The sequence below is a fragment of the Hippopotamus amphibius genome, chromosome 8 (assembly GCF_030028045.1).
Source record: "Hippopotamus amphibius kiboko isolate mHipAmp2 chromosome 8, mHipAmp2.hap2, whole genome shotgun sequence".
NCBI classification, from domain to species: Eukaryota; Metazoa; Chordata; class Mammalia; order Artiodactyla; family Hippopotamidae; genus Hippopotamus; species Hippopotamus amphibius.
This window is the reverse complement of record NC_080193.1, coordinates 16,728,170-17,016,527: the sequence shown is the minus strand read 5'-3', so window position 1 is coordinate 17,016,527 and position 288,358 is coordinate 16,728,170. Positions and strand designations below refer to the sequence as shown.

General features: G+C 46.3%; 2 protein-coding genes across 2 annotated transcripts; both read right to left on the bottom strand.

Moving 5' to 3' along the window:
* Positions 1-40,539: 40,539 nt before the first annotated feature.
* HSPB8 (heat shock protein family B (small) member 8) lies at positions 40,540-52,600 on the bottom strand. Its single transcript, XM_057747210.1, has 3 exons — positions 51,752-52,600; positions 45,866-45,929; positions 40,540-41,549 (listed from the first exon to the last, which is right to left on the bottom strand). The coding sequence occupies exons 1-3, from the start codon at positions 52,116-52,118 to the stop codon at positions 41,390-41,392; spliced, it is 591 nt and encodes a 196-aa protein (XP_057603193.1). The 5' UTR covers positions 52,119-52,600; the 3' UTR covers positions 40,540-41,389.
* An 18,248-nt stretch (positions 52,601-70,848) lies between these two features.
* On the bottom strand, positions 70,849-216,226 carry SRRM4 (serine/arginine repetitive matrix 4). The gene is made up of 13 exons (XM_057746815.1): positions 216,096-216,226; positions 111,002-111,148; positions 107,394-107,480; positions 104,868-104,939; positions 101,978-102,004; positions 100,126-100,176; positions 96,912-97,010; positions 93,443-93,599; positions 80,325-80,629; positions 77,111-77,314; positions 73,726-73,836; positions 72,900-73,037; positions 70,849-71,134 (listed from the first exon to the last, which is right to left on the bottom strand). Exons 1-13 carry the CDS (start codon positions 216,224-216,226, stop codon positions 70,849-70,851), a joined length of 1,815 nt encoding a protein of 604 aa, XP_057602798.1.
* Between the last annotated feature and the right edge of the window lie 72,132 nt (positions 216,227-288,358).

Below are 288,358 nucleotides of genomic sequence, written 5' to 3'. Positions count from 1 at the left end.
GGACCAGCCCAGGTCACATGTCTATGAATGCACCAATCACTGCAGCCAGTGAACTATGATGCTCTGATTGCCTCAGGCCCAAGTCATGTACAGTGAGAGGAAGAAAGGAACAGATTTCTTAAAATAACTCAGGGTCATAGTCACAAGAAGGGTAGTGGATATTGTGGTGGCCACAAGAATGCCCCTCTCAGACCTCTGGGTGCAGGGAGCATGGTGGGTGGAGAGCCTCAGCTGCTATGCTCTGAAATCCATCACTGTGTTTGTGCAGAGGCCACACTTCCCTCGGGCTGCTCCCAGGCAGCGGGTGAGTGCAGAAGGAATACCAAGACAGACCCTTTCCTGGGAGACAAGGTTCTCCTGACAAGTCACATTGGCTCAAGGACTCCCTAGTGGTCTTGAAAATAGCTTAGGCATTGTGTCTAACATGCTTTCACCCACCCTTCTTTCCTCCTCTTTACCCTTCACCTGCGTCAAGGTGCCAGCTCTTGCTCTATTTTCCTCTCACAGGCATTTCCCTAATAAATCTCTTGCACGCTTAACCCCATTTTAGCATCTGCTTCTTGGAAGACCCAAATGAACAGATACCAGGGAGACACCTAACAAGTCTCCACCTTTAGAGACAAGTGCCAGGGTTTGTCAAGTCAGTTCTTATCCTGTATCTTAATTGACTTGTAGCTTTGGTTGAAGAAACCGCTAGGAACACAAAAGCCTTGAAGTGGACATAATAGGGCCGACTTATGGGTGGTGACCCATTGCCAAGCACTCAGTGATTCACAAAGCACTTTAAGATACAAAACTTGATCTGATCTTTACACAAAAGCAGTGAGGTGGGTGGAGCTATTTGGTATTAGTCGTAAGGAGATTGATAGATTAAAGTGAGTTATTAAAAATCCCATAGATCCATGTCACTGCTGTTCTGAAGAATCTTCAGTGGCTCCTCACTGCCTTCAAGATAAAGACCAAGCTATTCATGTGATGCAGAAGGGCCCTGTGATCCGGCATTAGAGCCACGTTCAGTGCTCCAGGAAAGCCGTAGACTATTTGGTCTCTTGGCCTCTGCATATTCTGTTCCTTCTTCTTCAAACACCTTTCCCTACCCTCTTCTAGTATCAACTACTCATCCATCCACTCTCTGCCCATTAAAAAGCTACTCTTTAAGACTGGGTCACGTGTTCCTTTGGGGCCCCAGCTCCCTGTTCTTACCCATTTCGTAGCATAATAGGTAAGAATCTTTGTGTTCTTCTTACAAAAAAAAAAGTTATTGAAGTATAGTTGATTTACAATGTTGTGTTAATTTCGACTGCACAGCAAAGTGATTCAGTTGCACACATACATTCTTTCCCATTATGGTTTATCATGGGATATTGCATTATAGTTTCCTGCGCTATACAGTAGGACCTTGTTGTTTATCCATCCTATATATAATAGTTTGCATCTGCTAACCCCAAACTCCCCATTCATCCCTCCCCCACCAATAGGAGATACAGATATCATATGGAATTGACTTACATGATTACAGAGGCTGGAAAGTCAAGATTTGCCGCTGGCAAGCTGAAACCTCAGGAGAACCAACATACAGTCCCCATCTGAGTCCGAGAGTCTGAGAACTGGGATTAGCCAATGACACAAAACTAGCCCCCAAACTGTTGACATTTGAGACCCAAGAGCCACTATTTCAATCCAAGTTTGAAGGCTGGAAAAGACCAATATCTCACCTCTAACAGTTCAGCAGGAGAAGTCCCCTCTTACTCAGCCTTTTATTCTATCCAGGTGCTCAGTGGATTGAAGGAGGCTGCTGGGCTGCACCCCGCAGGCCTGCAAGCTTTGTAGCTGCCCAGCCTCAAGACCAAAGCAAGAGCCCAGAGACACCAACAGATACTGGATAGGGAATCTTACACGTCTGAAGCACAAGGTCCTGGACCAACACCCCACTGTGCATGGCAGACAAGACATGGCAGCCATCCTCACTACACAGGGTACCATCTATAGGGGGAATTGATGTCAGCTTGGCTCATCAGTTACCAGGGAAACCAGCGGCTGGGGCAGGGGGCAAGCACGTAGGCAGTTACTAATTAAGCATCCTGTGAGTGGCGCAGGGGCTGGTCGAGCAGGGAATGCACAGAGAGCAGCAGAACGGCCATCCTGAGTGTCCTGACCACACACTGCACCCATACATCCCTGGCATGATGCTTACACTCTCGGTCCACTCGTCTTCCATGACAGCCCTGAGGTCAGGTACATAGACGTGCACTGCAGCCAAATATCACAAATGCAATACAAGTAAAGCAGCTAAGGAGCATGGAGAGTAACATACCTAGTATACCAGAGAGCAATTCCGCTAGAGATGGGTAAACTTTGGAGCCAGGTGCCTATCGGGTCAATTCTTTACAAAAATCCAGAGGCGGACAACAACAGCATCTCGCTGGAGACCCAGCAATCAGACTCATTTCGTAGTCAGGCCACCACTGTTGCCCTGTCTGCAGGCAGACTCCCTCCACTCAGACTCGGGAGGAAATACAAGATGTTTAACAGGCACAATGCAGGGAAGGCCATGCCTGTAGAAGAGAATACAGCAAGAACAGCACTCGGAGATAACACCACCGCTGCCTGTGGTGTTTGTCCTGGGCTGCAGTATCGTGTCACCTGTCCACCACAGTCCCCACAGCCAGAGCCGAATACTGGAGGGCAGGTATAATATTGATATCACACTGATTTAATGGTGCCTTTCTCCATTAGGGGCCCGGATTAATTACCCAAGTAGTCTTAGGTGGGGCTGGGTGGACAACAGGTGAGATCTGTTGAGTCCCTTTCTAATCTTATTCCCCATGAGGCCGCAAACCCAAACCACCAGGGACTCAGCTGCCAGTCCCAGGCCATTTATAATGTGTCCCTCTAGGGGCAGGCCTTGTAGGCAAAGGTGAGTTATTGTCCTGACTGGTAGTTGGCAACCTTCGGGTCCTTTGGTGGTCACGAGTTGAACTCGGATGGTGTTGAGTCGTTGCCTCGGGGTGAACGCGGCTTAGACACTGGGACGATGGTCCTGAGATGCTCGGTCACAGCTCACAGGGCTTGAGTCAGCCTCCCGGCCCACACGTTGAGAACGTGGGTTTCCTGCCTCGATTGTTAAGTACTCTGCTTATCTTTGCCATTAGCCTGGCAGTGGTGGGGTTGTAAGGCTGGTGGAAATGCCGGTGGATGTCATTTTTATCGGCCCAGTCCTGGATGTCATGGTCCTTGGTCGCTGTTGATGTCCATGGGTGTCCTGATTTTGTGCACAGCTGTTCTAGATGCCCCAATAGTGGTTTCTCGATGGTGCTTGACGACTCGGGTTGGCCTTTTGTAACATCTCCCCCCTGTTGTAATGCGTTGTAGATGCACGTAGCTGTGGTCCCGTCCCACTACATCGTGGCTCTGCCCCCTCCCGTAGCCGGGACCAGAAGCCCAAGGGTTCTCTTGTTATTTTGCCGTTGCCACATTTTGGGTAACTGGCCAAGTCCAATTCACAAGGCTTCCCTTGAGTTACTATCACTAAAGCCTGTGTCTCTCGTTGCGTAGCGGTGGTGGATCAGGGGTAGGCTTGTCTTCCAGGAGTATGTACTAGGTGATCCAGGTCCTTGCGTTTTGTGTGCAGCAGCCATCCTCAGGCAGCCAGATGAGCCACGAGCAAGGGGCTGTTCCTTTTAAACTAGAAACAGACTCCGAGGGAAACAGGATACCCTCAATATAATGGAAGAGAAAGACACCTCCCATGGTGGCCAGCTGCCCCAGGCCCCACGTGCTAGTGGACGGCCACCTTGGGGCCACCTGCAACGTTCCACTCCCCGCCCCTGTATCCCAACATCTCGGTGCTCACGGGAGTTTTCTCAGCCTCTTAGCTGGCCTGTTGTTGGGCTGCACCCCACAGGCCTGCAAGCCTTGTAGTTGCCCAGCTTCGAGACGGAAGAAAGAGCCTGAAGACAGCGATGGAGACAGCAATACTTCTTGGACAGGGGATCTTACACACCCGGAATGAAGGGCCCTGGAACGACAGCCCTCCGTGGACAGTAGACAGCAGGCAGGATGTGGGAGCCACATTTGCTATGTTGCGGGGAGGAGGCTACCACTTATACAGGGAATTGGCGTCAGGTTGGCGCATCAGTTACCAGGGAAACCAGCGGCTGGGGCAGGGAGCAAGCAGGTAGGCAATTACTGACCGAGCCCTATAACGAAGAGGATGGGATAGTCGTGTGTGTGAAGCAAGGGCTGGTCAAGCAGGGGATGCACAGGGAGCAAGGGGACAGCCATCTTGAACCTGACCACCCAGAGGCCCACCCACGTCAGGGAGGTCAATGCCCTGCAACGGAGTCTGCGGAGTCAAAGGTGAATCTCATCCAGAAATACCCTCACAGACACACCTGGAATAACGTTTGGTGAAATGTCTGGCCCAGTTATAAAAATAACCATCACACGCAATAATTGTCCAAGGTCATGTGACAGGGTCGGTGGGAGGGCTGGAGTACAAGCTGTCTCCAAAGCTCTTCTTTTTTTGTTTTTTTTTGGGGGGGCATGCAGTGCAGCATGAGGGATCTTAGTTCCCCAACCAGGGATTGAACCCATGCCCCCTGCACTGGGAGCACGGAGTCTTAACCACTGGACCACCAGGGAAGTTGCTCTGAAGCTCTTCTTACACAGCCATGTCACTGTCCCCGTAGATAAGGCAATCACGGGGTGGTGACCGCTGCCTGACCTGTCTGGAGTTTCTGCATTTCTTGAGGACACACTACGTGTGCTGGGCTCTGTGCTTGGCATTTTACTTACATCCCATGGCCTTGGACTGTCCTGGGCTTCAGATGCATGGATATTTGTTGAGTGAATAAATCCCATTTGCCAGAGAGGATAACTCGCTTATTATGGGATTCAAACCTAAGACTGACTCCACAGCACACCATCCTTCTTGAAAAGGCCTGTTCCAAAACCCCGATTTCTCACCACCCCTCCCCCACCAAAACATGATTTTGCCCCTGCAGGTGTTGCAGGATGGGCAGAGCCTAAACTCTCAGCCCCCCCGTGGAGCACCATCCCTTCGACAGACAGATTTCCCCAGCCCTTCTGCGGTGCTGGTGAACGGGCAGGGGAACAGACTCTGGTGCAGGAGCCCAGCCACACACCTCGTAGAACAGCTGGCATCTGGTCTAGAATTTTCTTCCCCAGGCTCTCCGGTTGCACAGGGGTTTGCTGGGTCTGCAATGCCACGTGGTGGAGTTGTTAAGGGGATTTGTGTTTTTTTCTTTTTTTTCTTTTCCTTTCTTTAAATCTCAGCAGCAGCGGCTCCTCCGTTCATGACAGGTTCTGAGTGTCTCAGACAGGCATCAATATTGACAGAAGAGACCCCACAGCCCAGCAGGGGATGCGGTTTCAGAAGAGGAGCTGAGGGAGCTCATTAGGACGGCTTCTAGGCACCCTTCAGCAGCCCCAGTTACTTGGTTCTGAGCAGGATGAATGTGGATCAGTGAGAGGAAGGGGCTCATGAGGATTAGGTTTTTTGCTTTTGCTTGTTTGCTTAACACAGAGACAGTATAGAGGAGGACTTTAAGGTCACTAGTTTTGCAGTCATTGAGACCTGGCTTCCAAACTCATCTCTGCCCTTTGCTACCCACGTGACCTTGGGAAAGGGCATTCACCGCTCCGAACGTCAGTTTCCTTATCTGTAAAATGGGTGTCACCATAATCAATACTTCAAAAGTGTGCTGTTAGGATCACCATGACTTAATGCATTTAGCGCAGGGCCTGGCCGCCCAAAAGTGTCCCACAAATGCAGCAGTTCCCAGTGTTCTGTTTAGAAACAGTCACATCCAGAGGAACTGGCCTTTATCCTGAGTGGGGAAACTTTTCCCAAAGTCTCCTGTAGATTTCCCCTCACAGCTCATTGGCCAGTGCTGAACTCCACTAACTCCTGAGAGGCTCTGATGACATCTCTCCCAGCCTCCTAGTTTTACAGTTCATGAAACCGAAGCCCAGAGAGGCTGAGGGTCTTGCCAGAGGTTGCACAGCAAGTCAGTGGCAGAGTCAGGGCTAGAGACTTATGCCTAACCCAGAGCGGTTTTCATCCCCCTACGACCCTTCTCTATCAGGGCTAAGATTTCCAAGGTTTTTTACTCAATGTATTTGTCAACATCTGCAACCAATTTCCTGAGCACAGGCAGACAGGAGCCCAGGGCAAAACCTCTTTCTTTTTCTCCTCTCTTTATCTCCTAGTCCAGGTGAGCAGCTCACTTAAGTCTTGTAGTCTCCAGCCAGCTCCCAAGAGCTCTATGGAATAATTTATGCAAACTTCTCACTCTCAGGGCCATTTGCATTCAAGAGAGCTTCTGGGAGAGGGCAATGCTTAACGCAAAGTGATGAATTCCTGGTGACAGGATTTAAGGCAACCGTGTTGGAGATGTTTTAGGGTGGGGGTTGAATCTCACCGGCACCCCTAATTCACACGAATCGTTTATTCTCTCTTGCTTTATTCATTCACTTATTTGGTCAACTTGCTGGGCACTTCCAAGGACTAGGGACTTTGCTTAGTGATGGCAACAGAAAAGTGAAGGCAGGGAAGGCAGCGAAGGGAAGAGATGACTACACTTGTGAAGATGAGCGTTATGACATGACCACGGAATGCGTACCTCGATACCTGGGACCATCAGGGTGGGCTTCCTGGAGGAGGGGACATGAATCAAGTTTTGAAGGACGGATGCAGTGTCATTTCTTCCACTAGAAAGTGAGATCTGTGAAAGAAGAGACTCTGAGTGTTTCTTTCATGGCTGCAACCCCAGCAGTCAGAACAATGCCCAGCATTGCAGGTGCTCAGTAAATATTGGTTGGATGCAGGCATAGAACAATAAAGATCCGGGAAAGGAATCCAGGCAGAGAGAACAGCATGTGCAAAGGTGTGGGGTGCAAAAGGGCCCAGCACATTTGGGGATGGCAGGAAGCTCACTATGGCTTTAGCATAGGGTGCTTTGGCGGGGGTGGATGAGCCAAGGCTGAGGATCAGAACATGAAAGACCTTGAACCATAGGCTGAGTTGGGACCTGAGTGTGGACTTGGCCTGGAAGGCAATGGGAGTTTAGGCATGGGTTTTAAGTAGGGAGGTGGCAGGATCATCTCTGTGCTTTAGAAAGATCATCCTGTCTCTCGTGCGGAGAAGAAAATGGAGATGAAAGAGAGAAGCCCAGAGTGGCATCTATTCAACTTGTCTGCATGAGGACCCCTAGCAAGAAGCCAGGCTTGACCGAGGGAGCACACGAGGGTGTGGCTATGGAGGCTGGAGGGAAATCTGGTCTCGGCTTCACCTTCCCCGGCCTCCTGCTGGAAGGCAGGTGGTCATGCGGAAAGCCCATATTACCATCCCACCAGAAGAAGCCTCCCCTTGTTAAAATTCTGGGCCATGGTGTCTTGTATTAAAGCTGATATTAAGCCATAAAATGTAATATGTTATGACACCATAAAATGCAGTGTAATTGCTATAGAACCATAAAATGTAATGTAACAGTCGCAGTGTCCATTACGCTGCTTCAGAGTCTAAAACAGTTAGCTTCCACTCTGCTTTTAGACAAACAGACAATTCCTATTCATTGCTAACTCTGGAGGAAGGTACAGGAAAATCAACCCAGATGAGCGTGAATTGTAAGGCAGACGCCAAGGGAGGACGCGGTGGGGTGTGGAGGCAGCCCCAGCCTTCGTAGTAAGACAGAACCGAGGTTCCAGTTTTGTTCGGTAACGTCTGGATCGGGATCCTGAAAGGCAGAGCCAAAGATGGGGATTCTGACCAGATGCCTCCTGCAATCACACTGGCCTAGCTCCTGCAGGAGGACCACAAAGCCGCGCCCAAATGGGGCCTGGGAGCTGGAGGAGGAGAGAGAGGAGGTCCGGCCTGTCAGCTGCCCACAAGCCCCCAGCGAGGGAGCCACCAGATCTGTGACAGCCTGTGTGAGTTGCAGCCAGGCCTAAAGTGACGTGGACCCTCTGAGCATAAACATGCCTGGTTGCTGCTTCACGCCCACCTTCCAAAGCTCACCCCAATCCCCCTCATGGCCCATTCGAACACAGAACCCTACAGGGAAGGGAATTTGGGGCAAATGTTTCCATTTAACTAAGATGGCATGATGTGAAGTGATCATGGGGAAAGGAAGGCAGAAGGAAAGAGGGAGTGGCATCACAGTCAGTGAGTGTTACGGAAGGGGAAGAGGGGAGGTCTGTGGGTGCTCCCCCAACAGGCGCCGGGGTTGTCTAGGGGCTCAGGCACAGAGAAGTGATGGACAAGCTGAGCAGCAAAGAAGGAGGAGTTATCCAGATGAGAGGGGTATGATGGAAGAAGAAGAAGAGGAGAAGCAGAAGCAGAAGGAGAAGGGGGATGAAGAGGAGGGGGAGGGGGAGGAGGAGAAGAAAAAGAGGAAGAAGAGAAAGGGGGAGGGGAGAGGGAAGGGAAGAAGCAAGGGGGAGAGAGGGAGGAAGGAAGGAAAGAGAAGCAGGTTAAGAGAGAAAGGGACAAACAGTAAGAGACAAGGAAAGAAAGGTACCAAGAGTATATCGGAGAGGGAGAGAGATTGGAGAGAATGAGGAACATAAGAAGAGCGTGGGGGTTTCCCTGGTGGCGCAGTGGTTAAGAATCCCCCTGCCAATGCAGGGGACACGGGTTTGAGCCCTGGTCCGGGAAGATCCCACATGCCGTGGAGCAACTAAGCCCACGTGCCACAACTACTGAGCCTACGCTCTAGAGTCCGCGAGCCACAACTACTGAGCCCATGTGCCTCAGCTACCGAAGCTCACGCACCTAGAGCCCGTGCTCCGCAATGAGAAGCCACCACATTGAGCAGCTTGTGCACTGCAATGAAGAGTAGCCCCCGCTTTCCGCAACTACAGAAAGCCTGCACACAGCAATTAAGATCCAAAGCAGCCAAATAAATAAATAAATTAATTAATTAATTAATTAAAAAAAAAAAGAAGAGCATGTGTTTAGAACATGGAATGGAAGAAAAATGCTGTGAGGTGGGCTGGAGAAATAAGCAGGCACCAATAACATATAAATATGTATAAACAGAGGGAGAGAGGCGGACACACATATGTATATATGTCCTATACGGCAAGCACACAACAACTCACCCAGTGAACACACGCGAGGCATCCACACCTGTTCATACAGACACTTGCGCACAAACACATAAAATTCCCCAACTAACTCCTGTCCATTCCCTCACACCCCAGGAGGCCCAGGGGTTAATCTGGTCAGATCCTGGGCAGGGTCTTGGAGGACGTTCTCCAGGATCCCGAGTCTGGTGCTTCTCCCGCTGGCTGAGCTGCTGCTGGGTGGTGTGGACGCTCAGCAGACCACAGCCGTCCTGCAGTCGGAAGTCCTAGTCAGGGGAAAGATGGTCCTTTCTGATAGGACAGCAAAGCCTGACTGTGCCAAGTGTGGGCTTTTCTTGGCTTCTGGGGGCTTTAAGAGGAGGCCTTGCTTCTGATGCATTTTACAACTCGCTTCACAGTGTTATTAATGACTATAACAGACCAGAAAAGTGGGGAGGACATGAGACAGGATTATGTCCCCACTGTGAATTCTGATGAGGCCCCCAAAGAATCAGGGAGCGGGAAGCACGCAGAGCCGGGGCCAGGGAAGTGTGGTTGGGAGCTGGCGTTGGAAAATCCGACAGAACAGAATGGACACCCGGGGACCACCCTGCCTGCCTCAGCTGTCTGCGTGTCTGTGTGTGCCTGAGTGTCTGCCTGCGAGAAACAGACACGTGGATGCAGACCTAGGGGTGCCTGTTGTGTAAATATTTGTGTCCAAGTAAACGGGAGAGGGAATCTAAAACCCCCGGGGCAAATGTGAAGGTTTTCTCAGGCTGGAGGGAGATGAATTTTCTCCTGCACCACTGTGCCTCCTGCTCTCTGCTTACTGAGGGTACTTTTTAGGGAAGGGAGAACCACCAAAGGAATTACTATGAGACAAGTGAAAGGAAAACCATGATTTCTACATTTCTGCTAATTCTTAGTATTAAGATGGAGAGCTGGGCTAGATGCACCTTTCTTTTGTGAGGATGCACCCCCAAGAATTTTGAATAATGCCGAGGAGGGTCCAGGAGCTGGTCTGTGTTAAAGACTGAGAAAATACTCATTTGCTTAAGAAAATAAAATCAAAGTGTGCAGATATGCTCTGGCATTGGGGAAGCTAGCAAAGTATGTAGATCAGGGGAAGTGAGAATACATAAACAGCAAAGGTACCAGGCAAGGCACCTAAGGCGAAAGCCAGTCTGTGAGAAGTTCCCTGCAGGGTCTTAGTTTAAGGAGCTTTAAGGATGAAGATGGTGAGTATTATATTTTGTTTCCTGTTCCACACTGCACTGATAATTCACTCCTGATATCCCTAAATCTTCCACAAAGTCTGTGTATTAGTTGAGGTAAATGTTAAGCTGCTGTAACAAAGAACCCCAAAATGCAGTGGATTAAACAAGACAGAAGTTTTTCTCTTACTTGTGAAGGCGTCCTGAAGTGAGTGGTCTGGAATACGTCAGACTTTGCTCCACGTCCTCTACTGGGGACCCAGTTTCTTTCCCCAGCTTTGTCCTCGTCTGCATGTTTAGGCTGCATCCAAGCACATCTCTATGCTTCTGTATAAAGGAGAAGGGAGAAAAAGAACACCATGCACAATTTTCTTTTAAGCAAATGTGGCACTAGTAAACACGTTGTTTTTGCTCACATTCCACTGGTTAATTCCATCTTGCCCCAGGGGAGGCTGGGAAATGTAGTTCCCAGCTAAGCAGCCCTTGGCTCATCTGTGACTATGGAAGAAAGGGACGATGGAGATTGTTAGAAAACTGGCTGTATCAACTGCACCCTTGATCCCTTCATTGTATTCTTTTTTTTTTCCCTCCATAGATTTCTTAATCTATTAAACACATTTTTTTGTATTATCATAAAACTTACATCTCAGTTGTTGACTTTCAGTCTGTTCTGGAAGCAACATCCGGAAGTGCTGCAAAAACGTGATTCTCTGCTCAGAATGCTCCAGGGGCCTCCCATATGCTCTGAGTAAAAGCCAAAGTCTTTGGAACTGTTTACCAAACCCTGTATGATTTCTAACTCCTACTTACTTCCGACCTTATCTCCTCTCTCAGCCCCTCCTTGATCACTCCCTCCAGCCACACTAGCCTCTGTCGTCCTCAAACATGTCAGGCACACTCCCACCTCAGGGCCTTTGCACTTGCTGAACCCTCTGCCTGAAACACTCTTTCAAAAGACATACATGTAGCTCATCCTGCTACTTTCTCATCCAGGCCTTCCCTGACACGCCACCCCATTTAAAACAGCAATTCCACCCCCTAATATACATGAATGATGTGTGTGTGTGTGTGTACATGTGTAAGTGTGCAGTTTATTTCATTGTCCTTTTCACCCATTGGAATGTAAGCTCCGGGGATGGGGATTTCATATGTGTAGGTGTTCATATGTGTGTGACACACATGCGTACCTGCAAAAACTGTTAACCTCCTTCCTACCAATGACAGACTGTCCTGGGCCCAGGCAGGGAGGCAACAATGAAAAAAACAGCCCCAAATCTCTGGCCTTCTGGAGCTTATCTGTTGAAGGAGGAAGACAGACAACAAATGGCATGAGCAAATATTAAATGTGATCACTGTAGAAGGTGATAAGTGTTATGGAAAGTAGCCAGGGATGAGTTGCTGATGAGTGAAGGTGGAGGAGGGAAGCTTCTCTAGATAAAATCATCAGGACAGGTCTTTCCGAGGAGGTGACCTTTGGGTTGAGACCTGAGTGATAAGAAGGAGCCAGCAGTGCAAAGTGCTGCAAACAGTATTTCAGGCAAAGGAAACAGCAGGTGCAAAGTCCTTGAGGGCATGAATGGGATCTGTGTATTCAAAGAATGGAAAAAAAAGCAGGGAGATTTGAGCACAGGCAGCATCAGGGATCATAGTAGAGATGAGGATGGGAGGGAGGCAGGGAGGGACCAGATCATTCAGAGCTTCCCCGTCCACTAACCACGAGTCGGCTACTGAGCGCTTGAAACGTGGCAAGTCCTGACTGAGATGTGTCATAGTGGCAAAATATACACCGGGTTTCAGAGACCTAGTATTCAAAAAAGGGTGTATTCATTTTTATATTAATTGTATGCTGAAATGATAATCTCTTTGGTATTAGGTCAAATAAAACATATTATTGAAGCTAAGAACACTTGATTTAAAAAGTTTTTCTAGGGACTTCCCTGGTGGCACAGTGGTTAAGAATCTGCCTGCCAATGCAGGGGATATGGGTCTGATCCCTGGTCTGGGAAGATTCCACATGCCGTGGAGCAACAAAGCCCATGTGCCACAACTCCTGAGCCTGTGCCCTGGAACCCTCAAGCCACAATGATAGAGCCTGTGTGCCACAACTACTGAAGCCCGCACGCCTAGAGTCTGTGCTCTGCAACAAGAGAAACCACCACGATAAGAAGACCATGCACTGCAGCCAAGAGTAGCCCCTGCTCTCAGCAACTAGAGAAAGCCCATGTGCAGCAATGAAGACCCAACACAGCCAATAAATAAATACATTTATATTAAAAAAAAGTTTTTTCTAAAAATAGAACTACCATATGACCCAGCAATCCCACTACTGGACATATACCCTGAGAAAACCATAATTCAAAAAGATACATGTACCACAATGTTCATCAAAGCACTATTTACAACAGCCAGGGCATGGAAGAAACCTAAATGTCCATCGACAGATGAATGGATAAAGAAGATGTGGCATGTATATACAATGGAATATTAGCCAAAAAAAAGGAACGAAATTGAGTTATTTGCAGTGAGGTGGATGGACCTAGAGTCTGTCATACAGAATGAAGTAAGCCAGAAAGAGAAAAACAAATACCGTATGCTAACGCACATATGTGGAGTCTAGAAAAATGGTACTGGGGCAGGAATAAAGAAGCAGATGTAGAGAATGCACTTGAGGACACAGGGTGGGGGAGGCTGGGATGTAGTGAGAGAGTAGCAATGACATATATATTCTACCAAATATAAAATAGATGGCTAGTGGGAAGCTCCTGCATAACACAGGGAGATCAACTCGATGCTTTGTGACAACCTAGAGGGGTGGCCTAGGGAGGCGGGGAGGGAGGCTCACGAGGATATGGGGATATATGTATACATATAGCTGATTCACTTTGTTGTGCAGCAGAAACTAACACAACATTGTAAAGCAGTTATACTCCAATAAACGTGTATAAAAAATAAAACATGAAAAAAGTTTTTAATGCACCATATACACACACAGCTTCCATTATAGCTCTATCAGACAGCAATGGAGTCTTACAGGCCTTGTGAGAAGTTTGAATGGTATTCTAAGTGCAGCGGGAAGCCATGGGGCACTTTAAATAGAGAAAGCAACACAATTGGATCTGTGTAAAAGGGTCACTTTGGCCATCAGGTTCCTGAAGAGCAGACTCTGAGACAGCAATGTGTAGGAAATTGGTTAGGGAGTGTTCTTGGGATCCACACTCGGGGAAGGGAAGTGAAGGAAGCAGGATGGGTCGAGGGAGAGGATGGGCTGGTTTGCACCACAACAAAAGGCTCAGCTGACCCCCATGGGGAGCTCTGAACCAGGGACAGGACTTCAGAGTTGTTCCAGATTGGGCCAGGAGGCTGGGTCTTCACCCCCTTGTAATGCCCGGTCTCTATACCAGCTCCCACTGAAGCTCAGCCCTCCATGCTCCAAAGGGGCCTCTGGTCAGTGTCGCACAGCACCCACCGCTGGGGTCATTCTATGGATCAGGGGAGGAGGGAGTTGGAGTGGAAGCAGAGAGACAAGCTGGAAAGATCTGGCAGGGGATAACGCTCCAGGTTGTGGGGGTGGTCGTCAGAGACTGTGAAGAGCTAGCCTTCCTTTCAGGGAGTGATGAGAGAGGAATGAAGGTTTGGGGAAGTTTTCCTGTGTGTTGGAGACCACATGCCTCATGGGGGGAATGGAAACTTCCCTGGTCCCTCCAGCCCCCTACTTCAGGATTGGCTTTTTAAGATCCAAAGGAGAAACCAAACAAACAAAAGCATCCTTGGCAACCAGGTGCCTCCCAGCCAGTCCCCAGCTTTCTGAAACGCTTGTCACGATATTGATGGAGTGATTAAATTTCGCGCTGAGCAGACTCGAGTTCCTAAATGTTGTTCCGAATAGAGAGCTACTATCTGAGATGCTGCCGGCACCTGCCCCGTATTTCATTAGGGCCCCCAGAGGTGAAACAGAGCCAAGGAAGTGGGACAAGGTCAGAATCTGGCCACTTTGCCTCCTGCAAGAGGGGCCATTGGGGTCCAGCAAAAAGGGCATTGGACTGGAGCTTCAAAAGCCAAACTTCTGGCCAGGATCAGCAACTCACTGTGTGACTTTGGGCAAGACATTTCCTTCTCCGAGCCTCACTCATCTAATCTGCAAACCAGTAGGGAAGGGGAAACATTCACTGGTCCCTAATGGCTCTTGAATATTCACAACAGCTTTTTTAATGGAGGGCTAATGAGGAGCTAAGCATTTTACAGATTATCTCATTTACTCCCCACAAGAATCCTATGAGGTGAGCACTATTATGATATTTTACAGATGAGGAAACAGGCTCAGAGAGGTTAAGTAACTTGTTGCAGGTAACACAGCAAAGTGTTGGATCGGGATTTGAAGGTCAGCCATGGAGCTTACCATCTCAATCACTATGGTTTAGGTTTCTTACCAATGCCCTTAAGGGTTTGGACCATTTTTCACTTTACAGTTTGGGGGAAGATTATTTACCCAGGGTCACTTACCATTAGCTCTGCACTTTGAAATGTCAGTCTGTTGGCCTGCTTGCTCTCCCCACTTTCGGGCTGTCTTGCCCTTGGGCTGGAATCATGTGTGGGACTCTGTTGAGTTGACTTTGATTGGTATAGTCTCAAGAGGGTCAGGGTTTGGGGCAGACGTGGAGGGACTTTACAGGTGCTTTATTGACAAATGTTATCCTGGTGAAAAGCCAGAACTCACCCTGCCTCCAGCTCCTCCCGGCCTCCACTCCGATTCTCTGCAGCTGAAGTCCATGGAGACAGCCAGGCCTGGGGCTCAGAGACTGCAGCCAAGGTGAACTTCATCTCCTGCTCCCCTCCCAGCACAGCCAGGTACAGCGGGCAGGCATCCCTCAGCACCTGCCACTTGCTTCTGGAATAAAACAAACACAAGAAGCCACGTGGTTCCCTGTGATCCTAGGGGGAGTTTCAGTGTTGGTCAGGGTGCAGGGAAAAGGGCACTCGTGCTTTCTGGGCTTTGGCCATTTGTATTGAAACTCTTAGAAATGTGCATGCCCTTGTGGAGGAAGGGCTCACTGAATACATGAATATATTTGCATGGGAACGAGGCTGAAAGTTTAACCGCGGAACTGAGGTTGTTTTTGCATGGTAGGGTTTCAAGGATATATGTTTTAAAATTAATACACAATTTTGGAGCAGTTTTAGATTTCCTGAGAAACTGAGTGGAACGTACAGAGTTCCCATAAGCCTGTAAGAGTGGGGAAATTTGTGATGCATCAATAATAACTGACATGATTAAAACAGGCATCCTGCTCCACATCCCAGTCACATCTCCTCCTCACCTGCCTGCCTCTCTGTTTCCCAGCTGTGGGCTCTTGGGCTTGTTCCTTGGTCTCCCACAGTCTCAGTTTCTTCATCTATACACATGGACATCACGATAATTCCTAATTCATAAGGTCACTATGGGGAATGAGTGAGGAAGTCAGAGGAAGCTCTTAGCAGAGTGCCTGCATCTTGGTAAGGTCTGATGGCCATTCAAGAAAAGTTATCTTGCTATTGAATGTCAGAGCGTCTGGAAGGGCACATAGGTGTCCAAAAAATAAAAAAAATAATAAAAAATAAAAAAATAAAAGAAGCGATCGTACACGTGGCTGGTCTCAAACAAATGGTGGGTCGGAAGATGGAGGCGAAGATGACTTTTCCCAGGGCATTCCTTTCAGTCCCTCTAGAATTCCACTCAGATGTGGTCCCATGGGATGTGGTCTTTTCTCTCCAGTTTTTCTCCGTCTCCTCTCCCCATGTTCACGTTCCCTTGCCTCTTTTTTTCTCCTTTCCTCCCGTGTCCCAGCTCTATCCTGGATCGGCACAAAAAGCGACAATCTCAAAACTCAAATTTGCCCTTGAAAAATCCCTTCAGAGGCATCATATTGGAGAATTACACATTGTCTCTCCCTAAGTCTCCCTCCAAAATCGGAGTAGAAGGCTGTTTCTTGGGTTTCTGTTTAGGAATCATGTTGATCCCTGACTATCTATCTATCAAAATAGATATATGCATCTGTGTATCTTTAAACTCTGGAACCACCCTCAGTGTGGCAAAGCCATCCTCACCCTAAGACAAGTGGGAAATGACACCCTCAGGGAATTCATTAGGTCCCATCTCATGCCTCTTTTGGGGCACACATTCACTGAGAGGAATCAGGGAGCGTAATTACCAGCACACTTGTGTTAATGCTTCTCTTTTTTTAAATCTGAACTTTTTGAGGCCCCCTCTAATCCTGTTGTATCCCTTCTAAGATGTACACTTTTTCTGATTTTAACATCCCTGAGATTGAGATGCATGTTACAGCGTGCTGTCAGCCAGCCAGCAGGCGTGATGTAGTTTCACTCCCTGTGCCCAAGCAAACTTGGTTGTAGCTGTTCAGACTGTCGTTACCTTACTTCAGCTGAGTTATGTACACAGCTGAGCCCCCACGCGTTGATTTCAATCGCCGCTTAACAGCTCTTCAGGAAGAGGATGCCATGATATGAGTTGGCGTGCAATGCAAAGTTTCTGTGTGCACAGAAAGACCCCCAAGCAGAGTGATGGCGTGGAGCCTTGGTAATCTTGAAGGAAATTCTTGTCTTGAGGGGAATGACTCTACTGTCATATTTTCTTGCAAAGTAGCAACCAAATCTTGATGCAACCCCTAAGAAGGAAGAAACCACGGTAGATGACGCTATCTTGCATTTTGTCACTGAGATCTGTGCAAAAGGATTCCTTGCTGTATACCAAGCCAAGCAACAGAGGTAAGAGAAATTGCCAAATCCCTTGAAACAGATGAATTTGAAGGGAATTTCAAACAAAGGATGGTGTGACCAGTTAAGGTGTTTAAAAGGACTATGAAGGCGTTGGATAGTAACTTAATTGGAAGAGCTTTTTAAAATTTATTTCTTAATTTTACATAGAATAATGATGTATCAAACTCAATAATGTTTTACATTTAATGAAAGACAGCTGAATTCAAGCTAGTTAAATATATAGGACGGGATGCCAGTTTAACAGTCAATGAACTCTCCTAGTATGACACAGATGCGTTATTATATTTTAAAAAACTCTGACTACTCCCTTTGTCTTTAAAGATCCCTCCAAACAAGAGGTTAGGAAAGGGAGAAAAGAAACCCCTTCATTTTGACAATGAAATATATAGGCATGTACTTTATGAACACATAATGATACCAGCAAAACAAAGTCCTATCCATTAATTCAGAAATAACTGGTTCTAGGAATTTACCCTCAGAACCAAAGAGTGACTGAGTGCAAGTACTTAGTTACCAGGATGCTTATCTCAGCTTTACTTACAAGAATGAAAGATTAGAAACAATTTAGATGAGCATCAATAGGACTATGCTTCAATAAATGACACATCCATATAATGGAATAGCAGAGTAGGCGGACTTCAAAAATGGAGTCGACGTTTATCAGCACGGAAGGGTACTCACACGATGACACAAAGCAGGACACAAGCCAAGCCTGAGAGCCTTTTCGTATAATAATAATAATAATAATAATAATAATAATATAATAAATGTCTATATATTTAACATATGAATGTTGAAGGGAAACAAATGAAATGTATAATAATAGCAGTTACCTCCTTTTCTGAAGAGAAAATGTGGGTGACTTATTTTCTTCTGAGTTTTCTTATTCTCTTTTCATAAAATATTTTTATGCAGTTAAAAAATAATAAGGGGGGGGGAAGGAATTGATGTAGCTGCTGTGATGAGGAAAGGCTGCCCACTTAGGCTTCCTCTGTGGCGTTTCTTTAGATGTCCACAGGCTTCTGCTCTAGGCATGAGTTTGCTGGGAAAAAAAATCCTAATCACACTGCTAATAAAAGCATTTCGGTGGCAAATATTTTTCGTTCAATAAACGACAGAAGTGGAAGCCTCCAGTGTCTGTCTGCATTCATGTGGGGAGTCAGGGAGGCTCAGCCAAGTTTATAAATATTTGCTGCTGGGCTGAATACTTCTTTTTTTCTTCTTTTTCCTCTGCTCCCTCTTGGAGTGAGGAAGCTTTTGTTTGCACTACCAGCAGTTTCTTTCTCAGTGGGGGTATGGATCGTAGAATTCAGAGCAGGGATGTGGTGACAACTGGAAATGTCTCTGTTATGGGTTGAAGGTTTGGGTCCCTCAAAATTCATATGTTGGGGACTTCCCTGATGGCGCAGTGGTTAAGAATCCGCTTGCCGATGCAGGGGACACGGGTTTGAGCCCTGGGCTGGGAATATCCCACATGCCACCGAGCAACTAAGCCCATTACTGCTGAAGTCCACATGCCTAGATCCTGTGCTCCAAAACAAGAGAAGCCACTGCAATGAGAAGCCCGCACACCACTGAAGAGTAGCCCCTGCTTGCTGCAACTAGAGAAAGCCTGTGCTCAGCCATGAAGACCCAATTCAGCCAATAAATAAATAAATAAATACCCACTTAACAACAACAACAACAACAAAATTCATATGTTGAAGCAGCACTACCCGCTGGCTGCATTTGAAGATGGGGCTTCAAAGGAAGTAGTGAAGGTTAAATGAGGTCATAAGGGTAGGGCCCTAATCTGATAGAATTAGTGTCCTTACAAGCTCCTTCCTTGACCACCCCCAGTGCCTGCACCAAGGAAAGGCAGGTGAGGATGCAGCCAGAAGGCAGCCCTCCGCAGGCCAGGAAGAGTTACACCAGAAACCAAATCTGGGGCACCTTGATCTTGGATTTCCAGCCTCCAGAATGTTGAGGAATAAATGTTTACTGTTTAAACCATCCAGCCTGCACTGTTTTGTTACGGCAGCATGAGCCTACCAACACAGCCTTCCTCCATGGTGAGGGGCTCCAAGTTTTCCACCCGCTATGCAAACAATAAGAGGCCACCTGTATACATTATCAGACTGAGGGAAGGGAGTCAAATGGACCTGGGTTCAAATTCTCATGCCACTGCCTGGCTGTGTGACCTTGGGCAAGTCCCTTCACATCTCTAAACCTCAATTTTCTCATTTGTTCAACAGAGGTGATGGCTACCTATTTGCCTCGTTGGGATGCTGTGAGAATTCAGTCGGGGAATGCAACTGCACCCAACTTGACCAAATCATTCTCCTGGTTAAGAATCTCTTTGGGTGAGGCCACACAACATAGACGAGATAGCGCCTGCAAAATGTCTGGCACACAGTAGGGGCTCACCGTATATCTGCTCCCTCATTTCTAAGGATTGTTCATGAATTCAATTATTTATGACAATAATTTTTTGGTGCCTCCGTTTTCTCATCTGTCAAAGGAGGATACTGAAAATAACTATTTGGTTGAACCACATGAAATTGATAATATTTGATTGTTTTGGACCTAGGAAAAATGGCAATTTCATAGAGTGCCACCCAATACCTCCTGGGTCTGTGCTAAAGATTAAAAAAAGAGTTAAAACCTGTAAAATGATCATGAAAAAAATATGAGCCCAAATCATGGTTATGATGACAGTTGTAAAGATGATGGTGATGCTTATGGTACCAGGGGCTCTGCGCTATGCCCTGGAGATATTAAGGGAGATAAAACACCATTCTAATCCTTAACGAGTTCACCGTCTAGTTGGGGAGAAAAACAGTCCTGGATGATCCAGGGTGCTTTCATGTATATCACCTCTTCCTTGGGGACCACAGGTGCTTTGATGTTTATCACCTCTTCCTTGGGGACCACGGGCACTAGAGGAGATGCTAGGAGGGAGCAGAGTGCTGGTGGGTGAGGAGAATCAGGCAGATGAAGAGAAAGTGAGGGCTGGTCCGTGTGTTTCAGCTGGAAGGAAGAGCATGTTTGAAGATCTGGAGAGAGAGCCTGAGATATCTTCTAGGTAACCCACGTCCGTTCTGGCTGCCTCTCTCTGAGGCACTGATCCAGGCAGAGGTCCTCATTCTTGAATATCCACCTGACATGCTCAGCGCTTCATCCCCGGTGCACCCCCAGCACCCTCACCCGAATTCTTTGCTTGAGTCTCCCTCTTAGTATGCAGCGTGCGCTGGCAAACCAAACTGAGCATGCTCACTGCCTTGCTTTGCTGACACTGGCTTCCTCACCTGCGGTGGGGGGGTCTTCCTCTTCCTGATCCCCTGTCCCCGACCCACACGAGTCCCCCTCCTTTTGTCTCATAAGGACCATTCTAAGATGTGTCTTGTCTGTTTCACCCAAAGAACACTCCCATCAGTCTCTCCCCTACCAGGAACTGTCTCATTCCTCATTCTAGCCCCAGCGTCTAGCAAAGTGCTTGGCACACAGGGAGCACTCATTAAACATGTGCTGTAGAATGAATGAATGAAGATGAATGGGCAACATATATTAAGTGACAATATATGTTAAGGGCACTTATATTAAGGGCACATGACACCCCTGCATTCTTGGGCCTTCTGAAACAATCAAATCCAGCAGTTCTCAAACTTACTGGTCTCAGGACCTCTTTACACTCTTACACGAGGCCCCTCAGAGAGTGGTTTGCATAGTTATATCTATCAGTATTTACCGTATTAGAAATTAAAACTGATGATTTAAAAAGCATATATTTATAAGTTCATTCGAAACAATATTAGGCCTATGAAATATTAACAACATATTTTTACAATGTGTTAATAACTATGATAATAACTGTGCTATCCCCCAGCCCCCCCAAAGTGAGAAGAGGGGCAGTCTTACATTTTTGCAAAACTCTTTAACAGCTGACAATTGAAGATGACCGGACTCTCATGGCTGCTTCTGAGTTTATTGTGATGTCACAGGTCATATAGATGCTGGAAAATTCCTCTTTACACTCATGAGAGCGTGAAAGTAGAAAAAAGCAAATAACATCCTAGTATTATTATAAAAAAAAAATAGTTTTGATCTTATGGACCCCTGGAAAGTATGGTGGGGGCTTCCTGACATCCATTGACTTTACTTAGAGAACCTTGGATCTAATCCACCTCTATCATTTTATATTTTTACAGATGAGGAAAGTGAGAGCTGGAAACACGAAGAGACTCGTCCAAAACTAGCAGTGAATTTTTCAGAGAAACAATAACGATCATGAAAGCTGTCACGTATTAAGCTCTTACCACGTGCCAGGCACTAAGCTCCACACTTCATGGAATTCTCTCATGGAACCCTCCATGTGACTCTCTAGAGCTGGACCGAGTTTGACCCTTGTTTACACAAGAGGAAACTAAAGCTCAGAGAGGTTGTCAGTTGCTCGAGGCCACACAGCTAGCCAGGGGCAGAACTGGGATTCAAAGCTAGAATTATGTGTTTGAGTTTTGGCTTTCAGCCCCTTATCCACATTCCTGGAGCATAAATCAATGCTTCTGGGTTTAAAAAAATGAAGTGGACAGGCTCCTCTCAAAATGTGGGGGCTGCCCTCAGATCCCTGAGGATGGGGGCACCCCAGAGGGTCAAGGGCAGAGCAGGAAGATCAGGGCTCCAGCCAAGGCTGGAGGCAAATCTTGGTGGACTTCCCTCCGACCTCCAGAAGGCGTTCTGGACTTCTTCCCCAGTGGTCTTTGAGGGACTTTGGCCAATCCACCAAAAGTCAGTCCTATGATATGAAGATCTCTGAAAGATCAAGTTGCTGATGACCAATTGCTCAAATTAGCCAACGCTGCCAATTTTCCAAAACCTTATTTAAGGAAAATTCTCATCAAATATAGTTAATGAATATGAATACATTCCTCTTGGAGACAGTCAATGACTTACACTCTCACACATGAGCTAGGTTAATATGCTCAATGATGATATTCATTGAATTTACACTTCTTGAATACTCTTATCCCCCAAATTTATTCAGGATGTTTTAATTATATTCAAGACTCTGTTTAAGATATTCAAGGATATAGTCTTCATTAGAAGACCATCACAAGGAAGCTAAACAGCCCCCATGATATTTAGTTGCAGACAAATTGAGCTTAAAACGCTGCCGAGAAGAAGATATTCACCGAAAACGTTCAAGATTAATTTATTAGGAAGAAGACCGTATTCATATTCATTGAAAATACTCAGGAAAGCTAGTAGTCTTCAAGACATTTTTGGCAAATTTAGAAAATTGGTGAGTTGGTGGCCTGGTTGTCAAGCCAGGTATTGGTCTGGGGCCTCTTGTGCCAACGTGGGGCCATGTTCCTCTCAGTTCTGTGGGGGACACGGGACAGTCTAGTCCTACTAGAAAGCTGTGAGTTGTATCTGGACCCTCAGAGAAGAAGAAAACATTGTACTAAACTTATGGTTACCAGGGGGTGAAGGGCAGAGGGATAAATTGGGAGATTGGGATTGACATATACACACCACTATATATAAAGTAGATAACTAGTAAGGACCTACTGTATAGCACAAGGAACTCTATTCAGTACTCCATAATGATCTATATGGGGAAAGACTCTAAAACGGAATGGATATATGTGTAACTGAATCACTTTGCTGTACACCTGAAAGTAATACAACATTATAAATCAACTATTCCCTAATAAAAAGTTAAAAAAAAAATGAAGCATTGTTGTGTCCCCAAGCACCACCTTGACCCTTGGTCACCTTCATGAGAGGGAAACACAGAAGACACGTTTCCAAGGGTTCTGTAAGCGTGGTTTCCCTAGTTATCCCTTTTTCCTGATGAAGACGCTGAGGCTTGGACAGGTGAAGTGACTCACCCAAGATCATCCAGTTAGTCAAGGGTGGAGTGGGGATCTGAACTCAGGCGGAGTGGGATTTGAACGCAAGTGGCTGAATTTCAGAGCCCAGTGTCCTGGCTGTTGGACTGTGCATTGTCCCACAAAGACGACCTATGAGCTCCATTGAATCAATGAACAAAGAAACTATCGTCACGGTGGGGACGGGCTAGTGGGGACTGAGTAGATGGGGCTTTGAAGGAAGGAAGGAAGGAATCCAGGAGCGGTTAGGGACTTTGCGGGCACATCCCTTTGGAGTTTAGAGGCTGCAGGAAAAGCCAGAGAGGGAAGTAGTGAGTCACAAGGACAGGCCCCTTTTCCTTTCTCTGTGCCGTGTAGAAACGAAAACAACGGACGTTCTGAAGACCTGCCTCTCTGTGGATTTGTTCCACAGCCACGTGATTGCTTAGAGCCCAGATCTGGCTATATTATGTTCCCTGAGATATTAAAAAAAAAAATTCTAAGCACAAAGCACTGTGGGAGAACCACGCTAGCCATTTATGTAGACGCTTGCACAGTTCTGCAGCAGCAAGTTTATAGACGTTTTCCAAAGTATTTGCTTCATTCTTTCTTTCGAAGATACTGTTTTTATTTTGGTCTTTATTTTCCAAGTGAGATGCACACATGTACCTTGTCGATAAATCAGAAAGTATGTATAAGCTAAAATAAGATAAAAATCACCCATAAATCTTCCTTCCCCTACTTCAAAAAGTCATTGTTAACAGCGTGTGTATATTTTCCCCCAGGGCTTTTGTTTTTATGCAATTTTTAAATGGGATCATGTTGCACGTGCTATTTTATAACCGAACTCCTTTAATTGATTATGATCTTATTAATAAACATCACATCGTTTTTATTATTGCAGATTTCTGATTGTTGATGATTTTTTTTCCCCAAACCCAAAGATGTGAGAGATGGAGAAGGCTTTGGGGGCTACTCCAGGTGTCGGCTACAGGACAAGGGGTCCCTCTGATAGGACTTGGGGGGTTCTGGTGGGCGGGTCCCTGAGGAGGGGCCACCAGTCAGGGCTCAGGAACTTCCGGTGGCAAACATCTGGGCATCTGGGGAGACCCTACAATAATATTCCACCAGTGGAGGAACCCTACCTCTGTCAAGTGGGGTTGTTCTGAGAACTGTGTGACATCAGCCTGCTAAATACCCCTCAGCACCTTCTCCTTGACTCTCTCTGCTCCATTGATCTAACACAGACACCTCCACAGACACAGCAGGGTTCTGGAAATCCCTCCCAAGGACAATAACGTTTTGGCAGGGCACAGCAGAACTTGGCAGGACAGTATGACCGGGCTCCTCTGAATGGCAGGAACTTAACTCTGAGGTTCCGGTGCCCCAGACTTCAGCATCCTTCCCCTCCCCGCAGGCTGGCTTTTTCACATCCTCCTCTTCTGCTTCCTGCTTGGTCTCCCTTCCTTACCCCAGTTGTCTCTCTCTCTTTTTTTTTTTTCCAGAGTCCAACCACAGAAAGGAGAAGCTTGATGTGGTGGAAGTTAATGCCAGAGATGGTGGGAAGTTAGTGAAACCCTTGGTTGGTGACCTGGGGCTAGACCACCTTATAGAAGTTATTTGCTGCTTGAGAATATTTAGAAAGAATAGACACCCTCGGAGAGAAGGGAAGCCTCCTACACTGTTGGTGGGAATGTAAGTTGGTGCAGCCACTATGGAAAACAGTGTGGCTGTTCCTCAGAAAACTTAAAATAGAATTATCATATGATCCAGCAACCCCACTCCTGGTCATATACCTGGACAAAACTATAATTCAAACAGATATATGTACCCCTATGTTCACAGAAGCACTATTCACAACAGCCAAGATGTGGAAACAACCTAAATGTCCATCAACAGATGAATGGATAAAGATGTGGTACATATATACAATGGAATACTACTCAGCCATAAAAAAGAATAATGCCATTTGCAGCAACATGGATGCAACTAGAGATTATCATACTAAGTGAAGTAAGTCAGAAAGAGAAAGACAGATACCATATCACTCATATGTGGAATCTAAAATATGGCACAAATGAACCTATCTACAAAATAGAAACAGACTCACAGACATAGGGAACAGACTTGTGGTTGCCGGTGGCGGGGCGTGGGGTGGGGGGAGGGAGGGGTGGATGGGGAGTTTGGGACTAGCAGATCCAAACTAGTATGTATAGGATGGATAAACAATAAGTTCCGACTGCACAGCACAGGGAATTATATTCAATATCCTGTGATAAAACATAATGGAAAAGAATATTAAAAAAGTGTCTATATGTGTATAATTGAGTCACTTTGCTGTACAGCAGAGATTGGCACAACATTGTAAATCGACTACACTTCAAAAAAAAATAGACACCCTTAAAGGAGTCATTCCCCTATGCAACAGAGACTCCTCAACAATATTTTATTTTTAGCTAGTTAGTGAGATAATGTATATTTAAAAAACCATGGTGCCTGGCACATAGTAAGCTCTCAGTAGATGCTAACTATTACTATGATTTCGAGCACTTAAAAACACATAAAGCATTCGGACTTCGCATCTGGGCAACCATGGGAAGTCTGAGACAGACACCATTCCTGCAATAAGACCCTCTCCCTCCCCTCCCGCTACCCCTCCCCACCCCGCCCTGGAAATAGTCCCAGGCAGAGTGCACGCTGGGAATATTTTCATACCCCACCACCACCGGAAGACAGCCAGGGTGTCCCGGGCAGATAAATGCGCTCATCTTTTCCTGCTGAAATTGGCACGTCGACGTGGAGCTTAGATGATTTATTTATCAGTGACAGCTCTGCTCTGGGCTGGAAGTGCCCTGGTTTGCTGAGTGGTCCCTTCATTTGTCTTTGTTGGCAATGCAGGCTTGTGGGATCCCCATCCCGTCCCCACGGATGCCTTATTCCTTCCGTATCCCGCTGCTCACACCGAAGGGCAGGTGTTGGGGGGTGGGGTGGGAGGGGGGCATTGGTGGTGTGCTTGCCTTTCTGCCTGCAAAAGCACCCTCTTTGGTTGGCTTAAGGTGGGGAGGTCCCTGGGAATGGTTATGGGGATGGGAGGGGGCAGCTTATGTGGCATTAAAGAAACCACAACTCCAAGATCAAGGTCTTTTTCAGGATGCCATGGGAGTCGGATTGCTCCAGGCTCAAATGCTGTCTCTGCTGTGTCTTAGTTGTGTGGCCCCAAGCAAATGGTCTGACCTCTTGGATTCCTCAGATTCCTCCTCTGCTTTGAGGGAATAATGACACCGATTTCCTGCTCTCTTGTGAGGACAGCATATGTAAAGCACCTGGACATAGTAAAGAGAGCCTGACACATGTGGGAAGCTCTTAATAAAAGGCAGCTATTATTCACATCTTTATCCTCATTTCCATTCCCCTGGGCTTAGAGCTGGTCCCTGGAAAACGTGGGGTCTTCTCTTCGGCTTATGAGATACCAGAGGTGGAAGCAACTTACAGAAAAAGCCAGACGGCTGGCTTGAAGTTCTGACAGTTTCACACTGTGTGATCGAGAGGCAAGTTATTTCACCTCCCTGAACCTTGGTTTCCTCATCTGTAAAATGGAGATAATAACATGAGATACATCATTGGAAGCATCAGGCCTTAAGGGTACTCAGTGAAGATCAGTTTTTTCCACTCCTTTTTAATTGCACGATGATTTATAATTTGCAAAGGGAGGTGACAGTCATTATCTGATATGATTCCCACTGGGACACCCCCAAGCCAGGGACAGATCATAATCCTAGATCATGGGGAAACAGGGGCTCAGAGAAGTGTAGCAACTTGTTCCAACTCGTATGCATTCATGAAGCAAGTAGTTACTGAGTGCCTACTGCACGCCAGCCACTGTTTTAGGTGCTTCAGATATAGTGGTGGACACAACAAGCAAAAATGAAAAAAAAAATCCCCATCCTCATAGAGCATAGATTCTAGAGATGGGGTGTAGATAGTAAACAATGGGAATAACAAACAGACAAATTATATAATATGTTAGAAACTGACAAGTGCTATGGAACCAGTAGGTCGTGACGAGGGGGATCAGGAATGATGGATGGAGGAGAGGCAGGTTGCAGTTTTAAAGAGGGTGCTCAGGATGAGTCTTATTGAGAAGGTGACAGCTGAGCAAAAACTTGAGGGAGACCAGGGTGTTAGCCATGCAGACATCTCGTGGGAAAAGCATTCCAGGCAGGAGGAACAGCACATGCAAAGGCCCTGAGGTGAGAGTGAGCCTGAGGTGTTCACAGAACAGCAAGGAGTGGAGTGGAGAGTGGGAAGGGATGAGGTTGGGGGGGCACAGAGGTAAAGGGTGTGTGTGTATGTGTGTGTGTGTGTGTGTGTGTGTGTATTCGAAGAGAGAATCCTTTAGGGCTTCACCACAGCTCTGGGTGAACTAAGGGGTCATAGGAGGGTTTAAGTAAAGTCGTGCCATAGTCTGAGTAGTATTTTCCCAGGACCGCTCTAGCTGTTGCAGGCAAATTGACTGCAGGGTATTCATCAGCAGATGAATGTGTAAACAAAATGTGATCTATCCATACAATGGATATTATTCAGCCATAAATAGGAATGGAGTTCTGACACAGGCTACAGCGTGGATAAACCTTGAAAATATTATGCTAAGTGAAAGAAGCCAGACACAAAGGGACAAATCCTGTATGATTCCACTTCTATGAAATATCTAGAGCAGGTAAATTCATAGAGATGGAAAATAGATTAGCGATCACCAGGGACGGGGGAGAGAAAGGAACAGGGAGGGAAGTTATTTCTTCGTGCCTACAGAGTTCTATTTGAAATGATGCAAGTTTTGGAAACAGCGGTGATGGTTATACAAACGGTAACTGTAATTAATGCAGTTGAACTGTGCTCTTGTCAAAATGGTTAAAATGGCAAATGGCAAATTTTGTTATGTATTTTATCAAAAAAACAAAACAAAACAAAACAAATTGACTGCAGGGACAAGGATGGAAATAGCCCACGCTGTAACAGAGGCTCAGACCAAGGTGGAGGCAGAGGAGGAGGTGCGAGGGGTTCAGACGCTAGATGCACATGGGAATTAAGACCTGGGTCTCCCAAACCTTCCCTGGGACCCTGGGACCACACAGCAAATGTTTTATGCTCCCTGCAGGTCCCCACCCTCCCAGTCTCCCGATGCTTCTAGATCCTGGTTGCCAAGCCAGGAAGGGTGTTGGATTCCTCTAGCTCATCGTGGGGAGGATGTGGTGTAACTATGCAGAGGGGAGGTTCTGGGCTGAGGCTTTTGTGGATATCAGCATCTTCCCCCCACCGGCCTCCCCAACACACATGCAGACACATCCTGGGTTTGCACCGTCAACCCTGCCCAGGCAGCTCAGCTCCGAGTTGGCAACTACAGCTGTTTGCTGCATTGCTCTGGTTGTCTGGGAGATGACTTCCAAGGTCATGAGCCCAGATTAGGAACTGGGTGGAGTCCATGAGCTCACGAACAACACTGCTGCTGTTTGCACCCCATGGACCTTAGTAACCGGCCAGAGAGACACTGACCCAAATCTTGCTCCTCCTGAATTCGGGCACCACGGACACAGGGAATGCTGGCCCCCCGCCTGGGCTACGGCCTCACACAGTCCTGAGTTCAAATCCCAGCTCTGCCTTCTACTTTCTACGTGACCTCGGGCAGGTTGGTTCTCTTCGCTGACTCCTGGTTTCCTCTGGTGGGGATGATACCACCCACCTCCTAGGCTTGTTGTGAGGGTTAAGTGACTAATAGGCGAATGGATGACGTAAAGTGACAATTGCTAGACAAACAGGAAGATTCATGTGACATATGGACAATGCCTGGTGACAGGCTGACAAGGAGAGAGAGCAGTCTAGGAGAGTTCTGGGTTTTCTGGGGGAGGGGCGTGTGCTGATGCTGGGTACTAAAGTGGGGGAAGGGAGGGAGGGGAGCAGCCTGCAGGAAGAGATACTGAACACTGTTCTGCACATGGGGAGTTTGAGAAGGCATCGGGTGGAAGTGTCTGGGAGGTATTTGGAGCTCTGGAGAGCTGATCTGGACGAGGTGGAGAAACTGGGCTTGTTAGCTTAGAGGTGGCCACTGGAGCTACGGAACGTGTGTGACGATCCCGGGGAGAAGCAGAAGGGGCTTCAGACAGGATCTCGAGTACAACTGCATTGATGGGGTGTTTCTGGGAGATGGAGGGGCAAAGGCAGAGCGGGGAGGGCTTGCCCAGGGCCACAGGAGTTAGCTGCTGAGCCGGATCTGAACTCAGGTGTCCCTTTGTAGGTGGCGTGGAGATGCCACTCAGCCCAGCATCTCCCCATTTCTCTCTCTTCCTCTCTCACTATAGCAGCTGGTGTTCACTGTTTTCAAGGGAAAGAAATGGACTCTGTCTAGTGTAGGGAGAAGAGGATTTGGTAGAGCACATATGACTGAAAGGAAAGCTCAGCACTGGACCCCAGGAAGTGTTAGGGAACTGCTGACTGAAACTGCCCTCCTGGGCCAGGCACAATGGCAACCACTTGCATGAGTTGTCTCCCAACATGGTGAAAAGGAACACGGTGCTACTGCCAGGAGAACTCGGGAAGGGCCAAACGGAGGGAAGAGACACCAGCCCATAATATTGTCCTACCAACCTCCCAGACTCCTTCACACTGGAGTCTGAGAGATGCATGCACCACCAGGAAGGACACTGACTCAGGCCAAATAGGGGCCAAGCAAGATAAATGGCCAGAGACGACCCGGAAACTAACCCAATTCCCATAAAACCTGAGACTGCCAGCAGAGCAGTTCTCCTGGGCTCCCTTACCCTGCTGCTCTCCACTCGGGTGCCCCTTCCCAGTAAAGTCTTTTTCTTTGTCACTACATGTGTCTCCTGGGACAATTGATTTCCGAGTGTTAGTCAAGAGCCCATTCTTGGACCCTGGAAAGGGTCCCCTTTCCTGCAACAGAAGGACAGGAACAGGGCCGCTCTGAGGACGTAGGGAGTAAGAAAAAATGGGCAACTCTTCAGGGCATTGTTGCTGGGATGAATCAGCTCCAGCTCTTTCCCATCCTCCTGTCTCTCTGCTAAAGGTTCACATTCCCATGAGAGACCCTGATAGGCTTAGTGTGGGCCATGTACCCAGCCTTGGCAAAGGAAGGACAGAGCCCTGTGAGGGCAATTCCCGATGGAACCACGCACAAGGGTGAGAACACCCTGGAGAGATATTAAGGGGCCGGGACCAGAGGAAAGGGACATGGAAGCTGCCAGGCAGAAGCCACAGTTGTGCCTCCCCTGAGCCCAGGGCTCTCTGGAGCTTCTGAAACTGGGTTAAAAGGTATTCCCTGGAGGAGGTGAGACTTGAGCATGGGTGCCTGTGTTTGGGCAACCTGATTAATTCGTCAGTACCCACTTACACTTGGCAGGATCCCAAAGGGATGCAACTGAAGGCAGAACAGGATAGCCTTAATGAGAAGAGGAAAAGCAAAACAAGACCTTAGCCACTCAGACTCATTAGGGATGAGGGCGGGGCAGGGAAAGGTAGGTCTACACTGCCAAAGTGCTCTCTATACGCCAGGAATTGCTCTAAGCGTTTTATATATCTTGACTCATTGGTTCCTCAGCACAGCTCTACGAACCACTCTGTCATCACCTCTGCGTCATTGCCAAGGAGCCTGAGGTGCAAAGAAGTTAAGAAATGTGCTCAGGGACACCCAGCTAATAAATGATGGAGCAGAATTCCAATCAGGGTGGTCGTGCCCTGGAGTGTGTGTGTGTATAACAGTTACGTAGCAATTACGTGGCACATGCTGCCACGTTGTCGGAGGGAAAGTAAATTGTGCATCAGGTAATATGTTGCCTGAAAGGTTCTCTTATGAGAATCTTTTTTTTTCTCTTTCTTTTTTTGGCTGTGCCATGTGGCATGTGGGATCTTAGTTCCCCCACCAGGGATCGAACCTATGCTTCCTGCAGTAGAAGCACGGAGTCTTAACTATTGGACCGCCAGGGAAGTCCTGAGAATCAGTTCTTAAATGTAGCACCTAGGTTGACTTTTCTTGTCTTAAAGGCAAGACATTTTCTAGGCAGAATATTCGAACAACCCAGAAATGCACAAAGGAAAATAAAAAAAAACTTGAATATCTACCTTCTTTTAAAATATAGTGTCACTTTAAAACAACTAAAATATAAATGCAAATTTGTATTTCTTTTAAATGGAGTGTTATACAGGCTGATTGTTTGAGGCCGGCTTTCCCCATGTACTGTGGCAGTAAATCATCTTCAGGAGCGTGGTAGTTAATGGCTGCAGACTTTCTCCCATTGTACGGAAGTGCCATCATTTGTCCAACTAATCCCCTCTAGTTGAGCCATTTTGTCATTTCCAATTATCCCTGAGTATAAATGCAGCAGACACTGACGGTGATCAGCTCAGATCTCCTCACGTGCTTTTTACTGTTTCTGAGCACACCTCCCCCAGCTGCTGGGTACCCTTGTTTACATGGGTCTGCATCTGTGACTTTTCTTTGCAGAACCACCTTGGGGCTGCTGAAGCCACAGGGTCTAAAAGCATGATGTTTGCTTCCTTGTGGGGGAGTATGCCTCCCCCACTTCCGTCCCTAAGGCAGATCTTCGCCTATGAGGGTGTTGGTATCAGAGTATTAAAGCCCAGATGTCTTGCCTCAGGTCAGAACAAATTCTGACCCACTTGGTTCCTCTCTGACGGCACTGTCCAACAGCACAGAGCAGAAGTGATGTCATGCCATTTTCATGGAGAGATCACAAAAGACCTATTGGGCTTCTGTCTTATGCTCTCTTTTGGATCCCTTGTTCTCAGGGAAGCCAGTTGCCGTGTCATGAGGCCATCAAGCAGCCCTATGCAGAGGCCCACATGGTGAGGGGCCGAGGCCTCCAGCAACAGCCACAAGAGTGAGCTTAGAAGTAGACCTTCCAAGGACCTACTGCACAGCACAGGGAGCTATACTCAACATTTTGTAATAAGCTATAAGGGAAAAGAATCTGAAAAAGAATATACATGTACAGTATATACACTACATATATATATACATATAAATATATACCGTATCTATATATACTGTGTGTGTGTGTGTGTGTGTGTGTGTGTATACACAGTAAGTCCCTTACATACGAATGAGTTCTGCTCCAAGAGCACGAGTCCAATTTGTTTGTAAGTCCAACAAAGTTAGCCTAGGTACCCAACTAACACAATCAGCTACATAGTACTGTACAGTTATAGGTTTATAATACTTTTCACACAAATAATACATAAAAACCAAACACACAAAAAAGAAATTCTTTTTAATCTTACCGTACAGTACCTTGAAATGTACAGCAGTACCAGCTACCCCACTGCTGTTTTTATGCTTGCTTCTGGACATCTTGGGCTTGAAATAAAGACTGTACTACTGTACTCTTACAGTACTGTACAGTAAAGTACACAAAAGCACAACCACTTGTAGAGGATGCACGCATGTGACAACGTATGCCAGACATGTGAACTAACGTATGTGATTGGACATGTGAACGCACGTGCACATCTTTGAAAGTTCACAACTGGAAAGTTTGTATGTAGGGGGCTTACTGTATATAAAACCGAATCACTTTGATGAAACTAATACAATATTCTAAACAACTACACTCTAATATGAAAAAAAAGTAGACCCTCCACCTCAATCAAAGCTTCAGATGACTGCAGACCTGGCTACCATCTCGATTCAACCTCACGAGAGACCCCCAAATAAGAACCACTAGCTCAGCCTTAGCTGAATTCCTGAATCCTAGAAACAGTGCAATATTAAATGTCGATTGTTTCAGGCCACTCATTTTAGGCTCATCTGTGATGCGACGAGAGCTACCAGCTGAACCTTTTTAGAGGTGCACAACGCACATTGCCAGACTGAAGAAGAATGTTTGAGTTTTGCTTAACCTAGGACTTCCCAAAATTATTTGACTGCAGAACCCAATCTGTTCCCTTTTCTTTTGATGGAGCTCACTTTGGGAACTGCTGATCTGGTGTGAAATCTTGGACACACCCAGAGATGCTCAATTTATGGCACTTCTGCAAGACCTTCTTTGTCCTCCGACAACTGTGTGCATGCTTAGATCTGAGGTTTGTGTGGCTGTGTGTGTGTGTGTGTGTGTGTGTGCACGCACACGCGCAGCCATTGGCAATCAGCTCTGTCATCCTGTCTGCTGTGGATTTTGTAAGCTGCCACTGTCAGAATCAGAACAAGCCAGTCTGTCACGCAGTTCTAATGGAGCACAAACAGGCAGAGGAAAAAGGAAGTCGTCCCATGATATCAGGTCACTAGGCAACGTGTCCAAGACAGCTGCTCCATGACTTTCTGCTGCCCTCCCTGCTTTACTGGGCTGCTGGGATGCTGATAATAACTAAGCAATGGTCCTGTTTGATTTACAAACGCTCACTCATCTTCCCAGCCACCCTCTGGGGGATATTCAGGGCGCCAACGAATGAGCCCCATTTTATAGGTGAAGGGACTGAGGCTCTGAGTAAAAATTAGGAGCTTTGTTTTTTCTGGTATGATTCCCTCTGCCAGAAACCCTTAATCCTTCTTCCCACCCCGCCTGCTCCCCCAGCCTAGCAACACTGGTCTGGAACTGGTGTGCCTGAGTTTAAAACTGGCTCAGCCACTCTGCCACTTTCCAACTGTGGGAACCTGGGCACATTTCTGCATTACTGTAGTTTGGCTGCAGAATACATGGGAAAATGGATGTGCAGAGCATGGACCGTGCCTTGCAGAGAATAAACATTTAATAATGTTATTAACTCTCATTCTTTCAACTTTGACAACCTTTCTTCCTAGAAGCCCCCAGGAACTAGTCTCACCTCACCCAGGCTGGGTCCAAGCCTTCCCTGGGCTCCTTCTGTACAGCCCCCACCCCAATTCTCCAGTGGTTCCTAACCTTGGCTGCAAATTGAAACCCTTGGGGATTTTTTAAAAACTAGCCATGCCCAGGCCCCACGTGAGACCAATAACATCAGAATCCCTCGAAGGATTTCTAGAGCGTGAGCTAAGTATTTCCCCATCCGGACCCTTGCCTCAGCCACTGAGGGATGCTGGAGGCTGCGTGCCTGGGCTCCAGCCTGGGAGAACATCCTGTCACCTGCATTTGGGACCTGATGGAGGGGGTGTGAGCCTAGCCAAGCAGCAGCACCTACCTGCATCTCTCGTCAATTTCCAAGTCTTCCAGGGAGGAGAATGCTGCAGTCCACTGCCTGCCTGTTGTCTGGCCCTCTCTGCTCCCCCCGTGTTCTCTATTAAAATGAACCCTCTCCACCACGGTGATTTTGCAGGATAACCAACAATAACAGCAGTGATGGTAACAGCTGATATTCTGAACCCTTCCTGTGTTCTAGGGACTGTGAGGAAGGCTAAGGGGCTAAAGTCATCCTCCTCTTCCATAAAAAAAAAAATATATATCATTCAGATTCCAAAGTCATATTAGCAAGTTTCTCCTGATTTAAAATAATAAGTTCATAGTAGAGCCACTATGGAGAACAGCATGTAGATTCCTTAAAAAGCTAAAAGTAGAACTACCATATGATCCAGCAATCCCACTCCTGGGCCTATATCTGGAGAAAACCATAATTCAAAAAGATACATGCACCCCAACGTTCACTGCAGCACTATTTACAATAGCCAGGACACGAAAACAACTTAAATGTCCATCAACAGAGGAATGGATAAAGAAGATGTAGTACATATATACAATGGAATACTACTCAGTCATAAAAAAGGAATGAAATGATGCCATTTGTGGCAACACAAATGGACCTAGAGATTATCATACTGAGTGAAGTAAGTCAGTGGTAACATATGATACCACTTACATATATGTAGAATCTAAAAAATGATACAAATGAACTTATTTACAAAACAGAAACATACTCACAGACTTTGAAAACAAACTTATGGTTACCAAAGCGGAAGGGTGATGGGGTTGGGGGGAATAAATTAGGAGTTTGGTATTACCCATATACAAACTCCTATATATAAAACAGATAATCAGCAAGGACCTACTAGATAGCAAAGGGAACTCTACTCAATATTCTGTAATAACCTATATGGGAAAACAAGCTGAAAAAGAATGGAGACGTAGATATATATATATCCCCGAATCACTTTGCTGTACACCTGAAACTAACACAACATTGTAAATCAACTGTATTCTAATATAAAATTAAATTCAATTAAAAATTAAAAAAATAATAGATTCATTCTTGGGCAGTGGGTGGGGATTGGCAACTAAGATGATAGTGGTATCTGGGTTACCTCTAGACCTCTGACAGTGGAGACTGAAATCCCCTCAATGCCCCTAATTCCCACTCTTCTTCTCCCTTGGAGACACTGAGAATTAGGAGGCAGGTGCTGGGAGAGTGTCAGCTCCAGGTACAGACTAGGGGCCACTGGTTAAGTAACCTGCCGTGCGTCCCTGCAGACCCTCAGTTCCGTCTTCCAGGCTGGGCTCGGTCTGAGACCACCCACTGCTCCTCAGTCACTGTGGACTTACTCTGCATCAGCACCTGTGGGCTGAGCACCTTGCACACACTCGTGTAATCCTCACACCAGCCCTGCATTGCCATCACCCACTTTTGTGGATAAGAAAAGAAACGCCTGCCTGTAGAGGTCAAGTGACAAGGTCACACACAGAGTGAGCAGCAGAGCTGGAATCAGAACTCAGATTCTTAGCTAACAGCCTTGCTGCTTCCTGATCTCAGGGCTCACACTTGGTTCTGCCCTGGACCTTGCTATTCTCTTTGCTTATTTGCGTATGGCCTGAGACCCCCATCATACGCTCAAGAGCAGAGACTCACGTCTGTCTTGTTCTCCAGGGCCCAGCGTGGAACCTGATACATAGCGGGCCTGGGGAAAGGGGGTGATATCCAAAACGTTTAACAACTTGTAGGACCAGGGCACTGGCTATTCAAAGTGACCACTGGCCCAAAGGCAGCTGCTGGTTCCTAGAAAAGCTGGGAGAAGGTAGAGGGAAGAAGGCGTTTAGATTTTAAAATGTAGATTTTATCATTATTCAGGTATGGCATGGCTAAAAGATCGGGAGATGATTTCCATCGGAAAAATAGCTCATTATATTCACAGATCCCAAGAGGAGGGGGCTCACCACACCATGGGGGCCACACGGGGAAGTACCAGGGTCGGTCAAGAGGCAGAGGGAGTGTGGACAAGAGCCTTTATTGTGGTTTCTGCGGGAAGGAACAGGTAAGGTGGGGGAATCAGGCTTAGAATGGGCTACTTTGAATAATTTCAGTGGGCTCTGGGGCCCAGGGGCTGGCCCTAGTTGTTTTGTACCTGACCTTGAATAAGCAGGGCAGGTGGGTAGTGGCTCAGAGTGTAAAAGTGTGATTAAGGTTGGGGTGGGGGCTCTGGATTGGTTTTCATAACAAAGGTGTCCTTGCAGACTATCTCTGGGAGGACAGTCCCTCCAGGGGTCAGCAAAGTGCCCAGTGGCCAAAGCATCAGAATAAAAAGACATGCTTAATAAAGGCTAGGCCACCGGGGGCAGCTTAGAGGCCGTGCTATTTGTCAAGCGGTACTGAAGGGTTTCAATATTTGGACACCTGGCTCCATTGTACCTGGGCATACAGTCGACTTGGTGCCGAGCCTGAAGAAAGGTACTCAGTAAATATACACTGAATGGCTGAATTGTGGGGGCTGGGCCTGGAGTCTCCTCCCCTGCCCACATCTCAGTTCTCCTTGGAGGATGACCGTGGCCATGCCATTCCACACAGCTGCCCTTCCCTTTGCCTCAGGAGCCACCAGGGAGTCGGCATCTGCTCGCACCAGGAGGACTTGGAGCTGGTGGTCGAGTGGGCTGCTCTCGCTGCAGACAGGGTGATTCAGCCAGCCCTCAGCAACCGGAAAGCAGTGCCCACAATAAGCCTTGAGCCTCCCACCCCTTCTGGCAACTTCTGGGCCCAGGGCGTTGGGTGGGAGCCCTGCACCCCGCCAGCTCCAGGTGTTCCCTCGTGGATGAGACAGTATTGATTTTCACATTATGACGCACGACTTGTAAGGCGCTAGGAGGAGGGGGTGGAGGAGAAGCCAGCCACTGATTCCCGGAATTTATTTCGAGACACATTAATTTGTTTCTTCCCTTCAAGGTCACATAAAGTCATCTCCATATATCACCACTGGCAGCGGCTGGCTGACAGGCAGTTGGGAGGGGGTGGGGATGGGCTGAGGATACAACTTTCCAGGGAGCTGGGTCAAGGGAGCAGAGCATGGAAACAGGTTCTGGGCAGCCCCTGTCCCAGCTTCATCATTGAAGTGAGGGATCCGGAACAATGTTCCTCTGTCATTTCCTTGGAAATCTCTGGGTAGGGGCCGAGTCATCTGTTTTGATGATAAGGCTTGTGTCTTTAAGCTGGAAGCTCTCAACTGAAGTGAGCTGGGCTTCCGGGGCCTGCGATCAAGCTCGTGGCCTAATTTCCCAGGGAGACCCACCACACTCACCATTCAAGCATTCAATACATGCTTATTTCCGGTGGGTGGGCTCTCAGTTCTGCCTGCTCAGGGTCTCACCATTCAGCCACCCAGGACTGACAAAAACGTGGAAGTGAAAGCTTTGCTTTCCTCTTTATGTCACCAAGCTCTCAAAGTGGAAAGAAAGCGTAGCCTGACAACCCAGCACAGTGCCTTGCACTGGATCTGGGCCCAGCAAATATTTGTTGAACAACTATCAAATGAGTAGGGATTTTCCCCTTTACCTGAATGATTTCTCCCCTCATCCTTGCAAGCAGAGCGGTTAGGATCAGTCTTGGGTTTTGTGATTGTTATTATTTACTCTGCGACACAAATGCCCAAGCTGTTACAGGATGTGCTGGGTTGGGACGGGGGCTCTGGCCAGCCTGGCGGGAGCCTGAGCTGAGATCCCAAAGAATTAGCCAAAGCAGAGGCTGGAGGAGTGAGCACTGGAGAGAGAGACAGCACTGTATTCAAAGTTCTGCGAGCAAGAGAGGGCCCGTCTGGTTAGAGGAACATCGGGAAGTTAGGGGGAGCTGCAGCGGGAGGGGAGGGGGTGGGGGCAGGGTGGAGAGAGGTGACCCGGGGAAACATCCGGTAATGCCTTGCCCGTCTTGCACAAAAGCTTGGACTCAATCCTTTGAACAATGGGGAACCACCAAAGGACTTTAAAAGGGCCATGCCTTGGGCTTTGGCTCTGCCTGTGAAGCACCTTCCCACCCCAACCGTGCTTGCTCAAGCCTGACGACCACGGCGTGGCCCCTCGTCTGATAAGCCACCCCTCCCTCCACGCCCCTGCCAAGCCCCCGGTTTGAAATGTCACTTCTCCTCCCGCAAGTCGGATGGACCCACGTAAGACGCACACTTTGCTTTGCCGAGAGCAAGGCAGAATAGGGTTACAGTTAATAATGGAGTCAGACTCCCTAAGCCTGTTGCTTTCCAGCTGTGTGATTTGGGGCCATGCACTTGATCCTTCCATGCGTAGGTTTCCTTATCTGTAAAATGGAGATAAGAGTTGAACCTACCCCATGTAGGCAGGTAGGGAGCTGAACCTACCCCACCCCCACCCCCGGCCACCTGCGCCTTGTTTGTAGTAAAACCTTAGCCTCCCAGGCCTTCCCCAAGTTCCAAAGGATAGATTTCATCAGAGAAGTGAGAAAAGGCAGAAACAAAGGAAAACAGACAAGCAAGACAAAACAATAGTTTAGCCTTTAAACAAAGCCAAGGACCTTTAGCTCCTTCTCAAAGCCTACAGGTACTATTCTGAAGCAAATCCTGTGAGCTGTTTTGCCCATACTGAAACCCCCACCAGGTGGAAGACGTTAACTACATACTGACAACAGGCACAATTAACTCCCCACCAACCAATCAGCTGATCACACACCCTGTCTTCAAAAACCCTTCCTTGAAAAACTATCTAGGAGTTTGGGCTTTCTGAACACTCATTGCCTGGATTCCGTGCCGGCTGTCCTGCAGTAAATGCTGCACTTTCCTCTACCACACCTGGTGTCAGTAGGTTGGCTTTACGCCCCGTGGGCCAGCGGACCCAAGTTTGGTTTGGTAAGATGCGTAGGATTGTAGAGTGATTAAATCCATTAACACACATAAAGCGCTTAGCACGGGCCCTGGCACACAGTGAGGATTCAGCGAGGGCCAGGCTTTCTGTTACCTGCCTGCCCGTGTTGCTGCTCTGTGAGCTCCTTGTGGGCAGGAATCACGGCTCCCTGTTTGCTATATGCTTGGCTCCCAGCACAGGACCAAGATAAGTAGGTGCTCAGGAAATAGCCACTGACTCCGGCTGTCACTTGGGGGTTTGGAGGTGCTCTTAAAAAGCAGCGCAGCAGCTCCTCATTAACTCTTCCAAAAGCAAACGTCTAGGTTCAAGTGCTACCGTCATCATGGGACTTACCCAAGCTACTTCTCTTAGATGCAGCTTCTTCATCGTAAAATTAACGTCTGCTTTCTGGGGTAACGTGAGGCTTAAATGAGACTGGCTCCCGGGATGGAGCATGCGACCCAGGCCTTACCAATCAAAGCACTGATTTCATGGGCTGGGCTTAGCACAGAGATAGGCATGTGGCCAAAGCTGGTCCAATAAGAATGACCCCTGGCAGAAGTGGTGAGAAAAAGACTGGCTTTTATTGCTGGGGACTGGAGGGGGGGCAGGGGGGCGCATAGTGATTGCTGCTGTTTTGTGACCATATGAGAGGACACGGTGACATGGAGGGCTAGGAGGAGGGGAGGCGGGGGCAACAGGGAGACTGGGAGTGGCGCCAGCACCGCAGGACCAAGAGGCAGAAACGGAGTTCTGTTAACATCATTACAGACAAGAAAGCAGCTCGTATCTTGGAATACTCAGCTGTGCCCGGTAAATACCCCTGTTGGCTTAAATCAGTTTGAATGGGGTTTCCTAGCACTTAGCCCAGAAACAGTTCTAACGGACGCACTGTGGCAGCAGCCCTGCTCCCTACCACCCTACTTGCAGGGTTCTGGGCTCCCGGCAGCGTCGGTGTGTGGCAGCCATGCATCGTTGATTGCCCCTTTCCTCCTTCCTAACGGAACGTTGTTTTTTCAGGCACCAATGTTCCTGGCCTCAACGGACAAATCAGTATTGATGTAAGCCCATCACGGCTATCCCTTTCCCTTTGCCAGGGATTGGCTTCAGCATGCACATGTGACCCAGTTTTGGTCAATGAAATAAAAGAAAGAAATCAGAGAGAGAGAGAGATTCTGGAAAAGATCTTACTGATAAAAGAGAAATCTAGACAAAAAGACGTTTTTAGCCTTGCCTTCTCTTCCTGTGTATTGTCATATGAGGTTGAGATGCTTGGAGCTGCTGCAGCCATCTTGCAGACATGAGGATAGTACGTGTAGTCTTGTCAGAGATGGCAGAGGAAAATCATAGAAAGACTCCAGGTTCTTGCTGGCATAACAGCTGAAAAAGTAACTCTGAAATCACTCACATCTAAACTTCTGGTAAAGTTAGATATTTATGTCATTTAAACCACTATGCATTGGGCATTATTATTTGCAGCCACAAGATCCCTACTGATGTTGCATATCTAAGTGGTACAGCATTTAGTTCCCATCAAAACAACACACAAGGCTAAGAACATCAGCTCCTTTATTATTATTATTATTTACTGTTATTTCCCCCTAAACAACAGCACAATTCAAATAACAATGACACACATGTCCCACCCATATACGCAACACCACTAGTCTGCCTGCCAGGCAGTCTGGCCTTCGCTTGGTTCCTGGTAGAGCTGTCTGGAGACAGCCCCCTCTGTAAAAATCCCGACTTGGACATAGGAGACACAAGAAAGGGGGGACTTTAGCCAGAGAATAAACTAAGGGGCTTCCAGAGTCCTCAGGGAGTGTCAGCTTGGGAACATGCTATAAATGCCTGGGCGAAGGGCAGAAGGCACTGTCTGTTTTCATGTGGCTGTTGGATAAATCCCACGTGGGGATGTAAGACCTGTCTATAACCCTTTGTAAACCAGGGCTGCAGAAACACAGTGGGATGAGCTATTGGGCTCTGTCCACCAAACCATGGGGCAGGCATGGACATTGGGAGCCCAGAATGGGAATCTGGGTGATTGGGAGGTCCCCAGAGAAAAGCATCTCTTGCATTAGCTGCAAGGTAAGATACAATGTGAAATGTTATGTCCCCTTTTCTTTGTTTAGCAACTGTAGAATGTGCAACATTTCCATCACAATAGAAAAGGTAAAGAAAGAAAAACTCCCAGCATCTTGGCCTAATGCAACAGAGCACCACCTGCCAACTGTGCGGTCTTGCAGAAAAAACCTACTACTACACTATCCAGGGAATCTGGTCAATCCACCCCGACCCCCAACATTTCAGTCGCACTAAATCTATGAGTTCAGCTAAAGCAATGCATCCTGGAATCAGAGAAGCCCAGGGGTTGGGGAGGAAACAAGGAAGGGCCAAGATTGGGGGCTCAGGTACAAGTGACTTCCTGGCTGTCTTGGGGAAGCTCGTTGTTGAAACTGCTCTCTCCAAATGGTGAGTAAGGGGGAACCTGAGGGGCTTCGATGATCAGCAGGCCTTCTGGGGAAAGCGAGGCAAATACTGTCGCAGGGTCCACCTCTGCAGGAAGCCTAGGAGAAACACATGATTCATGTAATATTTTTAATACACCCAAACATTCTTTTATTCATTTGAAGGAAAATATTTTTGATATATCCTAGGGGGGTTATTATTTTGATGATAATGCCACCAGGCAAGTTCCATGACTATCCCCAATTTACAGAGGAGACAATCGAGGTCAGAGAGGTGAACTGATTTGCCCAAGGTCACACAGCTGGCAAGCGGCAGATGGGAATAGAATTGGAATCCTGGTCTCCAAACTCAGAGTAGCTGATTATGATACTCCTTTGTCTCTCCAGGCACCAGACTTTTGAAAAAAGGTCCATGGTGGGGAAAGCCAGAAGGTTCAGTCACCATAGATCACGGGTCCAGGCTAGCTCTGCCTATTGTAAATGCAGGGGTCTTGATGAAAGACCCAGGAAGTAAGGTGAGCCCATTCTGATCACGGGCCGGACCCTTCCTGGAGGGGTTGGGGAGCTTTTTTGCTGTGAACAGCCACCTGTAGCCACATGAACTGCCTCTACCAAGAAGACTCCTGCCAAACTGGAGCCACGGAGATTACCAAAGGGCCTGCAGGGAAGGATGGAAGAGAAAGGGAACCGGGGCAGTTTGCCAAGACAAACTTCTGAAGCAGAGACAAGGCCAAGAGTCTGAACGTCCCTCTCTGCGCTGCTGGGAATGGGTGGACTCCGTTTAACCCTTTGCACACCAATCCGTAGGGCACCTGGGACTATATGAGGGCAGCCATGGTCCACAAGCATGGCGTTTGCAGGCAGGCAGGCCTGAATTCAGATTCGGCCTCCTCCTGACTGTGGGACCTTGGGCTCGTGACCACGCCGCTCTGAACTTATTTCCTTATAGGAAGAGGGGGTTATGAATAGCATCTGTCTCAGGGTGGTGTGAGAATTATGTGGGATGATGAAAGCAAGGGGCTTAGCACAGGGCCTGGCATACAGGAAGTGCTCAGTCAGCCTCGGCTCCCACGTTGCTACTGAAGGCATCTGCCGTACAAGTGGGCACCGTCACAGCTGTGACTATTTTAGCACAATCATTGACTCGTGAAACGTCAGAGCCCAGAAGGATCTCGACTGTTCAGGACAATGCTCTCATATTACACACAGGGAAACTGAGGCACTGAGATGGGAAGAGACTTGTTCAAGGGTCCTCACCAGGTGACCTCTGTGTTGAACCCACTTGGTGGGAGAACTATTCCTCCTCAATCCTCTTACAGTCCTTTTGTTTACATCTAAGTGAAGGTCTCAGCTCCGTGTTAACATGCCTTTAATACCTTAGGCTCTATCTCTTGCTATTTTCTCTCTTTTAACAAAGAAAGAGCTAATCTATGACTTAGGCCCTCAGGCAGGCAACACTATCGAGTTAGAATTTAACCACATTTTGCTTTCGTTTCATTTATTTTACAGTTGCCTTCTTTGGTGAATGTTTGCCTGATGAGAACTCAACCTCACCAAAAGCAAGTTGATTGAAAGGGAAAAAAAAAGTCATGAGCAAATAATAGTATGGGAATGTAAACATAGAAAGCAAAAAATAGTTAAAGATGATTTGTGAACGACTCATTTGGTCTCCCCTAACCAAGTAGGAAGGTCATGGGCTTTGAGAGTGGAGAGACCTGTGTTCAAGTCCCAGACCTGCTCGTTATGGCTGTGTGACCTTAGCTGAGTTCCATCATCCTCTAAGCCTCGGTTTTCTCATCCACAAGATGCACTTAATACCTACTCTATAGGATCCTTTTAAAGATGAAATAAAATCAAACCTTTTAATATGGCTTTTGATACAGCACAGGGGTCAGTAAGTGGCAGATGAGATACCCGGGAAGATACGGAGCAAAGACACTAAGTCTGCTTTTGTTCTGGGCATCCTCCCTTGATGACTTCCTGTGTCCCCTGGCCTCTCACTCCAGTTGGGTGTGGAAAAGATCCCATCTCCAGGCTTTGCCCTGCACCCAACCTGATTGGCAGATTCCAAGACCTCTCCCTCTCTCCCTCATCCAGTCAAAACGGGGTCTTTCACATGGGGATGGGTGTGTTGGGAAGGAGTCCTAGTTGTGGGGCAAGGCAAACTGCTGGAGCATCCTGTCTGGGAGGAAATCTCCGAGGATCTCAGCCTGGCTGAAGGAGCTTCCCTGTCCTCTATTGACCGGAGCTTTTCCTGGGAGAGGCAACGAGACCTCTGAGATGGGACCAGGGCCGTCCCACTAATTGGTGTCTGAAGTCTGGGCAGAGCCAGGAGGTCCCAGGAGTCCCAGCTGCTCTTGTGTGATTCCAGCCTTGTGGAGTCTTTAGTAAGATTAGTTCCCATGGGCTGGGCACTGAGTCCGTACACATCCTCTCATTCCCTATCCTGAGGGAAGGAGGGATACGGGACGGAAGCTCAGGGCAGTTCAGCACGTCACTCCAAGTCATCCACTCAATCATAAAGCCAGACTCCCTACACCCAGAGGCGAGATTCAAAATATTTAATGATTGGCACAACTGGACATCGACCAACCAGAATGGATGGATCTGTGCCGTAGTGATGGAGGAGGGTCCTGGGGTTCCTTTAGTTGCTGGAATGCAGGGAGGTTTGGAGGGTCCAGGGACAGGGTCAGGATGGCTGGTTGACTAAGGAGAGCTTCTGGGGGGCTCCTGGCCATGGTTAGTCCAACGTTGTAACAACCAGCCCAGCTCCGCTGCCGAGCCCCAGCTGAATAGCAGCCCTGCCTCCAGCAGCTTTAGGCATTTCTATCTGGTCAAGTAACTCCCAGCAAGCTGTTTTTCCAGGGGCCTCAGAGACGGCGAGATCCACAAAAACGGCTATCTTTTAGAGATGACTTCTTTCTGGCTCAGTCCCTTTCACAGCTTTGCTCTGCCTGTGACTCCATCCTGAGACCTTATTTCAGCCTCTTAAAAGAAACATCGGCCCCCTCCCTCCCTCCCCCTCTTCCCCATCTCTCCTCTCTCAGCAACGTTTGATCTGGCTGCAGTACTAGGGAAAGGTGTGGGTCTTGGGGATGGCAGGAGAGCCAGGGAACGCAGAGAAAAACAGTTTGGTGTTTGCCTTATCAGGGAGTGTCTGCAGGCTTTCAAGTACTCCAGAGGCGCCGGGTGGGTTAGGAACGGGCATGTGGTGGGAGAGACAGGACTGCAGGATCCTAAAGCTGAAAGCAGCCTCAGAATTTGGCTTGTGCAAACTCTCCAGACACAGGACATCTTTGCCAGGGCGAGGGGAGGAGTTAAGATTCAATAATAACAATAATAGTAATAACAAATCGCTATTTATGGGGACCTGCTGTGCGCCCATCACAGTGTGTGAGCTCCTTTCTTTTTCAGCTGGTAACTCAGCAAGGCTGGGATCCGCATCCATCCCTTTTGCTGGTAAGGAAAGGGCATTCCTCGCTCAAGGAATGAACACTAGGAACTCAGAATTCCGGGGTCTGTTTGAGGGTGTTCTAAATGCTAATTTTAAGGACCTTGCATATGTCCTTTTACCCCTGGGAGATTTCGTTTCCCTATAACACAAGGAGGGTAATGTCTCTTTTCCCCACTGCATACTTTTGCTGCAAAAGTGAAATGGGACTGGGAACAGACTTTGGAGCCAGAAGTGCACATAGTAGAAGGATGCTGATTGGGGGGAGACGTGTCTGTGAAGCACCCGGCCATCAGCGCCTCACTGTGAGTCTCTTCTCCCTGCAAGTGTTGCCATCAGGGCCTCAGTGTGGCTTTGACTCATTGGCTCAGCCTGGTTGTCTTCCTGCTGCTCGCATAATGCCCCAGCCTCAGCCCTTCTCACTCCCCTCGGCAAAACTTTGTCCCAATCTCTCAGCCTGAAAACCCCTCTGGGTAGTGAGCAGTGATGACAGCAGGACACCTTCCAGCCTAATTCTTATAGATGCTCTAGGGAAGGCACACGTTCTGCTGGCCACGGGAGACTTAGAGCAAGCAGCCTTCCAAAGATTCTATTGGGGAATTTGGGGCATCATATCGCATGGGTGGGTGCGTGCCCCAATTTTCGTGGAATTGTGGACAAGTCATTTTTCCTCTCCTATTCTCGGATTCTTCATCTACAAAATGGGATTGTTAATCCCATCTCACAGGGCACTGAGCAGATGAGATGGGACAACATGTGCCCCCCTTTCTGGGAACTTATTGCAGGTTTGCTATGATACCTTCTCCCCTTCAGGTGTGAGGGTTCAAGTCCCTGCCTCGGGGGGGGGGGGGGGGAGAGTATCTTGAGGGAGAGATACCCAAGAGGGAGAGACCCCAGATCTGAGGTCCCAGGCACCCCCACCCGACTCCAATCCTACCCTGAAGTACAGCTGCAGGTTACTTACTGGATTTTCTTTGTGAAGTTCTTGGAAACGATGCCACCTTCTTGCTGCTTCTCTTCGTGGTTACCTGGAAAGGAAAGGAAGCCATGTGTGAGCAGCTATGTCCCTTGGGCATCATCCAGGACTCAGGCTTGGATGCAAAACCTGCCCTGGGGTCGCTGTGTGGCTCTGGGCTTGGTCTAGAGGCTCCAGTTGTCTGAGCCTCTGGTCCCTTATCTGCTAAGTGGACCCACTTGATACCACCTCCCAGGCTGTTGTGAAGATTCAGGGAGACAGTGGGCAGGCCAGGAGGCCTTGACCGTGATTTGTAGACGATTATTCGTTAGGCTTGGGAAATCACGGAGGCTACCTCCTGTCTTCCAAGATGTTGCACAGCAACTTCTGAGCCTCGCGTCTCCCCCTCTCTCCTAACCAGCCAGGAGACCCCTGAGGCCAACCTCGCATAAGGGGTGAGTGGAAAAAAGTGGAGCTAGTTTGCCCCCCAGCTGGCTTTATAACACACAGAGCCCTTTCCCAGATCTGAGGACGGGCTTCTTTTTCCCTCAGTTACCAGTGTGAAAACTGAGGCCCAGGGATGGGTCCAAGGTCACCCAGCAAGTGCGTGGCAGCCCCAGCCTCAGAACCAACTCTCGGAATCAAAGCCAAGGGCTGGGGTCCGATGCCCCTCTGCCTGTTCCAGCTTCCAGTTAGTTCTTTGAGCCCCATTACCTGCACTGAGTCCTGAAAGAACTGCCTGGAAATCATGCTTCAACCTGCTTAAAAAAACACCCAAAGGGGGCTTTCCCTAAGAAATGACACATTAGTCACCATGGCTGTGAAATCCCACCTGCCGCTCCTCCTCCAGGCTGGCAGGCGAGGACTCTTTTTTTTTTATTTCCTTAGAATGGAAAAATATGAAATGACAAGAAGGCTTAGGCGCAAACTGGTTATCATCTGCAATTTATGTGACAAATCCTGAGCCCATGGGCCCCTCCCCACTCTTTTTTTTCTTTTTTTTTAAATGGAGAGAGTGTCTCTAATTTCTCTTTAAACAAATCAGATCAGTGCCGGGCAGAGCCATCAGGCTCCTATTATCACTCACTCCTCATTTGTGGGGCCACATTCCGGGGCCAAGAACCCCCATTTACCCAGGTACACCCTTCTCAGGGGATTTGGAATCTAGAGTGTAAACAACCTGGTGTAAGATAGTGTCTTACTGCAGTCTAGATGTTAAGCTGATAATTTATGTGATTACATTATTCATTACTTTTTACCTGTATTATTCACTATTCCTTTATTAATAACTTTTTCTGATTACAAGATAACACATGTATATGTTTGAAAATGTAGAAAGGAAAAAAAAAATCAAAACCCTCCATAATTCCATCACCCCAAGAAACCATGTTTTTGTGTATGTTCCAGACTTTTCTATGTTACTTAGAAATGCATAATTATATAGTATAGATGTATATCACCTGTTTTATCAAATGAGATCATATTGTATGTTATACCCGAAACTTGTTTTTCTCTCTTGCTGACCGTTATAATTATTTTTCCATATTACGGCAAATAGTCACCGACAGTATGACTTTTAGTGGCTGCAGGGAGATACAGGTTCATTTAGCCAATCTCTGGCTTTGGGGGGCCAAGAGCATTTCTGACATTGGAAAGAACCTCTTTGCACTGAACACTGTGGTAGCTAGATGTTCACACCTGGCCTGATGGCTTTCTAGATAAATTCCAAGTTCTAGAATTTCGAAGCCTTGCTCTATACGTTGCTAAATTTCCCTTAGGAAAGGCTGCATCAGTATAAATATACCCCTTCTGCCTCCGCTGCGCAGGAGGGGTACATTTATAGGAACTCGTTTTTCAACAGGAGTGTCTGGCTAACCAGAACATACTCTTCTGCCAACGTGTTGCCACTTGGAGTTCGGAGAGTTTATGCTGAACTGCCAAGTCCATGACCATCAGCTGCCCAGCTCTGATACACGCCCATGGCCAAAGGAACACTGTCTGTTGCCTGGTCCCCTCCCCAAAGCCTGGGCCCCTGGAGACCTGCTTTCCCTGGGGACAGGCCAGTGCCTCTGACTCAGCGCTTTTGCACACTTGGTGTCCTGGCAACAATAAACGATGGCAATGATGGTAAGAATAATAATAGCAGACTCTTACATTGCACTTCCTTGGTGTCCGCCACTCTTTTAAGCACCTTACCGATAGCAAGTCTAATTTTTCACAAAAACCTTAGAAAGCAGGTACTTTTATTGTTACCATTTTGTGGATGGGGAAATGGAAGTTCAGAGAGGTTAAGTGATGTGCCCAAGGTCACACAGCTTGGAAGTGCCGGGGCAAAGACTCAAAGGCAGGGATGTGAGTTGGGGGTTGGAGTCCCTGCTCTGACATTTCCTAGCACACCTCTCCTCTTCTCTTAATGGTGGTGACAACTTCCTAATTGCTTGGTTACTGAGAGGAGCCAAAGAGAATGAGTCATAGAACTGCTTTGAAAATTGTAAACGTACCATGTGGAGGTGAATGCTTGTGGCTTATTCTGACATTTGGGGAAAGAACTGATGCTCAGAAGTGAAACCTCCTTGTCCATGCTCTGAAAACAGGATGCTGGGGTTGCTGGGGAGGATCTCTAAGCAAAGGCATCTCCGTAAAGGGGGGTTTGGGGGAAGGGGTTAAGCTGGGTGAAAGAGGGTGTTGCTAGGAGGCCACTATTTGCATGTTATTTGAATATCTATTTAATGGGGGCAGCTTGAGGATTACGGCTGATTTTTTCCATTTCTTTTTTTGCTTTCCTAGCTACATTTGTTAACAAAGAAAGTAATTATTACGAAAAAACTAACTAAATAAATAAGAGCTCATCTGGAGAGCAGGGGAAGCCAGAGGCCCCTCACAGCCACCAAGAGATGTGGGTGCCAAGAAGCGGCGTCAGCACTTTGGGGAAAGCCATTGGCCCAGCTGAAGAAAGAAGGTGCTGTTTCCAGGGGAGGCAGAGGCCCTGGGATTAAGGAGTGGGGGTGGAATACAGCCTTGGGGCTTTCCAGTCCCTCCCTCCGCCAGGGCCTGGCCCAGTGGCCCCTGAAGGGAACGTTTCTTTGCTGGTGGCCCCGGGGTGGGGGAGGGGTGTGTGTGAGGGATGCTGGAAATCATCTAGTGTAGCATTTTCCAAACACTTCCCTGGACCTAGACATGCATATGTGGTCACATAAGACAGGACCACCTCTCAGAGATTCATAAACTACATTAGCAAATTCAAGGCTCTGATAAGTCCTGTAGTGAGGAGACCTGTTTGTAATTTTGTTTCATCTGGTACCTTCTGAAATCCTGGACCCCACCGCCCTCCATTTATCAGATGCCTAGTGATCTCTTAAAATACACCATTTGGCAAATACTGATCTAGTCCAACTCCTCATAAGATCAGGGTAAAGCTGAGGCCCAAGAGGTGGTAGGATTTGCCTCAGGGCACTCAATTAGAAGCAGATTTAGCCATCTTGGCTAGGAACTGTCTAAGCAGGGGTGGCTTTGAATTTCAGACCCTTCCTTGGAGAAGGAGGTGATCTCAGGTGACTTACCCTCTCTGGGCCTCAGTTTCCTCATCTGTAAACTGGGTGTAATAAATCTACACAAATTTCCTTGAAAGTCCACATGAGGAACCAGTGAGCCAACATATGTCTACATTTAGCACAGCGCCCTGCAGGAAGAGCTTGAGGAAGAATGGTTGTGTCACTAAGTAACGTAGAATGGGAGACTGATCTGAATTCCCACATCCCTTGAAAGTTGCTTTTTAAATGGAGCCCCTGATATTGATTTGATTTTTAAAATCTGTTATGTGAGTCTCTGTATTCTTGGGGGATTTGGATTCTATCAAGCCGAGGTTGCTAAGTGCACAGCTGTAAGGCATTTTCAGCCTAAAAAGGCCTTGTCTGTTTTTGTCTTATTTAAGCCCCTAATGACCCCATTTTACAGATGAGGACATTGAGGCTCTATGACTCCCTCGAAGCCTCTGCATTAGTAAGGTACTTAGCTGGGACCTCAGCCTGGAGGTGCCAGACCCCACCTAGAAAGGAGGATGGAGGAAAAAGCCCCCCAGGCTGGACAGAAGTCTCCTGGAGAGGCCACAGGGCATGGGAGACCCTCCACCCTGGGGTGGAAGCCTCTGGAACTCTAATTAAAACAAGGACAGGAGGAGCGGTAATAATAATCACCTTGTTTGCAGAGTGCCAGGCAGACACTATTATTAGCTCCATTTTACAGACACCCTGCATTTATTATCAGAGATCGTCTGTGCATATTTAATCTCCCCTACAGCCTTACAGGATTGATCCCCATTCTACAGATGGGAAAACCAAGGCTCAGAGCAATAAAAAGACTTTCTTGGCCATATCCATCCAGAGGGTGAAGAGCGGGGGTGGGATTTGAACCCAGGTCTCAAAGAAGATCTAGCATGTACGTAGGTATGTATTGTGGCCTTACCATGTGCCCAGCATTTTAATAACATCAATACCAATACCAATACCAATACCGATCCCTTGTGTGCTAGGCACTATGTACACACTTTACATGCGTCATCTCGTTTAAGGCAACAATCCTTAGACCGTGTAGCAATTTGAACCCCAACCTCCAGATAAGGAAACAAAGCACAGAGAAGTGGTTTCAGATGTCTGGCTCTGCAGCCAACTTGGAAAGCCCTGGCCGCCCCCCTCCGCCCGCACAAGGCCCCGGCCTGCCTCCTGGCCTACCACACCCTCCGCAGCCTCTGATGTTTATAATTCTGCCCTGGGGAGCCTTTGAAACTCCCCCTGAAGGCTGCTCTGCTGGGGCTAGTCCCTACCCAGCCTGTTCGCAACGGCTTTTATGGATCTTCGGGCTGGTAGAGCCTGCCAGGGACATGCTCTTTAATGGAGCATTAATTGGGAGGGAAGGGACGGAACGCTTTTCCCCTGCTGCCCTGCTTTGCAGGGACTGAGTGTCCGTCTCCTCTATCCTTTTCCCCAAACATGCCCTCTCCCAGGCTGGGATGTGGGCAGGCCCAGACACTGCCTGCTGCTGACTCACGGCACGACCTTGGACGAGGGCCCGCCTGGGCCTCAGCCTCCTCAGCTGCAAAATGGGACTAGCCACCTCCGCTTCTTGGGGCTGCAGTGAGGGTTATCAGAGAACAGGAATATAAAAGCTGTAGCCCTTGGCACCTGGTAGGTGCTGAGCCAATTGTCAATTCGCTTCTGGCCTCCCAATTCCCAGACAGCCGGGTTTTGAATCCTTGGTGGCCTTGGGTGGGTTACTTTAACCTCTCTGTGCCTCAGTTTCCTCACCTGTAAAAAGAGGAGACAGACAGGCCCCGCGCCTCCTGCTTCTGTTCACTGAGATGCTACAGGTAAAGTGCTGAGCTCAGTGCCTGGGAGACCATAAGTGCTCAGCCGAGGTTACCATGTCATATCACGATGCTTATGCCTCTGTTTCCTCATCCAGGACAAGGGGAGACATTTCTCTTCGGACCTGAACTAGTTGCTGACACTGTCATTACACAGCATCAAGCACCCCCATCTGGACTGTGTCCTGATGCCTGGGTGCACCCCACTTCTTTGGCTTTTTACTCCTATATCTGTTAAACGTAGTCTTTATACTAAATTCTCTCTGTTGAAACATGCAACGTGGTTTCTGTCTCCCTGTTGGCTGGCTGATGCTGCACCCAAAGGCCCCAAGAGCTCTCAGGTTAACATTTCTCCTGGGAGCCAGAAGAGGAGAGCTTTTCTGTAAAGAGAACTTCTATGGGCTGCATTCCTGAGCCCTGAAGTCACCTGTGTCATGCTGCCACAGCGTCCCCTCTAAGGGAGCTGTTCTCTTGGCTCTCCCGGGCTGAGGCCTACACCCCCTCCCCGGGTTCTCTCCTTCCTGCCCTCCACTCACCAGACACCTCCACGTATCCGTCCTTGGTCTTTACCATCAGCTCCTCCGGCTTAAAGCTGTGCACGTTGACACACACTTTCCAGGGCTCCCCGGGGAAGGGTGGGGGGCTCCTGCCCTCGGCGGGCACCCCAAATCTGGCCACGGAGGAGGGCCCCCGGGGCACCATGCCCGACCTCAGGGTCCCCGGCCAGGCGGAGGAGAGTCGAGGCAGGGCCCAATCGGGCCAAGAGGCAGTCAAGTCGTCGGGGAAGGGGTCCATGCCAAAGCCATCATCCAGCAGACGGGAGGACAGGGACGAGTCCCGAAAGGGGTCCCGGCGCCGGCGGCTCGTGTAATGGCAGGGGAAGGGCATCTGACCATCAGCCATGGCGGCTGCTGAGCTGGAGGGGAAACAGAGGCTCAGAGAGAGGGAGCCACCTGCCCAAGGTCACACAGCAAGCTGATGTGCGTGCACTGGCCTTCCAAGCTTATTCTTCAGCTTCAGAAAATGCCGAACTATCCACTGCCAAGGATGGAGGCACACAGCAGGCTGGGGTCCCAGCCCCCAGAGACACTCCAGCCACCAAAGGCGACCCCTGGCTCGTCCAGCAGAATTCTCAAGGACCCCTCTCCACACAGCCTCACCGGAGATCAGCCAGCCACTGTCCGCCCAGGCCGTCCAGGCTCTCAGCCAGAGCCTCTAAGGAGAGCCGGGAGCTTAATAAACCCGGGACGCAGGCCCAGAAACTTCTCCTTGCTTCTCCTGGGCTGGGTGCCTTCTATTTATTGCTGCTGGGGGCGGGAGGCGGGTTCTGCGAGCGCCTCCTGTCACGGGAGTATTCGGAGGTGATGAACCAGCCCCAGAGAATCCGCTGAGGGGACAGCTGGGCTCCCAGGGGTCTGGGCGGGGCCTTTGCGGCCAAGTTCTGCCAGCCTCTCTGGACTCTCCTCCCCCAGCTCGGCTCAGCTCCGCCCTCCCTCCCGCTCCCGCCCCCGGAGCCCGCCCGCCACTAGCAGGGCACTGAGGCCTGGCTATTAATAACCCTAGCCTGGCTGAGGGCTCAGGTCACCCTCTGGAAATACCTTCCCCCAAGCCTGCGGCATCCTGCCTCTCTCGTGGGGACCCGCAGAAGGGAAGGAGAGAGACGGGAGCCTAGTGGATTTGCAGCCAGGTGGCCCTGGGTTGCAATCACCCCTTCCAAGCCTCCAGCATCCTCAAGCTCTCAGAGCTTGCCTTCTGTGCCCTCTGAGGGGAGTAACATTCTTCCCCAAGTGGCTCCAAGCTGTCAGCTTTCCCACCTGTAAAATGGATATAATAGCAGCTTCCTCACAATGTGTCATGGGGTCATCCTCCTTAAGCCTCTAGCAAACCATCACTTTTATATTTTCAGTGTTCATTCTTAATTACATAACACTTGCTACATGCCAGGCCCTCTTCTAAATGCTTCACAAACAGTAACTCCTCCATCCTCTCCAACAATCCCATGAGGTAAGGGTACCACGATGATCCCCATTTTACAGATGAGGAAACTGCCATAGGGAGTATTATCCAATGGTAGCTGCTATTATGATGATAACAGTTAATAATAAGAATTATCCAAAGGTGCTGTGTTCAGGCAGAGTGTCCGGTCTGGAATTCTAACCCCAGAGAGGACCTGTTTTCTCGAATTCCCTGCCCCTCCCATGTAGCTCAGAGAATGAATTTGTCAATTGTCTTTTGACCTCCAGTCCCCTGGGGCTTGGATTTGTCTTTGATCTGTCCCCAGCAGGTGTGCAGTTCGGGGCGTGCCGTGCTCCTGCTCTGGGCTTAGGGTCTGGGCCCTGCCTTCCTCGTGGGGTGGGGTGGGGGTATTAAGGAATTCAGTGAGTCATCAGTTGAGACATCGGTTTGGTTATTAAGTAGGGCGCACATGAGACAGTTTGCTAAAAATAATAGTATAGAGGATGACAACATCCCCAGCGTTTACTGTCCCCTGCGTACCTGCCACGGCGGTGAGCACTTGCAGACGTCATGGCCCTAAACCCTCACAACGCTGTCACCAGGCCCCTTCTGCAGCTGAGGAGACGGAGGTGCAGAGCATGGCCTGTGCCCACTGCTGGGGGGCAGCCGGCCTGGGTGGGACCCTTCAGGTCTGTGCTGACCTGACCAGCACAGACACCGCTGCCTTCCTCCCGGGGCTGAGAGGGAGAGGCAGACGCGCTCCCACCCCGAGCGACTGGGGTGAGGTCATCATACTGGAAGCTTCGGGCTGACATCACGCTGGGCACGGAGGCCTCAGCTCTCTCCGTAATTACAGCGGGCGCGGCTGGCTGGGTGTGGCGCCAGGATGCAGAGAATCGCTGCTGCCCGACACAGAAGAACGCGGGCCCTGCCCACCCCCTGGGCGGGGGCTGGGGGAGCTTTCCGAGCAGGGGTGGGGATGGGGGTGGCTTGGTCCTAAGAGAGTGAGTCTGTGTGTGGATTGGAGGGGGTGGAGGGGTGCGTGTGTGCTTCTGTGCAGATGGGTCTGTGTTTACGCTTTACTTGCGGGCGAGTCTGCTGGTGGGTGTGTTCTAGAAGACGCTGCTTCTCCTTCCTCCCAGTCCTCCCTTCTGCCAAGCCTGGGGATGGGGGTGGGAACACATGCTCGGTGACCTCACTTACCTTCTCATTTCAAGGGTGATTGCAGCATCCAGGCCCGCAGGAGGGAAGGGACGCTGTGCAGCTAGAAAATAGCAACGGCAGTCATTAGCATTTCTCTGGCACTGTCCATGTGCCGGGTTCCGTTCTAAGCGCTTTACATGTATGCGTATTAACTCAGCTAATCCTCCCTACAACCCCATGAGGAAGGGACCTTTATTATCCCCATGGAACAGATGGGGAAACTGAGGCACAGCGAGAGGATGTATCTTCCTCGTGTCCACACACCCAGCGAAGTGACAGAGTGGGATTTGAACCTCAGAAGTCTGGCTCCTGACCCCTGTGCTGTACTGCCTCTTGTAATCGTGGTCACTGCTCACATTTATTGAGCGCTGACTGTGTACCAGGCCCTGTGCCCAGCACTTTCATTCATCATCTCATTGAATCCCCATGGTTCAGAGAGGTGAAGCCACCTGCCCTAGGCCACACAGATGGCTGAGGATTGGAACTCGAGCCAGTGGGATGTGGGAGCACACGGTAACCACAAGAGTGGGACAACATTGCCCAGGCCTTATCTGGCAATCCTCCTACATGCCTGCCATCCTGTTCCTCCTTGGACGCGTGCTGTGTTTCTGGGTCAGGCGAGCTTTCTGTTTTGGGAAGCTGAGCAGGCAGGCAGCTGCTGGTCCTGCTGACGGGCCACCTGAAGAGGAGTCAGCGAACACATGTGGAAAGTGGTCAGTAGGCCCCTGCGGGCTGTCAGCAGGCAGGTGACAATAGGGGGTCAGCTTCGGGAGAGGCTAGGGAGGAGAAGGGGTTTCCAGGCTGGCTTTTAGGGAAGGAAAGACCCTGGTGGGGCTGGGGAGGGGCAATGTTAGACACCAGGTCCCGGAACAAGGGTTCTCTTGCTGGCCGTCCTCTTGGAGCTTTCACACGGGAAGGGCCACAATTAATCCTCAAACAGACAGCCTGGGAGGAGAGTGACATCACCCTGCATTCTGGAAACTGGGGCCCTGGGACCAGAAACAGCAGCCTGAAGTCACACAGGTAGCACCAGGACGAAGACCCAGGCTTGTCAGCTGCCTGATTCTGTGCTTCTTCTTTCGACTGCCGTAAGAAGCCCAGGTTCTCTCCCTCCCTAGCCTTCACCCCTCCACCTGCAGGTCCAGCCACAATGGGGGTGGGGTCTACGGGAGCTGAAGGGAGGGGCTCTGGGAACCCTTCCAAGGAGTGGCTTTCTGGATGTCATTTTTGCCTAAAGTTTTATCTACAGCTCCAGGGTTTGGGCTCTTGTTCTGGGTCTGCAGGCAGATCCTGGCAGCCTCCCACATTCACTCAGGCTCCAGGCGCAAAGACCCGGCGTGGAGTTCCCTCCCCTGGTCACCCCAGAGCCAGCTCATCCCCCAGCAGATGAGGGGCGATTATGATCATGTCATTTTTCCTTCCTTTTCTCAGCTCCTCTGTGGATGGCAGTCATGGAATTTCCAGAATCTTCGGCTCCATGAGGGCAGGACCCTTGGCTATCTTTTTCACAGCAGCATCTGCTGTGCCTAAAAGGGCACCTGGTGCATTACAGGAGCTCAGGAGATCTTGGCTGAGTAGATAATGTCTTATTATTGCTGTGTCTGAACGGCCTTGCTCACACGTGACAGACTCTACACACAGTGACAGCATTGGTATATTAATTAAAATTTCCGGAGTACCTAGATGATGCAAGGCACTAAGCTGAATGCCTTCCAAGCATGTTTTTATTTAATCTTCACAACAGCCCCCCACCCATAGGTTTGTGCTATCATCACCCTCATTTTACAGATGAGGAAACTGAAGCTTAAGACATGATGTAACTTGCCCAAGGCCACCAGCTTGTGATTCTGAACCCAGATGTGTCTGAACTTCAAGCCCAGTGCTCTTCTGCCACACACCCATACAAACACATATTGACAAAAAATAAATAAAAAACAACCCACATGGTCCCTCCCTAACCAAGTCTATGCCCCCCAATCCCATGCAGGTGGTGCTTATTTATTAAGCTCTAGCTTCCTCCTACTATTGTCTCCAAACTTCTCTCCAGACTGCTTCCTCTAACCACCTCTAAAAGTAATTAGAATAATCCTAATAACAATAAAAATAGCAACCATGTAACATCGTGTACCAGTTGTGCTTTGTGTATCAACTTATTTAATCTTCAGCCAAACTGCTCTAAAATCGGTATCATTATCTCCATTCACAGATGATGATATTGAGGCACAGAGAGGTTAAGTAACACTTTCAAGGTCACACAGCCACTAAATGGCAGAGCTGATATTCAAATCCAGGCAAGCTGGCTCCAGAGCCTGTGCACCTCACCACTCCCTGACTCTGTGAATAACAACAGTCAGAACTACGAAACAGTAATGATCCCACTGTTATTCAAGACCCGTTATGTGCCAAGCTCTGCCCAATGCCCTGTCTTTTCTCCTTTCGGCCTCATAACTACCCTATGAGGCAGTAGGACATCGCTAACCCTGTTCTATGTGGAAACGTCTACGGCACAGAGTCAGATCTGTGTTGACTGGTTCCTAAGCCTGTACTTTCAGCTGCCCAGTAAGTGGGGCCACCTGACCCCCACTGTACGCCTGGCCAGAGCACCAGCTCTCCAAACCCAGCCGGACCCAACAGACCTGCAGGTCACAGTCCACCTCTCTCTCCACCTTCTCATTGGGCCTACCTCTCTAGAACTTTCTACCAGTCCTTCCAGACCTTCTCAGTAGAACAAATGACACCAGGACACACTGACATTTGGGAGCCTGGAGGCTGCCTGGGATGCACCATCATGGTGTCAACCAGAGGGTCCTTACATGTTACTGATGTGAAAGCTGCTCAGGGCTGGAGCGGGGGTGGGGGCTCGGTGGACTCGGTGGAGGAGGTTGGATCTTGGCTGCATGTGGCTCCAGGAGAAGGGAGTCAGGGGTCAGCTCTCTCCACCCATCTGCAAAGATGGACAGCCCCAGCGAACGGCTCTCAGGGGCCCCTTTACTTATTCCTCATTCCTTATTCCTTTATCAGGACTTCTGAGACCCCCTTCCATGACTCAAATAGTTATTCTGAGCCAGGGAACTAGTATCTCAACTAACCAGATTTTTTAAGAAGTGAGAGTGCCAGCATTGACTACTTGTAAAAGACAGTAACACATGGTGGGTGAGAATGTGAACACACTCTGATTGAATCCCGTTAGCTGTGCTGCCCTGGGCAAGTGTCTTAGCCTCTCTGAACCTCTGTCTTGCTAGCTGTAAAATGGGGGTGATAACAGTATGTATCTCACAGGGTAATTGTTGGCACAGATTGTGAGGGGGACATGGGCTAGGTGACGTAGGGCTTTGTAGACCCCACTAAGGAGTTAGACTTTGTCCTGAGCACTTTGAAGATCTACTGAGCTCTATGGACAGGGAGGGGGTTGTAACGAGATGTGAGATTCTAGAAAAATCACTGGCTGCTTATGGAGAGTGTATTATGGGGCAAGACTCCAGGGAGACCTGCAAAGAAGATTGTTTTAGGATCTGGGGAAGATGGTAGCCTGGGCTAGGTTGTTGCCCGAGGAGAGGCAAAGGGTGGATATTATCCTTGATACAGTGAACGAACGAGCAGAAGCATTTTGACCACGTGACTGGATGGGAGAGGGGACAGGGTTGCACCTACCGCATTGCCCAGTTTTTAGACCTGGGCAGCCAGGTGGATGGTGGTGCCACCCAATGAACACGTGAGGATGAGCAGATGCGGGTGATGAAGGGACTCACTCGTTCATTTGCTCACTTATTCATTCACTGTGTATTTATTAAGTGCTTATGTGCCGAGTGCTAGCCTAGAGGCTAGAGGAAGCAGTGAATGAGGCGAAAGTCTCTGCTCTCACATCCATCAGTAAACAAATAATCAAATCAGCAATTTAAATAATTTTAGATGCTGAAAAGTTTTATGAAACACGTAAAGGCTCTTGGCTACATTTCTGACCCGATTTCCTGCTGCCATCCACCCCTCGCTCCCCGAGCTGAAGCCCCAGTGGCTTTCTTCCTGCCCTTGGGACAGAAGAGCCACACCTATTCCAGTCCGAGGACCTTCCCGCCACCTGTGACACTAACCTCCCCAGGTCTCCATACCTCTGGTTTCTCACTTCATTTGTGTCTCTACTTAAATGTCACTCACTTGGACAGACCGTCTCCTATCGTGTTCTCTCACATCAGCTGGTTTCGTCTTCTAAACCTGGCCACTAACCGACAGTTACATTTCACAACTCTGTTTTTTATTTTTTTTTAATCTGCCTCTTCCGTTAGGATGAAAGCTTCACGAGGGCTGAGAGTGGGACTTTTGTCATTTAGGGCTCTGTCCTTGGCATCTAAAACAGTACTTGGCACATTTCTGGGATTCAGTAAAACTCTGTGCACTTGGTAGGTAGCAATGCACTTGCTGATGCCATTGTGGTTGAGAAAAGCCATGTAACTAGTTGTGGCCAATGAGTTGTGAGCAGAGGTGATGTCTGTCAATTCCAGTCCAAAGCATTTAATGTAACAGCCCCGGGGAGACCGCGGCTCCATGAGGGCAGGACCCTAGGGTGATTTCCCTGGTGTCACCAACACCACCGGTGAGGGCCGTCCCCCTGCTGGATGGGTAATAAAGCCCTGTTCTTGTAAGACTCTGAAATTTGGGGTTCATTAGTGCAGCAGAACCTAGGCTATTCTGACGAACAGTCATCCAAATTCTGTCCTTTTGCGGTTGTTGGTATTGCTTCAAAAGAACTTCCTTGGTCCTAGTATCATTCTGAGAGGTAAGTCATTCCATCTCCTTCTCTATGGAGAAATCTGGCTGGCAAAGAGGTATCTTTTCCTCCCAGTTTGGGACATTTATGCAGTGTCATTATGAAGCACTTAGTAGAGGCCTGCTCTGAGATCTTTGGGGAGAGCTGGAAAGTCTCTAATCTTGAGGGCCCCTTTCCCAGATATCTCTGAGGTCAGAGCAGGAGCTTGTTTGACTAGTTGGTGACCATGACACCAGGCAACTGCTTTGGAAACTGTTTTTTTTTTTTAGGTCTGAGAATGACAGCTCTTAGGAGGGTTCAGCCCAAGAGGGTTCTCACGGTTTGTGCCGGGAGGGGGAGGAAGGTTGGAGTGGCTGGGAGGATGTACAGAGACAGACAGGGAGAGATATAAATAAGCTATCTCCTTCTCAGGACTGGCTTAGTTTCACCCTGAATACAAGTTAGGATTAGCTTAAGCTGAGAACAACAGAGTCAAAACCACCGTGGCTGAAAGAACAGGGAGGCTTAGTTCTTCCTAGTATTAAAGTCCAGAGACATTCTGTCTGAGCTAGCCTTATGCTGTGCTCCACACAGTTCTTGGAGACTGACACCCTTCCATCTTACTGTCCCCTCTGTATGGCCTGCATTCCCAAAGCCACCTCATGGACCAGGGAGCCACTGGAGTTCCAGCCATCATGTCCACATTCCAGCCAGCAAGAAGAAGGAAGGGATAAGGAAGAAGGAAGGGATGAGGAAGAAGCAAAAAGCACACAACAAATCCCTTTTATAGAGATTTCTGGACGCTACCATGCAAAAATTCTGCCTTTTCTCATTGGTCAAAATTAGCCACACGGCCCCCTTAGCTGCAAGGGGGGATGGGAAATGCAGTCTTTATTGTGGGTGGCCATGAACCCAGTGAAAAATTGGCATGGGGGGTTATCACTGTGGATGAAAGGGCAATGGCTATAGGGGCAACTAGAAACTCTGCCACACCTTGAGAGAATAAAGACAGGTGTTTCAGAAGATTCCTGAAGGCTTCAAGCTGGATTCCTTTAGAAAGCTGCTGGAAAATATGTACCTCTCGCCACTAAAATGCTGATACTTTCACTCATAAAAGCTTTGCGTGGGATGTCAAGTGATTCACAGACTCTCTGAAGCCCAAGCCCAGGAGGTCATGGATTCCCTTAAGTTAAGATGACTTAATCTAGAGATAGGTAAGTTTGAGGTGAGAGAGACTTCAGGGAGAAAACAAACTCTGCGTGTGTGCATGTGTGTGTTTACACTAGTTCCAAACCCATTTCATTTGGCAATGTGAGTATATGGGATGTGGTTGCTGTTGTTTATTTTGGTTTTAGATTTCAGAGTAGATTGTCAAAGGGACCCAGTGTTCCACCTCGAGAAAGCGTTGGACAAGTTTCATTGACAACAGGAAAAAAAAAAGATGAAAAGAGAAACTGCCACGACTCACCTGGTCACAGGTTGGCCAAAGTTATAGAAGGTTTAGAGCCAAGATCCAGAGGGAGTGGAAACCTCTGTTGCTCTGGGTACAAATGTCTGAGTGATGCCCCGTATCTTTCCAATAGTGGATGGAAGTGAGAACTGCTCTGGTAGAAAATGTTGAAATATCAGGGTGGGGATACGTGTGGGGAGATCGCCAAGTTCTTAGGAGACTCTAGATTCTTCTAAGTGGAGGAGATACTTATGGAGGGTGGCAGCTGGGAGCGCCTCTCGAGAATTTGGTGTTTGAGGTGATGAAAGGTGAGAAGAAAGGCTGTTTGAGCTTTTGCCAAGGTGACCCGGAACCCTCCCAGAAACTTAGCATGAGGGTATCTAGGCAACTCAGCCAGCCTACCTTCAACCCCCAACATTTTTAGGATCAGTAACAATGACACTAACTCAGTCAGGCCCTGGCTAAGTGCTTACACACATCCCCTCTATCCATCTCCATGGCACCCTGATGAGACTGATACTTTCCTTGTCCCCATAGGAAACATGAGGAACCTGAGGCTCAGAGAGGTTAAGCCACTTATACAGAGACACACAGCTAGGAAGTAGCAGAACTCAGGTCTTTGTGACTCCCAAGCCCTCACTCCCAACCACTGCCTCTAAAAAAATCATGCCATTTTTTCCATCTCAGGACATTTCCATCCCAGAGGCTCATACAGTACTGGGTGAATAATAGGTGCCCACATCTGTCTGCCTCACACCCCATGCTGCCTCCTCTTACTCCCGGGGAGGGACACAGCCCCTAGTGGGGACAGTGTGTGCACAAGAGATCCTGTGTGGGACATGTCACTGCTTTGTCATGGTCCTCCTAGCCACACGCCCCATCTCCCTGCCCCCACATAAAGTAAAAATTAACCAGCTTAAAAATTGCATGGGAATTGGAAGGGCAGGGCGCAGAGCTGGCAACCCGAACAGATTCAACTATTTGGCAGGCGGCCAGGGCCAGGCCTGGCACTTCCTGCTGGGCATACGGGAGGGGGATGAATGAGGCAGATGAGGCTTCTGTCCTCTTGGAGATGGGCAGCGAACACATAAACAAGTAAACACACTAATTGCAGGTAGTAATAAGTGCCATGGAAGGAATGCACGGGGACGGAGCTGGACTTCAGGCAGGTGGAATCATTCCTCTGGTCCCCCGCACATGTACTCACTCACCCCTGCCTGTGATCCCCACCCCTCCTTCCCCTTTCTTAGGCCCCCTTTTCTGGCCTGGCCAGCTCCACTCACCTGCCAGGCATTAGCCTAGATGTCAGTTTCTCTGTGATGCCTTCCTTGAATCTCCAAGGCTGTTTTAGGTGTCCCTGTGGTCTCACCCTCATTCTAGCATCCAGCTGTGCTGCCTACTAGCTGTGTGACCCGAGACCACCCGTCTGTGCCTTAGTTTCTGCATCTATAAAATTGGCATGAAATAATACCTACCTTATCAGGACGCGAGGACAATAAAATCACGTAGTTTTTGTCAATATTTGTGAAGTGCTTGGAATCGTGCCTGGCACAGAGTAGGTCCTCTCTAAGCGTGGGTGTTGTTACTTGTGTTCTCAGTACCATAATTGCAGCTTGTTTCACACCGCAGGTTATCAGATCTGGACGGCAGATGACATTTTAAGCACTTAACTCAGTGGGTCTCAATCCTGGCTTCATATTAGAATGACCTAGGCAGACTTTGAAAAGCCTGCTCACCAGCAACCACTCTTGGTGATTCTTTGGGGTGGGGGTGGGCCTTGAGCCTGTGTGGGTTTGTAAAGGTCACCGGTGTTTCTAATGTAGAGCCAGGGTCGAGAACCACGGACCTAAGCCAACCTGTTATGAGGTGGAGGAACTAGGGCCCAGAGAGGGCTTGATTTGCTGAGCTCATGAAGCCAGCTGGGAAAGTTTTATTTTCTGATGCTGCCCCCACGCCCTGCGTGTCTGATTGCCTTGGCCCAGTGGAAGGGCTGTGTGTGCCCCTGGGGTTGCAGAAGGTGAGGATGTTGGCTGTATGCTGCCTCTGCTCTATCCCTGGGCAGCGGCCAACCTGGGCAGAAGGAGAAGCGCTTCTGGAAGCAGGGCTATCTCCCCTGGAGACTGGCAGGGTTGGGGCCACACGCAGGAAGAACAAACACAAGGATTCCCGTAAACCACAATCGGGAGCCAGAACACAGAGAGAAGGGAAAAGACCTCCTCCCTGAGTCACTAGGAGGCGGTTGGCATCACAGGGACCATGTCCTGGCTGACACGTTTTCCGGAAAAAGTTATCAGGGGCCCTCAGGGAGGGCTGGCCCTGAGTAGATGGGACTCGCACCTTCAGAAGTAGAGAGGTACAGCAGAAACGGCCCTGGAGCCCACAGGCCTTGGTTCAAATACCCACTAGCTACATGGACTTCTCTCTCTGAGCCTCAGTGTTCTTCTCTGTCAAATGGGGCTAAATGGGGTTGTTAGGAAAATGAAATAAATTAATGTAGACAAAGGGCCTGGCACATACTTGACCCATAAAAGGTAATTGTTACTATTATATTATTATTTAGGGATGACGTCTCAAAGGAGGACACTGGTGGTTGCCTTAACCAAGCCAATTTGCAAAGAAAGGAGTCAGTGTGGTGGGGGCAGCGGGCAGGAGGCGGGGAAGGCGTGGCGGTAGATGGCTTTGGATCTACCCCAGGGAGGTGATCCCATCCAAATGGCTCTGGGAGATTTCTGAAGGGATGCTGGGAAACTATGTTGTTCCATCTTTCTCCCCTAGCTAATGAATAACCCACTTGCGCGTAAACAAGGGGCTGAAACAACCTAGTAGCCCTGAGAGGGGCGGGGGGTGGGGCGGGGCGGTGGGCTGAGGCTCGTCCTCTTGTCTGGCCCCTGGGATGATATATATATATATGTAGCGTATGTGTGTGTGTACAGTTTTTTGACCCACATAGTGTTTGAAAAAAGAATGCGTTATGAACATTTTAAAAATCAGGAAAGTCTACCTAAAACTTCAGGTTCTCTTGAGAAGTTGGGAGACGTGGCAACACTGAGTGAGAGCTCCTCCTGGTCATGGTATACTGGGCTCCCGGTTCCCAGAGCCCCAGCCCTGTCCACTTCCTCCCCTGACTGCCCCCCTGGGTGTTTTCAACCCCTGTTCCCTAGGCAAGAAACTTTCACCCCTGACACTGAGAATATTTCAGGAGGCCTCCACAGGGTCTTGGAGGAGGGCCCCCACTGTTCCAAGCTGGCTACTTTAGGCTGTCTTTCTGAGAACCCCTCCCATCACTCAGTTTAGGAAACAGTCACCACCCTCACTAGCATTCACTGAGTGCTTTCCATGCACTCAATTTGTTGTTTCACTTTTTTCGAGCCACCATTTAGTTCCCAGGGCAGCCCAGGGAGGTCGCCGTTGCTGTCCCCGCTTTACCGCTGAACAAACCAAGCCCCAGTGGGGTGTGGGCCTTGGTCCGTGGCAATGGCAGGGTCCAGACTAGAATCCAGGTCTTTGGATTCCCAACTCTGTGCCCTGCACTGCACTTCCTCCTGACCATGAAGGCCTCGGAGAACAACAATTTTACCAAAGAAAACGGGTCACTTACTGCATGAGCAGATGTGCTGCGGGGCAGAGCAGTGAACAGCCTGGGGTCTGGAGTCAGCCAGCCTGGATCCTGTCATTGATTCCGTGGCCTTGGGCTGCTGGCTTTGCTTTTCTGGGCCTCAGTTTCCTTCTTGGTAGAAAAGAGATCTTAATACCTATACCTAATATAGGTTGTGCTGAAGACCAAGATAAAAAGGCGTAGGGAAAGGTGGCGGCTATGAATGTATATATGAACCCCCGGATACTTACAGGCTTGTTTTGAAGAGGAGAGGAGCGAGATGAGCATTGTGCCAACGTGCAGCCCGTGTCCCCGCCACCCTCCCTCTGCTTCTGGGCACCCAATGTGGACAGAGGACGCTGGGCCGCGGATGAGAACACCATACCATGGAACCTTTTATTAGAACAGAGACGTTTCGTACAGGCTGAAAAAAGTCGAAAACCCCGGGAAGATTATGCTTAGCTGTGGACACCAGATATCAAACAAGCCATGACCGCTGTGTCACTGGGTAGAGGACAGGGTCCCAGGATGCTGGAGGACACAGGAGCTTCTCCCCCTCTGTTGTGGGCGTGCGGGCAGAGACCGGCTGCTCAGGCTGAGCTGGGCTGGTGGTGGGTCCCCCAGGTTGGGGTGTTCCGGATGGGAGTTCCAGCCTCCGATGTGGAGAAGTGGCCCTGGGGTGGACCAAGCCCCCAGGGCTGATGTGGTAGATTGTACTAGGTCCTTGGCCAATGCCTGCTAGAGGAAACAGCTGGGCATTGGGAGGGAAAAGATACGGCACAAAGAGAAGTCCTCACAGCCTAGGCCTGGCAAGAAACAGCTACTGAGAAGAGTGGCAGTGGGGCATGGGGTCGGGCAGATTGGAGCTCAAGGGAGCCTGGGCATGTCAGTTCCCCCTCACGGGACTCAGTTTCTTCATCTGAAAAATGGCCTGTGTCACTGGCTTGTTTGCACAATTGTACAAAATGTGGCCTGACACGCTCCATGGTGGTGAAATCCAGAGCACAGCAAAGCCACTCTGGTCTCTCCCTTGATGACGCTGGATGGCTAGGCTTGGAGAGAAGTTCGAGCTCATACAGAGGCCTTTAACCCAGGCCACAAGAGTTCCCAGGTGGCAGCACCTGGAGGTCTCCTGTGACTACCTGCAGGACTCAGCTCCTCCCACTTCACCCTGCAAATGAAGTCCATGCCCTGCTTCTTTATTTTCTCCTGACCCTTCAACCTACAGTCAGCAGAAACACACGAGGGATCCTGTATCTGACAGTTTGGAACTCACAGCATCAGAGTTAGAACTCCCTCCCCTCCACCCTGCCAAGAACACTTAGGCCAAGTCCCATTTTACAGATGATAAGACTGAGGCCCGAGAACCACTCCATTTCCCCCAGACAGACACATACAGGCAAGAAAACTACAAAAGAATGCTGTTCAGTCTCTTTGGCTCAGTTCATTAGAAGATGAGGCATAGCTTTTCTTGGCCAGAGAAAAGGAATTACAATTTTCATTCTGTCTTTTTCTTGCTCTCTCTCTTTTTCAAGGAGTTGTGACTTTTTGATAGAAGTTAGTTTGTGTGCAGGCGTTTCATTCCTCAATTAATTTCCACCTAAATGAGGTTTTCCCGGAGATAACCAGTGTTTTAGTTCCATTTGAGCTTAATTTGTATGACCGAAGCCTCTGTTTCTGCCAATTCCAATTTGCTGGGTGATTCTAGCACTCATTACCTGGGCGATAACGCCCCCACTGCAGACAGCTGCACCCGGAGCTGAGAGACAGACCGATTTCCAACAACAATTCAGGAGAAGAGGCGGTCCCTCACCTCTCCCAATAACACTCAATAAATAGGAAATAAATTATTCCATAAGCCACGTTCTGATGAGGGGCCCCCATCATGGTATTTACAATGCAAAACAACTACCACCAAGAAACAAAACAAAAAACCCTCAAAGAAACAAGAATAACCCCAAACAACAACCACAGACAGAGGGGAGACGACACCTCCATCGGTATCATTGGCGCATGGGTGCAGGAGCGATGAGGAAGAGGTTGCAAGAGAGCATTGCTTGATGACACTGTATCTACCCCAAGTTCCCCAGCTGCACGCTGCTGGCCAGTGGAGGAGGGGGCGTGGTTTGAGGATCCTGTTTTTTGTTTTAGTTTTTTCTTGTTTTGGGGGGGTTGTTTGTTTTTTTAACCAGACAAAATTTTCTATTCAGCTGGAAAAGAAAGCAAAGAAAGATACATGCACATGAGACTATCTTGACTATTCATGGAAAGGAATACAGCAGAAGAAAAGATGGAAGTGGGACTTGAGAAGAAAAAAATGTACTTTCAAACCTTTGGGAGCACCCCAAATATAGGCCTTTTCAAGCAAAGCCTTTTGGTAAGGAAGACAGGTCTAAGGAAATGAAGTGATGGGGCTCTCTGAGACTGAGAACCACGTGTCTTTCAAACATCACGATTTGGGTGTTTTGCTTCCGAAAGATTGACTTTCCTTCAAAGAAGGGAAGATGTGGAGATAGGAATGGGTGGGGATTTGATTTAGCTTTTCTGAATCAATTGAAAGGAGTTCACATATTGCTTTTAGGTTTTATCCTCATGATTGAGAACCTCCTAAAAAGGTTTGAGCACTTCCCTGGTGGCGCGGTGGTTAAGACTCCACCTGTCAATGCAGGGGACATGGGTTCGAGCCCCGGTCTGGGAATATCTCACATGCCATGGAGAAACTAAGCCCGTGCACCACAACTACTGAGCCCACGTGCTGCAACTACTGAAGCCCGCACACCTAGAGCCTGTGCGCCACAAGAGAAACCTCCACATTGAGAAGCCCACACACCACAGCAAAGAGTAGCCCCCACTTGCTGCAACTAGAGGAAGCCCACGCAGCAACGAAGACCCAACACAGCCAGAAATTAACTAATATGTATTAAAAAATGTTTGAGGATGTTTTCCTTTTTCCTCTAAGTCTCAGTGAACTCATTCTGTCTTTGAAGAATTGTCCAGGCCTCAGGTCAACGTTTTGGGTTGTATCTCAAAAACTCCTCCAGTTTTCAAAGGTGAAAACTTTGGCCCAGAGGAAGGAAGCAACTTGCCGAGCTCCACTCACCCAGGGAATATCCACAGCGGGAAAGTCGAAGGGCTGCATGATTCTTGCCCTCAAGCTACATCTCCCTCCCACTTTCCATATTGCTTTTTAAAACAAGTCCTCACCATGAGCAGGTTTCAGGCGATCTGTCTCATTCCCTGGAAGCAGGAGTGTAATGAGGGAGAAGTAGACAGAGGAACAGCAATGCCAGGGATTGGAGATTCTGGTTAAACAAGGCTTACCTGTGCCCCTCAAAAGAGTTTTATTTTTGGATGGAAAAAAGGAAATGTAAAGAAAATTCGAGAAACACACCAAATGACAGTAAGGGTAAGATTTTCTCCCAGGAGGCATTTAAACTCTTGCAAACTTTCCCAGGCTAGGCTTACTCCCTTGCTTGGGTTAGGGCAGAGTAAAGTCACATTGCCAGGGAAACAGGGATGTTGATGTTGCAAGTCTCACCAAACCCAAAGCTGAACCAGGCAAGCTGGCCGTGTCAAGGGAGTGAAGAGTGACTTTGGAGAGGGCGGGAGCCCTCTCCAGCCAGCAGCCAGAAGATACTGCTAATTGGTCAGAGAGGCAGGGCTGGTCAAGACCTCTGGATCCTGGTTCCCAAGACAGGTTCTGAAATGACCTTCTTGGGGGGAAACTCTGGCTGCTCTTCTCATTTTGTTTGTTTTGTTTGCTAATTTCAGAAATAATTGTGTGCTCTCTCCTGAGATCACAGGAAAAAGCCTTTTGCTCTGGGTTTGTGTGTCTCTCCAGGATGGCTGATACCTCACCGCAAGGCAGGTATGTTTAAGGAGCAGACTTGAGCTCTCAGGGGATGGGAAGAAATTAGCTAAGGGGGAGTCAGAAGCATGTGTAACTTACATGAAACCAACTAGGTATGCTCAGAAGAGCAAATGATCTCACCCACTAATATATGCCCTGGAATAAGGGTGAGATTAAGCTGTGCACAGCTGTCTCACATCAGATGCCTCCCTACAGGACTCTCACAGGTGATTCAGGCTCTGTAACTTTTGCCTTACATGCTAACTTTAGACTCTAACCCCCACATCAGCTGTGACTCTCCCGTGTCAGGTCAGCACCTTAGCTCATAAGCCTCTTGACTGTTTTCACTTTTCTGGTACCTCCGTTAGGTAGCTGGTGGGCAGGGGGCTGGGGTGCAGGCCTGAACTTCACCGGACGTGGACCTAGTCATGAACCTTTGGCCAGAAGTGCTTCTGGGCCACCTCTAGTGTGTTCCAAGATTAGAGCTCTGTGAGTCCCCCCTTCAGGGAAATGGCCAACATCCCCATCCACATCTGGCTTCTCAAATCCCATCCATAGAGACAGGAGGGAAAAAAAAGAGCAAAGCACAAAAATACTTTAGAAGCTCCCCCCTCCCCCACAACACACACACACACACACACACACACACACACCCTCTCCATATAAATAAATAAATACTTGAATACTGCTAATGGCAACGGAAAGAGAGAGAATCCCATAAATAAATAAATAAATAAATAAATAAACAAACAAACAAACATAAATAAATAAAATGAATAAGAGGTTTGCTAGGAGCCCCTGGCAAAATGATCCCCTAGAGTTGCTTGAATGAAGGCAGTCTGGAAGGGAGGGTTCTTGGGTCTCTCACTGCTGTCCTGCTAAGGAGGTTCCGTGGCTCTGGAAAGCCATTGTCTCCATGAAGGGAGACTGGAGTCCAGTCTGGGCTCCTGGACGGGGAAGAGGGTTATTTACAGTTGCTGTACATGTCCTCCCAGGGCACCTGCCCCTGTCCCGGGCACCTGCCATCAGGCCTTCTGTGGAGACGGCGCTGGCATCCATTAGTCTTGGTGGGCGGGGCCCAGGTCTGGGCCAGAGGGCGTCATGGAAAGGCCAGGTCCTCCACTGCTGCCCTGACGCCTGGCTCCGCTCTCCTGGTGGAGGAAGGACATTCCGGGTGGTTGCAGGACAGTTCCTAGCCCCACGGGCTGATGTGATGGGAAAGACTGGGGAGGGAGGATATCACTGCTTCCAAGAAAAAGGATTTTTTTTTTTCAAATGTTTCCCCCTCCCTGGGTGAAAGGGAAAAGAATGTTTGGTTCTCTGCCTCCCAAAGCCCCAGTATCCAAAACTGGGACGTGTGCCTCTCACCCTCTCCCTCCATGCCCTGTCCTGCTGTTGTTGCCACCACAAACTGGAAACTCACCCGCAAGGCTCCGGAAAGCCAGTCAGCTGGTGAGGGGGATGCCCAAGAGTTTATTTTTAGGATCTTCTCCCTCATGCCCCTGCTCTCAGTGCCTTCCGTGGGTGAAGCAGCTGGTGGTATTTGTGTGTTGCAGATCAACTTACCCTTGCTGCCCAGCTCTGGGCCGGGGAAAGTGGGGCAAGAGCAGAAATGAAGGTGGGGCTTTCCTAAGCTGAGAAGAAAATCTGGAAACCAGTGGGCGCTACAGAGCATCCAAGCCCCTCTCCCCCAGACTCTCTGGATTTGGACCTTTCCCCCAAACCTGAGCTGCCGTGCCCGTCCTGGCAAAATTCCTGAGAGGCAGAAGAGATGACTTAGGCTGAGGGTGGGTGGGTGGCTGGGGGCTCAGCTGCACTGGGTAGGATCCAGGGTGTGGCAGTCGGGGCAGTGGGGAGGGGGCAGGCAGGCGCCAACCGGAGGGTAAGGCCAGACTGGCTGGCGCTGGGGACTGGCAGCTGGCCACGGCACTGGGTCCCGTGGAATTAAGTTGTTGCCAGCTCATGGGGGTGAGGCAAATTTGGGAAGCGGGGCTGCAGACCAAGCTGTTCTGACTGTCCACTGTGTCCTTTCTCAGAGGTCTCAGGGTCCCTGTGAACCGCCAAGAGGCATTTTGTGTGAATGGTGTGGTGGCCTCTCCATGGCTGGAAATTACTGGGCTCCTCTTCCTGATCACGCAGAGATACTGGGAGCAGTAGACTGACACCCCCCTTCCCCTTTTTGCTTCTATACTCATGACCAGAGAGCCCACCTCCTACCTCCCGACACCTACTACCAAGTGAAATGTCCATGTCCCCCACTCACGTGTCCCCCTTTCTAGGACCCAGTAGCCTTCTAGCTTCTGCTCTGGCCTATGTGGAGAGCTGAAAGGCCTGACCCCATCTCCTGGGCCTGAACTGCCCTTGGCCTCTTCTGATATCCACCCCCACAGGGGCCCATATACATGCAGCCACGAGACTGAATGAGAGGAGAATGAGGGCAGGTGTGATGAATTACCACTGGCCTTCGGTATGCAGCCTGTGAGCCGTGGCTTAGCAGAACTCTCTCTACATTTTCCTGGCCAGACCCAAACTTTTGAGTCACGGACCCATCGCTTCTTACAAATCTTTGAGGTTTTTCTGTGCCAACTGAAGGTGGTTCTCTCCACATGCTCAGGCCTGAGTTGAGCCCCAGGGTGGTGTGGTGGAGGCTCCTACCAGCTCGACATAGAGGCTGAAGCCCCTGTACCTTCTTTTCCTCCTCCCCAGGAGAGCGGGAAGGACAGGGCCCAGGAGCCCTTAAGGTCTGTACCAAGGAGAAGGCAGGGTGGGCAGGGAGTGAGGGAGGCTGGCAGAGTGAAAGGGGCCCCACAGGCAGCTGGCTCAAGGGAGGGCCCTGGCTTAGCGCCTGGTGCTGGAGTAGCTGTCTGCTGAGCTGTAGCTCCTGCTGGGACTCCGGCTCCGGCTCCGGGAGCCCAGGCTGGGGCTGCGGGAGCTGCAGCTGCTGCTGGTGCGGGTCCTGCTTCGGCTGCGGGTCCTGCTTCGGCTGCGGCTGCGACTCCGGCTCCGGGAGTAGCTTCGGCTGGCTGAGCGGCTGCTGCTGCTGCTGTACCAGGAGGAGGTGCTGCTGAGGCCGCTGGACGAAGAGGGGCTGGGCCGGTAGTAGGGGATGGGGCGTTTCCGGGCACTGCGGAGACCAGAGGGAGAATGCCTCAACCCAGGGAGCACATGTCCCAGGAGACATGTCCCAGCTCCTAAGGGGAAAAAATTTCCCATACTCTTCCCTTGCAGTCCTGAGAACATCAAGGAGGTGGTCTCAGTCTAGTGATGATACGTTCTGAAAACTGATAATCTCACTTTTTTTTAAACACAGCAAGGCTGGGCTCAGAGAGGACCTCCAGCTAGCAACAGAATCGACATCTAAACTTTAATCATAGCTTTGTTTTGTTATTTTTATTTTTACTAGAACCTTCTATTTACGGTGAAGGAGGTTGATTTTTCCACTTACTGTAGTGTGTCAAGTTTCTTTTTGAAATAAATGTATGGAAGGACATATCTAGTGAAAGAAAATTAAGTAGTACACAATAATCAGACAAGGCAAAAGTGGATGATGGAAGTTTGGGAAACAGTGAATGGGTTCATCAAGATGGACTATTTGGGGCTGAGTATGGAAACCACAGAGTCTTTTGGAAATGCCACTCTCTTTATCTTAGCCTTCCTCCAAGTCCACCCCAAGGATACCTTCGAAAGTCAAGGCAGTGGTTGTAGGACTCCCTTCCTGTGTACCAGGCCCAGGCAGGGTGTTCTGTGAGACATTTGAGAAGACAACGCCATTACCCTTCCTTACTGTCTGGGGCACAAGTTCTTTTTCCTCCTTCAGGTCATTTCCAGGGAGGAGGCATGGGCAGCTGGGATCCCCCTTTCCATGTGGGTCTCTGGACTGAGTAGCTGACCCTTGGAGGACCAGGAGGAAGAACAACTGATTGTCAAGAGCCATTTTTAGGGCAGCATTCAGCCATTCTCTCCATTTCAAGGCCTGAGAAATTTGTGTCCACTCAGATCTCAGGCTTCTCTTCTAAGGCTTTTCTCATCTAAAACCGTATCTGTTACAGGAATCTTTATCCACCTAGTCTGACCATTCAGTTCATCACAGTGGCACACAGTGGTCTAGTGTTCTGCATTTAAGTTTATAAACTGCATTCGCATCTCTTTGCCCCTTTTTATTTCATCCTTATGGTACTTCTGGGCGTTATTTCCTCCAATAGTTCATGGGTGAAAAAACTTAGATTCTGGGAAGTGAAAAGACTTTCCCAGCTCACCTGGAAAGTGGCACAGCCAAGATTCTTCTCCAAAACAGTGCTCTTCCCCTTAACCACTAGGGCTCCCTTCCAGTCCTTTTGTCACCTAAGCAATCCTCTTTACCCTCTCTACACTAAGTTCAGGGTATAATTACCTATGGGTCTATTCAAGCCTTGCATCTGGGCGTGTGGGTCCAAGGGTGGAGGTCTGTTGCCATCGTCTGGCTCCACCCCCACGCAAAGTCCCGGTTCTGTTCCGTGCTAGGGTCCCCATTCCAAACCCCAAACTCATTCTACGGCCCAGTCCTGCAACCCTCGGCCCGGCCGCACCCTCAGATTCCGGCCACACCCAGTTCCTCGGGCTGGCCCCACCCCTTTGCCAGCCACTCCATTCTAGCCCCGCCCACCCCCTAGGCCCCGCCTCCACGACCACGCCCTCTTCCCGCCAGCCCGCATTGTGGATGCGGTGTGCTGACCCCCCCGAAGCTTTTAACAGAAACCTCACTTCAGTGGCTGGGGAGGTCCCTGAGCTCCCACAATCCTGAAGTCCAGTCCCAAGGAGGCCTGGGGAGAGCCTGAGGCCCCAGCGGGTGGGCGGGTAGGAAGGGAGTGGAAGTGAGGGGGAAGGTGGGTACCCCGGCCTCCGGGCCTCACCTCGTTATCCTCCGCGCCTCCAGGTGGCTCGGGGAGTCTCTCCGGCGCTTCCGCATGGGCGAGTAGGACCGACGTCTCCGCCGCGCTCGCTCGCGCTCCCGCTGCTGCGAATCCTCGCTGTACTTGGGGTCCCGCTCCCTGCCGGGGTGCGGTGCGGGGTGGTTACTGGGGAGCTGGGGCTGGCCTGGCGGTTCGGTGTGAGCGTGTGGGAGAGGAGCACTCCCTTCCTCCTTACCTTTGCTCTCCACCCCGATGGGGCAGGGGATGGGGTCTGCACGGGGACCCCAGGGAGTTGGGAGGGAAGATGACAGGTCCGTGGGGAGAGTCTGCGTGGATGGGTGCGTGCCGAGAGGGGAATTGCAGCTGGGCGTGTGTAGGGGCGTCAGCCTTTGAAGGTGGGCATTGCAGGGGTGAGGATACGGATGTTAGGTGGGCCCAGGTGCCGAGTAAGAATCAGCATTGGGGGCTCTGGATACAGGGATGAGGGCTGGGATTAAGTGTGTGAAGAGGCTGAGGGCTGGGGATGTGAGTTCTGGGGTGTGGCTGTTGGAGTGTTTGGGGCGAGTACACGAGGACGCAGGGATGTACTGGGGGCCTCACTGCCACTCCAGATACGACAAAGGGAGCCCCTAGGATGCTGAGTCATCTCCCCGGGCATAACCGGGCAGGGCTTGACCTGAGAGCAACTACCGGCTCTCGGGAGACGCTCGGGGGAGCTGAGTAGGGGAGGCGGTGGGGCAGAGGCGGACGGGAGCGAAGGAGTGGGGCCTGGGAGGCGGGGCCTAGCCTGAGGGGCGGGGTCAGTGCCTGGGGGCGGGGCCGGTACCTGCTGGGACTGTAGCGGGAGTAACTGGGGCTGCGGCGGGACCTAGAGCTTCTGCTAGGCGGGCTCCGCTTGCCAGACTTGGAGGAATAGCTGGGAGAGCGCGAGGAGGACCTGGAGGAGGGGAGACAGCCTCTGAGGGGCCTGCCGAGCTCCGCCGGGCTTGCCCCGTCTGTCTAGCGTTTTATTCAGCTGGTCCTCAGGCCTTTTACTTTTTTTTCTTTTTTGGTCCTCAGGCCTTTTTATTTCTGGAGGCTAGGCAGGGGAACCAAGCCCTTACCTGAGGATGAAATCCCCTCCCTTTTGGATGGTTAATAATAATACCAACAACTTCCTCTTATTGAATTCTTCCTATCCTCGCCACTTGTTAGCTGTGTGACCTTGGGCAGGTGATTGCACTTCTCTGGGCCACTGTTTTCTGATGTGTAAACTGGGGGTAATAGTACTTACCCTATAGGATTGTAAATTAAATGAGTAAATTAGGGTAAATTACTTAGCATCTTGGCATATAGCCAGCACACAGGAAACGTTAGCTATGATTATTATGCATTTTTCTACGTGCCAGACTTTGAACTAATGTTTTGTGTAGATTACTTCATCTAATCATCAGCACATCCTTGGGTTAGATACAACTATCAATCCCTTTCTATAGATGCGGACTCAGAGGCAGAGAGAGATGATGTAATTTGTTCAAGGTCACTCAGCTGGTAAGGGGTGTGAACTCAGGTCTGTCTGGCTACAAAGTGTTCCTGACTCCTGCTAGACCACATTGTCATGTACCTGAATTACGCACCATTTCGTCATTACGTAATTACGATGCCATTTCCTGTCTTCTTCCCTCTTGCTTATGCCTCCCACTTTTAGAGAATGACTGCCTTGGTTTCTCCACCAGTTTCCCAGGAATATCTACCCTTCTTTCTCAGTTAGTCTTTCAAAGAATTTCCGTCTCATAATTGCAGATTTGATCTGCAAGTAGTTCCTTCCAGGGCAGAGAGGGATTATGTGGCCACATCTGTGTTCAGTGGGAAAGAGGGCTGTGATGGAGTCGCAATGTCTGCTACAGGCACAGGGATGCATGGGGGGGGGACATGCTCTCATGCTCTGTTTTTGTCAGCGTTCCCTCACAGGAATGCTGGCAAAGTTTTCTAATCTATTCTTTTCCATTTGAAAAGAAGTCTTGCTCAGACCTGCCCTCACCTAGCTGTTCCTTAGTCCCTTCCTGCTTTCTTTGGTGATCATGGCGATCACCCTGGGACTCTAAGCTTACCTGCTGCCCAGGGTGATGGAAGGAGTCTGGATGAGGAATAGCTCCTCCAGTCTCAGTGCCCTGGGACAGTGTCCAGCTACGGCCCCTGAAAAAGTTGCTTTTGCCAACTTGCTCTTTGGCTATATATTGAAAGACATTATTAGAAAAAGTTAAGGTGAAACATGCTTTTGGACACTTTGAAAGGATGTCAGGCATTTCTATCCATGGTACCATGTAGTGTCGCTTTTCTGTGGAGCCATATGAGTGATTTTTCATACTTAAAAATAAAAAATAACTGCTCTTGGGCTTCCTAGGTGGCGCAGTGGTTAAGAATCCGCCTGCCAATGCAGGGGACACAGGTTTGATCCCTGCTCCAGGAAGATCCCACATGCCGTGGAACAACTAAGCCCATGTGCCACAACTATTGAGCTTGCACTTTAGAGCCCGTGAGTGCCACAACTATTGAGCCCATGTGCTGCAACTACTGAAGCCCACTCACCTAGAGCCTGTGCTCCGCAACAAGAGAAGCCACGGCAATGAGGAGCCTGTGCACCACAATGAAGAGTAGCCCCCACTCACCACAACTAAAAGAAAACCCGCGCACAGCAAAACAAGACCCAACACAGCCAATAAAATAAATAAATAAATAAATAAATAAATAATAACTGCTCTTCGAAGCAACTGGTTCAATTTTTATTTTTTTTTGTTCATAATGTAAAGGGACAATTTCCCTTTTTGCTTTGCCTGCCAGGGAGCTCAGTCACATTTGCTGTGCACCTCCATAGCAACAACAGTCATCCCCTGGTATCTGTGGAGGATTGATTCCAGGAGCTCCTGAGGATACCAAAACCTGCAGATGCTCAAGTACCTTATATAAAATTGCATATTACATTGAATACACTGGGCTTTCATAACCGGGGATGTGAAACTCCCAGATACAGAGAGCCAACTATACAGAATGGTAGGACGTGCCATTGGGACTTAACTTTCCTCCTGATTTAATTTCATTTCTCTCCTTAATATTCTTTTTGGCCTGATTTGCTTTTCTATTTCTGTTACTCTATCATGTTGAATATTTCTTTCAGCTTCCTTGCCTCCTTATTTTGAATGAACTGGTCTTGAGATAACCACCTACGTGAGCAACTGTTTTATAATTATATGGTTGCAAAAGAGGAATAGTTGGGTTGCTGTTGGAAGTTCTTGTTTGTAGAGGAAAGCTGGACTCCATGAAGCCGTGGGTTGGCTAAACTGGATGGAATCTTCCAGTTCCTGACATCTCATGTTTCTGCATTCTGCTATATCATTATTCCACATGAGAAAATCAAGCAATAACCAATGGTTATTGGAATTGTGTGATAAAATGCAAAAATGGACACAATTCTTCTCCTTGAATCCATGCCATGTGTAATGTGACTGCAGTTCCTCCCATTAAGAGGAGCATCCCTTGCATCTATCTGGATTGCTGTTGTGACTTGCAATGGCTAGGAAAACGGCCAAAGAGGTCATGTCTATTCCAAGTGGAGGCCCTGCATGCTACTGCTCCCTCTTGGAACCCTGCCATCCCCATGTGAACAAGCCCAGACAGGCCTGCTGGAAGATGTGAGGCCACATGGAGCAGAGATGAATCAGCCGGGGTCATCCAAACCAGCACCCCGAGCCAACCCACCAGCTGAAGGAAGACACGTGCATGAACCCAAGAGAAAACAGAAGAACCACTCAGCCTCAGCCCAGCCCAAACTGCTGATCCACAGAATCAGGAACTAAGGAAAGACTTATTGATAAGGATGCTACATTGGGGGGCAATTTGTATGCAGCAGAAGATAACTGATACACATGAGCTCCTCCTCTTGCCGATAACAGCAATCAAGACTGCTGTTAGGTTCTAAGTACTAAGTGTTTTGTAGTCCTCAGAACAAGCCTTCAGGGTAAGGTATGTTACAGTTTTCATTTTGCAGGGGAGGAAACGAAGGCTCAGAGAGGTTAACTGACATCCAAGGCCATCAGCAAGTGATAGACAGAATGACATTCAAACTCAAATCTGTTCCACTCCTGTCCCTCGGGGGTCAAAGGACATCCCCAGTTATCTTAACTAGCTCTCTTAGGCAGAAAGTGCTGCAGAACCAAGGTCAAAACTTCACTCACCTTTTCCCAGAGGAGGTGGATCGGCTCCTGGTGTACCTGGGGGAGGCCCTGGGGTTTGGCGATCGGGAGGAGTGGCTGGAGGAGTGGGTGCTGGCATAGGAGGAGCTGCGGGAGCACCCCCTCATGGGGGAGCTCCGGGCTGTGGATGGGACCAAACTGGACTTCTTCACCTCCGTGCATTCTGGGCATGGCGACTGAAATCCTCTGCAGAGGGGAGAACGACTGTTAGCACTGGCCTGCCTGCTGGTCTAGGGCATCTTGAGCTGATACTCACCTCCCTACCTTTGTCTCAGCTGGGGTGCTCTCAGAACCACCCCCCCGCCCCCGCATCATACTACCTCTGGGAGGACCTCCCGGACCATAGATGTTAGAGGAGCAGAGGGAGAGTGGGACACATCCCACAGGGTGCATGACTGTCATGAGCAGATCTCATGCTGGAGGATTTCGTCCCTCTCCAGTCTTTCGCAGTCCTTCTGATTATATTAATGAGAAAGCCCAGGCTGGGTACTAGTGGGTTTTTACTGTCTCTTTAACACTTGCAATCTCCCAAAGAGAGAGAGAGAGAGCAGACCTGAGACTTAGAGCCCTGGGTATGCAACTGTAACTGACCAGAATTAAATACATTGTTTGAATCATATATATTTTCACAGGTGTCTTCTATTTAGGACAAGTGATACAAACTTTCTATTTAAGATAGTACTGTAAGTTTCCTTATATTAAAAAGTGAGTTTATTACAGTAAATAAGAGTAACAGTAGTACTTGGATATGGAACGACTCAAGAATGCAATTGGTTTAAGTTTGGAAAACTGGCATATCCCATTTTGCAGATGGGGGAAATGGAGACCCAAAGAAGGGTGGAGGCTTGTTCAAACTCACCCAAAGGACAGGGTCCTGTCATAGTCTCACCTTGCCTAGAGCCATGCTGGGTTCCTGTTGGTTCTCAGTAAGGACATGTTCATTGGGATTGGGCCAAGGGTCAAGTTCAAATCACATTTATATGGTTTCATCATGACCCAGCCCCGCTCACCCTCCAGTCTCAGCTCTGGCACTTTCCTCTTGACTCCAGCCAGAATGGACTACTTGTTCCTCCTGGAATATTCCTGCTCCCTTCCTTGTCTACAGGCCTTCGAACATGCCCACTGCCTGGAACCCTGTTCCCTCCCCTCTTCACTTGACAACTCCTACTCATGGTTCAGGCTTTCAACCCCCTTAAGTCTGGGTGTGTGACCTCCAGGGTGTTATCACAGCCCCCAGCCCCAATGCCTCCCACACCCCCAGATGGCTCACTTGGTCTTATAATTGTTGTCTCCCTCCCCCACACTCGGAGCTCCCTTGGGGACAGGACTCATGTATCTTCGGACACTGTATCCCAGTACCTAGGACAGAGCCTGAGACATGACCTAGGTCATTGATAAACAGCTGTGAAACAACTAGGCTGAGCCTCTTAGCATCCTGGGCGCTTCACCCAGGATGCTGCTTTAGCATCATCTCATTTAGTCCCCCAACAACCTTAGGAAGTTGGCACTATTATTACCCCTAATTTAGAGAGAAGACTCAGAAGGGTCAGTTGCTAGCTCAAGGCAACGCGGAGTCTCAGACCCTGATCTGTCCAGCCCCGAAGCCCATATCCCTGCTACCTAGCCAGCCCCTGGCTTTACTGTCTGTGGTTCCCCTCATTTAGAGCTGATGTCTCTTCTACTCCACCCTCTGCTCATAGCTGACGTGACATAAATAGCCATGGATTTAAAGATCATTTATATCTCACAGTGAAAGGCTGTGTCTAAATTATTTAATTCGGCTGTCCATGTAGCTCAGATTAATCAGGTAGCTGCTAAATGCCGTTCAGGCTTAACTCCAGTTCTGGGGACAGATCTGTGTTTCAGTCCTGGTGCCGGCCCTTATTAACTGAGTTTCTTAGCTACTCTGAGCTTCAGTTTCCCCATCAGCTAAAAAAGAATTATAACAGTAGCTATCCCTTTAGGAAGATATGGAAAGCACCTGGCATGGTAGCTAGCATTTAGTCAGGGCTCCATAAATAATAGGTGCTATGATTATTACTGCTGTTATTTTTGTTATTGCTATTCTCAGCGTTTCCTGCATAATGACGCTGAAGTAAGCTTGGGTGTGAACTGAGGCCAGGGATGTCCTGCGGCAGGCAAACGCATCCCTCTCTACCCTCTAACCCCTAGTTACTACCAATCTTTACTGTCTCCATAGCTTTGCCTTTTCCAGAATGTCATGGAGTTGGAATTGAAGGGTATGCAGGCTTTTCAGATTGGCTTCTTTCAAATAGGAACATGCATTTAAGTTTCCTCCATATCTTTTCATGGCTTGATAGCTTGTTTCTTTTTAGTGCTGAGTAATATTCCATTGTGTGTTATGTCCCACAGTTTATTTATCCATTCACCTGCTGAAGGATATCTTGATTGCTTCCAAATTTGGGCATGAATAAAGCTGCTATAAGAACACCCACGTGGGAGTTTTTGCATGGACATAAATCTTCAATGCATTTGGGAAAATACTGTGGTATATTTTTAAACGACAGTGACTTTAAACGTTAGACTTTCTCCTGTGATTACTGGTAAAACTGACATCTGTTTTTTTCCTGCCCAGCCTCCATCCCTCCTCCTGATAACAGTACCCTGCTTTTGCTTCAGAGAACCAGACCTATCCCAATTTTAGTGTACATGGGAAGACTCATTAGCCCTGATGGTAGCATGTGACAGATTCTAGCCAAGAACACAGCATCTTCTGGGCAGTGTGATTGGTCTAGGGTGGGCAGATGACCCAAGCTGGGCCAAGCAGAGTCAATAAGGACTTGCCCTGATATTTTGCTAAAATTTTGGGGAAAGAGGCATTTTCCTTCCATTGGCTGGCTAGACCAATAGAATGTTAACCACGTGGCATATTTACCAGTGCTTTGGGAGGATCTGCTTGAGAATAAAGCCAAGAGAGAGGGAAGCAGAGCTGAGAGATGTAATAGGAAAGACAGATTCCTGATGACTATTTTTGAGATCCTGGATCCAGCTATACCTGAAGCGGATATCCTTGGATTCTTTTTTCAAAAATTATGCTGATTTCTCTCTCTCTCCCTCCCTCTCTCTCTCTAATAAAAGACTCCTGGGTTGCAGTGTGTGTGTGGTATAGTGCTAGAGTGAGAGACAGATGGTGGAGCTCAGGCAGGACCCCCTCCTCCCATCCAGGTGCACTGACCTTGACTCTCTGCCCCTGCTGGTGGGGGAGAGATTCTCCAAAGTGGCTCCCTTGTTCTGGGGTGAGGAGGTGGTGAAGGAGTTCCCTGAATCAGAGGTGTTGCCGCTGTTGGGGTCCCGGCTCTTGCTTAGGCCCACAGTGGGGCTCCCCTTCTCCTGACCCCGAGACCTGGCTGAGCTGATCTGCATGGAGGGTGGCGAGGAGGTGTCATTGCCTGAGTCATACTCCTGGGAGCGTCCTCGGGAGGTGGTGAGCGGGCTGGCTGTTTTGGTAAAGAGGTCAGCAGCAGACCCCGACCCAGTGATCTGAAAGCAAAAACACCCGTTGGACACTGCTGAGCGCTGGGCCTGTGGGCTGTGTCTAAATAACCAAGAAATGTTTACCATCATGATGCACTGTAACGAAAGGAAAGAGAGAGAGGAGAGGAAAGAAGAGACGCCAAAAAACAAAAGCACAAATTCCTGAAAGAATACCACAGAAAGGAGATCTTTTTTTTACCCCCTGCTAGGATAACTGGAAGATTTAGGTATCATGCAGAGAAAAAGCATGCGATCCAGATGAAACAAAAGAAAAAGAAAATTATACAAAATTTAATTTCTAATGAATTAACTCAAACAAAAGAGACAACTTAAGAGAAGGGGGCGGGGTGTAAACACCCTTAACCTAAAACAACAATAAAAATAAAGAAAAGTCGGGGGAAAGAAAGGAGGCTATGGGCCTGAAAAAATATATCTTGAAACTTAAAAAACAAAAAAAGGAGATAAAGCCGAAATTTAAAACATCAACCAAATCCTCAACGAATTTGACTTTTTTTTTTTTAAAGAAAAAGTTGCCTGAATAGAACCCTAAACAAATATCACATGGGGAAAAGAAATGAAATAAAGATGAGAGTTTTTTCTTAATATAAAGTCAAGGCCACAAAATGATATTTTAGTAGTTTTCAACTAAAGGGGAAAAGAAAGGGTGGGGGGACAAAAAAAATGGAAGTCAAATCGTCTGACTGAAAACAAATGAAAAAAAAGTTCTCTACGGATATTTGCGTGTGTCCTTTTCCCCCTGGAGAAGGTAGCTAAGGCTCTCGAGTGGCTTCTAATAAATTCTCTCATGTCTTTGCGGATTATATCCACTTACCAAGCAAGAACTCCTCCTTTAGTAGGTAGGTAAGGTGTAAGAGAAAGGGAAGAGCGGGCAAGGTGAGTCCATCGTTAGAGTCGCAAATGACAAGAAAAAACACACACCTTTCTGTACATCCTTACACTTGGCCCTGAACTTTGGGTTTGGGGTTTTCAGTGTTCTTGACAGGAGAAGCATCACTTCTGCTTGGCTTTCTCAGTAGGGGGACCTCAAGCCATTAACGCTAACCTTGTCAGTCCCTTAATGCCCAAGTTGGATCAAGAAACCCTTGCTGACAATGCAGATGGCGGCTAGAGTTCTCATCAGTCTAAGGTGTCAAGATGGGGGTGTGGCGCACAGGGAGGGTGTGCTTACAACAAATGGTTTTGGGAGGGGCTTGGAGATTTGGTGTGGGGGTGACTGGGAAAGAGGAGGGGTCCCCAGGATCCTGGGTGGGGCCGATCTAGGATGGATGAAGGAGTGGAGGAGGACATGGAGCGCCGGCCCTCGGGAAGGTGATGGTGTGTTTAGAAGCACAATGGATGGTTTTCTTTATACGTTCAGACCAGTCTTATGGGATGACATAGTGGGTTCGGTTCTGGTCCCCATCATGCTTAGCTGTCGGCAAGATGGACCTCTGCCCCGGGTCTACTCCAGCGATAACCATCCCCATGCAGTGAGAAATCTGTGGGGCTGAGAAGGCACCACCTGGAAACCACACCCCCTGAAATGACTCTCTGGGGACCTGAAATCCCAGAATTTCAGGTGTGCTTCAAGTGTGCTTCAAACTGTGCTTCAAGTGTGCACATTACTAGGTCCAAGTGTAGCTATCTGAACAGAAGTTGAATGTTCAGGCTTAGGTGTTCGTGTGCTTATTAGGTGGGAGGTCCATCATGGTGTTGGACGGTGCACGGACTAGCGGGGGGGAGGGAATGGGAGGGGCCAGGGCCTCAGGGTAGATTCTCCCTAAACTGTCAGGTCCTGGTCTGGCATTCTGAGGGGTCCAAGATTCTAAATCCAAATCTGACTTTCCAGATCATTTCAAAGGTGCCAAGATAGGAGAGCATATTTCACCTAAGTGTGCTGGCTTGATTTATAAATATTCACATATATAGTGTGTGGCTCTCCATCTATACTCTTGTCCCAGGCCCTGTAAATACTAGTGTAGGCCTTAGCGTCAAAAGCCTGCTTCCCCCGCCCAGTTTCTCCCACGCACCTTGGGTCTAAAGAAGGGGGACTTCAGGGCTTTCTTAAAGGAACCATTTCTGCCTTCTCAGCAATTGGTCATGAGGGTGAGATACAGAGACACCAAAACTGTGAGAATAACTGTGATGACTCCACACGCTCAGGATGTCAGCGCCTGGAGCTGGGGAGGCAGGACTTCCTTTGTGGAATCTCACAGGAGGCTTTGCACACAGACAAGGTGATGGTCCAGCTTTGCCAAGTTCCACCCAGTGCGGCTGCCACTGTACCCACTTGACAATCTGGGTAGCTCTGCTCTGGGACAAGGGACCTCAAAATAAGGTTGCTCAAGTGGGGTTTTCTAGTGTGAGACTTCTTTAAAAGTTAAAGAACTTTTTCCATTCAGCTCCTTTTTGTCTTCTGGTTTGCAGGTTAGATGCCGTATTTTTCCCACTTCTGGGAGCTCAGTGGCTACATGTGTATTGCCACCACCTCTGTCAGGAATGACAAAGAATCATGCCAGGCAATTGGACCCTGGGACCTGGGCTCTCAGCTGGGGCTTGGTCTGGGGATGGGCTCATGGAACCTTTGCCTCAGAGATGGTAAGTGTTTGGTAGTCAGTGTCTCAGTGTCTCACAAGTGACTCAGGTAAGCCCTGCCGGGAGGGAACCAGGCTGGACTATGAACATAATGGTTTCCATTATCTTGTGGCTTGCTACCTGGAGGCATCCAATCTGGGCCTTTCTCTGCCCAGGTACTTGTTTCCACCTTGATTACTAATTTCAAAACATATGTCCTGGTGCATCAAGAGTCCCCAGGGGAAGGATTTCCTGAATGTAAGGCCCCTGGGGGCTAGTGGATATAGAAGGGGACTTTGCCTTTTTCACATGCTCAACCCCACACACTGAGCTCAGAGGGACACTTTCACAGTGTCTCTACCAGACCATGACCAATATCCACGTGTAACTTGTGTGATCAGAACTGAGAACTCTATAAGGCATCATGCTTTTCCAATATCACTAGAAAACAGAGATAAACATACTACTGAAATATCCTCATTGGGTTGACCCTGGTGCCTGCAAATACCAACCTCTGCTGCTTGTTCAAAAGTCCCATTTCTTTGGATGAATCTAATTTCTTTGACATGCATGGCAATATGCTTTACAACCCAGCCCTGTGTCCTTCACAAACCTCATCTCTTCCAAACACCTCCCTTCCCCACTCTGGCCCCCACAACCTTAAGCCAATCTATTAGAAAGTTTTCTTGGTTCTGCCACCACATCTTGCTCTCCCAACCCCAGGCCATTTGCATATGCCATTTCCTCTGCCTAGAATGTTTTCCCCCTCTTCCTCACCTCACATAGCTAAGTTTATTTATCCTCTAGTTTACAGATCACCTCCTCTTGAAAGCCTTCTCTGAGCCCCAGGCCTGGATAGCACAAAACTCTCTATTTCATTCATTTTTTCATTCACCCTTTCATTCATTCACTCATTCAAAAATGAGCGGCTTCTGCCTGAGACAGCATTTTTACTGCAGGTTGGGGGTAATTGCTTGATTTACTGCCTGTCTCCATCTGGGCTGAAAGTTGGGGTCTTGAGGCCAGCTCAGGGCTGGGAGTGTGAGCCAGAGAGAACCTCTAGAATCAAGTTTTAGGTCCAGACCAGTGGCAGAGAGAAGGAATGCCCTCTGCTTTTCCTCCTGGCCCTCCTCAGGCCTAGGACCCTCAGAGAAAGCACACGGGCTCAAACTACAGGTGCTCAGCAGCATGAGTTCCAGGCTAAGGTGAGAATTTCCCGACCTGAGGAGCCTTCCAGATGAGACAAGAGGTGCTGGGTCTCCTTCCTTCCTTTTTCACCTTCTGCTATTCTGGAAGCTCAGGTTATAAGGTGAACTGGGTCTGTCCTCTTGCACACAACAGGGCTGCTGGCCCATGCAGTGACTTTGTCCGGGTGCTAGAACGGTGGTCCTCCTGGGTCAGGAACTTGAAAACGGCACCCCCCTCTGGCCACACAAATTGGAAAAAAGATACATCTTTCTTGGGGCCGAAGCAGCCCCATGTCGGTTTTCACAGCTGGCTGGACAAATGGAGGGTCGGTGGGGTTTAACTCCAAGGCCAGTCACCCTTGGACAGGGCACAACTAGCATAGCATGACATGCCTAGCAGGTCCTAAAGACACAAATCTTCTTGCCCCGTGTGACCTGCTTTAAGGATTGTTTCCTTCTGCTGATCTCTACTTGGTTTCATCTTTACCAGTCTTGATGGCCTCTGTCTGTTTTCAGGAGATAGAAACATTTTCATAAACTCCTTAGGGATGTCTGGTTTGTTTAATGGCCTCTAGCCTCAGATTCCTCCTTTTCCAGAGCTCTTCATTCACCCCACACCAGAGGAGGAAAGGGGGCCAAAGGCAGACTGGGGTGTGTGTGTGTGTGTGTGTGCAAGAGTGCATGTGTGAGTGGGAACCTGCATGAATGTGTGTGCACGTGTCAGTGCGCATGTGTGCATGCATGCACGTGTGAGTGTAAGCATGCATGCCTGTGTGTGTGTGCACATGTGAGTGCGTGCGTGCATGTGTGAGTGTGTGCATGTAAGAGTGATGCCATGATAATGAAGAGGAGACCTTCCAGTCAAGGACATTATGACCGGCAGACAACAGAGGCCTCTGTGCTCTCGCCTCCCACTTCTAAGTGTCTCCTTGCTCGTCAGATGCTCACTCCCACTCTGCCAAGGAGGATGCAAACTGTTGCCCACTGGACGCTGACATGACAGGATGGTTCCCCCACGCTCCTCCCTGTCTCCTCATTTTGATAACAGGGCTCTCACAATTCATCTTCTTCATCCGTTGGGAATTTCTCTTCTATGCACGTAAACGCTCTCTGCCCCCGTATCCTCAGCTTAGCTGTGAGACGGTCCTTAAGAGGCCCGCAGGGAGGAGTCATCCTAGACCCACTTTTGTCCAGGAACAATGCCCTCATAGTCCCCGGGACCCCTGCCTAAGACCTGGGACCCTCATACCGGGCCTCTCTTCTTTGGTCCACTCTGACCCCTTCCTCCATCTCAGCCTTGCCCTTCCTTTCACGTCTTCACAAAGGCTTAATTTTGGGACTTGGCACAAACATTCAACCCCTGTAAGATTTGCTTAATCACCAAGGGAAATAACACCTGTCTTCATATGGTTCTCCTAGAAATTGAGACAGGAATTTGAGTGCTGGCAGTTTATTTGAGGGCAAGGAACCTCTGTAGGGAAGTGGGGCAATGAGCAGGGGTGAGGAGGAGCTGGGGGAAGATCTGTTATCAAGCCAGCTGCCACAGTGGGTGTCTGGAGGACACTCAGAGCCAGGGCAGAGCTGGCTCCAGAGTTAATTCCAACCAAGGAAGGAGCTGGGATATTTATACACCAATGGGTTAAAGGCTGCACCTAAGGGGTATCAATTCTCTAGTAGCTCCAAACTGCCACCCAGCCAAGCAAAGCGGTCTTTGGTAGCCAGAGAACATTACCTGGAAGCTGGAGGCTAGCCGTGTGTGAAGTGGGGAGGGGGAGGGGATATAAAAGGACAATGTCTGTCTCAACAGCCCAAATCACCGCTGGAAAACTGACAGGCCAAGCTATGCTTTGTTTCAGATATGCTTTCTTTAGCCCACTTACCAGCTAAACACATTTATGCTGGACAATAAATTTGAATGAATTGTCAACATTGTAAAGTGGGGCAGATTCACATAACAACCCGTTTCTAGTTCATGCTGAAAAATAAGAGGATCTGGTGAGATTGAGTCAATGTTCCTGCCTGGTAATAACTGCTTGTGAGTAATTGCAACTGCGCCTTTTAGATGAGGCACGAGCTCTCCTGGCCCCAGGCCTTATGGGGTCCCTGTTACTTATATCTATTAGCTGCCTGGCCCCTGAGACATCTAAGCTTGTGACTCTCCAGTCTAAGTGTTTACGGCTACCCGGATCTATCTGAAAGCAGCACAAACACAGCGCATCCTGTATGTTCCATCTCTCCTTTCCATCTTCCCCATCTCTGCCTTTTCAAACCTTCTTGGACTTTGTTAATGAAAGGAACCAGGAGACCAGAGCCGTGAAGCCACAGCCATACCCCAGAGCTATGATAAGCTCTTCCTTCTGGGTCAGGATTGCCAATCTCAGATTTTTTTAAGGACAAACTGCTTTTCACAAACTCATGGCCATTGGGAGAAAACAAATGAATTCCCTTTATTCTTTTAGCCCCCGCCAATGTGAAGCTCCAGTTTTTGTTTTTTGTTTTCTTTTGAACTCATAAACTTGCCTCTTCTCCTTTTTCCTTAATATACTTAGCGTCAACACTTGGGTTTTTCTAATAAGTAATTAAATCCCCCCACCACGAACTCCAGCTCCTGGTGTTTCACTGGGAGTCTCTCTCAGCCCTCCAGGGAAGCCGGCACTGTTATTTATTGTTTTTGTTTCAAATCATTATTTAATCAAGAACCGGGAAAAAAGGCAACCTCTCACTTACACTTCAAAATTTAATTTCAGCTGAATTCCGAGATCAAGAGGCAGCACGGCCTAATAGGTTACAAAAATACAATCAAGAAGAGAATTCCAATTAAACTGAACAAGTGCATTTACTGAGCTTCAAATGGCCCCGTGGAGAGAGATGGCTATAAATTTGTTTTCCCTCCCTGCCATATGGGGGACTGGAAATTCTCATGTGAATGTAGAGCTGCATGGCAGAGCTTTTAGCTAGAGGGTTCTGGTTATTCCCTTTTTTTTTACACCCCTTTGTTTCACAAAGACATTAAGTTTATTTTCCTGGCTATTGTTCATCTTCCCTGCACACTAATTAGGAAGACAGCAACATAATGGACTCATTGACCTGTTAGGAGTTCATCTGAGAGGGGGAGGGATAGAGAAAGATAGGGATCTGCTGAGGACGGTGGGAAGATGACAAAGTCCTTTAGGGCTGGGGTGGTCCCACAGGGCTGTGCACTGAAGTTGACCTTGGGCCCAGGGACGTGGTCTGGCCTCCTCTCTCCTTTCCTCCATCAGGAAGCTGGAGGGGACCAGCAGTTTCAACCTCATCATTTCTCGGAAGCCCCTTTTGATGGCCCTTAGCCCACCTGTTCTCAAAAATTTCTACATGGATCCAGTTAGGCAAAATTTTCACCAGTCCAAATTGAAATGAGGAAAAAAAAAAGATTCAATGGAATGAGTTTTTCATCCAACTAAATGCATTTGATTTAACGACTCATCCTTTCTTCTGAGGCTATGTCTATTCTTCCTCTTTAGATGGTAAATGTCCCTTTCATTATAGAAAATGGTGGTTTTCTTCTTCCTGTCCTTGTTTGGCAAAAGTAAAAGTTGACAATGCTATTCCATTTTCCATTTAAAAAGAATAACTGGTCCCACAAATGCCTGAGTCTCACGGCCCCCTTCTTCTGCATTTTAGTCCTCTCTTCTCTAAACTACGATGAACGGCATTGGATAGTGAGTCTCCTGGTTTGATCAAGAGCTCAAAGGCTTTTGCAGAGTAGACAAGAACCTGGGTCAGAAGTGGGAAGACTAGACCCTCCATATATGCATATATGTTCCCTCACTGTCTGCAAAATAGGAGGCATATCCTGCCATTCTCTGTTCTGAAGTTCACCTTAGATGTTGGATATGATTAAGCTTTTTTGAGGCCAGAGATACTTCAAAAACATCATGTCTGGGTTTACCGGGAGCAAGTTTAATTAAGCCATTATGATGACAAATCATGACACTGCAACTATCATATATTGAGCATTATGTCCCAAGCATCAGGCTAAGTTTTGCTCACAGAATAGATGGTGCATGAGGGCAGAAACCTTGTCTGTCTTGTTCACTGCTATTTACCCAGTGTTTGGCACATAGTAGGTGCTTAATGCATATCTCAAAAAATGAATGGATACCTTGTCTCACTCCACCTTCACAACTACTCTATGAAGTAGGTGTGCTTATTAGTTAAAGGTACAGATGAGGACAGAGAGGCCCAGCAAAGTGAAATGACACAAGGGAAGTCAAGTAATTAAGCACCTGGACTCTGAGGGTAGACTTCTGGGTTGGAATCCTAACTTCTCCATTTAATAGCTGCTGTCGTTTTTTCTTTGTAAAATGAGGATGCTAGTGGAAGCTCCCTTGAAAGGCTATTATAAGAAACACGAGATGACACATGTAAAGAATTCGGCCTAACACCTGGCACATAGTAGGTGCTCAGGAAGCATGAGTTATGGTTGTTACCCAGTCTCACAGGGAGATGTGATCAAGAACTCTAGAGTATCTGAATCTGCTCCAAAGCTCTTGTCTTCATCACCATCCTCTCCTGCTTCCTCCTGTTCACAAATTTCATGAGGTCCTCTTTTATGGAGCCCAAGTTCTGCATTTTCTTTTTTTTTTTTTTTCCGTATCTGTGCAGGTTTTTGTTGGCAAAGGTTATGCAGCAATTGTTGGCTCGCTGGAGACAGAAGGAGGAGAAAAGGAGCCTGCCCTCTCCTGGGTCTAATTTCAGTCTTGATCGGTCTCCTTTAGAGTTCCCCTCCAGTTAGGGCAGACTTAACAGAGGACCCCCTGCAAGAGGGATAGGGCTTGGCCAAAGCCTGGGGCCACGAACCTCTTTATCATCTAGTTGGCCCTCTGGCTATCCGAGTAAGCTTCTGAGATACAAGCCATGACTTATACCAGCTCCCTTTCCTCCTAATTAGGCTACCTACCTAAGTCACTTGACCTCTCTGAGCCTCAGTGTTCCCATCTAAAAAGTGGTGATAATGATGGCACCTAACTCAAAGAACTGTTTTGTGTATCAAATGAGAAAAAAAAAAAAAACAACCTGTATAAAGTATGTGTCAGTGTCTGGTGCATAGTGGCATTTACCCTTCCCTTTATTCATCAGCTACCTCAATTGTGTGAACTCCTACTCATTCTTCAAAGCCCAGCTCACATGCTCCTTTATTTGTAAAGTCCTCTCAGACACCAAGATCTCTTAGACGTTGTCTGGTCCTTCCTCTGTGGTCCTACTACATAGGGTGACATTCAAAATATTCAGCAGTTGGTTGAGTGTGGGTACTGCCCCATCTGAAGGTAACTGGCCTTGGCACTGAAGGGCTACCAGGTATCACTGTTTAGCTGCTGGACTGTGAGGTCCAGAGGTACCAGAGGAGGGAAGGGATGGCTTTGTTGACTGGGGGGTAGGTGGTGATGGAGTCTTTTTATCAACTGGTGTGCCTGTATTGAATATTTGAACAACAGAGGAGGTACTAGTGCTCATGGACTCAGTCTCAGGCCTAATGATCATGCTTATCCTACTGTATTGCAGCCTTCTGTTGACAACTAGATGGTGAGCTCTGGGATTCAGGAAGCCTGTTTATTCATCTCTCTGTCTCCCTAATACCTTGAACAGAGATGACTGAGTGTAGATAGGGAACGAATGAGGCCATGAAGGATTCACTCCTTGGGACCCTCCATTTGGATTTGGGCTCTGACCAAGCAAGAGGGCTTCAGGTTATCTTTAGCTCACCAACTAGGAGTTTAATAAGATGCAATTTGCATATTCATATATGTAAATAATCCCTCTTGATATAATGTGCCCATGCTTGATTTTTAAGCAGCTGTGCATATGGGATGCCAACCATGGAGTGTGGCAGGAACCATGGCACAGGAGACCCCTCACGCTAGGGCGCCTGTTCACCTCCAGCACCTCATCTCCCGTGCTGAAATTCTGTCTCCATCCTGACTCCAGCCTTCATTTCCTGCTTCCATTGGCTAGTTTCTCAGTTGTCACCTCCTCCGCCCTAACCTAACCCTAACCCCAGTTCCCTTCCCTGCCTGCCTACCTCCGGCCCCATCTCAGCATTCACTGTTGAGCATTGTCTATTACAGTTTTCACCTTGTCTGTCTTATAAGAAGACTCAGGCTGTTTCTTATTCACTTGATCCTGAGAGCCAAGTCAGCGCTGACCCTTTATAGATGCTTAGTAGATAATTGGTAGATTTGAACAAGTGATGGAATGGGTGACTCAATGACAATGACTCTGCTGTTCTCTTTAGCAGAGAGCTTGGAAAAATCTTGGAGCCAGGACTCTTGGAAAACCTTTGGTCCAACCTGGTATCCTCTTCCATCCCTACCTGTGCAGGAGAGGGGATGAGAAAGAGCCCAGCGTGGAGAGCGCTGGGAGGACCAGACTTGGGGGGCATCTGATGCCCCCAGGAGTCAGGCAGCCACGAGCAAGGTGGGGCTAGGCATTTGGGCTGCAGCTGCCATCACGGATGGAAGGAAATTGAAAGCAGGGGAAGCAGGGTTTCTAGCTGTGGTCTCAACTCATCCACAGACTAAGCTGAGCCTGGAACCATTCTACTACTACTACTACTATTGTTGCTACAACTATTACTATTCCCATTGTTAATACTGCTGCTTCTTCTATCCACCGCCAGCGACCTAGCACCTACCACTCCCCTGTTAGAGTCTGAAAGTCTTACATACATTGAGTCATTGCATCCTCTTATGAGGTAGGTCTTATTATTATCCTCATTTTGCAGACCTGGAGAAAACTGAGGCATGGAGAGTTTATGTAACTTGCTCAGGGTTCCACAGTTGGAAAATACAGAGCCAGCATCTGGAATGTTGTCCTCATAACACCTGCTACTATTTGCTGATTTTTGCCCCGTGCCAAGCATGTCGGGCTCAACTATTAGCAAAATTACTCTGCTTTTGTCCCCCAAACAAGGCTTTTGAAGAAGAGGTTTATTATTTGCTTTTTTTTTTTTTTTTTTTAACAGATGAGGAAACTGCAGCTGAAAAAGGTTTAAGTAACTATCCCTAGCTCGGAGCCAGGATTTGACCACATAATCATAATCCCTTGTTTTTAACAACTCTTGACTTGCCATAGCCTATGGAAGTCACTTCTCTCCTGTGAGTCCGAGTTCTCTTTTTGGAATCAGGGCCTTGAGTTAGGTGAGCTCTTAAGGCCTCTGCCTTCTAGGTATGGGTGAGCTTTCTGTTCTTCTAATAGGGTTGGAGCAGAACCAATAGCTGATCCAGTACCTCACTCACTGGTGTCGGAGGACCACAATTTTTGTGTGTTGGGGGGTGGTCCACATTCAGCTTTTTGCAATATCTTGGACCTGACCAGTTAGGAAACCATTCCAGGTGAGAAAACATAAGGCAGTTGCTCCCAATGGCACGTTTTAATGAGGGTCAGTTAGCCACTGAATGGGCTTCAACAAATACCATGACCAGGGAGATTGAGGGGCTTTTACTAATTTAAAACCATGTTTTTCACCTCTCATTGCTTGTATTTTAAATTTATTTCTACCTTTGAAACAATTCCTTTGGGACACAAGTGTGTTAATCATGCTCATTTGCTGTTTGAAGAAGCTGAGGCTGGGAGGGGCAAAAGGATCTGTCCAGCCAAGCCAAGAACTGGCCCCCAGGCCTCCGGACTCTCTGCCTCCCTGGGAAGAACTTCCATAGGACATTCAGGGAGGAGAGAATGCAGGTGAGCATTTTCCATCTGCAAATATCCAGCAGCTACAGGTATCTCTACAGAAAAAAGGCCTGGGGTGAGCTGTGGATGGTTCTGGGTAGGCAGAGGATTTGGGCAAAATTAGACTTTGGTGATACAGGGTGCCTTGACTGGTAAAGAAGAATTTCTCAGAATGCACTGCAGATACAACTATTGTGTCAAACAGACCCAACCAGTGTTTACCATCATCTTCTCTTCCCTGACCTCCCAGCAAGAACCCCTGAGCTTTTCCTTACTTCCACCTCATCCTTTCTAAGGGAACAGCTCTCTGAAATCTTCAGATCCATGCCCAGCTAGAGGAGACAGGTCCCATCCCAGCTGTCAACTGCAAGCATAGGCTATACCAGTGTTGAATCTCCTTCTGTTTGCGTGTCTGTCCCTTTAGATTCTACAAAAGGCTTTCACATTCTTTCTTTTATTGGATATCCCACACAATCCCACATGGAAGTGGTATTATTTCAAATTTACCAATAAGAAAACAGAGTTTCAAAGAGGTTAAGTGACTTTCTCAAAGCTGCACAACTAGAAAGTTGAGTTCAGACCCAACTCCAAATCCCTCGCTCAGGAAACCTCCTGGCATCAAACTGTCTCAGGTCGCATAGCAGCCCCTCCTTGCTGACCCGAGGGACTGCTGCATGATCCCACTCAAGGCCAGTTTCTCAACTGGATTCGCTCTTGCTTTGCTCTGTGGCTCCACTCCAGACCTTAGCCTCTCTGAGCACTGGCTTTTCTGTCCCACCTGTGGAAGGGACTAGTGAGGGCAGCTGTGTCCTCAACTCCCTGAGACCTCGTGTGGACACAAGAGGTCAAGTGCTATCAGCTCCTCGGAGGGAAAGTCTCGTATACATTCAAGGCCGAGTTTACACAGGTGAAATCAAACCCCAGCTGCTCATCCGCGCTGCAGCCTAGCTGTCAAAGATGCAGACTTCATCACAAAGCTGCAGTACCTCTGTTACATCAAAGATCCCCTCTTTTCCTTCTTTCCCAAAGAAACCTCCTACAGTGTCTCACACATGCCTTCCTGCAGCTATCACCCTGGAGGCCAATATGTATTTTCAAAATCCCCTTGATAAACAGCCTGGGTGTTTCAGGTTTTTCCTGTCCCCCCACACCCCCACTTCGCAAGTCCCCAAGCCGAGTGCTGCCAAAGGCTGGCGAGTGACCATTTGGTTAATCAATAAGGAGGTCTGAAACCATTGGGATATGTGCCCGAAACTGAATTAACGTGTCATACACTGCCCTGAACTTGTGCCTCCACCTCCCCCAAGTGTCATGGCCAAGAATGGCAGAGGAGGCTGTGCAGAATACTTACTACACCCCTGGCTGCCAGGAAGCTGAGCATCTGGAGGGGCTGGCTGGGCGGGGGGCTGGTCCGGGCCTCGGGGCTGGCCTTGCCGTGGGTCTTGGAGCAGCGGCGAGAGTGCCTTCGGCGGGACTTCCGTCCTTCCTCAGGGGACCGGCCGCGGTGCCTGGGTGCAGGGGAGAGAGACCTGAGGGTCTTTTGATGGGGAGCATGGCAGAGAGGTGATGGAAGGACCAACAGGCTTGAGGACAACAGAGTGTGTTTGGGTGTGTCTGTATGAAGCACGTGTGTATCCAGCCACCCAGCCACCCATACATTCACTCACTCTCTCATTTGTTCATTTGATAAATGTTTATTCATGTACCTGGCACTGCTTTGGGGGCTGGGCATGCCGCTGTGAAGACAGAAAGGGTCCCTATCCTGATTCAGTTTCCTGTCCTTTGTGAGCCTGGGTGATTGTCTGTCTGCTTGCCTGTCTGTGTCTGTGACTGTGCGTATGTCTGGGTGTGTCCATCTGTGTTTTCATGTGTTTGTCTATAAATGTAACTGCTTATATCTGTGCGTCTTTGTGTATATGACTTTACCATCTGTGAAACAGAGGCATCTTATTGACTGTCACCCAAAACTTTTGAAAAAAAAAATCTGACAAAAATGACAAAGATGCCTTCTGCAAGCTTGTCATATCTAGAGCTGTCTGCATGTCTGCAGCGGAAACCAAAGGAATCTCTGACTCCTTAGAAAGGGCGTATCTGGACTCTGCATTACCCGTTAGCTCTGAGTCACAGTAGTGATAAAAATAATACCTTATGGATTTGCATGGCATTTGTAAGCCCCTCTTCAGGGGCTTTCACATTCCTCTCTACAACTTGAAGACAAACACGGGCAGGTATTATTTTCTTATTTTTGGATGAGAGAGCTGAGGCTCAGAGATGTTTAGGGACCTGCCTGAGGTCACGCAGTTTGTAAGTGGCAGAACGAGGGCCCCCATGGGAACTGATGCCTCTGGTTCTTGCGTTGGAGTGTCCCTCTCTGCTCTGGGACCTCCAGGTCACTTTTCTACTGAGTGTGTGGCCTGAGGGCCAGCTCTCAGATTGCTCCCACACCTGCTGTAGTGTCCCTCAGCCCAACTGGGCCTGGGGGGCTCCGGTGGCAACAGCAGTGGGAGCGTGACAGCAGAAGCAGGGCTGGGGCCAGGGCTGCAATGGAAGCCCTTTCCAGAAGAGGTAAGCCTCCGAGAAGGCAGAGTGGGCTGTGCCGAGAGTCTGCAAGCAGGCCTTGCACTGCCCTATGGCCCGGGCCTGGACTGGAGGTGAAGGGCTCCGGCTGAGTCACACAGACCTGGGTCCCAGTGCCAGCTCTGCTAGTCACCTCAACCTTGCTTGGACCCCTCTGCCCACCAACAAGCAGGTTTCTCAGCTGTAAATATTTGTAATGCAGTCAAGCTCAGTGCATCAGTGCCCTCCAGACAGAGGCCACCAGGGCACCGTGTGCTCGAACAAGCACTGTTCCTGCTCCCTGCAGTGACAGAGAACGCACAGCACAGGGAAGTGAAGGACATTTTTCCAGGGGTGTCAGAGAGAACCTATTATGAGAGTGCGGTCAGGGACTCTGGGGAGCATGTAAAGAGCTGGGGCTTTGAACTGGACTGGATGCTGTTAGAAAGCAGAGATAATTCTCTGATTGGGTGTCATCTTAAGTCTTATCCCAGAAAAAGGGGAGACTAGACTGAGGTCAAGGCTATAACTGGTAAAGAAGCAGCAGTCAGTCACATTTGCGAGGATGGAGAGGCCGGGTCACTATTGGGTTTTGGACAAATTTCCTGCTTCGTCCGGGCTCAGACCTGATTACAGATCAGGTTTGCTTTTGTCTGGATCACTCAGGGTCACAGAGCAGCCTCGTGTGATGGTGACGTCCTTTGAAACTGTCGCTGTCCAGTGGGAACACCAAGGCTACCGGGGATGGTACTCGACGTCAGGGGATGCTTTCTCCTTCTTGAATGCTTTCACACTTGGCTAAACGTTCACATCACCGGTGAGATTTAAAAATCTTGCTGCCCTGGACCTACCTCATCTGGATTAGATCAGAATGTGTAGCACTGGGATCCAGGCACTGGTATTTTTTTTTTTTTAATAGATTTGTTTCTTTCTTTATTGGCTGCATTGGGTCTTCGTTGCTGCACGTGGCCTTTCTCTAGTTGCGGTGAGCAGGAGCTACCCTTTATTGTGGTGCACGGGCTCCTCATTGCAGTGGCTTCTCTTGTTGCGGAGCATGGGCTCTAGGTGCGTGGGCTTCAGTAGTTGTGGCACACAGGCTCAATAGCTGTGGCGCACGGGCTTAGCTGCTCCAAGGCGTGTGGGATCTTCCCGGACCAGGGCTCAAACCCACGTCCCCCGGATTGGCAGGTGGATTCTTAACCATTGCACCACCAGGGAAGCCCCCAGGCACTAGTATTTTTCAAAACTTCCAAAGCAATCACAGTGCAGCCAAAGTGGAGAAGCTCTGGTCTAGCTCATGGTGTGATTAGGATAATCAAGAGAGAGAATGTATTTGCAATTGTAGCACAGCGCCTGGTTCAGAGTAGAATTTAGATAAATATTTCTCCTCCTCCTCCTCCTCCCCGCTCTAGACATTCTGACTTAACTGGGATGCGGTGGGACCAGGACAGTGAGATTTTAAAATATTCCCAAGTGATGTGACCATGTAGCCAAGTGTAAGAAGCCCTTAAGAAAGAACAAAGGAGCCTCTGACATCTGGAAGCTGTCCTGGTACCATCAAGGGGCCCTTGATGTTCCCATAGGTCTCAACAATGTCAAACGCCAACATCAGCAAAGCCCCACTCCCTCTTCTTCTTCTTCTTGTTCTTCTCATCCATGGGATAATTTTCCCCTTCTCAGGCCAGGGCAGCCAATATGTCAGCATAAAGAGGGTCCAGGTTAGGAAAAACCGGACTCGGAAGGGTTCAGAACTAAGTAGTTTGTGCTGAGTGGCCTTTCATAGGTCGCTTAGCCTCTCTGTGGTTAGAACAACCCTTAGTGAGAGACAGTCCAGTGCAGAGCCAGACACCCCGGTTCAGTCCTGGCTCTGTAGCCTAGTAGCGAAGTGCCTGGCAAGTTCCTTAACCTCTCTGTGCCTCAGTTTCCTCATCTCTAAAATGGGGATGACAATAGCGCCTCCTTCGTAGGGTTGTAGAGGGGGTCGTATGGTGGCTCAGGAAGACGGCTTAGCACCTGGACACAGGAGCACAGGGTTAGCAAGTCCTGCGGCTGTTCCTTCTGTGAGTGGAGGCCGCGAGTCTGTCTGTCTGCAGCCCCTTCTCTACAGGGAAGTGGTGACAGCCTGAGTGTGAGGCGGGGGCCGCCCCTCTGCTGGGAAAGTGCCTCCCCAACAGTGACGGTGGGGGGCAAAGCTAACGGTGACGTGTCTCAGACAGGCTCTGGGCAGTGTCCCGGGTGAGGAGGCACCTCGGGGTGGGGGTTACCTGCTGTTGCAGCTTGAGGAGCGGGACTCTGAGCTCTGGGACCGCGAGGGGCAGTGGTGATGGCGGTGGCGGCGAGACTTTCGGGGCCGGCTTCGAGATCTTGGGGGGTGGAGGGTGAGAAGGAGCAAATCGAAGGAGAGAGAGACAGAGAGTTTTTGATCCTGTGACACACATCTTTCTCTTGCATCCGAGTCACTGTCCCTCCCAAGGTCATGCATCTCCCCCCACTCACCCCCTGTATCACCCCCGCTTCCCACCTGTGTAACCAGTCATCCTGAACACAAGTGAGCAGACAGGGGTTGTCTGGGGGAGACAGCCTGACCCCCAGGGCTCTGCTGAAAGCAGACTCGTCACCTGCACACATCCTCTCTCCCTCGCCTAAGGCAGGAGTCTCAATTTCAGAGAGTTTCACAAGCCAGTCACACACCGTAATGTGTGAATCAGTCGGGCACTCAGACAATATCAACCGAAGGGCATGGGCTAAAGAAAGTGGTTTTGCCTCCAGAAGAGCGCCGTGGTGCTGGATCTTCTAATTTTTCAAGTGAATGTAGAAATGGAGATTTTTATGTAGATTATTCCTATTTTAAATGGAAGCTCATTTATTTAGAAAAAACATTGGGGCAAACAAAACACATTTGCAGATTCATTAGGCCTTTGGGCTGCCAATCTGTAACCTCAGACCTAGAAAATTAAGTCTGGCTCCTTAGCATGGAGTCAAAAGCCCACTCTTAGAGTGAGTTACAAACATCATTGACAACAAAAATTACAGTACCAATAATTGTTACCACTGCCACTAAAACTGGTACTATAACAGGTTACTTCAGCTTTCTCTAAATAATAATGGTGACTCAGAAGTAGCAGTAGCAGTGGCAGTGGTCACCGAGGATGTACAAGGAATGTCAATAGTTTGGGCCAAGTCAGGAAGCCAGTGGGAGTTGGAGATGATTCTATCAGGAGGTAGCTTGGTAACCCCAACGAAGGACTGAGGGATTCTTGTAATGCGATCATCGGACCATATCCCTTCCCTGTTTAAAACCCTCCCATTGTCCTCATGTCAAGTCCAAACTTTAACCTTGAACCCCAAGCACCTTCAGGAGCCAGCCCCTGTCTAGCTCTCCAGGCTCCTTGCATGGCATCTACAGCTCTGGTTTGAAAGGCTCAAGCAACCCCGTGGTGCTTGTATTCTGGCTCACACACTTCCCACATTTGATGATGTCCTAATGATGATGATGGTAGGTAACTCTAATATATACTGCCTGCCAGGCACTGGGTTCTAAGCATTTTCCTTAAATGGACTCATCTGTTCCTCACAACCACCTACGAAGGAGATTCTCTTATTACTCCCATTTTACAGATGCAGAAACCGAGGCACAGTGTTTAAACCACTTGCCTAACCTGCAGCCTAGAACAGTTACATCCATCCTTCGCCCCAGTGTAAGCCGCCCCTCCCGCAGGAAGCCTCCCCTCACCACCACACCCTCTTTCCTGCACCCGGGCTCCCACTGTGCCCAGGGTTTCTGTCTGCCACCACTGTGCCGTGACCTGTCCCACGTCTGTCCCCTGTGTCCTGCTGCACTGTGAGCTCCTTGAGGCTGGGAGGAACATGTCTAATCTCTGTCCTTGGGCTTCACACAGGGCCTGCTACCCGTTAGGGCCTCTCTAAGGGATGCTGAGTAAGGGGAAGTAAGTTCCTCCAGTGGTCCCCTGTTTAAAAGCAGCCCTGCTTAACCATGGGTCTTGGCAAGAACAACCACCTTGATCTCAGGGGCGCCTTGTGCTTCTTGCTTTTCCCTCTCCTGACTCTTGTTTTTTGGCTTTCACAACCTTCTTTTATGTCCTGCTAGTGACTTCTGAGACTCATCCAGCTCCTGGCTCTGGGCAGGGCAGCCACCTTGCTGCCCTCAGGCAGGCAGTCCGTGCCTCGGTGATGATCCACCCGGAACTCTTGGGGTCTGGGTGCAGCTCCGGCTCAGTGACTGTCTAGACCACAGCCCCATGGACAGGCCACGCTGATGTCTCTGAGAACAGGCACCCCGTCTGTGCTCAGTGTGAATGTACACGTGATATAGATGACCAATGATTGCCTCCTGACGTGAACTGAACAAGGCTTGATGATCGGGAAGTTCTTCCCTGAGCTAACTCACAGCCCTACTGCTTCCTTCTTGGGCATTCCCAGGCCCCCGTGGTGGTGCCTGAAATGCCCTCTTTTGCACTGACCTTGGGTGAAGAGGTGATTCAGGCCAGCAAAGCTGAACGCCCTCCCTCTGTGCCCTGCCTCCTCTTTTCGTTCCCCAGCAGCCCACTGACTTTCATCCCATTGCCTTTGATTCTCACTTTAGAAGCTTCTTGGCGGGAGATAAAATATTAGTTGATTGGAAAACACATGCACTAACATTTGCAAGGGTATAAAGTAGGTGGGTTGTAACCAAATTTACTTTTAATTTGACTGGGAACTGAACTCTGCAGGCAGCACTGGCTGATTTGAATCTCTGCTACCAGCTATAAACCGTGAACCAGCTGGGGCCCGAGGCCGGGGGTAGGAGCTCCCCTGGCATCTCCATACTCTAAGCCCAGAGGCCGGAGCTGGGACTAACATGCCTGTGATCATGCCCCCTCACCCACCCATGTGCACACAGCACACCTGTGTGATAAGTAACGCACACAGATAAATAAGCAGTGCACACGTCGAGGGCACGGAACTAGCACACAGTAACAGACAGGGCATCTACATACACGCTGTTCAAGTTCATGCCCACGTCAGCACTGAAACACATAATGCATTCGTGTGAATATAGGCACATACCACACACATACACACACTGTGCACCTACATTGCACACAGACATCTGCCCAATGGAAAGATGTACAGATATTTGCAAAGTGCATGCGACACACACACACCATGTACAAATGTTGCACAGCGCACACACAGGCACACAGAATTCACACATGATGGGTGCACTGGGCACACACATGCACACCATTCACGTTCATGCCCACAGAGACACACAGGTACACACACCTCACAGACACAGCCCTAAGCACCCACGTGTGCCAAACCCACAACGGCAGGTCTACACACAGTTCTGTCTTCCCCTTCCTGCTCCCCTCTCACCCACCTCCCCCTCCTGTTAATTCTCACCCTCTGGCTGTCCAGAGGTCAGCCCCCCAGCTCCCCAAACTGAACAGTACGTTGCAGGCGGAATCTACTTACTGTTTTTTGTGCCTCTTCTCTTCCCTTCGTTTGCTTTTTGGGCTGGAGGAGCTGAATGGGAAATGGCCAATTAATTGAAAGATGCAAAATTCCAGCGAAAGATAAAAATAAAGTAGTTAAAATGCTTAACACATGGTGGTCACTACATCCAGGCAGTTTCGGAATGGACACTGGTCATTTCTAAGACCAGAGCAGTTGCTGCCAACGTTTTCACCCAGTGGGTTCAGCTAGAGAGACCACCCCACACATATGGACCGAGGATGGGGGTGGGGTGGAGGATGCCAAGATCATTTGGTAGCTTAATAATGGCCACAGCAGTAAAGGTAATCATGTCTGCCACGTTTTGAGGTTTCATTATTGGGAACGCACTCTGCTCATACTTCTTGTTAACAATCTCATTTCATTCTCCCTACAACTACGGGCAGTGGCACATTTAACAAGCACTCACTTTCCAGAAGCAGAAACTGAGCCTCGGACTGGCTATGAAACTTGACCAGGATCATACAGGTGAGCTGCAACGTGCACCCAGACCATGGGCCCCGGGGGGCCCATCCTCTTGACTGCTGTTCAATCAATTTCCAAGAGAAAAGAATGGAGTATCCAGGGAGATACTCTAAAGCCTCACAAAGTCTGGCAGATTCTGAAATGTTCTGTTCATGAATATTCAAGTATCTGGTTTTTTTTTTTTAAAGTCAGAGTACTGGGGTGTGGGCAGAATGGACAATGATGGCTCAGAGTCCCAGCATCATGAAATAGAGGCCCCAGAGGGCGAACACTGTTTGGTAGTTCAAGCCAGACCGGCTGCAAGGGTCACCAGGAATGCATCACTGGCCTAGATCCTGGGAAGGCGAAAATTTGATTCCATCCAACTGAAATTGCACCTTGACATGAGCTGTGGGATTTATCTCTGTGTCTGGGACTCAGCCTGGGGGGTGGAGAGCCCAGGACCTCACTGACAGGTCCAAGTTCGTGTCCTGGTTCTGCTGCCAAGTTGCTGTGTGATATCAGGCAGGTTACCTGTCCTCTCGAAGACCCAGTTTCCTTGCCCTTGAAATGGGGCCACTGCTCAAGCTGTTGGACAGAGTGGATGGATGACATTGGCAATCAGTGTCTCCTCGTTAACCGAATGAATGAAAGGCCTTTGCACTCTGCCAGCTGCTGGAGTTGTGCTATTGTTACTGAGGGAGCCCCTGCAGGGTGTCCTGATGCTCCGTCTGACAGATTTGGGTTTGAGTTTTGGCTCTGCCACCTTCTGACCATGTGTCTGGGGACATGCCCGCCGCATCTCCTGAGTCTTAGTTTCCTCATCAGGAAAATGGAAGTAATAAGGATACCCACCGCACAGGGTTGTGACGGGACTAATGGAGATTAAATGCACACGCAAGCACGGAAAAGGCTCAGCACCGGCTCGGACGGGCAGTGAGCACCCTACAGGCGGCAGCATTACTTGTGCTCACTCTGTGTTTCCAGCGCTCGGCCTCCGTCCCTTGGCTGGGACCTGGGAAGGCTTTGGTGGGGTGACTGAGGCTGGTGCTTCTCTACAGGCCCCAACCCAAGACGTCAACCAGTGGTCAAACAAACAGAGGCCGGCCAGGGTGGTGGGACTTGTCAGGGAGAGGAATCAGTAGGAGCTGGTCCAGAGGCAACCCTCTGGCCTGCTGGACACTGAAAGCTGGCTTGGAACTTTCAGGGAAACCACATCATGGCCGTTATTTTGGAGGAAACTGAGGCCCAGGAAGATGAAGGGGGCGTGAACACAGAGATGGAGGCAGAGAGCCTGACCCGAGATGTTGCCTAGTCCTGGTTGGGAAAGCAGAAAGCTGACAGGCAGCCAGAGGCACGAGATACTTACCTGTGCCTTCTCTTCTTGGAGAATGACCTGAGTAAGGGGGAAAAAAAGGGAGAGAGAGAGAGAGAGGGAGGAAGGACAGGAGAGAGAGAGAGGGAGGGAAGGAGAGGAAGGAAGAGGGAAGAAAGGAACAAAGGGAGGGAGGGAAGAAAATAAATGTGAGTCTGAAGTGTCTTTTCCTGGGATGGATGTATCAGTGCATTTGTAATCAGGCTACAAGGGGACTGGGATACCTAGTGAACCCTCCTCCTCTTTTAAATTTGAAGATCATATGGGAAACATTGGTTTGCATTTTGAATTTCCAGGGCAAAACCTACCAGGGTTTCAATCCTCACCCAGATCTGTCCGTAATCCTGTCCTGGATAAGGCTGCATGAGGAGGCCAGGAGAGAGCCTCCCTCTGCCTCTTCCCTTCCCCCAGGTCTCACTTTGGTCTCTTCTCTCCCTACTTGTGGATTCTTCACCAGCATGGGACAATTTCCTCTTCATGGGACAATTTCACCTTCACGGGACAAGCAGCTTCCACAGGTGGCACTCTTCCTGGGGGCCAGGCTCCGTGCCAAGCATCTCTCACACGTGATCTCATTCAATCTCCCCCCACCCCCGACCTGTGACGTGTGACTAATGGCCATTTGACAAAGACACTGAAGCTCAGAGAAGTTAGTTAAGTTGCCCAGGGCCACACAGCTTCACCTGTGTAACCCCAATTTATTCTTCAGAGCTCCACTCAGATGTCTTCTTCTCCTTGTAACATTTTCCAGTCCCCTCAGGCTGGTCTGGTGCCTCCTCTCTGTTCCCACAAGCCCTGGGCGAGCTTCCGAGCATGGCCGCCCTATAGTATAGACCGCTGCATAATGTGACTACCATTTCCCCCAGTAGAATGGGAACAACTTGAGGGCAGGGACTGGGTTCTGGTCACTGTCCTGTTTCCAGGGCCCTCATTCATGACACACAATGGGTATTCAATACATAGATGTGACGTATGGGATATTTTTTTTAATCCTGAATTTCAGCCTTAGTTAATTGAAAGGGAGAAAAAAAAGCTCAGTGCATCCTCTGCCCCTAGCTCCCAGCTCCAAAAAGTCAGCCATCGCTAACCAAGCATTTCAAGAACGTGGAGAAAATGGACTAGAATTGGAGTGATGCTCAGGAGAGGAGGGTCTGGGAAGAATCAGCGATCGTACTTCCCCCTGCTAATTCCCCACTTTACGTTCCTCCTTCCCTCTAAGCCTCCGACAACACCTGGGCCAAATGTAGCCCCCAGAAAGAAAGCCTTTTTTTACCCCTCTGGCCTAGTCTTTCCCAGGAGAAGAAGCCCTTGAGTCAGAAGGCACTTGGCTCCCAAGATCCATACAGAAAAATGCTCCCCCTTCCCATTCAACCCCTAAACTGGGAGGTGACGAGATGGCAGTCTGCGGTCACAGGCAGGCCCTTGCCTCGACAAAGGACTCTGTGTTGCAAACGTTTCAAACACCAAATTAACATTTCACGAGTTGGTTTGCCAACGCCTTGTATCGAGCGCAAACTCAGTATCAGTTGGCATGTTTGGGCAGGTGGAGGACATAATTGGTGAGACCAAACTGAGTTGAGACCTTTCTGGCAACAAGGGCTGAGAGGTGACCACACCCCTGGGTTGGGAAAAGCCACGTGGGGGCTACTTTGAACCAGGGGTGAGATGCAGTGGGGAGGGGAACCCAAATGACCTCTTACCTTTTGCTCTGCTGTGATTGTTTAATTGCACAAGTAATCCACCACCGGTGTAGGAAAATTGGAAGATACAGATAAGCAAAAATAAAATATAAACCACTCTTTCCCTGTCATCCACAGCCAACCGCAGCAAATATCTTAACTTACAAAGATAGCTTCAAACCCTCTGCCCCCAGGCAGGGGCCAAACAAGCTTTGTAAATGTGTGTACGTCAGGGGTGGGGAGCAGGTTAGGTGGGGACAGCGTAGCACCCCCGCTCTGTCTAAACGCACAGCAACTCCTCAGCTCCAGCTGAGGGCTGCCTGTGGGAACACTGGTCCAATGAAGAGACAGCTTCTGATTTTACAGAGGAGCTGGAAAACTTTGATTTTTGTTTTGCAAAATCTTTCAATTATAAAATGTTAGCTTGACCCAGGAACCACAGATTTGAGACCTCCGGTGTCTAGCCTTCCTGTCTTTTATTTTCCCCCACAAACATACGTGTGTGTGTGTGTGTGTGTGTGTACACGCAGGTGTGTACAGTGGGCACCTTTGGGAATGTGTGCTCTCCATCACTGCAGCATCCCACAGCTGCCCTCCTGGATGCGCCATAAATATTTATTTTCGTCTGTGCCCCTTTCCCAAGGACAGGCCTTTCTGGTTGGTCCAACTGTGTCCTGGAGGATGAGATCCTGTGAAACATGGCTTCTGGATCGTCTACGCTTGTGGACAGTAGTTAAGGGGCATTAGGAACTGGACACACAGTCCCAGTATCACACAGGTGAGCTGGAAAGTGGCCCCAGACCACTTTCAGCATCTTCTTGTGGCTGGGCCTGCAACATGAAGAGACAGGAACAGGGTGCAGGGTCCACGTCTCCCCTCGTGCACTGGGGAATTCGGCTTGGGTTGTGTCAGCTTTCCACTCATTGGCTCCAGCCACTCGCTGAGGCCTGGCTGGTCCCTGAGACACTCCTGTCTCCCTAGAACAAATTCCCTTCTAGCCTGAGTTAGCGCTCGTGGCACCTGGTGTGTGCAACCAGAGTCCCAAGTTATATAAGATACAAATACATGACAACACACAGGTGAGTATTTTTCATATATGAAATGATAAGCTTCCAAATGACCTTTCCGTGCCATTCACTGTCACCCTCACCCCCACCCCCACCCTACAGGGGACATCCCTGTTTGCAGAGGAGGAAGGACAGTACCTGTGTCTCTTATGTTTCTTGGAACTTTTCTTCTTCTTTTTCTTGACAGGCGATGGGCTATATGACGGGGACCTGCCGGGGAGGGGAGACACACCTCAGAGGGAGGATTTGAGGGCCAGGGTTGGTTTCATAGAGACCCTTCTCTAGCCCCCAGACATGGCCTCGGCTCCTCCAGCAACACACATCAAGGATTATAATTTGTATCATTAGTTTGCATTTGCTTTAAATGTTACCATGTACTTTATACGTATTAACTCATTTAATCCTTCCACACACTTCTTAGGTAGGTACAATTGCTACCCTTCTTTTTCAAACAAAGAAAGTGGGTTTCTGAGAGCTGAAGTGACTTGCCCAAAGACACACAGCTGAGACGTGGGTAAGCTGATTCAAATTGAAGCCTCTCTGATCCCAGGGGCTTTGCTCTCAATCACTGTAGCACCCACAGCTGCCCCGCTGGTTGGACCATAAATATTAATTTTTGTCTGCTGCCCTCTTCCAAACCTGCATATACTTTAAAGTTCTCTCCTCCGCGCCACACTGTTGTCCCCCTGGTAAGACCAAACCCCTGCAGGAGACCTTGCCAGGATGCACTCAGCATGGGTGGTGCCTTGAAGGGGTTCCCCGAGAAACAGAGCCGTCCTGGAATCATGACTATGACTCAGGGCTGAGGTTCAGGTGACCCGAGTTCCGATCTTGACTCTACCATTAATCCACAAGTCCCCTCGGGCCTGCCACTGCTCACTCTAAGTCTCCTATTCTCCCATGGACAAAATACCGAGGCTGAAATATATCAGGAGCTGCAAATTCAATGCCAACACAGGCCTGCCTCTCAGATAGCTTAAATGGATGCAGTAGGTTTTGGGGGAGGGAGGGAGACAGTAGGCAGCGGAGGGGCCTGTGGTGAACCAGAGAGCACCTGACCTGGGGGATGGCTGGTTCTCAGATTGGCTGAAGGCCCCAGGCAGGAATGCAGGCCTGGGCTTCTAGAGCTCCTGCCTTTTCAGTAGAAGTTGCCAGAAAAGCATATGTTCGTATGAAATCTCCTGGTTTGAAAATATGGCCGCAAATTAAAAAGACAAAAAACACTTTGCAGGTCAAATAAAACATGTCTGCAGGGGGACATGGAGCATTGAGAAACAATTTGACTTAGGGACTCACAGCGTCTGTTCCCAAAGAGTGCTCCCTGGACACCCTGAATGAATGAATGAATGTTAGAGCCTGACCCCGGGGGTTTCCTTCTTTGACATGTTCTCCTGCCCACTCCTAAAATCAGGAAGCTCCGGCCACTTACCCCAATTCCACCCCTCACCCTAGAATGGCTGGAACTCAGGGTCTTCATTCGCATTCCCCTCTGGGTCCTCCTTGGCCTAGCCTCTTAGAACCAGGCGAAAGCCGAGTGGAGGGAACAGGGACCCAGGAAACCTGGAGTGGGGGCCTGAGTCATCTGGGCTCTGCTCTCTGCTGCCCCCTGCAGGCTCCCTCAAATACTGCCTCTGAGGTTTGCTGGGATTTTTAACTGGCCCCTCTAAGGAACATCTCTCTGACCACCCCTTGGGGTCTGGAACACTGAACCTGCTTTTAGTCTAGGGATTGATAGCGTAGAAGAAAATCTAACAATATTTTTAAATACAAAAAAAGTCAAAGGTCATTGTACGTAGAAAAAATTCATAGGGTACAAAAGAGTCAATAGCAGGCCAAAAATATAAAGTCCATTATCCTTGGCATTTGCATGTGGTGGGGAAAACTGAGGAGCCTGGAATCAAGTGTCTGTAGGTTTTGCCACCTCCCCTCTGAGCCTTTATTTTCTCATCTCTAAAATGGGGATAATAATTATAAGAGAAATGAGTCATATGTGACTAGAGTTAACAATACTGTACTATTTGAAAGTTGCTAAGAGATTAGATCTTAAAAGTTCTCATCGCAAGAAAGACAATTGTAACTATGTGAGGGGATGGATAAGTTAACCACACTTATTGTGGTAACCATTTAGCAATATATACATACATACATACATCAAATCATGATGTTGTGCAACTTAAACTAATACAATGTTATAGGTCAATTGTACCTCAATAAAACTGGGAAGAATTTTTTAATAAAAATAAAATGGGGATAATAATGCTTGCCGGGAAGATCGTGGTCAAAGGTAAAAGAGATCATGGAGATCACAGCACTTGGCACAGCCACTCACATAATGTGAGGTTTCCAAAACTAAATAAATAAGTAAATGTTCATGGTCATGACTATGCTTCAGATTAACTGGTCATCTTCTATGTGCCAGGCACCATGACAGCTGCTTCCACATCCATTTTCTCATCTAATTCTCACAAAACCCCAAAAGATAGGTATTTCCACCATTTTATAGAAGTGGAAACAGGCTCAGAGAGGTGAAGTGACTTGCCCAAGGTCACACAGCTAGTTAATAAGCATAGAGGGGATCTGATCACTGTCCAACTCCAAAACCCTTATTGCCCCTCTTTGTCCCTTCCCCCATCTTTAGGGCTTCATGTCCCTTGGGGCCCTCACCTCCTTCTCTTCTTCCGGTTGGCTTTCTTCTTTTTCTTCTTCCCCCTGGAGGATGGTGGTGGTGTCAAGTCTTTGCTGCGGGAGGCACTGAGGGGAACACAGAACCGGGCATTAGAGGACCCAGGGTTCCCCAAATCCCCAATCAGGCCTGTTATAGCCCGGAAAGGATCCACTTCCTTGGAGGGTGAAGGACCCATAGTGAATACCTAATTACCACCTCATGGTTGATTCGGTTACACTTCAGATTAAATGCCTCAAATAAGGAGTTAATGCTGACCTAATGAGACAGACGCTGTACGCTACCCAAACACCAACTGATTATTTAAAACAGAGTTATAGAGGCTAACTGCTCCTTAATAGATTTATTATTGAATTTGCAAATGGCTCACCTTGGTAAATAAATCGGCTTTTAAATAATTAATCGGCAGTTCAGCACCCTCCCTCCCCAATACATCGTGTCTGTAGTTCCTATTGGAAATTAAATAGGAGGCGGAAGGTAGGTTAAGTAGCAGCTGATTGTTAAAAGTATACTTGCCAAGGTCTAATGTAACGAGATATGTATCTTATATTGCTTCACGGAACCTCAAAAACCTCCACTCTTCAGGAATAATTATTTCCTGTTCAATTAAATTCAAATGCTCCGGCTGCAGTTAAATGAAGTCAAGTTATCTCCTTTTATAATTGGGGCAGGCTCCAGGGATTTTTTTAAAGCACTATCCCATGGCAAAAAGATATGGTTTTGGATGAAAAACTGCTTGGGAATTGAAACATGCCAATCCGGCTGAACCTCATTGGGAAAATAGAATATTAATAAGAATATTATTGTCATTATTGGTAATAACACAGCTACCGTGTATTCACTTATTATGCACCAAGCGTTTTATATACTTTGATACGCACAAAGGCACTTTGAGGGTGTTATGACTTTTACTGTCTCAATCTACAGGCGAAGAAAATCAGGCTCAGAAAGTTGAATTGCCTTGCTCATGGTTGCATAGTTAGGAAGTGTTGGAGCTGGGATTTGAATTGAGGCTTGTGTGATTCCTATCTTGAGAGATTTCCCACAAAACCAGCTGCCTTTTCACACTGGTTTGTGTGGCTGATCTTTGGGAAGTGACTTAACTCTTTACAAAACATCATAAAATGTTGCCACATAGTTCCATTCTAAGAATCTAGTATTTACAGTTAGTAGAAAAAAACGATACGGTGATTAGAATATATGTTAAGGTCTCTGCATTGCCAGTCAATAAAAATCACATAGCTGTATCTAGAACAGTTTCAAGAGAGTCACTTTTAGCAGATTAAAAAGAACTATCATAGAGATTACGTACCTAGCGACTTAACTACACTTACATGTCATAAAGCACAAAACAGCACACATATCGAGGAAGCAAACAGGCCTCTTGTGTAAGCATGGTAGGCCACCTCCAAATTTTTCCTTCAACAAGGGCTTGACACAGAGTAACAGCCTAATAAACATCTGTTGAATGACCAAATAAGGGAAGAATGGATGAAATAATTTCAACACTCGTTAAATCATCTTGTTTCATATAAATACTTCCCAGGGTAACAGCTGCCAGGAATTTGAGAAAAACTGAAAACACTGAAGGCATAAATGCATAAGGAGAAAGAAAAGACCTTTCGAAAGTGTGTCTTACAAAACAGAGAAAGATTTTATTGTTTCAGTCAGTTACTCTCACTTCATTCTGATACCCCAGGGTCTCAGAGGAGCAAGATTTGGGAACCACTGTCCTAAACTCAGCTTTAAGTGATGCGATAAAAACAAAAAACCCTGCAGAGAAAGACAAATATCATATGATATCATTTATTTGTGGAATCTAAACAAAGGATACAAATGAACTTATTTACAAAACAGAAACAGACTCACAGGCACAGAAAACAAATTCATGGAGTGGAGTGGCTGGGGAGATGAATTAGGAGTTTGGGATTAACAGACACATACTATATATAAAATTGGTAAACACCAAGGACCTACTGTATAGCACAGGAAGCTATCCTCAATATCTTGTTGCCATACACTCGAAACTAACGCAACATTGTAAATTAACTATGCCTCAAAAAAAACCCAAACAAACCTACTGTTAGAAAAACAAAAAAAGCCCTTGAATCTGGATGGATTTGATGTCCGTGAGCGGATTAATCAACCCCCTAATTCCCAAATGCCTTTCCTCTATCTCTTTATTTTCCAGTCTTCCAGGCATGCCCTCACACACGGTGGGGGCAGTAAGGGCCAGAATCATGGTTACGTGCACCTCAGTGACATAAGCAGCAGTTAAACATGTAGCAGTTAAGTATACAGTGGTCGCATATACAGTGGTTCAGTACACAGCGGTCAGATACGCAGAGGGGAAGTATGCAGGCGTAAATAACGCTGGCTCCAGAAACAGACACACTTGGGTTTGAACTCCTGATCTATCACCTCCTAGCTGGGCGGCCTCTCTGAGTATCATTTTCATCATCTGTAAGATGGGTATAAAGCATGAGACCTGTGTCCTAAATTCGTTGCAAGGAATGAGGGGGCTCACTCACGCGATGTGCCCTGGACCGGCACAGAGCAAGTTCACAGTAAATGTAGCATCTATTATTATAACTATTATGATTTTGATTGTCACTAGTAATAGGATTATCACCGATATGGTGGTTTTTACTCATGTCTGAGAGCAGGTCACAGACAGGGGGAAGGGAGCAAGGGGCCTGGACACCCCACAGTCAAATGGACGACACAGCATCATTTTTAGATTATCGTGTCCAGAACTGTCTCTTCCGGCTCCATGAGACTCCACTTAACATTTTAAGGACCTCTTATATTCCAGGCTCACTGTCAGGATCTGTACACACCTGATCTGATTTAATCCTCACTCGATTTTGAGAATTAGATCTCAATATCCTCATTTTATAGTTGTGAAAACTGAGGCTCACAGAAGAAAACAAAGTTGCCCAAGGTCACTCGGTTAGTAAGTGGTGGTGTCCAGATTTGAACGCAAGTCCCTAAAACACCCTGAGTCCACTTTGGCCGTCTAGGAGTCAATGTTTTGAAAGTATGGAAATTCCCTTCCCCTCCCTTTCTCTTTCCCTCTTTCCATCTCCTTCAACCTCTCATGGAAACAATTTTTACCAACCCCCCACCCCCCCACCCCCCCCACCCCCGTTTCCTGGGGATTATCCTCCAGAACTGATGTTAAACTTCACTTCTTCAAGCTGATAGGACTTAACTGTTTCTCTCTCATTGAAATCACAGTCTAACTAACTAAAGCCTGTAGCTGAGAGGGCAGCCTGGGTTGGGGAGCAGATTTCATCTGTGAAAGCCAGGCTGGCTTCCCAAGCTGCTTCCTCAAAATTCAGGTTGTTAACTAGAGACTCCTGTTCATAAGCCTTGGGGGCCTATGAGTCCTCTGAAATGGTACACAGAATTTGGGGAGTATTTTTGGCACTCGTAGCTTTCATCTAATTTTCAGATGGGTTTTAATCTGATTTAAGGATCTCAAAAGAGAGAGGGGAATAGTGGTCAGAGAGACAAACTTCATTTCTCCATCCTCAACTTGAACTTCCATGCTGGACTGAAGAGGGGAGTGAGGACAGGGTCTCACCTGCGTGCTCTGGCAGGACTGGGCTCCCGGCAGGCTTTGCCTCTCTCCCAGCTGTTGGTGCCCAAGACCTCAGTGGCCAGATGCTGGCTCAGTTTTTCCGAGGGTCCATCCTGAGCTGGGACCATGGGGCTGCTCTGGGGTTCTGCCCTATAGAAGAAATAAGGAGGCAAAAGTGTTAGGATATGACAGAGATTCTTAATGTTCATCGAACATTCGCAGATGTTATAGTATTTCCAACTTCCTTTGGAGTTAAGCTGGGGCCATGATATCTTTAGGGTCAATGGTCTCTGAGTGGGAGTGATATATATTGTTTCCAGTTTGAGGCAGTAAGATCTGTGTGCCATCTCCAGCTCTCTCTCCCTCTGTCACAGTGACTCTGGAGACCACACATTCCAAATGGTGAAGCTACTTGATGGAGGAGAGATGCCTGGACCACATCAGACTTCGCATGATAGAAATAAGCCTCACTTAGGTTAAGCCACTGAAATTTAGGGATTTATTTGTTATTGAAGCATAGCCTAGCCTATCCTGACTGACTCACAGGGAAAGGCTGGGAACCAGCCTTTTACTTCCTTCCTCAAGAGTTAATTGGAGGCCAGAATCCAACAACACATTAAAAGGATCATACACCATGATCAAGTGGGGTTTATCTCTGGAATGCAAGGATTCTTCAGTATACGCACATTAATCAATGTGATACACTATGTTAACAAACTGAAGGATAAAAACCACATGATCATCTCAATAGATGCAGAAAAATCTTTTGACAAAATTCAACACCCATTTATGATAAAAACTCTCCAGAAGGTGGGCATCGAGGGAACCTACCTCAACATAATAAAGGCCATATATGACAAACCCACAGCAAACATCATTCTCAATGGTGAAAAACTGCAAGCATTCCCTCTAAGATCAGGAACAAGACAAGGATGTCCACTCTCGCCACTACTATTCAACATTGTTTTGGAAGTCCTTGCCACAGCAATTAGAGAAGAAAAAGAAATCAAAGGAATCCAAATTGGAAAAGAAGAAGTAAAACTGTCACTGTTTGCAGATGACATGATACTATACATAGAAAATCCTAAAGATGTCACCAGAAAACTACTCGAGCTAATCAATGAATTTGGTAAAGTTGCAGGACACAAAATGAACACACAGAAATCTCTTGCATTTCTATACACTAACAATGAAAGATCAGAAAGAGAAATTAAGGAAACAATCCCATTCACCATTGCAACAAAAAGAATAAAATACCTAGGAATAAACCTAACCAAGGAGGTAAAAGACCTGTACTCAGAAAACTATAAGACACTAATGAAAGAAATCAAAGAAGACACAAACAGATGGAGGGACATACCATGTTCTTGGGTTGGAAGAATCAACAGTGTGAAAATAACTATATTACCGAAAGCAATATACAGATTCAATGCAATCCAGATCAAATTACCAATGGCATTTTTCACAAAACTAGAACAAGAAATTTTATGATTTGTATGGAAACGCAAAAGACCCCAAATAGCCAAAGCAATCTTGAGAAGGAAAGACGGAGTTGGTGGAATCAGGATTCCCAACTTCAGGCTATACTATAAGGCTACAGTGATCAAGACAGTATGGTACTGGCACAAGAACAGAAATATAGATCAATGGAATAGGATAGAAAGCCCAGAGATAAACTACAGTCATCTAATCTATGACAAAGGAGGCAAGGATATACAATGGAGAAAAGGCAGCCTCTTCAATAAGTGGTGCTGGGAAAACTGGACAGCTACATGGAAAAGAATGAAATTAGAACACTTCCTAACACCATACACAAAAAGAAACTCAAAATGGATAAAAGACCTAAATGTAAGGCCAGACACTATAAAACTCCTAGAGGAAAACATAGGAAGAACACTCTTCGACGTAAATCACAGCAAGATCTTTTTTGATCCACCCCCTAGAATAATGGAAATAAAAACAAAAATAAATAAGTGGGACCTAATGAAACTTCAAAGCTTCTGCACAGCAAAGGAAACTATAAGCAAGACGAAAAGACAACCCTCAGAATGGGAAGAGTTAATTGGAGGCCAAAGCAGGACAGGATTAGTTCAAACTCTCCTTTGCCATTTCTATCCCATTTTTCTGTCTTATCTATGTATGGTACAGAGATACCTTTATTCAAACACTATCTTCACCATTTAGTAACTATGGGTCCTGGGATCAGTCCCTTCACCTCTCTGAACTGCAGTTTCCTCAACTATAAAATAGAGAATAATATCAGTCCATATATTGTTGAGTTGTTGTGAAGATACAATGAGATAATATGAGCAAACAGGAAGGCCTAAGAAATATCACTTCCCTCTCCCCTTACTTCTCTGCGAACCAAACCTCCCATCTGGTGTCCTTAGCAGGTGTGAGTTCACCTACTTGGGATGGCAGTTCCCATGAAGGCCTGAAGTTCTCTCCTCTGCCTCTGAGATGAGGTCCAAACAACACAGGGAAGTCACCTGAATCCCACCTCCTTTCCTGAGTCCCAGGGAGGGAAGGGGATTTGCCTAGTTACTCAGTCTTTGGAGAGGCTGTCACTCAAATCTCCTGGCTCCTAACCAGGAAGAGTCAGGGGTCTGAGAGCCACAGGTGGATCAGGCACTATCCAGCAAGCATCCCCGCCTGCAAATCCCAGGTCAAGCGTTGATCAAAGGCATTAGCATTTGTCCTGCACCGAGCTCCTGCAGCCAGTGCCTCAAGGTTGGTTTAATGACTCAGGATAAATGCATCTGATAAGCTCCCTGCTCCTCAGGGCTGCCAGGAGCACAGGCCAAGCCTGGTCAATATCGAAGAAAGGGCAGCAAAGCACATCCATCTCTGTCAGCTGCTTATCGGTGCATCTTTAGAAGCAGAGCTGGGAGATACTACAAGCCCAGGAGGGGTGGAGATTCTCGTCAGGTCTGCCCAGGCTTCCTCATTGACAACTTCATGCTTCCAGAACTACAGTTTTCCCTGCCCCTCCCTGTACTGTTTCTCCCATGATGAGGCTTCCATTTCCATGCCTGTGTTCCCGCTGGTCTATCCGTGTGGAATGCCATCCTGGCTCTTTTTAGATAACTCAAAGCCTACAATTTCTGCCCAGTCTGCAGCAAGGTTTGCCTCTTCCCACACTTGTCCTAGCCTAGGCTGACCTGTAATTCTTTAACTCTGCTTCCCTGAGTGCCTGCAGTGTATCCAGGCCAGTTCTAAGTGTGGGGATGCAGTGAACAAGACACAGGTCTTCCCCAAGATAATGGAGTTTAGATTATAGATAGAAAAGTAGGTAATAAACATACAAGCAAGTAATAATATGGCTTATTTGTTGGTAATAAGTTATGGAGAGGATAAATCAGTGTAATGGGGCTAGGAAATGGGGGGTGAGGGTTATTTTGTATAGAGTAATCAGGAAAGGCCTTTCTTAGGAAATAACGAGAGTGGAGACTTGAAGGATCAGGGACTAATCTTGCAGTTTGTGTTGGTTTCAAAATGTGTTCACAAATTCTTTGACACTCATACCATCAAAAGCTGGAGCCTAGAGGATGTGGTACATATATACAATGGAATACTATTCAGCCATAAAAAAGAATGAAATAATGCCATTTGCAGTAACATGGATGGACACAGAGATGATCATACTAAGTGAAGTAAGTCAGATGGAGAAAGAGAAATATCATATGATATCACCTATATGTGGAATCTAAAAAAATGATACAAATAAACATATTTACAAAACAGAAATAGACCCACAGACTAGAAAACAAACTTATGGGGACTTCCCTGGTGGTGCAGTGGTTAAGAATCTGCCTGCCAATGCAGGGGACACAGGTTCCATCCCTGGTCCAGGAAGATCCCACATGCCGAGGAGCAACTAAGCCTGTGAGCCACAACTACATAGCGTGTGCTCTAGAGCCCATGAGCCACAGCTACTGAGCCCACGTGCTGCATCTACTGAAGTCCAAGAGCCTAGAGCCTGTGCTCCACAACAAGAGAAGCCACCACAATGAGAAGCCCTCACACCACAATGAAGAATAGCCCCCTGGTTTGCCACAACTAGAGAAAGCCCTCGTGCAGCAATGAAGACCCAATGCAGCCAATAAATTAAATAAATAAATAAACAAATTTATAAAAAAAGAAAACAAACGTATGGTTACGAAAGGGGAAAGTAGGGGGAAGGATAAATTAGGAGTTTGGGATTAATAGATACACACTATTATATAGAAAATATATAAATAGCAAGGACCTACTGTATAGCTCGGTGAAATATACTCAATATTTTGTAATAACCTATTTGGGAAAAGAATCTGAAAAAGAATATCTATATATGTATACACACATAACAGAATCACTTTGCTGTACACCTGAAACTAACATAATATTGTAAGTCAACTATACTTCAATAAAAAATAAATAAATTTTAAAAAGAGGAAAAAAAAGCTGGAGCTTAATTTCCCTCCCCATGAATACTGGTTGGGCTAGTGACTCACTTTCAATGAACAGAATCTAGTAAAAGTGATAATGTGTGACCTTGGTTTCAAGACTAGGTCACAAAGGCAACTTCTGCCTCTTTCTCTTGGATTGACCATTCTGAGGGAAGCTGTTCTCCATGTTGCAAGGACACTCAAGCAGCCCTGTGGAGACACCCATGTGACAAAGAACTGAGGCCTCCTGCCAACAGCCAGTGCTACCAGCCATGTGACAGGGCCACCTTGGAAGTGGGTGCTCCGGCCCCAGTCAAGCCTTCAGATGAGACAGCAGCCGTGGCTGACGTCTGACCACAGTCTCATGAGAGGTGGTGAGCCAGTCACAAAGCCAAACTCCTGACTCACAGAAACTGCAAAATATAACTGTTTATTGTTGTTTTAAGCCACTAAGATTTGGAGTATTTTGTTGCTCAGTAATACACAACTTCTACACAGGTATCTGCAAGAAGTGGGAAGCATATTCTAGGCAGAAGGAATAGCAAGTTCAAAGACACTTGGCACACATAAGGAACAGCAGGCAGGGGTTAGAGGGTTAAGAGGAGAGATCAGAGATGAGGTTTTCGTAGTCATGGAAGATCTTTGGGTCCCATGTGGCTGAGATGGGTGATGTGGCCTGGCTTACATTTCATAAGGTTCACTCCACTGGCTTAGGACACTTGAAGGAAGGGAGGGAAGGACAGAGACAGAGAGAGAGACTATTGCAATAGACCAGGCTCAGAGCAGGGTGGCAACAATGGAAGTGATGAGACGTGATCAGATTCTGCTATATTCTGAAAGCAGAACGTGCATCCTTTGCTGGTGGGAAGTAAGAGCAGGGGAAGGGGAGGGGTCAAGGAGGACTCCAATGCCTTGAGCCTGAGGAACTGGAAGGATGGAGTCACCACAGATGAGGTGGAGATGGTGCTGCAGGGAGCAGGCATTGGGGTAGATCTAACCCCTTTTCGAGGATAAGGTAGTCCTTTTGCTACAATTATTGCAGCTCTCAATAATACGTGTTGTCGTTGCCATTTCACTGTCTTCTCTCACATAAGACTAAGACCTCCCTGAGAGTAGGACCATGTCTTACTGTCCCAGCACCTGCTGCTTGATAAACACTCAGCAACATGTGTTCAATGAATAAATGAAACATCAAAGGCATTGGCTAAAGAGAGCATTTATCTATTTCAAAAAGTTAGGAAGGGCTTTTGAGATGCTTTGACCTGATCCCTTCATGTTAACAGTTGGTGGAGATAACCCAGCCAAGGCCTCCATCGACTCAGATGGCTCAATCAATGCCTTTTCTATTATTCCCCATATTTCCCTTAGAAAAGTGATCAGTGAGCTTATCAGTGGATGCGTCTTGCCCAACAGAATCTTGAGTTGGACACACACACAAGAATGGAATTCTGGACTTTCTGGGGCATTACAGGAAACCAAGACACAAATATGTGTCTGGGACAACCTTGCACTAGACAGGAAGAGTTGATGTGAAGAGTCTGTCAGTGAATAAATACATGACAAATGGTGCTGGCATTGGGCGGAAAGTCTCAGTGACTTGTGCTAATAGAGGCGTGGGTTATCTCCAGTGTAGGGAAAGCGGGTGATGCTACTGCTGGGTGCTGAGGGGACAAGGCTTAGGGCAGGGACAATGCCTCATCCATCACTGCCAACAGCAGGGTGGAGAATCAGGCACGGGGAAATCCTGACAGTGGTTTGATGAGGATGGTATAATGGAGTTGCTGCAGTTTATAACTTGACACTCCCTGACGTAGTAGTTCTTTTTTTTATTTTTTTCTCCAATATCAGTGGCTTCCCCTTCCTGGTGTTGGGTACCTCACCTGGGATTATAACACAAACAAAAATAGAATTATAGGCTGACAGAGGAGTGGTGAAAGAAGAAAGGAATCCTTCCTCTAATATAACATTTAAGTTTTTTTCAATGTGTTCTAACACTTTGCTTCTTAGCTCTTTTAAAACTGAAAGAGACTTGGGGAGCAGGTAGTGCAGGCTTTGCTAAACCTGGTACCGTATCAGAGGCCCCCAAGGAACTTTTTAAAAATACAGATTCCTAGGTCCCATCCCAGCCATAATAAATCAGAGTCTCTGAGGATGCGATGCGGGGACCTGCATCTTTTAAAGAAAGATCCCAGGTAATTCCATCTTCTATTGGGTCAAGAATAAATCCAAACTGATTATTGGGGTTAAAAGGCTCTGAATGGTCTGGCCTCTGTCTCACTCTAGATCCCATCTCCTACCCCTCTCTTGGCCCCTTACTCTGCCCTGGCTACACGGCCTTCTTGCTGTTCCTCAAATGGAACAGGGCCCTAACTCAGGGCCTTTGCTCTTTCTATTCCCTCCACCGGGCATGCTGTTCCTCCAGCTATCTGCACAGCCAGCTCCTGCCTTTCACGCAAATGTCACCTCCTCAGAGAAGCCCTCCCTGACCCCCTTATGTAATTGCGCTCCTCTAGTCACCAGCCGCCATCACAGTGGCCTGCTGTGCCTTCCCTCCTTTATAATACTTGTTGCTATGTGAAAGGACCATTTTACATGTTTATTTGCTAACCATTTGTCTTCTGGACTAGAATGTGAGCTTCCTGAGAGTGGCAACTAGTCTCTTGTCTCACCACTGAATCCCCAAGGATCTAGTGCCTGGCATAGATAGTATGCCTTCTTGCTCAAGAAACATTTGTTGAATGAATGAATTTACAAATCAATTCTGAAGACCCATCCCACGTGAGAACCACAGATCAAATGCAACCTCTCCTCACATATAAAGAAGCAGAGGTCCAGGGAGAAGGGCCACTCTGAGGCCACACAGCACTTCAGCGGACTCAGACCTCAGCCAAGGCACCCCCACCCCCACAGCCCCACCCATCTTCCTTCCTTGCCTCCAGCTTTGCATCCTTGCAGGGCTTCAAGAAAAATTCTGTGTTCCATCCTTGCTGAGGAGTTACTGGCAGCTGCCTCATTTTTGCCACACAGCCTTTTGATGTTGCATTAAAAAAAAATACTTAAAAGAAGGCAAGCTCTTCAGGGGACAGCTAAAACAGTGAAGTCAAGGGCCGGCGCACTCCACTCCACAGAAGGAGGGAGGCAGCCAGGAGTGCTGAATTCCTCAAGGCCTCCCGCTCGCTGGGTTCCTCCTAATCAGCGACCCGGAGCTTAGATGCTGCTCTCCGTAGTCATGGCAACCAGCAGATTCCCAGCCTCCGATAAGAGGGCTGAACTACCTGCAAAACTCTCCAAGATGCCTGGCTCCTTAGCTGCTTCCCTGCCTTGCCCATCAAAGCTCCCGACTCCACCAAAGAGCTGGCTCATCCCGGTTGGGTGCCTTGAGCGCTAGTTTGAGTTAAACATCTTTTGGAGAATCAGAGACAAACCATGTTGAAGGGGAGTGAGGACCCCGGCCCCTGCCCACCTCTGTGCAGAATGAGGAAACTGAAGTCCCAAGAAGCAAGGAGACTTGCCACACGGCAACTCACGTCAGAGCTTTGGCTGGAACTGTAGCCTTTTGATCCCCAGTCTTTAATCAAAACAACAGCTGGCATTTATTAAGCATCTACTCCGTGCCAGACACCAGGCTAAGCCCTTCACATGTGTCGTCTCATTCAAGCTTCCAAAGAAGCCCAGGAGCAGGCATGGCCATCCCCACCATACAGATGGAGAAACTAAGACCCGGACTGTAAGTGGCAAGGGCTCAAGCTGCCCTGCTCGTTTATGAGAATCGGCTGAGGAAAAGGAGAGTGATCTGGAAGACACTTGAAATACTGATATAAGGAAATAAGTGGGGGCATAGGGTGAGTTTTAGTAGCTTCCCTACAAGACAGGGACGTGCCTCGTGGGGTCTGGAGAAGGGGCTGTATCTCAAGGTCTGGCCTGAATCTTATATTCCACAAATAGAAATGGCAGTTGGCTGTTAGATTCAGGACATCCCTGACACTTACTTTCCCCACCCCATTAATAGCCTCTCCTAGGTGTAGAACACTTGCAAATCCAGTGTCTCGACAGACACTGACAAGGCTCCCCAGTAGGGCACTCAGGTGAACTTATCCCCATTACTCAGATGAAGACCCTGAGGCCTGGGGAGGCAAAGGAACTTGCTTCTCATCCAAGGCTCATGCCCAGGTTCTTGTTCTACGCATGCATCCAGGGCTGTGAATGACCCGCCCTTGTCCCTACAATTAGCCAGACACTGTCTCCCCGTTTCAGTAGAGAATGACTCTCAGCTCACAGGCCCACCAGAGAACCCAAGGCTTATCATGGGGCTGAGCCAGCCCTTGGGCAACATGGAACTGGCTAATTTGTGCCTTGGCTTCTGGGACTTCAGTCTAGGTCCTGTGACTATCCTGGCTTGAGGTCTTGGTACCAAGTCCTTTTCAAGGTTAATTAAGCCTGGTTGGGGATACTCTACAGGAGCCGTGACTCTTTGAGCTTTGTCACAGTTGGAGAAAGCGTAGGAGCTTGGGGGAAGACTGGGGCTTCCAGAGAGCCGCCGCGGGAGACATCATCTGGATGCAGGGGCCACGGTGCTCAGCTTGGTAGGAACTGAATATGAAAGAAAACAAGTTTTGTGAGGCTGGCGTTTCCCTCATTATTTCATTCATTTATTCAACAGGTGTTTACTGAACACCTACTTGGTATCAGATTTCAAGGACCCAAAATAACTAAGACTTATCTGTGTCCTCAAGGAATCTCCAGCCTGGAAGAGGAACACTGCTTCCTCAGCTGGGGGCTCCAATGTGGTATAGTAAGTACTCTGATGCAGAGATGCTCAGAGCACCATGGAACCACAGGGAGAGCACCTGATCCAGCCTGGGGAACATGGGCAGATGGCTGTGGAAAGTTTCTTAAAAGATGTATGGAAATTGGTCATGTGCAAAGGCCGGGCACCGAGACACAGCAATGGACTTCATGTAACTGCAGAGGAAGCAGTAAGTTGGAAGAGGTAGTTGGGGTGGAGGATGAGACTGGCTTATTTCACTTAGCATAGTGCCCTCAAGGTCCATCCATGATGTTGCAAATGGCAGGGTTTCCTTCTTTTTCATGGCTGGATTCCATTTTATCTATCAATCTATCTATCAATCTATCAATCTATCTATCTACCTATGAGATATATGTATATGGTATCTATCACATCGTCTTTACCCATTCATCCATCGATGGACACTTAGGTTGTTTCCATGTCTTGGCTATTGTAAATAATGCTGCAGGGAATGTTGTGGAGCAGAAAAAACAGGAGCTGAGAATAAGGAGGCAGACAGGGCCAGGTTCTTCAGGGCTCCACGGACAGGTGCTTTGCACACCTTCACGTGCATGTGACTCACCTGGGGATCTTGCTAGACTGCAGATGCTGATTCAGTAGGTTTGGGTTAGGGCCTGAGCTTCTGCATTTCTAACCCATTCCCAGGTGATGCTATTGCGTTATGGACCACACTTTGAGTAGCCAGGATGTAGATTTTACAAAGGATTTGGACTCAATCCTGAGTCCAAGCCCAGCCCTCTAGCACCCTCTGTCCCCAGGCAACTGGTGAGAATGGTTTAGTTCAGTTCTCAGGGCTGAGAGCGTGTGAGTGTGTGAACACGTGCATGTGGGTGTGATAAACGCTCTCAGATATCAAAACTTGTCCAGTTCCCAAGTTCAGAACAAAAGACAAAAGAACCATATGCAGAAAAATCAGCTCAGCACTTCTTCCCCAGCTCAGCCAGGCAGGTCAGGCCCTCAAACTGCCTGGGATTTGAACTTTCATCACAGAACACCCCCCCTGCTGCCCTCCAACCCACCCCCAGTCCACCGAGTCATTTCTCCCTTCACAGACTGGCCTGTCAATTGCCTATATGCCAAGTGAGGGTTCAAAGTGCTGAGAAGGGGACCGAATCAGATTCTTGGGACTGTCTGAAATGCAAGCTGCCCCTAACTTGCGAGCTGACTGAATTCCAAAATGTTGTGGTTTCCCACTTGAACACATTGTGCAGGGTAATTAGGTGATGCTGGGAAAGTGCAGAGGTCCTGCAGTTCTGCTGACCTGGGTTCAAGCCCTGATTCTACCCAGCTGTGTCACCATGGGCAAGACAAACACCTCTCCCTCCAGCCCAGGGCACCATCGAGCCCTTTCTCTCAGCTGGAATTGCAGACAGGGTTTGGATTTCTCCAGGGATGGTGAATTGCTGATTAGATTTTCTTGCCTTGGGAGGGACTGTGCTAGGTGAATCCCTTTTGGGCATCATTACAGCCACTGCTGGAGGAGGCACCAAGCAAGTGATCTGCTGGGAAGAGGGCAGAAGCCCTCAGCCTAATAGGAAACCTTCAGCCCAGAGCAGGAGGAGCCTTGGTTCAAGCTGAGAGAGTAAAAAGTGGTCCCAAGAGGTGCTGTCAGGGATTGTTCACGTATTCTTCATTCAGCCACTGATTCAACAAATATTTACTGAGCACCTACTATGTGTGGGGCATATTCTAGGCACTGGAGACACAGCAGAGAATAAGACAGAAAAAAAAAAAATCTCTGCCTGGTGGAGTTTGCATTCTCCTGGGATAGGCAGAGGGAGGAGGAGAGCAGAAAATAAGCAGAATTAAGTGGTAACTATGGAGAGTATTCGAAGGCAATGAAGGCTATGAAGAAGAAATGGAGAAGGATAAGGGAAACCAGGAATGCTACCAGGAGGGGCTGTGGTTTTAAGTGGGGTGATCAGAGAAGGCTGCACTGAGAAGGGAACATATGAGCAAGACTTGAAGATGACGAGGGAGTGAGCCTAAAAAAGAGCAAAATAGGCAGAGGGCACAGCCAATGCAAAGGCACTGAGGTTGGAACATACTAGATGCACTGAGACTGGAAATGAGTGAGCAAGGGGACAAGGGTAGGGGGGTGACTTCAAGGGGTAAGGAGGGCTCAGATCATGGTCTAGTGGGCTCTTGCAAGGACTTGTTTTTTTTCTCTGAGTGAGGTGACTTGCTGTTGGAGGGTTCTAAGCAGAAAAGCGATGTAATCTGACTTAGGTTTTAAAGGATCTCTTTGGCAGCTTGCTGAGCGTAGATGGCCAGGGAGCTGGGAAAAACGCAGGAAGACCGTGAGGAGATTATTGCAACAACGCACACGAGAGAAAGATGAGGGCCGGGATCAGTGTTATTGCTGCTGTAGTGGTGAGAAGTGGTCAGATTCTGGACAGATATTGAAGTTGGAATCAACTGAGTTTGCTCATGGGTGACTCCAAGGGTTTTGGTCTGAGCAGCGGGGAGGATGAGCTGCCGATGACTGGGCGGGGACAGCTGCAGGTGAGGGGTGTTTTGTAAGGGTTCCCTAGAGCTCAGCTCTGGACATGTTAGTTTTGAGATGCTAATTAGACACCACCTTGTGGAGATGGCAGGTGGGCAGCTGCGTACAGAAGACTGGAGTTCAGAGAAGACGTTAGTGCTGGGGAAACGCCCTTGAGAGATGTCAGCACTTAGATGGTGCTGAAAGCCAGCAGATCGGACCTTCTGGGGAGTAACAGGGAGCACCTGGCTAGAGTGAGGCGGGAAACTGAGGATGAAGGTAAGCTCTGAGGGCGTTGTACCGGGAAGGTTTTCAGAATAACAAAATGGCTCGATAGAAGTGTCCCAGCCTGGTGGACTGGCTCTGAAAATATACTCATAAATTGTCTGATTCCTCCAATTCATTCCTTTAGATGCAGTGATTCATTTATTATTTATGCATTCATTCATCTATTTCTTCATTAGCTATTCATTTATTCACTGATTCATTAGCCATTCATTCACTCATCAGCTAAGCATCACTTTACTTCTGGTGGAGGGTCATTTCAAGATGATCCAGACATGAGTCTTTCCCTCAAGGAGCTCAAAGTCCAGAGGAAGATACGGAGCAGATACATAAGAAACTCTCACGTGGTGGGGAAAGTGACCCAAGAGAGAAGTCCTGAGTTGAGAGAGGGCACCTGTGCCTGCAGGAAACAAGACAGGCAGCACAGAGCGGGGCCGAGCAGCGCCATCCGGGGAGGGCTGCCCGAGCACGGTGGCTAGATTTCTCACATTGCCCCTGCTGGGCACTCACTGTGCCCAAGGGCACGACCTTGGGCACGTGTGTTCGCCTCTCTGGTGAAATCACACGTTGTCTGCACCTCACAGGAAGGTTGTGAGGATAAATGGCATGATGCACGCCCAGCACTTAGTTTCTGGCACATGGCAGTACTTTAAATATCAGGGGGAGACTGTTCACATGGTTCACCAGCCTCACTGCTGATTCTGATTCCCTTTCCCCCAGAAGCTCAAGACAAGGGATTCTGGGAAGGGGAAGGGCAGGGAGGTCAGGAGGCCGTTGAGTGTGCCCAGAGATGCTACAGGGGGGCCTTGCTCCCCACCACCGAGCTGAGTGGCTACCCACGCCCTGCTGTGTCCTAGCTTTTCTCTCACAACAGCCTGGGGGTGAATTCCTCTCTCCCTGTCTTCCTGGGATGACCAACTGGACCCTTTCATCAGCTAGAACTACAGAGGTAGGGGTGATGATGAAGGGGTGCATCCGAGAGTGTGATGCAGTCAAGCCTTTGTGTTCTTGCAGACACACCCAACACACACGTCCCCACCGCCCCTTCCTGGGACTGAGGTTTGGTAGAAAATTCCTAACAAGTAGAGAGTAAGCTGCCACTAAAATCTGCAGAGAGGACAGAGCAGACAAGTCACAAATCTCGATGGCAGGCGGTGAGCAGGCGGCGAGCTCCTGAGGTCTGGGCTCGTTAGTTTTAAAATAACACAGCAGAGAAGTGAGATAAAGGGCTGCAGCGGGGGAAGCTGTCAGACACCTTGCCTTACACGGCTGGAACCACGCGAGGGGCCCCATCTCTCCTCCTGGGTTACGGAAACAGAGATCGCAGGCTGGGGCAGTGGCTGTGTGGCCAGATCACGGAGCCACAACTTGTCAGAACTAAGTCAGCCCTTGGAACTCTACTGAGGAGAAGCTGAGGTCCAGAGGGGGGCCAGGGCTACACTCCAGGACACTCGGGGAGTTAGGGGCTGAGCAGGGACCACCAAACAGTTCTGTAGCTCTAGTGAAAGCTGTTGGTCAGACCTTACTCGGTGTGAGTGCTGGATGCAAATACCTCACAGGCATCCCTTCCAAGGTCATGTCCACCCCTGGCGGGTGGTGAGGCAACTCATAGCCAATGACTGACACAGGAATACAAATGATCTTCCCCCTTGCTGCAAGGTAATACAATCCGCACTCCAGAGTTCCCTGTGGGATCAGGCTGAGGCTAGACTCTAGCTGAAAATACATCTTTTCTTAGCTTTCTGCACTGCCCTAGCCTACTTCCTCACTCCCTTTCTCTTGAGAGCACTTCTTCGATAAGTCTATGCATCCAAAGCACTGTCTCAGTCTTAATCTCTTGTGAATTCCGTCAAAGACAGACCCAGACCAAGTTTCCCTCTACCATACTACTAAATGCAAAATGATAGTTAAGTACTGTACTGTTCGGAGTCAAACAGACATGGGTTTGAAGCTCTGCTTTGCTACCTCCAGGCTGTGTTGACCCAGAGGAAGTTACTTAGTATCATCAAACCTTAGTTTTCTCATCTGAGGATGGCATATGTCCATGGGTATGTGAATATTATGTGTCTCCTAAGACGGTTATAAAATGCTGAGCACATTTTCTGGACACATAGCAAATGCTCAACATGTTATTTGATGAAGATGATGAGGATGGTGGCGATGAGGGTGTTGAACATGATGATGGTGGCAGGATGAAGGGACAGGCTGGTCCACCACAACTCCACCAATCAGCAGAAAGCTCTCAGAAGACTCTGCCTCTGAAGCTCCCGCACCAATCATCAGAGAGTTCTCAAATCACACCCTTCCCATTCATCCTCCTTCAGTCTTGTCCTAGAGGCCCCTCCTTTGCCATTAGTGTTCTTTTCTGACAAAGGATTTCCTGTGGGAGAGAGGGATCTCTGCAGAGACCAGTCTTCTGGCTTTACCGAGAAGGGACCATTTCTCAATGCCAGCCCAGGCAACCAGCTGTACCACCTGTAGAAAATGGCTCCTCTACAGTAATTCTGATTAAGGAGTTGATGGGAAAGTTCTGTCCCTCTGCTGGGATTTTTACCTGCCTTTTAAAAGTCAAACCCATTACCGCAGGATTGCGAGTTTATTAGGGAACTTCATCTTTATTAGGCAGTCAGCTTCAAGATTATCTCCCACCAACCCTGATGGGTTCCCCTGAGCTCCAAGAGAACTTGGGGCGGCGGGGGAGGGTTGTGGCAGGAACAGACTAGGAGGTCTCAAGACAGCCCCTACCAAATGGGCAGAGGTCTTTCTCAGCTCTGTGGTTTCTCTGTTGGCCACAGCGCCTAAACAACCAGGAGCCACAAGGAGCATTGGAATCAGGTAGACTGCAGCTTGAAAGCCGATTTTGCTGTTTTCAAGCTGTGATCTTGGACGAGTCACTTCATCTCTCTTCTGCTAAACAGGGTTAATGGTAGTGTCCAGCTCCTTGAGGTGAGGCATGTACACTGCTTAACACCATTCCTGGTGCAGCGTAAGCCCTTCATCAATGTTAGCTGTCATCGTAATTGTAATTATTCATTGCGAGTAGCCTTTGGGGCAGAGTCTCTCAACTTCGCTGTCTGCTGACACTGAGCCCTCTGCCCGCAGTGCCCTCGCTTCCCTTCTCTGCCAGGAGAAACCTCACTCAGCCGTCAAGCCTCAGCTCAGCTGTCTCTGAGCACCAACCCTGCCCTCCCCGCCCACTGCCCATTTCCCCACAGGAATAAATTCTGCACTCTCTTTGCTCCAAGATATTGCAGCATAACCTTGACCAAGGTCCCTCATCTGTTTAAGCCTCAGTCTTCTCATTTTTAAAATGGGGATGATACCTTATGTATTGGGGTAGTTGTGGGAAATATTTAGTTATTAAGCTAAGCATAATGTCTTACGATTATAATTATAATTGTAATTAGCATTGAAAGAGACTTGGTAGCTCCCATCAGAGAATGAATTTCTGCATGGGGAGGAGTCTTATGGATCATTGTTTCACAGCCATGAGGTGTGCATGGCTTCCAACCTGCCTGGAATAGCTTGGAACCCTGAAGACAGGGGACTGGGCCCCCGTGACCACTGAAAAGCCTGTCCAATTCAAAGATTTCTGTGAGTCAGATTCTCCTCTGGGTCTAAGTCATTCCCATCCCTTTGCCTCTTTTTGAACACATTGGAGGTAGCACAGTAGGGACCCACATGGCTCCAATTCATCCCCAATTTAAGGATGAGAGTTGTTACCTCTAAACACAGCTTCTGAGTTCCTAGGTGGAAGCATGGGTATACCAACTTCAACACACTGCGTTTCAGTAAAGGGACCTCACGTTTATTGAGCACCTATTATATGCCAACACCTCAACAGATTTAAAACCCACTATTTCATTTAAGTTTCATAATAAGCCCTTGAGGTGGGTATTATAAGGCTTGTTTTTAGATGAGAAAAACAGAGGCTCAGAGAGGTGTAGTGATTTACCTAAGGACACACAGCAAGCGAGGGAACCCAGAGTTCTCAAGGAACTGTAGCTGGGTGTCCCTGGTCTCCAGACTAAGGATGGCCACACAGTCCAGCTTTTGGTGTCACTATGTCTGTTTCCACTGTGACCACATCTCTGCCTCCCCCATGCTGACTGGTGTTCTGTCTTCTTCCTATCTGCTCTCCTGCATCCACTCCCCCGGCTGCTGTCTGCACAGTCTATTGACAGAGACACTCAATCAATCAGCCAGCTTGCTCCGACAGCTAAAAAACACCCCATCGACCAATTTTCCCTCCAGCGCCTTTCCGCGGACCATGAAACCTCACTAATTTGGAATTTGCAATGATTTCTGACACAGAACCTGCATTTCTCATTCTGGTTTTAAAAAAAAACCAAAAAACAGGTCTGAATGAAATGTTATCCCATGGACCCCCGGGGGCTTCTGAGCAAGGCCCTGGCAGCTAAGAGGCCCTGTGTCTACCCCTCTTCTCTTTGTTCCGGCTCCTGGTTTCTCCCACCTGCACCCACTCCTAGGTTGGATTATAACCAACAGCACTGCTATAAATGCTAATACTACTAATAATAACAGCGGACGTTCATGGAGCACCAGCTCTGTGCCGGCCCTGTTCTAAGCGCTTGGCCTTTGTTTGCTCTGATAACCCTCAGCACAGTTATTTGAGGCTGGTACAATGATCAACCCCACTTTACCAATGAAGAAACTGAGGCAAGAGGAGATCCCAATAATAGGTGGTGGAGATGGAATATGAACCCAGGCGATCTGCCTCCAGAACCTACGGTTATAACCACACTGTGCCTCTAGGGCTGAGCACTATGGGGGCCACTTGTGGACCCCGCCGTACCCCAATAGGGAGTCCCAGGATGCTGGCATTTGTAATAGAAGTTTCTCCAAGCAACGCAGGTACTGAAGGGCGGCTGGGTCCCCCCGAGAACGCTGCACACAGAAAAGGTATATGGCTTTCCCTGGGCTTCCTGCTGTAAATGCCCCGCTGTTTCCCTTCCCACCTTCCAGACAACTAGCTCCTCAGCTCCAGGGGGCAGAGGACAAACCAATCTCTCTGCTTGGTGTTCAGGAGCCCCCACCCGCACTGACCTCTCCTCCAGGTATTCCCCTCCCCCATCAGTTAGAGTCTCTGAACCCAGAGGCCTGGGTTCTAGTCCCAGCTTTGCCAGATACTAGTTACGTGGCCTTGGGCAAATGAATTCACCTCTCTTTGCCTAGGTTTCCCCAACCTGTAAAATGGAAAGCATAATATTGCCCACATCACTGGGCTGTGATGGGGATTCAGTGAGGTCGTGCATCTTGTGACGTGCATGGTACGTGGCAAGACTGCAGTAGTGTGTTTCCAGGCTTTTAAAAAAAGGATTCTACATTCCACGTCTTGTCCGCACTGTTCCCCCCACTTGCCTTCCCCCTGTGTTCCTGCATGGCCAGCCCTCTTGGGTGGGTCTCCTCGGTGCATCTAGGCGCCCCGGCTGCTATTCTGTCCTCCGGTGCAGACCCGAGGCCACGGTGGACACCCAGAAGGTTCTGGGCAGCTGTACTGTCAGCTTGGCTCTGCGCCCAGTAAGTCGGAGCCCTTTCCTGAAGAATCAGCTGACAAGCAAATGCCCCTGGCTGTCTTGGGAGTGGGACCATTCCCGCTACTCCATATGCAGCCCTAGAAATGTGATCCCAGTGTGCTTGGTAGGGAAGTGGGGAGGGAGACAGGGAAGGAAGGAGCCACTACCATGTGGACACCTGGAGACGAATCCTGCTGGGGAGCCCTGGGAACCCGTGCAGACACACAACTCCGAGTTCTTTCACCTGAGGCACCTGGAGAATTTACCCTTCAACTCCCATCCGTCCTGACTGAAAGCTGCTCCCCAGGGGCATTAAACTCCTGCTGTGTGTCTGGTGGGAGTGGGCTCGGTGGTGGCTGGAGAGAGCCCTCAGGTGAAGAGTCTCAGGTACTGTTGGTTGGAAGTCAGGTTGGCATCCTCAGAAATGGTGGGCACTGAGGGACACAGGCAGAGCAACAGCAGCATCACGGAGTGGGGCCTGGAGGGGCTGCAGCCGTGGCCACGCCCCAGAAAAAGGCCAACCCGCAGGCAAAGCCCAACGTCCCTGGACCTTTCACAAGGTGGAGGGTCCTGAATTCCGGGAAATGCCAGACTTCACCCCCGTGTCAAATCCTCCCTTCTTGCCTCCCTTCCTTCCTACTTCCTTCCCCTCCTTCCCCAGACATTTCTTGAGCTTTGGCTCTGCTAAGCAGCCTTAGAGTGTAAAGTTGATCAGGACACTATGGTCCGCCAATCTAAAGACTTTTTCCTATAAAGCTCAGAGAGGGGACGTGACCTGCTTCACGTGAAGTGGCAGAGAAGTAAGCAGAACCCTGGTCCCCTGACATCTTGAGACTCAGGCTACTCTGACGAGCGCTCCCTCTGGCTGGAGGCCCAGGGTGGGACTGGTCAAGCTGGGCTGTTGGGCGCAGGGCTGGCAGCGAGCGACACCTTCATCCCACAGCCACCCCGGGCTGAATCACCAGCCAGGCCAGCTTGCCTCAGTGTTTCAAACTCATCCTTATGCACTGGAACAGTCTCAGGGAGAAAACAGGATTTCGCCTTTTGTTGCAATTTAAAAGAAGGGGGGGAATCACAAACACATTCTCCGGCTCGCCCATTTGAGCGAGATCAATCAAATGTTTTCAGCCAAAGCCCAAACAGGTCCACATTTCCCCAAATTACATGGGTTGAAAGGAAGATGGGAGAGCTGGAGAAAGGGGTGATGAGGCTAGGGTGGTGGTGGGATTATCCACAGCGGATGGGGAAGGGGCTCCACTGTCTGTCTTCAGTGGAGTGAGGGGAAAAGGCTGGACAGGGTGTGGGGCTCTTTCTGTTGGTGGAGGGTCTGGGCTCGTGTTCAGAGTAGCTGCAGAGCCCTGCAAAGACACCCACTGGGAGTTCAGCCCACTCTCAATAACGCTTGTGGAATAACAAGACTGATCGTGAGACCCACAAGCCAGAGCCAAGGGATGCTACCAACTCAAGGGAGAAATGTCTCCCTGCAGAACAGCTCAGCGGTTGTTAGCCACAGCGTGACACTCTGATCCATCACGATCAATTGTAATCTCTGTCATGGGTTTGTTACTAATGATTACTAAAGATGAAAATCTAGGGATGGTTTCCTATTGAAATAAATGTATAAATACATGAATCTTCATCATCCCAGCTAATGGCAGCTCCTTTCAAGTGGTAACCTTGGAGTTGCCCTTGACTTCTCTCTCGCAAACCCCAGGTCTGACTCCCACAAATCTAGATGCTACCTTCAAAATACATCCAGAATCCAAACACTTCTCTCCTTCCATGACCACCACCCTGGTCCAAGCCCACATCATCTCTCACCTGCCTTATTGCAAGAGCCTCCTAATAGGTCTCCCTGCTTCCACCCCTGCCATCCTACAACCTACTCCCCCAGAGACTGCTGGAGGGATCCTGCTAAATCTCACGCCAGGTCATGGCTCTCCTCTTTTCAAAGCCCTCCAAAGGCTTCCCTAAAGCCAAACTAATTACAAAGTCCAAGCATCCTGGCTCCTGTAACCACCCTGACCTCACTTCCCACTCTCTTCTCCTGCTCTCTCTACTCCTGCCCCACTGGTTTCGTTGCTGTTCTTCTGACATGCCAATTATAATTCTGCCTCAGGACCTTTGCACATGCCATTCCCACTGTTTGGTGCACTCTTCCTCCATATATCCATATGACATCCTCCCTCATCTTCATGTCTTTGCTCAAATGTCACCTTCTCAGTGATGTTTTTTCCCTGACAACCCTACATAAACCCTATTTAAAATCTCAACCCCTTCCCATTGTACAATGATCTCTTCCTGCTTTATTTCCTTCTATTGTGCTATATGTTTTGTGATATAAGATAACCATTTACATGCTTATTTTGTTTATTGTATGAGTTCTCCACCCCCCACTAGGGTTGAAGTTTCATGAGGGCAGGGACTTTTTTGTCTTTTTTGTTCATAGCTGTTTCCCCAGACTCTTGAATAGGGCCTGGCACAAAGTAAGGGCCCAATTAATATTTGTGAAACAAATAAGTGGATGGATTCACAATTCCCCCTCTAACAGAGTCCTTTCCCCTGAGTTATACTCTGTTATGTTTTCCTGAGCAGGAAAGAAAGGTGTGAAATTAAGTTTGTGCACTGAACGTTACCATTATGTGATCTTGGGTTTATGCAGGGGGGTGTGCTGGGTATGTGAACATCACCTGTCATATGTCTGGACTGTTGGGAAGAAAAGGTTGAAAACAATAGGACTTATGAGTGGATTTACAATATTGCATGGCTCTTAATTGCTGTTTGGCTTTGAGAAAGTTGCCTGCCCTTTCTGAGAGACAGTGGGGGACTAATGGGACCGTCATCGCACCCAGAGCACTTTGGCTCAGGTCCTGATTCTGCCATCATGAGCTGAGTGACCTTGACCAAAGAACTTGATTTCCAAAACCTCTGTTTCCACGTATCCATCATGGGGAGAAAGAAGCCACCAGGTAAGAGGGACAGCACCCACGAGGGTGAGCTTTGGAACTGAGACCCAGACTTTTGAATCCTGGCTCAGCCTCTCTCTAGCTGTGAGTTTCATTTCTTTACCTTAAGTGGAAATAACCCAATCCCACAGGAATGTTGTGAGGATTAAATGAGTTACTGAATAGACAATGATATACAAATAATAAGTGATAGTTTTAGTACTTATTTTCCAGTCTTCCTTCTAAGTTTTCATAGACAGATAACTCATTTCATCTTCATCACAGTGCTATGAGGACAACATTATTATTCCTTCTATTTTAAATACAAGAAATTGAGGCACAGAGTGGTTAAGTAATTCACCCAAGGTCACACAGCAGAGCCAGGTTTCAAAGGTCTAAAACTAGCCCTTCCTCCCACCTCCCTCTCTAGCCCTAAATAGAGCCACCTGGGTCCTTAACATCCTCTTGTGCCGGTTAACAGAAGCTGGGGCTTAGGACCAGCCAACACCCTGCATTCTCTAGGTGTGGTCCTACATCTTTAAGCACCAGAGTTCTCCTGAGCATCTGAGTGGAGAGGTGCGCCAGGTAGCTGAATTTGGGTTGATTAAATCAAGGAGAAAATCAATTAAATGTAAATAAAGAAAAAAGATTGGAAATCAGGCACAATGCCTTCTTAATTACAACACCTAATCACTGGCTGAAAAAAAAATAACTACAGAACATCTCATTTCATATACGGCCTTGTGTATCTGAAGTGAGAGACTCCTAATGAAATGCACATTTCCCCACTTGACTAGTAATTGACTAGGCAATTCCAGCAGTTTCATGGGTGGAAATGATCAGGCATAATAGCCAGAGCTTTTTAAGGATGTGACAGCACAGGATGCTTTGGGGGTTTATTGAGGGGTAGTTAACCCCAAGGTCCCCTATCCTTGCAGTACAATTCACAATTCTCCTGACAATGAATGCGGCCACTGAGCAGGGCCAAGTGTGCAATGCAGCAGGCGAGTGTGATTAAATGACTTTTCTCTGCACAGTTCGGAGTCATTGCAAACACATAGGGCCGGGGAAGATCGCCGGCAATCAGCGACCAAACACCTCAAAGAAATTACTCTGACAAGTATCCCTGCCATTCAGATCCTGGATTATAGCCTTCTAATTGGTCTCCCTGTCTCCCATCTCTCCCCTTCCAATCTTTCTCATGCACTGCAGCTAGGAGCATCTTTATAAAGCACATCTCATTGAGTCACTTCCTTGATTAAAACCCTTCATTGAATTCTCGTTGCGATTAGAGCAGTCCAGGCTCCCTACCCTGGCTCAGGAGACCAGACATGATTTGATTTCAGCCCACCGTTTCTGAAGCCCTCGCTCCCTGCTCCTGCATCCTTTATTCCAAACATACTGACCCAATAGAGTTCTTCCAAACTTTTCATGCCCTCATGATTTCATGTCTTTGCATGTGCAGTTCTCTACCTGGAACAACCTTCCCTCCTTTCCCCACCTGACTAACTCCTGCATCACATCCTCCTGAACCACTCTCTCACCTGGCTAGGTTTGCTTTTCAGAATAGCTTTCTTCTATCATGGCAAACGTTACGTGGAATAATAATTGTCTGTGAGCTCATTGAGGGCAGGGTCTTAGGTCTGTTGAATTGCTTTGTTCCCAGAACCCAGTACAGTGTTCAGCCCTGCTTAAGGACTTTGTTGAATGAATGGGTGTAGACTTGCCACAAATGGTTGTGATAATCTGGGTGATGTGCAGCCTCCTTTTTACAAGGCAATGCATCAAAAACACCATCTCTCATCTGGGATGCTTTCTAGCCTTTTTTGACTATGAGTGAGTGTGATAAGGCTTAATGTTTGCTTGTTCTTCTGGTCCTTTTAGGACGTGGGAGCAGTGACCAGAGCTCTTGGGGACATCACCAAGTCAGTTATTCGGTCAACTAGCCCCCGTTTATTGTACATCTGCAATTGCCCAGCATTGAGCTAGACACCTGAGCTTTTGAACGCTGACGAAGTGAGGCATCTGTGCTACAATAGCTCACAGCTCAGTGCACAACAGGTGTGCAAACGGATGCTTACAACATCAGGACATGGGAAGGATCGATTCCCACAACAGCTCCTTTTACCTAAGGGCAGGGGACTGAGGTGCAGAGATGTGCTATGGCTTTCCTAAAGTCATAAATAGGAAAAACACATATCCCACCTGCCTCCTCTCAAGGTGCCCATGTCATCTTTAGGTGAGGGAGAATCTCCCAAGCCAGATCTAGTGAAGTTATTCTTCAGATGGATAAGCCTGAGTGCATCTGGGAGTAGGTAAGGTTTAGAGTAACATCAGAATTAGAGTTAGTGAAAGACACAGTGACTCTAAGAAGTGAGGGTCTAGAGACCAAGAACCCTATCCATTGGATCTCTGCTCCAGGTCCACCAGATGGTGTTGGACAGTTCTCTTAAAATCCATCTATTGTCTGTAGTTTATTATTATCTTATTGTCTGTGGAAGGCAAGTGTTGAACCATTCATTGAATTCATTCATTCATTCATTCATTGAACAAATATTTACCAGATATTTAAGTGAGCCAGGCAGTATGCTAAGTCCTTCGCAGACATTTTCTCACTTAATACACAACCCTTGAATTAAAGCTGATGTTAAGGTATTATTCTAATTTCTCCCCCTTTGCATATGTGGAGCCTGGAGTCAGAAAGGAAAATAACTTGCCAAGGTAGTCAAAATTAATAATAATGATAACAGATAACATTTGTGGGTCATTTATTGCATACCTGACATGGTGCTAAGTTAATATATCAATGTTAACCATCACAACAAGGTTATGGGGTAGATACCCTCAATATCCCATTTTACAGATGAGATAACTGATATTTAAAAAGATCACGGAACTTGTCCAGAGTCAATAGCTGGTGCATGACAGAGCCAGAATCCTATGCTAAGCCTGTTGAGTCCTGAGCCCAGTATTAATCAACATGGTCCCTGGATCAGATCAGGTCCCTGAGCTGATTCATCAGAATTAGCTGAAACATTTGGGTAAAATGCAGAATCCCAGGCCCACACGGCCCTCCAGAATCCGAGGGCAAGGCCCAGGAATCGGCATTTGATATAACGTTTCTAAGTGATTCTTACACTCACTGAAGTTTGAAGACTTTGTTGCCACTCTTCAGGTAGGGACCCAGCAGCTTTCAACTAAAAGAAAATATTCCATTTGACTTTCTCACTCAGTTGATTTGGAAAAACATAATGAAAGGAAGAAAATCAGTGAAACTCTCCCAAGGCCCCAGGAGGGCTGCAAGAGATGTAAAATGAAGACGGAAAAGACATTTTGATGCCAATACTCCAGCAGATGTGTTTACGCAAGTCGGTTTGATTACAGGTGCTAAAAATACCCTCTTTAAATTTAGGAGCCCAGAACATTTCCCAGTGCTTTACCAAAAAGCAGTTTTAAAAAAATTTTAATTCATTCCTAACCCCCACCTCCTTCAACTAGTTATTGGTATTGATGCTGGAGGCCCAGAGATTGTTATCGAGAATTATAATGGCAAATCACGAAGACATTTTCTCTGATTACACAGATTCTCAGTGTATTTGGCTCCCATCTCCCCGCCAGCCGTTCCTCTGAATCAGCAAAGCACCAGCTGTACTCTTTGACTTCCTTGGGGTGGTTGAATACCAGACCTCAACAACTTCCCAAAATAAATCTTCCATCCAGAGGTATCAGCCCCCCACTTCCTTCCCTGCAACCTCTCTTAGTATGATTTTGTAGTTTACATCTTTGAATCATACATTGGTAAGCCCTGAGAGGGTCAAAGACTCTGTTCACAGATAAGGAAACTGAGGCACAGAGAGAAGGAGAGTACTTCCCTGGAAGTGGCAAAGCATGAAATGACGGGGCTGGTCCAGAGCCCAGGCATCCTGCTTCTGAGTCTAGGGTTCTTTCTTCCCATTACACCAGGCCGTTTCTTCTGGCATTCTGGTCTCCACCACTTACTAACTTGTGACATTTAATGCAAGTTACTAAACCTCTCTGAGCCTCGTTTTTTCTCATCTGTAAAATGGGAATAATAATAATACTCACCTCAAAGGGCTTTTGTGAGGATTAAATGACTTAATCCATGCAAAGTACTAAGCACAGTGGCTGGTACATAGTAAACTCTCAATAGAAGGCAGCTATCCTCCCCCCCGCCGCCCATAATCATGGTGCAGGCCACAAGACATGGTGTTCAGTGAGTGTTTACTAATATTAAAATGTTTGATCATTTTTTTAACCTGCTCACTTTTTAAAATAAGAAGAAACAACATCTTGTAAAAAACATGGTCAAGTGTTTGATAAATGTCAGTTAGATGTTTTATGAACGAATGAGAAAGATCCAAAATTACTAACCTCGAGATTGTAACCAACTTAACACTCATTTCAATTGGAGCTTACACAGGCTGACCATTGGTTAACCTTCACACAAACCATCAGCCCCTACAGAGGGGACATTGGCCTTGATGACCGTTCCTCCTTCAAGACTCACTCAAACACTCCCTGCCCCTAGAGTCTTCCTCGGTCCCATCTTCTCTGAGCTTCTCCCACGAGGTTTAGCCTTTGAGAAAACTTTCTCTTCCATCCCGTATGGCAGCTCATGACCCTCACTCTGCCTGTGTCTAAACACCATGAGGGCAAGGACGGTATCTCACCTCATACTTGGTGTGTCATACACACTTGATGTGGCGACTTAGTGGGCTTATTTGCAGTCAGCTCCTAGCCCTTCTAGGACCTCTCCCTTCTAGATTGGTGCTAGGCCTCTAGACAAGCATCTTCCCAGAAGAATCACCAGGAGCTTTTAAAAATTGCTGTTGTTTAGGCCATTCTCAGCTCAATTAAACAGAATCTCTAGGGCAGGGGCCTGGGCATTGATATTTTTTAAAATCACCTCCCTTCTCCCAGGAATTTATTCTCCCATAGAGCCAGGGATGATAACTACTGCTTTAGACCATAATAAAAATATATATATTTATATATGTTCGTCTTTGCATCTGCAGCTTTAACATAGGGATTAACAAGCATTTAATAAATGTTTATTGAATTAGGTGGCAATAACCTCTTATACTAATCCCCATGACCCTTGTTGGCTTATAAGGATGGTGCTTCTGATCTACTTAATCTCTGAGTCTCAGTTTCCCCATCACTACATCAGGGGTGAAAATAATATCTACTTCTTGGAGCTATTTATGGTGAGCACTGAATGAGATCATGTGGGTGAAGTGCCTAGCCGGAGTCTGGAACATCAGCAATGCCCACAAATGTGAAATGTGATTCTTTTTCTTTTCCCATTACTAGTTCCCTGGCAAGAAGGCAGAGAAAAGGAAGGGAAGCAGCAGTGCTTAACCTAAATGAGAAATGTACACAACACCTAACACTGCCACACCCTCGCCATCAACAGCGTCCCTACCATCAACAGCATTATTAATAATGAGCCCAAACTCTGGGTAGACTATTTTTTTTTCAAGGACTTTACATATATTATTTCCTTTAAGCCAATGATAACTCTATTGTGACAGGCTGGGACCTAGGACCTTGGACCCTTTGCTACACTGCTGCAATGCTTGCACCTGGACAAATATCTCCTCCAGCAACAAAATACAAAGAAACTATAATGAGCTAAAAATAACTGCATGCAAGCTGCAGTTGGGGCAAATTCTGGACAACAAGATACAAAGAGACCAAAAAGCCCAACTGCCACTTCTGAAGAGCAGGGAGCAAAAGCAGGGTACAGGGCATGCCCCCTGCACACACCACCACCAAAGGGGGGGGGGGAAAACCGCCTGAGCCACCCCTTCAGCCCAGTCCCTGGACACACCCATACCCTCACCTGCTATAAGGAACCAGTTCGCACCCCCGTCCCAGCAAGGAAGTGAGCGAGGGAGCCTGCTACTTGTTCTCGCCCTTCCCTGCTGCAGCAGGGGCCCCAATAAAGCCTTGCCTGAATTTCTTGTCTGGCCTCCGATCAATTTCTATCGATTAAGGAGGTAACACTATAAGGTAGGTATTACGATGCCAGTTTTTAGATGAGAAAATGGAGGCTCCAAAAGGTTATATGACTTGTGCAAGGTCACACAATTAAGTAGTCATGCCAGTGTCAAGCCCAGTGTTTTTAACCACCTCCTTCATATCCGTCACTGCACTGCCCGATTTTTCAAAGACAGGCAATTCATTTTGCAAACCAGCTCCTGACTCCTGGAGTGCCACATTCTTTCCTTCTTTGTGTGCCCAGCTGAGGTGACACATGCCTCTTGTCTCACATGTGCACTCAGATCACCAGACAATGGACAAGGTGGCTGTTAGCTGTTGGTGCATCTCATTTCTTTGTTCTGCTTTGGAGGCAATAATAATTGTGGGCACTTTTGAATCCAACTGAGCTAGATTCAAATTAGAACTCTTGACTAGATCTGTGACTTTTGGGCAGATGTCTTAAAGTAGCTGAGCCTCAGTTATTCCTTCTGTACAATGGAGCTAAGAATAGTGGCCAACTCACAGGGCGCTTGTGAGGATTAGGTGAGATAGCGCATGCAAAGTGCCTTGAACCTAATGAGGGCTCAAAACAAGCTAGTAAGTGGTAATAACAATAGTTGTTGTTCCTCTTTGGAGAAGATGGTCTAGCTGCCCAGAGGCCGGCCACCTGCCTACAACCAGAGCAGACTGGCTGGCTGCCTGGGTCCCGGCGATGTCCAATATCTCTGTTCAATTACCTCCATCTGTGGGTAAAACAGCCCCTGCGCAATGGACTGATTAATCTCCTTATCGCACGGAGCACACAGTGTAATTACATCAGAGAATTCAGATCCCCAAGCACAACATCAATCAACACAGAGAGGGCAGCCTCACCCTCCCTTCCCTAACAGCCCGGGGAAAAATAATATGTCTTCCATCTCTGCCTCCCTTGCTCATCCTTCCTTCCGATGTGAGATTAGGATGAAGAATGCCTGGTTAAAAGGCTGCCTGGGGAGCAGGTAGGGAAGGAAGTTAAGAGAAGGGGACCTGTGTTTAGGTCACTTACTTCTTGGATTCTGTGACAGCTGTCACTCCCCACCCCACCCCTCCTTGGAAGTTGCTACTGAGTTTGGAGTGAATAAGTAGTGGGGGTGGGGGCGGAGAAGAGGCCCCACTTTTTTTTTTAAAGGATGACTGGACAGAATGGTAATAACTACTCATAGTTGTCTGTTATGGAATTCTAACTATTGTGCCTGAAAAACTTACCTCCTTTTGTCTCACAATAACCTTGTGAGGAAGGTGCTATTATTAGTCCCCATGATGCAGATGAAAAAACGAAGGTTTGGAGAAATGAAAGATTTCCCAGCTGCTAAGTGGCAGAGCCAGGGATCAAAGGCTGCTGAGTCCAACTCTGAAACATGGGCTTTCTGACTCCGCTCCTGTTCCCAACCAGAAGTGCCAGGTCTGTATGAGAGGACATCTAGCTTCTCACTTCTCTCACGAGATTATAACTCAGCCACCCTCATCCCCTTATTTCTCACCTGAGACTCAGCCCTCCACTCATCAAATAATTTATGAGCATCAGCTACGTGCCAGACACTGGCTAGGTGCCAGAAAGGCAAACACTGATACACTTGGAGCCCGGTCTCCAGGTGATCTAAGTCTGATGGGAGGATGCTCGCCCAGACCTTCACTGAGAAGTAATGATGGTGGCAACACTATGGATGAATCTCACAGACACCCTGCTTTACAAAAGAAGCCAGACATAAAAGATGGAGATGGCCCGATTCTGTTTCTATGAACTTCTAGGTCAAGCAAATCTAACCTATTGTGAAAAGTCATCAGAACGGTCATGACTCTTGGGAGTTGGAGACTAAGGAGAGACCTAAAGGAATTTTCTTGATGGGGTGTAGGTTTCAAGGGTGTGCACATTTGTGAATACTCATTGAATTATACTCAGATTTGTGCATTTCACTGTATATAAATTCTCCCTAAAAAGTACTGTGAACAAATATCAAAAAACAAACAAAAATAACAACGGTGGCAGCCCATTTGTGGTGTGCGTAGTATGTGCTGAATATTTATAATCATTAATAAATTTAATTCTCATAACAGCATTACTGAGGCTCAGAGAGGGTAAGCAGCTTGCCTAAGATTACACAGCTAGAAAAGGCCAGAGCCAGGATTCCAGCCCAGATCTGTTTCTGACACATAAATCTGTGGTCCCAGCCATAAAGCTATCCTGCCTCCCCTTTGTCATAGTGCTCGCACTGCGATTCCTTTATATCTATTTATTCACTCACTCAACAAATAGATGTTTGATGTGCCATGCATTGGGGCTAGTTTCAGAACCACGTGATTAAAACACACCCCAGGATCTGAGCTAAAGGAGCTACTAGACTTGTAAGAAGAGAGACGTGGAAGCCGTCGATCACATCTCAGGGTGATATGGTCTGTTGTGGATGACCTGAGTCCTGGGGAGGACATACCTAAGCCCTCTTGGGAGAGATGATGTCTAATCAACCTGCTTTCTCATGGCCCGTTTCAGTGCCTGTCCCCTCTGTTTACTCTCTGGGCATCTGAAAGACAGATGACACGGAGAGAGGCGGGTAAGCATCTCTGAAATCAGGTTAGAGGGTTGAGTTCCAAGACCCCCACCCCCCACCACTCCATCTCTCATCATCTGGTTCTCATTCCAGGTGTAGGGGAGACATTGCACAGTCAGACCCCAGGGGGATAGTGGAAGGGTGGGCTTTGCACCAGAGGAAGGGACGATCTGAATTGGAAAAAAAGCAGTGATTTCTCAGTCAATTCTAGCTCTTAGGAAGCCAAGGAAATGAGGCTTCTCTCGATGGTTTGGTGACTGACTACTTGCACATGATTTAGGACACATCACATCACCTTTTTGGTCCCTAGTTTTCCCATTTGTAGACTTGGTGGCCACCTAAAATCTCCCCACATAAAATAGATTAAAATGGAGCTCTTCCAATTGCAGCAGTGTTGGTAATTGGGATACCTGACTGCTCAACCTTCTGCCTGTTCTTCAAGGTGAGCTTTGGACATAGCTCTGTAGAATACAGCCTGGCAACGACACCATAGGGGGATGCTCAGGCTTCCTATCTCTCAAATATGAGGAATCTATGACTCCGAAGAAGGCTGTGGTATCCCCTGTGCCTAGAACAGTGCCCTGGCCCATTAAATAGATGAGTGGACAGGTGATTCAAAAGTCAATTCACTTAGTGGACAGGTAGAAAGAAGCCAGATTTCTTTTTCTTCACCTGTTTGAAGAAGCTCCTAGAGGGAAGAAGCCTGCAGACATGGTTTGCTTGTGCTGCCCGGTACTTTCCAACACTCAAATTCATGGCCATTTCAAAAACAGGTGTTTCATGTACAAATTTCAGTTTTAAGAAAGATCAGGGCTTCCATGGTGGCACAGTGGTTAAGAATCTGCCTGCCAATGCAGGGGACAAGGGTTCAAGCCCTGTTCCGGGAAGACTCCACATGCCTCGGAGCAACTAAGCCTGTGCGCCACAACTACTGAGCCTGTGCTCTAGAGTCCATGAGCCACAACTACTGAGCCTGCGTGCTGCAACTACTGAAGCCTGTGTGCCTAGAGACCGTGCTCCACAGCAAGAGAAGCCACTGCAATGAGAAGCCCGCTTACCGCAACGAAGAGTAGCCCCTGCTCACCACAACTAGAGAAAGCCCGCACAGCAACAAAGACCCAACACAGCTGATAAAATGAATGAATGAATGAATAAATAAATTTATAAAAAGTCAATTCACTTAGTGGACAGGTAGAAAGAAACCAGATTTTTTTTTCCTCGCCTGTTTATAGAAGCTCCTGGAGGGAAGAAGCCTGCAGACGTGGTTTGCTTGTGCTGCCTGGTACTTTCCAACACTCATATTCATGGCCATTTCAAAAACAGGTGTTTCATGTACAAATTTCAGTTTTAAGAAAGATCAACATTGGAGACAAGGGACCTGTACTGCCCTCCCAAGGCAACCATCAGGCAGATCTAGGCAGCAGTGACCTCCTACTCATCTTAGTCCCCACCTGCCATCCTCAGAAGCATTGGGAGTGCACAGAGCTAGCCACATTGGGGTCCAGACTTGCAGGGCATCCATAACTTGGGTGATCGTTGGTAACCTGGTGGTGGCTTTCTATTCCCGGCACCTTCCAAGAAATTAACGGGCCTGTATAAGGCTGGCCCAGAAAACCAAGGCCCACCCTTTTCTCTTCTAGCCAGGAAGAGACAAGGTGACTTCACATCTCAGTGGCTGGGGGCGCTCCAGGAATTGCCCACATGGTCCATATCCACGTCCTCATTGCCCTGATAGGAAAGAAACAACCAGCCTCCCACCTTCCCCCTTCTCACAGAGGACTCTCTGTTTCTAGGTTCCGAAATGCAGGCTCAGCCCCAGTCAGGATTGGAAAGTGCCATGAAGCCAGACGTTGTGGCCTCCAGCTGCTGATATATTTCAGTCATGGAAATCCATGGTTCTCAAATGTGTGTCAACAGCCCGTGCTGATCTGGCTCCTTCGGAATCACAGAAGGCACTTTTTGTAAATACCGATTCCTGGGCCCAGCCCTCAGGGACTCTGATCTAATAGTTCACGGTGGCGGAGGGGTAGACTCCAGGACTTAACATTTATAGAAAGCTCTCCAGGCTGGCGATTCTAGTGCCCAGCCAGGGGTGGGGGCCATAGATAACAGGCTAAACCGCTCTGTGCTCCACTTGCTCTGCCTTCCATCTTTTTAAAAGTTGACTTTTCCATTTGGGGCTCTCCTGTTTCTATTTTTGCCTCACCTTGAACTCCCCCCACAAGGAGATCTCCCTAAGCCTGAGAGCTCCTTCCCTGATTTTCTCCCTCAGTACCTTGAATTATATCTGTTGGGCTTAGCTCGGACCCCCTCCTCCCCCCAGTTCCACAGTGCTACCCAGGCAGAAAAAATGACACCCCAGAACGGTATCTTTGGGGAGATGCATGGCCCTCACCCACCACAAGCCTTGCATGGGAATTTCTTGTTCCTTCTCCCTGCCATCCCCTCCTCTCCATTTGTAAACCGCGCCTTCCTTTTAGGATCAATTAAGGGGAACAAGTGCCGTTTTTATCTCTCGGCTTTGGAAATCCATCAGCTCCTCCCGACACCTCCATGGCCGGTACCTGGAAGAAGTCAGTCCTGAGCAAGAGCGATAGAAACCCCATGGCAAGCCGGGTGTGGATTACTGTGCCCAGGGGGTCCACGTGGATGGGAGATAAATATCTAAAACTCCCACAGCCATGGAAACAGCGGCTCTTCAAGGTGATTTTTGCACACACACAAAAGGAAAAGAAAGTGGAGTTCGGATGAGGGCCCTGCCCCCACTGCGGCTACCCAGCCTTTCTGCTTGTAGAGGGGCCAGTTTAGAAAGGGGAGGGAAGGAGAAAGAAGCAGGATAGAGGATCTGGCTGTGGGGTAAGCAGTCTGCACAAAGCCTGCCTCTTCTCCCTTTCTGTCCTGCCGCTCCCAGGCTGGGTCACAGTCGTGATGATGGTTATGATGTCCATGACAGCTAACAGGGTCTCAGCACTTGCCACGGGCTGGCTCAAGCCAGGCACTCTTCTGCGTGCTCTGTGTGCATCTGCTGCTTGCAACAGCCATGACACAGGTTCTATGTTACCACTGCTGGATTACAGAGGAGACAACCGAGGCAGGGGGAAAGATCCAAAACTTGGCCGAGCTCACTGAGCGGCAGGGGGAGGTGGAGGGGCCAGGCACTTCTCAGTCTGAATCTGGAGCCTGACACTAAACTCCGGGCTGTGCTGGCTCTGGTCATCCTAGGCCCTGTCTCCACTTGGGCATTCCTAGTGGACTCGTATTTTGTGAACATCTGCTAGGTAAGATGTGTGCCACCAGCCATTTGAAGAACTTGAAATACAGATGAGGAGGCCAGATTTAATAATAATAGATCCATAGCTTTAGAATGCCAGGCACTGCGCTAAGAGATTTATAGGACTATCTCATTTAATCTCCCGACTACTCTATCAGCCGCATCTTGCAGGTAAGGAAACTGAGGTTCAGAGAGATTAAATCACATGCCCCAGGTCACACAGGGTGTGGTGGAGGAGCTGGGATTCAAATCCATGCTCATTGACTTCTAGAGCCCAAGCTCTGACCCCATAGATTCATGAAAAGGTAACAAACCATACTAGGGTAGTTACAGTAAGCTATGGCATGGTGAAAAATACTGGGCTCCCAAGTCTTAGTTGTACAAATGTTTACTGAGCACCTACTATGTGCCAGGTGCAGTACTAGGCACTGGGGCTAGGATGTTGAGAAAATCTGCCTTCATGGAGATTACAGCCAAGTGGAAGATACAAAAGATATGTAATTAGAAGAACTAGGAAGGAAAGTGGCTAGTCCTGGGTGGACATGCAGTAGCAGCGCTGGAGCAGAAATGAGGTAGTGAGAGAGGGTGAGGGGAGACGGGCAGGGCAGGCAAGAGCAGACTCTGCAGAACCTGATAGGCTCTGAGTACTGTTAGGACTTGATCCTGACAGCAGTGGGGAGCTCTTGATGAAGATTAGGCAGGAGAGGGGCATTGCTGGCGCCACTCTTTGGAGAGACCTCTCTGGCTTCAGTCCATATAATATTGTGGGTGTGTATGTATACACACACATATGAACGTGTGGAGCGGAGGCCAGAGCCAGTGGTAGGTAGCAAGGCAGGTAGGAGGCCCTTGTAGGGATTCTGACAAGAGATGACGGTGGGTTGAAGAAGGAGGGGGGAATGTTATAGCTAGTTCCCCGGCATGAGTTCCTTCCCTAAATTCAATCAATGCTGTTGGTTACGGGCAACCTCAGGTACAGGGGTGTGGATGACTTAGTATAAATCCATCCCTGCAATCTGAGGTAGCAACATTTCTACCCTGGAGCAGTGATCCTCAGAAACCTGCCTCAGAAACACCTGCAGGGCTTGTGACAGCTCAGGTGCCAGGCCCCAATCCTGGAGTTTCTGATTTAGTCATCTGGGCTGGGACCCAAGAATGTGCATTTCTAACAAGCTCCCAGGTGATGCTGCTTCTGCTGGTGGTGGGACCACATTTTGAGAACCAGTAGTACAGAGTAAAAAAGGCACCCAATTTGCAGCTACCTTCACTCAGGGTTGAATCCAGTATCTGCCTCTACTTAACCTGGGTAGAACTGGATTACCTCTTCAACATTCAGTTTTCTTCATCTCTAAAATGGAACCAGTAATATCAACATTGTGAGTTTGTTTTACATTTGTAGTAAATCAGGCTAACGGCTTATTATGGTACTTGGCACATAAAAGAGGTTCAATAAATAACAGCCGTTGTTATTACCCAGAGAAAAAGACTAAACCAGCACTTAGCCAATGACACATTAGGACTGGGACTAAAAAATGGTACCTTCAATGAGCATGTAAAACCTGGGGTCACTACAGTGACAAGTAGCTAATATCGGTGAATAACAAAAATTTGGTAAAACATATGAAAGGGTTACTCTTTGCCAAGCAAGACCTCAAAGGCAGCCAGGAAACAGGTATTCATGGCTTCTGAATGAGCTTGTCTATTCATCTGTCTGTTAAGAAGTGGGAAATCCCTTCATTAATCCACTATTTTTCTATCCATCCCTCTATCCATCTATATCATCTATCCATCCAATAACTTACCCATAGTTTTTACTAAACCCCTATTTTGGGAAAAACAAACAAACACACACAAACAAAACAAAGCAAAAAGCAAAAACCCCTGTCCTAGTTACCATAAAGTTCAATGGACAAGACCCTCGGTCAAGTGGGTCTAGCATTTGTGCCCTTCTGGCATTCCATTCGGCTCCTGTTTCCATATTTTATCCAGGGGCTCTGATTCACCCAGAGCAGTCTGCACCTGGGTGGAGGTGGGCAGGGGGCAAAAAAAGGGCAGCATGTCCTCAGCTAACATGAACACCAAAGGAGAGAGGTGGTTAAGAATTAAGGCCCCAGAGACAGACACACCTGAGGTAGAGTCCTGACTGCTGGCCCTACCATTGATCAGCTGAGCAACCTTGGACAAGTAAATTTTGTGAGCCTCAATTTTCTTCTCTAGAAAAAAATGGGAGTGTGACTAGTGCCCATCTCATGCAGGTGCTTCTGAGATAATACATACTATATATAAAGAGGTTGGCATGATTCCTGGTATATATCAATTAAATGCTAAACAAATCATAACTGTTACTGTTAGCAGTGAAGCAGGAAACTAAGGGTCAATGGGGGCGATTTGCTCAGATCAATATCTTCATCGTCAGCTGGAGTCAAACTTGGCTTGGGGTTTTCCCTGGGACTATATCCACCCTGCCAATAGACAAGAAAATAGCCCTTTCCCCCCTTTCCCACAAATTTCTGCCTGATAAATTAGTGTCTGATTTGAGGACCAAGAAAGAAAAGCACTTATCAATATGTCTGATATTGGTAAAGCATTTTATGCATTTCCAAAGCATGTTTATACCTTTTTTCTCACTTTCTCCTGACAAAACCCTAAGCTTTAAATAAGCAAAATTTTCTTCACCTCATTTTGAAAAGAAGGAAACAAGTCCAGGGAGGTTAAGTGGCTTACCTAAGGTTACACAGCAAATTAATAGCAGGGTTCTGGTTAGCTTTCTTAAATGTTCTTTCCAAGACACCTGAGTTCACTTTCTTGGTTTTACCCCTTTTAATAAATTGGAAACCAGAGGACTTTGGCTGACTCCTCCGTTTTTTGTTTTTTTTAATACTCTAATGCCATCACTGGCAAAAAATATGTATATGCATGCATTTTTGGCTATTGTGAATTATTAACGACAGTCTCTTTAGTGTGTCAATTCCATTCCTTTGTTCGAAACATTCCTTTTGGCATTGGCAACAGCACTGAAATAAATAGTTTATTTGCCAATAACATAGCTTGTTAAATTTTAATCAAATAGAGTATTGTAAGCACGTAGTTACTGGGATACACCCCATGGGAATGAGAGAGATCACTTTAGAAATGAATTAATAATGGAGCCTTTGAAAGCCAAAATGAAATGGCCAGTGGAGCCTTGATGTGAATTTTCCCTATTTGAGTTGTAAATCAATGGAGTTGGTCTCACCCTACTTCCATTAAAATTTCCTTGTTAATTATTTTTGGAAGATAATAGGAACAACCCAAGGTGGGGGTATTGTTTCATTCATTTTCTTTTGAAAAGCAAGAGCTCTTCTTATGATGTTTCAAGCATGTCGTCCAATATCCTGGGTATCCTGAAGCGTGTCCAATCCTGGGAATCTGATGTTGTGGCTTTAGGAAGGGAGATGGGAGGCCAGACCCATGGCTTCCGTGAATTTCTCTCTCTTTTTCCTCTGTCCTCTTCATGCTCAAGAGAACATGACATCACATCTTGTGTGTGATGATGCTCTTTACTCTTCATCTAGAGGATGGAATTATTGAGTTGTTTCTGTTCATGGAAGGGAATTTAGGCAGAACTTTTTGCTCCTCCTACTCACATATCCCCCTTATGGACCAATGGCTAGCACCTGGAAATGGCCGTATGGTAGTTATTAGGGCTGTTAATTAACATCCAAATTCTTCATTTGGGCACATAGTAGGATGGCACTTACCCTCCCCCTTAAATTTAGGCATGATGCCATGACTTTCTTTGACTGATGAAGTGTGAAAGGAATTGATGTGTGTAACTTCTAGACAGAAGTCTTTAAAGGCAAGTGTGCAGTTCACTATTTTCCCTTTCCCTCTGCCCTAGTAACTATAGACTTTCCAAATGGTAGAAGTTCATTCAGTCTGGGCTCTTGAGGGAGGACAACATGGAGCAGAGACTCCTGTAAACCCATGATGAACATGCAGTGTGAGCATGAAAAGAAACCTTTGTTGTTTTAAGTCTCTGACATTTTGGGGATTGGTTGCTACTTCAGCACAACCAAGCCCATCCTTACTGATAGATGCAGGATAAAGTCTCATGCACATGCTACCATGGGAATCACATGCATTTATGACCATGAGATCAAATCTGGGACTTCTAGTTCTTTGGGGGAAAGAGAATGTGGCTGGTTCACCTTTGAACATCCATTTTGCCTAGCAGAGTGCCAACTATTTAGTGGATACTAGCAGTGCTTTCTGAAGTAATGATTTAGAAACATGGCAGCATAATCTCTGGGGTTAGATGATGGTGGTGGTGGTGGCGGTGGTGGCAGCAACCATCTTATTGATGATACTAGCATCTGTTGAAGGCTTACGATGTGCCAGCACTATCCTAAATAGGCTGACAAGCAATATATTATTCAGTCCTTACAGTAACCCCCTGAGTTAAATATTAACATTGTCTTCATTTTGCATATGAGAAAACAGTGTCGTGAAGCAGGTAAGGCAATTGACCAGGGCCATTAATAAGTGGCAAAACCAGGATTCAAATCCAGATACATCTATTCCACAGATTCTCAAGGAAGATGGGAGATTTTGCCATTGGGGACATTTGACAATGTCTGGAGACACTTTTGGTTGTCACTACTGGGGAAATACAACAGGCATTTAGTGGATAGAAGCCAGGGATGCTGCAACCATCCTACAATGCACAGGGAAGTTCCCCAGACAAAGAATTATCCAGCCCAAAATGCCAATAGTGCCAAGAAACCTTGATATATTCTTATGATGCTCTTAACCACTAAATTACACTGTCTCTACATCTATCTCCTCAGAAATCAGGGAGAACAAGGCTTCAAGATTACCACCTTATCCTCCTCGAGGACTAACTGGAAATAAATACATGTGTTTCTGATTTCATCACTTTATAAAATATAGATTTATATACAACTTTTCAGGAGCACACATTTCCCATAAAGTGAGAGACGCCTGAAAAATCATGTAACTAGTAGGTTCAATAGGTAAGGATGGCTGGGACTGCAGCCAATTCGTGGTTCACGGTTGAATTCACCGCACACTTACGTCCTTTACTCAGCGCCCGCTGTCCTTGGTGCTGAACCACTGTCAGGCTCTCAGGGACATGAATCAGTAAAGCCCCTGGGTTTAAGCGAAAGTTCTGCCCACGCACCCAAGTGCTCACACAGGGCTACACCGTTTTCCTTTTCAAGCCTCCCCATTTCAAGGACATTCTGCCCCCACCTTTGGAACAAGTTAATTAGCATGCGGGAAACTGCTATTTTTGAGTCCATCTTGAAGAATTTTTGGTCTGGGGCTTGACAAGGTGGCGATTGTTTTCCTTCCGTTATTCATTCCTTCAACCTTCAAGGACTTTTCTGACACTGAGTACGTAGCCCTGAAACACATGCTGATATGCGCGCATGTGCGCACATGCACGCGGGTACACACACACACACACACACACACACACACACACACACACACTCCCCACATGGAGCGGTGCTGGGAGGGAACAGGCATGCTCGGATGAGACCAGGAAGGAGAGTGTCTGAAAGGATGAGGTTGAGGAGTGAAGGGATAGAATACAGGGCTTCATCATCAAAGAAAACTAGCCAGTGGCCAGGATTTGGTTGCCAGGTGAGGATTATGTTCCTTCCTCTCATCTTAGACTATGGGCCTTATAAGGTTGATAAAATGTTTGATAAGAGTAGGAGTGAGCCGATCTCATCTCAGAAGCCTGTCTTTGGAGGTCATTATGTCCTTCAGGAAGTTGAAAGACCTGGAATGTGAGATGTGGAGGATCCAGCATAGGGGAGTAGTTTTCTGAGGCTTAGGATGGAATGGAAAGTTGAGTGTTACAGAGCTGAAGTCCTTGTCCTCATTTTTATGCTCCTTTGGACCATTCTTGCAAGGGACTGCTGTCAGAGAATTTAGAGACAATTCATAGAGGAAGTTGACTAAGTCCCAATCAGCTAACTCAGACCTCACTTTCTTAGTCTCTGCTGAAACACCTTAGGGCCTGGGATATTCTGCCTTGTGTATGTTCCAAAAAATATGAGGACTGATTCTGCCGTGTGTGTGTGTGTGTGTGTGTGTGTGTCTGTGTGCAGCGTGTGTGTGTGTGCCAAACCCAGATAAAACTGCAGAACATTCACAGAGCTCTGACCCCAGTGAAGAACATCTGAGGCACAGAAAGATCCTCAGGGACTTTGGACACATGGATGAGAGTGTATATGAGTGTACATGTATGTGCTTGCATGTGCATGCCCACACATGTAGTTATCTATGCCATGTAGAATGTGGGAATGTGTGCATGGATACATGTGACAATGCCCATGAGTATTTAGCAATGTGGGATGGGTGTGTCATATCAACAGCAACTTCTCCTTTGCAGCCATGGTTCTCCTGGGCAGTTTTTTACTTTGTTTTTGCTATTTTGTCCATTTGTCCACTGAGGTGGTTAATTCCAGGGGAAAGGGGTTTTTGCATCATGGGCTGATATGTGAGATGTTAACAGGTCCCAGTCACCTCAGATTCTGGTTTATTTTTTCCTTCAAAATCCATTATACTCATGGAATCTCAAAGTTGAAAGAGCTTCCAATCACTTGAATTTAGAGGCGGTCAGGCTCAGTGCCTGGACTGAGCACACTGTAGGGGTCCCTACTCATGTGTCCTCAGAACCAAGGGGCTGAACTGGCATCAAGCAGAGAACTGACTTATGATCCAGGCAGCGCAAATCTCCATCTGATCCCCAGCATGAAGGGACTTTGCACCCTTTCTCCTTTCCCCAGAGAGGCTGGACATTTCTGTCTTGGATTTTGGCCTGCTCTGGGCTACCAGGATTGGACCTGGTAGTGGGCAAAGATCTCCTGGGAGAAAGATCCAGAAGAGAGGTCAGGAACCAGGCTGGCATTGACACGAGGCACGTGGAAGATGTGGCTCCCTGCTGCCCTTGGGATAAGAGCGTGCCCCTGTGATGCTCAGGAGGATCCAATCCCTTCCTACACTTTCCCAGGCCCCTCTCTTTCAACTCCCAACTTGTACCCGCACTCTAGCCTGGGTGGCATTTCCCAAGATGGGCCAGGCTCTTTCTCACCTCAGTCTTTCCACATGTCGGGAACACCTTCCACTACTCCTCTCCTCTTTCCTGACCAACTCTTGCTTATATCTAGAGTTTTGTCCTAATCATTCCTTCCTCTGGAAGCTTTCTGTGGCTCCCCAAGTCCTTGATAAGTGTCCCTCTCTGTCAACCTATCACCCAGGGAGAGAGAAACAGGGAAATTCTGATCTGGTATCTGTGTCTTGTTGGCTCAGTCTTGTAGCCCCAGAGTCTTACTCAGTGCCTGTCAGAATGAATGAATGAATGAATGATGAACAAATAAACAAACATCCTTCAGAGTCTCTTCAACAGAGCTGGCAAGGGACTGGGTGTGAAGTAGAAGCCCTGGGGAGTGCATAGAGAAGGGGACACTTAATTGGTAGGATAAATGTTTTTGAAGCCAAGACCCAAATAGAAGTGATTTCAGGGCTGAGGACTACCCCAGAGGCTCTGAAATGCTGTCTGTTGGTCACAGGTCTTGTGCTTGCTGGGCACGCAGGAGGGCTGGGCGGAGGTGTCTCCAGCTAAATAGCTGCAATCTAGGGAGACGTAATTGCAGGATTTGAAGACAACTTTTCCATGTCTGGCTCTGCTCAGGGGAAAAAAGGGATCACAGGCGTCTCAACTGGAGAGCCTGCCAAGTATCAGACAGCTGCAGGTGGGGAGGATGATACTGAATTTGGCTGCCATGGGCAGGGCCAACCTTAGACAGAAGGTGAAGGGCGTTGAGGGGGACAAAGTCTCTGGAAGAAAAAGATAGGAGGGCGGAAGGGAAAAGCAGAGGAATGGGGCTGGAGGGTGTGCTCCAGAACGGAGAGTAGCTGGCTGGTCTCCAACTCTAGGGAGCTTCAGAAGAGGCGGGGAGAGAAGAGAAATTTCTGACAGCAACTCATATTTCTGAGGAATGCTCATGTTATTATTCCTGGAAATTTATATTCTGCTGGACCCTCCTCCATAGAAGAGCTATAGAATAGGTGAGATGACCAGTGGGTTATAAACTTGGGTTTTTAACTCAAGCTGCCTAGATTCTAATTGTAGCTTTTCTACCTATGGGCTGAATAACCTGAGAAAGTTATTTAATCTCTCTAAGCCTCCACCTACCCCTCTGTAAAATGGGCACAACTCTTGTACCAGTCTCAGGGAGTAACTATGTTATTGTTATGAGGGTTAAAAATGAGATGGTCCCCATAAGGCACTTAACACAGTGTCTGGGACACAATATGGGCTCGATAAAGATCAACTAGAGTTATTTATGTCTTGTGTTATTATTTACCTAAGTATTCCTAATGCCCCCACCCCCAAATACCTGGAACATAGTAGATCTCAAGAACATATGGCACAAGTAAATGAATGGATGGATACATGAATGGAGTAAATCAAGGAAATATTTTTTATGTACTCAGTGCTTGCTATGAGGCAATTTTACATATGCCTTGTATGTACCTTTTCTTCTGCCTATCTGTAAGTCAAGATTCAGCCCAGAGAGCCTATTTTCCAGGAAGAGGCCTTCCTGGCATCACTTGGGGGGGGTGGGGGAGGAAGGGGAGTCATGGGTGTACCTCTGTTCTAAAAGCAGTTGTGAGTAGAAAGAACTCTGGATCTTTTTGTTTCTGTTCTGTTTCTAGCCTTATGAGTTACCTTGGGAAATTCTTTGATACCTTTTAAAATTGAAATATAGTTGATTCACAATATTGTGTTAGTTTCAGGTACATAGCATAGTGATTCAGTATTTTTGCTGATTATATTGGTGCTTCTGTCTTGTCATCGGTTGAATGGGGATGATGGTGCTTACCATATAATGCTGTTTTCAACATGTCTCTTCTTCAAAAGTATTTTTAGAGCTCCTCTTGTGGATCAGGCACTGTACTGGGCTCTGGAGAAAACTTAGTGAACAAGACAGGCAAGATCTCTACTATAATGGAGATCACAATTTAGTGTGGAAGACAGACATTAAAGAAATAAGTGTTCTGGAAACATATGTATATAATTATAATTTGTGACATGTACAACAAAGGAAAGGAGGGGGTGAGACTAGGAAAGACTTGCTTGAAATCTGAATGGAAAGAAGGAAATAACCATTCAAAAGAGAGTTGAGTAAGAGCACCCCAGGCAGAGAAAGCAGCATGTGCAAAGGTCCTAAGGCAGAAGAGAAAGCTTGGGCGGTGGGGGTGGGGGCTGGGGGTGGGGGTGGGGGTGGGGGGGTGGGTGGGTTGAAGAACTGAAAAGAGGTGGAAAGGATGTGAGCAAAATGGGAAAGGGGAGGAGAGGAGTCCAGATCTGGCAGAGCCTTGCAGGCCACAGCAAGATTATAAGTGAGACAAGGATGTCAGTTCTCTTAATAAAAGGTAAAGCTGCATGAAATGTCACATAAGACCCTGGCTATGGACCTGTAACTAGCCTTTTGGTTTCTCTATTAGCAAAGTGAGAGAACATCATCTGTCCTGCTACACCCCTCTGCCATCCCCATACCCCAGGTGTAATGATGGGTGTGACATCTCCTTGTAGGTGACATCTGTACATGACAGCATACTATACCTCAGCCTTATTGTGGCTGCACCCGGCACTGTGGCCCTGGTTATGCCAGCCCTTAGACAAGGCTGAGCTATTATCAAAGGGGAGGAAGCATCCTGCAGATTGTTTTGGAGCCATGATGTATGTGGCTATTCTGGGCCTGGTGGGAGGGAGGCTGGGATGGGGGCTGGCCGGAAGAGCAGAGTTATTTCAGGACATTGCGGCAGGCAATTTGTAGCCTAAGTGTACAGAGAAAATCTGGATAGACTGGAGGGGCCAGAGACCCTGAATTGCTGGAAGCTAAAGGACGTCCTTAGATGGCCCCAGATGAGACGTGCTTCGGCTGTCAGGCAGCATGGCATGGGTCCTGGAGGTAGACAGGGCTGGGACGGATGCCTACCATGTGACCTTGGGCAGGTGCCCACTAGGTGCTAGGCTTGTTGCCAAGTCCTTTACGTGCCTCAGTTCACTGTGTCCTCCCAAAAACTGTATGACGTAGACTCTGGGTTGTTTCCATTTTACTGATGAGGAAACTGAGGCTCAGAGAGGTTAAGTGACTTGCCATGGTCCTGTTGCTATTAGACGCAGAATCAGGATTTGCACTCAGCTCTCCAGATCCCTAACTGTCTGCCCTGTGCTATTCTCCCTGCCTCTTATTACCCATGACAGAACAGGGTTGTCAGGACAACTAAATGAGATGGTGCATGTAAAACACTCAGCACAGATTTTGCCATGTGGTATCTGGCATATAGACATCCTGGTAAGATGTTACTTGATTTTACCTGTGCTCTTTGAAACTGCTTATTTGAAAGTACGTACCAAATGCGATGCACTTTATTCTTGTGGTAAGATAAAGGCAGGTCTTAAAATTCCAGCAGGGACTGGCTAAATTGGGATTCTGAGAGGTGTACTAGCCATTTGGAAAAAAACCTAGACTAAAGTGTGTGTGTGGTCTTTTTTAATAGAAACCATGGAGGGAAAAAAAGCTGCAATATTAATTACATGTATAAATAGCACTATTGCATGTGCTCTTTAAAACAGTCTTGCAAAGTGTGATGGCAAGAAGCTACTGTCCTATGAAACAGCTAAAGACATGGAGACACGTCAGGGTTTATAGGGTTGTCCAAAGTGATGGGACCCCAGTCTGCTCCTTCCTGGTGCAGGTTTCTAGCCCATGCATCTTCTCAGCGAAGACTGTAAATAAGATTTCATAGTTTTCCTTGCTGAGCATCTATTCTCTGCTATTATGATATGAGCAGTGGATTCTTCTTGAGGGACCTTCCTCTTCTCTACTCTCAGTCCTCTGATTCAGGCAAAGGTACCTTCACCCCATCTCCACGATGAGCCCATGATCCAGTCCTGGCCAATCAAAGCATCACATGCCCATGGCCACGGTGACATGCTCATAAATGGGCACCTATCCAAACCAGGCCAACTGAGCTAGTGAGACTCAAATCTGGGGCTTCTACTGAAACCACTGGGAAGGGACCCTCCTTCCTGGAGGTTGCTAAAAAGGATAAGATGAAAACTTGGAGCTCCTGGTAGGCCAACCTATAACCCCAAGAGGAGAGGATGCCTAAGAAATGAATAGGGGGACAACAGTGTTTAAGCTCCTGGATCCAGCTAGGCCTGAAGCTATTTAACTTTTCACTTATGAGAACCAATACATCCTCTTTATTACTGGAGCTACCTTGATGTGGTTTATGTCCCTGTAACCAAAGGGGTCTCAACTAATGCAATCACTCTCATCATCACCAAAAAACTTTACTGTAGGTCTACAAAATGTAGGAGCTTCTGGTACCTGTGAGAGTGGTTAAGAGCACGCATACTAGAATCAGGCTCCTGTGTTTAAGGACTGCCTCTGCCATTTTCTAGTTGTGTGACTTCTGGTAAATTACTCTACCTCCCTGTGCCTCATTTGTAAAGTGGAAAAATAATATCCCCTACTTGGCTGCATCACTGGGAATATTAAATGAGATAATACATGGCTAAGGCTTAGAAGAGTGGCTGGCACACAGTAAACACTCAATAAATGTTACTATTGGAATGTGGATCAGAGAGACATTGTTTTAGCCCAAACCTTGGACCCTTAGAAGCACCATGTGTACAAATTGATTTGATGGTCACAAAATAAGCACAGTGAGAGCTGTCATTTTTTGAGTCCCTACTAAGTACTTCATATGATTCTTTTACATCAACCATACAGGATAGGTAATTTACTATCCCCACTTAACTGACTACGAAACTGAGATTCAGAGAGTCAAAAAGCCTTACTCAGAACAACACAGCTAATATGGATGGGAGCTGGCACTTAACCCAGACTTGGTTTCTCCAAAGCCATATCTCCCTCAAAACATGCTTCCTAAACCTCAGCTGCTCACAGAAGACGAATCATGATAGTTGACCACTTATCCATGTGCTTCTTATACTCATATTTGCTTAATATCATTCTTGGAGTTGACTTATTTTTTAAATACATTTAGTTAAAAAAGAAACCTAACATCACAACTGTAAATGGAAAATGAAACAGAAGACAGTCTCAAAAATAGATAGGTTGAACACAAAGAACATTATTAAATTCTAAGCCACGCATGCTCTCTGCTTTGGGCTCTGAGCCTTACACCTGCTCCCTCTTTTGTTACGAAAAGAAGATTAGCAAGTGTTGAGAGGTGTTAAAAACACAGCAGTCCCAAACTTAGACAACACTTTGACAATCGGAAGGATAGAAAGTGAATTGAAAGGGAAATCGCTTTCTCACTATGTTATTACATGTTATTTCACACTGTGTCCATGAGGCCATCTAAAAGATCTCAGACAAATAATAACATGGGTCCAAAATTTTGGAAAACACAGCACTTCAATCTCCAATTTGCCTATTCTCTAAGGACCCTCTCTTTCTATACTCCATTGTGTTTTCTCTCTCTCTCTCTCTCTCTCTCTCTCTCTCAACACTTGAGCATCCTAAATTATCAAAAAGTCTTCAATTCACAAGAGTCTTTCCCCAGGTAAATCTTAGTAGCACTATATTACACGCTGACATATACACCCACCCAAGTACACCCACGTGACAGACACATATGGTCCTTATCAGCTGATATTCACTGCCCTGCCCCTCTATTTTGGATGAGCCAGCACCCACCCACTGCTACACGGGATGCATCTACATTCACACAACAAGAACAGCCACTGTTTCCACAGTGATGTATTCTAAACAAAGCAGGTGATGTAATTCTCCTTGGGTATGTGGCATCAAAGAGATGACTGGGGCACACTGCTTCTGATTCAGACTCCTGAGGAGAAAGACTTCACATTGACTCGAATATACTCCCAAGAGTCAGAAAGAGGAAAATGATAAATAAATGCCTACCGAGCTCTGAAATGTACACTCTGGCTGTGTGGCCTTGGGTAAGTCATTTAGCCCAGATCCAAATTATACCAAATGACTCCAAACGCCAGGACTTGGCCATGGTCACATAGATAGTGACAGAAGTACAGACAGGCCCAAGGGACAGAAGGATTGTTTGATATTCCGTTCTGTGCCTGACTGTGCTATAAAGCGGTATTTACCAAAACGTGTTGCAGGGAACATTGGTGCTACATGAGTAGTTGCTTGCTCCTCTAAAATGGTGTGGGGATGGAACCGTCTCCTCAAACGGAATTGAGAAACACCAGGTGAAACAAAAAGACCAAGTTTTGTTGCTGCAGGACTTTTCACAGCCTTTCATGTGTTAAGTGCAACGTAGAAGCCCAGGAATGGAATGTGTGATGCAGTCTTTCTCAAAAATGTGTTGCCACAGAACCTTTGTTTTATAGTCTAGTGGCTAATGGTCCAGGGAGAACTTTGGGAGACACAGCTCCGTGGAGTGATCTCAGTCACCATACCTTCCATGAGGGGAAACTCACTCCTTTCAGAAAACTCTGATGGTTAGAAAATTCTTCCATCTTAACCAAGAAAAAAAACTTAACGGATAAAACAAACAAACAAACAAAAAACAGCTTCCCTGTAACTTTAACCCTCCAGTTTCATTTCTGCTCCCTTTTGAGACACATAACATTTCTGAGCCTTACTCTTTTTTCCTATAAACTGGGAGTGATTCTAGCCCTAATTAAATCCCATAATTGGAAGAATTACATAGGATAACTCAACTTTTTAGACTGTAGAGCGTTGTAGACATGTATAAAGCAGACTCACAAATTGCTTCAGGCAGAAGCTCTTAGGACGAGCCCGCTTGGAGACAGATAATTCAGAACAGGTACTATTGTTTCTGGGGACCATCCTGTGTACTGCAAGATGTGCAGTAGCATCCCTGGCCGGTATACACTAGATACTAGTAGCAACTCCCCAGTTATAACAACCAAAATCATCTCCAGACATTGCCAAATGCCTCTTGGGGGATAAAAATTGATCCTGGTTGACAACCACTGTTCTGGACCAGCAAGCTTTCTGTGGTGATGGAGACATTCTGTAGCTTGTATCGGTACTGTCCAATATGGCTGCCACTAACATTGGAGGCTTGCAATGTGGCTAGGGTGACTGAGGAAATGGATTTTTAATTTCAATAATAAATTTAATATTAAATCAATAATACACTGAATAATAAAATGTCATATTATTTAATTTTTAATTTCAATATATGTAGCTACAATTGGTGAGTGGCTACCATATTGAACAATACAATTCTAGATAATGTAATTTGAGGTCCATCTATTATGCCAAAAATATTTGTTGAACACTTACTCTATGCCAATCACAATGCCCCTCACTTGATCTATAGTGAAAAATGACAGATATGACTCCTGGTCTCACCCAACTGGTAGGTACCTTCAAGTAAGCTAGAATACAAGACAGTGTGTGCTTTGGGCTTGCATGCCAAAAGAGATCTTCTCTACAAGCCTGTCCTTCTGCCTGAAACCCTACCACATGCACTCCACTGAGATGCAAGGTCTCCAAAAGACACATATGTTATCTCAAGAGGAAAATTAACACCCACTGATGTGTCAGGATGGGTTTGTTTATATGAGTAGCTACATTGAACACATCCCTAAGAGCTCTTTGAAAGCAGAGCCCTGCCTTGCTCATCACTGTCATCACCAGAGCCTGGCACATTGCCTGGCATAGGTCGGTGATCAGCAAATACTTCCTGAAAGGAGCCCCAGAACAGATCCAGAACAGCCTGCTAAGGCCGGTGAAGGTTTTGAAAAACAAGTCATGTCAAGAACAACCAAACGACCCGACTGAACTTGATCAGGACAGTATCCCAGTAACTGGCACTGAGTATGTGCTTCATAAATATTTGTTGACCAAAGAGTTGGTGGGGGGGGTGGTTTCAGCCTCTGAGAGGTGAGACTCAGATATGAAGAGTGTGTGATTGGCATAGATAAGAGAGACCCCAACTGGGGCATAAGAAGAATTTATTATTACTTTTACTATTATTATTTGTTAGGGGGTGAATTTTGTCCCCGCCCCCCCCCCCCATTCGTATGCTGATATCTTAATTCCTGGTACCTCAGAATGTAACTGTGTTTGGCAATAAGGCCTTTAAAGAGGTGATTCAGGTAAAATGAGGTCATATGGGTGGGTCCTCATCCAATATGACTATTGTCCTTATAAGAAAAGTTTAGGACACAGACAACATACAAACTGAGGGTTGGCCATTGGGGGACACAGCAAGAAGGTGGTCTTCTGCAAGCCCAGGAGAGAGGCCTCAGAAGAAACCAAACCTACCAACACCTTGACCTTGGACTTCTAGGCTTAGAACTGGGAGGAAATAGATTTATGTTATTTAAGCCACCTGGTCCGTGGTATTTTGTTATAGCAACTGGAGCTGACTAATACATTAACAATCATTTAAAACACACGAGGCTCTGTATTAAATGTTCCATGGGCATTATCTCCTTAAATCCTTGCTCTGGTCCCCTTAAGTCTACCCTTTCCCCCCCATAAGCCTGATCTGACTCCTTTCAATGGAGTCAGACTGTGCCGTTCCTCGTTTCAAATCTGGGCTTCCCACCTCACTCAAGGTAAAAATCAAGGTCCTTATAATTACCAAAACTCATCACACAAATTGGTCCCCTGTTGATGCTCTAATCTCATCATCCTCTTCTTTCAAACTGCTGCACCCATGCTGGCCAAGTTCCCTCCTCAAGGCTTTTGCATTTGCATGTCTGCCTGGGATGCTTTCCCCCCAGATGTCACCCCACACTCTCTTCAAATCTTTGCTCAAATGTCACTTCATCAGTGAGGCTTGCCTTAAACACCAGATGTATCAATACAAGGTAACCAGGGTCCCCCGCCCAGTGCCAGGTTTTCTCTAACCCCTTTTTCCTGATTCATTTTTTCTCCCCAGCAAGTGTGTTGACTTGCATATCAATCTATGGCCTCTTTCCTCCCCCTAAAACTTAAGCTCCATGAGGGGAAAGACGTTCTTATATTTGCTGCTACATCTCTAACATCTAGAACAGTGCCTGGCACATAGTAGGTACTCAGTAAATATTTCCTGAATGAATGAATGGGTCCTCACAACCTCTTTATGCAGCAGCTACTATTATGATGCCCATTTTACAGGTAAGGAATTAAGGCTCAGAGAAGTCAATTCACACATTCAAGATCAAATAACAAGGAAGCTGCAGGTAGGATTTGAACCTAGTTCTCTTTGCTTGCAGTTCCCATGCCCTCAAACACCAGGAGGCCTTTGGAGAACTCTACCATGGGCAAATAGTGAGAATAACCCCATCAGCTCACAATCCATGCCTTTTCTTGCTGCTCTATCTAGCTCCTTTAACTCCATCACACGGGCTGGCTGAATAGGTCTTGAAAATTTGATTCTAGAAAGAAGAAGGAAGATAAGGGCCACTAGGAATTATCTCCTTCCATACAACATCCAGCCCTGACCTGGGACTGAGCTGGGGGACCCAGATTTGGGTCTAGCTCTGCCACCCTCTCCAGGTGTGTGATCTGGGGCAAGCTCCATCTATTACTCCTCTGATCTCCAGTTTCCCCAACTGTAAAATGTGGGTTCTAACTCTCGCTCCACAGCACTGTGGTGAGGGTAACATACAAGAACATTTGAGAAAGGGAAACTTTGAACACTGTAAAGTGCTATGCACACATAACGCAGTATTCAAGCTGCTGAGTTCAAACATCTGTCTAGGAATTGCTGGCATTTATTTGTATATTGTGGCAGATTGTATTATTGTTCTCTTTTCTTCTTGCTGCCTCATGTCCGCTCCCTCTGTCATGTGACCTTGTAGTTCCTCCTACTAGGGGTAGGTTTATTTTTCGATCCCATTGGTGTTGGGATTGGCCACATAACTTGCTTTGGCCAATGGAATGTGAGAGGAAGTGACAGTGTGCCATTTCCAAGCTTAGGCCTTCAGGGGCCTTGTGTATTTCTGTTTGTCTCTCTTACACATCTACCATCACTTGAGAAGGTGTCCTGGGCAGTCACCTTGTCCAAGGAAATGAAGTCATGTGAAGCAGATCTGGACCCAAGCCCAGCTAGACTCAACCCAAACAAGCTGAATCCCAGTCAATTGGCAGATGCATGAGTGAGAATAAATGATTAATGTTTTAAGCTCTTGAGTCCTGGAGTGATTTGTTACACAGCACTATTGTGGCAATAGCTGACTGACATACATACTTGCTAAATGTCACTTTATGGACATTAACTCATGAAGTATGTGATAGGTTCAATAATTATCCCCATTTTAAAGATAAGGAAACTGAGAACAGATGGTTTCAGAAGTTTGCCAAGATTTAGCAAGAAAATGACATAACTAAACCATAAAATATTGAACAGTGTGAGTACAGAATCCTCCTGTTTTATACTCCAGGCTATTCTGTTTCCTTCCGCCTGTGAAATAGGAACCAAACTGTATCCATATTATTCAGGCTAAAGAAATGGCATATTCGCAGTGTTCTGTATATTTCAAGAGAGATTAAACAACAAAGGGTTTAGGCACCATGGTGAAATGGAAAACAAAAGCCCAGTAACAACAGACCCCAAAGAGACCAGAGTTCTGATCCCACTTTTTCCACAAACTGTGTGTTCTTGGTCGAGTTCTCTCCCTTCTATGGACCTTCCCTGCACAATGATGAGATTGAATTCTGAATCATTTATGAAACTAACTTATGCCATTAAGCTCTAGGATGTTTCACATGTTGTCTCATTTAATCCATTCAATGATGCTTCTAGGTCCCAATGACAACCTGAGACACAGAGAGGTTAAGTAACTTGCTAAAAGTCACACAGTTGGAATTCAAAGCTAGACCTCCAGATTTACCCTAGGGCTCCAGTGTCCCTTCCAGCTCCAAGGTTCCCTGGATGATCTTCAATGTGGACAGGAGAAGAGATCTCCTTTCCCTGGCTAAGCGGTCACACTTGCACATTCCTTCTGCTCCCCCAGGGGTATAATGGGAATAAAGAGAGTAACTCTGCTTCCCTCTCCCTCCGTCCTGCCTGGGCTGGGAGGAGATAAAGGGGTCCTGAAAACCAGCCCTGGGATAATTAATGGTGCCCAAATCAGGCCTCTTTTTCCCCTCGGTGGGTCACTGGGATTGTTAATTATTTTCTTTATAAAAATAATTAGCCCCAATCAAGACAGGAGCTCTTCAGAATTACAGCTCATTAGCTGCGTGTGCATTTTTCAGTTCCAAAAAAAAGTCTTGTGGCACTGATGAAAATTACGGGTCCCTGGAATCAGCATTGGAGTAAGTCCAGCCCGTGTTCCCAGCCGATTACCATCAGCCACGTTGACTTGGCTTCCATAATTACAGATGGAGATGAAGGGTGTGTCTGTGTGTGTGCTTGAGTGTGTATATCTCTGTGTGAGTGGGGTTCAGGGGTGGTGACAAAGGCCCAGGAGTTCCAAAGTCTGGATGGCAACACACTTGGCTCTTTCTCCTTCTCAAAAGAAGGCATTTGCATCAAAGATAAGGGGCTAAGGATTAATTCAGTGCTGGCAATGGGGATGGGGTAGGGGTGGCGGTGGGAGTGGGGGAAACTTCTTCTTTGGAAAGTGTGGCAAGTGAGAAGATTCCTTACCTGAAATTCTAGAGTCTTGGAACATCTTAAGCCAGCAGGCAGGTCTGGGTTCAGATCCCAGCTCTGCACCAACTGCTTGTGAGTGTCTACATTTTGGTCTTTGGTCCCCACATGCATATAGCTGAGCCCAGCAACATTAATAATGAGTGCTAACCTTTATCTAACACCTACTATGGCTCAGACCCTGATACATTTGCTCTGTATCATCTCATTTGATCTTCGTGAACAATCCAATAAGGTAGGAACTAGTGTCATTCCCATTTCACAAATGAAGAAACTGAGGCACATCAAGGTAGTTGACTGGACCAAGGTCACTAATAGCAAAACTGGGATCTCCACCCAGGCATTCTTATTTATAGGGTTTATATCATAACCACAGTGCCATACTGCGCTTCTCAAATTCTAGCTAAGGAGAATCTTCCCAACTTTGCTGGGTACCTCAGTGCCCTCTTTTTATTAATAATAAAAATCATAACATATCAAGCACTTTATACGGGCTGGGCTTTTTCTAGATACTCCTCGTGTATTTTCATCTCTGTGGTGCCTCACAGCAACCTTATGACACAGGACGACCTTGATCTACATTTTAAAGGAAGTGCAGCTTGGAGAGGTGAATGGTCTTGGGCAAGTCTGCAGGACTGAGTCTATTTGGGCCCAAAACCCATGCCCACGCCCACCACATAACACTAGTCAGACAGCCCTGATCTGGAAGGAAGGACAAGCAGCCATAGAAATTTTGCCTCTGACTCTGTTCTCCTCCCTGGGCCCCCATCTCCCCATCTGTGAAAGGCTCTGGGTCTTCGCGGTTCGGAGATGCTATCAGTCTGTCTCCTCGCCCTGATCTCCTCATCTCCCGAGTGCCCACAAAAAGCTGCTCAGCTATGCTCTGACCCCTGTCATGCAGATGGAGGTAGCGCCAGTGACCTAGAATTGTTTCCTTTTCAGAGGACTGGAAAATAACCTGGAGGGTGGCAGGTCCTTGGTGGCACCCTAGTGTCAGGAGTCCAGATCGTCTCCAGCCCAGGGATCCTCAGGGGTACCAGGAGCTGTGTCCAGGACACAGCTCTGTCTGTGTGTGTGGGTGGGGGATGGGTTTGCAACTCATTCTTCTGCTAGACTTTTTTCTTCTCCCCCTTGTCCTCTCTCTCCTGTTTATCATTTCTGTTTGCCTCTACTGGTCTGAGTATCTATCCTCCATCGCCTTCTGACTTCCTCGGTCTCCCAGGTCTCCCTGACCTCCCCTTTGCTGTGTTTATTTTTTCCCTCATCTCTGCTCTCCCCTCAGTCTCTCCCTGCTCCTCACTTTCCCTCCCGTTCCTCTCTCACCCCTTCATCTCCAGACTTCTTTCTAGTCCTTTATCTCTTTTCTCTCCATCTCCTCTCTTTCCTCAGCTCTTATCTCTCTCCTCCATCTCCCTCTCCACCTCCCTCTCCCTTCTCCTTTCTTCTCCCCCGTCTTCCTCCCTTTTCCTCTCCTCCATGCATCCTCCCTCCTGATCCCCCCTCCTCTCCCTCCCTCTCTCATCTTGCATCACCCACCACCATCCCCTCCTCTCGGGCCTGCTGTTTGTTGCTGTCTGTAAAGGCTGGCAGTGTCCTTGGTGGGCGGTGGATCACACACATCAGAGGTTTGAATCAAATCAAACTGCGACTGAATTACACTAATAAACCAATTAAATGCCATTCAAAAAGTAATTTCCGTAGCATCCCTCATATTTATTGCAAAGCCTGTTTCTCTCTCCTGCTGCCTTCTCTTTTTCCCGCCCCACCTCTCCCCTTCCTCCTCACTCTTCTCTCTTTCTTTCTTCATCCTCAGACGCTTTCCCCTTCCCTCGCTCACCAGCTCTGACTGCTTTACCCACCTACCCACCCACCCACTGCACAATCTGCTTCACCCGGCCTGGGATTCCAACTACATTCTAGGCAGTTGATCAGATGGAAGGAGAGCTGAACTTGGAGTCAAGAGACTTGAGTTCTAGTTTTAGGCTTTGCCGCTCACTGGCTATTCTGGGAAAGTTCTGGAGTCTCTCTAAAGCTCTTTCACCTGCCCAATTAAGGCACTGGACCAAGCGATTTCCTAGTTTCTGAAGTCTACAGTTTCATGGCTGATGCCAGCAAATGATGTCAATGGTTCCTCGAGTTGAGGATCCTGGAGAGACCATCTGGTCCCACCTCCCTGCCTTGAAGCAAGACCCCTGGTAGAGCCAAGCCAAGCTGAGCAGATAGAGCGCATTGATGGCCATTATCCACTCTCTCCTCTCACTGAGAATGCTCTTTACCCTCGGACCACCATTCAGAGCATCTAATCGCCTCTGTCCCATTATTTCCATTTTGCAGATGGAAGTCTCTCAACACTAGATGATTTCAATCAAGAACCAAACGAGGCACTGGTTGGACTCCATTTGTACACATTGCACAGATCCCCCCAGAAACACACAGGCATCTTACAAAAGCTGACGAAAACAGGGATTTTGGTCTGGGGACAGACTTCACTCTATCACTTTACTTTCCTGAGTGCAGCTTAGACATGTCCAACACTATTGCTGGCACTTAAACTTATGAATGAATGTGATTCAACAGGGAGCAAGCAGAAAGCAGCTTTCCTCTTTCTCCCACTAGAAAGAAATTTTTAAAAAAATGTTCATCATGGGCTCCATATCACAGGGCTGTCTTTTTTTTTTTTTTTTTTTTGGCTGTCTTTTAAACTTGTATGGTTCGTTGTTTTATTCTTGAATTGAAATATCATTGATATTATAGAAATTATGCAAAAACAACTGAAGTAAGTAAGATTAGGAAAGTACTTTCACATCTACCATTTCACTGTGTCTTTATAATATCTCTGTAAGATTAGTCAGGGGACATCCTCCTTAGTTGACAGATGAGGAAACTGAGGCATAGACACCTTGTGGGGCTCCAACAATGTCACAGGGATTTAGATTTGTGATTACAACCCAGATCACCTAACTAGACCCAGACAGCACTGGATCTGAATCCAAGCTCTGTACTTCCTATCGCTTAGACAACCCAGATCACCTAACTAGACCCAGACAGCACTGGATCTGAATCCAAGCTCTGTACTTCTTATCGCTTAGGCAACTGGTTTCACCTCTCGATGTCTCAGTTTCCTCCTTTGAATGATGGAGGTAAAACGAAATCCTCTCATAGAATGAGGATTATTATGACGATCAAATAAGCTAATATATGGAAGATGCTTCATATAATGCCTGGATCACAACAAGTGAATCAGTAAAGACCAGCCACTGTTACTATTATTCTTACTGCTACTGATGTTGGGACGGGTGTCTTTCCCCCGTCCTCACATTTATGCCTTGCCCCTTAGCGGTAGTGGCTTCCCTTACTCTCTCTCCATTCCTGGAAAATTATAAGAAGCATGTCTGGCCTCCTCTCCACCCCAAAATTCACTCCTCTCTGGGTGAACGTTGTCAGTCCAATTGGTCAGAGTCGGGAAATAACTAGGTCATGTTTTATTGGGGTGGGGTCACTGTGTACAAAGACAGTGCACGTGCTCTACAGGCTGTCTCCTCCCACTGGGTCTGCATGGGTGAGAAAAGCTCTCTCATGCTCTCCAGCCACATCTGAGAAGGTGGCTCTTGAGCTCCAGGATTTAGTTCAGGTGTCAGAGACAAATGTTTTCATTGAGTCTCAGAGCCAGGTCACATTTCCTCCTGCAGCTTTCCCAAGTTCAGCCCTGGACACTCACGTCAGTACTCTGGTTTTCATTTGGTTACTCATCTGCCACGTTGCTATACATTGCATTGGTTGGATGGCCAACCATCTCAGTTTGCCTGGGACTGAGAGGGGCTTCCCTGGGATAGAACTTTCAGTGCGAAAACTGGGAAGGTCCTGAGTAAACTGGAACCACTTGGTCACCCTGAATACTGGTTCAAACTCTGAAGTGATGCGTGACATCCCAAACCCCTTAAACAAGTAATAATAATAACAGTCATACCAGTCATAAAAGATGACAATTATAGGACATTTGAAACGTGTAAAAAAAAATTGAAGTCACCCATACTCTCGTCACGGAGGGGCTCCTCCAGCCAGGCCCACCAGGAGACACTCCTGCATACTCTCAAGGGCATGCTCTCTACCTAGGCTGTAACATAAACGGGGCCTTCTTGGTACTGGGCCGTATGTCACCGCTGACCACTGCATCACCAGTCTTGTTTTGTGGCCTTTTTTCCTGTATTCTGAGGGGAGCGAGCAGGAGAACAAGGAGCCTCTGTGGGGCTGGTTGGTGATGAGAACTGTTAGCCGGCTGTGTTTGAGCCAAGTCCCGCCCCTGACCTTCCTAACTGCTTCAGCTTCCTGTTTGGTGCTCTTGTGTCTGGAGTGTTGGGATGGAGGACCAAGGTGGATCAGACCTGCTCTCAATCCCTGGGGCTCGTTATCAGGAAAACAGCTGGACGTCGAGAGGCCAGCTCAGCTCCTCCTTCACACCTTCTGGGCTCCTGTCTTCATAGAAGGCGAGGGAGAATCGTAATGGTTTTCCAGGGGTAGCTGATAATAAACGGGGTCTAACTGGGCAGCAGGAGTTCCTGCGAGCACATTCCTGGGGACACCGCCCCTCGTGGCATTCCAGGAAGGCACGCAGATGAAAAGGATGAGAGAAGAAACGCAGAGCGTGAATTCAGAAACTGGGAGATAGAGCATGCTGAAATAATGAAGAAAACTTTGCTGAGCTGAAGAACAGCTTCTGTTGGCAAATCAAAGAGACTCAGCAAATTTCAGGAACAAAGAAGGAGAAAAATCAGACACCTAGAAATCTTGGTAAATGTTCCGAATTTCAAGATTAAAGAAGCAGGGATAGGGATTTCCCTGGTGGCGCAGTGGTTAAGAGTCCGTCTGCCAATGCAGGGGACACGGGTTCAAGCCCTGGGCCGGGAAGATCCCCCATACCACAGAGCAACTAAGCCCATGCACCACAACTACTGAGCCCATGTGCCACAACTACTGAGCCTGCGCACCACTATGAAGAATAGCCCCTGCTGGCCACAACTAGAGAAAGCCCGCGCGCAGCAACGAAGACCCAACGCAGCCAAAAAAATAAAAATAAATAAATAAATAAATGGGAAAAAAAAAGAAGCAAGGATACAAGCAAGGCAGGGGAGAAAAATGAATTATCTGCTCTACTCACTGGACTGTGAGTAGAGCAGAGGCAGTGGTGGGGCTCACCCTGGTGACAGCTGTGTCCCTAGCACCTATCAAAGTGCATGACTCATCGTAGTTGCTCAATAAATGTTTGTTGAATGAATAAGTAGGTGCATGTAATAGTATTATTAACGCTTGGCCAAGTTAGTCACTCCTGCAGTAGTTCAGCCACAATCACACTTCGTGGACCTGCTGGACCAGTGGGGAATATGACTACCCTCATCTGACAGTTGAGGAAACTGAGATGATGCTACTGCCCACGTTTATGCATCCAGCAATGGATGGAGCCAGAATGGGAACCCAGGCGTCTCAATCGCCAGCCCTGGACTCGGGTCCTGAGGGCTCGGAAGCAGCCCAGATATATTTTCATGTCTTCCTTCTCCTTCTCTTTAGCGAATGTATTACAGAGATTTTACCACGTGCCTGGGCAACACATATATAAGCCAGCTGTCCCTGTGGTGAGCACAGTGTGCAAGGCCTAATAGACACCTACAGGGTACACATATAAATAAATCAGCCATGTTGACCCATGGAGAAATTCCATGCGATAGCATGGCCCTTGGCAACAGAGTCTTGATTCACACAGCTCTATTTTCCTGGGTGGGCCTGGGATAATTTTTCACCCAGACTGTAATGTGATGGGTGAAACAGACATCTATAAAACATTCAACAGAAATCCAATTTTCATTCTGAAGGGTTAGTGGGGCCCTGTCTCTCTCCTTAGCTCCTAGTGTCCCCTCCCGCCCCACCCACAAGACCCCTACTTTCTGTTTTGCATTCGGGATAGAGAAATCTATTTTTCTGATAATGGTCCTTCACTCCCAGGGTATATTTCCCCTCATACGGATGGCCTTTCGCAGTCCGAGTGGCATTCATTCTGAGATCTGTGTGTGTGTGTGTGTGTCTGTCTGTCTGTCTGTGTCTCCCTACCCTTCTCCTTCCCTCCCTCCCTTTCCCCTTCTGCCTCCCATTCCCATTTAACTAAGAAATGCCAAAATGGTGAGCTTCCCAAGAAAAAGCGGTGGAGTCTCTTCCCGTTTTCACCAGCAGGGGGCGAGGATACCTGCCTTGCCTTCCATATCCCCTGTTGCTCGCACCACGGTTTCTAAGACCTTTCGAGAATAAGACCAAAAAAATTCTTTGAGTGCCTTCTTTCCCCAGAAGAGTGGGTGGCAGACGTGAAGAGACCTCACCTAGAACAGCATCGTAGCACCGACTCTTCCTCAGATACCACTGGAAGATCTGGGACCACCCTAGGGACCCTGGACACCGTCAGCTACAGCAACCGGAGGTGTCGTAGGCATCAGTGGGCAGCACAGACCGCTCTGTAGGTTCCCTCTCCTTTCTGTCCTGTGTCTCTTCCCCTCTCTTCCTTGTCTTTCTGCACTCCACTGCTTCTTTCCCTCTTTCCTTCTCCTTTCAATGTGGACAACTATTCACTTAAGTACAATAATGTACTTAACACAATCAAACTGGCAATCAAGAATGCCCCAAAGTACACATCAACCGGTTTGTAAGGCAGAAATAGAGACACAGATGTAGAGAACAAATATATGGACACCAAGTGGGGAAAGCGGGGTGGGGGTTGGGGTGGGATGGATTGGGAGATTGGGATTGCCATATGTATGTTACTAATAAGAAGAAAAATATCAAATTGTACACTTTAAATATATGTAGCTTATTGTATGTCAACTGTATCTCAATAAAAGTTCTTAAAAAAAAAACTCCCCAAAGATGTTATCCATCTCCTTCCACTTGTGGTCCTCACTCTGCCACTGAGATGACCAACAGACTACAAACACAGAGAGGAAACTGTGCCCTTCCTTTACTCAACCACGAGACACTCTGTTGATGCTAGAAGTTGAGGAAGGGCAACCTCCACAAGCCAGAGGAAAACTGAAGAACATCAGCAAGATGCAAGTTTGACGGGAAACGCGTGGGAGAAGGCCCAGGCTCAGCTAAAGGCCATCGTGCGCTCAGAACAACGGGTCTGGAAGCAGAGGAACAGAGCCTGGCTGGATCTTAAAAAACATCTGCTGGAAGCCAGGGTGGGCTACAAAATCATCAAGGGATCATTTTGGAACCCACTGGTACCTTTAGGAAATTGAAGTGGAGCCAGTGGCCACATGAAGTAGCACTGATTCACACTTGGAGTGTGAAAAAAGGCAGGGCACTGCTGGGATCTCACTGACCATTTCTGACTCCCCTGCAAACAAGAAAATCTTTCACACAGGCAAAGCACCTCGCCAAAGATATCTTTGGCCCTGGCTACCTCTCTTATCTCTCCAAGCAGCTGAATCTATGAAAAGGAAAAGGAAAATTACAATAAATCTCAACGTTCCCCTTTTCCCTTCATCTGGCCTGAGATATCCAATCAAAGATCTACTAAATATCTCTTAGAACCCATACAAGCTTCCAATTTATGATAAGCGTGTACCTCACTCTATAAGCATGAACAAACGCAGAATAACGTTTGGCCATATGAAAAGACTCAAAGTTTGGAAAAAGAAGATAAAGAAGACCCAACAATACAGAGCTACTACAAGGAGAAAAGTTTGAAAATTTTCTTGATAAGATGAAAGCGGGTGTTGCATCTGTGCAACTAGAGGAGATACTCAGAGAGGGGTACCTAAGAAATCTGGAAAATGCCGTGGGAATGAAAAACATATTGGCTGAGTTAAAAATAAAATTGCAATAGAAGCATTAAAACAGTACATTGCTATTACGAAGGATCGCATTTTTTAAACTGTAAAGATATGCTTGAGAAAATCTCCCCTGATTCAGAAACATGTAAATGAAAAGGGAAAACAAAAAGACACAAAGCATGGATCCACAGCATCCAATACTGTAGAGTGAGAAGGAGAGGCAAGAGAACCAAGAGACAAGGAAGAAAACTGCTGATCTGAAAAGAAGATGTGCTGTATATGTGCAAGGGGATACTACTCAGCCGTAAAAGGAATGAAATAACGCCATTTGTAGCAACACGGATGGACCTAGAGATGATCATACTCAGTGAAGTAAATCGGAAAAAGAAAGACAAATACCACATGATATCATTTGTATGTGGAATCTAAAATACGGCACAAATGAATGTGTCTACGAAACAGAAACAGACTCACAGACATAGAGAACAGACTTGTGGCTGCCAAGGGGGTGGGGGGTGGGAGAGAGAGGGATTAGGAGTTTGGGATTAGCAGATGCAAACTAGTATACGTAGGATGAATAAACAACAAGGCCCTACTGTGTAGCACAGGGAACTATCAATATCCTGTGATCAACCATAATGGAAAAGAATATGAAAAAGAATGTGTGTGTGTGTATATTTATGTATGTGTGTGTGTGTGTGTGTGTGTGTAACTGAATCACCTTGCTCAACAGCAGAAATTAACACATATTGTAAATCAACTACACTTCAATAAAATAAATTTTAAAAAACGAAAACAAAAAACAAAGAGGACATCAAAATGGCCAAAAGGCACATGAAAAGATGCTCATCACTAATCATCAGGGGGATGCAAATTAAAACCACCATGAGACATCGCCTCACACCTGCTGGGATGGCTATCATCGGGAAGACAACAGACCACAAGTGCTGGCAAGGATGTGGTGAAAAGGGAACCTTTACACATTGTTAGGAGGACTCTGAATTAGTCCAACCACTAAGGAAAACAATATGGAGGTTCCTAAATTTTTTTTTAAATAGATCTATCATACAATCCAGCAATTCCACTTCTGGGTATATACCCAAAGGGAATGAAAACAGGAGTTCAGTAAGATATATGCACACCCATGCGTACTACAGTATTATTCACAATAGCCAGGATATCAAAACAACCTGAAATCCCATCAGTGGATGAGTAAATAATGCATATACACAATAGAATATTATTCAGCCACTAGAAAGGAGGGTATCGTGCCATTTGTAATGACGTGGGTGAACCTTGAGCATATTGTGCTCAGTAAGATAAGACAGAGAAAGACTAGTACTGTATGATATCGCTTATATGTGGAATCTAAAAAAGTCAAACCTATTTAAAAAACAGTAAAATGGTGGTTACTAGGGGATGGGGTAGGGGTGGAGGGGATACGACTGATGGTGTTTAAGGGTACAAATTTATAATGAGTCGTAAATAAGCCACAGAGATCTAATGGCCAAATCATAATTTTGTTAGACTATTTTAACATACTTCAAAAAACTAAGTAGGTAAAAATTAGTAAGTTTGAATAATATATATGTATTAGACGTTTTACCTTTTGAAGCATAAACAAGATTCATGAACATAGGTGGATAATTTATGAAAAAATAAATCCTCAAATTTAGAAATTCTCCAACCGTGGTAGAGGTTGGGATGCCCTGCCCAGATTCACCTTTAAGAATAAAGGGTGTAGGGGACTTCCTAGGTGATGCAGTGGGTAAGAATCCGCCTGCCAATGCAGGAGACATGGGTTCGATCCCTGCCCCAGGAAGATCCCACATGCCGTGGAGCAACTAAGCCCGTGCACCACAACTATTGAGCCTGCGCTCTAGACCCCGTGAGCCACAACTATTGAGCCCATGTGCCACAACTACTGAAGCCCAAGTGCCTAGAGCCCATGCCCTGCAACAAGAGAGGCCACCGCAATAAGAAGCCCACGCACCACAACAAAGAGTAGTCCCTGCTCGCCACAGCTACAGAAAGCCTGTGTGCAGCAACGAAGACCCAATACAGCCTATAAAATAAATAAATAAATAAATAAATAAATTCATTAAAAAAAAAAAGAATAAAGGATGTAGGACTTCCTAGGTGGCGCAGTGGTTAAGAATCTACCTGCCAATGTAGGGGACACGAGTTCGATCCTTGCCCCAGGAAGATACCACATGCTGTGGAGCAACGAAGCCAGTGCGTCACAACTACTGAGCCTGCACTCTAGAGCCCGTGAGACACAACTACTGAGCCCATGTGCCACAACTACTGAAGCCCACATGCCTAGAGCCCATGCTCTACAACAAGAGAAGACACTCTCTGCAACTAGAGAAAGCCCGTGTGCAGCAACAAAGACCCAACGCAGCCAATACACAAATAAATACATTTATTTAAAAAAAAAGAAAAAAGAATAAAGGGTGTATTCTCCCAGACCCTGGAAGTCCTGCCAGCAGACAGCGCTGAGCTGCCAGTCCCATCAGGTGCCCCCACTGCAGAGTGCAAAGCTCTGCCTCTTCCTAAGGCAGCCTGTGTCCAATGAGTGATGTGGGGGATAAAGGCTGATCCTCTTGCCCCCAACACCAGACAAGTCTGGAGGGTCCTCCCTGCTTCAGAGCTCTCTGTATGGTCAGCTGAGGTCTCCATTAAGACTTCTTTGCAGACCAATGTTTCCCTCTATGCATCCTGCTTCCTTCCCTTCCTTTCCACAAGTGTCACGTGACCCCAAAGTCATTTCTCATAAACTCCCTGCATCTAATCTCCATCTCAGTTCTAGCTTTCCAGGGAACCCAACCTGCAAAACAGACCTGTGACGTGCTTCTAACAGACCGAATATGGCGCGTGATGGGCTGTCACGTGTGTGATTGAGTTACATAAGACTGTAACTTCCATCTGGCAAGCAGACTCTTCCTCTTGCTGCTCTAATGAAGATGGCTGTGATGCTGTGAGCCATTCTGTGGAGAAGCACACATGGCAAGGAATTGAGGGAGGTCTCAGGTCAACAGCGAACAAGGAACTGAGCCCTGCCCACAACCACCTAGATGAACTTGGAAGCAGATCCTGGCCCAGTCAAGGCTTTGAATGAGAACTTAGCTCTGGCTTACACCTAGATTACAGTCTTGTGAGAGATCCTGAAGCAGAAGACCCAGCTAAACCTGATCCGTGGAAGCTGTGAGCTAAAAAATTGTGTTGTTTAGGCTGCTAAGTTTGCATTATGCTAATTTGTTACAAAGCAATACATAACTAGCGAGTAAGGATTTACCATAGGAAAGTAATCGTGGATGTGTGCAATGATCTGGACACAAAGAAGTTCACTGCAAAATTTTTGTAATTGAGAACATTTGGGAACATTCTAAATGTCAATGAATATCAGGCTGGAGAAATCAATTATAATACAGGTGAACCGTACAAAATTGCCATTTTTATAGGTTAAAAAAGGTCAAATATCACTAATTTTATATGTCTCAATCTAATGTACTCATACAGTATAGACATTAAAAAACAGTAGTCACAAAAAATAGTTTTCAACATGGTGGAAAAACCTTGTGAAAATTTCATGACGTTGTGAGGACAACAGTTTATAAAACTATGGAAACATGATTTTAATTTTGCAATAGAGATGCACACATATGCATGTGAAAAAGACTGCAGGGATAGCAATAAAAACTTAACAGTATTGGACTTCCTAGGTGGCGCAGTGATAAAGAATCTGCCTGCCAATGCAGGGGACACGGCTTCGAGCCCTGCCCTGGGAAGATTCCACATGCCATGGAGCAACTAAGCCCATGCGCCACAACTATTGAGCCTGTGCTCTAGAGCCCGTGAGCCACAAATACTGAGCCCATATGCTGCAACTATTGAAGCCCATGCACCTAGGGCCCGTGCTCCACAACAAGAGAAGCCACTACAATGAGGAGCCTGCGCACCACAATGAAGAGTAGCCCCCGCTCAAGCAACTAGAGAAAGCCGGTGTGCAGCAACAAAGACCCAACGCAGCCAATAAATAAATAAATAAATAAATAAATAAATAAATAAATAAATAAATAAATTTATTTAAAGAAAACAGCAGTATTTATCTTTAAATTATGGGATTTGGAGCGATTTTTATTTTCTTTCTTTCTATACTTTCTGCAAAGGACATATTTTATTTTTAATGATCAGAAAGCAAGGTTAATTAATACAAGTCAACAATCAAATAAATTCCTAAACTGGAATTGAACTTTCTGCTTGGAACACGGACCCGTTTCTCACAAATCATTCTGCCTGATTTCCTGGGTTTAAAGAATCACTGGGAGTACATCTGTAAGGGCCCTGTGATATCATCAACAGCTCTGCCAGATTAGCTTGCTGGTTTCTGGGAATTTGTCATGCCTGCCTTGTGGATAGATGCTTTCTCATCCTGTTGTATACCCTAGGTTCTTTGAGTTGCTCTTTGCAAATCCCTTGGCTTCTGACATTTTATGATGCTGGGCAGTCAAGGGAATTTTGAGGAAAATATGTTCTGAAAGAATGTGGAAACTCTCCATGTAGTTTTCTCTCCTGTTTCAGTTACCTCTGCCCTTCTGTCACTGTTCAGTTTCATCTGTTACCCAGCTAATGACCCTATTAGAAGGCTGAAACGCTCCCCAGCTTCCTGGTCAATGGCTGATGGATCTTCTCTCCCAGACCCCAGAAATGCCTTGGGACAGCTGTGTGGGCCCCTGAGGGATGTGCCCTTAGCTGGGAGGTTGTCCTCACTGAGAAATATCCCCTTACATCAGGATGCATTCCCACCCCGTCTATCTGGTACAACCTGCTTACTGCATCCTTGACCATGTCGTGTCTGCGCTGAATCCAAGGCTCCCACTCCCTGGAGGAGAAAGGGTTTGAGTGATGTGGTTTTGGCATATTCAGCAACTTTCATTACGATCAAAGCATATGTTATCACTGCAGGAGAAATGGGGGTGTCGGAGAAGGGTCAGTTGGTGACTATCCACATTTTCTCTCACTGACAAGGGACTTAAAGTACTTCAACTTCAAAACAGCTTAAGTTTTAACAAGATGGATTGAGGCCAACTGTGAAGACAAGAATCGTTTCTGTTCGATTCACCAAGCACCTAGGACCGTCCCTGGCATACAGTGGGCTCCTAGTGGATAGCCGTCGAATGACCAATGACTGGATTCATGGACGACATCAAGAATCACTAGCGTGCTCTTTCTTAATTTGGAATTTCCACTGATTGGTCCAACTTCTAATCTTGGCAACCACACAGAATAAACCTTCTCTCTTTTGCATATCGTTTTTGAAATGTTTGCTCACAACGCTTGCGTCTTCATGTCTGCATTGACTGTTTCCTTGAAGCTTAACAACGCCGGTGGCTTCAATCACAGAACATTATCATTTTTCGATCAATGACAAAGGAAAAATCGCTGTCCTTGTCCTTTGCTTTGATTAAGGAAATTAGAGTGGGAATTAGGGAGCGGGTTCTGGTGGAAGTATATCCAAGCCATAGCGCTCATTCTCATTTGAGGGAATGAATGGGGATGGCGTAGTGCCTACCCACTCCCTCGCATGAAAAAGGACATTGCTCCCGTTTGGGTATGGGGCATAGCATTTTCCCACCCGTGTTTACCTTTTCTGGTGTTGGTCTCCTTAATCAGTTCCTTCCTGCCTCTGAGATCCTGCTACTGTTCTGCCCAGACCTCCCTCTTATGAGGCAACCCTGACTGTGTGTCCTCACCGCAATCCCTCCCACTGTGTAGAAATTCAAGGCAAGCTGTTTGCACAGCTATAATGTGGCACGTCAGGGGTTCCTTTGGTCATGTCTATAGCTTGGGATGGCCAATTGAAATTGGTTTTTTTCAAGATCTCCTCCTCCTCCAGGAAGCCTTCCCGGAGCGTTTGGGTCCACGGTTTTTTTTCCTCCTGAGTTTGTGATGCATTTCTCTTTTGAGGTAGCATGATGCAACAGATAGAACACGGACTTTGGACCCAGCCTGAACCAGGTTCAAATCCTGGGACTAGCATTTAACCCACTGTAAGGTGTGGGCAGATGAGTTTTCCCAAGTATAAGCCACCTTCTCCATCTGCAAAATGGGGATATTAATCCCTCCTTTACAGAGTTATTCTAAGGTAGCCGCCCTCACAGCGTGGTCTCCAGACATTCAGTATCATCTGGGCGCTTGTTAGAAATGCAAATCCTAAGATAACTCCCCAGCCCATATCTGCTGAGTCAGAAACTGGGGGTGGGTCCTAGCAATCTGTGTTTTTAACAAGCCCTCCATTGCTCAAGTTTGAGAACCACTAAAGATTAGCAATAACATGTGCAAAGCACCTGCACATACATGTTTAAGAATCTTCACTATTATCATGCTGTACATCCATCACTTGGCTTGATGCTGCCTTGCACTAATGTCAGTTAGGGGAGGCAGTGTAGCATAGTGGTTGAGAGCAAAGGCTCTGGAGTCAGAAAGCCTTGAACTCCATTTATACCAGCTTTGTGATCCTGGGTGAGTTAGTAACCTCTCTGTGCTTCCATCTCTGTCATATGGCGACAATGACAGTAAAAGAAAATACTCTGTTGTTTATTGTGAGGAATACATGTGATAAGATGTGCTGAATAGTTATCCCGTTGTCTACCATGTAATGTGTCCCTTAAAAGTGATCTATTATTCTAGTCTCCAATTACGTTCATTTATCCTCAGTTATATCACAGACTCTTTAAAAGCTGGGCAAACATCTGGGTCATTTACGTCCTCCACAATGATTTGCATCGTGCAGCGTATACAACAATGGCACAGTTAATGCTTGTATATTTCTCATTGCCTCATATACTCATATCATACAGGGTAAGAGCTTGAACTTTATCATTATCAGGTGATTCGAGTTGACATCAAAGAGAAAATTGTCGTTGACAAAGGAAAGTGATCTTGTAGGAAGACCTGGGATTGTGTCCTTACTCTGCCATCTATCAGCTATGTGACTTTAAGATTCCATTTCTCCATCAGTAAAACAGGGATTGCTTTGTTTGAGTTTAGAAATAGAAAATCCTGACTCAGATTGATGCAAATCATAAAGAAATCTATGATCTGAGTTCCAAGGAGTCTGGTGGTCAGGTGGGCTCCAGGACTGGTTTACTCAGTGACTCAGCGATGTCATTCAGAGCCCAGGTTCTCTCCATCTTTTTGCTCTCCCATCCTTGGTGTGAGGGCGGTGCTCTCAGGCTGCCCTGTCTTGATTTCAGGTTGGCTGACTGTCCCAGACATTCCACCCAGACACCAGAACGTCCAGAGAAAGAAAAAGACTAAATATTTAAAGTCTTAACAAAAAGACTTCTTAAAAAGGAGAAATCTTTCCTAAAAGCTCCCCAGCAAACTTCTCACTATGTCTTATTGGTTTTGATTGGGTCACATATAAAACATCTTAAAACAACGGCAGGAGAATAGGATTAGTTTAGACCTACCACCTGGGGTGGAGGGGCTTGATGGGAGTGCGCCAATGCCGCTACCTAAAACCAAATTTACAGGCTTGTTGTGGCAATTAAATGAGACCATTGTACCACACACTACATCCAGCATACAAATGACACACAGTGCCCTCTGTCGCTTCCTCTTTCAGTCCCTTTTTCACCTCCTGCATACAACTACCAAGTCCTAAGCATCCTGCCTCTTTAATATAATTCCAATTTGTCCGTTTCTCCATAGATTCCATCACCCCTCTCCAAGTCCAGTCAACATCATCTGTCTTGAACCTCTGCAACAGCTCTACTCCACACTTTGAAAAATAATATTATTGATCTCTTCTTATCCATCTTCTGCACAGACACTATAGTGATTTAAAAAAAAACAAAACATAAACTGCTTAAAACCTTCTATGGCTCCCCATTCTCCCTAGAATAAAATCAAACCCAGATGTGGGGGTCATGAGAATGCATCTCCCAGATTCCCAACCAGAGGGAGCATAACGGGTCGAAGGCCTCCAGTGCCGAGCTCTGACCTTTGTGGAATCAATGGCCGGGATGCCAAGGCAGGGACGCAGGGAACTCCTCTGACGGCCATCGACTTTGGCTGGAGGGCTCCTCAAGAGCCTTGCTGGAAGTTTCTCAGACTGCACGGCAGACTAGGGATGCTTCCACTCGAACAGTCTTCCTTCCCTTTCGCCTCTGTTCGAGGTCTGATGCTCTCCCAGCCTTCCCTGCCCCCACCCACCCCATCTGTCTCTTGGGCATTTCCCCTGTTAAGGTCTTAATTATGTAATCCTGTCTCGGTATCTGCCTCTAGGAGGACCTGGACTCACAGAGTGAGCACCTCCACGATCTGGTCCAGCCTCACCTCTCACTGCTCACCCCTGCACTGGATATGCCGGCTACCCTGAAACACAGATAGCTCCCCCTTACCTCCTGGTTCTGCACACACGGTTCCTCTGCCCCAGTGCCATCCCTACCTCTACATTCCCTGTTTGACTAAAGTATCATTTCTTCTGGAAATCTTTATGCTCTGGCCCCCTGCGTGCGCGCACGCGCACACACACACACACACACACACACACACACACGATTACACGGCTTTGCTCTGGACATCCAGACTCTTCCCAGATCCCCATCACTCCTCAGTCTATGTTGTAACTCTTGACTCAGGGCCTCTCCATAGAGAATCAAGCCTTGCAGAGGGCAGGACCATATCTTCTCATTTCTCCTATTTGTCCAGTACCCAGGACAGGACCTACCACACAGTACAGTATTTAACAGCTAATGGTCCCCTTCTCCTCCTGTGGCCACAACACACAGCTGGGAAGACAAAGAGAGTCCCCAGTAGGGCCCTGAAAGACATGCATGTTACGGTCCAAGCATCAGCCTGGTTTGGATGTAGAGGGATCAGAAAAGATCCTTTGCCCCAGCTCAAAGACCTGGCCAGCCCAGGTCTCTCTCCACTTCCACAGGAACAAGTCTCGGCCCCAGGGAGGCTCAGTTTAAATGCATGTCAATCACGCTCTGGTGAATGCTGGATTAAAAGATCAAAGCTGACAGGCTGCCTGTCTGAGGCACAGGCCAGCCAGGACATAGAAGGAGAAGTTGAGTATAGAATATACACCAAGCTGAGGCTTGTGAAGAGCAGGGTTCCTGTGTGTGTGTGCCCACCCTAGGGGACTCATAGGGGTTGAACCCAGCCCGAATTCCCTCCACCAGCCTGTGTGTTCAGCTGTCAGGTTGCATCAGCCAGAATCCAACCACCCTGAGAGGGCAGCTTTGGTGACTGCACGGAGATACACCGTGAGCCAGCAGCCATCCTGAGTGGGGCAGGGCCAGGCCTGGGGAAAGAGTTTGAGGCCAGAAGCCTGCCCAGTTGGGAGACCCGAGCCTAGTGTGCACCAGGGGCTCAGGGCCTGTGGGCTGCTGTTGGGAAGATGCTGAGGCCTCTAGCTCTGCTCCTCCAAGACACAAGCGGCCCTTGGTCATGTGACCTGAGACTTGTGACCTTTCCCTTTATCCTTTGGCTCTCAGTGGGGACCAGAGGAGTTGCTATGACTTATGGCATCTTGGCTGTCGCAGTTCCCTTCGGCTACGGGAACTGCTGGTCTAGAAGGAATGAGAAAGGAATACAGATAATCCTCCCAGCAATACTAAGCTGTTGGCAGCCTCAGCCTTTTGCAAAGGCACCCAGTTGCTTTCCATGTTGCAATCCAGGAATGTATCTTTGTCAACCAGTATCCTGATTCTCCTCAGGCATTTGGGCTGGGGAAGAAGGTGTGCCTCATTAAGGAAGGCTGGGACCTTCTGCACCACCAGAGAATGAATCTTGATTGGTCAAAGCCAATCATGGAAAGTCCATTCTCCTTGCTGGTGACTGGCTTAGGTATAAGCCATTGTCTCTGTGAATCACTTTCTTGCTGCCACAACAGTGCCCCTCTGTAGCAGCTCCTTTTCCTGTCCACCCAATAGGATGATTTCTCTTTGAAAAAGACTAGTTTAATCATTCCCCCCCCCCCTTTTTAATTCTGGGAGCCCTTGAGGGAATTTCTATTGCACTATTCCTAAAATAATACATGAGAGAGGATGCTCTGTCTCATCGTGTCTGCACGCAAGGGCTGAAGATGCTGCAGTCTTCTTGCAGTGCTGTGGGAAAACATCATTAACACCCTGAGAATTGGCAAAGCCAAACCTGAGGTCTAGTTGAGTTGCTCAGTTAACCTACCTCTCCCTCAGGACTTCTGTTAAGTGGGAGAATACAGTTTTCCTTCATTATTTAAGCCATTAACCATTGTGTTTTCTGGGACCTGTAGCTGAATATACCTTAACTGGCACAGGTTCTCTGGCCTTCATTTGAGATTATATATATATATATATATATATATATTTCAAAATCCCTCTGCCAGTATTAGGTATGCTATGGCTAGCAACTCAGCTCCATGATATATAAAATCTATGTCCAGTAAAGCTTCCCTCCTTCAGGTAGACATTCAACTAATATGCAGCCAGGATGCCAGGAAGTTCTGCTTGGCATCTGGCTTATATTTCTACTGCTGCTTTAGGGAGTCTCCCTGTGAAGGAAGTCCCATGGAAATCATCTCTTTGCCTTAAATCATCACCTAGAACCTTGGCCCCCTGGGGAGATAATCTTAGCTGTGGCTGAAGCCCTAGCAACTGGACCACTGCCCAGCACAGAGTAGGTCTTGAAAAAAGATTTTTTACATGAACAAATCAACATGAGGTCTTCACCAGAGGGTCAGGTGGAGGCTTCGCTATAAGAGAAAGAAAACAAGCATTCTCCTGTTTTGATTGAGTCACAAACATGTCTCTTTCTGATAACTTCAGTTCAGGCATGGGGTCCCTAGTGGGGCAGGACAAAAGCCAGAATTCTCAGTCCTTTAGGAGAGGGATTCTGGCATCAGTGGCCACTGGGGGGCAGTAGTGCACACACTCCCTCACCTGTCTGATCCTTGGGTGGTTCTAGTCTGCTCAGGCTGATCCAAGGTTTCCCTAAAGTCCTTAGTCTCTGAAGCCACACGCTGATGAATGTACACCCCTCCCCTACCGACAAATCAGCTGCCCTCTCCTCATTGTCATTCTGCCTCAATTCCATAACTCCTTGTTGTCTGCCTTGAATTATAGGTAGTCATTTCCATCTCCTATATGAGCACAGGTTAGTTTTTTTTCTTTTTTTAAGTAAATTTTAAAGTAAAATATAACAGGGACTTCCCTGGTGGTGCAGTGGTTAAGAATCCACCTGCCAATGCAGGGGACATGGGTTCAAGCCCTGGTCCGGGAAGATCCCACATGTTGCAGAGCAACTAAGCCCATGAGCCACAACTACTGAGCCCGTGTGCCTAAACTACTGAAGCCCAAGCGCCTAAAGCCTGTGCTCTGCAACAAGAGAAGCCACTGCAATGAGAAGGCTGCACACCGCAACGAAGAGTAGCCCCCACTCGCCTCAACTAGAGAAAGCCCGTGTGCAGCAACGAAGACCCAACGCAGCCAATAAATAAAATAAATAATAAATGAATAAATTAAAAAAAGTTTTTAAACAAGTAAAATATAACAGCCTTACAAAGTTAGTTCCCAAATCATCAAGGTAGAGCTCAATGCATTTCTACCAGATTAAAGAAACAGAATATTTCCAATACCCAGACCCCTCCCCTCCCCAACCCACAACCATGCTCACTCCTGGTCACTCTGTCATCTCCCTCTCCTGACCTTTCTGACTCCTACATGAGTTTTGCCTGTTTGGGGGCTGAATATCGTCGGGGAGGGGAAATTTCTTCCTCTATCCCTCTTGAGTTCTTGTGGCTGGACTGATAATAAAATTGACACAAGACAGATTAACAAGAGAAAAAGACACAAATTTTAATTCGTGCACAAGAAGTTCTCAAAGAAATGGGACCTAAGAAGTGGCCAAAGCAGGCAGCTTTTATACTTTTCAGACAAAGAAACAATACATTTGTGAGGAACTGACAAGATGAAGAAACTTAGGTTTTGGGTGCTTAATTAGTGAAGAATCTAAACAGAGTTTGGGCTTGAGTTAGTAGATTTTAAAAGGAACAAGGTTTGTTTATACAGGCTCCTCAGCCCTATATCTCTGGTGATAAGGGAATCCTTCTACCTCTAGATGCAGGGAGTGCACCTTGCACCTGAAAGATTTATTTCCTGCTTTCGGGGATACAGAACAGAGGGCCAAAGTGTCCCTCTTGCACTGGCCATTTCTTGAATAACTTTAATTCAAAATAATCGATATGCCTTTGTGGCATATTTTGGGGCAGCCTTCCCTGAGCCCCAGCAATATAAATGGAATCATACAGTAGGTGCCCTTTTGTACCCGGTTTCTTTGCTTCAACACTAAGTTTGTAAGATCCATCACTGTTGTTGCCTATAGTAGTTCACGCATACCCACTGAACAGATGAGGAAACTAAGGCTGAGAATGAGGAATTACGAGCAAGGTCAATGGAACCCACAGTTCCTCTCCATTGTCTCTGTGAATCACTTTCTTGCTGCCACAACAGCGCCCCTCTTTGGCGGGGTCAGCGTCTCCTTTCCTGTCCACCCAATAGGACGACTTCTCTTTTAAAAAGACTAGTTTAATCATCCCCCCCTCTTTTTTCAAAAGCCTTTCCTCATTCTTGGCTCCAAGATAAAATCCTCTTTATTTCCCCAGCTCTTTCCTTCCTGTGCTCTCGTTAGAAAACCTTTCTCCAGCTTTGCTTGCAATTACCACCGAGAGAAATCTCATCTATTTTGGGCAATTCATTTGCACTCTCACACCGGGCCTGTCTTTAACATACCTGAATGGTCCTCTTCAGGACAGCCTTCTCCCTTGAGCTGCACCTTTTCAATGCCACCAGCCCCGACTCACGCCCCCTCCATCCCGGCTCTTATCCTTTCTGTGATTTCATTCCTTGCACTGTTGGAAATGGATCATTCAACCCAGACAGTGTTGATAAGATGAATAGCTCTTCCCTGCCTGGGGCCACTGGGTTTACCAACACCTCAATGCAAGCATCTTCTACAAGGATATAATTTAGATATTTAGACAATAGATTTTTATCTACCACACTGGTTGCTTTGCCTCTGAGTAGAGTGGGGATAATCATACGGCTTTAATCTGGAGGTAGGTGAGAGGGTCTGTGTATGTGGGGTGCAGGGGAGAAAGGTAGAAAGGCTGAGCGTCAAGACTCTCATCCCAGGTACCTGACTCACTGTCTGACCTTGAGAAAGTCAGTTCCCCACTCTGAGCCTCAGGGTCCCAGCAGTAAAATAAAGAGGGGGTGCATTAAATTGGAAAGGGGGTGATCAATCCAGGAGGGGGTCCACGCAGGACCACCACTCTCAACGGTGCAAGTTGCTGCCTGCACGGGGATCCCCTGTCAAGGGGCTAAATTGAGGGCTGAAGTCCACCGGGAGAAAGGGATTCCCTTCCTTATTTCAAGGTGCCTTGCCATTAAGCAGCAGCCCTGGTGCTGTTGTATTTGCATGATTCTTTTTTCTGGGAAAAGCATCTATAGCTTTCCATCTTCTCAAGGCATTCCAGTCCCCCGAAGGATTCAGAACCATTCATTTACATGGTCTCTCCAGTCCCTTGCTTCCCTGCATCCAGTGAGTTGGCTGATGTTTCCTTTCCCCTTCCAATACTCCCCCTCTTCTAGCTCTGAAATGATCCATAATAACAGAGCCCTACTCCTCAAAATAAAATCACTGGAGAAGGGTGGTCTTGTCTGGGGCAAGTGTTGCATTTCTCAGTGAAGGAGTCTGACCCCAGGGAGGCTGAGGAAGAATGCTCTCAGGGGCGGAGGAAGGAGCTGTTAGGAAGAGTGGGCTAACAAATTAATTAAATGTCCTATTTGGGGAGGAGGTAACAGGGTACAAAGGCAGCTGCTGCTAGAGAAGGCAAAAAACAGCTGTTGTTTGGGGTTTGGGGCTGAAAGTGAAATTTTAAAACAAACTCAGCTGAGATGGGTGGGTGGTGGGAACATGCTTGGGGAAATTCAAATCCTAGGAAACTTCAGGAATACTTGAGTCCTTCTTTTACCCACGCTGACGGGAAGAAGGAAGACAACAGGCTTGGATCTGCAGGCAGCCCCACCAGCAGAAAATCCATTATTTCCACCCAGGGATGGCCAGCGTGTCTGTGACTAGGGTTTAGTCGTTCACATGGCACGAAGGATTTTGTGCTCACCTTTTTCTCTTTTTTTAAGCGTCTATTAAATATTTAAGGAGATGGCCCCCAGAGCATTTAAAGTAGGATTTGGTTTACATCAAATTGATTCACATATCACCTTTGCCAGGCAGGTCCTCTCTTCTGGGAAAGTGGAATTGGGGTGGGGAGATTCAGGGCATTAGTTGTGGGGAGCACACCTGGAAGATACAGAGAGCTGAGGGTTCAATCTGGCAATTCGGAGCAGTTGGGTTTTGGGGTGTTTCCCTGGGATAAATCCTTTTGTACTTGGGCTTTATTGAGTCAGTTTTGGATTCTTGAGACCAAACCAGCCTTAAGGAGACACAAACTTCAGCCGCCACTGGGGAGGTGAGTGATGGCAGAATAGATGCTCTAGAATCTTCAGCGGGGTCCTCATGGCTCCTAGGTGGCTTGAGAGTAAGTATGTCCCACTTTAAGTCAATCTAGCATATAAAATTCCAATTTACAATGAAGCTAATTAGAGTAATTCTTTCTATTACTCTAGAGGATTCCTTTTCAATCCTGGTGGCCACCCAGTATTTCCAATTAAACCCATTCATTCTAGTTCTCATCCAGAACACATGCATTTCTCTCTCCTTCCCTGTCTCTCTCTCTGCTTCTCTTTTTTTCATGATAATTACAATGGCTGTCATGCTTGGAGCTCATACTATGTCCTAATGCTATGCTAAGCTTCCTATTGACATTATTTTACTATTCACAACAACCTGCTAAATTATTCTCCCCCATGTTAATGAAGAGGAAACTGTAATTCAGATAGCTCAAGTAACTTGCTGGAGGTCGCAGAGCTGGTAAGTAGCAGAGTTGGGATTTGAATCCAGGTCAGTCTGAGTCTGCAGGATGGAAGACAGTGGAGCCACCATTCTGCTGGGAGGCAGGAGCAGAAGGGCTGGGGGTAGAGAGGCAGAATGAAATCACTAGTAAATTGGCTGAGCCTGGAGACAGTGGGAAAGGAGAGTGTTGAAGAAGGGCCGATGCTAAAGCGAAGAGGAGATGGACCCCTCCCCAAAGGATGCCAGAAATCTTCACCCTCAACTCTCCCTTCAATGGACTCCACTCATTGTTTGTTGCTTTGAAGAATCTCTAGGGACTTCCTAGATGGCACAGTGGCTAAGAATCTGCCTGCCAATGCAGGGGACACGGGTTCGATCCCTGATCTGGGAAGATCCCACATGCCGCGGAGCAACTAAGCCCGTGAGCCTGCGCTCTACAGCCCGTGCGCCACCAAGAGAAGGCACCGCAGCGAGGAGCCCGTGTACCACAATGAAGAGTAGCCCCTGGCTCGCCTCAACTACAGAAAGCGCGTGTGCAGCAACGAAGACCCAATGTGGTCAATACATACATACATACATACATACATAAATTTATTTAAAAAAAAAAAGAATCTCCAAGTTCTTAGGTTCGTCCCCAGTTTCGCTGGCATAGACACACTCACTCCCGCATGTCTCTGCTCCTGCTTCCTAGAATCCCTACTCTCCTGCCACCGCCCCCCCCCCCACCCCGCTCCCATCTTCCCCAGCGCAGGGAGTGCAGCAGCTGTCTGCTGCCTGAGCGCGTGCTGAATCCGCAGCCCAGTCGCTGAAGTCCACAGTCTTGAGGGAAAAGCTCTAGAGGAAAGTGTCCAGAGCCAGGGCAGTGTCTCAGCCAAGGAAACGGAGTGCTGATGTGCCGTTTCAGGCACAGACTCAGGGAACTTTAGAACTGGAGGAAACCTTAGAGGTATGTCAGTTTCAAGATGGGGAGAGTGAAGTGGGGAAAGCAGGAATGACTTGTCTACCATCAAGCGCTTAATGGGTGGAAGAAATGGGTTTCATTCATTCATTCATTTACTCCTTCATTCACTCACTCAGGATTCATCAAGCAGCTATCAGATGCCAGTCATTGGAACTGGAGCTACAAAGTGAAATAAAACAGCCTCAAGGAGCTTGTAGGCTAGGCTGTAGAGAGTATGGCTCCCATCTTAAGGAATTTTCTAATTTGTGAGGATATTAAAGTTGGCTATATACCTAATAGGCGTAAGAGTACTAACCATATTCTAGATCCCATAGTATTTACAATTATTACCTCATTCAATCCTCACAACAACCCAATGAGGCAGGTACTATTTTATCCCCATTTTGCAGATGAGAAAATTGAGGTACAAAGATGTGAAATAACTTGACCAAGGCTACACAGCCACGAAGTGGCAGAGCTGGGATTCAGATACGGGCTGCCTGGCCGCCTGCTGCCACTTCGCCTTTCTCAAACACTTCAGAGCACGATATTATAAAAGGAAAGAAAACTACCCCTATGCTGCTTAAAACACTGTAAAATAGATAAAAAATACAAAATAAAGAATACAAAATCAGAACTAAGAAAAGTAAATGATAGTCAGTAGCCAAAGGGGAAGACAAAACAGGGGTTTGTAAGGTATGTGTTTTCTTTCCCAGGATTACTAGTGCTGCACTGCATATTTGGACATGAGTCTCCTAGCAGACAAAAAAAAATAGTCTACGTTATATTATTTTCATAACTCCTGGTTAGAAAATTTAGTTTCTTATGGGGAAGTCCAACAGATCACATCCTGCTCATGTCTCTGAAGGGTCCTCTGACAGAGAACAATGTGAAAGGTGTTATTGTGTTGGGTGGGTGGGTGGGGTGTGTGTATCAGTTCTCTAGAGTTGCCATAACACGGTAAACAAACCAGGTGGCTTAAAACAACGAACACATGTTCTGTCCCAGTTGTGGAGGCCAGAAGTCCAAAATCAAGGTATTGTTAGGACCATGGTCCCTCCAAAGGCTCTAGAGGAGAACCCTCCCTTGCCTCTTCCAGCTTCTGGCGGCTCTGGCTTTCCTTGGCTTGTGGCAGCATCACTCCAACCTCTGCCTCCATCTTCACATGGCTGCCTTCCCTCTGGGTCTGTGTCTCTTCTCTTCTCATAAGGACACCAGTCATACTGGATGAAGGGCACACCCTACTCCAGTACGATCTCATCTTAAATGACATCTGCGTTGTCCCTATTTCCCAATAATGTCACATTCAGAGGTTCTGGGTGGACTTGAATTTTAAGGGGGACACTATTCAGCCCATTACAGGTAGTAAGAGAGGGCCTCTTGGAGGAGATGAACTTTTTGCTGATGTCTGAAGAATGAGGAGGACCTGGCCATGCACACACCTGGGGGAGAAATAGTCCAGGGTGAAGGGTGAAGGCCCTGAGTCTAGGATGAACATGGTATGTGGAAAGGCCAGCAAGACCCCTGTGGCTGCAGCAACAGGGGGTGGTGGGGGAGAGTGAGGGGAGCACGGAGAGACAAGAGGGGCTAGAAGGGAGCTGGGACCATTGCCCGGGGCTTGGGGTTTTATTCATAGTGCAGCAGGGCAGGTTTTGAGCAGAGGAGTGACATGAGCAGGTTGGGTTTTTAAATGTTCAGCCTTGTGGCTACATAAAGCACAGCCCAGAGGGGCATAAACAACTGTAAGTGGCAGCAGGGGATTTGGGAGACTGTGCTTGTGAGTCCAGGTGAGAGACAATGGCAGCTCTGACTAGTCCAGGAGCTATGGGGATGGAGAAGAAGGGATTCAGGCTATACCTAGAGCTGATAGCCTTGCCGATGGATCGATCATATGTTGGGGAAGGAGAGGATGATGCTGCTGTCCGAAGGACTGTACTATTCACATATCCACCTGCAGCTGGCATTTTCACTCAGACACATGCCCTCTTTCCATGCCCAGACGTGGAGTTCAGCCTCATTCATTTTAATGCTTTCATTGCCTTCCATTTTTGGGGTTGATCACAATTTATTATTTCTAAATTCCCCCATTGCTGGGCACTTAGGTTGCTTTTGATTTCTCACAGTTACGTCAATGCTACAATATACATTCATCCAATTGCTCATGTCTTCAACAAATTTCTGGAACAGAATTTGGGCATGTGTCTGAGGGTTTCTCTAGGCTAGAAGAGGTGTAGCTGGGTCGTAGGGTAGGGAGCATAGGTTTTTGCCAAAATATACTCCCACGGGTTCAGTGACCATCCTTTCCCTACCTTCTGAAGCCAAATAGTCCCAGAGGAGCCCCCCTCCCCACTGCCACCTCCTCACTTCCTGTGCTTTCCCAAATTTAAAAATCGCAGGGTTCCTGTAGGCCATATGCTACCTTGTGTCTGGTCTTTAAAAACATGGAGTGGCATTTGGGAAATGGGACCAGGCTGCCAAGTGTAGCTTGGATCTGGGGAATAGCCAGACCCTCCTTGCAGACGGCTTTTTTTCTCTCTAATATATGCCCTCATTTGAACCCAGGTCCAGCAGGAGAAGAGATTAGTTCCTTATACCTGTTCTGACTCATGGTTCTCCATCTGTTATAGCAAAGCATTCTTGGTAGAGAGAGAGGATTGGGGAGGAAGACAGAATCTAGCTTCACTTTCTATCCTTTCTCCAAAAGCTACCTACGATTTTTTTTGGTCTGCTCTGAATCTGCATCCTCATCAGAAACAAACGAAAAAAAGTGTAAGAGGTAACACACATGACAGAGAGAAGAATAATTTCCTTAATACACAAAGAGCCCTTACAAATTAAAAAGGAGAAAAAGAGAATGGCCTAATTCTATTAATTGGATAAAGGACACGAAGAAGTAAAGCAATCACAGAAAAATACAAAACAGCAAACAAATCTGCAAAGAGGTGCAGCCTTGCTCATTATTAAAGAAAGAGGAACTAGAACATGCACATCCTACTTGCTAACTTTCAGAATGACATAGATGAAAGAGCCTGATCATTCCCTGTTTTGTAAATGTAAGGAAAGAAGACTCTCGTACCCTTGGGAAGGGAGGGTGCAAACTTTGGGGTGGGCAATAGAACAGTATCTTTTATTTTTTTGCCCCATCTTTTTTTTCTTTTTCTTTTTCTTTTTTTTTATTTTAAAAAAATTTAGGACAGTATCTTATGCTAGGAATTTTAACAATTCCATTTCTAGGAATTTATTATAGACAGATAGATAGATATAGAGATATGATCTCCAAAGGGGGTAAAGATATACCAATATTCTTATTATAGTATTATTTTTAAGGCAAAAATTATGAAAACAACCTGACTGTGAATTGATAGGACATTGATTAAATAATGATACATCTATAGAACACAATGTAGCGATTAAAAAAAAGACCAGGGCAGCTCTAAATGTACATTATAATATATTTTTAAACCCAAGGTAAAAAGTTCAGAAGGAAAGGCAAGTTTCCCGGCATGATACATTGTATTTTCATATAAAACATTTCTGGAAGAACGTGTAAAAAAAGCACAATAGTGATTGCCTATAAGTAGACAGGAGTAGAAAATGAAGAGACTTTCATTTTTATATACGTCTGCAGTGCTTTTCATACACTATTACCAAGAGTTACTTTTATGACTAAAACTTATCTAAAAAATATTTAGCACGAAAGCAGATGATTCAATACCAGACTTAAAATCTGGAAATCGGAACATTTGAGTCCTAACTCCAGTTTATGTTCTGTTTACACCTGTGTTACATCAAGTGGGCCTGATTTTCTCATCCTTGAACTGGAGATGCTATGGGTTTCTTGGTGGTGTTGTCCCTGTTGATGTTTTTTATGCTGCCGGAGGGGCAAACTGGTACAGAAAAACAAGCAGCTTAATTATTTGGCTCTAAAATTTGTTTTGTTTGTTACACGCACACATTGATCTGATATTCTTGAGGTCATGTCACTTACTTAGTTAAAGAAATAATAATGACACTTCCCCACTGTGAAGGCGTATCTGGAGATGTTAGAGGGCGATCCAATTTTCACCTATCCTTCTGCTAATTCCACCTGTAGCCTAGTGCATGCTGGGAGTAAATAGCATCACCTCCCGGGTTGATGTAAAACACCTGGCGAGATTTTTCTCGAGCTTGCCTTCCCTCAAGTTGAGAAGGTAATTGGGTCATTCTCCATCTTGGGTAGGAGTAGGTAAAGACATAGTAAATGTCAACAGAGGAAATCACTAAGCAGGGGAGATATTATTAATAGGGACAAGAAAACTAGAAATGCTCATGTGAGAGGTAACTGACAGAAAGCAATAAAGGAACTTTGCAGGGTCTTTGCAAAGAAATTGCAAAGAACTGTGGGTTAAGGAATGAGGATGGAGGCCACAGTGGATCGGAAGGAAGAAGTTGGTCGAGTCGGCAGGAGTGCAGTGGAAAAGAGAGGGAGGGCCTCAGGAGAAGACAGAGCATCTTGGAGGTGTTCATTGGTTGATTAAAAAAAGGGGGGAGAGGGACAGAAAGGCTGAAGGACAGGAAGAATAAGAGAAAACTGTTCTTACGATCGTAATCAATTTGCCCTACAGTTCCAAAGTGGGAAAAGGAGGACGGGGTAGCAAAGGCTGAATCTGGAGGCAGGGAAGACCGTAAGCAGAGAACAGTTCAGGGAAAGCTTCGTCTCCGAGGAGTGTTGCTAAGTCAGGGGATGTCCGCCTGGGAATTGCGTCACGGGAACCTTGGTTAGAAAGACAGCGGGTGAGTCCCAGCTCAGACACCCTGTTACACTGGTGTGTTGGTGCTCCCCATGGTGGAGGCGAAAAGAAAAACTCTAACCCTCTTCCCCATGTCACTGCTATTGGCTTAGGCCAGGACCTAGGCTAAAGGACAGCTTACAAACATTGCCACTCTAAGTGTTGTAGCCACCTTGACTGAGCCCTTTGTCACATCAGGGCACTGTGAAGTGCTTGCAGACATTCTTGTAGGTAATCTTCGACTCCAACCTAGGAGGTGGGTGTTATCACCCCCCTTTCACAGAGGAGGAACGCGCTTATGATGGTGAAGAGGCCTGCCCGGGGGGCGGGCCCCAACTGGGATTTGAAACCAGATCTGTCAATTCCAAAGCCTAAGTCCTTTGTGCCAAGATGCCAGAGACTGGTAATGGCCCATGGTGGGGAGGCCCCAGTCTCCCTATTTTATAGATGAGAAGACTGAGACCCAGGCGACTGAAGTTCACATTGTCAGACTCCAATTGCGTGCTCCTCTCGCTGTGCAACTCTGCTCCTCCCTAATCCCGTGGGACAGGCAGGAGTCGTGACTCAATGTGGCGCTTTTTTTTTTTTTTTTTTTTAACTTTCCAAAGCCTTCCAGAATTGTCTGAACAGTCCTGATTCTCCAGCCATGTCAGATACTTCTGACTGGGTCAATGGGTTTCAACCAGTGGCGATTTTGCTCTGCAGGAGATATCTAGGAATCTCTGTAGACAGTTTTTGGTTGTCACAACTAGGGGTGTGTTTTATTGGGGGGGGGGATTCTACTTGCATCTAGTGGCTAGAGGCCAGAATGCTGCTAAATATCCTACAGTGCTACTTATGGACCTCCACCTATTCTTTTTTTTAAAGTTTATACACATAACACATACAGGGGAAAATCTTGTAATTTATGAAAACTGTCTCATTAAATACCTAAGCCACAGAGAGAAAGCTAAATATCCACCCACTCCCCATCCCCCTCCATCAGCGGTGACACTGTCAGTGGTTTGGGTCCATCCGACAGCGCTGGGGACAGTCCCTGCCATGAAGAATTTATCATTTGTTTTGAAGTGGATAAACCCCTCTTCGGCCTCCCATGTAAAGGCTGATACTTTTCACCCTCAATCACTTAATATACATAGGCTGTCTGAGCGATTCATCCCAGAAAACATTTTCTGAGCACCTACTATGTACCAGGCACTGAGCCTGAAGCTGTTCCGACGCAGAGAAAATATCTCCCACGGCAAATGGTCGTGAAACATTTGCGCAAATAGCTATGGCCGTGACACACACCAGCTCAGGGACTAAGAAACAAAGGGAGAAAAGGTCTGACTGACAAGAGCGGAAGGAGGAACATCTGGAAAAGTTGCTTCTAGCAACTGCTATCTGGGCCCTACTCACACTTTATTTTTTATCGGTTGGTTTTCTTTTGTACTGTCAGTACCTCCCCACACCCCAGTTTGTCACAGGTTCTCTTGTATCTCTGACTCCTAGCATAGTACCTAGTATACAGCAAGCACTCAATAAATATGTGCTCTTTGAATGAATGATATTATCTCATTTAAAATCCCTGTGAGTAGGTATTCCTATTATCTCCATTTTACAGAGAGGAACCTCAAGGCTCAGAGAGGTGAAGTACTTGGCTCAAGGTCACACAGCCAGCAAGGAGCAGAGACCAATTAGAACCCAGAGTCCAAAGTTCTGCTTTTGACGCCAGGCTTTAGAAGGTGGCCCTGATGGCTTAGTGAGTGAAAGTCATGCAGGGCAGATGGATTCAGGAACGAAGAAGAAAACTGTAACTTATGCAAATCTTTTTTCAATCTCTGGATTTGAGAAGATCTGGCTCTTTGGGGCTGGGATTGCTGTGAATCTCCTCCGTCATCCCTCCCCAAGTAGCTAGTGTGTCCCATCCCTTTCTCGCCCGATTTTCCTGTTTAATGGTCTTTCTCTCCTCTGCCTGCCTCCCTCTTCCCCATCTTGTCCAGTCCCCTGAGGCTGCCAAAGATGCCATTCGGTCGGATAATTAAAGTTCCCCTCCTGTTAGCATCTCACTCCTGAGCAGCTGTTCAGCTGGAGCGGGTCTGGGAGAGCCGCACAAAAGCGTCACTAATAATTGTGTCTACAAGCTGCGTGTGTGTGTGTGTGTGTGTGTGTGCATGTGTGTGTGTCTGCAAGCACACAGCCAGCATGCGCCTGGCCTCACCCCACCCTCTCGGGCGGGGGCCACGGATTCATTACAGATTTTTCTTGGTGGCACTGAGAGAAGGGAGGGGAAGGGGACCAGATGGCAGACAGGCGGGTGGTGCTGGGCCCTGCCTCCTCCTCCTCTCATCAAGCAGATGCCCTAGGAACAAGGGCCCCTGAGGCAGAGGCAGGATTAGAGGGGGAAACTCCGTATCAATTAGTGTCAAAGGCTGGGAGAGCTGGTGGGGGAGGGGCAGTCAGTTGGCTCTAGCTGGTGGGGGAGGGGAGAGAGAGAGAGCACTGATGGAGGAGGGGGACCCAGACCCACCTGCAACCCACAAGGGGTTAACATGCATCCTTACAAGGATCTGGGAGTGAGGGCAGAACCACCCTCAGAAATTACCAAGGGCAGCACCCGGCTTTCAGGTGGGTAAACTGAGGCCCAGAAGGAGAAGGGACTCACTGGAAGTCTTACAGACCCTGCACTGGGGCTAATACTAGTATTAGAGCTCTAATATTATTAGATATTAGATAACATTAGATAATATTAGATATTAGATATTAATAATACTAATAACATTAGTAATATTCTTGTAAGTAGTAATATCAAAAATCCTAGCAACAATGAAATCATATTAGCCTCATTGCTGAGCATTTACTTTGTGCCACATACTTGGTGAACAATTTCTTACATATTCTAATCCCCCTAATGGCCTGATAAGCTAGATCTTAATACCCTTGTTTTATGGATGAAGAAATTGAGGCTCAGAGAGGGGATTGAGGCTGCCCAAAGTCACATAGCCAATAAAGATGGGGCTGAGATTCTAACCCAGAACTGAGCCAAGTGAACAATCAAGAAGCACGGCCTGTCTGAACTTGCCCTTGGAGTGAGGTTGGGTCCATACCGATTTTGAGGAGCAGCATTCTTAAACCCTCACTTATTTTATTCTAAAAAATAGAATTGGTTTTAAAAGTTCCATGACCAAAATTCAAGTCCAAGCGCTTACTGACAAGCTGTGTGACCTTGGACAAGTCACTGAGCCTCTCTGATTTTGTTTCCTCCTCTGCCCTATGATGTTATCCAACAATGGTGGATAGGTAAATTACTTCTGATTAATGCCTATAATGGAATATTATGCAGGCTTTTAAAATTGATGAGGTAGATGGGTATTTACTGACATAGAAAGATACTTAGGCTATACTATTAAATTAGAAAAAAGTCTGAAATTTTAAAAATGCCCAATATCATCCCAAGTTGATTAAGACAGAGAGAGAGAAAGAGTGCGATGAGAAAATGAGAGAGAAAGAGAGAGAATAGAGTGAGTTAGTGAGTCCAGAAGGATAAACTCCAAAATATGCACCGTGGTTATTTTATGTGCAGTGATGCTTTCTTTTTTGTGTCTCAGTGTTTATAAAAATTAGTATAAGTACAAGTGATAATATTAAAAATTTCATGTTGCCCAGTCCTGAGTATTGTGAGGACCAAAGAGTCTGGCTCTGCATACTGTAAGGCACCCACACATGGGAGGGATGGTTTGTCTCCTGGGGTGTGATAAGATGGGGAGGCGAATGATAAGATGTGGGTCAGGGCCTTGTCTACAGCTTAGTTAGAGACCCAAAAACGTCAGTGGGTCAGGTCAAAGTCATAAAGAGCCAGCGTCTGAGGGCTGCTGGGGAGGGAAGGGTTAATGTGCAAATCCATAAAGCTGACCCCGGGGAGGCCCACTTAGGAGACCATCTGCCAGCAGGTCTGCAGCTGCCAATCCAGGCAGGCCCTGCCTTCTCCCAGGCTCCTCCCAGCCCGCACAGCTCCCAGCAGCCCAGATGCCTCTGCCTTGGCCTCTGACTCCAGCCAGGGGATCTGGCCTGGCAGAATCCTCACCTCTCTCTCCCCATCCCCAGCAGCAGCACTGGCATCCAAGGCAATAGAGGTTACCAACTTTCCCACTTAATGGTCTCATGTGACCAGTAGACAACAAGGTGATGGTTTTTCCATTGTACAGCTGAGGAAACTGAGTCTCAGAGAGGCAAAAGGACTTGGCCAAGGATACAAATTCTTGGAGATGGTCCAGGTTCCTGGGAGAAGCAGCAAGCCCCCGCCCCATCCTCTGATATTCTCCCCCATGGGCACCGACTCCTCCAAGAGCAGTTGAGGGGCTAGATGGGGCTGATATTCTAGATCCTGTCCGCAAGCACTCAGGGCAACGGGGCGGGGATGGAGGTGATGCACAAGAACACGAGATGGGTTTGAATCCCCGCTCTATCTCCCCACGCTGCCTCATCTGCTGGTCTATCTAGAAAGTCTCATAGGGACCTTCTCACTTTCCTATTGTGTGGAATCCAAGACCTCTGACTACTTCCTGACCCCAGGAAAAAGAATAAGATGAGCAACTCTTCTTCCCACCATCAGCACCCACTTGGGAGTGAAGATGTTGGTCCTGATAGCCAAAAGAAGGGAGAGAAAAGAGTTAACTTGAGGGGCAGATGGAGAAGGGACAGAATCCTCCCTGGAACCTGCCCAAATGTCAGACTGAACAGCTCAGGACTGGCGGCCAAAGGAGGCAGAGAGAGACCCAAAAGCTCCCAGAACAGATGGGCCAGCCAGGGCGCGAGGGGGATGAAATGGCCCTCATAATCATAATATCTCAAATTCCTCTGGTGCATTCCTGTTTTCAAAGCGCATTCAAATCCATTATCTTATTGGAATCTCACAGCTCCTCTGGACAGTAGATGGCCAGGGGCTACAAGACCCATCTGGCAAATGAGGCATCTAAACTCAGAGAGGCTAAGAGGTTTGCCCAAGGTCACACAGCTCGTTTGCGATCAGAACAGTCAAAAAGAGAATCAAGTCTTCTGAATCCTAATTCATCCACCAGTGGACCTGTGATTTGGTCTCCCCATTTCCTAACCTGGGGGCTTGGAATGATGATATATATTTGCAATAAAATAGCAACAACAAAAACAGTAATAAAAGCAATGTGCTTTGATCACTTATAACATGATACGCACTGCTTTAAGTACTTAATGTATATTATCTTATTTAATCCCCACTTTGACCCTGGATGAGGTAAGATATTACTACTAGCTCCAACTTGCAGAGGGAGGAGACAGGCTCACGTGAATAAAATCACTTGCTCAAGGACAAAGTTATAAAACACTGAGCTAAGATTCAAATATAGATTTCCCCGTCCCTTCACCATCATGCCAGTGGTTCCCAATCATCGTTCCACATTAGAATCACCTAAGGAGTGTTTAAAAAATCATGATGCTCAGATATCACCTTGAATCAATTAAATGAGAGTGTCCAGACACAGGGCCCAGACATCGGTGAAATCTTAAAGATCCCCAGGTGATTCCACTGTGCAGCTCACTTTGGGAATCACCACACTGTCCTCAGGGCCTGTTCTATTTATCATCTCAGAAGAGCTCTGTGACAGCTGAGCTTCTCTCAGTTTCCCCATCTGTAAAATGGAGCCCCTTCAGGTTAGACAGACTAGGCTCCATCCTCCCCAGACTCAGGGCAGGAAAGTGTTAACACTCCAGCACTTTGAGCTGAGAGCTCTGGAAGGCAGACTATTCTCCCAGAGTCAGCTAGGGCTTGGGGACCCTACACCCAACAGAGGCTGTTGTAAAACTTTTATTATGTTTATTTCAAATCAGGCTTCTGTGCAACCGCACACACAGGAATCTTCAGCCACAGGGACTGTGATGCTGCTAGCCGTGTTCTTCATCTTCTCTGCGTGAACCAGTCGGGTGTCCCCCCAAAATATAGTGAAATCATAATGGAGAGGGGAGCCTGGGGTACTGCCAAGGGAACAAAGGAAAACAGATCCTGGAAGAAGAGGCTGTGGCTTGGTGGACGCTGGGAGAGTTTTTTTCCCCCAGACTCTGGAAATCAAATCCACTCCTGCCTTTGAAATCAACCCCCAGTTCCTCCTCAGCAGGAAGCAAGGTGCCTTCTCTGTGCCCACTGTCCTTTCTGAGTCTGGGGGAGCACAACTCCCTGGGTTCGAGTCCTGGCTGTTGGCTGACTTGTTGCACAGGCTTGGACCAGCTGCTGCCATGCTCTGGCCAACTTCCCTGCCTGTAAATAAGGAGGCCAGAGCCCCTCCTGACCCTGACCTACCTAGTTCTGTCATCAGATCTGTCAACTGCAGGATGGATAACGGAGAAACCCAGATGCCTGTAGAAATCCGAAGAAAATCAGGCCTCCTCCTCTGAGAGCTCCCTGCTCCACCCCTCTTTCCCCCACCAGGAGCAGGTGCCATCAGCTTTCCTGACCTCCTTGGAACTCGCAGTCCTGGTCCACAGATGCTTTGGGCTCAAAGCAGGGACTTCCAGGATTGTGAAGTCTAGTATCAAATGTCCTGATGAACAACATCCCAGAGGAGGTGGGAGTGACCCCAAAGGGCTCAGCAGATGACAAATCCTGGATCTGGAGAACATAAGAACCATGGGATCCTATGGTCTCATAATCTTAGAATCAGAGGCATAACCAGGTGCGTGGGGCCCGAAGCTTACACTGTTGGGGGGCCTTCTTTAAGAAAACAGCCTGAAACACTTCTATCATATTTTATTCTCTAGACTTTTTGGTTGTATGTTCCGATTGCCTCTTCATATGACAATTTTGTAATGTCATCATCTACAGAGAGAAGAGGAAGATAATTTTGCATTTTCTCTGTGTTGGTTGTTTAGGACTTGGAGACCACATGGCTGAGGTCCAAAAGTCCCGATGAGATGTGAAAGTGAAGGGGGCCCATGGCAGTGACCGACTTTAGGCCATCTGGCAAGCCTGTAAGGGGCTTGGGAGGACAGGGATGTTCCAAGGTCCCTTTGATCTTTCTACTGCCCCTGAAGAGGGCTTCCTTTTGGAGCTGTGCTAGGAGTAGTATCTTAGCCACATTGAGCTCTTCATGCACAGAAGATAACTCATCTTTAGTTGGTTATCTCCTCTCATAACTTCTACCAGCTCTCTTACTTAACAATCCCATACCCTTGGGGGAAAGCAAGAAGGGGAAATCGGAACAGAAAATATATACAAAACGACCCTTATCTTTGATAGTCAGAGATGTACGCTGGACTTCCCTGGTGGCGCCGTTGTTAAGAAAGCGCCTGCCAATGCAGGGGACATGGGTTCGAGCCCTGGTCCGGGAAGATCCCACATGCCTCGGAGCAACTAAGCCCGTGCGCCACAACTACTGAGCCTGTGCCCTAGAGCCCGTGAGCCACAACTATTGAGCCCTCGTGCTGCAACCATTGAAGTCCGCGCACCTAGAGCTGGTGTTCAGCAACAACAAAAGTCACCGCAATGAGAAGCCCACGCACCACAACAAAGAGTAGCCCCCGCGGGCCACAACTGGAGAAGGCCCATGCTCAGCAACAGAGACCCAACTCAGCCAATAAATAAACAGATAAGTAAATAAATAAATAAAATTTATTTTTAAAAAAATGACTGGATCATGTTAAGCCACTGAGATCCCACATAGCTGATACTCTTGTCTACCCTAACCACACATTTTTCTTTAATGACCTTCTTATAATATCCAAATGATATCTATTCTGCTTATTCTTTGGGTCGAAATGGTATAAGTAGCCAGCAGACGCTATCTCATGGTGAGAGATGATGTTCCTCAGGGAAAAGGAGCACTGGCAATCGATTCCAATGGTCTGAGGGATTCCTCAGAAAGCAGATGAGATGGGAAAGGAAGTCCTCACTTTTCCAGCGGAGCTGCCTCCCATGTTCCCCCACTGCGCAAACAAATCCATGACTATGGAGAGTGCTAAGCTTCCACTTTGGTTAGGTTCTGGCAGAATGCCTTCGTCTCTAGCTATTTCTGGAGAAAACCCAGAACAGGAATAATTACAGCCCAAGGATAGGGCTGTCCATGGCTAGGTGACTTGTAATCACAAAATCTAGGTTCCAACGGTAGATATATTTTCTGTGTTCTTCTTGCCTCTCTTTTCCAAGAGATGTCTCTCACACCCAGAACCAGCATTGCCCACATGGAGACCAACAACACTACAGTCTTTAATATAGGACCCGTCACTGGAAACACAGGGTTCACTGTGGTTAAATATATTGGAGATTTCATGGCTCCTTGGTCTGAGTCCCTTCCTTTCCAGTGACTAGTTGTGCAGGGATGAGAAGAGGATGCTAAGAAAAAGTGGTGCTCCTCCTTAGTTACAGATGACTAACTGTAACTAATTACATCTGGTTACAGATGACCACGCTAACCAGTCACTTCCCAATTTTTCATTCCCATCCTTAAAGAGAACCAGCAAGAGAAGTATTTGTTTACTCCTATAAAATGATAGACTCTAAGGTGTGCATCTGGGTGCTTCTTTGATGTGCCAGATGTGTTAGGCTCTTTTCTAATTTATCATCTCCAATGTTCACAGTAACATTGGAGGGAAGTTACTTCCCCCAATTTAGAGATGATAAAATTGAAGCTTGGGGAAGTGAAATACAGTACTCTGCTGGGGTTACTTGCCTGTGCTATTCAAAGTATCACACGTCACACATACTATACAAAGTATAGTCAGAGCAGAGCAGAAATTGCCTGCCCAACTCCCAGCACCATTTTTGATGTGTCAAAGGATGTGAAGAAAAAGGATACCTGTTCCACCCACCTTATAGTATTAAAGCACTAGAGCATGGCTCAAAGGCACAAATATACATAAAGTATTTTTAAAATGTAAAACTATATAAATGCAAATTATTGATTAATAAGCTAATTAACTGATTGACAAGGTGTCAATAAAGGTTAAGTGTTTGGGCTCTGGAATCAGATAGTACTGGGTTTAATGAAGTTTTGACCTCCCTGAACCTCAGTTTCCTCTTCTGCAAAACAGAGATAAGACTATCCCCTGCCTCACAAGGCATTGTGACGCTTTAGTGAGCTAGTATATACGAAATGCTTAGTATGATGTCTGACTCACACTGTTGTTATTATTTTTACAAATAACTCTATTAGTCTTAGTTTTTTCTTCTGTGAAATGGAAAAAAAAATAATTCTACCCATCGCATAGTACTTTCGTCATCTGAAACTCTTTTAGGAATGCAACATGCCAATTCTGCTGATAAATCACCCTAAACCTAACAGAGGCTGGACACAGCTGGGAAAAGATGTGGCGGGAGAAGATGGGGCTCCCTGAGGCCAGCCCTCGCCGCTGCCTCCCCCCCTCGGCACAGCACTCCGGTGCGCCAGGCGAGACGAGGCTGGCGCCCATCGCCCTGGCTCTGAGTTCCAGAGCCCCAGCAGCTGATCCGGCTCCTGCAGCCTCCCAGCCTCCTGCTGGCAGAACACAAAGCCAGAAATAGCTCCCTCGGTGCAGGACACCCCCGTCTCCTCCTCGTCCTGCTTTAGCTCCCTGGCTTGCCTGAGGAGATCATGAAGTGTGTCCGCTTAGCTTGGCATCTTGAGGATCAGCAGGCTGGTCCTTGAGCCCTGTCTTCACCAAGATTGTCTTGTCTTCTGAACCCATCCAGTAGCCAACTCCTCTAGCACTCGCTGATTCAACAAATATTTATTGTGGACCTAGTTTGTGCCAAGCACTAAACTAGATACCTTCCCATTATAAGCGCAGCCAAATCTCTTTGCTCTCTAAACCACCCCTGCCGGGGTATATAATACAATGCCTGTTCACAATCCTAAGGAAATATGGATTGGGTATCAGTTGTGTCCTGGGTCCTGTGCTAGTGGCTGGGTATATGGAGATAAACAAGACAAAGCCCTGTGGCCAAATATATACATTCACACACTAATTAACAGGCTCCAGGATTGCTCTTCTATTGACATTTCTATTCATCAACCTAATGGTGTATGCATTTAACAGTAGTTCTCAGAGCTGTTTAGCCACTGTCTAGCTTCTTTAGCCTTGGGCAAGTGACTTTCCCTTTGTGAGGTTCTGTTTTCTTATCTGTATAATGGGGGGAGGGATGTTTTGTAACGAATGTTAATTGAAACAGTGAATGTAAAAAGCATGGCACCAACAGCAAGGATAGCACTTGATCTGATGCTTCCCAAAGCTGTAGCATTCCCTTCCTGGGAAAGATAAACATATAGCATGCATACTGCCACCTTCCTTTCTTGCACCAATGACAGACATCACTAATGGATCAAAGCACTCTTTGTTCCTCATCTCAGATGTGGCCTAGAAGCCTTCTCAACACAGTGACTCAGGCAAATACTGCTAATTGATTGAAGCTGTTGACACTCCCTGTGGAGCTTTTTTTCTGCCATCTTGCCCTTACTCACTCAGTTGCACAGGTCTGTAGTTTAGCTAACACTCTAGTGAATATCTCTTTCCTCTCTGAAAGTTATTTTTAGGTGTTGCATGTAACCTTCTTAGAGACTGAACTATATGGGCATAGGCCCAGATGCATGCAGATGGTGCCCATTATACATATGTATTGACTGCTGTGCCTCTGATCAGCAAACTTGGCTCCCATTCTGCTGACCTGCTGAATGACCTTAGGCAAGTCAATTCTCATCTCTGGACAATTTTGATATTATTTTCTCACACATAGTGTGTTAGTAGAGCACAGTGGTTAAAATCTTGACTGGGGCCGTACAAGCTTGGATTTGAATCCTGGATCCACTTTCTGGCTGTGTTACCTTGGAGAAGTTACATAACCTTTTTGAACTTCAGCTTCCTCATCCATTAATTGGAGATGAATTAATAGTACCCATCTCAAAAGCTTAAGGGGCTTAAAGGAAATATTGCATGGGATACTATTTTGAGATACTGATTTATGTGTTTTTTTTCTCCCTGTATTCTCCCTTTTTCTTTCTTACATTTAAGCAGATCATGGGTTCTACCCTCCTTGCCTCAGGGGAGGTACGTGTCAGGGCTGGAAACAGGAAGAATATGAAGAGTGTTTTCAGCTTTTGCTTTTCGGAAAAGTCAAAGCCTTTAGGGGAAGGGGATTTATGGACTCAGGAGAGAGTCCCAAAGAAACACAAAGGAAGAAAGATTTCTCCAGAGCAAAAAGAGATTGCTTCTGCTGGGGAGAGGAGAGGTGAGGAGAGGAGAGAAGAGACGAGGGGAGGGAAGGGGAGGAGAGGAGGGAGAGACCCGCAAGACCAGAAAGGTGCTACATGGGCAGAAATGATGGCTGTCTCTATGGTAACATGTATGAATTGATGGTCAAGCTGGGCAACCTTGGGCAAGTAAAATAACCTCTCTGGACCTGTGTTCTTACAATGTGAGGCTGTTTTTAATCACCCTACAAGTTTAGTCCAAGGAAACGGGACATCCTTGTGCTTAACAAATATCTAATCTCCCATGCCATTCCTCAACACCAGTGATCCACTTGTGGTCCTTTGCATTGCCATCTTTGGGTTTAGCTCTGGGCAAGAAAACACATGGTTAACTACCAATATCTCTTGTCTCCTTGTCTTGAAGGGTCATCCCTCTTCATGGATGGTTCGATAATCCTCTTGTTGGAAAGAGCACTTCTGGCATGAAAGGCACTTCCTGCTGGCCGGCTCTCCTTCTGAGTAATTGCCCAGTGTGAAAAAGGACCATCATTATTCCAGGCAAACCCTCACCCAGCCCCATGAGGTCAGCCTCACTGCTGGGCAGTCCCTTCCTCCTCTGACGGAGCCCAGTCTTTGGGTAAGCTTCCACTAAAGTGATCATCTAGAAAAGGAAAGCAGGAGAACAGCTAGGCCTCACCCCATGACGTTCCCCATATCTTGCCTCTGGGGAAGAAAGTGTTGGGTAAGAGAAGACTGTGGCAGCAAGTACATCTGGGTTATAATGGTACTCTGACCCTTACAAGGTGGTAACCTTGGCCAAGTTACTGAAAGCCTCTAAGCCTCACTTCCACCATCAACAAAATGGGGACAATGGTATCTATTGCATAGGAGTGTGGTGTGAACTCAGTGAAGTGATATCTACAAATGGCCTAGCACAGAGCTTAGTCTATAAACAGGAAATATTGAAAATTGCATGGCATTACAACTAACTCACTGATCTTTGGACAGTAGGTTTACCTGTTCAGTCTTTAACTCTCTTTTTGACAAAATTAACTCCTGCCCTGCCTGCTAACTGCTAGTTATTTATAGACATGTCTCTCCTACTAGAATGTACGCACTTGAGAGCAGGGAAATCTTTATTCCTTATTATGTTTTCATAGAGTAGAAGCTCAGTGCTGGGTGAAGGTGTGAATGGATAATCAGAAGGGATTTCAGATATGAAATCCCTTTGCACAAGTTTTAAAAAAGGATCATAGCAATTGGGATTCTTTGTTTCTGATAAGAATAAGCAGTCTTTTAAATCTCAAAAGCAAAAAGCCTCAGAGAAAAACAAACAAACCTAAGGTGCCTAAATTCTTTGGGACCACAATGTTTTAGGTGTCTTAGAAAGAACTAAGATTGGGAGAACAAGTTCAACTAGGCTTCATGCCTGTAAGGTCTTGGAAAATAAATGATCTGAGTGGCTATTTCTTATCTGTTAATTGAAATTAACAAATAATTTACCATAAATATAGGGAAATGGTGAAGAAAGGCACAAAGTAGATGCTCAATACATGCTGGTTGGTTGGTTGGTTGATTGATTGGTTGGCTGAATGAATGGATAGATGGATGGGAGGAGAAAATAGTTGGAGAAAGAATGAAGGAACAAATAACTGGAGAAGAGATGAATGGATGGATGAAATAATGAACAAATAAACTAATGGTTCCTTGATCAATGGATGGATGGATGGATAGATGGATGGATGGATGAATGACTAGGTAGTGGTTGGATAAATAAATGGATAGAGGAATAGATGATGAGTTAGTTAATAGATGGATGAGTGGATGTGTCAGTCCAGTTCGCAGCAAGCATGTAGTATTGTGCCTTTGAATAATGACCGTGATTGCATAATAGATGCACCTAAACAGGTCAGCTTGGGGTAGGTATTGCAATTAGAAGCCCCAAATTTCTCACTCAAGAAACACTTATTCTCCTTGTTTTTCTCCCTCTCTTCCCTAGGAAACTTGCTTCCAGGAAAGCTGCTTCATTAATGTAGCATCAAACTCCTTCAGTGAGTTTTCTCACCTGAAAATAAAACTGGGCAGTACTAGTGGACATACGTCTTGATCTATGTTCTCTCTCATGCATCACTGTGGCACTGGGACAGAGCAACGTAAACAGCTTGTCAAGAACTTCCTTCTTTCCCTATGGTGCCCCCAATTTTTCTGATCTTTCCTTCCTCCGCCAGGAGATTGGCAGAGCAGATATCCCCAGCAAGAGCTGGTAAGAGTTACCAGCACAGGATTCAAATTGCATCTGTGACATCACCTAGCTGTGTGAGCTCAGACAAGTTACTTACCTTTCTGATCCTTAATTTTCTCATCTAAAAAATGGAAATTGTCATAATATCTAACTACCTTTAAGAATGGCTCAGTGGATTAAGTGATTTACTGCAGATAAAGCATTTTGCTCAGTGATTGGTGTATAGTAAGTACTCAGAAACTATGGTCAGGAGCTATTATTAAAACTTTGACAGATGAAGAAGTTGAAACACTGACATTCATAAGGTCACTGAGGCAGAGAAGTGATCCCTGGGAGTCAGGAGACCTGGATTCTGATTCCCTATTTGACTCTGGGCAGGTAAGTACCTTTTCCTCCCTGAGCCTTATTTTCTCTATCTGTATAATAGGGAATGGAACCCACGAGCTCTGAGATTTAAGGGTATAATCGCAGTGTCTTTTTGCCCTCCCCCTCTACCAAACTGATTCTCTTTTGAATATAAGCCTTAATGTCCAAGGGAAATCATTCCAAATAGGCAAACCAGGAATCTGCAATTATTCAAGTTAGAGATTTTTGTCACCATGATACAGATGAGGCTCAGGGTCGCAAAGTGACTTGCCCCAAATCAGCTAATAGATGATGGGATAGACTTCAAACCCAGGCTTATTAAACACAGAGCCAGAACTCAACCAACTACGCAACCCTTTTCCCTTGGCATGTGTCATAGCAGCGTTTGCTTGGTGAATGGCAGGTGATGCCTTCCTTAGGGTTGGATGAGCAGGGTCCAGAGTGGGGACAGCAAACATCAGGTGGCTTTGATGGCATCTTGCCCAAGCCACAAGATGGAAAACATCAAAAACATCTAGGAGCACTTAGACCACAGTCTCCAGTTCCTGCATTCAAACTACCACGGGGGATAGTTTGAGAGTTGATTTGCTAAAAGGCCATAAGTGCTGTAGGTCCAGGAACAGCCGGTGTTTGGGGTTGTGGATGAACACAGCCAGTGGGTGGCAACCATGTGCACTCTTTTTGTCTTTCCTAGAACCTACACGGTGCTCAGCAAGGAACCCACTGTCCATGGCATTCATTGCTTGTGAAGCCTTAGGCGAGTTACTTAACTACTCTGGGTTGGACTCCTTCCATAAAATGAAGTTAGGGAGGGTGGGATGAACAGACTCTTAAGGCCATCCCTAACTGTCCTAGTGGCAAGATGTCCTTTCTTGTGGGGTGGCGGCGGTGGGGGGGGGGGTGTCATACATAACTTTCCCCATGGAGGGAAGGTTTCCAGACTCCTGCCCCTCCCACTGGAGTGTGGAGCCTGTTTCCCCTCATTCAGGTCCCTGCAATGATGGGATGTATTTCTTCCTAAGGTCCCTGAGCTCTAAGTCCCCCTTTGCAGTTTTGAGGTCCTATTCCAATCTCTCCCTCCATTAAAAGGAATGTCACTCTAAGGGATGACTCCACTTACGAAAAGGAGGATACATGGGGGCAGTTGTATGAGGCATGAGGCTGGTACACTTAGTGTAGAGAAAGAAGGGGGCTTTAAGGGTGTGAAACTGGCAATGCAGCCTGGTCAATGACCAGAGGCGGTCATGCCTTTCCTCCCCTTGCCTGGTGGGTCCACGCTTGGGGCACAAGCTCCTGAGGTCACATATTTTGTCTGCAGTGGAATGGGGACACTGAACTTGGAGTCAAGAGATCTGGGATTTATTCTGGGTCTTTATAAGACCTTGAGCCTTAGTTTCCTCTTCTGCAAAATGGACATAAAACTGGCACTTAATTGTTGTGAGAATCAAATGAGATCAATAGTAATAAACTACCACCACCACCACCACCACCACAACAGCAATGATAATTTATTATGGGGACTTCCTAGGTGGCACAGTGGTTAAGAATCTGCCTGCCAATGCAGGGGACTCGGTTCGAGCCCTGCCCCAGGACGATACCACGTGTCGCGGAGCAACTAAGCCCGTGGACCACAACTATTGAGCCTGCGCTCTATAGCCTGTGAGCCACAACTATTGAGCCCGTGTGCCGCAACCACTGAAGCCCGCGCGCCTAGAGCCCATGCTCCGCAACAGGAGAAGCCACCACAATGAAGAGTAGTCTCCACTCTCTGCAACTAGAGAAAGCCCGTGTGCAGCAACAAAGACCAACACAGCCAATAAATAATAAATAAATTTATTTAAAAAATAATAACGCATTATGATTTCATGATGTGACTTTAGGCAAGTCATCTTATGTCTCGGAGCCTCACTTGTCCTATATGTAAAATGGGAATAAATTAATTTTTCTGCCTTCTTCTCCAAGGAACTCTGAGCAGTGTGGTGTCTTAGAAATGACTGTCGGGTGGCCCGTGTGTCAGCTATACCTCTCGCATTAAGATTCTGATGCTCCACACAGTGCCCTGGGCACTCTCTGTGGCCCTGTCTCCCCATATATAACATAAAGAGGCTGTATTCGAGTCTCTCAAATGTCCCCTCTGACCCTCCCATTCTGACTGCAGCCACAGTAAGCTGACACTGGCGTATAAAGAGCTGATTGCTGGGACGTGCTATTGTGGTGATGGTTTCCTGATAAAAACAATGGTCCACATGGAAAAGAGTCACGCTGAGCCTACCTACCCTCCATGGGAGTGGGCCGGGCCCCAGAAGCACCTGCCACCTGGTCTTGGAAGGGAGGCTGGGCAGGGTGGCAGGACAAAGAAAAGCCTCCGAACTGGCTGAAAGCTCTGAAATATGACCCCGGGGAACAGCCAGAGCTGTTCACCTGCTCTGCTAGACACAGGCTGCGTACAGATGGACATCTCATCAGGACCCCCAGACCAGGCTTCGGGCAGCAGATGCCACAAGAGGTCTTTATGGGGGCAGGAAGCCATCTCTCACAGCGAGGGCTCAGGGGGCAAGAGAGAGCAGTGTCTGATCTCCTGATCACAGCAGCGAAGCTCACACACAAACCTTGACGCTGGGCAAACACCACTTCACCGAACCCAGACCTCACTCAGGCTGACTCAGGCTGCATACGGCCTTTGGGCAAATCCTTCCCCTTTTGTGGGTCTTGGTCTCCTCACCTGCAAAATGAGGAGCTGAATTACATGAGTGGGCCCTAGAGATCTTTTGATCTCTTATCTCTCTCAGTAAGAAGTTTTAAGAATGAAACCCTCATATGCGTGTATTTACTTATAAATTACACCTGTACAGTTGTTCCAACACATTATAAATATTATAAAACATATCCCTTCATCCTCCACATGTAAAAGGAGGAGACTGGATAATCTCTCAGGTCCCTTTAGCTCTAAAATTCTGATGATGCACGTCTGTAGGTCTCTGAGTTTCCTCACCTGTACCATGCACTTATATCTGCATACCCTCAATTATTGATTCAACAATCATCTAAAGAAAATGGGCCAACCATGGGCCACTGTTCTAGGTGCTGAGATACAGCAAGGAATGAGACAGACATGGTCTCCACTCTCAGTAGTTCAAAGGGTTCTCCTGTGAATCAAAGGAAACACTGCTGTTTTTGAATATTGGAAATTCTATGTAGTTGAGACTATTTGGTATAAAAATGATTTGATGAGGTGAAATTGCTACAATTCACGCATTCAGCCAACATTTGTTTGGTCCCCTGCTATGTATCAAGTGAAAGAGGTAAACCAATGAGCAAACTGACACAGTTCCCATCCTCATGATGCTTTCAGTCTATTAGGAGAGGTACACTTTAACCAGTGACCCAATAAATCAATATAAAATTACAAATGTTGAGAACCAAGAGAGGTACTACAGTGATGAGAAAGTCTGTAATGCCGGGTGTGACCTAGTTTAGAGCATTGTGGGAGATGACATTTGAGCTGAAATCTGAAAGAAGAGTAGGTGTCAATTAGGCACCAGGGGAGAGGGAGTGCTTTCTTGGCATCATGTGCAAAGGCCCTGTGGCAGGAAGGGCACGGAAAATTTGAGTAACTAAAAGGAATGGGATGCAGCTGGAGCAGGTGGAGTGAGGAGCAGCATTTTAGAAATGATCTTGGGGGAGGTGGGCAGGAGCTATACCATGGCAGGGAGTCACCAAGGCCTAAAGTTCTACAAACTAAGGGACAGTGATGGAAGGCCTTAGGTGGGGGTAAGGAGGGTGAATATAGTCTGACTTACTTTTCAGAGAGGTTCTTCTAGCTCGACATGGAGATGGGTAAGACAGGTAAGGATAGAGGAAGTCAGTGTTACTGACAGTGGTGTGAGATGGGATTATAACAATGGCAATTGCCTAAGCTGATTGGGCATAAAATAAGATGATTAAAACTAAACAAAAACACCCATGACCTTAAGATCCAAACCACAGTGACAGGATGTATAGCAGGTAAAGAAGAACATAGTTGCCATCAGGCAGACTCGAGTTCAGATCCTGGTTTCATACTTACGAACTATGTGACCTTGGACAAGCCACGCTTCACCTCTCTGGTTTCAGTTTTTCCTCTTCTGCAAAGTGTACTTGACTATAAACATCTCAGTTAAGAGCTCTGGGCTTTCATCTCTATTGTGATTCACCAGCCATGTTCCCATGAGCAGGTCACTTCTACACTCTGAGCCTCAGTTTCCTCATCTGTAAAATTAGGTCTTAAAAATACCTCTCTCCTAACATTACTGTGAGAATGGAATCAGACAACAGATGAAACGTGTTTAGCACAGGGCTGGGCACATAATCACATAAGGAGCTCGGCACACACATTTCCACCGTGAGTGAGTGTGCACACGTGCTATGAATACACACACGTCAGGCCCAGATGGCACCTCTCTTCCCGTAGGAGTGGTAACTGTCTTGTAAAATTCCAGCTCACTTGCCTAAGCTTAACTTTTAATGAAGCCAGAGAACAGTGATCCGTTGGTGTTTCTGCTCAGCGAACCTGTCAGCAGGATGTAAGCCCAGGGAATCCGGCAACTAGGGGATTCTCCTGATGAGAAACCTTTGCGTCCAGAGGATCTTAATATTTGTTTTGAACAGACACATGTAGACGTGAATTACTTAATGACTGTTTTAGGGTTCAGCATTGTTCCTGTATTTGGTTTGGCTTTGTCTCTATGACATCTTAATTCTGTGTTTTATTTCTTGGAGCTGTACATACAGGCTGTGGCATATGGGAGCTCCCTCAGCAAAATCTCCAGTGGAGATGGGGGAGGGAAGGAGAGAGAGAGAGAGAGAGGGAGAGAGGGATGGAGGGAGGGAGGGAGAGAGAGATTGCAGACTGCAGCTTCCTGGGTGTGCAGTGAAGGCAGGCTGTGCGGTGAGAGGGATGGTACAGATTTGCACCCACGGATATGAGAGATACACCAAACCCTCACTGTCATGGGAACAAGATTTGCCACTGCTATTTGGAAGTCTAAACAGTGTCTTTTTCAATTTCCTAATCTGATTGATCACAATCAGAGAGATTGTAAATTTCATGCTTGTCCATGATGCATGGAGGGGTCCAGCTGAGCCTCTGACTCTGCTGTTCAAAGGCATCCCTGGCTGCATTAGAGTCGGGAGAGAGGAACCAAGAGAAGCAGATCCGACCCAGGACCATGACTGAGAGGACAGAAGCACCCCTGGGACCCCCTCCATCCCCCCAGCCTAGGAGCTGAGGCCCTAGTAAGTCCTTAAATGTCTTACAAGGCCCAGGTTGATCTGTTTCCTGCCTACATCTAGGCAATCATTCTCTTGTCAGTCTCCTCCTCACCGATTCTGCTCCAGCCACAATGACGTCCTTGCTATTTCTCAAATACACCAAGCATGCTTCCACTTCAGGGCCTTTGCATGTGCTGTTCCCTCAAACCCTTTCTCCCTAGTCATCCTCATGGCTGGCTCCCTCCCTTCTCCAGGTCCCTGACCACTCCATCCAATAAAGCCATCACCTCCCTCACCCTCTAGCCCTTTACTCTGTTTTATTCTTCTTTAAAGCACTTACTACCATCTGACCTTATTTGTTTTTTTCTTCATTTATTATTTTTCTCCCTCATGAGAGCGGGAGCTTCATACTGTTCACTGCTATACCAAGTAGGAGCTCAAGAAAATTGCTAAATGAATGGAAGTACAGCTTTGGTTTTTAGCCACAGGCAGTTTCTTCTACTTTGTACATTCATTCCCTGGTGGTTTATTTTCTCTTTGATATGTACAGGCTCACCCTGATCCCCCCACTGTTGGTGGTTGCTTGAGGAATGCAGACTGGATTTCATTTTAGCCAGAGCTGGACCATGAAGGACAAGAAACCTAATGGCCCACGTCCGAGTCTGTATCCTTAAGCCACTGACAGGGGAGTTGGGAAATTTATATTATAAGGGCAGTTCCTATCCATAGCCCCACCTTCATTACAACTGACAAGGACCCTCCACAGATAATGGGAGGGTTAACCTGCTTTTTCTTCTGGGAAAAGGAAAGCTCTTTCTTGAGACTCTATGGGGGGAAAAAGGCTATATTCATTCTGATCATTCCTCGCATTTGCAGGTAAAATTTATGAAATAAAAGAATTGTTCCCATTTTACAGACGAGATAATGAAGGGTTACTGTATGATGACAAGCAAGGAACTCCAGGCCTCACTGAGGGTCTCTTCTTCCTCTGGCTTTCCACATTCTTTATTCCTATCTACATTATTGCAGTTAAGACTGTCTGCCTCAGTCATACACACTCCTGCTTATGCCCCCTTTGCAGCTAATTTTCAAGTCCCTCAAATGGAAAGATTGCATTTCATTCATCTTTTCCTCCCTAATGGGCCTGACACATAGTAATAATAAAAATGATCATTTATTATTAATAGTAAGAGCTAACATTGACAGAGCCCTCACTGTGTGCCAAATAGTGCTTTCCATAAATGAGTTCATTCAGTCCTCCCAACAGCTCTTGGAGGTGGCTGCTATTATTAGCCCCATTCTATAGATGGGGAAACTGAGATTGAGAAGGTCAAATTGCTTGCCAAAAGCCACGGAGCCAGTGAGCATCTGCAAACAGTAAAAGGAAATAATTCTTTTGATTAGTTTGCCTTCAGGGCCTGTTGGATTTTTAAAACGGCTCTGTACAAATCTCCAGTGGCTCTTTTAGGCAACTGTAGTGAGAAGAATCTCACTACAACCCCGTGAGATGAGTATTTCGCTGATGGGGAAACTGAGGCGTAGAGAGGTGAAGGGACTAACAGATTCCAAAACTAGGAAGTAGCTCAGTAGGATGACAGCCTGGGTCCATCTGACTTCAGAGCCGGAGCTCTTTAAGGTTCTACCTCTTCCACCCCAGAAATCTCACAAGTCAAAGTCTTAGTAACAAGCAATTAAAGAACACTGGTTTTAAGTCCCCGCGAACTCTTCCACCTCACAGGAAGGTAAATCCAGCCACTCTGAAAGAAAGGATATTTTTTAAAGAAGTATTGTGCGCCTGTGGGATGACTGAGGTGCCCATAGAGCAGAAGGCACCTGACCCAAGCTTCCATTCTCATCTATAGAAGTTAGGCTCTTAGAGATGCCCCCCGTTTCTGGTGGCCTGGAGTTGGGGTGGAGTTAACAGAGAATCACATGTGCCTGGAAAGCACTTCCAGGTGGCATTAAGTTCAACCTCCTGCCCCCAGACCAGCTGACACATCCACTCTCCCAGCCACACAGACATCTATATCAAGAGAGCTTCATTCTAACACTAGTGAGAGTCAAATCTATTTGCAGTGTGTGTGTGTCTCCCAGGCTTCCGGGGTTGCACTAATCAGCATCCTCAGCCTGTCAGGACGGGGGTGGGCCTGGGAGAGGGCTAATCTGATGCTGAATTTGGACCATGTGTACTCATTCAATTAATGCATCCAACTTTCACTGAACATCTACCGCAGCCTGGGTCTCTAAGACAGCACGGTTGCCAAGTGAACACGGCAGTGTCAGAAATGATCCCTTTCCTGACCCTGTACACCATTCAACAAATTTCACCTTTCAGAAAGGTTTGACCCAAACAGCAACACTCCCTTCCCAGAGAAAATGTTCATCTCCAGGGCAAGCATTTTCCCTGACCCTTGTCTCTTGGCTCTTAACCATAGGACATCGCCTCCTAACAGCCCCTCACTCTGCTCCCAAAGACAGAGTCAGCACAAATGTGCTAACTGATCTCTTGGCAAGAAGGGGAGTCTTGAATTAAATGGTTCAAAAGAATTCTTCCTGCCTTATGATTTGGCCATCTTTCCCTTTATGCAGTAAAATCTCCAATAGTTTGGAATTTATGATCCTTTAGACAGAGACTGGGCTGAAGTCTGCTTCTGGACTATTCTGCATGGAAAGTATTTTCAAAGAAAATTAATAGCTTGCCAAAAGAATGGTAAAGGGAATGCATATTTAAGGGGGCCACCTCTCTAGCCCTTTACAAACACTCCGGTATCTACAAACAATTGATATGCTAATTACAAATGATAGTTACGTGTTCCTTAAGTCCTCAACTACTCTTTGCTGATAGGATTATTAGTTTGAGTTGGCCTCCATTATTAGGTTTCCCACTTTGAGCCTAACCTTCTTGGGTGAAAACTTTTCTGGACTAAGCAATTAAAAAAGAGAATAAATTAATGCCAGGAAAATGACTACTTCTTTGGCAGGGACAAAATAGGGGGTCTTGTACACTCTAAGTATCTTATTGACTCATGCTGGCTCTCTTCCAGCTGTTAGAGGACGAGATTTGCCTGGGATGGTCCCTGTTAGAGCTTCCATCCTGGAATAACCACTCACAGGTAACACTTTTCACTCTTGGTATGAACTACAGATTTTATAGTCACTCTAGATTTGATGGGGCAGGGATTAAAACTACAGTTTTCAAGGAATTTGAGCCTTGGCTAGATTGGCAGTGCTTGGTCATCCCTATACAAACCAAAAGAATACTCTATAAGGATGTTGTACCAATCAATTCAGAATCCGGACAATTCTTCACCAGCCCTCCAACTCTTTAACGAAAAGCATCAAATCAGAAAGCAGCTAACCTTCCCTCAGGGAAGGAAATATGGGGCTGCTCTCATCCCACCCACCCCATCTCAATGCAGTTGCCTGTCAGGAGTTGAAAACTCACACTTTTTATGTCAGCATTATTAGGTGGAGAAATGAGTAGGCAGGAAAAACGCAATCTTGGAAGTAACTGTAGATTTCCTTTGGTCATTATAGGTCTGAGCTGTTTTAGAGGCAATGTGTATTAAACAATCACTATGTCCCTCGCACTGTGGGAAGTGCTTTACCTGACTCAACCCTCCTAACTCACTGCCTGAGACAGTTACTATTATTATTTCTATATTCAAGCTGACAAAACAGGCTTAGCAAGGTAGAGCCACTTGCCTAAGGCGCTCCCCTAAATGGTGGAACCAGGGAATCCAGGTTCCTGTGAAGCTCATCTCTCAGCTCTTAACCACTGTTCTGCCATACTGCCACACTGTTCTGACATTTGAGTCAGACATCTGCTTGCAATTTGATACATGATAAAGATATTGCCTCATCAAGTATGCCTCACAGAGGGGGAGAGGGGGAGAGGGAGGGAGGGACCAGGGAATGCTTTGCTTGGAGTACGGTTGTATGATGCATGCATATTGCTATGAAATCAATGAATTGAATATAAGCTTCTATCCTGGTACTAAATTATCTTCAGAAACAGACTTAAAATATCCTGGGGAAGTTCATTCAGGGGGTAGCCCTCATCCGTAAACAAATATTAAGTGTGTAACCAACTGGACTAGCTGGTGGTTCATCCTCCCCCTCCCCCATCTCCCTGTAGACAGCTTCTTGGGTTGATCTGCTGACTGTGAGCTGGGCCCCATTTGTGGAGCTAGACAATATTTATGATGTGACCAAGTCCCCAGACTGCCTGTAGAGGAAGCTGCTGGGCCCAGCTGATGCTAAGCTCAAGCCTCTATCCCTTTCCTCCCCAAGAACTCTGCTTTAGAATATAGTAAGTATAAAACCTTAAAAAGGAGGTAAAAATTGACCATTGCTGGACGTGGCTGGTGTGGGTGAAAATGGGGATGTTTCAGGCTTTATAGCCAGTCTGTTAAAAGACAACTCCAACCCAGCCCTCCTGAAGACTTGAATACAAATGTTCCCTGCTCACTCTCCACCCCAAACCAGGAGTCACAGCTATAAAACTGGAATTTATTCTGTAGAGAGGCCACGCCTGTTACAGAAGTGTTAAAGAGGATCCTTTCAGCATAACATAACTTAGGGGCTAAATGCTCAGACTTTCACTTCGGGAGTGGTTTTGAGGGGGAAGGAGACTCAGGACATTAAAAGACACCAGGAGTAAAATGATACCTGGGTGGGGAGGGCTGGCTATTGTAAGAGTCTCATATGGGTTAAATTAGGATTTGCACAAAGCTACAGAAAGCATGAGGGTTGGGAGACCTTAAGAGCAATTCATATGATTGAGAGTCTGACTATGCAAAAAGGTATGATAGTAACAGACTGACAGGCAAAAGGTGAAGTTACCAAGCAAGGTGGACATCAGGTGTGCTTATCTGAATGAAAATACCACCAGGAATCTGCTCTCCTATCCCTGCATCCCTAAAATACATGGAAGACTTGGGACCAACTGCCACACTTCTAGTTTCCAATGAAATTTCCTCTAGCCCCTTCTACAAGGGCATATTCTTTGGCCAAGGCAGCACATGATTTGCCAACAGTAGGTGCACTCCAAATGTGGAACGGATGGCAGAAACCCAGGAAGATAAAACCGCTGACGTCAAAGCTCTCTACAAAGAACCTCCTTCCAAGCAGAGCAACGTAGCTTTTGGTGGCATTTGGTGTTATTGTTCCCCTTCTCCAGCCTGTGTCAGAGGATGTCCCCTCATCTCAGCCACCAATACCGGCTGCTGCTGCTGTTGCTTACAGCCTGCTACATCCTGCTGGCCCATCATGTTTCTAGTCCACCCATTCCCAACATGGGGCACCCATTTTTCTGAAGACCTGTATGAGCCAGGTCTCTATCAGACTATGAAAAGTTCTCTAGTCTGAGTTTGGTTCTTAAAATATGACTCCCCATCGGTCCTCCACCCCACACCCCCTGGAAAGTTCAGACGCAGCTGTGCCACAACAGGCATTCTGTCTGAAGCACTTTCCCAGACATGTTTTCAGTCTACTCCCTAATGTAGACTGCCAGGATTAATAAATCCCCCAAGTGGTCTCCCCTGGTCCACTTCTTTCTTCTTCTTCCACCCAACCACTCATCCAACACTAGCAAAAGATGAGTTTTCACACAGCCTTGAGTTTTCCTGACAGAGGGCACAGTCTTCTTCCTTTCATTCTCAAACTCTTCTAAACTGAATGATTTATGAAAAAAATTGGGTTTTCTCTCTCTTGGGATACTTTTTTCCCCCAACCTTCTCTCTGTTTCACCCCACATCTTTTTCTCCCTCTTTCTGCCTTTCTTTCATTTCTTCCCTCATCCTCTCTCCATCACCCTATTTCTACCACCCCCAAAGGATCGGTTCTTATGCCTGAGTTCAAAGCAATCAGATTCTTTTTGAAAAACCAAATAAAACTCTTCCGAGACCATCTTCAGGATCTTGGAAGGCTCCTCCCTGACTCTTGAGCTTAGACTCCTGGTTTTGGATGCTGGAGACCAGATAATTCAGCAGCAGCAGCAGCAGCAGCAGCAGCAGCAGCAGCAGCAGCCAGAAAGGCAGGGAGGAGGGTGCTGTTTAGGGTGTATTTGAGGGAACAGCATATGGGCTTTTGTCAAAACATCCAGAGCTCACTAGTTTCTGAGCTGAGTATAGAAATGTGCCGCTGTCTCTGAACAAGGCTTGAGCTAGTTCAGTCCTCATCTTTTCTTGTACAACACCCCTGACTGCCTCAAATCCACCATTCCTACACCCCCTGTCCTCGGAGCTCTGTGATACCAAGAAAAGTTTCTCAGGCAAGTCATCTCCCACCTCCACCGCCCACCGGAAGACAGCAAAACCTCTCAAACAGCAGCTGTCAGGTCAGCGGTTGAGCGTCGCTCCGCCTAAAGACTCTGTCCCTTCTCACCAGCTTCCACCTCACACAAGCAATTAGTTCCCATGTTCCAGCGGGAGATACAGAGTAGCGACGGGAAAAGACAGGCGCTCTGGCCCAGCTGCCTGCATCCAACCCCTCAGGGCTGTGGGTGCACAGGACAGAAAGGGGGACCATCAGGGTCTCCCCTCTTAAACAGGACGTCATTACCTTGGCAGCGGCTTGCGGGCCGTGATGCTGGCGACAATGATGCTCTCAGCACGCGGGGTGGCCACGGCTTTAAAGGTGCCTCGCCAGAACTTCTCAAAAAGCTGTTTTTCTCCTTGCTGAACGCTCGCCATAGCCAACCCTAAGGGCCCGGGTCTCCCGGGCGCTGTCCGAAGTGCTGAAACGTGGATTCCAAACGGGAGCACGCCTGGCTCCGGTCTCTGTTCGCGTGAAACCCAGAGGCGTGGGGTGGGGTGGGGTGGGAGAGACAGGGGTTCAGGGCGGGGGATGCGGCGTCTCGGCCCGGGCTGGCAGGGGAGAGAGAAGGCTTGTCCGCCGCTTCTCTTCGCCTTCTGTGCTGGCTCTGGGCTGCTCTCTGAGCTTGCGGAGCCTCCGCGCCCCAGGAAGGGAAGGGAGGGCCGGCTTTCTCGGCAGCGCCGGAGAGAAGAGGCGACGGGGTCTGCTGTGCGTGCGTGCGCGTGTGAGCTCCGGCGCGCCCGGGTTTTGTCTCTCTCACAATGTGACGTTGGAAGAGGAGGCTGGTCGCGCGAGCTGCACTTTCCTCCCCCCTCTCCGCCTCTCCTTCTCCCCACCAACTCCCTCCTCCTCCGTCTCAGCCTCCTGTCGCCATCTGCATAACAAAAGCCCGCAGGTCTAGGGAGGAGAAAGGGCGGGGCGTGCGCCTGTCACCAGGGCCCCGAGGCTACGGAGTTGCAGCGCTGACCCCTGAGAAAAGCAATCCCGGCACCCCGAACTGAACCTGGCGTGAGATCCTGCTTCCCAGCCCCCCTCTCCTTCCCCTCTGTCGTGGGCCTTCCCCCTACCCTTTCTTGCGTGCCCTCTGGGCCTGGCCACCTCCCTTCCCAACCCCTTCGCAAGTCTTGTAGAAGATCCTCTATTGAGGGAGGTAGAAAAAAAAACTTAATCTATCCGCCCAAGCCAACCTCCACCCACTCCCCACCTCCTCACTTTTGGGAGGGACTGTCTACAGCAGCAGCAGGGCGGGGGCGGGGGGGGGGTCTTCTGGGTTTCCTCTTTGCGCCTGGGTGCCGCGAGATCCCCACCACCCAGAAAGTGCCATCTGATGGACAATCCGTCACCAATTCGGCCTCTCGCCATCTGCCGAGCCGCCCCGCCCGCAGAGGGGTGCAGTGTTACATCTGTGCAGGCGGTTCTAAGGGATATGTCTTTTGTGCCTCATAGCCAGTCAGCCCAATGTCCCGCTGCCAAACCCATCCAAATGAAAGAGTGACCCGATCCCCCCCCACCCCATCCACTCTTGGGGAACTCGGCTGCAGCCACTTTTTCTTGATACAGCTTGTCTCTGGAGAGGAGTCCGTTCTGGAAAAGAAAGCTCTTGGGGAGGGGGGCGTTGAGGGGGAAATTGGAGCATTAGAGGGGGATTGTTACTTTTCTGTCTCCCTCCCCATCTTCTACCCCCTCCCAGTCCAACCCTAATCCCAGAAAGTGGAAGTTTAGAATCACAATAAAACCTAGACACAGAGGGTCTGGGCAGAATTTTTCTCCTTCACCCCCAGGGTTTTCATTAAGAAAAAGAGATGCGGGACCCCTCAGCCCATCGCTCCCTTGGAGTCCTTTAATCTCAGCAGAGTTGCTCCTCCCACTCCCCAGACTTCACATTCCTGGAAGGAGTCTTCGCCACGTCTTAAAGGCCTCCCAGCACCTGGCACTGGGTCTTGGCCACAGCGGGAATAAACTCATGCTTCTTGCTGATGGTGATAGCCATGGGGACCCAAGGGGCCAGGGTACCAATGTGAACTTCTGAAATTCTTTGAAAGGGAACAGGAGGGAAATAGGAGAGAAAGGGGAGGAGGAAGGTAGAGAGAACTCTGGAGTAACAGAGTATCCTTCCAGAAGCGTATCTACATTTGGATTTTTGTGTATTTGGATGTTTGCGTGCCTGCTTGTGTGAGCGCCTGAGAGCGCTGCTCGCTCTGCAGTGACCCCTTCTGGTCAACAACTAGAGATGCATTTGCTGGCTTCTTAAAGTGGGTTGCCCTGCCAGCAGGTGGAGGTAGGGGCTGGGGAGCTTGGAGGTGAAGGAAAGTGGAAGCTAGGCCCAGATGTGTTCCTTTCTCTACCCCCTGCCCCCAATTCCCCACTCTCTGGTGTTATTTCCCACTCTGAAGTTGATGTTATTTGAAATGCCATTGAGAACTGTCTCCTTAAGTAGCCTGGGATATTTGAAACCATCCTTAGTCATGACATTGGGTATCTGAATTGAGTCACTTGCAGGGGAGATGTAGATGGGATCCCACCCCCACAAGATCAATCAACATTTCCCAGCCTGTTCCTGTTCTAAGTTCTTAGAATGTTGATAAAGTTCCCATTTGCACAATATTGTCTCTTTTGAACCTGAATAGCAGCCAGGTAAGGTGGGAGGGGAAGCTGTTATTATTGCATTTTAAAGGTGTGGAAGTTGAGGTGTAGGATGGTCAAGTGACTTGCCCAAGGCGATTCTATAGAGAGCAAAGGAAGTCTGTACAAAATACAGTTTCTGGTTTTGCTTGGGGGGATGGGGGATCTTGAGATAGCAGGCACCCCAGGGTGGCATAGTGTGAAAACTGTCAGATACCAAAGGAGTCACGTACTGAGAAGCACACAGCATTGAGACTTCTAAGTTGGGAGTCTTGGGTGATAAATTCAGGGCCTCGAAGCCAGACTGCCTGTGTTCAAATCCCAGCTCAGCCATTTCCTAATTGTGTGATCTTGGAAGAGTGATTTCATTTGTCTGTGCCTCAGTTTCTGCATCATTCATATGAAATTCTATAAAAATCAAATACCATGTGTGTAAATGGACTTTAGGTCTGGCTTCTCCAATATGACTCAAACTCCATTCCTCCATCACTTTATCAACATATAACCGTCTTGTTCTCATTCCCTCTCTGTTTTCCCAGGTGCAATCAGTCTCCATACTGAGACCTTTCAGTGTGCTGGTTAATGAATACAAACATGTGACACAATCACTGCCTATCCTCTGGGCTATGCTGGTGTCAGCACTCTTTCAGACACAAGACCTCAGAATCCTTCTCAACACATTCTTTAGACAGCCATCGCTAATTGGCTGGAGTTGGCATTCCAATTAAAATCAACTTGCTAGCCATGTCCAGAGAATGCTTCTTTATCTGAATGGCATTGTTCTTTCATTAAAGAAAGAAGAGACTAGGGAGAGTGATTCTAGGATTTGCAAACCCAGGTACCCTAGAGCAGGAGCTACAGAGATTTGTATACATCCTTCTCTTTGATGATCCAAAAAAGGCAGCACCACCAGCTCAGAGAAACAGCTACTCCTCCTCCTGAGCAGTTCGGATCCCACCTCACTGACATTACTGTGTTATTGAGGTAACCCCCTTACTCTCTCTGTCCATAAATTCTCAGAGTATAATATGGCTAATCATTATCCACCATCATCAAGGGACACCAGGGTACTTGACAGTCTGTACCCATTTCCAAAAGTCCAGTGAACAGTGAATGATTCAAATAATTACTGAGATAATGGGAAATATGATAATGAGACCAATTCATCTGTCTTTGTGCCCTTAAACAGGATCATGCTAAACTCTTCAAATCAGGAGATTCTGTATTTTTCATATAGATTTTTAAGGAGAGAAAAAATGATTCTATTATTCAGGGCTTACTAAGTCTCACTTCTTGAAAGTTCTACTTTGTGTCTAATCTGAGTCCCACCTTCTCTGTTTAATATCCATTTCTCTTCTAGAATATGTATATAAACTGCTCCAAATGTCCCTGGACTAACATGGGTAAACCAGGAGTCCTCCTTCCCTGGTTGCATAGTCCCTGAGAGTCTAGAAGACAAATACATTCATTGCTGTCTCAGATAATAATAACTGCACTTATCAAGTGTTACCATTTTCTATGTTCTAGTCACCGTTTGCGCTAAACCTTTGATAAATGTTATCTCGTTTAGGGCAGAGACCTAAATAGACATTTCTCCAAAGAAGACATCCAGATGGCCAAAAGGCACATAAAAAGATGCTCCATTATTAGAGAAATGCAAATTAAAACTACAATGAGGTATCACCTCACACCAATCATAATGGCCAGCATTAAAAAGTCTACAAACAAAAATAAATTCTGGAGAGGCTGTGGAGGAAAGGGAATCCTCCTACATTGTTGGTGGGAATGTAAATATGAAAAACATTATGAAGATTCCTCAAAAAATTAAAAATAGAGTTGCCATATGATCCAGCAATTCCACTCCTGGGCGTATATCCAGGGAAAAGTCTAATTTGAAAAGATACATGCACCCCAATGTTCATAGAGGCACTATTCGTAATAGACAAGACATGGAAACAATTTAAATGTCCATGGACAGATAAACTGCTAAAGAAGATGTGGTACATATGTAAGATGGAATACTACTCAGCCATAAAAAATAATGAAATAATGCCATTTGCAGCAACATGGATGGACCTAGAGATTATCACAGTAAGTGAAGTAAGTCAGAAAGAGAAAAACAAATATCATACATTATCATTCATAGCTGGAATCTAAAATATGATACAAATGAACTTATTCACAAAACAGAAACAAACTCACAGACATAGAAAACAAACTTACAGTTACCAAAGGGGAATGCGGGAGAGGGATAAATTGGGATTAGCAGGTAGAAACTACTATATATAAAATAGATAAACAACAAGGTCCTACTGTATAGCACAGGGAACTATATTCAATGTCCTGAAATAAACCATAAGGGAGGAGAATGAAAAAGAATATATGTGTGTGTATATATATATATATATATATATATATATATATGTATTATATTGGGTTGGCCATTTGGGGTTTTCCATAACATCTTTATTACATCATAAATATAATTAATATATTTACATATAATATATAATATATGTAATGTTCATTTGGGCTTTTCCATAACATCTTTATTATATCATAAATATAATTAATATATTTATATATATATAATATATATAACTGAATTATTATGTACATAACAGAATCACTTTGCGTAATCAGAAACTAACACAATATTATAAATCAACTATATACTTCAATTTTTAAAAAAGCATTATCTCATTTAATCCTTGTCAACAACTCTATGAGAAAGGAACTATCATTGTCTGAATTTTGCAGATTTGGAAACTGAGTTTCAGAGTGGTAAGAGGATTCAGTGTGTGCAAAGATCACATATTGGCAGAGTTAGGTACACACAAAGAAGAGGCTAAGACCAGAGAACATAGTTAGTGATGGAAGAATGGAGGAGAAATGAGTTAGTGATGGAGGAATATGCTCCATGCAATGAAATGAGAGGACTGCCATTATTCTGCCCAGTTTTAAAAGCCAATGAAATTATATCATTATTTATCAAAGTGAGGTTCCTTGGAACCCTGGTGGCATGACCCCCCCCCCAGAAGCTTTAGGTGGTACCCAGGCAGATGGAGTATTAAATAACATCAGAGCACATGGTCATATATGATGAGAAAGTATTCCTTTTATGACTTGTCTTCCTAGCCATTACGTTACTTCCAGAAGTAAATCTCCATATTTTGATTTTCTGAAAATGTCTTGAACACATCTCTTAGGACTTACTTTTCAATAGTGAGAAAGTGACTTCAGATTCAGAGGCATGGACAGCTAGCATTTAATAATGCTGCTTTGCTTTCACTGATTTTATTTTTATAGTTATCTTCCATTATTGGCATGTGACACTAGCTTTTCACTTCTAAAATGTCCCCTTTAAGGAAATTTGTTAGGGAAAGAGGTGAGCCACTTTTTAACAACTTTTTACTATAAAAAATTTCAAACATATTTAAAAGTAAAAAGACTAGCATAAAGGGTTCCTGTGTACCCATTTCTAAGTTCAACAATTATCAACACATAGTTGATTTTTTAAATCTTACTCTGATCCACTTTCCATACTCCTAAATGATTTTGAAGCAAATCTAAGACATTGTATTATTTCAGTTGCAAATACTACAGGATGTATCTTTAAATTGCTTTTTTTCAAGCATAATAGTGATAGCATTATCACACTAGACAAAATTAACAATAGTTCCTTAGTATCATCAAATATCCAGTCAATGTCCACTTTTCCCCAATTGTCTTAAGTGTTTGTTTTTTGGTTTGTTTGAATTGGGGTCAAATAAGACTCATTTATTGTGGCTGATGCTTCTCCTTCAGTATCCTTTTCTCTATAAGTTCCCCCCACCACACACACACATACGTACATGCATTCCATTTCTCTTTCTTCTTTATTTTTGATAAGAAACTTGGTTGTTTGTCTAGTAGAATTTCTCATAATCTGTGTTTTCCTGATTGCATACCTGTGGTATTAATAACATGTTTCTCTGTGCCCTCTATTTCCTGTTAAGTGATGGTTAGATCTAGAAGTTTAATCAGATTTAAGTTCAAAAGAAATTCCACCAGGTTAAAAATATATGATTACTTTTTTCTTTTCTTGTGATGCTAGCTGACACTGAAGATCTTTGCCTAATTTATTAATTTATCTAGGGGTTGCAATGATCATGGTGTTCTAATCCATCATTTATTTTTATGTAATAGTTGGGATACTTCTATAGAGAAAGATCCCCTCTTCAACTCTTTGGGAAACTCAAGCACCATTAGCATAGAAAAGGCAGATTGAATCCTTGATCCTTTCCCTTTATTTACTAGTTCAAAAAATAATGAGTTGGTGTACTAACATTCTTTAAAAGTACTACTGAGTCTTTTTATACTTATGATGAATTCATAGATTTAAATACATTTGATGTGCTTTAATTAATTGCTATTATTATCCTTATTAATGCTAAAACTGTCTCACCTTTAGCCAGGAGGGTCTATTCAATTGGTTCCTTGAGTCCTGTGAAATGACCCTAGAAGCCTTTGATGACTTTCTCGCTTTCTGCTATATCCAGATGTTCCAAGCTCAGCTTACAAATTTCCTGCCTGCCCCAGACCTGGAATCAGCCATTTCTCCACACAGCACTGGTTCCTTTTAATGAGTGCTAATGTTGCTCATCTCTACTTGGTTAGTCAGTCATTGCTTCTAGGACTTTTTAATATTTAATATAATAATAAAAAATACTTTTTAATTTTTTGAAGACAAAAAATATATCATGAGTTTCTACTGGTATCTCTAGCTCAAATAAGGCTTGCTGGTTTTTCTCATAAATCATAAATCTCACATTTGTATCTCCTTTCTGACATGCCAAAGATGCAAGTTTAGTGACACCAACATAATTACTCATTTTCTCTATTCCACAATACACACATTTTAGAATAAGCATACTTATACCACCATATACAATATGATTACTGAAATCAGTTTCAGATTTTGTTTTAACCTCTCACTTGGGTGTATATTCAAATTACTGCATTTTAAAGTCAACTGGAATAAAATTACATTGAGGTTTATTTAATTTTATGCTTTATTTTTAGGGGTTGCTTTTTAATATAACTTTATTTTTTAATTACATAAGATATTTACAGGGTTCTAAAGTCAAAACTTCCACAAAGCATATAGAGACAAATCTAGACACCCTGTCCTGTCCACCCTCTTTGCTCCATCTCCATAGATAATTTAACATTTGTATGCTTTATCTTTCCATTTAAAAACTATTCCTCATTCAAAATTATTCCATTTTTCTTTTTCTTTTCAATAGTTATTCATTTAGCTGCGCCAGGTCTTAGTTGTGGCATGTGGCATCTTTTTTATTAGCTGCAGCATGCAGGATCTTTTTTAGCTGAGGATTTCTGTGGGATCTTTTAGTTGCGGCATGCATGCGGGATCTAGTTCCCTGACCAGGGATCGAACCCAGGCCCCCTGCATTGGGAGTGTGGAGTCTTAACCACTGCACCACCAAGGAAGTCCCAATTCCATTTTTCTTAAAGTGCCAAGAGTAAGTAAGAGCACAGGTGAGACATAGATCCTACAGAAATCCTAAAGTATTGAATAGTACTCAAACTACTAATGTTCAGGGCGTATCATCTATCTGTGTGTAATAGGCTGACCTGTCTTTTCCAGGCCTGGAAAGGGGCATTGCCAGCATCTGACTCAAAGGACTTTTTGCACAGAGGTGTGTAGCAGAGCTCCTCTACTTACAAGCAAGAAGTATCTGGCATGTGCATACGTGGGCATCTCATCAACTGCACTAAGCTGGTGTAATATTTAAATGTGGACACACAAGTCTGTGTTCTTCTAAACAGCAAGGTGGGAAAAGAACTTGCCTAAGAGAGTCCAGTTTTGCATCTAAAAGCATCCCTCCATCTGTCATGATGGCGCACCTTATTTAGTGCACGCGTGTGTATGTACCGTATATCGCCTCTAGTGCTGTCTGCTTTTAAAGATAGGATGCAACTTCTGAATGTGCCTCACTTTGTCTTGTCTGTTATTTCTTTTCTCCTGAAAGGAGTACAGAAGTCTCTCCTTGAGTGCTTTGAAGCAGAAGACAAAGGCAACTGACCTTTGATTTGGGAAAAAAAAAAAAAGAGGACAAGAAAGAGAAAACCGAGGCTGTTCCTGTGCCCTGTGTACTGCAGACCTGGAGGCAGAGCTGAGGCCAGGCATCTTCTGCAGCCCGGGGCTTCGGGGGTAGCCCTCGGCAGCAGGACCCTCCCTATCGCCTTGCCCCTGGATTGAATGTTGCACAAATAATCACCACACAAATCAACAGTCAGCATTGTGATGTGACCACAGTTGCTAATGTATTATTTTCCTCCTGGAAACTTTGCCTTACAGGCAGGCAGGATTCTAAGCAAGCTCCTGCCAACCCAAAACCCAGAATAACTTCCAAAGCATTTAATCTTTCCTCTCTACACAAGAACTTTATGAACATTTTCACGTTTACTCCCTGCGGTGGCCCTTTGAAGCAGGCTCTGTAAGAAGTGAAGGGATTGTCTGAGATTATGTAGCTAGAACGTCTAGGGGGCATTTCTCTTTTACTTTTCTTTGGGGGGTATGATTAAAATAAATAAATTAATCAAAATAAATTTTGTTTTAGAAAAGTGATAAATGCTATTTTTAAAAGATCCCTCTCAACTAGACTTTACAGAGGATTCCCTAGGTCTATGATTCAGGAATTTGAGGAACAAGCTTGTGACTCTTGGTCCCCTCTCCTTTAAGGGGTCTTTAGATGAGGTTGGGCAATGCACAGAGGGCATGAAGGGCCAGGACTCTTATCCTCATTAAACTCGAGCTACTCATTCCTAACTCTGGCCTCAGTTTTCCCACCTGAAATTACAAGGCTGGGTTCTCAGAGGTCTCCAGTTGACAGTCCACAGGATGAATTTCCGGCCTACAGATGTGATCTGTTTGAAACCCATAAGGTATTCAAAAATAGAAAATTTACATGTCTACAGGTCAAAGGCAAATGCTCTCCTTTTCTCCACAGACCCCACCATTCCTAACTGCATCTCACCCAGCCTTCCTTGGGCATAAACAAGTCCCCCTTCAACCCAGTGGCAACTCGTGGACTTGGGCATCTCTAAGGGCCCTCCCAGGGGTGACATTTTATACTTTCTTCATGATTTTGTTTGCTTGGAATAGCCATACAGTCATCTTAGTAATAGCAGAAATTTAGCATTTGTTGAGTGATTACTGTCTGCCTTCGCATTGGATTAAGCATGAATCATCGAATCATCTTGTTCCCCCCTCATAATAATCCAAGGATGAAGCTATTGTGTGATCTTTCCTTTGCATATGTAGAAACTGAGGCTTTAAAGGGATGAAGTGTTTTGCCCAAGGTCACACAGGTGGTGGTAAGTGGCAGAGCTGGGATTTAGGTCTAGGCCTTTCTGAGCCCAGGAGCAATATTCAAAATACTTAACAACTAGGACAGCATGGAGCCGACTAACCAGCTAGATATGAGGCCTAGGGCAGCCTGGGTTCCAGGGAAATGGACGGAGTGACCAGCACGGTGCAGACAGTGAACCCTGGAGGCGGATGAGAGGAGCAGCTATTTATAGAGATGAACGGAAGTACTTCAATAGGAAAGGACCAGTGTGTGTAACTTTGCTTTCTGGCTGGACTGCTCTTAACCACACCACTTACTGCATTTCATGATGAGTCAGAGGTATCTAAAGCATCTTTAGAACCTGTGTTCCAGAAACACACACACAAAAAATGGTGCTGAATAGAAGGCAACGATGCCAGGTGATTCTGGGGGACAGGTCTCCTAAGGGATGGAGAAATGGGGAAACAGAAATAATAGCCAGACTCCTTGCTTTCAGAAACTTAGAAATAAAAAAGGGAGGTGGAACTGACCTGGAAAGACATTTCTGTGGGTTTCCATCCAAGTTGACGGAGGCTAGAATTAATATTAAGTGGACCACTTACTATCGCTCTGGCCCCAAACCACAGAGTGTGTGACTGACTCTTAAAAAAGTAATTCAAGTTATATGCCCTTTCTAATTATTACAACACATTTACAAAATTTATTGGGCACAGACTAAGTGCCAGAGATTATAGCAAGTACAGAGCTTTCAACAAGAAGTAGAAAAATATCTCTGCCTTCAATAAGCCCACAATCCAGGGTGAGGGGAGGGGGTGTAGACAAGTAGCTTGGTAATGCCTCTGGGGTGTAATCTGTGATATTAGCCCTAAACTCAGAGGGCTGAGGCTGTACACAGAAGAAGCACTCTTCTCTGTGTTGGGATGGTCAGGGAAAAATGAGACTCTAGGCATAGGTTGTCCAGGTCAAGGAGGCAGGGAGAGGGACAGGCCACTCCAGGGAGAGAACTCACATGTACAAAGACCCAGAGCTTAGAGTTACAGCAGCGATTCTCACAGTGGAGTCCAGACCAGCCAGCAGTAGCATCTTCTGGAATCTTGATCGAAATGCAAATTCCCAGGCCCCACCCTAGATTTATTGAGTTACACACTCTAGGAAGTAGGACCTAGGAATCTGTGTTTTGACAAGTCCTCCAGGTGACTCTGATTCACGTTCAAGTTTGAGAAACACAGAGAACAGGATTTCAAGGTTGAAGTATGGTTGGAGAGGAGGGTGAGGCCAGGTCACAAGAAACCTAAGTGACAAAGGCTTTGTCTTTAAGGTAATGAGGCACTTTTGAGGACTTCAGGAAGAGCAGTGACATGACACTTGTTTTTACCTACATAAATTTTTCTCAAAACTGCTGAGCTAGTTCCTACCTCTAAGCCTTCACATTTGCTGTTCCATTTGCCTTCAGTATTCTACCCTCAGATTTTAAAAATACAAATTCCTTCTCATTATTCAGATCTCAGTTCAAATGCTACTTCTTCTAATCACTCAACAATAAATAGTCCTTGTGTCTCCCTCTCCCCTGTCAGCTTGTTTTATTTTCTTATAGCTCTTATCTCCACCCCTGATCATCTTGTTTATTATGTGTTTATTTGGCTATTGTGAATAATGCTACGATTTACATTGGTTTACGTGTATCTGCTTGAATCTCTGCTTTAAGTTATTTTGGGCATGTGCCTAGGAATGGAATTGCTGGATCATATGGTAATTCTCTGTTTAATTTTTCTACGAACTTACCCCTCATTTTACATGTCAAGGCACTGAAGGCCGGAGTGGGTTCAGGATATGCCTAAATTCCTACAGCATTGAGTAGGTGGTAGAGTTGTAAAAAGACTCCTGGACTCTCTATCAATCCCAGACAGTGGAGAGGAACAAAGGCAGAGGAGAAACCAGTAGGTCATGATCAAGGAGAGTGGCAGGGGTTGGGTATCCGCTGGGCAGAAGTGTCCACTCTTCAGCAGTCAATTTTTCTAATACTGGGCCAAAGGCAAAATCAAGTCTCTATGACAGTAAACCTAAGAGGCTGGGTAAGCAGGAGAGAGTGGAAGAAGAAGGACCAGGAATGAACAGGAATTAAATTAAAACTGTTTTGCCCAAGTGCTTGGGAGAAGGCACCTACATCTTGGGAGAAGGTAGGAAGCAAAGAGAATGCATGGGAATATCTTGGGTTCAGAACTCTGGGCTAATTCTGTAAAAGCCTTGCTCCTAAATAAATTACAAGCAAAATTGGAGGAACAAGATTCCTACCCAGGAGACAAACTCCAGCAATAGTACAGCAAGAAATAACAAAGCTTCTTTGTTACGCGTGTGGGCTGGGAATGGAGCCTGCAGACCTGGATATAAATTCCCAGCTCTTCCACTTACCAACTTTGTGGCTTTTGGTAAGAGACAGCCCTCTCTGAGCCTCAGTTTACAGCTCTGTAAAATGGGACAATAATAGTACCTACTTCATAGGGAATCGATACAGTGATGGCACTGCTGATGCTGATGAATCATCTACCCCCAGGGATTCTGGACCCTGGCCGCACACTAGGATCACCTGGACACATCTTGAAATTCCTGATGCCTGTGCTGCACTCCCAAAGATTCTGAGTCATTTGGTCTGAGACAGTGCCTAGCATTTTTTTTAAGCTCCCCAGGTGATTCTAATGTGCATCTAAAATTGAAAAATAATGTGTTTCAGTGCTTTCCAAGAATCGCTTTGGGATCTTATTAAAATTTAGATTCTGATTCAGTAGGTCTGAGGTAGGGTCAGAGATTGTGCATTTCTAACCAGCTCCCAGGTGACGCCCCGGGGATGCTAGTCCCCAGACCTCACATTGAGTAGCAAGGTTTTAAAAAGCCTACTCTGGGCGTGGTATGACCCAGATGAAGTGCTTGGTTAACTGTCAGCTCAGAAGTGATAATGACATTCAGTGGGTTATGGAGTAAGGGGGCTTGACCCAGTGGTTGGAGTAAATCCGCAAACATCCTGGAAGAAGCAAGGGGCCTGTTGCTTCAGTTCGGGGTTTATTTGAAGTGGCTAACTCTTTAGGGTAGCTCCTGTTGCTCATAGAGATGGGAGTTGGGAGGCCTGAATGTAACGATAATTGTGAACCAGAGTCCCTCGGCTGGAAGTCAGCTGGAGTCTGGGTTCAGGCACGCAGGTTTGAGTCACACAGAAATCAAAGCTACAGGGCTAGGCAGTGACCTGTAGGAAGGGACGAGGCTGGGGCACTCCATTAATTTATTCAGGAAGTACTGACTGAACATCGCCTGGAGCACAGCAGTCCTAGGCACTGGGGTCTAATGAGAACCACAGCCCCTGCCTTCAAGGACGTCACAATCCAGTGGCTGGGGGACAAACCATTAAACAGGCAAAATTCAGAATTCAGAGCCATCAGGGCTCTAATGCAGAGAGCTTTTGAGAAGGGCCCTTGGTCCTGCCCGAGACAGTTACAGGAAGATTCTTAGGGGAAGCAACGGCTGAGCTGAATCGTAAAACAAAAATAAGAGCTCCCCAGGAGAGCAGGTGGGAGCAGAGAGTGTCCCAGGTGGAGGGGAGAGCACAGGCTAAAGCAGGGAGGTGGGAGAGCAGAGTCTCTTCCCAGAAGTAGCTCAGTTTATCAGCATTGGGGCTGGGGATAGAGCCAGAGAAGAAGCTGGAGCTGCAGAAAGGGCATAAATGTCACACTAAAGCATCTGTACTTCTTTTGAAACCAGAGGTCTATGGGATTAATGAAGCTCCATGAAGCTCTCTGAAAAGTCTGTGCTTGCGAGTCTGTGCACATTATCCTGGGATAAAACTATTGGGTCTCCATCAGGCTGTGCAAGGGATTACAGATCCCCGGCTAGGTAAAAATCCCCGGGAGCTACAGATGGGATCTAGGCCTCCCATTGGTTAGGGCTCATTCTGTGCAGGCATGGGAATGTCACAAACACTGGGATGGAGGGCCCAGGGATAGAGGAAGAAACTACCACCCTGCCTGTTCTTTTCTTCCCTCTTATATCTTTGCACATCAGTTTTCTCTGCTTGGGACACTTTCTCTTCCCCGCTGCCACCCATATCTCACCTAGTTAAGTCATTCTTCCTTTAGATCTCAACTCAGAATCTTCCCCAGCCTTGGAAAAGGCCAGCCCCACCCCCATTATACACACGTGTAGCTCATTTGAAACAAACATCACATATTGTGATTATAGAATAAATAATGTAAGTCATCACTCAAAACTATCTGCATCCCTCCCATTTACTGCAATAAACACTGTTTGTTGGACTATATCATCCACTGTGTTCATAGCTATAATCTCAACACCGTGAATGGGTCCTGGCACATAGCGGAGGCTCAATAAACATTACTGAGCGATGGTATGAATATTTGAGTAAATGAATGAGTGCATTCACAGAGCTGATCACTACCACCTGAATTCTCTCCCCTCTCAACCCTAGTCCTAACTCCCATCCAACTCTGTTTTGTACTTTAAGCCCCTCCCCTTGCAGTCCAGTAGGTGCGGTGGGAAACAGTTGCAGTAGGGAATCAATTGGACAGGGCAGTTCTCTGAAGTCTGCCCCAGTGGCTTCAGATGGATGTTTTTAATCATTTAGTGAGCAGATGCAGTCTATGGGTGAGAATCCAAGGACTGCTTCCAAAGTGTCCAGCAAATTCCATCACTGACCAGCAGCAGCATGGCATTCATGCCCGTATTTTGAAAATCCTGGTATCTATTTTCTGACAAGCATGTTGCCTTATTTGGCTTATTCCTTTTAAGCCGTCAGGAAGGTGGGAAGACTTTCATTTCTTCTACGTCACCCCACGTGAAGAGAAGAAAAATACCCACATTACAATAGCAGTTTGGGGTTTAATATTATTAGAGTAAGGATGAGTCATTCTGAAGGCAAAGTGCAACTATGGTGAGTCAAGAAAGTCTTTTGGTGGGTGTCAAGTTAGCATCATCAGCCCCCCTGTTTGAACTCCTCCCCAAAGCCCTCACCTGACCTCATCTAGCCTAATCCTCAGTGAGCCTCAGTTTCCTACTCTGTAAAGTGGGAAGAACAGCATTTTATCTGGTAAGATTGTTGGGAGGATCATAGGAGATGTATGGAAAGTCTCTGCTTCTATATTTCCTTCTCCCCATACACTAGCCCACATGTTTGAGCAATTTTAAGATTAACATAACTATTGGACCCCAACTTCTAAGCAGCCCCAGCAATACAGAGGGCAAAAATGAGAAGCTTTGGGTCAGAGGGTTTGCAGAACAATGGTCAAACAAAAAAGGAAGAAACTACGGAGAACAGCACTAGGTTTCATTAGCCCGAAAGGTTTGATTATGTATCTTTAACTAACAGGGAACTTTCTATGTCTTTTCCACGCTGTAAGCATTTCCCCTTCAAACTGTCACTTTTTTTGTTGTTGTTTTTTAAAGCTGATGGAACAGGAAAGAAGAAGGGAAAGAAGCCACTCTTTTTCGTTTCTTCAAAGGCAACCCAAATTTGATCCCTTTAGTGAATGGCTCAAGATAAAAACTCCACTTCAGTCTGCCTTCTGTGATTAAACAACCCTCTTGTTTGTCAAATAGCAGGGAGAAGAGAAGAAAGGGAAGCTCTTGCGGCTGTTAAGTGCTCTGAAATTGTACTCTCTCCCAGCTCCCTACAGTGAGGTGCACCAGTGCCTACAAAGGGATTCTTGAGATGGGAACTGAAGCTGAGGATCAGCTGCCCAGAACAGAAGAAAAAATGGGGATGAGGCCCCCACAGGAGTGTAGAACCCCCAAGTCGGGATGGTCTAGGATGCTTATGCCCCCTCCCGACCCCCACCTCCCTTTTAGGAACACTGCATTGGAAACCACTCTTCTGCTCTGTGACATTCTCCATATAAGAAATCGTATTATTGAGTACAACTAATAGACCACTCTTCCTTTTTTAAGAGGTTGGAGGGGGCTAACCTAAATCCATCTTGCTTCGCTGAAATCTAATTTCAGCTTGAAAATATGAGAACTTGAGTTTCCATGGGAAGCGAGGATGTTTTACTCAAAGCACTCCTAAGCTCTGTAAGTTCTGGTTGGGATGTAGATGTAAACGTACTGGTCTGTTGAAAAGGCGGGCAGATGTAGTCAATAAAAATACAGGACACCAATATAGGTCACCCAGTTAAATCTGAATTTCAGATGAACAATGAATATTTTTTAAGTGTAAATATGTCCCATGTAATGTTTGGGATATACTTATACTAAAAAAGTTTCATTGTTTATCTGAAAATCAAATTTAACTGGGCATCCTGTATTTTATTTGGCAAACTTAACTGTTGAGAGTCTAACTCCAGCCTGCATTTCCTTCTCATTTCCTTGTGAGCAGAATGTGTGGATTAGAGCAGAGAGCCACTGAAGGCTTTCTGAGGAAGTTTCCGGGGTGGTTAAGCCCATGAGTTTTGATGTCAGGCAGGGCTAGATTCAAACCCCATGTCTGTCTCTTACTATGTGATCTCTAGTATGTGACTTTCCCTACTGAACCTCCTTTCTTTATGGTAAAAAGAGAACTGTAATATCATCCTTACAGAATTGTTGTTAAGATTAAAATGGGGTGACATCAAAGCCCCGAGCAACCTGTAGCTCCCAGATAAATGGCAACCCTTACAAGCACACCTCTCTACCTGTCCACAGGCAGTTCTTTCCTTGAATTCCTCCTCACCTTCTCCATCTTTCTCTTCAGCCCAAGTAGCTTTTTGTCTAAACTGCTAGAGCACAATGCCCTGTGCCCTGAGGCCCTGTATTGGACTCAACATGGTTCACAAATGTTTTCCCAATCAAGACTGGATTTTTTTGGCATCAGATACCAAGTTTCATCTCCACAGGCCCAGCATATAACACAAGGCTTAACACATAAGAGGAGCTTGATATTTCCTAAACGAACACGTTATGAAACCACTAACACCTTAGCATACATTACCCCTGACTGCAATTTCCAAATGGTAGCACAAGCATGAAAAAATAAAGTCAGGGTAGGGAAAGTTTCTCAAAAATCTGAACTTGTTGCATCCAACAGATTGTCTTTATTTGAGAGTATTCTTTCTTCTTTGTTTGGGGTTGAAAAAAATGTCATTTATAGAATAAGTTCTTAAAGGTATTTATTTGACAAAATAGAGAGTTAGCAACCTCCATGTTGAGACAAATCTATATCTCTCTCTCTCTAGCCCAACAAGAAAGTTTCGACACTGAAAATGCACTAGTGCTTGAAATTCGAAAGTCTGAGGACCATCATTTTATGAGATAATGGAGTGAAAAGCAGAATTGGAGGGAATGTAAACTCAGGACTGGTAAGCTTTCTTTTGGTTTTGCTTTTTATTAATTTATTTATTTCTTTATTTATTGGCTGTGTGGGTCTTCGTTGCTGCGCGTTGGCTTTCTCTAGTTGCGAAGAGCGGGGCCTACTCTTAGTTGCAGTGCGCAGGCTTCTCATTGCGGTGGCTTCTCTTGCTGTGGAGCACGGGCTCTAGGTGCACGGGCTTCAGTAGTTGCAGCATGTGGGCTCAGTAGTTGTGGCTTGCAGGCTCTAGAGCTCAGGCTCAGTACTTGTGGCACACGGGCTTAGTTGCTCCGCGGCATATGGGATCCTCCCAGACCAGGGATCGAACCCGTGTCCCCTGCATTGGCAGGTGGATTGATTCTTAACCACTGTGCCACCAGGGAAGTCCCATGACTGGTAAGTTTTGATGAAAAGAAGTGGAGAAAAAATAACTACAGCATGAGACCCAACTACAGAGGTACATTTTATCTGAATAAAAAGGCCAAAAGGAGTTTGGCAGAGCAAAATGGTGGATGAAAAAAGCAAACAAACTTCCTGTACTTTCTCACTTACTTAGGACATAACCCCACCACCCCAGGGATCAGGATCTTCATTTACTCAAGTCTGAGGTCCCTTCCAATGGTCCCTCCCACAACTGCTCAGGTCAACAACCTCCTTCAAAGGATAACAATACAGTACAAGGAGAGATGTCCATCCCATTGACCCCCAGGGAACCCTCCTGTCTTTGGAATCCAAGTCAGCCCCTCCCTCTGAATGTGAGCAGCTGCACCAGTGCCCCGTGCAAGTTCTGGGAACTTGCCCTTGACTTGGCCTCAGAATTACATTTCTGTAAAGATCGTTCCTTAAACCTCTGTAGCTCCATTGACCATGATTCCAGGCATTGTTTGGTCCTTTCTCAGCCCTTCCTCCCTTTGTCCCTCCCCTCTTTGTCCTGTTCTGGTTGGACACATCTGTCACTTTTAGGTCCCCATTGCTCATCTGTCATGGTCCACAACCAGGAAGAGACAAGGGAAAAGGCCAGATGAATGTTTTGCCAATAAGAAGAAGACTTGGATGTTTTAAAATTCTCCATCTCTCAGGGTAATCATGCCCCCACCCCTACCCCAGAAATAATAATAAATAATAATAATAATAACAATAATAATAATAGCAACTATTTAACTTCTTGTTATGGGCTCACCATATGACAGGCATTTCACTAAGCACTTTACAGCATTATTTCATTTAATCTTTACAACAAGCCCACGGGGGAGAGGTTGCCATGTTGCAGGTGAAGAAACTCAGGCTCATGAACTTAAATCACTTGTCCCAGGGGCTTCTCGCAGCTGTAAGCGGTGGAGCTGGGGATTGGAAAGCCGGTGCGCCTGATTCCAAACTTCTGTGCTTAAACTCAATGTAGCCACCACTCAGCCACCTTCAAAGACTTCTATCGGTTCACTCGACGGAATTCAAAAGTCTCAAGAATTTTGGGCTCTCAAGACCCTTCAAGACCTAGTCTCCATCTGCTTCCACAATCACATCTTCCACTAATGCTCTCCTAGACTCTCCCATGGCAGGTATTTTGAAGTCCCTCATATCTCACTTCCCACACCATTCCTCACCCCTCAGCATGCTCTCTCCCTATCCCAAGTCTACCTATGTTTCAAGCCCCAGCTCAAGCCTATCTTGCCCAGCATACCAGACCCAATGAGTCCACCACCTTCATCTCAATTTCATAACACTTAGGGTCTGATGAACCACGTAGCCCACCTCACAGATGACTCTGAGTTACTAGGTAGTCATCCCTCATGTGGGTGTTTCATCTCCCCATCTTGACAAGACACCCACAGGGAGGAGCCACATCACAGCCCACGTGTCTCTTGTATTATCTTACGGGGAACACAACAGGTGCCCAGTCAGTGTTTGATGACCGACCCCCCTTCTCCCCTCTTCCTTTGTCATCTTTATTCTTACTTCTTCTTCCCTCTGTCCTCCTCATCCTTTCCTGTTGGCATTTCAATCTCCTCCCTTGGCTCCCCTCTGTTCCCCGTTGCCTTTTTAAGTGTGGTAGGCAGCTGCTGCTGTGGCTGCCAGTGCCCTCTGCCTCCTCATACCCGCAGCCTTGTGAAACCCTCTCTCCTTGGTGTGGGTGACTTGCTTCTAATGAACAGAATTCAGTGAAGGTAATGGTGTATCGCTTCCATGATTAGGTGACAGAAGACTGTGACTCTCTTGTTAGCACTCTCTTTCTGGCACTCTTTCTAGTCCTCTCTCTTGCTCCCTCTGATGAAGGCAGTTCCATGTTGTGAGATGCTCTATGGAGAGGCCCACATGGCAAAGGATCAAAGAAGGCCTCTGGCCAACAGCTCATGAAGAAGTGAAGTCTCAGTTCAACAATATGCAAGAAACTAACTCCTGCCAACAACTGCATGAGCAAACATGAGAGAGGATCCTTCCCAGCTGAGTCTTCAGATGCCTGATGACTGCAGCCTGGGGCCACACCTTGATGGCAGCCTTGTGACAGACCAGGGCCAGAGGACCCACTAAACCATGCCAGACTTCCCATCCACGGAAGCTGAGAGAATAAGTATGTTGTTTTTAACAGGGTGAATCGTTAGGCAGCAGTAGGCAGTTACGACGCTGTGTTCGTTTGCTCACACGTTTGTTGAGCATTTAACATGGTGTCCTTGTTAAATGAGGGGACAGTTTGATGATTCAGACATGGCTCTCTCATTTCAAAAAGCTCTAGCCTCATTGGGAGTTGGGAAGAGAGACAAGACATCAGATCATTGAAGTATCATTTCATTTAAAAGCCCTAATAGGGAAAGGAAGAGGGACCTAGTCGAGAGGTCACTCTGCTTAGGAGAATCTGAGAAGGCTCCAAAAGAGAAGAATGTCGAGCTAGCCTTTGAAAACAAGTAGGAGGTCATCAAATTGCAAGAGTTACACAGGAGAGAGGGAAAAGCGTGCCGGGCAAAAGGAACACCATAAACAAAGACACAGCGGCACCCGTGAAAAGGCTTGTCATAATTGGGTGAACAGTGAAAAGTTTAGCATTCCCTATTCTGACTCTTCTGTAACACAAAGAACACTATGATTGCATTCCAGGCTCACTGTTAGGTTTTAATACTCAGTATCTCATTGAATTCCTATAACATTCCTATGATGTGGAAAATCTCCATTTATAGGCGAGGAAACTGAGGCTCAGAGACTAGAAGTGACTTGCTCAAGGTCACACAGCAAGTCACCAGCTAAGCTGGGATTTGAGCATTGATCTGTGTTACTCTAGAGCAGCTCTCTCAACCAGCCACCGCCTGTGTCACGGCTGGGACAGGTGGCTCTGAAGGGAGAGTCTTCCGGTTTCTGCTGGACAGGACAAGTCTCTGCAAGCCTGTGCACCCACACACTCCGCTCACAGCCTGGTATGAAAACAAAGAGGCTGGGCCAGACAGGTTCCCCGCCCGTCCTGGGGCAAGTAATAGAGTGCAGTGCATAAGGATGCAGGCCTGGGTTCAAATCCTGGCTCCTCCATTTACCAGCTGAGTGACCTTGGGCAAGGCACATAACATCTCTGAGCCTCAGTTTTCTTATCAGTAAAATGGGGAGATAATAACGGCACCCACTCACAGAGTCAAGGTGATAATTCACAGAAAGCAGAAGCAGAGAGGGTGAGAGAATGCCATGAAGTTGAAGGGCCTCGGGAAGTCTGTCCATGTAAAAACCTAGCAACAAGGAGCCTGAAATAGAGGCAGAGACCAGGCAGCCCCATACATTTCCCGCAGATTCTAATGACTTTGCAATTCTGATTCCCTCATATCCTTAAAATCCATGTGACATTTTCTTGAGACCAGCTGATATTGGAGGGCAAGGGCGGTGGGGGTGGGTGGGTAGTATGGGAAGGGAAACTCTTATTCCCTAGGCCTCATGTTTCCCTATCGGGGGACCTCCAGTAAGGTGACACTCCTGGCCTCTTGCCCCACCTGATTGGTGCGTCTGGAAGAATGAACTGCACATGCTCAGCTGGTCTCTCTTTGGGGCTGTGCTTGCCTGCAGAGAAGGTGCATTCTGGGCTTAGCGGAGGAGGCTTTGTCCCATCAGTTTTGCCTGATGCTGCAGTTGGGGGTAAGTTCAATTTGGAAGAGTATTAGCGAGCTGTGTCCTCCAGAAGAGCATCTTGTCAGTAATAAAGCTGACACTGATCTCCATCTGACTGGCTCTTTCGTGTCTCTTGCAATTAGTTTCCAACCACCTTGAAAAGGTTCACTCCTCTCTTTTTACATCGCTCGTTCCAATCCTCCATTAAGTCTCCTTGTCACGATTCCAGATGGCTGTCCTAAGCAAACTTTCTGCAAAGCTAGCTCTTCCTTTGGCTTTCCTCTCCCCTGACATTCTGGCTCCCCACCCACCCAGGTCCTGAATCAGAGAGCAATTTGGCAGAGCTACTTTATACCCATGCCTCACCCTCTGCCAACCCTGCAGATGCCTCGACTCATCCAAGTCGTTTCTAATTACATCTTGGCTGATAACTATTCTAGCAATTTCTTCATGTCTGGTAAATGTTCCAACTTTTCCACTTTCTCACTGAATCCTTTAAAAAAAAAAAACGAACTTGGTAACTCTGGCATTTTTGAATCATCATTAATTTCAAGCTTGTCTTATTTTATTAGCTGCCCTACATTCCCTCTGAGATCTCTTTCCTCCTTGATGCATCTGAAAACCTCCATGTATTTTCTTTCCCATTACTGGGCTAGAGCTAACTTGAACTAACCTACTCTTAATGACCTTGCAGAAGCAGCAGTAGACATGGCATCAGGGTAGGGCTCCCAGGTGTAGACTGCTGGCATCATGAGCCCTCAAAACATCTTTCTAAGGGCTTGCTGCTCCTCTGTCTGTTCTGAAATACCTTCCAAGCATTAGTTTTTCTGAACTAATCTGAGGTAGGCAAAAGTCTCCAGAAGAGCCCTATGAGGCACACATTCACCGAGAGGAAGGTGAGCTCACCCACTTGCCTTCCCCCATTAACACATAGGAAATGATTTTCTTCTCTCACTCCAGATAAGTTCTCTTGTCATTGGCTGAGATTTTCCTAGGGGATTAGGTGATGGAGAGGTGCTTTACTGGGGAGCGGGAGCAGAGAAAAGGGTCAGGTCCAGAGTCTGATTCTCAATAGCACTGTCCAGAAGAATGTCCCGTGATGATGGAAATGGTCTGTATCTGTGCTGCTGATATAGTAGCCACTAGGGTGACTAGAGAACTGAATTTTTTATTTTGTTTCATTTTAATTAATTTAAATATTAATAGCCACATGTGACTAGTGTTTACTATACCCAACAGTACAATTCTACACAATGCTGTTTTGGGTTTATCTGGACCTTCCTTCTACAGTAGCCATAGTTGCGAGTCCTGGGATAACATATAAGAAGGCCATGATCCGTCTGATTCACAGAATCTGGGGCTAGTGGATGGATGTCTCCTGGCTCATGGGAACTACCCTCTAGCAGATGTCTCAAGCAGATGTCACAGATTGCTGGTCCACAGGCTAAATTCAACCTCTAGGCTTGTTTGACTCATAAATTTTTTAAAAAATCAATTAGTTGCTGACATATAAAAACCAAGAGATTTCACATAACAATCTGGATTTCCAGCTTCTCTTGAAAAGATGAGAAGGCCCCACCTGGCAACATTCAGATGGAGATGAGTAGCAGCAGCCTCCTTTACGTGGAACAAGTTTGCCACAGTTCCCACCATTCCCTATTGTCTAAACGTCCCACAGAGGTGTTTAGGTTTGTTTGTCCTTGAGTCACGGTTCTAAGCATGGGCTTTGTTCGGCATCAGACGTCCTGAGTTTAAATCCCACTTCTGCCCTGTAACAAGCTGTGTGACCTTGAGCAAGTAACTTCACCTCTCAGAGCCTCGGCTTCCTCCTAAGTAAAGTGGGGAAAGTAATAAAATGGACTCAAGAGTGTTGTAGTACTCTCTTGTAGTACCAAGGAAATAGTATTTGTAAAACTTGATATAGAGCCAGACTCATGGAAGTGTTCCAAAAACATACGTTAGATGTTGGAAGGAGAAGAGGGAGGATGAGGAGATGAAGGAAGAGGAGACATTAAAAAAGAGAGAGAGAGAAGAGGAGAAAGAGGGGAAGAAAGAAGAGTTGGAGGGAAATAAGAGCTTCTAGTCAGTTTCCAGAAGGAAGAAAACAAAACAAAACTCTTTCCCCAGTGAAATATTCCCTAATTCCCTACATAATACCAACATAATACCACAACCACCCACATTGTAAGCTCATGGGCATGGGGGTGAGAGTTGAGAGTTTAAGAAGGAAGGCAATAAAACAAAGAAATAAATCAGTTGGCCCCTAGCACCTTTGCCCTTGAATCTGCAACTTTTGCCCTGAGAACTAGTTCTCCTGGCCACTTCTTAGAGGCATTTGGGACCTTGTAACAGAAACACCAAAGGGTCTGGGCTTCATAAAGTCTATTGGGGCTCAAGTCCCTCCCCCTCACGTCCAGTGTCTATAATCAGAAAAGATCTCCATGTGGCATAGTTTGTACACGTATATCAGAGGAAAAGCAAGCCCTGCTAGGATAAATGTGGGGAATGTTACCAGTTATCTGTTTGCAAAAAATAAAGAAATGCGGGAGATTTGGTTAAATTCGCAGGGAGTCATGACCTAAGGTTCCCAGTGTTTAACTTTGCACAGTTTCTCAAAGTTAATTCAAGGACCCTGTAATTTAATATGCTGGGAGAAGCATATCAAAATGCTGATTCCAAGGCCTTGCACCAGACTCGTGGATTCAGTTCATTTAGGAGGTGGGGCTGGGGAATCTGAATTTTGTAGATATACAAGCTGTTCTACTTATATGACTCACTGAATCAAGGCATATTAATGCTGGGGAAGCATAGCAGCTGGTGAGACTAGCGAGATCACTGCAAACTGGAATGGTCAGGGAAGGCCTCTCAGAGGAAGACAGCCAGCCTTTTGCTGGGTCTTGAAGTATCTGGGGCCACAGGAGAGATTAATTCACTCACTTATTCATTCACCAGACACTTACTGAACACCTGCTATGTGGTAGAAACATATATCAGATTTGGATATAAGATAATATTATACAAGCATGAGTCCCAGTCGAGAGGTCAGATGTTGGCAGGAGGCTGCCCATGGTGGTAAACCATCACACCCAAAATCCATTCATCCATCCATCCACCCATCTACCCACCCATCCATCCCACCATTCATCCTTCCATATTCTATTCTTTCCTTCATTTTTTAAAAAATTGAAGTATAGTTGACCTATAACACTATGATATTTCCTTTTTTCCTTCCATTTATACAATCTACTTAGGAAATTGTGTGCTAGACCCCCTGTGAAGTTCTGAGGATACAAAAAGAAGACAGACACTGTTGTGGGATGAATTGTATCTTCTTTCAAATTCAGGTGTTGAAGCTCTAACCTCAGAACTTGACTGTACTTAGAGACAGGGCTTTTAAAGAGGCAATTAAGTTAAAACGGGGTCATTAGGGTGGGCCCTAATCCAATATGCCTGGCGTCCTTATAAGAGCAGGAAATCAAGACACGGACCAAGAGAGACAGTGGACACATGCAGGCAGAGAGATGGCCACGTGAATACACAGTGAGAAGGTGGCCGTCTGCAAGCCAAGGAGAGAGGCCTCAGAAGAAACCAAACCTGCTGAGCTTGGTCTCACACTTCCAGCCTCCAGAACTGTGACTAGATAATTTTCTGTTGTGTAAGCCACCCTGTCTGGGGTATTTTGTTAGGGTAGCTCTAGCAAATGATCACGGACACCATCACAGAAGCAGGTGTTCACCATTCAGAGAGAGAGGGAAGGAAAATTAAACAGAAAATTATGATATAAACATCTCTTTGCCTTGCCTGAAAGCCCACCCATAGAGGTGCCTCCTTTTGAATTCATCACTTTCTCGTTAATTTAACAAATATTTATTGAGCACCTGCTATGTTTCTGGTTCTGTACTAGACAGTGGGGATACAATGATAGATAAGGTGGATATATCCATGCCTCTGGAAGTTCACAGCTCCTCTAGCCCTCCCTTTAGACCTAACACTGTTCTCCACCCATTCTCAAAGAAGGTGGCTGCAGCATTGTGTTGTAGATATGATCACAGACTGTGGAATCAGACAGACCTGGATTTGGGTCCATGTTCTACTGCTAATGGGCTGTGTGCCCTGGGGCAGCCTACCTAACCGGTCTGAGCCTCAGTTTATCTCTAAAAGGCAATAACAATACCCAGGTATGATTGTTGTGAGAATTAAGCAAGACCATGGACATAAATCCGAATAAGTACTCCACAGATGTTTGCTATGGTTACCGCCGCAGCCTCTGAAGCAGAGCCAATCAGATGATAATAAATATTACCACTAATATGGAGTGCTTTCTCCATACCCAAGAACTCTAAGTAATTTGCATATATTATCATTTTATATCCATGAAGCATCTTCCCTACAACCCCAGCCTTTCCTAGTTTAATCTTCTGGTTTCTCTTTTGTCTACTTAGTGTTGTATCACTCCCAAGAAAGCACTAAAGACTCAAGATAGTCTGAGGGAGAGGCTATAAGCCTGTCTGGAAAGAACTTGTGTCTTTCTCCCCACCCACAGTTCCCCTGACGCTCCAGCGTGCACACTGGCTCAGGTGAGGGAAGAGGGATCTGGAGGGAACAGGGCCACAAGGCTCTCCCTGAGAGCTGCAGTCCCAGGAAAGCGGTGCCTTGTCTCTGTACGTGTCATTCCTAGAGGGGTTTTGTAGTTAAACTTCCTCCAGCACCATTGGAAGTTACGATCCGCTTCCCTTCGAGGGACTGGAGATGGGAGGCAGCAAGGACTTGTTATCATGGAAACCACGTCTCCCCCTGGGCCCCAAGGGGCACTTCTGGAAATGGTTTGGAATTTGATCACAGTCTTCAAGCATAAGAACTGTGGTTAAAAGCTGTTATTTCCTCACTTCTGATAAACGGTTGTCGAGAAGCTGCCGGTTCTGGTTTCGCTGGGGGAGATTGGATTGGGGGAGATGATAGGATGGGCATTCCAGAGCCTCAGACCTGCACAGTGCCCCAAACGGAGATGACGGTTTGGAGATGGTCCTGCCTGACTCCTTGTCAAGAGTGAGACAGTCAAAGGGATGCTGAGATTAGATGGGGTGAGTCATAAGTGACCACCCTCTCAGGCCAGAAAGGAGGCTCAGCTTTAAGTAAGGAACTGAAACACACGTGGATAAGAAGCATCAACTCTGAGCGTCTTAAAAAAGGATTTCAGGTACAGGGGTTGCAAACTCAAATACCTATTAGGCACCAAGAGGAAAAACACCATTTAGTGAAGTTGAAATGAGCTTGGTGAGGCTTTAGGGGAACAGCAGATTGCACCCCATCTAAAGGAGGGGACAGTCACCAGCTGCAGCTGCCTGCCTCCCAGGTGGGCCCGCAGCTCTAGCAGAGACCAATTACCCACCTTTTCAGGAAAAGCCCCAAAGCTGGAACTTTAGGTGAAATCTCCTGACATGGAAGTGTGAGCTATGGATTCAAACATTTAAAAATCATATTGCAGGCCAAATAAAACATGCCTGAAGGTCAAATCCAGCTCATTCATTCAAGTCTGCAAACTGTGCTACAAGTGTTGAAAAGAAATTCCAAATTCCAGAGGCAGAAGGGAATTTTAATATATCATCAATTATCACAACAAAAAACACAGTAAAAAGAATAGTTATGATTTATTCAGTACTTACTGTGTCCTTAGCAATTTGTTTATATTACTCCACTGACTCCTCGCCACAACCCTGGGGGGTGGGGCAGGGATTTTTACCCCAACTTAGGAAGAAATTGAGGCTCAGAGAGGTTAAGTCATTTGTCCAAGGTCACACTTCACTACACTGGAGTCTCACACATTTCTCTGTGTGTCTTCTGCAGCCCAGAAGGCCCCAAACACCTCCAAAGTCTTCCTCCTTCTCCACAATTACACATTGCTCTACCCATCAGGCTTGTTCTAATGTAGAGGTTTTTAACTGGGGGGAGAAGGGGGGCGATTTTGACATTTAACAATGTCTCTAGACATTTTTGGTCGTCATACTGGTGGGGGAAGGGAGGGGGCGCTACTGGCATCCAGTTGGTAGGGGCCACGGATGCTGCTACTCATCCCTACAATGCACAGGACAGCCCCCACCACAGAGAACTGTCTAGCCCCAAATGTCAACAGTACCAGGGTTGATAAATCCTTGTCTAAAAGGATTAGCGGGAGGAGAGCTGAGGGCTGGGGGATTCCTAAGGAGATGAGAAGGAGGAGGAAGAGAAAAATACTGAGAATGATACTCGTAGAAGCAGCTGTGTTGTTAGAGAAATCGCACGACTTACCAAGTGTTCTTCCTGCACTGTTTCGCTAGTACTTCACGACACCCCTTTGACACATTTTTTAAAATATTTGTTTGTTTGTTTTATTTTTAGCTGTCTTCGTTGCTGCACATGGGCTTTCTCTAGTTGCGGCAAGTGGAGGCTACTCTGCTGTGTGCGGGCTTCTCAGTGAGGTGGCTTCTCTTGTCGTGGAGCACAGGCTCTAGGTGTGCGGGCTCAGTAGTTGCGGCATGTGGGCTCAGTAGTTGTGGCACACAGGCTTAGGTGCTCCTCGGCATGTGGGATCTTCCTGGCCCAGGGCTCGAACCCGTGTCCCCTGCATTGGCAGGCGAATTCTTAACCACTGCGCCACCAGGGAAGTCCCGACACATTTTCATATTGCCATTTTACAGGTGAGGAAACCAAGGCCCAGAGAAAGAAAGGGATTTCCCCTCAGGCTTCATGAATGGCATCCCACAAATGAATGTCTGGGGTATCTTGGTTCTAGTTGAGGGATCTGCCCCTTCTGCTAACACTTTAGTGTTTTCTACCTGTCAGGCACTTCACCAAGAATTTTACAAGCATCGTCTTAAATCCTTCCAACAACCCAATGAAATGCATACTCTGCATATCTCCATTTTTATAGTCGAAAAACTGAGACTCAGAGGAGTGACACCACTTGGCCAAAGGCATCAGAATTTGAACCAGGCATTTATGACTTTGAATCCTGTGCTCTTAACCATTCTACTGTCCTTCATCCCATGATAAGTATCCCATGCTTGTCCAGGGAGGAAGCATGTATCGAGTTCCCTATCTACAGGAAATGGGGAATACACAAGAGTAATTCATAATGCCTCCTGACCTCGAGGTGCTTACCTTCCAATGGAAAGATCAGGTATATTCACCACCGGCTGTAACACCAGATGAAAAGTGACCAGGTCAGTAAAGCCCTGAAAGACAGACGTCAGCAAACTATGGCCCGTGTGCCAAATCCAGCCTGCTGCCTATTTTTGTAAATAATGTTTTACTGATGCACAGCCGTGCCCATTTGTTTACATGAGGCTCATGGCTGCCTTTGAGTTGAGTAGTTGCTATAGAGACCACCCAGCCTGCAAAGCCAAAAATATTTACTACGTGGCCCTTTGCAGAAAGTCTGCTGACCCCTGCTGCAGAAGAGAAATGACCAATACTGAAAATAACCCCCCTTTTGTGCTTCTCTCCAGATCCACTGGTGATTGATTATACCTCATAAATATTAACATGAGGCCCCCCTCCACCCCCCCCCACCCCGAGATGACCTTAATGACATCAAAAGACTCTAGATACTGGGTGCTGACTGTGTGCCAGGAACAGGCCTAATCCTCTCTAGTTTCCCCAAGAAACCCATCAGACAGGTATTATTAACCCCTTTCTCACATGAGGAATGAGGCTCAGAGGGGTCAAGACGCAAACCCAAGTTCATGTAGCTGTCAAGGGACAGAAGCAGGGTCTGAAGGTGGACATGTACGGCGCCAAAGCTCTCAGCGTCCTGCGTGTGAGCCCCAGCTCTGCGGAGTCAGGAAATTCTGATAAATTTTCCATAAATAAAATTTTCTTCTTTCCTTCCTTGACCAGGGCTCCCACCCCGTAAACCAGTGTGATACCATGATTTATAAAAAGAAATATATATTTGGCCTTCATTCCCATTCCTGGCACAGAGCTCCTAAAACCCTTGGAGTTTCCTAAGTGATGAGAGTGATAAAGGTGTATTGTTATGTCAATGAGGTGACTTTTGGAAAACCCCCAGGTAACCTAAGAATGGAAGCTGGTTGGTGATGTGATTAGAGGGTTGAAACTTTCAGACCAACCCCACCTCTACCTCTGGGGAGGGGAGAAGGGCTGTGGATTGAGTTCTGTCACCAAAGCCCAATGATTTAATCAATCATGCCCAAGTAATGAAGCCTCCATAAAAACCCAAAGGACAGATTCTGACTGCTTCCAGCTGGTGAACAGGCGGAGGTGCTGGGAGAGTGATGTTCAGGGAGGCATGGAAGCTCCCTGTTCTTTCCCACAATACCTTGCCCTGTGCTTCTCTTCTGTCTGGCTGTTCCTGAATTACGTCCTTTTATAATGAAGCAGTGATCTAGTAAATAAAATGTTTTTCTGAGGTTTGTGAGCCACTCTAGCAAATTAATCGAGGAGTGCATTGTTAGAACCTCCCATCTACAGCCAGTAGGTCAAAAACACAGGTGGCAACCCGGCCCTGCAATTGGTTTTGAAGTGGGGGTGGGGGCGACCTTGTGAGCCTGAGCCCTTCACCTGTGGGATCTGATGCTTCTCTCAGGGTAGAGAGTGTCAGAACTGAGTTGAACTGTAGGACCTCCAGCTGGTGTTGGGGAATTGCTTGGTGGGGTCAGGGGAAAACCCATACTTGGGATGCAGTATGGCTGAGTGGTTCTGATACTGGGTGTCAGTATCTTAACCAGTAAGACGCTCCTGCCAGGGTCAGAAAGTCCCAGAAGCTCTTTTCATAACCAACTTGTCTGTCTCAGACAGCTCCCGCAAGCCCCACATTTTAGAGGGCTGCAAAGCTGCTTTCTTAGTCTCACCTCGGGAAGCTGCTGAGGCTTCCAGACTGGCTCAAGTGCCTTCCCACCCCCAGCGGTCCAAAGGTTGATATTTATGCGGCACTTTACAACCTCCCCTGGTTAATCCAGCGTGCTCCCTGGTCACTTCTCATTAAGCCAAGTGTGGCCTCCTTTTCACTTGTTCTGAATTAAGTTGTCACTTTTCCCAGCAAGGGGCTGCAGGTGGAAAGCACAAAGCATAGACGACAAGTGAGGGAAAATAGAACAGCCCCAGCCCCCCCGCCCTTGTCAGCTCACACCCCCTTTCCTGGAGCCACAACGATACTGCCACTCACCACCTCCTCCCACCTGCGAGTTAAACAAAAATAAGTCCCAGTATGCTGGGGATTTTTTAAAGCTGAGGGTATTTGGCCCAGCTGGTGCAGGAAAATATTCCACTACAGCAGTTGGACCTGTAAATATCTTTTTTTGGTGTTCCCAGGCTGGCCAATTATCCCAGCTGTGCAGACAAGGCCCCCCCGGAATGTTTTCAAAAGAACAAGCTCACAGCAGACGTGCTGCTCTGATTTCAGCTGTCCCCAGTCAGAAAGCCCAGAGCCCCAGCTCTTCCTCTCCCCAGCTTGATCTTGGACCACAAAATCCAGTTGCCTCCCCGAGGCCTTCACTGACTGACAAATTGCTGTCCCAGCAATGGTGAAATGGTTACCAGGGCTCCCTTTGGCAGCAAATCCAGGAGTAAGCTGTATACTTTCATGGAAGAATTTGGGTTTAAATCCCCCAGCTCTGCTCTTCCCAGCGATGTGATTCTGAACAAGTGACTTAGCATCTTGGAGCCTCTGTTTCTTCTCCCATAAGACAGGCTGTCATTGGGGCTTGTCTCCAAGATATAATTAAATAACATAATATATTTTTAATTGTGGTAAAATACACATAATGTAAAATTTGCCCTTGTAATCATTTTAAGTGTTCAGTTCCGGGGTATTAAGGACATTCACATTGTTGTACAACCATCACCACCATCCATCCCCAGAATTCTTTTCATCTTGCAAAACTGAAACTCTGTATTCATTAAACACTAACTCCCCATTCCCCTCCCCCCAAGCACCACTCTACTTTCTGTCTCTGTGAATCTGACTACTCTAGGCACCTCATATAAGTGGAATCATACAGTGTTTTTCCTTTTGTGGTAGGTTTATTTCACTTAGAATAAAGTCCTCAGGGTTTGTCCAGGTGGTAGCATGTGTCAGAATTTTCTTCCTCTTGAAGGCTGAATTATATTCCTTGTATGTACACAACATCACACATTTGTTTATCCATTCATACACTGACGGACCCTTGGGTTTCTTCTCCATTTTAGCTATTGTAAATAATGCTGCTATGAACACGGTTGTACAAATATCTCTTTAAGTCCCTGCTTTCAATTCTTTGGGATATATACCTAGGAGTAGAACTGACGAATCATATGGTAATTCTATATTTAATTTTTGGAGGAACCGCCACACTAATTTCCTTAGTGGCTGCACCATTCTCCACTCCCGTCAACAGTGCTCAAGGGTTCCACTTTCCCTGCATCCTCACCAACACTTTGTTATTTTGTTTTTTTTTGATAGTAGCTATCCTAGTGGATGTGAGGTGGTATCTCGTGATTTTGACTTACGTTTTCCTAATGATTAGTGATGTTGAGCATCTTTTCATGTGCTTGTTGGCCATATAAAACAATATTTTTAAATTAGTGCCTAGAAGATGTTGGGGGCTAAGACCTGATGCCCCGTAATTACAGATTCTGTGATACAAATCATGATTCCAGCTGAATCTTTCTTGTAGGTCGGAATGCTTGTCTGCTCCAGGGCTCGGAGTTGATTAGAGGGAGAAAGCTCATGCTTTCTCTAGCCTATTCTCTTAGACTGTGGGAAGTCACTTCACTCCTCTGGGCCTCATCAAGATGCTATGAAGACATATAAAATAAATTCAAAACAATCTTACAGGTGGTGGAAAGATCACTGTGCTAGGAGTCATACAGACCTGGGTTTGTGTCTTGCTCTGATGTTTATTAGCTGAGATTCAAGCATATATGAAGTATTCCAAGGATATCTGTTAGATAGATGAATGAATGAATGAATGGGTGAACTATCTCTTTCTCATCAGTAAAATTGTACTCATTCCTGAAATATTCTATCAACTAATAGAATGTGTTTGCAGAGTGCTTTGCAGTTTTGAAACTACTTGGGATATGGTATGGCTGACTGGTTCAGAGTATATATTTGCATATTTACAAGTAGACAAACCTCAGCTGGAATCCTAGCTCCACCAATACTATCCATGTGACCTTAGACAAGTTATGCAATCCTTCCAAGCCTTTGTTGCTCTGTTTTTAATATACGAATGACAAGAATTCCCTTAGACTGTGGGAAGTCACTTCATGACTAGTCAGCCAATGATCCTTGCTCCTGAGGTTCACGTTCTTAGGCAGCCTCTACTGGAGGGAGACTCAAGAGGGAGGGGATGTGGGGATATATGTATACATATAGCTGATTCCCTTTGTTGTACAGCAGAAGCTAGCACAACATTGTAATAAAGATGTATTGAAAGAAAGAAAGAAAGAAAGAAAGAAAGAAAGAAAGAAAGAAAGAAAGAAAGAAAGAAAGAAAGAAAGAAAGAAAGAAAGAAAGAAAAAGAAAGGAAGGAAGAAAGAAAAAGAAAGGAAGGAAGAAAGAAAATGAATAGGGCTGATCTACACAACCAATAAGATGTTGTTAAAATGAAGGAGTGTGACTCTTGAGCCTGCCATAAAGGATATTGCAGCCTCTGTCTTGGAGGGTTGCTCTCTCTTGGATCAGTCAGTCTGAAGGAAGCCAGCCATCATGTCACGAGGATGGTCAAGCAGGAGGCAAGGAACTGCGGCTTCCTGCCAGCAGCCAGTACTAACTTGCTAGCTTGTGAGTGAAACATCTCAGAAATGATCCTCCAGCCCCAGTCAAACCTTCAGATGAGGCTGCAACTAAAGAGACGCCCTGAACCAGAACCACTTGGCTAGATCACTCTCAAATTCCTGACCATCAGAAACTATGTGTGAGGATTAAAAAACAATGAATAAAAAAAGAAACTACAGAAACTACGTGTGAGGTAGTAAATGTTTATTGACGTTTTAAAATGCTAAATTTCAGGGCAATTTTTTATGTAGCAATAGATAACTAGCATGCTCACCTCATAGGACCACTGTGAATTTTAAATGCATGTAAAGGATATTCCCTGCACAGTGCTTGGCCCACAATAACAGCTCAGAAAATATCACTCATTATTGTTATTTTTTGGCCATAAAAAGAAATTATTTGCTCTTTGCTCTGATTCAAGGACTTAGAAGAGGTGTGTCTGTAAAAACATGCACTTGATTGGCATCAATAAATTAATTAAAGCACAGATGATGTGGAGCCAAGACTATAACCTTTCTGTTATCTAAGCTAAAAAGAGGGGAGACAGGGGAAATAAAAACCTAAAAGGCTGAAGTTTCTTTCCAGCATTGCAAAGATTTAAGTAAGTCAGTGGCAGAGACCCAAATTAAATACAAATTATGAAGATTGGAATACTTAGAGCACTGCATAAACAGACATGGTATTATGGTTTCCTGTATTCTGTAAAGTCTATGAAGTGCTTATGGAATTATCTCTTTTACTCCTCACAATAAGTCCTGTAGGATGGTCATGCTTGTTTCCATCTTATGGAAGGGTCATTTGAGGCTGGGAGGCCTGGGGCATACTTCTCAGGAACATACAGTCATCAGGTGCTAGCGATGGGTTTCAGAGCCAGGTTTCCAGTCCTCTTGATTCAGACCAAGCCTAGAGATGGTTCCATGATGCCAGGCTTCAGTCTCTTCCTCTCTCTGAGCCTCAATTTCATGAAAAGTAGGCTTTGGAAGAAACTAGAGATCACATGTTCAGAAGCTTAATGCACAAGACAAGGGCAAAAAGCAGGTCAGTAGAGATTGATTTCTTTAAGAAAAACAAAAGCATACATTCAACATACATAGCAAATGGGCCTCAGAGTTGGGAAGGGAATAGGGATTGACAAGGACGTTGGCAAACGGAAGAGCATATGCCCTTTCTTGAGAGGGTGTTCTCCTTGCTCTATCCAGGTGTTGCCATGCAGGAATCTAAGCCTAGGGCTGCCAGATCACCTGCTTCTTCAAGAGAAGCCTGAACCTGTATTTTACACGAATTCTCACCAAGTTTAAAAGTTGGCTCGAAGAAAATAAAAATAAAACAAAACACTGTAGGAATCAAATACACACATCTACAAGGTAATTCGGCTCACGAGCCACGATGCAGTGACCCCCAGACTAGACAATTTGCAAGGTCCCCTCCTGCTCCAGGACACGCTGTCTCCATCAGTACTCAGCATGCGCTATTTGTTTACACGCGAAACTGGGCAGCCTCATAAATATTCCAAACTGGTTTCCATGTGCAGATGTGAGCTGTGTCCTCAAATAAATTCCAGACTCTCTGAGGGCAGGGAGCAGGTCCCTGGTTTCCTGTGGGTCTTTGTTTCTGACTCTCTCGGTATAAGGTGCAGCCACTCATGGTGAGGGCTCATTCCAGCTGGGGCAGAGGGTCAGGCTGAATGACATTCCCCAGGCAGTGGCTCTGGAAAGCTGCCAATCTCACATCAAAGTGGGGGGCGGAGCTTTGGATCTTGGGAGGGCAGCTTCCATCACTGCCAGTGTTCTAAGGAAATGAGGCCAAGGAATCAAGGTTAATGACTTCCATCTACATCATGTTTGCCAGATACATAAACGAGGCTTCTGTTTCCTTTGGAAATCTTGCCTGCTGCTGGGCAGATGTGGTTGCTGTTGCAGAGGGAACTGACTTCCTCCAAATCATCCCAAATGAATAGGCAGATTCCTCTGGGTGTCCTCATAGTGTCCCCGAACCACCTCATAATGTCTAATAGCGTGGGTTCTGGAGCTACCCTTCTTGGGTTTGAATTCCAGCTCCTTCACTTACAAATTAACAGAACTGAAACTGCTTCTTAATCAACTCTGTGCCCATAATGGTGAAGAATCCGTGTTTAAAAATATAACTTATGTCCTCTGCTCTCCAGGAGCTTATAATTTAATTGAGGAGATAGAACCAAAAAATTACAAAGATTTAATACAGATATGAGAAATTATGGTCCACGGCAGTAAATGATCATTAGCAACTGAGCTGTGCAAAAAGTACCTTAAGAACAGAAAAGAGGAGGAGGAGAACACAGTGAGATTCATGAAGGAGCATTAAGGCTTTCAAAACTGTTGGAGCCGGTGGAGGAGCAGGGAGCAGAGGGCATTGATTAAAAAGGCTCTGTTGGCCCCCATTGAAGAAGACAAGGTTGAACAGTGGTTAGAAGTACAGACTTTGGAAACAGACCTAGGTTTGAATCCTGAATTTACCACAGGATTCTTTTAGTTGAAGGTGACAGAGACCCAGCTTCAGCTGGCTTAAGCAAAATGGGCTTTTACTGGTCTACAGAAGAAGGGGGTAGCTCCCAGAATAAATTGAGGTAATTAGGGCAGTTCTGAGGCCTGAGAAACTGGAGGCCACTGGGGTTGTCTGACTCTGTCCATCTCATTTCAGCTTTTTTTTTTCTTCTTCTGCCCAGAGTCACACTCTCCTGCAGCAGATGGACCTTCTCCACCTGGCAGCACATATGCACCTGGAAGCTCTGGATAAGGGTCTCTGAGTTCCATGACCAGAGAGAATAGGCTATTTCTCCTCCAGCTCAAGTAAAAAGCCCCAGGGAACAGCTCTGATTGGCTTGGCTTGGTCACATGACTTCCACAGGCCCTTCTCTGTGACTACAGAGGAGTGTAGTCCTGTGATTGGATAGGCTTGAGTCTTGGATGGAGTCTCGTGATTGCAGCTCCACCAGAACCACAGTAGTAGGGAGGGTGTGGAGAGAGGCTTCCACTATCCCAAGAAGGACAGGCTACTTATCAATGCTTTGTTCTGGTAGAAGGTCTTAGAAATAATCTAGCCCAGTGTTTTCTGCTCCTGGATGAACTTGTTAAAATTCAGATTCCCAGTAATCTCTTGATACCCTAAACCTGTCTCTAGGGACTGGAGCCCAGAAAACCGTTTTTAACCAGCTTTCTACATGACTCCAGTGATCAACTAAGTAGGGAGACGACTGGTCAGTCCACCCCAATCTTGTAATTTTATTGAGGAAGAAACTAGGCATAGAGATGAAAGTGATTCACGCAAAATCACAGATCCAGGAAGTGGCAGAAGAGGAATAAGACTTGAGTTCACCAACCCTGCAGTCCCCTCCTCATTCTCCTTATAGCTCCTTGCTTTCCCAGGCTCTTTCAATGTCTCCCCAGACTATACAGGGAGGAGGTCCCCCAAGTCACTCATCCTTTCTCTCCAACAGCTGTGTCTCCTAAAACACAGCTATAATCTGGCAAATATGACCCAGGGCTGGGAAGGAAAAACTAGTGGACTGGAGAAAATTTGATGTGATAGGATGGACTGCAGAGATGCACACTTCAGGCAGGGGAACTGCGGGAGGGAGGGAACCATAGCACGACTGGGTGAAGCATCCCCCGAAGACAGCCATGGCGAATCCCACGGGGTGCTCGGAAGCGAGAATGGTCCTTTTTCAGGGATGTCCCAAGTTGGGTCTAAATGGTCTGATCTTTATACTTCATACTTACACTTTATACATGGATTACTAATTCGCTGTGGGCTGCCCTGGGAAGGGCATGTCTTTGGGCGAGGTTCTCTGCAGCTGAGGCAACCCCTGAAGGGCTGGCAGGTGAGGACCAACTACCAACAACACCTCTAGCAGCTGGATAACAGGTCCTTCCTTGAAGGAGGATGCAGGCTGTGCACGAGCATGTTCACCACACATAAATGTTTATAATTTATTGTAAGTAATATTTATAATTCATTTATTATAAACATAGTTTCCCATGCATTCTTATACACAATGATAATCGCACACTTTTCAAAAAATGCTCAACGTGTCTGACACTGATCTAAGCACACTGCCTTGTTACTACATTTAATCGTCACAATAACCCTATGAGGCAGATACTGTTACCCTTACTGAACAGATGAAAAGGATGAGGCTCAGAGGGTTCAAGTAAGGGTACACAACTAGTATGCAGTGGATCTGAGATTCAAACCCAATTCTGTCTAACGCCAGAGCACTACAGTAAAACCACGATCATAAAACTGCTGCATGATTTATTCAGGTAAAGTAAGGGGAGGAGGTTACCAAGAATCAGCAAAGAGGAGGCAACTGCCTCTGGGGGAGTCTAGAGCTGGAGGAATGAGTCTGACAACCTCTGAGAGATTCCTGCTGTTCTCCACCAAGACTCAGGAGCAATTCGGCATTATTTAGTTTACTTGTGTTTTCAGTTACCTCATGGAATCTGAGCACGTGGGATAAGGGAGCTGTAGGCTTTGACTATGAGGAGCAGACAGATGAAGGAAAGAAAATTCCTGCCCAGAGGATGGTCTTGAAGTGCTGGGGAGGGAGTTCCAGATAATGAGTGTCTGACCACAGGGTGTCCAGAGTCTGCAAAGTCAGGTTTGGGCTTAGAAGGTAGTTAGGAAAGTGAGTTAAGGGCAAATTTCACAAAATAACCAAAGGTCAGCCCTGTCTTGGGATTATACCCCACAAAAGCTCTAAAATTAAAAAGGCTCTTGGAGATCATACAATCCAACCTTCTCAAATTTTAGTGAGGGTGATGGAGACCTAGATACGGCCTGGCTATGGCTTGACAAAGACGGCAGAGAAAGGGATAAAGAATAAACGAAAACATAGGGCTCCGGATGACGGCTGGCGCTGTTTGCGGACAGGCCTCTGTTTTTTACCCAGTGTTGGTTAAGTTCTCTAGGGAGCAGATGCTGAGATAAAACAAGTGTAAAAGGTTCAGCGAGTAACACCCTTGAAGGAAAAGGGATTGGACAGAGGCAGCTGTCAGAGTGCAGTACAGCCCCAGGGCAGTCTCTACCAGCCCAATGGGGAGCCCCGGAGCAAACAGTGCCCATGAGAAGCATCTGCCCTGCTCTGTTCTCTGCTTCTATGAGTTTGATTATTTTAGGTTTCTCACATAAGTGGAATTAGTCCTTCTGTGCCTGGCTTATTTCACTTAGCATAATGGACCAGGGACCAGTGGGGAGGGGGAACTGGGGGGTTACTTTTCCACTGGTATGAAGTGTGTTATGCTAGATGAATATGTTCTAGAGATCTGCTGTAGAGCACAGCGCCTATAGTCAACAACGCTGTACTATGTGCTTAAAATTTCATTAACAGACATTGTGGTGATCATTTCACAACATATACAAATATCAAATCATTTTACGTACACCTGAAACTAATATAATGTTATATGTCAATTATACCACAATTTAAAGCAAAAGGAAACTTTTTGGCTGTGATGATGGTTTTAAGGGTGTACGCATATGTCCAAACTCATCAAATTGTATACATTAAATAAATGCAGGCTTTTTGTATATCAATTATACCTCAATAAACTTTTTTTAAAGCATCTATTCTGGGTGGAAATGGCTGGGCCCTCTTCTCCCTCTTAGGGTTTAGCCATTGGCTGGGGCCACCCACCCTCAAAGGGTGTGACCTTGGGAGGCTGTCCACTGACCACACTCCTTACAGATGGGCAGTGAGTCCTTTCCTGAAGGAAGATCCGAGTGATGTATTTCTCTGTCTGCCATAACTCCCAATGGAAAGAGCTATTCTTTTTTTTCCTGACTGTATAAATAATCCATGTCCATTGTAATAGAAAAGTAAATGGCAAAAGATAAAAGCTACCTAAAACTATTAGTATTTTGAAAACATCTTCTTATGTATTTTTATGCATATACATGTATATTTTATGTAAATGGCATCATGTAGTACAATAAGTTTTTATTGTTGACTTTTAAATATATATATATATGAACACCTCTCCACGCCTCCCTGTGCTTCCCCAAATAAACAAGAATGACATTGTGCATGACCACCTTATGTTTTATGGACATATAAGAATTTTAAAAGTGTTTTTACATAACAGAGTTTTTTACACCCTCACGGCAAGTACCTTGTCAGCTGGCAAATGTAAGCTCTGCTTCCCCATTTCCAGAGGAGAAGACTAAAGCCTAGAAAGATAAGGTGATTATCTAAGAAAGTCACTGAACATGTAGGTGACAGAGCCAAGGCTCAAAGTCCTGGACTTCCCATCCAGTGCCCTTCCTTGTAAATGCCCTGACCTAATACCGACCAGGTCTTCCTTCTGCTCGACTACACGCAACTGACTCCTCTCTGTGACTGGTAACATAACAGATAGTGACCTTTCCATCCCAGGTAATAATCAAGCTAAGTTCTGATGGCCATTCATCAGAGTGGCAGGGTTAAGCAGATTCTCATGCTGCAAGAAGGTCCTGCTGCAATGCCCTGGAAGGAAGTGCAGTGTTGTTACTGACTCAGCATCTATTGATAGACAAGAAATCAGCTTTGGCGGTTCCTGTGTTCACATCATCATCTCACCCTCCAACTAGCAGTGTTCAGATGGTAGCTGGATTTGGGTTTGTTTGTTTTCTTCCAAATATTATATTTTGCTCTGCACCTCTATGGAACTGCAAACACTGGCCCGTTAAAAGAGACAAATGATAATATGATAGTGATAGCCCATTTTTTAAATCCACATGGGTTGCTTCAGCCAGGGTGTAGTGAAAAGTGTGCTTGCTAAAATGTGAGGAGGTGATCTGACCGGTTTCCTTGGTGGAAACGTAGATGTGCCAAGTAAGCAATCGATAATCAATACATCTAGTCAGGTGATTTATTTCCAAGCTTTCAAGGATGAACATTTAATGGCAAAGAGCACGGGTCTCAATGTCAGCCAGACCTGGGTTCAAATATTGGTCCCCCCACCTGCTGGCTTTATGACCTTGGGCAAGTCACTCCTCTTCTCTGAGCTCCTTCACCATGCCTGGCATATAGTAAGCACTTGACAAATGCTAGCTGTTACAAGTAATAGTGCTAATGCTACTATTACCCCATTACTAGTATTATAAACTCAAGTGCTGCAAAGGCTTCTGGGGCTGGAGGTTTCCCCTAACTCAGTTTATTAGCTCTCTCGCCCCTCAGCTGACCAAAGCCATGGGCCCAAACCCTATTCACACTAGTTAACCTCACTTCACACTATTAAAAGTATGCTCTTAGCCTAAGGTAGCATATGTTTCAGCTCCATATTTCACAAGGTGTAGAAAGAGTAGCCCTACCAACATTAATTACTAGAAAGAAGGAATTGGTGATCAAATAAGTTTGGGATACACTTGGTTAAACCTGGTTAAACGAAGTGAAACACTTCGTTGGAGATACTCGGTTAAATAAAGGGAAACAGATTTCTTTCCTGCAGGACTTGTCAGAAACTTTTATATCCCAATAGAATTTGTGCCTCTCTAAGAAGCAGATATAATATTGTATTAATCTTGACATTTTCAGTTGCAAATGGCAGAAGCCCAGCTGAATTTAGGTTACGCAAAAAGAGAATTTATTGGTCATTAACTCTAACTCCTAGGATTGTATATACTTTAGATTAAAAGGATCGGGGGTTCACATCATGCCACCTAATCTCTCTCTCTCCCCTCCCTCCTCCTGCTCTCCCTTATTCTTCCTCCCTGTTCTCTCCTCTTCTATTTGAGCATCTCTTCCCTGTTTGGCTTCATTATTGGTCTTCTGTGTTTGACAGCAATATTGTTCTATGGAAGGCTCAAGCCTGCAATTTATGATACTGGGAAAGAAAATATTTTCCCTCAATTTATGTATCTTGGGTCATGGAACCATGTCTGATTCAGTCTCTGTTGCCAGGGGTATGAAGTAGTCTGATTGGAGAGGTGAAAATAACTAAGCATGGAAGAGGAAGAAAGGTGTTACCCCAAAAGAAGAGTTGCAATGGTGAACAAAAATCCATGTATCCACTCTGAATCTTTAGCATTTCATCTTACTGGGCTAGTGTTCTCCAAAAAATGCTGATTTTGTACAAATTCAGTCTCAACAGAGGAAAAGGAAATCACCACTTGAGAAACCATTTTTTTGAGTATCTATTTTGTGCCTGTTACCGTTTATGGAACTTGAATACAAAGATAAATGAGATACAGCAACACCTTCCAGAAGTTCACAGTCTGAGAAGTAAAGATCTGAGGCAGAACGTAGGCAGCTAAGTACAAGGCAACATTCTAGGTATGAGAATAGTGGTATAAATAAATTGCCACCGGAACACAGAGGAGAGACAGGGTTAATCTTCCTTAGTGATGAAAGAAGCACTTCATAGAGGAGGAGACATTTGTGTTAAGCTTGGGAAGAGGCCAAGTTGGAGAAGGGCAGGTTATCCTGGCACAGAGAACTACCTAAGAATGCTTCTGCTGTTTGAGAGCTCATAGCTTAATTTGGAAGTGATGAAAGCTGTGTGATTCTAATGCAGCCTATATGGTCAGGTAAGAGATATTTTTGAGAACACTGGAGCCAAGTTGAACTTCTGACTCCTAAGTAACTACTCCATCCCCAACATCCCTCCTGAGACCTTTCTTCATTAAATAATGAACTATGGATATCTTTGTTTTATGTCTACTTAGAAAGCTTCCTCACCCCCATTTCTCTACTTTCTCCAGGTCCACAGAGGTTATATCATCTGACCCAGGCTGAGCCAATCATCTTCTATATTTTCCTGATCACTGTGATTGGCCTAGGCTGGTCATGTGACCCAGACACAGCCAATCAGCATCTTGCTTTGCTCTTTAAAGCGACATATTTGGAGAAAATTGTTCTTTTATGCCTATTGTGGGTAAGCAGCTGAAAATATGAATGTGGGACTCCCCAGTATCCTTCCATGCTACCAGTTTTGTAGCCTAAATTGGCTATTGTCCTTCAAAATGGTTACTTTCTCCAACAGTTCACCTGAATGCTACAAAACCTCCTTGCAGTTTCTGAAAAATGGAAGCATATTTTATATAGAAGTGGTACAGACAGTAATTGTAGTCTTTGGAGCACGGCTTCATGACTCTGTCCTGCTCCCCTTAGAGGACTGAATATTGAAGTCTGTCAACCCAATTCCACTTCCTTGAGTCAAGCTTCATCCCCTCCTCCTTATGAGACACACCTAAATTGCACACCTGCCTTCATTTTTGCCTCAACCTCCAGTCCACTCTTCACACTGTATGGAAGACCCTTTGGGAGCCCAGATCTAACTATGTCATTTGTTGCTAAAACCAAGGTGTATCACCTGAAAAGGAAGGGGGGGGGGGAGGTCCTAGTTCCTCAGGTTAACCTATAAGACCTTACAAAGTTTGGCTTTGACCTTGTTCCAGTCTCACCTCTCAACACGCCTGGTAATTTGCCCTCCCCCAACACTGGATGGTTTCCATTTCTCTGCAAATACCATTTTTTGAGCCTCTTCTTCTCTTGGGAAAATCCCACTCATCCTTTAAGACTCAGCTAAGATAGCGTCATTACTTCACACAGGTGCACCAAGAGGACTCGTATTACCCCATCACCACATTTCATTCTGCTTTATGGTCTCATGCGTGGGTGTCTGTCACCCCATGAGTGAAAGGGTCCTTTCTTAGCCTTCTTTCTCTCCCACCTCATATCCAATTCATGTGCAAATCTTGTCAGCTCTTCCTTTAAAATATATGTATATATTCCAAATCCAACCACTTGTTGACACCACCACATACTACCCTGGTCTGAGCCCACCATTTCTCACTCAATGTCATTGCATTGGCCTCCTCCCGGGTCTCCCTTGATTCTGTCCTTACCCACGTTCTGGTCAGGAAGCAGCCAAAAAAAGCAGCCATCATCAAGACAGCAGTCAAAATGTACCCTAAAAAACTGTCATTCAAAGTTGGTTGGTCCTCTGCTCAAAACCTTAAATTGGGCTTCTCATTCACTTAGAAAAAAATTGCAGTCGCTACAATGGCCTATGAGCCCTCCACAGTTCTGCCCCCGTTCCCGCCTGACATCATCTTCTGCCACCCTCCTCCCGCCTCATGCACTCCAGTCCCCCTGTGGTCTCCCCGCAGTCCCTCCCGCCCACCAGGCATGCTCCCACCCCACAGAGACACGTTATTCCCTCTGCACGATTGTTCTCCCACAAGTCCTGCTCCGTCACCTCCTTCAGGTCTTCTCTCAAATGTCACTCTCTCAATCAGAACTTTCCAGATACCCTATTCTAAATGTCCACCAACAGAGGAACAGATAAAGATGTGGTATATATATGGAATGGAATGTTAGCCGCTGAAAAGAATGAAATCATGTCATTTGCAGCAACATGGATGGATCTAGAGATTGTCATACTGAATGAAGTAAGTCAGACAGAGAAAGACAAATACCATATGATATCGCTTATATGTGGAATCTAAAAAGAAATGATATAAATGAAGTTATTTACAAAACAGAAACAGACTCACATACTTAGAGAACGAACTTATGGTTATGGGGGGTGGGTAGGGAAGGGTTAGGGGAAGGGGTAGTTAGGGACTTTGGGATTGACATATACACACTGCTGTATTTAAAATGGATAACCAACAAGGACCTACTGTATAGCACAGGGAAGTCTGTTCAATGTTATGTGGCAGCCTGGATGGGAGGGGAGTTTGGGGGAGAATGGATACATATATATGTATGACTGAGTCACTTGGCTATGCACCTGAAACTATCACAACATTTTTTTTTATTAATTAATTTATTTATTGTTTGGCTGCATTGGGTCTTCATTGCTGCTGTGCGTGGCCTTTCTCTAGTTGAGGTGAGCGGGGGCTACTCTTCATTGTGGTGCACGGGCTTCTCATAGTGATGGCTTCTCCTGTTGCGGAGCACAGGCTCTAGGCGTGCGGGCTTCAGTAGTTGTATCACAACATTGTTAACTGGCTATACTCCAATTAAAATTTTTTTTCCAAAAAAAAAGGACAGTTTCTTCTTCAACACTCTCCATCCTCCTTTCTTATTTTCTTAATTTTGTACCATTATACCATGTATTTTACTTGCTTATTTATTTTATTTATTGTATATCTCCTGAGTAGTCTCCCATCCCCAAAAGATAAACTCCCTTATGACAAAGAATTCTGAGCGTTCTGCTCAATGATATAGTTCCAGTGCCTAAAACAGCATGTGGTACATAGCAGATGTCCAATAAGTATTTGTCAAATAAATGAATAAACAAACGAATGAGCAAATTATTTGAATACAAACTGCCTGGCATATAGTAGGCACTCAATATAACTGAGTAAATTAACTAATGAAGCCTTCTATAAGTCTAAATGAGGTTTTTTTTTTTTTCTGGTGTTTTCAGGGTTCTTTCTCAATCCCCTTCGTAAGTTTCTGTGTCTCCAGCATTCAAATCCATTGTCCGTTGAGGTTTTTTTGCCCCTCTCTGATGTGATTCTATAAATGTCTTCTCCAGGAGCAAGAACAAAGTCAGTCAATGAGTAGCTGACAATGAGGGGTCCTATTCCAACTGACAAAGCCCAGCTTCATTCAAGAGAGTCTGTCATTCTTCGTGACACAAAGCCAGGCAATGTCACAATTCTTTATCAGGAGTTTCCAAAATATTGGGTTGGGCATTCATTTGCAGGCAAAACCAAACCCTTTGGATTTTAGAATTCTATAAATGGGCTGGATAGAGTGACATTGATGTTGAAATCAGCAGGCTAGCCCTCAAAGCATACATGGAATGTATCTGAAGACAAATAGACTTCCATGCAAACAGAGATATGTACAAAATACATCTCCATTCAACTTCTATGAGACCCATAGAGAACTTGGTGTTAAAGAGTAATAATTAGCATGAACACAGATTTAATAGTTTGTAATAAACTTTCATGTGTTTGATTTCATTTGGGCTCCATGACTATCCTACAAAGAAGGGAGCAGGAGCATTTCATTGGTGTGGGGTATATTATAGTTGCAAATTATTTGCTGCCCTGCGTGTAAGACGGTTATATAACCCTGCTTACTGCCATATGATTTCCACTGCCTCTCTGTGGGAGAAGTATAACATCCCTGCCCTCGTGGCAAACAGAATGTGAGCAGAAGTGAATATCAGAGACGTCTGAGCAAAAGCTTTAGAGACACTGCACGACTCTACCTCATTCCTTATCTGTGGGCACAAAACCAAGCTACAAGGGTGAGTCAAAAATTATCCGCGCTCCAGTTATATTAAAACTTCTGTTGGCAGCACTGTCTTATCAGTGCTTTCCGTTCAAGGCTACTGTCTCCCCAATCACTGCTATGCAGGTGTGAACGTGTTACATAGGTTCATTTGCAACTGTGGTGTGAGCAAAAATGGATGCCCCACTTGTGATTGCACGAAAGAAGAGCAGCATTCAGTGATTCGTTTTCTGAGGTTTTAGGGTGTACCAGTGGTGTTATGTATCCAAGACTTTGTGCGCAGTATGGAGAAAGTGTTTTGTCATGAAGAAGTGTGTATTTATGGATAGAGAAGTTCAAGGAAGGTCACACAAGCGTTAGCCATCAAGAAGGAGCCTGTCACCGGTCCATGCGAAGATGTGAAGACCTCAGTGCATTGGTGGCTTGCAGCTCAGCCTAAAACATTTTTTAATGAGGGAATATGAAAGCTTGTTGACAGATGGGCAAAGTGTATTGAAAAGCAAGGAGATTATGTCAAAAATGATGTATTTGTCTTTTCTAAAAGTTAATTAAAATAAATTCTACACCCAGAGTGCAGATAATTTTTGACTCGCCCTCGTAATAAGTGGATGCTTCTTCATCTTGGACCTCAGAATGAAGAATACACATGGAGGGGGGGTGAAGGGGAAGCTGGGACAAAGTGAGAGAGTAGCCCTGACATATATACACTACCAAATGTAAAATCGATAGCTAGTGGGAAGATGCTGCATAACACAGGGAGATCAACTCGATGCTTGGTGATGACTTAGAGGGTGGGATAGGGAGAGTGGCAAGGAGATGCAGGAGGGAGAGGATATGGGGATATATGTGTAAATACAGCTGATTCACTTTGTTGTACAGCAGAAATTGGCAAAACAGTGTAAAGCAATTACATTCCAATAAAGAGCTTAAAAAAAAAGAATACACATAGAGAAGAGCCACAAAACCATAGCTGACCACAGCAAAAATATAATATGAGCCATAAATAACCCTCTGTTGATGTAAGTCACCAAGATTTGGGGGGCTGTTTGTTACCACAGCATAACTAACTTAAGCTGACTAGTACACCCATTTTACAGATGCAGAATCTTAGGATTAAAGGGATTAGTGATTTTCCCAAAGGTACTCATCTAATAAGTAGCAGATCCACGACCCAAACTTAGGATACCTCACCCCCCAAACCATGTTCATTCTACCAGATCATTCTGATTAAGGACAATGTCTCCTTCTGCACATCTCCTTCAGTAATCTGGAAAACTTAGTGGTATCAGGCTCCAAGCTGGTATTTTTGTTTCACCAACAAGAACCCTTTCCTCTCTGAGCCCCTGCCAAGTCAGAAAAGGGCTCGGAATTTCACAGTTATTTAGGAAAACAGAGTTGGCTCAATCTAGTTGTTTTCATAGACTGGTCTCTGGAAACCATCCCAGCCCAGGGTACAATGTGAAATTTAATCACAGTGGGAATTTAGCCAGACCACCAAGCCCCACTGATTGTTCATCTTGTTTCCTTTTAGGACTCAATTGTTTTTCAGAAGCCCTTGGATGGGTCTGGAAGAGCTTGGGGCTGGGGCGGGGGGTGGGGGTGGGGGGACAGGATCAGAAGGTTAGCTTTATTTAATCTGTTCATGCTTTTGGACCTTCCCTGATGTTCTTAGAGGGACATCTGGGGACCCAGGCAGTCTTGCTACGAGGCTCATATTCCTGAACATGTATAGTCTACACAGATTTGTTCCTTTGGGGCACAGTTTGGAGCATAAACACTGAATTCCCAGGAACTAAAATCTGTGTCATGGACATTAAACATACAATGAAATGGTGCACGTCACCCAGGCAACCTGGCTGTCCAGCAGTGTTTCCAAGAATTCTACAAAACAGATGTCCTTGGCCACTCCTGGTACAGAGTAAAAGCTGGCTGTGCCTGGAACCTGCTCATGAGGAGGCAGGAGAGAAAAGATGAAGTCAGCTAGGATGTCCTACCACCTTACTCTCAGAGCCCCCGGGCCATGTACAAGAAAGCACAAGAGGAAATTAGCGAAGTCTGGGTATGGTTTTCAGTCCAGGAGCCATACAGGGAAATGCAAAAGAAGCTTCATCTATTTAACAAACATAATCTAGCATTTGCTATGTGTCAGACACTTTTCTAAGCACTACGTCAGTATTCTTAATTAATGCTGGCAGAAATTCTCTGAGATATAAATTCATATTATCCCTATTTTCCAGATGAAGAAACCGAGGCACAGAGCGAATAAGTATCTTTTCCAAGGTCTAAGACCTAGACATGGAAAAGGCAGGATCTGGTCCCCAGAAGTCTGCCTCTCAAGTCCATACTCTTTACCTCTATGCAGTGATGCTTCTAAGATGTCACGGAAGAATCAGACCCCGACAGAAACTGAAAGTGATTGTCTCCGGCAATGGCCTGGTTTCTCTTTCAGTTTGACTCTGCTCAGAATCAATGAGCTAATGTATCTAAAACACGTAGCACAGAGACCAGCCCACAGCAAGTACTCAGTAAGCACTTCGGATTATCCTCATTCTTCATGCTTTGTCCTCACCCCAAACAGCAGCAGCGTGTTTGTGATTCCACATGATCTCTCTTGTTTCCAGAGTCGGGAATAGCCCTCTCTTGTTAACCTTCATTTGGAAAGCAATTTAATTCTTTGACATTAAAATTAAAACATAAACAGCCCAGTGCCTGATTTAATGGACAATTAAAAATTAAATTAACAGTTAGTAAGTGATGAACTAATTTTGTTATTATAAACATATTAGCCTCATACTCAGAGGAATATAAAAAGGGGAAAATAGAGCCCTTAAAAGTCTATGTATACATACATACATACACACATACAGGCAAGAAAAGATTTAAATTCACATATCGTAGCCTTGACAGAGTCACTCTTTGAAGCTACTCCTCCCAAAACTCAGTTGTTTGATATTTATGCAAAAATGTTTAGATGCCAAAGTAATGAGAACTAATGATCTGGTAGAAAGAAAAAGAATACGAAAGGAATATTTTCTTGCGAGCTGTAGAGCAGACAGATTGGTAAAGCCCACCCCATGCTCGTTGGCAGCCTCTGGAAAGACCAAGGGTTTTCTTCCTTGTCTTCAAATACGTGGATCTGCCGGATGTGCTAATTGCAAGTCTCAGGTATGAAACTCTCTGTTGGGATCCTTACACTCAGCTCTGACAGGAGGGGAAGGTGAAGAACAGCGCAAGCGACCTGGAGAGGGCTCAGAAGAAGATGCAGGGAAGAACCCACCACCCTTTAAAGAAATCCCAGAGCTCACCTTTTCTTCCCTTATCTCCTTTGCTCTGTGCCTATTCCCCCCTCTTCCCCCAGGGGCGCACTGCTCTCAAAGCTCTCATCACTTTAGTGTCATTGCATATTAATGTATCTTCCTTCCTGCTGATCCGTTCGGTCCATGTTAAGCACTGCTTCTATATTGTTTACCTTTACACCCCGGCATATAGCATAGTGTCTGGCATGCAACAGATAGGTGCTCAGTGTTTGTCGTCTTGAATTGATTTAATGTAAATGAGTGAAAAATTTGCTCAATCTCAGATATTAAGACCCAAGATGCTGCCCTTTCTAGGGGCATTTGCCATTTCAGTAGGGGGATTGGAGGAGTGATGCTGAATCCAAAGAGATGGCTTATGCATGGGGTGATTCCAGGCATCAAGAAGTGGCCAGAGGCTCAGGAGAGGGTGTTGGGAGGGGAGGCTTCCAAGAACTCATCAAATCACAGCTTGTAGATGCCTATCTGCTCCGATTACATGCTGGTCTGGCTTCAGTGAACACAAACTGTCTTAGGAGCAAAGAACACCACTCAGTTCTCCTGATGTGTGAAGTGTCTGACAAAATACGATCTGACTCTGATAAGAAGTAATCTGAATGGGGCAGCCTTCTGCCCACAGGGTCCTCCTTGCCTCTGTTTTTTGAGATCCCTACTGTCATAGTCTCTGCTTTGGAGTAAAGTGCATTTGTCTACTTTGGGAGCCCAGGATCCATTCCTTCTAGCTTAAGTAATAGCTCCTTAATTTCCTTTGGGAGATTTCTTCTCACTCAGTGTGTACGGTCTTAATGATACCAACAGTCAAGGCATTTTATCTCCCAGCCAAGGATTTATGATTCAAGTGTGGCAGATCAACTCTTTCCTGCTGTGACTTTGAAATTTGAGTAGAGGACATAAGGAGGAAAAGTGTTTGCCATCACTTCTCCCAGAGGGGCACCTTTTCAAGAATGCTGTCCACTTCACACCACCCACATACCAGAGCATCCCTTTTCTTTTCTGAGCTGGGTTCTCCAGCCTCCTTATTGATTCTATAACCCAACATCCTTCTAATACATTCACTTTCTGCTTAAACGAGCCCAGGTCTGTTTTAGCATGTTATGATCCGAGATCTCTAACTGATACTTGGGGTTGGAGAGCAAGAGGTGAGGGCAGGAGGAAGCCATCACCTGGGCTTCCAAACTGTCTCCCAATAACAGAGTAATTCATCACATTTATTAGTTAGCCTCTTCCAAGGAAAATAACCCAAATGAATTCAATATCTAGTGAAAGAAAGGAAGAGGAGGAAAAAATAAGGTAGGATCATGAGAAGGACAAGTCCTAGGGGTGGTAAGAAGCCAATAGGAGAGGTCTGCCAAAGGAAACCAATTTTTGCCTATTTTGCTCGGCTTAGACCTCAAGTAAATTTAAAGGTCCTCATCGGTCTAGTCTCAGGTAGGGAGGCGGGGATTCTGCATGATTAGCAGGCCTCAAAAGCCTTCCTGATATAAGCCCCCTTAAACTAGTTTCTCTGTCTCATTTCCCACAGGATCTGAGTGCCCAGCCAGGGGGTCCTCACCTTATCTCCACATAATGGTCCAAACTCACATGCTGCATGGAGGGAAAACCTCCAGGACATCGTGGGGACACCTGAAAATATCATGGCTTTCCAATGGCTCCTATATCTAGAAACAATTTGGAAGTTTGTGAAGTTGGTCTTCTACCAGTCACACGCCACAAAGGTAATATTAAGTTATTTTAGTGCTTCCAATATTAGAAAGAGGAGGAAAGAGAGAGTCACATTAGGGATGTCATTCAGTGCTTGTCCCCACATACTCATTTAAGGAAAACCATCTAGCCTATGTTCCCCCAATTGCTTCAACAACCTCCTTCTCCTGTCAGCTAACTGGGCTACGTGTGGACTGTGTGACCCAAGAATGATGGGTCCAAAACATGGCAGTGACTTATGACTTGTGTGACCTGGGATGAAAAGATTAATCTGGCCAATCAGATGGCTCTGAGGTACAGAAAACTGTAAAGCTGGGGACTGAGATGGCACAGGGGCTGAGGATGAAAAAACACCTTCAAACCAGGAATAAACCAAAATTCTACATGAGCAGAAAAGATGAAGAGTGGGAGGAAATCAGCCAACAGAGAGAAAGGAGAACTGAACAAATAATTGGAAAGCACAAGAGAGAGGATGAGAGAGAGACAGAACAAGAGAGGCTAGTTCCTAAAGCAGCCGCAGGTCCTGACAGCTTTCCAGATCTAATCACAGTTCACCATTGTCCTAATAATACACTGCTGTTTTGGAGGCAACTTGAAGGAGTCTGTTTCTTGCAACTGAAAAGAATCCAAATGAAACCAAGGGAAGCCAGGACACAAAGACCGAGGTGAAGACCATGTGAACCAATGCCAATTTTCTCTGGCCCTAGCTTCCAAACCAGATACAGATCCGTCTAAAATAGCCTCTGGAGCCTGGTGCATATTCTATTTCTCACAGTGTGCTCTCTTATCCCATTTGAGCCTTATGACAACTCTGTGAGATAATAAGGTTCGTCACACACTCATTCAACAAACATTTGTTCAACTCCCGCTACATATATCACCAGCAGTCTTCCAGGAGTAAATACAGGAAAGAAGAAAGGCCAGAGAATCACGGCTCTTGCCCTACAGGAGGATGCCAGCTTGTGGACAGAGGTAACTGCATTTTACAAATGAGGAGACAGACCAAGATAGGGGCATGGGTGTATTCAAGTTCACCCAGCTAGTCAGTCAAGGAAATGAGATTTAAGCTCAGGTTTCCTGAACTCAACAGTTTCCTAGACTTGTGTTACAAAAGGAACCTGATTCTTCTATAGCCATGACCCCACTGGGGGTTGGCAAACTTTTACTTAAAGAGCTAGATAGTAAATAGTTTAGGTTGTGCAGACCATTTTTGGTCTCTGTCATGACTAGTCAATTCTGCTGCCATAGAACAAAAACAACTTTAGATACTATGTAAACAAATGGGCATGGCTGTGTGCCAATAAAGCTGTATTTACAACAAAGCGGCTGGATGGGTTTGGCCTGTGGATCATAGTCTGTCAACCCCTACTAAATGCCTGTGTGCTTGAAGGAGCCTCCCCCTCCCATGGCTGTTACCCATTAGAGTCCCAAGAGCTTCAAAGATGGCAAAGCTGTGGGAGTCAAGTAACGTTTAGACACTTTCTCAACCTTACCGTGGCTGACTGATTGGGCCATAGGAGGAGATTATACACCATCTGCAACCTTAGAAATGGATCATTTCACATACATAATATATTTTCTCCAAGAGCCTCTCAGGATCCCAGCTGCCCATCACCATAACAACCCATACTCTATAATGAAAAAGTAGAAGCAATAACAAATAAGGGAAGAATTCAGGCATTGACTTCTTTGGCTATAAGCTTTGACATTTCAAGGCATGCTACTAACAGACCAGCCATCGGTGTCTTCAAACATTCTGAATTTCTTGGATCCTCATTCGATGGTAAATGTGTTTGTGTTTTCCTAAAGGCCAGTAGTTGTATATCAAGAATCTTAAATTATTTAGAGCAATCTATACATACCAAGAAGAAAACTCAGCCTCTACCAGGCGGGCAAGACAAAAATGTAAGAGTCAGAGACGCTAGAGATACTAAAAAATTAACTGACAAATGCTAATAAAGACCATTGTGTAAACTCAGAGAAGTCAGTTTTATGCAGATTCCTGGTGGGGCAGATAGAGAAGGAGCCAAAATATATTTCATATTTTTCCACCCTTGGAAAGGATGCATTCTAATTCTGTTTGAATGTTAGGCTTTGCTGTGAATAGTGTCGTAACTTTCCTATCACCAGAGTCCACTATGATTAGAGGAATAAAAGGCAGACCCCTGAGACAGGCCCATGTCTTCCCCATTCTTCTGGGTCCCTGTGAGATAATAGAAAATATACATATTGGTCTCTGCCCCCACCCAGTTCCTGGCACAGAGCTCCTGAAACCGTTGGAATTTCCTAAGTGATAAGAGCACCAGGAGCATCTCTTGTTCTAATATTTGGTATCTGACTCCAGTTCCTGACATAGGGTTCCTGAAACTCTTATAATTTCCTGGGTGATAGGAGTGTCTTTTCCTCCAATGATGTGACTCTGGGTGGTTCCTGGATGAGGGCTAGTCACTGGAAAGACCAAGCCATGATGAGAAGCTTGGAATTTTTCAGCCCATTCACTTGAGAACGGCTAAAAATGGGATCAATCACTGGTCATGCCTAACTGATAAAACCACCATAAAAATCCCAAAATTACAGGGTTAGGGGAGCTTCCAGGTTGGTGAATACATCCATCTACTAGGAGGGTGATGCACCCCAGCTCCACAGGGAGAGAAGCTGCCGTGCTTGGGATGCTCCCAGACCTCACTCTATATTATCTCTTTATTTGCCTGTTCATCTGTATCCTTTATCATATCCCTTAATAAACTGGTAAATGTGAGTAGGTGTTTCCCTGAGTTCTGTGAGCTGCTCTAGCAAATTAACTGAACCTCTGAATTACAGCCAAGTTGGACAGGAGTTGTGAGTAACCTGGGGACAGAAGTTGTGGGTAATCTCGGGACCTTCTGATTGACACCTAAAGTGGAGTGGGAAAGTCTTGTGGGACTGAGCCCTTACCCTGTGGGATCTAACACTGTCTCTAGGCTGGTAGTATAAAAATTGAGCTAAATTGTAAAACCCTCAGCTGGTGTCATGGAGGATTGCTCACTGGGGAAAACCCTCCACACATTTGCTGACCAGAGGAGTCAGAAATGAAGTGTTCTGGATGAGGAGTAAAGGAGACACACAGGAGGGAAAGAGAGCGTTTTCCGAACACAGTGCCCAAGTCATGGGTGTCAATACACGGTATCCTCATCCTCCACATAAGCCCATGCAATTCCCTGATCCTGTCCTCTGGGAAGGGTTGAAAGGCACAGAATGATGGTGGCTGTGTGCTCAAGAGACAGCCTCCAGAAACATCCTCTGCCTTCTGAAGAAATGGGGAGGGAAGAAGCTTAAAGAAGCCCAAAAAAGATCCATTCTGTTCATGAAACCCGGACTTGAGGAAAACAGTATCCTGGGAGTGTCATTTAGAATTCTCAAACCTATTCCTGCCCAACAACAATGTCTACTTAGTTTCAGACAAACCCTTCCCTCCTTGTTCTCCGGGGTTTCCGTGGAGACACTGCAGAGGAGGAGGGGAGACTAGACAAGCAAATCTGCCTGTGGTTGGGGGGTCAACTAGGGGCTGCCATTTCAGCCTCCCCAGCAGTAGTGGCTCATGAATGTTTTATTAAATACCTTCCTTGGGATGGTTCTTAATGAAGGCAAAGAGCTATTCTCTTGAAGGTAACGATGAGCATCTTTTCAGCCTTCATCTTTATGGGAGTGACCCTCTCCCTTGCTCATGTCTTGAAGGTACCAAATAACAAGAAAGGTAATAATCACTATAGCTGGCATTTAGTAAGCCCTTACTATGTGCCATGTACTCAGCTAAGCATTTTACATTCATGGTATCATTTAATCTGTACCAAAACTTTTGAAGTAGGTACAAGTAGTATCCCTGCATTCCAGTAAGGCACTAGTGTGGTGCTTAAGAGCACGAACTCCAGAGCCTGATTCTCTGAATTGAAATCCAGGTTCTCTATGTGCTAGGTGTGTAAACTTGGGCAACTGACTTAAGCTTCCTGCTTGTATTAGTCATCGATTGCTGTGTAACAAATAACCCCACAATTTAGTGGCTTGAAACACCACTCATTTATGATCTCACAGTTTGGGACATGGGCTATCTGGGTCCTCTCATTCAGGGTCTCTCACAAGACAATAATCAAGGTGTCAGCCAGGGCTTCAGTCATCTCCATATTTGACAGGGGGAGTATCTGTTTACAACTTCATTCAAGCCTATCAGGAGTCAATTCCTTGAGTGTTGTTGACTGTTGGCTTCAGTTCCCCTACATTGAAGTTTGCTTCATCAAAGCCTCCCAGATGAGAAGGCAAATTAAATGGTCTGCTAGCAAAATGGAAGTCACCATCTTTTGTAACCTAATCAGGGAAGTGACACCCTATCATCTTTGCTATATTCTATGGATTAGAAGCAAGTCACTGGTCCAGTCTACTCTCAAGGGAAGGAGATAATACAAAGGCATGGATTTCAGGAGCTGGGGATCATTGGAGGCTATCTTAGAAGTCTGCCTTCCTTATCTGGGTCTCAGTATTCTCATCTGTAAAATGGAGATAGTAGTGCCTACCTCATAAGGTTGTTATGTATATTAGGTGAGTTATTATATGCAAAAGCATTTAGATTGGTGCCTGGCATATATAGTAAGTGTTATCAAAGTGTTTGCTATTATTATTTTCATAAACTATAACAATGAAAGTTTAAGTCACATGCCCAATGTCATTCAGCTAGTGAGCACTGGAGTGAGAATCAAACTCAGGTTATATTAAATGAGTCTCAACTGTGCGCTTAGAGGGGCAGCAGTATCTGAGGACAGACACAGTCCCTGATAATGTGGGGCTTCTGGTCTAGAGAAGAATAGACATCAGTCAGAGAATTACTTAAATAACTGAAAGTGTGGTAAGTGCTACAAATAAAGATGCACCAGGTGCCAAGAAAGCACATACAAATCTAGGTAAGAGGGTTGTCTAACCTAAGTAAGGCTGATTGAGAAAGATTTCCTTAAGGATGGGACATTCCAGCTGAGATTGAAAGAAAATAAATAGAAATTGGTTGGGTTGGAGGGGAAGAAAGTGTACTCCAGGAACTGGGAACAGCCTCTGGGAAGGCCCTGGGGCAGAAAAATGCATAATCGATGACATTTTTTTTTCAAGTATTCCTCTCTAGTCTTGCATGCACTCCCCATACTTCAATGACAGGTCAAACACCACCTCATCCATGCAGGCATCCATGATCGTCTCTCTCCAATATCTGGAAATATTCTAGCTGTTCTCCCAAAGCATGTGTATCCAGCTTGGAAGGCACCTGTCACACTGATATGCTTTGTCCGGTAAGTTTGCCTCTGTGGTGCTTTTCCTGGCTTCACAGTTAACCTGGAAACTCCTGGAGGACACTCCACAGACCTCTCACCTGCTTCTCTCTGGGGGATGTTTACTATTAAACTTTGGGATCAGAAGACAGAGGTAAGGAAGGAAATTTTGCTCTGTACACTGATGTGAGTTTGGATTTTGTAACATATGCAGATATAACTTATTCCAAAAGGTGAGACATTAAAATTAATAATAAAAACATGAACAGATAAAGAAGATGTGGCACATATATACAATGGAATATTACTCAGCCATAAAAAGGAATGAAATTGAGTCATTTGTAGTGAGGTGGATGGACCTAGAGTCTGTCATAGAGAGCGACATAATCCAGAAAGAGAAAAACAAATACTGTATGCTAACGCATATATATGGAATCTAAAAAAATGGTACTGATGAACCCAGTGGCAGGGCAAGAATAAAGATGCAGATGCAGAGAACGGACTTGAGGACACGGGAGCGGCAGGGGGGAGAGAAGGGGTGGGACGAAGTGAGAGAGCAGCATTGACATATATACACTACCAAATGTAAAATAGATAGCTAGTGGGAGGCTGCTGCATAACACATGGAGATCAACTCGATGCTTGGTGGTGACTTAGAGAGCTGGGATATGGAGGGTGGGAAGGAGTTGCGCAAGGGAGGGGATATGGGGATATATGTATAAATACAGCTGATTCACTTTGTTGCACAGCAGAAACTGGCACAACAGTGTAAAGCAATTATACTCCAATAAAGAGCTTAAAAAATTTAATAATAAAAACTGGAAGCAATGTTGCATAGTTGAAAGGGCATGGGCATTGGGATGCGACGTGTATCAGTGCCCAGTGATTCTGGGCAAGCGTCTTAACCTCTCTGAGCCTGTTTCTTCTTCTGTAAAATAGGGATTATCCCACCTCCCTAAAAGGGTTGTTGTGATATAATATCTGATGCACCCAGTGGAATACCCTCCACACAGCAGGAACTATGACCTTATAATGCAGGCCAGTGGCGCTATTATCTTTAGCTATCCTGCTGGGGTTTTAGATTGGTTAGCTTAGATTTTCCCTCTTCCTCTCCCTCCACTACCTGTTAGTGGCATGGAGATTTTCCAGTGCTGAGTTGTTGAGCATTTGTCTTAGGTGAAGGAAAAAAGCCAGGGTCTTGAAAGGTATACAAGATGGAACTCAGGCAGCCTCCCCCACAGTGTTTTTGATGGAGCTGAGCAAAAAATGAAGCCATACAGGGAAAGTGCTTATGGCAGTTAGCCAGGCTGTGTCCTCGTGTAAGTTCTCATACTGGGAAAGAGATCTGAGCAAACCAGCGGAGATGCTGAGATGCTGGGCAAAACCTACGTGAAACAGTGGATTGCCCTATAGACTAAGATATCTGAGGACAGGGCTGTGTCTTTTCATTCTTGCATCCCAGAAGCCTACCACAAAGTGGACACGTTAGAAATAATTATCAGGTCACTGATTCAGCCAGCCGGCTATCCACCCAACCCTCCAATTTCTCATGAGCCCTGGAATTCTTCAACTGATTCATCCACATTGAATTCCTCAGTTATAGACACATCCTTGCACCCCGTCCCCCCGCCCCCTGAAACACAGATGGTTTTTTTTCACAGATCTTTTCCTCAGAGGGAGGCTTCTAGATGAGGAGGTAGCAGTGCCTAGTGGTTAAATATCCAGGCACTAAAATCAGACATCTGGATGTGAAATTACGGACGGGCCACTTCCCAGCCTGTGGCCTTGGCCAAGTCATTTCATCTCTCCAGATCTTCATTTCCCCAAGTGTACAATGGAATAACAACAACAACAAATTGCTAATATAATTGGGTACTTACCCTGTGCCATGTACCAAATGAGTACTTCACACATACTCATTATTAATGGTACTTACTTCATATGGTTGCTATGCAACTAGGTAAGTGCTCAGCACAGAGACTGGCATACACTAAGCACTCAATAAATGCTACTTATTGCTGTTATCATTCTTCCACTGGGGCATGAAGACTTGATTAACTTCTATTTCTTGGTCCAGTACCAGCTTGATACCTAAGATAACTTCCTTCTGCCCAAATAGATGGATGATATTTACAGCAGAGAATGAAAGCTCAGCCAAAAATCACAGACATTGATGTTCTGCATTTGTGAGGCTACTGATACCCACATTTTTAGCAACAGGTGTTACTGCAATAATACTACATACATTTGCAAAATTCCTTCTGGTCTAACATGAGAGAAACACCAATTGTCATCCCTTTCAGCAGTGTCTGCTGTCTTTAGGGATTCACAAGTTAAAACACTCACGTGCAAAAGCCATACTCTTCTTCAGGAGGAACTTTTGCCATCATAGCTGTTTTTGAAAGCATGGTTGAATAGCATTTTCCTTTGTTTATAAAAATGCCTACTGCTGGTGAATGCCTGGCAGAGAACTGGAGGCAGAAGCCCCTCTCTCCACTTTGGAGCCCCCTTACCTCACACACCATCCCGCCCTGATGAGGAGCCCACACTCACTAAATGGCTCCTAACCCTTCTCATCTTGCGTTGTGCATCACCACCTCCACTACACTGCAGTATGAATTTGATGTATGGCCCAGCCGCCCCACCTGAGGCCTGAGACGATGGCTCCCCTCCAATCGCTTCCATCAGCAGCGTAAGTGGAAGGTAATAAAAACCCATACGTGGCTCAGACTTTCCATTTCAATTGGAAATTGAAACGGTGCAATATGATTAAAGTTTAATCTGCATCATCAATAAACATGTGTGCTAAAGCAATGAGGGCTGCTTCACCTCCTGGTCGCAGGCATGGATTTGATGAGAGCATGTCTGCCGTCTCTTGTCTAAATGATGTGCTTACTGGCGTGGGGGTTGCACACAGCAACATACGTGCATGGGCTGTGGGAAGTTGATATATTTGTACAAAGAGATGAAACTCATCATATGGACATGTTTGGGAGGAAAAGGTTGCCCATGCTCAGATGAAACTGGATTGAGTCAACAACTCTACAAGGATTTGCAAAGGGTGCAATGGTTTTTTAAGGAGTGCTAATTAATATTCATGTATTCGTGTCTTCGTCCAAAAAGTATTTATTGAGTGCCTACTGTGTGTCTGACCCTACGCTGGGTCCTGTGAAAGGGAAAAACAGACACCAGTTCTGCTCTCAGGGAGCTTACAGTAATGGTTGAGAGGGATGTCAGTCAAATAATTAGGCAATTAAATGTAAAACTGTTCCCATATGAAGTGCCCGCAATCAAGAGATTTATAATGCTCTGAGTACAGTCAAGAAAGCAACATGGGGACTTCCCTGGTGGTGCAGTGGTTAAGAATCCGCCTGCCAATGCAGGGGACACGGGTTCAAGCCCTGGTCCGGGAAGATCCCACATGCCATGGAGCAATTAAGCCTGTGCATCACAACTACTGAGCCTGTGCTCTAGAGCCTGCGAGCCACAACTACTGAACCTGTGTGCCACAACTACTGAAGCCCATGTGCCTAGAGCCTGTGCTCCACAACAAGAGAAGCCACCGCACTGAGAAGCCCTCACACCGCCACAAAGAATAGCCCCCCGCTCTCCACAACTACAGAAAGCCTATGTGCAGCAACAAAGACCCAACACACACCCCAAAACAAACAAACAAACAAACAAACAAATAAATATTTTTAAAAAAGAAAGTGATGTGGCCTATCTGGTGAGGTCAGGGAGAGTTTCCTGGAGGTGGTGATGACTGAGCTGAGGTCTAAGGAGTTAAGTCGTGTGGGGTTAACTAGGCTGGGGGTGGGGACAGGGTTTGGGAGATGGTACAGACACATGAGTGGTCCAGCCACAGGAGGCTTTACTTGCAAAGGCTGGGAGGCAAGAGGGAGCACGGCAGATCTGAGGAAGGGTTGCAAGAAGGCAGAGTGGCTGGAGCAGAGAGGAGGCTCAAGATGAGCCTGGAGATTGTACAGAGAAAGCACACAAGACTTTGTAGGAGGTAGCAAAGGGTCCAGATCTTTTTTTTCCCCCTAAGTGCAAGGGGAAGCTATCAGAGGGTTTTAAGCAGGGCAGCTGTGTGGTCTATTTAAGAGGATGCTGCATAAAGAAGAAAATGGAGGAAGCAGGAATGGATGGGCGGGGACCGATGTGGAGACTATTTCTGTGGTCTGGGGGATGGTAAGGATAATTTGGACTCACTGATGACAGTGAAAGTAAGAAGTAGACACATTTTCTACAGGGTGGAAGTCAATGCCTGCCCTTCAAACACATCATAAACTGACTCATCTCATCTCCATTCTCACAGCCCTTACTCAAAATAGCTCTATCACCTCCATGAGTTCCCCCAGCCTCCTACGCTTCAAGAAAACAGGCCACTCAATGTGCACTTCGGCAAATATGACTTCCATCCCAAACTTACCTGCATCTTTACCCATCCTTACCTATGTCTGCTCCTCCTGAGGGTAAAAGGTAGACCACCCTTGCTTTGGCCTCCAGACCTTTACACACATTGTTCCTTCTGTAAGAACACTCTTTCCATATCTCCCTCAGGTCTCAGCTCAGAGCCTTTCTTTCTGGAGTTCTTCTCTGACCCTCTCTAAATATCTGAGTTGGAGACCATGTATCACAGTGCCCTAACTGCCTGCTTAATTGGCTTGAAGCAACTGGTAGACTGTGAAAACCTCGAAGAGATGGCCAGGTCTTGTTGCCCATTATATCCTCCAGGACACTGGACAGTGGCACATGAAACGGACTCAGTAAATGTGTAAGAGGACTGAAGAGCTCTTACGTCTTTCTAAAGCCAACTGCTGCCTTTGCGCTATTGACCCCAACTCTTCCCACTTCAGCAAGACCTTGTTGCATCCATTTTCCCTTCTCTCCTATACTCAGGCTCACTCTCTTACCTAGATCCTCCCTCACAAAAAGAAAGGCATGCTTCCCCATCCTAAAGAGCATTTTCATTCAATCCTGACTTTCCCCCAAGAGCAGAAGCATCCCCCAAGCTTCTGTTCAGTCAAACTTCTAGAAAACACAGTGCATACACTCCTCTACTTCCTCATGCCTTGATTCCTTTACCATATGGTTTCCATTCACACAGTTCCACCGAAATAGCTCTCAAGAGCCCCGGGGACCTCTCAATTGCTAAATTCAATGGTCACTTTTCAGCCTTCATTCTACTTGACCTTCCAGGAACATTTGTTGACCACCTGCCTCCTACTTGAAATTCTCCTTCCCTCTGATTTTCACAGTAATATCTCCTGGCTTTTCACTTACATCTGCGACTGCAATTCCTCATTTCTTACCCTTTAGTGAAGTTTCTGGGCCTTTTCATAGATGAATAAACTAAGGATATAATAGCCATATGATTGTGAATATGTTTTTTCAAAAGTCCTCATCCATTAGAGATATTCACTAAGGTACTTTTGAGTGATATATCTTGGAATGGCTTGAAATACTTCAGATGTGGTCATGTATTATTTGTGTCATTAAAAAGTTAAGCATAATTTTAAAATAAATTAAATTAAAATAAAATAAAAGGTTATGTGATCTGTCACCATGATTCCATCTGATAAAACCAGGTCTCCTTTGGAGTCCTAAAACCAATGGTGTTTCTACTACAAAGATCAACATTCTTCAGGTGATCCAAGAGAGGTCTGAGTCACAGCAAAGGTTCAGTGTTGTCCCTGACATATGGAAGGTCAGGGACCATGTATGTATGTTACAATAGGCTTGGCCCTGCCAGGATCCACACTGAACTTTGAATGGCATATTTATCTGTGCTGAGGTGAGTCTCTCCATATATGAAAGCATACTTTAGAAAATAGACTTCTGTAAGGGAAATCAATTTGGGATCTCTCAAATCTTAGAAGTTACAACTATCAATAAATTTGAAGTGTTTTGTGATTTGTAAAGAAGTGCAGCATCGTGCCACAGTGACGAACACAGGCTCCTGAGTAAGACAGACCTGGATTTAAACCCCTGCTCCATGACTCAGTAGCTAGGTGAACTCTGACAAGTCACCAGGGGCTTTGAGTGTCAGTTTCCATGTGTGCCAAAAGGGGAGAGCAAATGTGAAAACATCTGGAAAACAGGAGATGTCTGCAAATTCTTACTGGGGGGTGGTGGACAAATGGGAGGCGGGGAGCAACCCTGGCCCTCTAGGAGAACTTTACATTGGTCCCTCTTTCCATTTCCTGCATGTCTCACTCACTCAGGATGATTTGCAGTTGGTGGCAAATTCAGCCCTGGGACCAGAGATCTGAGACTGGTGATAAAACTGTCAGCCAAGATTTGCTACATCTTTTTCTTCCACCCCCTAGCCTCCCATTAAAAATGATTTGTTGTTAGGACGAAACATGGGAAAACAAACGTGATTAAAATTTTCCCATATTAAACGCCTGTGTAGCAATGGCAGGCCGGAGCTGAGCTCTCTGGAAAGGCTCTGATTCATCCATCTGGAAGGGGGATGAGCAGCTGGCAGAGTCGAGGAGCAGAGCAAGAACCTTGGTTTGTTCCTCTGCTGCCTCATACACAGCCCGGCATCTTCCTTCCATCTGGTTGACTTCATCCACTGACTCCATCAAACACATGTATAGTTAATCAAGGATTAAAGGTGTCTGGGGGAGGGGGTGGGCATCATCATAGCAGTGGGGAGGTAGGAGAGGATGGGGAGGGAGGATATACCCATCCCCCCTGCTCTGCATTCCCAGAGGCGAAAAAAAAATCTCTTGTAAGCTTTGGAAATGTGATAGATCTGCCAAAAATCCATGAGGTCAGTTACATAGGTTATAAAACTCACTTCACAGCTTTTCCATCGTTCAAAAAACTTTTGCTTTCTTAAGTTCTGTATTAGATCAATTGCAAAAGCATCCAAATTCTTCACCCCTCCCTGTATCCGTGCCCCTGTGCAATGTGACTCTGCAGCTCCTCTCATCAAGAGGCGGAGACTATCCCCAGTCTTTGATGTGGGCTGGTCTTGTGAGTTGCTTTGGTTAGCTGAATGCAGCAGAAGCAAGTGTGTGCTGGCTCCAAGCTTAGGGCTCAAGAGATCTTAAACACTTCTGCTCTCTCTCATAACAAGCTTGGGTTACTCTACAGGATGATGAAAGATACAAGGCTCGGTCATCACCTATCACCCCATCCAACAACCAGCTAGCCTCTACATATATGAGTGAGGCCATCCTAGACTAGCAAGCCTCCAGCCAACCAGAATCTGACCACAGACTCATGGGTCAACCCAGCTGAGATCAGCCCATCTCGTCCTAGATCAGTAGAACTGCCCAGCTGACCTGTAGACTAGTAAACAATAATAAATGTTTATTTTTTGAAGCCACTGATCTTTGAGGTGGTTTGCTATGCAGTGAAATCAACTGATACAAAGTCCATATGTGTATCACTTTCCATGATCACCTCCTTATAACATATAACTCCTGCCTAACCCCTGCTGGAAATAACTTTAATCCACTACGCCCTGAAATTGAAATGGGTGTTGTTGCTGGTTTTCTTCAGCTCTGTAGGATCTGGTAAAATTCTTGAATAACATGAAAATCCCTCCGCCAGTTTCCCCTGGAAGAGGCCAAAGTGTTCAGTCACTCAAGGACCAATGCAGAGATAAGCCCTTGCTCCACCAAACCCACCCGAGCATAGTGACCAGGGCTTCTATCATCCCAGCCCAGACACAACTTACTGTATTGTTTTTTTCTCCTCAGAAAGAATATGATGACTGTACTAGGTTTGGTTGGTAAGAAATTTTAGTTAATAGGATAAAGAACCAAAAGTAGAAGTGTATTTGTTTAGTCATACTCACCATACTCATAGAGATTTCCCTTCCCTCATTTGATCACCAAGGATGGGGAAGGTTGATCTGGATTGGTCAAGCCAAGGATGTGTGATTGGGACAAAGGTTTCACTGGACCAAACCTGCCAAGGTGACTCTCCAAATCTCTCTCTCTCCTAATCATGAGATTGGAGAAAATACACTACCTCCTCCCTCTTGGGGAGGGTCATTTCCCCCACCACTTTGGAATCTACAGGGGAACCAGGGTGGGGCCCAGAGGAAAGGTTATCTCTGCTTGTCTAAGCTTGGTGAAGGAAGTTACCCACATGCTCCAGCATCTGAGTGTGTAAATGGTGGTTTGAGAGAAGGAGCCATCTCTCTTAATGGTATATATGCTCTTAATGATACCCCTTACACACCCACTCCAACTCAAAGACTTCTTTCAGGAAAGGCCTCTCCCAGAGGACAAACATGAAGGAGGGAGTGTCTAGAAAGTTACTGGACCCAAAAGAAACACACGTAGATGGGTTACTTTAAATGCTGATGAGGAGGAAAGAAGGAATGGCATTGGCAAGGTAGAAGACTTGGTATTATAGGCAAAATTGCATCTTGTGAAAATATTAGGATGTAACTAGAGTGTCTGAGATAGGACTCCCTTTGACATGAAGGTATCAATCATCAACTGTATGAAATGGGAATTTGAAATCCATAAGAAGAAATTCTTGAACTGTTTCCCTGAACGGAAAGCTTTCCCTAAAGTGGAAATCTTGCCTCCTCAAATCCATATCCGTTCTGCAATTCTTAACATTATTGGAATTTTTATTACAAGGCCATTTCTCCATCTTCTGGGTCCTGCTTACCCATACCAACCTGATTTCCTTATACTTCCCTTCTTGGATTTTACCTTCTGGTCATCCTTACACCCTAGGATACACTGGGTTAACTCCTCTGTTTTTGCAGATACATTGTCTCTATATGGGCATATCCCTTCTCTCTTCCTAGATAACTCCTACTCATCCTTCAGGTCTCTGCTTAGATGTCCCCTTCTCCTACAATTTATGTCAGTGGACCTTTGGACAGTCCTGTTTCAGCTGTTGGAGAACCCCTGGGCATTTTCTATGTGTCATTGCTTCCTTCCCTTGAAGATACAGAGCTAGATAAGTTGCCACTTGGGGCTCACAGCACCATAAGGCTTGCGTCATTTCATGCCCATGAGATAATTTCTATAAGTTACAACAAGGGAAGAAACAAAATCACAAGCCTTTAAATTCATCTTGCTTTATTGAGGTCATAAAATTTTTTTGCGTGTTTGCTACTTATTTCTATCACAGTATATAGCGAGCCTGACCTCCATGCCCAAATATGAATAAAAAATTGTAATTGGATGTCATCACTGTCAATCATCCTTTTTAGGGAAGGAGCAGTGCAGTAGCGGCTAGGTTGTAGTCAAGGAGTTTGACCTGGACACATCTTGTTCTGTCATACTATCCTAAGACTGAGGCAGGAAAGGGGAGGTGGAGGTGCTTTCATTTCAGGTAGACCCTTGAAGTCATTTAATGAAAGAGCCTCATGAGCAGGGAGTTAAGAAACCAAGGGGGTAATATCTTAGTATTTCTTAATGGTAACTTGAGTAGAAAATAAAGGAGTTTGTTGAGAAAAAAAAAAAAAAGCTGTACTGATGGATTTCTGTTCCTTGGAGTTCTAAACCTTTCCCCTACTGCTTTATAAAAAGCAGCAATTAATGAATGCACTACTGGCAGGAAGACAGGTGTCCAGCCTGTTCTTTGAGTAAGATTACCCCTAAAATCAAATTTTTGCTAATCCTGCCAAGAATAGGTTTGGGGCTCCTCCTCTAGCTCCCACAGATCTTGTGGAGGATACAAACAGAACCTCTCCCACCCCCCCTCCCTACTGCCAGATTATGAGCTTATGGAGGACACAGGCTATGTCTTGTTCATGTAAGTGTTTACTGGTTCTCAGCACTTAGGAGAATGTTAACCTATGCATCAGTTCAGCATTCCTTCAGCAGCCATAGAGCTAAGCATCAAGAGAGGATCTGACCACCAGCTTGGTTCAGATCGAGGTCCCCAGATCAACCAATTACCAGCTTTGGTCTAACCAACTCAACTGACTTGAATCTTTCAGCTTGTGATTTTTCTGGTGAGCAAATGATCCAACTGGCCGTTCACCTACCTTAGGTATCCAAGAAAAGAACTGGGCTCCAATCCCAGCCCTGTCACTTACTTGGGAAATTTACTTTTCCTCTTTGTGTCTCAGCTTCTTTATCTACAGCATGGGGATAATAATAGTACCTCCTCTATAGAGGAGTTGTAGGGAATTAGAGAGAATATATACACACATAGTCTTTGGGGCACATGGTAGACCCACGTGAGTGTTTGTTATGATGACAATGAAAATGATCACATTATTGATGACATCATCAATGATACAATGGTACTATGCCTGTTTCACTCTTGGAGAGTGTTAATTGGCTGGGAAATATTCCAAACAGGATGAAGAATGAATATGGACCCAATATATATATGGTACCCGGGACAGCCTTCAACGTAATTAGCACAACGTGGGCACATTGACAGGATGTTTCTGTGTCCTTGTTTGTGTTCCTTCCCCCTTGTCTTTCAGTCCTTGGATCAGCTGGTGAATTGCTATGCACAAATATTTCCGATTGACAGGAAAGTCAGAGAAAGTGCAATCTTACAGCTCAGATATTAGTTCAGTTGCTCTGAGTCTTGCTGATGTGATTGATGGGAGTTTTATTGCAAATGTAAAAAATCTGTATTCCTTTCTTCCTGTTTTGGCACATCAATGTTTTGGTCTTGCACAACACGTCCTGGTGCCTTGAAGATAATAGGGCTATAATGTGTTTGATGGCTTTGCATCAGAGCCGGTCAATGCACCACCCCCGGGACAGAAACCACTGGCTCCACAACACTCACACACTGGCTGATGCCTAAAGACAGCAAAAACTCCCAGAGCCAGCGACAGAGAGTATTTGCCAGTATAATGCCAATTCCATCAACATTGAGTGAGCACCCTTGCATGGGTGAGGCTTACACCAGCACAGTATCTACTGTGTGGGTAGGTGTGAAATAAATTCTTGCTAAATGAATGAATGGATGAATGGAAGGCTATATATTGTGAAATGGTTGGGGAATTGATAATGCTTCCTCTTTTGGAAACTGAATTTTCAAAAAGCAATCAAATCCCAAGGAAATTAGCTAGAAGAGATGAATTCATGACAAAACCTCAATGGTGTTAGTCCAGCTGCTGCAGATGTGACAAATGCACAAACCCAGGGGCATGGATAATGGCTTGGCTGCTAAAAGATGAAAATCTACAAAGAGACTTAATTTCAACAAGACAGTGTTTGACCATCAGCCACAGGCACAAGTTGGATCACACAGATGTGGTGAAGGTGGCCTTTGCTTCCATCTATGTGCTTCAGAAACCTTGATGTCATTCTATTCAGTGGTGACTGCATTACTGTGGGGGTTGGGAGCCAAGGAGTTTTTAGTCTAGGAAAGTAGAGACAAATAGATTCGAGGCTCTGTGTCTAAAGGTCCTGCCAGTCTTTTGCACTGCTGTAACGCTGGTAGCTAGCACAATACCTGGCACAGATTAGATGCCAAAATATAGTTGAATGGATGAATGAAGACATCTACAAAGTATATTGCCTATCTCTATATTGATACAACATGTTATCTGCATTACCACAAAAGTAATATATAGTGTATATATCTAGTATATCTGCATTACTTTCATGGTTCTAGAAGATAATGTTTAGTTTATCATATTGTGTCTACAATCTATAACAGAAGATACCCTAATGAAGGAGAGATAAAATTGTGTCAGTAGCCAGTAGAAAGAGAAATGCCCTCAAACCTGGGGAAACTGGGAAAGGCATTATGGAAGAGGAGACATCTAATATGGGTCTTAGAGCAAAGGCACTAAGTGCCTGGGCACTGCATGATCCAGGCTGAGGGAACAGTAGGAGAAAAACTTCAGCAAAATACAAATACAGAGCAATGTTTCTCCAAGCATATCCTAAGGAACCATTTATACAAAACCTCCTAGGAATGACCATCCCTACCCTACTGGGTCAGAATCTCCTTTGATGAGGCTCGTGAATCTGAATTCTAACAGACTCCCTAAGTCATTCTTATGAGTTGCATTTTGGGAAGCATTTCCAGCGAGTATGAAGCTCACTATTTCATTTAATCCTCTCAACTATCCAAAGAGGTAAGCATGATTATCCTCAATTTATGTCCGAGGATACTGAGGTTCAGGGAGGTGAAGTGACTTACCCAAGGTCACCCAGCCTGTAGGCAAAAGAGCTGTGATTCAAACACAGAATATCAGATATCAAGCCTCCAGCCTTACCCACCACTAGTCACTGCCTCTCTAAATGCAAGGCTACACGGCAAGGTGTGTGAAGAGGAGCTATAAGAAGTGACTTTGAAAGAGTATGTTCTGATAATAATAGTAGTAGAGATCGATAAAGACAATGATACTGTTTTATATCTTTTAAAAGAAAGAAAGAACACACCGCCACGCTGGCTGAAGCAGACTTTATCAGGAGGCTCTGGTTAATGAGAAAAACTCTGGACTCTGCTCGCTAATAGATGCCTGTTATATCACCAGGAGATTTCCATCTTAGCAATACATTGCTATAACGTGCTTGGGCTGCAGTGTTGATTCTGCTCTGCATTTGATCAGGCTCATCTCTGTTTTTAAATAAAAAGGTCAGTAAGGACATGCATCCAATAGAGTAACTCGTGATCAGGAGACGAAATTAAAGCAACTGTTGAATGATTCTTGGGGTTCATCTCAGCATTGGATGTGAATGGTGTGGTGGGATATTTATTTCATGTGTGGTCAGCTAGACATGGAAGGTTAAAACATCCAAGGTAGAAGGTCCAAGGTCATGGGTCCAACTGACCAAAGGAACCAATCTTCCTTATTGTTCAAAAGCCTTGCTTGACTCTCAGCCCTATCTGGTCACCCGAAAAGTCCATGGAGGGGAGACCACCTGAGACAGTCTGGTGAATCAGAGGTCTCGCTTCCTTCAGTTCTCTGCTCAAATGTCAACTTTGAAGGACTCTCTGACCACCCATGGGAATAGCATGGCCTCATGCTTTCCTTCCCTTCCTTTTGCCTTTCTGCATGAATCTTAGCAATACTCAATATCATATTACCTACTTATTTGTTCTTTTGCTTATTGCCTTTCTCTCCCCACTAGATTGTAAGCTCCATAAGGTCACAGACCCTTGTTCTCCTCCATTTCCCCAGCATCCGGGCTCTGCCTATTATACGGAAATCATTGCCTAAATATTTGTTGAACTAAAGAACAATGTGTTGGCACCAAAGCATCTCTTTTGGGACTTCCCTGGGGGTCCAGTGGTTAAGACTCCGCACTTCCAGCACAGGGGGCACAGATTCGATCCCTAGTCGCGTAACTAGGATCCCACATGGATCCCACATGCTGTGGGCAGTGGCCAAAAAAAAAAAAAAAAAAAAAACCCAAAAAACAAAAACAAAAAAAAAGCATCCTCCATTATGAGATGCAACTTCATGTTCAGTTCTGTCTTTGCTTGATGATGTCATTTAAAAATAAAACTTTTTTCTCTAATTAAATCTTTCAACAGTTTTCTTACCATCATCCCTAGGATAACTTGCAAACTTTGTGATGTGGTTTATTAGACCCTCTGCTTCTGGCTGAGGTTTCTCCTCCAGCCCATCCCATGCCTCTTTCTGTCTTGCATCTGTGTATCATACATTCTTTCAACTGGACAGTAGTGCCCTGTTTTCCCCCACTTCCAGGTCTTTCTATATGCACCCCCTTCATCCTGAAACACCCTTCCTTCTTCCTCTTTCTTTACCTGGTTTGTTCCTAGGCATCCTTCCATTCTCAGCTTAAACATTACTTCCCGGGGGCTGTCTTCCCTGGATTCTCAGGCTCGGCCAGCTGCCCTCTTCTATTTCTCCATGGCATCCTGCATTTCCACTTTTTGTCACATTTGAACATTTGAACATGTGTTCAGTGTTTGTCTTCCCCATAGACTCCACTTTGTGAACTTCACCAAGGCGGGATGGGTCTTTCCTCCTGACTGCTGAATTCCCAGCAGTCAGCACAGCGCTGGAAAGAGTCAGTGCTCAATAAATATTGCCTTTATGAATGAAGGCATGCATGAATGAATAGCAGAGCCCAAGAGTTCTCTCCCACTGAAATTACCTCCAAAGAGAGGACACACGCAGATCTTCATCTCCTGAGATGGTGTTCGAGGATACGTGAGTGACTTCGGGTCTCAGTACTGACAGCAGAACCTCACTCACCCCCATTGTTCTCCAGGTCCAGCCCCTTGCTGAGCAAATTAAGTAATCTTCTTATCACCAAAGACCCTGGCCCACTCCTCAGGAGCTGAGGTCATTCCCCAGTCCACACCCTAGATGGCAAAAATGTTAGGGAGCTGGATCTTTTGCAAATGTATTATTTAAGCCTTTAGCTAAGAAACAACACTTTCGTTTTCAGAGGTGAAAAATTTGCAACTAACTCAGCATCTAGAATGCTAGCAAAATTTGAAGCAATCTAGAGAATTGTGCTGAAATTGCAAAACTGGGAGGCCAAGGGGAAGAGGCCATACTAGCTTTATATTCATAGAGAACTCCAGAGCCAGTCTAGAGACCACAGGGGAGAAAGAGAGTGGCTGAGTAGGGGAGAAAAACACATGGACACCTCTTATTGCTTTTGTTTAATTCTAATTACAAAAGTCATAAACTCATGCAAAAATCTCCCATAATTAACCATCCAGAGATAACAACTTTTAATATTTTGTTGCATGCCCTTTTGGTACCGAAAAAGATGGGCTAGAGGCTGCACTTATTATTTAATAACCAGCTTCCTTACTTAGCAATGCAGCACAATTATATTCCAATGGGAGGCAGATGGCATCAGTTAAAAACATGGCGATGTAATCAGATAGACCTGCATTTTACTCTTGCTGAACCATATACTATTTAGTTCTTTTGGCAAGATGCTTAAGCCTTAATTTCCTCATCCATAAACTGGGGACAAAAGTGGAACTGATCTCTCCACGTTGAGGAGATTAAATGAAGTAAAACATGTAAGTTATTAACACTGAGCCTAATGCACAATAGATGCTTGAGTAGCTATCGTTATTACCAGTACAGTATAGCACCAGCAATATTTCTCCCCAGCATCATTTTTGATGGCCAAAAGTATTGTCGTAAATGGATTTGCTTAACCAATCCCTAATTGTTAGATATATACGTTGCTGTCATTTCTCTTTTCTGTTGGATGGGACTTTAGGAAGAATAGCCATGCCAGGAGTCTCAAGGAGAAAAGAAAGAACAAGAAGAAGGGGTGGTTCCAGCAAATGTTCTGGTGCCAACTGGAGGCAGAGCCAATGACACATGAGTCCCCAAGGGGGAAGGGAGGGGACAGGAGGGACATGACAGCTTGAAATCATTCAAAGGAGGACAAACAACTGTTTTTCATTCTTACACTAACTGACCAAATTATTTCACTGGATTGGAGACAGGAGTGATGGAACAACCTGCAGCAACCAGAGTGATATTTTACAATCTAAGTCAGACGCACTTTCTTCCTTAAAACCCTTCCAAAACCCATCTCCTTTATCTCTGTAGGAACTTATCCTACAAGGTCCTGAATAAAGACCTGGCACCTGTCTCCCTCTCTGACTACAGCTCCTATCATTATACCCTTTGCTCACACCCATCTGAACACACGGGCCTCCTTGCTAGTCTTTAAACTTGGAATGCTCATTCCTGCCACAGGACCTTTACACTTGATCTGCCCTTTGCCTGGAATACACTCCCTTAGATCTTTGCAGAATGCACTATTCATGATGCAGGTCTTTGTACCTGCTCTGAAAGGTCTTCCCTGACCATCTTATCTTCAGAATAGGTCCCCTCTATACCACGACCACTCCATCACTCTACAAATTCTTGTATGCTTTATTTTTCTTCATAGCAGTTACCTCTATATGAAAGTACACATTCATTTGCTTATTATCAGTCTTATGTATAGAGCAGCAGTAGCTGCTTCTTCCTTAATGTATCCCTGGTGTCTAGAATAGTGCCTGCAACATACTGAGTGATCATTATATATCTTTAGAGTGAATAAATGAATCTTTAAGCTGGCTTGAGGTACTGGGACCAACATCTGTCTATGGAGTAAAATAAGTTCACACATTTCTAGCCCATTGTGGTTAAAGGCAGAGATTAAAGCACTCACTGAGATGCTGGCTGTATCACTTCCTGGCTGTGTGTTCTTGGGCAAATTATTTGACCTCTATATGCCTCAATTCCTCATATATAAAATGGGAATAACAATGGTATCTACAGGGTTGTTCTGAGAATTAAATAAGGATTAAAAGTATGTAAATTGCATAGCACAGTGTCTGGTACTTGGGAAGTCCTTAAGAAAAGTTTTTTCTTATTATTCATCAATTAATTCATTAAATCATTCCCCCATTGTTTCAGTCATTTGTTCATTCAAATATTTATCCACAGAGCTAATATTATTAAAATGTCCATACTACCCAAAGCCATCTATAGATTCAGTTCAATTCCTATCAAAATTTCAATGGCATTTTTCACTAACCTTATTGTGGTGATCATTTTGCAACATATAAGTGTATCAAATCACCACACTGTACGCCTTAAATCTATACAATGTTTACATGTCAATCAAACTTTAATAAAGCTGGAAAAAAACAAATATTCATCCTCCTATCTGCTCATTTTTCAATGATTTTCTTGTTGTTTCACAGTTCATACATCTATCTATCAACTGAATCCATCCGGCCCCATACATCCATCTATCCATCTATTTATGGTTTAAACTAGCACCTATCAACCTTATTTTGAAGGATGCTGAAGCAACAATAGAGAGATTCGAAGTATGAGATTATAACAGCATCAGCATTTTTAAACACCCCTCTGAACCCAGCCCAATTATGCCTGGGAGCCAACCCCAAAAAATGTTCCCCTCTCCCCCTAACCCAACATCTCCTCC

Excerpts from the sequence above, each read along its gene's own strand:
- HSPB8 (XM_057747210.1), bottom strand. The coding sequence starts at position 52,118 with ATGGCTGATGGTCAGATGCCCTTCCCCTGCCATTACACGAGCCGCCGG. Across the intron at positions 45,930-51,751 it reads CGGATACGTGGAGGTGTCTG|GTAACCACGAAGAGAAGCAG; the intron begins GTGAGTGGAGGG and ends TTTCCTTTCCAG. Across the intron at positions 41,550-45,865 it reads AACTTCACAAAGAAAATCCA|GCTTCCTGCAGAGGTGGACC; the intron begins GTAAGTAACCTG and ends TGTTTCTCCTAG.
- SRRM4 (XM_057746815.1), bottom strand. The coding sequence starts at position 216,226 with ATGGCGAGCGTTCAGCAAGGAGAAAAACAGCTTTTTGAGAAGTTCTGG. Across the intron at positions 93,600-96,911 it reads TCCTCAAGCTGCAACAGCAG|GCACCGCGGCCGGTCCCCTG; the intron begins GTAACCCCCACC and ends CCCTGCACCCAG. Across the intron at positions 80,630-93,442 it reads TCCTGGCAGCCAGGGGTGTA|ATCACTGGGTCGGGGTCTGC; the intron begins GTAAGTATTCTG and ends TTTTGCTTTCAG.